This window comes from Anas acuta, chromosome 2 (assembly GCF_963932015.1).
Source record: "Anas acuta chromosome 2, bAnaAcu1.1, whole genome shotgun sequence".
Classification (NCBI taxonomy): Eukaryota; Metazoa; Chordata; class Aves; order Anseriformes; family Anatidae; genus Anas; species Anas acuta.
In genome coordinates this window covers 112,204,574-112,448,366 of record NC_088980.1, presented here as the reverse complement: position 1 = coordinate 112,448,366, position 243,793 = coordinate 112,204,574, and the positions used below count along the sequence as shown (strand labels likewise).

The window sequence follows — 243,793 nt, the reverse complement described above, 5'->3', positions numbered from 1 at the left end:
CAATCGTTAGTCATAATGCCACCTGCTTTATTGGTGCCAGAGATGAAAAGAACTAAATGCACCGAGACGCAGGACGCATGCACATGTATATAAAAATAACTATATTGCACACCTATGGAAAAAAAACCCGTCTGCTCATCATCACCTGCATAAATGGGTAAATTTTGGTGTTTTCGGTGACTAAAGTGCCCTAAATCAACTTTAAGAGCAAGCAGTAAATCTCAAGGTTTATTTTTATTTTTACATAAACGTTCTTATCTGTAATGTTTATTCTACAAAAATACGAGTGAACAGTATTTTTAATAAATAAATCCGATATAAAGATTTCGAATTTTTGATTCATAATGTTAATTATTGACAAACAATTGATCATATTTAATAAGAAGAAGTAAGGTAAAAAACAGTAGTTGCTGGAAAATGTTTAGAACAAAAAAAAAAAAAAAAGCACTACTGAACAGCTTCTGCCCTATTCATTAGTTTTCTGCCAGCAGACTTCCCAGTCTTGAGACTTCCACAGCCTTTACCAAGGACAGATTCCTCTGCTCTCCAGCTGCAAGGTTCACTTGAAATCGGTGCCAGAGGCAGCCACAGCCTCAACAGGACTGAGACTACCCCCTTGCCACAGAGGCAGGAAGGAGAGCTTGTAGGTGGTGAAAGGGCAAAGACTCATTTTTATTATACCTTTTATGATAATTATTAAAAACATAAATGGAAGATATCTTCGACAGTGAATTACGGGTAATAAACAACTGCGATATTTTAGAAAAAAAATCTTGCCACCTTGCTGTCTGTGCTGCACTGCATTCGCCACCAAGGTTACCTGACAACCGGCTGCCAGAGAGTAAGAGCCAAATCTTGCATGACTTCTCAACTTTGTCATGAGTAAATACCAAAGTGCAGCAGACATTATTCTGCTGTGCTGCAGTTACGGCAAGAAGCTTACAGTACTCTGCTGTGCTGCCAGCGCCAATGTCTGGCTTTGGCCAAACAACTGATTTGGAATCAATAAAACACGAGGAGCATAGACCTCTGAAGTACAGAGGCACAGACTAAAATCCCTGATTGTTAAAAACCAACCTGCTGTAACAAACTGGCACAATCTCATCATTAGTTTCTCATTATCCAGTAATGAAATAACCATCCAGACACCTTAGGTATCTAGAACTGAACACCATTTTCTGATCATTTTTAGCATGTGCTTTACTGTTTCTGTTGATATTATTTCTTAATTAAAACTAGAAGGTTCTCATGTGTGTGCAGAATGGTTTCAGTTGACTGCCAGTAAGGCCTCTAAACAAACAAAAAAAACAAACACAAAGCACACACTTTTACTACAAGGATGCCTACAAGTCCAGAGGGTACGGATTCGTGGCTCTCCTCTGAATGATCAGAGTGCCTTTCAAATCACTCTTAAAGCTCTGCAAGCCCTGCCAGTTCTTTCCACATTGACTTTAACACAAAAACAATAAAGCTGCTTGGGTGCAGAACCACGTAAACAAATCACTATTTAAACACAGCTTTCATACAAAAATATTTTCTCTATTAGTCAAGTTAACCAATGATGATAAAAGTGGTTAAGCGTTTTTTCCCATTTTGGCCTTAAAATTCTGACTGGCTGCAGCAGTGTATTGGGGTCCATCCCCCTTGGCTTTAGAAAGTCACCCCTCACATCCAGGGCTCCCATCCTTCCCAGACTCTGCCAAGAATGTTGGGGTCTGTCGCTTGATCTATCAGGCATCTCACTTGGGTTTCTTCTGACAGTCCGTCCTCGGGCTCCTTGGCTCTGATATTGTGATCAGTGTTACCACGAGCCACAGCTGCATAATCGTTGTAAAAGGGTGACTTCTCATAGCCCAGGCGGAGCTCATCACTAAATAGGGAACACAAAAGTAAGTTCTTATTAAGAGGAACAAGCCAAGGAAGTCATAGGTAGGGGGGGGTTAAATTATGAAATGCTACTTGGACACCATTCATGCAGCTTTACTTTTCAAGAAATGTGGAGTTCAATAGTTGTGGAAGTCTTGGCCAATCAAAGCTGGGTGATTTCAGGTGTCCTTTGCTTGTGAATATTTACCACTAATATTTCAATCTGGTCAAAAACCTCTTAACTGGAAGAAGGATACGGTGGTTCACATCCAAGCTGATTTATCTCCTTACCTGCCCTGCTGATTTGTGTCTGCAATAAATATTTTGCTGCTTTTTCCAGTTCAGCCTTGACAGCAAAAGAGACTCCTCCCGAGTCTTAAACTTTTCACTGTTTGTATGGTTTTAAAACAGGCTCACTTTCTCCTTGTTTTCATTACTCTCCTCCCCCCCTCCTCATTTTTTTTTTTATTAATCCAGAATGCCTTTTTAAAAGAGGATGGAAGGGATTAATTGTACTTTAACTGAATTCTGAAGACGTTCTGATTTGAGCCAGACTTGACTAGACTGACAGAAATAACCTGAGAATGCCACCAGGTTTGAATTTGATGTTTTTGGAAAGCAGCTTACCTTCATTCCTCCTCTACACCTGTTTCAGGTTCTCCTCCAAACAAGTGTCCAGCAGAAGCACATCAGATTCTTAAATACTAGCCCTAGCCTAAAAGCTGTGTAGATGGAACATAATTTCTCACTCTTCAGACTGCTGTTCTTTAAGCCAGCTTACAGGGTGGGAACGAACTTGTTGCCAGGAACAGTAAAACTGCTCAAGAGGCCTGAGCTGGAGCAAGAACAGTTGGGGAGATATCTGGTGTTTTGGCTGGCAGGATGATTCAGAGAGCTTGTATGTGGACCAAAATGATTCCTAAAAATATTTTGCCCCGTCTGCCTCTTCTTTTCCTAGCTGCCATTCTATCTGAAGGGAGCAAAACTGCCGACAAGTTTTGGAGCTTGCCAAAGTTCTTAGTGGAACAGTTTAAAACAAAAGGGGAGCATCTTACCAAGTGATTCTTGCTGGATTGCAGCCTGTAAGCTTTCTTTTGACGTAGCTGACTTTTTGCAAAGGGTACCAGTTTACTTGAGATGTGTTTATTTCCTTAATCCACGTGCCTCCTTTTTTCAGCTGCCTTTGTTCAAAGTTCTAAAGAGGAAATAATTTTGCTCTATTTATTATATTCATCATACTTAAACAGACCTTTATGCTGCCACATCATACCAAGTCAAGCCAGTAACTCGTAATAGGAGATGCAGTGGAAGGCGAAGTGGTGAGATAGTATCTAGGCTGCCTGTGACTTTAAATTTAATTTACAATTGGACTTCCTTAAGTAAGCACAGTTTGTTTCAGATGCTTTGTTTCTCTGTAATTGTTAGATAAATACAGTGCTGTTATAAAAATTTAAGGGGCTCAATGAAAAAAGTTGAAAATACTTATGCTGCTGCCATAAGTGACATAATGTGTTCAAGAGATAACTGCATTTTTAGGATTATCACACAAAGAATGGTACATTATCAGCACAGCCATGTGCAACTCTTCCTTGTCCATCATCATCCCTACAAAATTCTGTCATTTTAAATGTTTTATGTCCAGTTTCTTTATGAACTCAATAGAAGAAGCACTGAGACCAAGCATCATGAAATACCTCCTTTTTGATCACTTTTGTTCTTAGAGTTTAAAGAATTTTTACATAAGGAAAAAGGAAACAAAAAACCCCCTCACCTTCCAGTCCAGAGAAGGCTCCTTTACAAATACATCCATCGTGTTGATGAGGGGCTCTGGATCTGCACGATAAGCTCTGAGGGCATGTACCATCACACTGTAAATGAGACCCCACTCCTTCACTGGCATCATCAGATTAACAAACTGGCGAGTCAGACGAAAAGGCATCAGCTCTGGCACTGGCAAAATCTAACCAAGGGCAAGGATAGTCAAAAGAAAACAAGAATTAAATAACCTTGAGAACAAAGGATTAGAAAAACCTTCTTTGTAACTTAACTGAACACATGCAGGTCGGTGGAACAGCACCACACTGTGCCATCAGAGCTCTGGTCGCGAGTATTTAGTGACAGTGGTTGAAAGCATGGTTACACTGTACAAAACACCATCACACAGGCTGAACATGTATTTTTTCATTCCCTTTCCCCTTTATACGAAACTCCTTAATTTCATTTCTCAGACAAGCAGTTTATATGTCTGAAAACACAGATTTTGTTCTATTAACCAGAAATAACTTTTAAATATTATTTTACAATCAGAACAACAATGGCAAATGAAAATGAAATACCTGAAATTTAGTATTGAGAATTGACTCATAATTGCATAAAGCAAATTAAAAAAAAAAAGTAACAATTTTTTTTTTTTTAAAAGAAAACATACCTGTGTGGCTGATCCAAATGCATGTCCAAAATCTATTCCCACCATGCCGCCTGTCTCCTTGTTAATCATGAAGTTGGACAGATGTCTGTCTCCAATACCAAGTATCCAGTGACTGATGCACATCAGGGCATGAGAGCTGGCAAAATGTGACCGAAGAGACAGGAAGGCTTCTGGAGATGTACTCATTTTCACAAAGGCTCTCCTTAATGAAACAGAATAAATTTGTTGAATACAGAAAAAAAAAAAAAAAAGTAAGCTTCTGTTTCACAGTGAGCAGTCATTAGCAGTGCACTTACCGCAGCAGGTCTTCTGGAACACTGCTTTCCCTGCTTTTGAAGGAAATAACTGTTTCTGTACGGCTTGCGTTTCTGCAAATTAATGAAAGAGTATTGTCAGCTACTGAGGCAACAGCACATGGGACGTTAGAAGTTAAGGTATGTACATGACTGCATCTGCACGTTTGTTTACATCAGGAAACAACAGAGCAAGCCACACACAGAGTTTGCCCTAAATGCTTTATCTGGTATTAAAAGTGAATCCCCTTTTCTTTTTCCAGGCAGTTATTTTCAAGACTGAAATTTCTTACTACGAAATAGCATGTAGCTTCGTCTATTCTCCCCCAAATTAAGTAGATGGGCTAAGCTTTTTAAAGCAATACAATTGTGCTCTTTCTGGCTGGATAGTCTCTTCCATGCAGAGAAACTAAGTCAAATCTCCCAGCAACACGCAGCAGCACACCAGAAAATAGTGCTGCAGAAGGGGAGGCAACAGCGCTACATGGTTGGTGCTGAGGACATCTATGCCATACACATCTGGGGGGGGGAGGGTGATTGTGCTGGGCTAGCCCACATCTGGTCCTGTGAAACAAATGCTTGTGAGCAGCTGGAATGCACTGGGTGCCCTGCTTCCAGTTAAGCTCTGTTTGAGAGGAGCCAAGCTGTGCACTCAGGGACAGCTCTGCGATGCAAGCCAACATGAGAGAGATTGGGAATTCACTTCAAAAGCGCATTCCTGATATGAATAAAAATGTTAACATAGATGCACTCAGATAAATGAGTCAAAGTTTTCCCTGAAGAAACAAGAAACTTGTTTAAGCAGGTTATGAGCTCATCAGAAATGCTCCACTGGAAACTTCTCTTCCTCCACCATAGCATCAGAACAAGGCAGGCATAGAAATTTCTGAGGATACGCAAGTGTGGACCCAAACCATCATGTATTCTTAAACCATCAGTGAATCACAACGACACTCCTTGTCCAACTTTAGCAGCTGCTCTGGCTCCAAGGCAGCCTACCTAATTGCATACTCAGGAATAAGAGCTACAAAATACAGTTGAAGATGAGCACCTGCTTCTAGACACCTTCTTAAGGAAAATAAGCAAGCTTCTGAAAGCACTCCTGTACTCTGCTAGAATTTTAGCAGTACTAAGCTCCTTCTGCAGAGCATCTCACGTTAGACAAAGTTGTAAAATGTGTAAAAATCAGGTCTAGACAGCGTACTATAATGCAGATTATTTTTTCGTGTAACGTCTACAACCGTGTGTTTGTGCATTCTTTAGTTTCTATACAATGCTTGCAATTCTCTTAAAACTTACTTGTACATAGCATGGTATCGAGAGATGCCTTGTGCTTTCCCACTCATCTTGGCCAGCCACTCTGTATAGGTAGCACGAGGTCCTTTTTGGCTACAGACAAAAAAACAAAAGGTCTCAGTTTCTCCACGTTATCTTACCACTGAGTACTTGAATATCTGCAGACTGAGCATGTGCTGCTATGACCCTTGAGATTTTTAGGCACAGAAGGCATAAGGAAGCTACAGCCTACATTACTTTTAGCCTTGCTAAGGAAATGAAGTTTACACAGTCAGTGCGTGCATTGATCCATCCATCTCCTCATCCCCAGGCCCTGAATGTACTTCAGTCATATTTAAGGAAAGATTAGGCATTAATATCTCAATGAGATTATTTTCCAACAGATACTGTAAAAATCAGAAGCTGCCTTGGAAAAAAAAAAGACCCAAAATAACTGCTCCAAACAGTGAAAGATATTTTTAATGCTATTTCTTCTCCACCTGAGGCACTACGTAGCTTGCCACATTACACACTGCTATTTGTCCATCCAGACAGGTAAGGAATGCAGGAAGGCAGTCCATTATCTCTTCCGCACGTACTGGATACAGAAAAGAACTTTTAAACTTGAGGAGGTTATTTCCCCTCACCCCAGCTGAAATATTGCCGATAAGAGTTTTGTTGGAATTCTCCTTTGGGAGTGGTGCTATTCAACCATAGCTCAGTATAAATTGTCTTAATTGACTCATTTGAAGAGCGTATGGGAAAATATTTCAAATCTGTAAACAACAATCAAATCAAGCTATTTTTAGGATAAATCATTCATTGATTTTAAAAAGACACTGATCACCTCCTGACTCCCTTCATGAGATGTTTCCATGCAAGTCCTCCACTCTTCTAGTAACTGAAGTCGGATCAACAGTGGTGCTGCTGATCACAGAAATCAACTTGATAGCAGTAATGCAGGAACTGAAGCAGTTCCTAAAAGCTCAGTAAAAATCAAGTAGCTCTAGAAACCAAGGCTCTTTGGAGTCCAGCCTCCACACTGGAATTTCATCCAACCTGCCCTACAAGCAAGAGAACTACTAAAACCATGATGACAGCACTTAAGACAAGCCCAAGCAGAGATTATGTACTAAGGGACAAAGTCAGTAAATCAAATCACGTTTCTAAATTCCAGAATAGAAATGGGATCATGTGCTAGAATTCATCAATTTTACAAATATTCATCCCTTAATCACAAGCAATCCAGAGACAGAAAGCTAATTTATTCAAATCCAGCATTTACATGCAGTCAGTGTTCTTTTACAGTTGTTGTTTTGTACATCTGCCAATTTCCTCTATCCCTGACTTACTTCTGAACAGTTTCTAGAGTAGCTCTCCTTCTGCTCCCCCTCCACCCTCACTCCCCCCTTTCTGACCTCCGTCCATTTCCTGCCTGATCAAATCAAGAGATCAAAATCCTTTGCTTGTAAAAATCAATCTGCCGATAAGGAAATGGTGATGATAATGACATCACACACGATTATAAGCCTCTTGTTTAAACAAGCTGGGTGGAGGATATTCCAGGTACAATGGTACTCATTAAACAAACAGTTGCTAATTACTAATTTGGGTCAGGAAGTACAAAGTGCCTCCTTGCTTATAGGTACTTCTCTTCCTTTTAAATAAAGAAAATGCTGCCACAAGATTGTCACTACCATGACCGACCCATTAGCAGTGGTCTCTATTAGAGGACACAGTTAACCCAAGAACTACCTGCTATAGTTGAATTGTTCCTCTTCAGACATGCTGTTCTTCAGGAATTCTTTCAAAGTACAAGTATTTTCCAGCCACTTGATGAGCCCCAGTCTGGAACAAAGAAACCAGAGATGTGAACAAAAAGCTTAGGGGCTGGAACAACACAAAATAGGGAGCAACACATGCTAGAGCCTGCTAAAAGACCATTGGAAGCTACCAATTTAAATACACCCTGAAAAAAGAGATTCCAGATAAAGCAGTTTCACTGCTTCAAAAAAAAAAAAAAAAAAAAAAAAAGCAATCCAAGACCCAAAACACTCTGAACCAGAATCTGTTAGCATAAGAATTTTTGTCCCTTCAAGATGAAGTCCTACCTTGTTGTCATGGGGATGACCTGGTAAGTTTTCAGCTGCATATTCCTTTGGCTACAGGCAGCATCTTGGGAAAGGATAATGTTCATTACATCAAACAGCTGCTCAATGCGCTGGTCCTGTCGCAGATCTTCGCCACCTTTGACAAGAAAAGGGTACTCCTGCTCATCACTGCCTCGGATTATTATACGCTTCGGTTTCCTCAAGGATTCCATTACACTTATCTTGGGAAAGAGGAAAAAGCAAAATATTTGTGTCAGAAGGCCTGGTCTTGCAGATTGATCACTGAAATTAAGCGTATCTGGCATCCCCAAATGGCAAAATCAGGTTGCTGAATTACTACTCAAAACCAAAATGCTGAACTTTATATAGGTGCTGCAAGATGTGTAAACAGCAACCACCTTTTATTGTCGACTTCTTCAGATTGAATATGGACTCAAATATATACCAGCAGGATTCTGACTCAAACTTAGGAACATACCCGCTCATCAAATCCAGATATTTTCACATGGTACTCCGGCAGTGGTTTCCCCTTCCCATCGTACTGACCTGTAGGGAGCACGGGATAGAGGTAGGGAAATGAAAAATTATCACAGTCTGATTCAAAGTATTATTACTATTATTTAAAAATGTATTTAAGAACAGAAACTCTTGCAGATATTTTGTAAAATTGGCAGAATGTTGCAGAGTGGTATATTTGAAGAAAATATATCAAAAATCACAAAAATCAATTTCCATTACATGTTTTTATCTTTGAATTACTAATATTCTATCTTAAGCCATTATGATTTTCAGATATTAATAGGTTTAGAAGACATCCTCGCTGAATTGAAATTAAATCTATAGTAGATTTAAGTATAAGATTTCCTGGAATCAGGCCTTGGAAAGAAAGGTTTTAGGTTAGAGATGCAATTTTAGATGCAACTTTGAAAATCAGGCATACAGCTTGAGAACAGATATAAAAGATGAAAAACCAGAGCTATTCCAGATGAAGTCTACCGCTGTGTAAGGTGAGGATGAAGGGCCATGTAGATAACAGAAGAAAGAGAGCTCAGAAGTAGCAATTTTCTTTTAAGGGACAGTTCACCATTGACACCGAAGGGGAACTTACCAGGAACCTCTAGCTCATTCCTCAAGAACTCAGCTTTGAAATCACTCATCCACGGGGAACATTCTTTCAGATTTCCAGGATCTCTATGTTTTTCGTTCATTTTTGCGAGGAGAGAAGTTACTATCCCATTAAAATCTTTAGCCTTCATATCCAGCAGTTTTGAACCACCTTTTCCAAAATGACTGTTGAAATCCCTCCCAAAAGCCTGTGGTTCATTACAGAAATGAATCCTGTTAAACACAGTGCTAGAAACCCCCTAAGAGCACCCACACAGCACCCATTCCTATCCAGACACAGTTTCTCATCTGGCCTCCTAAAACAACTCCATCTTTCTTCCACTGCTGTTCTTTTTTTTTTTTTTTTTTCCCTCCATTGCTTCTAGTCTATCAGCACCTTTTCATTGCCTGTTTGACAGACCCCACCAGCTAGGATCAACATTTTACTACCCCAGTGGTACTGAAGACCTGTAGAATCAGACCACAAACCTTGCTGTGTCAAAACCAGAAGCTTATCCCTTACCTCCTCCAACTGTAGTTGGATTCTGGGTCAGTGTATCAATAATGCTGCTTGTTAAAACTTAAAATGTACCCTGTCTGTTTGTAAGCATCTAAGAACAGCTAGTGAAATGTTAAATACAAATATGTGAATTCCCTTAAAATTTGAAAACTCTTGTGCTTTATGGATTTATGTATTATTTTTTAATACTAGCAGCAAGCGTACTACATAGTAAAGTAAATACAGCATAGCTAATTTTGTACATAACTTTTTTGCTAACCAAAAGGTATATTACACATATACATAATGCATGTTAGATAGCATTGAGCATTAAAATTCATTTGTGTATCAAAGAGTGTCAATTTAAATATTTTACTTACTAACACATTATTTATTCAATTTGCATTGAAAAAATCTTGGATATAAAAATGTACAAAAATGTATTTTAGAAGAATTTAAAATACCCCGATAAAGGAAAAACTGCAAAGACATTTCATACCAATCTATTTAATAAACAAACCAAGTATTATCTGTAAGTAGTTAACTGAGCTGACTTTTTCTGTTCATGTTCAAGGTTCTAGAAAAAAAGCAGATGTCCCCTCTTGGACCTCACTGGTATTAACAGCTTGGAAGAGACATGTAAGCTCACTTGTTTTTAAAATGCCTGACAGTTTTTCTCCAAAGCTATGAAGGACAAAGCTATTTCACTGAAGTTAGTGAAAATACAGAAAACATTATCCTTCTCAAAAAGGGACTGCTATAGTCAATGCTTTTATCACTTCAAATCTGATTTCAGATGATTATCTGATATCTTCCTCTGTTCAGTTGATTACCTTAAAATTAAGGGTAGCAAATGTTTAAACAGCCTTAATACTGTCTTTTACTTAGTATAACTCATCAATAGCATTCAATTTACTTGTTACAGAATTTCATGTTAAAAATAAATGCAAATGTTTATTGCTTAAATTACAACTGTAGTTGTACATAGATAATAGGGATGAAGATAAGCTTGAATTACTCCACATATTAGAGCAATTTTGCACGTCAGTCAGGAGACAGCTTTTTCAGCAAGGACACCAGAAGTCATGCTGTCATCCCTGCAGCACACTTCGTTTCTCCATTAATCCAGCATCACAAAGAATTCAGCATCTGTGCACCATCACCCTGCCCCTCTTCTGCTGCAGCCATTAGTATGTAAAACGAACGCAGCCCTCCCTCTGCCCTTCAGCAGCGGGGAAGGGTCCTGCACCCCCTCTTCCAGTATCTCCCTTGCTCTTTTCTCCCTGCTATTAATTCAATCATGATCAAAAGAGACTTTTTTCCCCTCCTTTTTTCTTCAGTGGGACAGAATTGACATAAACCATCCCAGTACCCAAAGGCAGGCTGCCTTTGGCCTCGTGCCTGCTAGGCCCCTGGCTGCATTTGCCCCTGCGTGGCTGAACAGACAGCTGCTCCCCTCCCGCTACCCCCATCCTGACAGCAGCACATCCTGCAAATTCTCATCCCCTTACTCTAAGGTTTAAAGTTGTTATCATCAGAGACCCAGCTTATCTCGTGGCAGCCTACTGAAATGGCTCGAGAGCCCCAAAACTCCTAACTGCCCTTTATGCTGCTGTATCGCCTCCCTGCTGCCCTGCCTGACTTTCACCCTCCACCTCTTCTCTCTGCCCCACCTGAAGGGATGGGGCAGGAATCCCAGAGAGACTACGATAAGTTTATCTCATGTGATTGTGACTAAGAACAGCAGCCATACAGGAGAGACCTGAATCTGCCCAGCCCAAGCCACAGGCCTGTGAACACACAGGGCGAGCATACAGCCCTGCTTCTACAGGAGCATTGCTCTCCTGGCCTCCAGCAGCTTGCAGTTCAAGGCTTTCTGGTCCCAGAAAGGCGCATTTGCATTTACATCTCTCAAAGCATCTTCCCCCTCCCCATGCTGTATTATCTAGCCACTATTCAAACCCATGAAAGCGCCCACAATATCCTGCAGCAGGAGTTTAGCACTTAACTGTGCACTGAATGAGGAAACACTTCACCCTGGTTGTTTTGAACCTATCATTTCCACAGCATATTTTCTCCATGCTTGGCACTTTTGATGTTAAGAGCTTTGGCTGTATCTGCTCTCCTTTTTTTTTTTTTTGTATGTTTGTTTTTTGTTTTGTTCTCCCCTAACTAGAGGAATCTTAAAGTCATTCTTTGTACAAAGGTACTCTGTACCTCTGATTATTCTTGCCACCTAAATCTCCTCCAGCTCCATTATGTCCATGTTGAGATGTGTGGACTACGACTACTCAGTGTTCAATGAGTAGATCTGAGAAGGCTGCTATGTCAGTGTGTAAAAACATGTTTTGTTCTCAATGACTAACAGTCATTTTGCTTTCTTGACAGCTCTTGAGTATTCACAGCTGATGTTTCCACAGAACTATCAACAAATCAAAATCTTGCTCTCAAATTGCAATGGTGAGCTTGGACACGAACAATTCACTTGTGAAATTTGTGAGTAAATTAGGTGTGCTCCTTCACTTAATTTTTCTAGGCCAACTCTCACTATGCTAAGTCCTCATTTAGTTTCATAGAATCATTTCTGTAAGTCCTCATAGTTGTAACACTGATTAACTTATCCTAAAAACTTAGTATCAATAGCAACTTTGAGTATCATAATGTAGCACAGCACCTTAAATTGCTCATATGTCCTTGGCAGCAGGGAAAAAACAAGGCCAGATTTCTGCTCAGGTTCACTAATGGGCAGAGAGGCCCAGGCACAGAGGACCTGGGGGTGGGCAGGGCAGGGAGCACCCAGAGGGCAGTCAGAAGCAGAAGCGACTAGTCCCATAGCTTCTAGCAACAAAATACCAGTCACAAACTCGTGAATTTGAACTCTTGCTTAACCATGTGCTGCAGTACCTGTGAAAGCTGTGATCTGGTGGCTCTCTTTTGACTTTTTAGTGCCTTCTACAGAAGCTCACAACGCCAACACTATGTAGTGACCACACGTACCTGAATAAACCGTTTTCTCATCAGTCCAAGGCCAGGAGCCTCCAAATCTCCCAAATTCTTGTACATTTCTTCATACATTTCCTTAAGTTTATTCTTATTCCTCTCAGTTTTTAACAGTTCATTTCTGACATCCTCAACCCAGTCCTGCAAGCAGAAGGAAACAGATGAATGCTGACAAAAATAGTTTGCTGACCCCAAGTCTGGTAATTTGCTGAGATTGCATTTAGTTTTCTGCATTTACTAATAGCTAATTAACACGTCTTTTGAAAGCCAAGAGTGATCAAAAGGCTGTGGAAACACTCTGACTCCATGTTACAATAAAACATTTCTACTTTACCAACGTAATTATGTTTACTACCATAGTGTTGAGTGTGAACTAAGAAAGCCCCTATGGGGCCAGGAGTGGTATCAAACAAAACAAGAGAATCCTTTCAGCAGTGGGTTTACAATCCAGGCAGAGAAATCCAGCAGAGAGCTGGGAAAAGGCACAAGAACACCAGAAGACAGAATTTTTGTGAAGTCTCTAGATGGTCACAAATGCTAATTCAGTAATGACTTTGGAACAACTCAGGCTGGCTGACCACGAGGCAGTGCAGAGGCCTTGAAAGGAGAAAGCTGAGAAGGGCAAGTGCAAAGCAGTCAGCTGGCACGAGGGATGGAGACCAAGGTAAATGAAAGCTGCAGAGAGGACCCTGAACACCATCACCAGCCAGTGCTGGGTTGAACCACTTCCTGAGCCTGTGGTATCAGCTGAACTGTGGCTGGCTCCGCCCAGCACCTTCTTTCCTAAAAAGCATGGGGAAGAACGGGAAAGGAGGGAAAAATAAATGCTTTACCTTGAAAAGCATTACGGGATTGGAGAGCTGTTCCAGGGAGCAAACAAAATCTTGAACTACTCCTCCCCTGTCCAGCTTACTCTTGATCCTTTAAAAGGAAAAAAAGGCATCACAATTCAACAGGAACTAGCATCACCACCTAGCCTGCAGATAAGCAATGATACAGATCATCTGCTATATCCAAGAAACTGGTGAAACTGTTGTGGGGTGGGGGAGGCACAAACGGGTAGGAGGACACAAAATTCTCTTTGGCTGCATAGGTGTTAATAAATTGGCCATCCTCACTGCACAGCTCCTGATTTTTTGGTGATTAACTGTTAACACTATAAAAATAGCAGTTTGGTGGGTAGTGGAAGGCATACTTAGAACAGAAAGTGGCATTAACAAGACTACACATCCTGTCATGACAGTTATTCAAGGGTGATAAAAGTTTGTGAAGTACAAGTCTTTACCTTCTTGTTTGAAGATAAACTTTTCAGCAAACATATCAGAAGTTTGACACCTAAAATTATTTTAGTGGTTCTACAGCACTGTGTGATAAAAGTTGACTTTTTTTTCTGAAGATTAACTCAGGTTTTACTGCATGGCAAAATAGGCAAGGTAGGGCTTACAGAAGGCTCATGCTACATAAGCAGAGAAGAATACAATAAAGAGCTGCTGTCCCCTCCTCCCCCCAAAAAAAAGTGTTCATGCATTTCACTGACTATCTCTGAAATCTGATAGGACCATTTATTCTAACATCCCCGCCGCTCTCGCATGGTATTACAAAGAGTAAATATCCAAACAAGCTTTATCTCTCATGGGTACTGACTGTCACTACTGTGAAGTCTCCTACAGCAAGAGTCTAATCATGCACCCCATTTTCCTTCAGCCTCAGAGGAGGAAGATGAAACTTTTGACTAGAAAAGTTACCTGTAGGAAGGGGTTGGCTCTTTTTGTTTTTCTTGGGGAAAAAAAAAGACACCTAACCCCCCACACCTGGGAACTCATAGAGGGAATGGCCTCAAGTTGTGCCAGGGGAGGTTCAGCTTGGAAATGAGGAGACATTTCTTCTCAGAAAGAGCAGTCAGGCATTGGGACAGGCTGCCCAAGGAGGTGGTGAAGCCACCCTAGAGGGTGTTTAAGGAAAGGTTGGACATGGTGCTTCGGGACATGGTTTAGTGGGTGATGTTGGTGGTAGGGGGATGGTTGGGCCAGATGACCTTGGCAGTCTTTTCCAACTTAATGATTCTGTGATTCTATGATTCTGAATCTGTTGAAAGCATTCAGACTGTTACCTGGGTACATCTAAGACTGAGAAAGCTTACATACTGTTTTTCCCCCCAAGCCTTTAAATCAAAGCTCAGTGTGCATAGGAGTACCCATAACACTTCTCATGCCCCTCAAAGAAAACAGTTTCTTATATATAAATAAAAAAATGCACCCCCTCCAGAATAAAAAAAAAAAAAACAAAAAAAACACACAAAAGAACTATTCCAATTGCAAATTCACCTTTCTACAAACTCCTTGTTCTTGCAACCGTTTGCAGTATCTTTGAAACAGAAACTTTCACTGCTGATCATGAAAGGGTAGATGATTGCCTGGGGATAGGTATTTGCAATCTCTTCAACAGTATGTTGCACGGCTATTGCTTCATCCTTGTCAAGTAGTGCCATCATCTGGCTAATCCAACCAATGAACTGCCAACAGGGAACGGAAGAAAGCTGCAAAACAGACAGTGCTTTGGATTTTAGTCTTCCTTAAAAATACCAAACATAGCAAACACAAACAAAGCCGCTCTGTGTCCCAGTTTGACAGACTGGGACACATTAGAACAGAGAATGACAACCACCTTACACAAATCATCCCCCACTGAAGCAGAGATTTATTACTACTACTACTACCACTAAACAGTTTTTCTGTTGCAAAGATTTGCAGTTTGTTGATCAAGATAAAGCCTTATACTCAAGCCTGTGGTTTTTCTATCTGGATGCAATGTAATAAATTTTGATAAAATTTAGATAAAAACAACTCAAAAATTTGATGGGGCAATTCAAACATTATAGAGTTCAAGTCTTGATTTGAATAAAAGAACCCAGAAAGGGGAACACTGGAACTCCAGCCAAAGTTTTGTTCTTCCTTTAAACAGATATGGGCTTACTGACAATATTTCAATACAGCTCCCCATTCTCCACCCCAATACAATTCATGCTCACCTCCCTCCAAAAACTGCATCACTTTTTAAAGGAATGCTACAATATATTTATTTGTGATAGCAAGAGGCTGACTGACTCATTTTCCCCTGCCTCATCGCTTCCTACCTTTCTAATGGAGTCTAAGTTTGGTGGACTATCAGTTTTAGCCTCACTGGAATAAAGAGGCAAGGACAAAAACTCCTGGTGAACTTCCCTTTTGGGTGAGGTTTGTTAGCTGGACCAGCCGTCAGCTTCTGTTTCAGCCATCAGAGTTTCACTGTGGCCACACCTTGTCCACCTCAGCCATTTTGCTATGTTTTCAGTTTCTTAAGATAACTAAGCCATATTTCTGTTTCTCTCATGCCTTTGAGTTCTTCCTCTGACAGGGCTTGGCACTCTCTGAGCACCAGCACAATGAAAAGAGCTTGAAAATATGGGCAGGCCAAGACAAGAATGGACATGAGTCAAAGAGGAGCACTCAGTGTATCTGTGCCGTGACAGAAGGGAAGGCAGTGTGGCACACGGCATCCTGACAGCAATACAGAAACAGGCAATGGAAGGAAGGAAGTGGGACATGTGAAGGAGGTGAAGCTGCAGTGAATTTCTGAAATGAAGCAGGACGGAGAGAGGTGGGAAAAACAGAAAATGAATGTGAAAAGGCTGCTGGTTTCCTGCATGCAGGAGATTCTGCCTACAGAAACAACTCTCTTAATCCTATCCACCTTTATCAACCCACTTAGATGGTTCAGAAGGGGAAAAGAAAATGTTATTTTTCCCCAGCAGTTCTCAAACTAGTATTTGGAATCATAATACAAAAGCTTAATTTTAAAAAGTTTCTGTGCATACTAATTAGACTCAACAAGACAGAGAAAAACAAGAACAACGATGGGATAAAATTTATCTGATTCACTTGAAGCAAAACTCACCAGCCGAACCTCTCTATCAATCTAGCCTCCACCTTCCACCTTTTAAATTCAATTTATAACAACATTGGCTGCTAGCAAAATGGAAGCAACTAACCTCTCGTGTCACTAGACCCAGTGTCTCTGCTGGATATCTTTCAACTAATTGCAGCAGTCTAGGGAATCTCAGCCTGGCTTCTCTGGAGTTCAGTTTTAAAGCTTTTATCATTTTCTCTACCACAATAGCTGGGAATAGCTGCAGATCTGAAGTGTTAATTTCTGCCAAGAGACATTAAAACAAAAGTTATCACAAACACCATCACTTGTTTCATTTCTTTGATCATCTGGAACATTCATCTCCACTATACTGTAATTTTTTTTCCAGTGTATTTTGTATTTTTACTTTGTTCTCCTTCCCATCTGTTTGAACTGCACACATCAGCAACACATGTACTTGGAGACTATAAGGATTAGCTTTATCAGGAAGCTGCATCACCACTGGTAACTTGCCTGTTTCAAATACAACACTGTTGAGGTCTGCGAAGGAAAAAGGGAAGCATCTGCTGGATATGATACATATCTCACAATTGAGAGGGAGACTACAAGTGATTCACTAGTACTAGAGCTAGCAGTAATAGTGGGGAGAAAATAAAAGATTATAAATACTGTTGAATTGCAGGAAAAAAACGTTCCATTTAAATCCAAGCTGCGTTGCTCTAGGAGATCTCTTGGGTATCACAAAAGCTCATACACATCACAGATAAATCCATCTCACATGCTTAAGAGAAATACTGACTAACCAAGCAAGCCTTCCTCTTCCTTACGCAGATGATGGTCACAGAAACCAACCAAAGTCATGTAGGCATCGATAACTCCCATCACATCTACATGTTCCATGGAGTGGGACTGCACTTCCTCTTCAGACTTCCTCGCAGCACTGCTGAAATACTGAAAAGCTCTCTTGTTCAGACCTGCCAATACCTGAAATTTAACCATAAAACGGAGAAAGACATCAGCAAGAAGCATTCAACAAGTCTTTTTGAAACTGAAGCTTGGTATAAAGAAAAAAATTGCATGATATTTCTAGCAATTATTCCAGAATTTTCAATGGAAAAATATTAAACACTTTCAAATTAAACTAATCTCTGCTATTTTTTTCTTTAACTACAAAATTTCATGTTACTAGAATTTACCAGAAAACAACAAAAATGCTATTTTTTCATAAGGAGACATATCTGTAACATCTGCATAACAGCTATATTTAGAATTTTCGCTAAAAAGAGCACGTAAACTACTTAAATCTGATGTCTTTTCCCCTCCACAGCTGGTGTTCCTGCAGACATCAGTGCTAATAACAGGGTTTCATATTCTCTTTATCCATCCATATCCTTCACTATCTAATAAAGTAGCGCATAGAATACTGAAATACCCAAAAGTGTCCCCCTATTTTACCTTTTCAGGACTGTCCAGACTTTCTCCCAACAGTACTGATATTTTTACAGCTTTCTCCTCCTCTATTTGCTCAAGGCATCCTGGATCCTGACTAAGAGCATTGGCCATGATATGGTAAGTAGTACCCAGAAGAAGATTCTGGTTTCGGAAGGCCATCACATTCTTGCTGAGGTAGTCAGAGTTGGTATCTTCTGTTGGAATTCAAAAAGAAAGCTGGTAATTTGAAAAAAAAGAAGCTTTGTATTAATATACGAAGTGAAGCAAGGAGAAGGCTGTTACCAAGCAGGGAGGTGGTTTTTAGCACGGAGAGCACTCGTTCAGGACAACTCTGGTTCCGGCTGAAGCTATGTGTGAAGCGGCAATACGAGCAGTTCCACCTCACCAGCCAGTCCTCCCTCGTTTTGGCCTCTCTGCGCAGATCTTTCAGAAGCTTCCTGGCAACCGAGAAGCTGTTCTGTATTCAGATTAAGACAGGGTTTTCAGATAATGTGTCTGAAGAGGAAATAAAATCTTTTTGTGACCAGATTAAGGGGTGGGAGGATTTAGGTAGCATAAAGCTATCATAAAACGAAGAGGGGCCCACTGCTTCTCTGGTCTCATATTCAAAAACAGATTAGTGCTTCGAAACTTGAAAAATTTGAGAAGGAACAAAGAACAGAGGTTTGACAAACCGAGGAAATTAAAATAATTTTATCTGCATGATTAAATAGATATTAACTGTCCTGCAGTGTAAATGCATATGGACAACATAACTTGGTTTGTAATACCATTAAGCAAATCACTTACACATTATGACCAAAAATGTGACCAAAGGCCACATTTCAGTAATTGTAACAGTCACATCCAAAGCAAAACTTCTAAGTCACTTAGCTTTAACTTTTTATAAAAACGTTAACTTTAATATATGATCATAGCATTAATGAAAACAGTGATGAAAAACTCCCAAAACATTTCATCATTGCTGATTGAAGCAAATGATATTGATTCAATCTGAATTTGGTTTGCATTCTTGTCTAGAATAGACTGGAAATGAGAGAGCATATCATTTGGCTATGAGCATCTCATCCATTAATGACTGAAGCATTTCAAATACTTTATTTATCCACCCTTAAGAGTGTCAGAAACCATCTGTTGATCAAAGGGGCCTTTAGGCACATCTCCAATAATGACAAATTATCACCAAGTTTTTAAATCATTCTTTCTCTGTAGAGCTGAATTTCTTGAGCATTCATAATGTCCAGGATAGCAGGATGAAGAGGAGACAAGTTCTGCCTTTGGAAAAAGGCACCCAGCTAGACCTATAAGGCTTTTCCAGCTGTAGTTTCTGTACATTTTCTCACAAAAATCAGAAGCTATCAGACAGTACGGTCACCTGTTTCCTGGCACTTTCTATCATCTTCATTTTCATGTTAAATTTGCAGCTTCGAATCATTGAAGGAACGTCTTCACTCTGTTGATCTACTTCCATTGGTTCACCAATACCACATTCCTCGTCCACCTCCATACTATCATTTGCCTGATCACTGAGAAGTTTCTCTTGCAGTTTGTCAAGAAAGAAACACCTGCACAATGGCAACAGGAGTACAAATCACTCTGGCATGCAGGCAAGGGAACATATATTCAGAAGCGTTGAACTTTCTGACAGTAAACATAGCTATGAAAAAATGGCCAGTTATAGCAATCATCCTCAGCAAGGGCTAAACATATTCCCCAAAGAGTCTAAAAGTGACAACCAGGGATAGGTTGACCCCGAGAACATTCCAGAATCTTGAAACAATACCGGTAAGTATTAGAAAATGTCCATAATAGAGTGGGATTTTTTGTTGGTTTGTTCTTTTAAGCATGAACAACAGCCTCCAGGTTCACTAAGCAGTAACTTCACAGGTTACTAGTGATAGGAGTAGAGGGAATGGCCTCAAGTTGTGCCAGGGGAGGTTTAGGTTGGAAATGAGGAGCCATTTCTTCTCAGGAAGAGCAGTCAGGCATTGGGACGGGTTGCCCAGGGAGGTGGTGGAGTCACCATAGAGGGTGTTCAAAGAAAGGTTGGACGTAGTGCTTAGGGACATGGTTTAGCGTGTGACATTGGTAGTAGTGTGATGGTTGGACCAGATAATCTTTGAGGTCTTTTCCAACCTTAATGATTCTATTCTATGATTCACTTTCAATGTGACAGAAACATGCCAGGCTGTATTTTATGCAAACCTGCAATTCAGTACATATGACACAGACATGTAAAAATCTGCATTGAAGGAAAGACCAGTGGCCATGCTCAACTTCTGAGAAGGAAATTACCATGAAACAATGCTAAATCCTTTTTATTCTACAATTAATCCTATCTAATTTAATAGTATCTCTCAGTATGTAGACTGAGACTCAATGCAGGGGAAAACACTGGAGTCTGGAGCGGGGTTTGGCATTGAATAAAGGCATATTTTATAACTAAATTAAGATGAGAAGCAGTTCAATCTGATTTCAGAAAACCCTTGTAAGACACTGACAAATAAACATTTTGAAACTTTGCAAAGGAGTATACCACACCATGTATTTATTCTGCCGAGTGTCTAACTGCAATGAGCTCTGTGTGTATCCATGCTTTCCTGACACCCAGAGATCGTAAAATAAATTACAGTGCACAGCGGTTATCAGTAAAGCTGCTAAAGAAATTGTCCCTTCAAAAGGAGAAAAAAAAATTAGATTTGCACTGGAAGACTGTATTGGGATGAAGATAAATAGCACTGGGAGGACAGAAAACTTCCCAATTTGAAAAAGCATTCCAGCTTCTTCGGAGCTAATCCAAAACAGTCTCCAGAGAACCTTTGTTCTTTCTAGCATCGGCTGCGGAGCAGAAGCCTTTGATTACAGCAGTGGTCATTAACTTTTCTATAAACATCGGAAGTACAGAGAGTGACAGGGCTGGGATTTTGTACACTCCCTAATTTTGATAGTGACCACAAAGTAGGTAAGCGTTTTTATTAATAACGGACAGGACTTTAGGGTGGTGTTTTACTGAAAAAAATACAGCTGATCTACTCAACTACCCGTGGGTGTGTTTGAGGGCTGCTGAAGGGGGCCAGCTTGACTTCTCACCAGCATTTTTGCGCAGTATGTGTAGTTACTGACGCAAAAAAAATGCCTAAAGTAATAATTATGTTTCTCTATCAAAACATGAAAGTTAGTCCCACAAAAAGCAAACTGTGATAATTGATAAAGTTATTAGAATAGTTCAAAAGAAGTCATACACTGGATCAGAGACACTCCCCCACTCCCCTCCTCCCATGTAAACAAGCAGTATTAGATAAAACATCTCCCAGAACTCAACAGGCACACACAATTAAAGCTAACTAAAGAATCTCACTTTACCGATTTGTAATGATATCATCCCAGATGTTCATGGGATCCATTTTAGCATCTGGATATCTGCTTGTCCAAGTTCTGAGAAGTCTCTTAAGGGAAGCTTGTGAAGCTAAGTTACCTAGAAATCAATTTAAGAATACTTTAAAATCATCTAGAACCAAACAGCATGAAAAAGGCCTAAAACCAAACAAAATCTAACGTTCAAACCTCAAAACTGCAATAAAACAACCCAGTTGCATTTCTGTATTTACATTAAATACGTTATTTTGTGATCATACTTTTGGTTATTGCTAAAGCACAACAGATTCAATGCGAACACCAGTGCCAACTGTCACTGGAAATCACCAGTGGTAGGTACCTTACCATACAGGAGTATGCTGGAATACAGTAGAACTGTTAACTAAATTTAATATATAAATAATTTACATGCACAAATTTGCAAAAGAATGGAGAATTATGTTCAAATCTACCTTAAATAACCACAACAGTTCTTACTGTCAAGAATACAGTAAGTAATTCCAGACCCATGCCCATTCAAACAGGAGTTTAGTCCTCTAGGTATGGAAACAGAAATTAAAAGTTCAGACAACCAGGACTATTTAATATAATGAAAACAAAATAAACTTAAGATTTTCGTTTACTTCTTTTGGTCATAAAATTGATGAAATCCTGTATTTCCGTCAAAGCTTGTACAGACTGCAGTTTGGTCATTCGACTTTGATATAGCAAAGAATCAATATTGGAATAGCTCTGAAAGGAAAGGGAGAGGATGAAAGATACAACATAGTCTACTTAGTGCTAAACAAAAACATTCACCTAGCGCTGACAGATTACGCTCTACAACCAAGCCTTTTATGAGTTACTTAACAGACGTGTAATCTGACATCAACTCTGCCTTGAACAAGTATAGAGACACATTCTAGCTATAGTCCCTAAAACAGATGGAAGTTATAACCTCTCAATTTAATACTTCACTTTGCAATTTGTCCTGGGAGCAGCAGGCTTCTGAAAGGCTGAATGACGCAAAATTGCCATTTCTCTGCACAATTACTCTGAAAAATTTCTAATGGATGAAACTGAGCAGAATAAAACAAATTACAACAGAGGATGATGAACTCCACTGGCTGGCTCAATTCTCATCATTGCAAGCTCAATGGAAGCTTTGTCATATGACTGGAAAGCACCTACATTTCATTGCATTTGGGCAAGTGTTTATCCCAAGAGCATAATCTAGCAGCAGTAACAACAGCTTTATTATTCCACGAGTTTATACAGAAAAATCACATTAGATATAGCAGTGACCATTACCTGCATGAAGATCTGCATGCCATTGCTAATGTAATATTTGGCTCTGTCAAAATCATCTTGCAGGATGTAAAGGAGACTAAGCTCTTGGCTATAATACATTTCTATAACTGCTTTCTTCTGTTCTGTCTTCATTGCCTCATCAATGAAAGTCAGCAAAGTCTGGTCGTTTTCCCCATTAAGCAGCAACTTCAACTTACTGCGTATTATATAGGGCAGGTATGTCTCCTACAAAATGAAAACATAATCTTTTTTTCTAGGAATCGAATATTAGATGATCTTTTTATTATCTGTGGCAGATATATATAATATATATATAATAATATTTTGAACCATTTTCTTAAGTGAATTCCCTGTAGACAAATTACAATTTGTGAACATATCACAGGCAGCCTTGTCTGCTCAAGAAGTTGTTAGCAAATTCTACCAGTTTCAACAACAGTGGTTTGGTAACTCTTAAAACATGCAACAAATAAAAGAGATAAAAGTAACACAAATACTGCAAGAAGTAGTAGTTAGATCTGGTGCTGTTTGATCCGCTACATACTCCAGGTCAAAACAAAACAGCCTAAAAATGGCAGAAGTAACTACTTTAGTTACTAATATATGAGATTGTCTGCTAATTTCCATAATAAAAGTATCCCAGATTATGCAGTTGAATGCTAACCATAATCACGTTCAGGTGCAGGACACCCCTGCAGACATAAAAACAACACAGTATCAAGTTGATTTGTAAAAACCTGATAAAATGGATCGCTCCATGTTTTGCTTAGGTCTGGGGGTTTACTGCTGTCAATATTAACAGTAGCACAATACTCCAATGATTTCCATTCTGTGAGGTGGTCATAGCATTCCAGAGATGCAAGTTCCCAGAAATCCTTCTCTGCTTCTGTTGGCTCTCCATCTTCCCAGACTTCTTGAGAGAGTGCCTAGGGAATGAATTTAAAGGAGAGGAATGTTCTCAGAATTTAAACCAATGTCAGATTCTGACCCAGTCACCGGTGACTTAAGAACAATAATTGTCTCATGAAAATATCTATTTACCAGAATGTGACAGAACCATTAAAAGCAGAAAAATCAAGGTAGTCAGTATTTCAGATAGCTGTTTTCAGTAAACTTGCATTTTTAAAGAGCCAAGTCTTTAATAGAAGGCTAAAAAGATTCTTCTTTGTTTGTACCTACTGTAACTGGAATTTGCCACGAATACATGCAGTTTGCTCTCTTGGGGGTAGCGTGGCCATTGTGTGCTACTTGTCTGCTTAGGTAATGGTGCATGTGAAGCTTTCTAACTAACTGTTAAAAGTAGCATGCATACTGCTCTGTTTTGACTGCTCATGGCATCTGTTCACATGTCTTTATAGACTGAACTATCAATCAAACAAAAGCCATCCTAAAGAACATGCTTCTTTTCAAAACGTTTCATTTTGGCTTATTAGTTTTAAGCTACAAGAAAGATTTATGAGACAAAATTATTGTTTTCATTTTACCTCATCATAATATTTAGCTGCTTCAGCATAATCACTCCTTGCTTCTGCCAGTAATGCCTTCTGTGTAATTTCCTTAGTCCCAATCTTACCACTGAAAATACCACGAAGAACATCATAATCTCCAAGGGACCGGTAAAGCCTAGCAATAAGAAGAAGGCAAATATTTTAATTAGTTGAACGAAAGTATATTAAGGGAAGTGTAAGCTATTAAAAATGAAATAAATTAAAAAAAATAAATCTGCAATAATATTATAGGCTTGTAATATTAAAAATACATATTTCTTGTATCAAATTATAAATACATATTTAACTACATAAACTTCATCTTGTCTTTAGGGGAACACCTGAACACTGGAAGCTCCAGCAGCTGAGAAGCTGTAAGACCTGTGGTAGACCTGCGTGGTGCCAGGAGTTGGACTCAATGATCCTTATGGGTCCCTTCCAACTCGGGATATTCTATAATTCTAAGACATTTTTCAGTAGTGAGACAGCATCATCAGGGTGCACATCTCCCAAGTCTAAGTGCTCTAATGACACTAACTGACTGACAAGACCTCAAAAGCACACTGAATTTTAACAAAGGGAAGGACTAAACACCCAAATACCATAAGCCATAAAGGCGGAGTTCTTCGCAAGGCAAACCTGACTAGGAGTAACTTGTCTCAACCCAGAATTTACTTAGCGAGTTCAATCCATCTGATCACGTCTGGGGGAAGCTCTGTCCTCCCACGCATCCGCTTAGATGGGGGCTCCTCCGCCGGGCAGAGAGCCATCAGAGCGTGCTCCAGAAGCAGGATGCCCACTGGCTGCTGTAAGCTGGCAAGGCAGCTCGTGCTCACGTTAGCTGAGTCCAGTTCCAGTAGCTCTCTGTGCTCGTAGCTCATTTCCTGTGAGATGGAACGAAACAACAGGTGTCAACCTGGTATAAAACTACACTGTCAGTTGCCTTCCCTAGTCCACCTATTTGGTATCCCTTTCTCACAGTGCAAGCTTTGGAAATAAGCAGTTAAATCTCCAGAAGATCCCAACTATGGAAAAAAAAAAAAAGAAAAAAAAAAAACACAACAAAAAATCCAGAATGCTCTTCTTTTGTGCTCTTCAAACAGAGAACAATAGAGAATAACCCCTCTACTTCTTCTGTCTCCAGGGACACCGAAGACTGAAGCTACCTCAAAACAAAGTTGTAAGTAACAAGAAATCGTGACCCTGTGCATATTGTTCAACCTGCTACACCTGAGCGACTTTCTGGACGCTCTCTAAACATAAACTGATTGGAAGTGGGAGAGAGGTAAATGAACACACTCACAGTCTGAAGCTTCCCTTCTTTTTTTTTTTGTTGGTGATGTGCTGCCTGCTACACAACAGCTGCATTTTCCTTAACCTACTGTGTAGCGTGTTCTTGCTGTGAGCCAACGACATGATTAACTATGAACTAAAGGCTTTCTATCCACATACTTAGTTCTAGTAGACCAAAAATATTCATTAGGCTCATTTGTGTACATCTAGTCCTGCCTGTTTAGAGACAAAATTTAGAAGATCTTTATCCTATTTAACATCAGTTCAAATACAGAATAACCTTTTTTTTCAAGAATAAATACTCTTGCTTACCTGAAATTTCTTTTTAATACTTAAATCATCCTAAGTATGATAAATATTTCTGAAAAGTAGCAGACTAGTTTATTAAAGCCTTTTTTTTTCGTCCACTTAAGAACCCGAAGGAGAGATTACATACCTTTAACGAAAGGGGAAGAAAAAATTGCTCCTTGAAGGAGTAGACAATAGAACTTTCATTACAAGAAACAGCAATGTATTTTCGGACAAAAATTAATGCTTGATTCTTGCAATACAGTATACGCATTTTTAGTATAAGAATACTAAGTGAAAAAATCACTGTGTGGAAATTGTAGTATGAGACTGTGAGAACAACTAAGCTACATTTCCTAGGCTACATTTCCTTACCAATGGCAAGCACTACAAAAATGGTGGCATATGAATCTGGCTTACAAAATTCATTACACGTTTTGTAGAGTTGAGACATGCCAATTATATTCATATTCAATAGAAGAGAGAAAGAGAACAGCTTCTTGTAGCCTTCTGAGCTACAGAACAGGTGGATCCCAACGAGGGGTCTGCATACGTTTTATCTACCATTCTGCCAGTATCAATTACATGTGCCCCAGACACTAATACCTTCCCCTGCTACCAACTTCTATGGATTACTTCAGGGATGCTCAAATACACAAGCTGAGGCTTGCCTTTGTGTTGCTGTGCTTTCAACAGGGATGGCAATGAGATGCCCTTACCAGTTGTATAAAGTCTGCCTTTTTGATTGATTTTAAATAATCTGTTTTTTGAATCTCTCTGTTATGTCTCTTCAGAAAAAAAAATGTAGCCTAACACAACAGTGTTTTTAAAGAGGGTCTAATAGCATAGTTTAACACAAATAAGAATAATATCAAGACAGAGAACCAACAAATGAAATGTCAAGAGGGAATATTAACAGATAGCTATTGTGAGATGCTGGCTCCAAAAATACCAAGGCAGCCCAAAAAAAAATCCCCATAGCATTTGACCTTTTATGCAGCTGCACAGAAGAAAGTAAACAAGAAATTACATTTTTTCAGATGTGTAAATACAAGTACTAAGAAGCAAAGTTTGTCACTGGTTGAAAAGCTAGTCCAAACTAGATATTCCTCCCGTATTACAAATGACACCTACTGTCACAGGGTATTTAAACTTCCACAACAGGAGGAGGAAACTACTATCTGCCACTCAAAAAAGTGTTTTGAAAGCTGCAAATCAAACATAACATTAAAATCAACACAGATGAGAAGAATCATTAAATATAGCAATGATGAGCATAGTGATGAGGTTTTTTAATCTCTGAAAATTCAGATAAAAGACTAAATTCACAGACTATTCTAGGTCAGCATATTCTCATAGCATTAGAAGCACACAGAAGCAAAGCAGAAAGGCTTGTGCTTCCTTTTCAGTGGTAGAGCTGTGGCACACGCACTCAGACTTTGGTAGAAACAAATCTTTCTATCATTACTGAAAATTACCAGACAACTACTTCAGTGGAATAATTTGAAAATGTTGCTGAAAAAATAAATAAGAGATGTTAACAACAAACAATCTGACAGCTACTGATATGCTCAAGACATTGAAGTATTCCTCAATAAGCATTCCCAGAAACAGGAAATATGAGCACCACAACACCCACGTAACCTTTTCAATTGTTCACATGGCTTTCATTTAAAATCAAGTCTCCTCTTGTTTCTGCTGCAATTAAAAACATTAGAAGGTGACTCAAACCCTACAGATTAGAAATCATAGAAACCTTGAACAAATCAGTTCACAGGCCTGAAGTTACTGTGTTCAACTTAACAAGAGCTGCTTGAAATAATCATTTTGTTAACAATTCTATTTTCACCTGTTAAAACTTCAGTAACTGTATTTAACCTTCCCTACCACTGGTTTTACCACACGTTGAAACAAACATGTTATGCTCTGCTACTTTCATGACATAAGGTAAGCTTTACCTGGATGCATGCAATGAATGGTGGGAAGTAAGAGAGGCTCATACTCAGGAAGTGATTGAAGTCCTTCAGCAGCTTCTGGATGATAACTTTTTTCTCAGAAGGGGTTTTAGACTTTTCTACCTCACGGAAAATTCCACCAAACAAACTGCTGAAAAGCTGCTTGGCAAATGTTGGATCTTTCTGTGAATTACAAGAAACGCAGTTATGGTCACTGAATTTTGCTGTGACCCAATAAACTAACAATAAAATTAAGAGCTATGAACCATCCTGTACCTAGTCCTTATGTGGACACAGTTAGGGAGTGGAATAATTGCATGCCCCACACCTATGCTGGGAATCATTTCAGAGTTACTGTACCATACATTCAAGCCCTACCTTAATTTTTCTACATAATGAAACTCCAAGACATTGTAGGCAATGTAAGTTTCAGGTCAGAGTGCTAGTGGAGAGGATAGAATTTACCATTTTCACATATTCACAATTCCTGCTATGGGAGCCAGACACCCAATATTATCTTATGGACACCATTGCCAGTGAAGAGGGTTTCAGGAAAACAAACAAACAAACCAACCAGCAAACAAAACCAAAAGACATCAATGTGTGAAGAAAACCAGACCCAAACATTCAGAGAGCTAACACAGAGACATGTACGGACAGATGGTGCCATATGAGATATAAAGGCATCTTTTCAACCCAGAAACACACTAGCAAATGTAACATAATCCTATGCATCCTAGTCTATAATGGGACCAGAGTTTGGTTTAACTCTTGATTTAATGCTGTTTAGATAATTCATGATTGTACAGCTTCCTCCTTTTACATTGAGATAAGGGACCATCAAAAAAAATAAATACATAGATAGTCAGGAACACTTTGACTTCCCAAACACTGCAGAATTGGATAGGTTCAACCTATGGTTTCTAACATATAAAAAGGAATACTGGATTAGTTTTACTGACTAGTCCAAGTTCAGCCCACTCACAGAGACTTTGCCTGTACTTTTACAACTCTGCTATAGCCATGTGAAAGAAAAAAATGGCCATTTTGTTACTATACAAGATGAGATGTCCTTTGCAACGTTGTCTGTTAAAATCACCACCATTTGTTTCTCAAGCAAATTACCCAGAGGCAATGGACAACAGCTGCTGACTGAGGTCCTCAGTGTTCTGAGGTGCTCAACTTCTTGAGGCAAGCTACAAGACATCTTCTCTCATTACTGGATGAGGCATAGGAGAAACATTATACCTCAAAACGCAGTCTTTGAAAGCATATCATGGCGGTTGATTACAAAACAACAAATCAATTTTGAAAGCAGTTGCCTGACTGCATGTCATTTTCCCTACAAAAACAGAAAACTTCACAAATGCCATTTGAAAAGAAGACACACCTGAGCAAGGCCCTGTAGAGGAGCAATGAGGCTGCAGTATTCAATCTGGATATCAGGAAGGTCTCCCACACGGTAACTTCTGTACAACGTAACCTGGGCGTCATACTTCATCTTCAGCTCAGATTTAATCTCCTGAAATGTTAAAAAAGAGTCATGTTAAACAGAAAGATGTATCTAGATAAGACGTAATCACAGCAAATACATTCTCTCTAAAGCTGTAATATGGTTAAACCCCAAATGATCTTAACAGACAGTTACATAAAGGAGAGAATGTATACTTTAGCATAGTGGAAGAGGGAAACAGAAGAAAGCTTGAAGATTTTTTTCTCGACTTTAAATACTTCTCATCTTGTCATTTAAGCCCATTTTTCTTCTACACAACTTCAAAGGAATTATTTTCAAAAAACATCCAAGAGAAATATCCTGGGAGAAGTTAGACCTTGGCTAAAGGTATTTCCAAATACTTTCTTGCTCAGGATCTACTTTTTCCTGTTGCCACATCACGTATGGCATCAACATAAGGCACCAAGTTCCATGTGTGTTTACATGCAACAAATCTCTTCAAAAGTTTAAGGAGTCCTGGCAGGATTTATGGTCTCCTCTGGTCTTTTGTTGTGGAACTCCAGTTTTTTGTTTGTTCTTGAACAGAACATTTGTTACAGCTTCTTTCTCTTGCAGGGTGGGAAGAAAGGGGAGCTTTGGTCTAACAGCAAACAAGGTGGCAGAAATAGGTGTTTGTGGGGCTCTTCCAGATATAAGTCCAACTTATATGGATGTCTGCAGCAGCACAGAATTACAAGTGTGTCATAAACTTAACTCTCAGTCCCATGTTACTTTGTTCTTGTTTAACTGCTATCATCTTTGGATGACAATATATTATTTTAGTCACACGAACTTTTGAAAAACTTCTACAGAGCTTCAAGTGTCTTTAAATTAATCATGAGTATGAAGCACAGCCATATACTACTAAGTAACGTGTATAGTATCAAGTTTGTGGCTCTGATAAACACTCACTCACTACTGACTTTCCTTCAGGTCAAAAGTCCTCAGCAGTTCAGGTTAGCCTAGCAGCTGTAACACATTTTTGAGTTCACTTTCAGAAAATGGATAATGTTTTCTAACTATTTACGCAGAGTATTCTCACTTCAAGCTTTCTAGTTTCCAGGATGACAACTGTGAAGAGCTTCTGGTGTGAACATTTCTCTTTGCTGCTGGTGATTCTATCATATAAGATCACTTTGTACACAAAGCCGAAGAATGGGAACGTTACCCAGCACTTCTCTCACTCACACCAAGTAACATCATTTAACTTGAAGCACAAAAATAGCATATTTCCAACTAAAACCTTTTAAAGCAGCAACTGGCATCTTACACCTACTCCTTCTTCACACACCTGCTTCTGGAGATGAAGTACAAGATTGCAGATGAGATTGGGACTTAAGGTTTTAAACTTATCTGGATTGACAAACCTGTTCTCTTTTCTGCTCAGCCACACCTTTTCTAGCATAAATCAGACTGACTTTCTCTCGGTCCTTCAAGAAACGTCTCCGCAGTCTTAGAATTTCTGCTCGTTCTTCTATACCTGGGTATAAAGTAGAACATCATCTTACAGTTTTAGTTCTGGAGAACATACATTCATGCCCACAGCTTTTCTTTTCTCAAACTTCAGATTTAATGCAACAGTATCGTATAATAACAGCAGGTGATAACAGCGTATTTCTCTGTTCTTTAAATTTCTGTTACAGAACTGACACTGGAGCAACTCCTGCTCAGGTTGGTCATGGAGAAAATCAATTTTATACTGTTCTCTTCAGTCCATTTCCTTAGAAAAAAAAGGAAGGAGCAAACAAAAGCATACCACTATAACTTGTGTTTGGCTGGTAGAAGACCAGGGGCTGATTGGGAGGTAGACTGACTTCTCTTTCAGTTGTTCACTATGATCCATTCAAAACTGTCCTGAGACGCTTCTCATATTGAAAAGGCCAATTTCAGTAGTTCTCTGCCTAAGCTTCTACACTTACCCTTTCAGTCAAAATTTTAATAACAAGGATGGTAAAGACAAAATGAGCAGAAAATGGGGAGAAGGAGCCTAAGCTATTAATAGAGCAGCGCTAACTTTTTTTTTGGTTGTAAACTGGGTGGATAAAGGAACATTTTCAGAAAAAGCAACAGTATACAATCCACTGCTGGATTGTATACTGTTGCAGAACACATCTACACACCTGAAATGGGGAGGAAAAAATATTTACAAATTGTTCAGTTTCTTTAAAGAGCTGTGCAGTTAAATTTAAAACACAAGGGACAGAACTGACATTCATATTACATCATCTGAGATGGCAGACAGATAGACCACGCCAGCTGGCTTCTTACCCAGTTAATTCTTTTGTCTGGCAATGTACAGTTTTTGCAATTCTTAGAACAATCTTTTTTTTTTTCTGGCAATATACACAAATACGTTGATACTTATGCAAGTATCAACACACATTCCTGGAAACAAGATCTCACAAACTGAACCTCAATAAGAATGCCACAAAGATAACAGACCTTTAGTTTTGCTGTCCACCTCATCTTCAGGTAAAGCCAACCTTTTTTTTCCAAAATCTGGCCCCACTGGTTTAAAGGCTGCTTGTTTAAATTTTTCACTCCGTTTGCTAACTAACAGCATGGATGAAGACAAAGATTCCGAGGATGAAGGAACCGTATACTCTGCCAATGTGTCAATGCTGTTTCCAGTTAGCCAATTAAAAGAACTTCTACCACCTGTAAAAAAAAATAAAATAATTGTAGAACAGTAATAATGCAGATTAAAAATCTGTGAGGCATAATTTTCCTTCCCCAAAAATGTAATGCCCAGTTTATAATCAGGACAGATTTCAAGCTGTTATGTAAGAAACGCTTAAATTAAGCAGAATATAAAAAGTGTATCAGACCAATAAAAGTGTGCTATGTTTTCTCTCATAACAACAACAACAAAAAAATCTCTTGAAAATAGAGTATTAAGTGCATTTACTTTTACATCAAAAATTCACATGCAGCAGGAATGAGGAGAATGGAATCGTTCTTATAGCAAGCAACATGATTTCAGAAGATACCAGTCTGGACTTACTGACATTCTGTGTAGGAGTAAATTCGTACTGTCTTTGGGTAGCCCTCACTTGACCACCTACTGAACCAGAAAAGGACGGGGATCTTTCTTGTGACAAATTCTTGTTAGTACTCTGTGAAACTTGAGTCTCTACAAACATAGGTGTGAGCATAGTACTTCTGTAACGCCAACTGGAATCAATTACAAAGTCCTGCAAACACAAAAACATTTTAATAGGAATAATGAGAGTGAAGGCTTTTTTCTTTCCTTCCTTGAAACAGGATAACAAAAATGAAAGCATAGCATTTAAAACATCGTCCTACATACAGAGGCAGGACATTAAAAACAAACAACACAAAAAACAAACAAGTAAAGCCAAGTAAAACCTTCCCAGAGCTCAGCAAAAAACCTCACTAATTTAGACTGGTCAGCTGAGGACTGATTTATAGCTCTTGTACTAGTATTCTTGTTTCTTCACAATTTTTCTCCAGCTTAATTTGCTTTTCTCTACTATCCTCCCCACGACTTCCACCCCAACTATTCTCTTTAAAAGTATTTCAGCACTCTACACATTAGCTATACCTGTATATATACTTAAATCTTTCTTTTTTTGAGAAGAAAGCAAAATTATTCCCCCCACAAAATTACACTGATACCATGCATAACCCAGCTCTGTTGAATATGTTAGTTATGGATCTCGAAACACGTTTTCAATCAACTCCCTCGCTACACCTTTCTTGTCAAAGTGGTAACCACCATCAGGATTGGAATTTGTCACATGGTTATGCTGAGGATAACACAATACTATTCACCTGAAATTTGCATTCAGACAGTGGATGCTCAAACATTTTTCTGGAATAATCTGGGCTCTTGCTGGTCATTTCAAGCAGAAAATTTGTGATTAGACTCAAGTACTGAGTTTCAATCTTGGTAGAATACAAAGAGCTTAACAGTGCCAGCATGCGATCAAGAATATTTGCAGGTAGCCTCGTCTCATCACTCCAAAAATTCCTAACAATTAATCTGTAATGATAAGGAATGAAGTTATTCTTTGCTATCAGCAAACAAAATGCAACACTATCAAAAAAAGATCAATTTAAAATAAATAACAATGTCTTCAGTTAAATCTTTAGCGTAGATGTGCCTTTTACATAGATTTCCACATTCATCTACCATGCTCTACAGCATTTAACTGGTGTTATAAAGGTTTACACTGAGAAAGATGTTCATGTTAAGTTATTTTTTGTGTCTGTGTATAGCGAGCACCTTATTCAAAAACTTCAGAATGTCAACACAGAATTAGGTCTAACATACTGAAAAAACTTCTCCGTGGCTTAAATCTCTCAGTTACACTTAGATTTGGTGTGACAGTATGGGATGAAATTTTGTAAGTTAACTTACTGAAAGAAAAGGAAATGTTATCTGTTACTCTTTCATATTTCAAATACTTTAAAAACTGCTGTGGATCAAAGCTTATATTACAAACAAAGAAACAGCAATTCAAGGATTTGTTACTTCAGACTGCAATCACAGCACTGTTTACTCACTGCAGTTCGGCATTCTCATCAATCAGTCCTTGAAGCAGGATTTCTTTTGCCAGTTTGAGTACTTCCTGAGAATCACCATCTGCTTGGCTTTCTGGATCACTGAGGATAGGAGAAAAACATTTCTTAATGAATTCTCTTATTAAAAAAATAGGAGGATAAGGATGGTTGGAGAGAAGAAAGAACCCATCCTTCTCAAAAGAAAATATCAACTTGGCATGACAACAAACATTTTTCATAATATGAGGTCTTTATTCTCCGAAATGGCTCACCTCCTCACTACTTAAAATAAAAATCAAAAATAAAAATCAGAAGGCTAAATGAGTTGCTAGGTTTTTACTATAAAGGCCTGGCAGAAATAATGCTGAATTTGCAAGGTTAAAACTGACAAAAAAACACTGACACCTTTTCCCAAGTGACACTGAAGTAAAAATAAGCTGTACTTTTTCTTCACCATAATTATCCATTTAAATAGTAAACAGTTACATTACACAAAAACATACAACAGGACCCCACTACGTTAGATAATATAACAGCAACCTACTTGCAAAAAGCATATGACTGTTCCTTAAGTCAAACAAAAATAAAGGCACTTTGGCATTATCCGGATCTGTTCAATCTTATAAAGATGTTCATTCTAAGGTGTAGAACTCTTACTACAGTTATAAACTCTGGCAACAGGAAAAAAAAAAAGCAGAAGCATCAGAGCTAAGACCTCTTATGGCATCATGCTATGGTGATGCAGTATCCTAGTTTTGGGCTAAAGTTAGCTCCACGTCCTTGTCCCTTAGTTTAAATAATAAAATGCCACCAAAGGTCTGAGGCTACCAGGGCAAACCAGAGGACCTATTTGTTCAAGAATGGGAAAATCCCATACCAAGGCACATAAGTTAGAAAATAATGTTAGAACTTTCACTCTGCTTGTGACAAACCACTGAAAGACAGCATCTGTAGTGAATACGCACCTGTAATTATCATAAATCCACATCAGAATATCATACATGGACCGTCGACATAGTACAGAAGGGTGAGAAATAAACCCTGTTACTCCAGGAAGAAATTCTTTAAGTTCTGGTGGTTTTAGCTTTGACAGCATCTTGTATACTATATCCAAACAAACCCTTTGCCTCTCATCATCCCTAAAGATGAAGAAGAAAAAAAAGAAGAAAAAAAAATAGTTGCATTGTTTTCACTCTTCATTGTTACACATAGAACCAGAATATCAGCTTACTTTTTAACAATAGTATTTGCTTTCACATAAAGGGCTTTAAGCAAATACTTTTCAGTACAACCTAGAAGCAAGAATACAACTAAATCAATACATATTGAAGATGAAATTCACATCCTAGTGAGTAGGAGCTGGTATTTCATCTTAACACTTTGCAGGGGTTTTTATTTGTTTTTCACAGTGAGCTAACATCCAGATGCTGTTTGCTCAAATTAGGAGAGCAATGGCCAACAAAGGAACATACAGCTGGAGCATAAAATTTTTGTGGCCAATGCAGAACATATCATCAAACCTTAGACTATGTCTCCACATTTGTAACCATGTGGCTACTCACCTGTGATTCATGATCTGCATGAAGTCTTTACTCTTCAATTCCAAGTAGAGATCAGGTATTTCCTCCGCCCGGCACATTATTACTTCCAGGCAGTAGGTTTTCATCACACCATGGAGTTTCGGTATCAGAAAGAACACTGCATTCATAAACCTTAATGTGACCAGAAGCCCGTGAAGAAAAGCATGTTATTCTCTATTATTGCTCTAGATCTACAATGCACGTACCATGTATGTCATGACATACCTGTCAGCAAGAGGAGGAAAATTCTTGACTACTTTATTCAAGCATATTATAAACTTGTCCTGTTGGGTGTTCTGATGATGTTTTAATTGTTTTACGACACACTCATAAACTTGATCTTCAAGTATCTGAGAATTAGAAAGACAGTATGTCAAGCATAGCCATGAAACTCAATCGCCTTAATGACACAGACTATTGCTACTGTACTGTTTGTTTGTAATGCATTTTGATAGGTAAAATTTGCCTGCCTCATCTTGACATTTATGGTGCTTCATGGCTGCTGAACACGATTGCCTAGTTTAACAATGTTTCTGAGCTTCCGTTGATTGGTTTGGAACCAACGCCTTAATTTTGAAATACAAGTTGCTTAGTATGCTTACATAAATAGTAACTATTCTGTATGGCAGATTTCCAGCTACTGTATGTAAAAAAGACATTTTTTGTGAAGACATTTAGTGAATGTATCAGCAACCTTCACTAAACATCAAAGAATAAGCTTTGTGTAGTATAAAATATTTATTTACTAATTTATTCAAAGTACTGCTTTTAATGGAAATTGGAAAACTAAGGAAGAAAAGGCTGCAGGAATTCCTTATACAAAGGATGTTATAAAAACTGTATAACATAAAAATAAAAGCAATTAAATGGGGCGAGATGTAAGAATGTCCCACAACATCAGACTAATAGTAGACCTAGTCAATATCTTGGTATTTTTGTAGCAGCAGATGCAGAATGATACTTAGGGGTAGCACAGAAGCTGGGCTGCATTGTCCTTCTTTTTATCTCATAGACCAAAACATGCATCCATCATTAGTTTAGACAACAATGTTCAGTCTAAGTTCCCTACTGTTTTCAGAACCTGTTCATGGAATTTTTTTTGTGCACAAATTTGCCCTCAAACCTATTGATGCTACTTACCTCCAGAACCTGCTGGGGTAACTAATTGTAAAGAGATACTTCTACTCTCTGCCTTAAACTGATTTCTATGAACAAGAACTATCCCCTGGTTCTAGCACTGCAAGATTTGGTGAATAACAGTTTTGAATTCATTTCATCCACTGCTTAGAAAATAAATAGCTTCATTATCCATATCTACCACAACAAGTGCTAAAAAAATGAAGACAATAGCTTTGAATTTTACATCAGTACTAGCAAGTTATTAAACATCCTCAGATACAGATACTCAAAAGGTAGCCCCAAGTCGCCCAACTTTGAATTTCCCCCTCTTTTTGTTTTTATAAAAACAAACAACAACAACAAAAAAAACAACCACCACAGAATCCCACAAAACTTTATACCATGCCAGCGTTGCTGGTTGGCAGAAGCTGAACAAAGCCCATTTACTGCTAGCTTCAAAAGAGTGGGGCAGAAACTGCACTTAAGTCTGTTCTAAACCTTTCTTCTTTTTAATAGTTTAAACCCTTAACTTAATCTGTTGGACAAAGACTGTTGAGTTTTAAAAACATTTATTTCTTGAGCTGAATTGAGTAGTCATATAAAAGATATGCACAGAATTAAGACAGGAATGGTCACACATCTAAAACAGTTACTTACATTTTCTCTCTCAGCAATGTATTGAAGAGCAAGTCCCAACACTTCTGCTGCAGCTGCATAAACTTCTTTATACCTTAATAAGCCCATGTTACTGGTCAAAGCCTGGAAATACCTAACACAAAAGGTAGATCTGCTGTAAGCCACCACTCCAGCATTCATTTTTACACTGAAACAAGAACTCACCTGAGCTGCCTAGGGGCACAGTGATTGCTTTTAGAAGAGCTCAGTACAGCAAAATACAGATTCCCACCTACACTGTTTCAAATCCCTGCTTTGGGAGTTTCTGACTCTGTTAACTCCCATGAAACTGCAATCCAGGGGCCCACTGTAAGAAAGCCTACATCCTCCACAATATTTTCCAAAATAAATTAGCTCTGCAGTTTGCAAAAGGCATTACATTGTGACAGACTGTAGCTGAGGGACAATAAGACAAAACTTTCCAATGAATGAACAATACAACTTCAGTACTTTATGCTGACGAGACAGAGCTACTCTCTTTGTCTTTATGTTTTATTAATTTAATTTCTCCAGAAAGTTGATTTTTCTCACCTGCCACGATCTATTTCGCACTTCGGGTCAAAGGGAGCTAAATTGTTGGCAAGAACAATTCCCAGCAACTGAATTCCCACTGAGTTGTCCTTTGTATCAGGATCTCCAGTAGAAAACTTTTCAAATATTAAACTGTGGGATAAAAACATATAAGTAGTGACATACATGATAAACCCAAAATATACACACCACAAATCATTCACTTTGTGCATGTGTATGTAGACACATACAACCCCACCAAAACAAGCATGTGTACACATATAGAAAACATGTGTACATATATGTATACACATTCCACCAAAAGTAGAAAACATTAAGAAAAAAATAATTCACTTCAATGAATTAGACTTTACAAATTAAAATTCCAAACAAGAGTTTGTTCAGAAGCACAGCAGATCACAAAACTCTTCCTAAGAATGCACTGGTATTCAATGACAATACATAATATTTCAAACAAAAAAAAAAAACAACTCTTTGCAAAGATTACTCTTGCTTCTGTTGTTGCTGTTGTAATTCTCTACATGTTCTCTCTGTCTTTCTCTGTCTCTTCTCTGTTTAACAAATTAAGTTTCAACCTTTGGAGAGTTCAGTTCTGAAGTTTTACTGTCAATTCCAGGGACGAAAAGTTTACTATAGCAGCTGCATTTACCTTGTCATCCCCTTTGATAATATTCATTTATAGTCTTGAAATATTGGCAAAAGGAAGTTCTGAATTACTTACTTGTAAGGTACAGAGAGACAGTTTTTCCAACACTCTATAACTGTCTTTATGATTTCCAGATTGTGTCTGAACACAGCTCTTTTTGGGTGAAAAGCATTCTTCATCAAGAATTCAAGCAATCTGTTAGCTAAAATCTCATCCTTAACATTTCCCTATAGGGAACAAAAATAAACATAGCAACTCCATCATTAAGATAAACATTTTGCTTTTTGAGAGTAAGTAAATAAGCTATTTTTGAAGTTAATATCCAAAAGAAACAGTGGACTGATGTAGAAAATGATTACAAGTACATAAAAAGTACATAAAAACTAGTCTCAATCGTTCCTTACTAAATAGTTATTGAAATAATAAAAATTAATTTCACATTTTCTTACTTTGGGAGTGGTAACACTTGTCCAGGAAAGCACAGTAACTGTTATTTCCACTACCATATAATGAATCCCTTCACCTCCATTATTCCCAGAAACAACAAGCTGCAGCAATGGACCAAGCCACTGCTTTGCATAAGGTCGGAAAACCTATGGAAAATGGAAGAATCAGGCATCAAATACAGATTATCCAACTATTCAAAATCCTGAATTCAATAAATTATTAAATACTGTTCAACAACTCAATAATTATTTAATAATTAATTATTAGTGAGACTAATGTGATCTTTTTAGCTCTTTGTTTAGCCTTGTCTGAAGCACTAACCACAAAAAATTTAAAATAACTTTCAAATTTAAGGTATCCATAACCATATTCTTCACTTCTGCTTAGAATCCTTCATATATATCTTTACATCAACTTATAAGTATTTCCACAGGGCCCCCATAATACATCTCTGTAAGAGCTTTTAATGCAAAAATCTGCCCCTATAGAATTTGAAAGAATATGTCATTCATCTAACCTTCCAAATCTCCAATTCAGACAGCTTTACTAAGAAAGCAGCATTAAGTGGGTGTTAAAGCTTCCCGAACTAATTACGAAACTTAGCCTTTTTGTATTTTGGACTTGGATTTTTTCAAACAAAAATTATACTTTAAACTCAATGTCTGAAAAAGGAGAGAAGTTAGAAAATAGTTCTTCACAAAGACACATTATGTTATCTCACATCTGTCTGCAACCAGATCGTCATTTAGATCTAAGGGCTTCCAGAAGACTCATCTTGGCCATTAAAAAACATCTTTTGTTGTTCCTGCGAAGATGCCAAACAATCAGCCATACCTCTTGCCCAGCATCAATGAATCAATTACTTATATTTACAGAAGACACATATTGTGGACACACTCTACTGCTAGAAATAGATTTTGGAAGTAATTCTATTACACTCAAAATACTGGCACTAACTGGAATTAACTCAATGAATGTGTTCCCTTTTATCATGACTAGTAATAGTTCAAATTACTAAATTTGAATCTCCCAAAAGTCTCAGTTGATGAAATATTTTGCCACACAAGAGCTACATGGTTGATGTTCTAATAAAAACTATAATATTAAAAGAAAAAAAAAAAGACAAAAATAATTACTCACATCCTCAGTATTAACAATAAGTTTTGCTATGAAGAGGCGAATATTTAGTGGTACTGATGGGTTTCCTAATTTACCATGCAGAAATTTCATCCAAAGAGGAAGGTCTACTGGAACTGTCCCCTGAAATTTAAAGGGGATGAGCAAAAATCAATACAATTCTGGAATTAAACAGATTTACCAAGCCAACAACAAAAAACAGCCCAAGCCACACAGGTCTCATTATAATGTAGCCATGAAAAATAAAAAATGAACTAATTAAATCATGACTCCCCCTTGTGTGTGTGTGTTACAATTAGTGAAGCAATATCATCTTTTTGGCTAATACTGGCCTCCTCCACTTTAGGCGTGATCTGGTTTCTCTGCATATGTTTAATCAGAGTTGTCATAGATGCCATACATTCATGTTGGTTGAGTTCATCCATTTCCAGTTCCATCTCATCCTTTAAAACCATATATTCCGAGGTCTCCTGAAATAAAAAAAAAAAAAAGGAGTTACTACTAAGACCATTATTGTTACTACAAAACCATATTTTTTTCAAAAATTATGATAAAGCCATGAGTCATTCTGATTTTATCTGTTTTTATAGATTTGCCTATACATTCAGAATCTGTAGCAGGGAATAAATTGGACATGTTGTTCAAACAACCACCTCACCAGGTGTGCATAGCACTCACTTTCTGTGCCAACAGAATGCAACTCTGACTTTACTACCTGCTAGTATAGGTGTAGCGACTGCTGGAAGGAGACAGCTAGTTGAAGCTCATGGAAATGATTTTGTTTCATAGCTGAATGTGTTAATGCCTTCCGCAAGTGGAAAGTCTTATCTTTATGGATGTGTTGTTTCACACTGACTAGAAATCACAGCAGCTCTTTTAATGCACAGAAAGAATCTCAAAAGAAAACCTTGCAGTTAGAAATAACGTTATTACACAAAGCAGACACAAAGTGCATTTCTGGTTCATGTCACTGCAGCTAAAACACCTCCTTGCTCCAAAACATGGAAACAGTTTATCTTTTCCAATGTTAACTGTTATTTTAACAGATTTCATCTACAGTATCTATCATACTGTTACAAGCTTCCTTTCTGTTTTATTACAAGTTTTAGCTTATCTGTATTACTTTTGATGAGACACTTTTTGACTGCAGAAGGAACACAGCTTCAAGACTTGGAAGAGCAGCAATTATTATCTTCCAAGAGCGGTTAGAGACAAGGTACCCCAACACAGACATAAAAATAATACTGTGTTTGATCATTTATAGTATGCATTTGAATCGGCCAGCGTGGTTAAAGATCAGTCAGCTTCGTTAAGTATCTTTGAAGACCAAAAGAAGGAAGTGAGGAAACCAGGTGCCCAACAGGAGAACACAACCATTGTGGGACTGAGTGAGTGCACATGAAGAAGTCAAAAGTCACCTTTTTACAACTCAGGTTGCTTGCATCACTTAGCTTTAGGAAACCGTGAAACCATGGTAGGGCATTGCTTTTCTCCAGCTTACAGTGCAGAGAGAAAGAGAGAGAGTGAAGTGGAAAAGCAACCAATGCAATATAGCTTGAGTCCTCTCATTTTCTGGAGGAACCCATCCTCAAAGTGGAAGAGGAGACTAGCCCTTTAACTTCAGCACTTTTAAAGTTTGTCACAGTGAACATTTTTCTAAGTGACTTTGTCATCTGACTTCTTTGTCATTTGATATATCTACTAGTAACAGCTGAAGAATAAATTCAGCAAGACAAACAACAAATAAGCCTTACTTTTTTTTTTTTTTAAATTTCTAAGCCTGTTAAAATATTTGAGCATCACTACTGACAGGCAAAGCAAACTTTTTTTTTTTTTAATTTTAGATTTACAGCTATTATACAGATTGCTTTAGAGAGCAATTGTACTCCGCTTTAACACCAGTGAACCCTTTTGTATTTCTCATCATGATACATCAAAAAAATATATATATTTTCCGACCCCAGTAAGTACATGCAGTTGCTAAAAAGCATATAAACTTCTTTCATAGCACATAAGCCACTAAATTACCTTTCTCCTGAAACGAGCACTGCTAGCTGCTACATCTTGGGAACTGTAGGAAAAACCTTGGACTCCAGTAGAAAAATCAAACTGACTCATTTCCTCACTCAAACTGCTATCCATCATGTATGATGCAGAAGCTAAATACTTGGGTTCATCTAAATAGAAAAAAGATGAGACCATTAGTCAAAGTAATTACAAACAAACAAGCCTTTATTGACCACTGGAACTTGAGAGTGGATGGAAATTGGTTGTATGACAAAGTAAAGTGAATGCTTTTATATGCTCTTGATACTGTAAAGCCAATTAACAATGTGTCAATAAACAGTGTATGAAAGGTAAGATGGCAATTTTTTCCATAGTCATAAATGAACTTCATACCCGGATCCCCATTTCCAGCCTCCCTGGCTTCCTTCCTAATAGCAATGTATCGCTTCTTCCTTTCCAGAGGCACCTGAAAAACAGCAAGAAATAGTTTCAAAATTATTACTATTTTAAATTTTTTTACTGAATGACTTCTCAAAACTGGCAAAAATCATCAAAACCATATAAAAAGAAATGGAAGTTTCATGTTAAAAGTACTGATTATTAATGCTACAGAGTAACAGCTAGCTCACTCATCCCTACTGCTATTCAATACCATAGTAGGTGTGCTAAAACATGTATTAAAACTCAGATGTACCACAAGCATGTTCCAAATGTGAAGTCTCTATTTCCTTCAGAAAAATGTACTTTAAAATATCGGAGGAGTACTCCATTTTTTGTTAACTACAGAATTCTCTTTCTTTGGATGTGACAAGTAACCATTTCTACAGTAACTATGCTATTAAAGACATAACTCATGTTTTACTTGGAGACATTAGAACCTAGAACTTCCACTCACCTCAATTTCTACAGGAAACGTATACTGACGCTTCAAGTCTATCAAGTTCTCAAAAATCAGCAAGTTCTGCAAACCAAAGAACATTTGGAAATATCAAAATTATAATGCTGCACTCAATAATAATTACTCTGAGAAGAATTTCCTTTCCTATAATACAACAGTTCAAAGTACAGTATAGAAAATGTGTCAAGTTTTCTCTTGGATCAACATTTAAATAGTTGAACAGCAACATTTTCTTAAGAAATTCAAAGCACAGACATTGCACTCTGCAAAAAGGGTCTCTATTATTCAAGTATATTCCATGCATTGAAGAACTTAAATAACAGGTGTTTTTCTGTATATTAAAAAGTCCACTGAGAGTGGAGAGAAAACATGGTAAATGTATTATTGATCACCCACTCCCAAGCAGACGTTAAAGCCTCCATTAGCAATTCAATTGACACAAAAGGTGCAAGAAAGTCAGCTACCACTCCTTCTACTGCCTCACAGGGTAGTTCATTATTCAACTGCATGTCATTCAGGTTTGGTTCTTTGATTTATTGCCATTAAGTAAAATCATTTGGAAAGCGTCCAGAGCCATGAAACACTAACAGCAACAATAGCTTCTCACCTTTTCTGCTTTTTCTGTAAAAAGAAAGCCTTGATAGAATTTAGTCTCAGTGAAGACACAACTAATGACAGCAATAGCACAGTTATACGCTGCACAATGATACTGCCTCCTCTTCTCCAGCAACTGACTCTCCCCTGCCATATTTTCTGTAAATGCATCATAGCAGGACCTGAAAATAAAAACACACACAAAAAACAAACAAACAAACAAAAAAAAAACAGGCAAGTAAAGATCATAGGTCTTTTTGGTTTTCCCCTTCTCTTTAAGCACGACAAGAAAGGCCCCCCCAGCCAGAGACAGACTGAACAGTACTTCAGAAGATCTTTATTATTATAGCAGTATCAGCAGTAAATCACCTCAGGCTTTTATTCAAGCTCTCAGTGGGTATACTGCTCTGAAATGGAACCACTCAGCAATGACTAAGCCAACTTTTGTTGGTATTTACACAGCCATCCTTACTGTCAGGGATACAAGAGGATGTTTTCATAGAAGATGGAGATATATTTTCAAGATATGACTTGTGGTCCTTTCCCAGCAACACATCAATAGACAGGCATGCTAAGCTATACTGCAGATTACCCAGAAAAAAACAGTTTAAATGCAACTTTTATAGGTCTTTTGCTCATAGCCTGTTATAGATCTTATACAAATCACAGTCAAGAAATTATATGCAGTCCCCATAGGACATAATATTGTAAAACTAGAGAAAAAAAAAAAAGAACAATTCAGGTGTATTATATGTTTTTCAGAATACTAAACAAACTAAATAGTATTTATTAGCATATATATATATATATATATATATATATATATATATATATATTCAGTATTAATCTTCTGTTCCCCTCTGCAGAGCAATTAAAACAAACTACACCTGCTGGATGTGCTGCTGTATTGTGAAGTGTAAATGAAAATCCATCCCATCTTCTCACTGATCATATGAATACCTATCTTGTGACACATTTGTGTACACTGTGGTTTGAAGAATAATGAAACTGAAATTATGAAGACAAATTAAAGGCAAATAACCATACCGAAAAGCAAAAATAAAAGCACAAGCTTAACAAATAGAAAACACCTGGCAAGAAGAGGAGACAGGAGTCATCCTGACATGACCTCGAACATAAACTACAATCCTTTTATCAATGCAAATTCAATACTGTCTATTCCATTGAAAACCAAAAGCTACATCATAGATTATGTTTACCCTTGAGCAAATCAAATCTTCTGCTTTGTAAGGCATACTTAAGAAGAGTATCTACCAAAACCTAATTAGAAATTAAAAGGAAATAGAAATGATTATCTTACTTTATCAGTGCCTTGGTAAGTTCATTTCCTTCTACACTTATAGAGCCACGGTAAGCTTGGTTAATTTTAGAATCCTTGGAGTGAACATCCTCTTTTGAAAGACGTACATACATCACTTCTAGCAGCTTGTAGTACCCCATTTTCTTGGTGACTTGTGTATCAAAAATACATTCATTGGACTGAAAACAAATAAGTAAAGCCTTAGAAACAGATTTTCTAGATTCTGCCCTTGCTAAGTAGCTCTCTGGCTATTCTAGCTTCTTCTAGTTAGCCTTCATCTTACTTCTACCTTCTACAACAGAGAAGAGAACAGAGATTCTAATTTCCTGTTTAATACAGTTACTAAAACCATATGATTATTTTCTTATCAGGTAAGCTGTTGACTACAATTGGCTAAATCATTAGAGTGGTGTTTGAATAACTTGTACAGAATACCGAATAACTTCTTGGACTCAGACACCTTAAGCAAAACACACAGCTGTTAAGAGCAACACAAGGAGACAAATATGCTTGGTGATAAAAGCAATCTGTCAGTTTGAATTGCCTGCTGAGAGAGAACAGCAACTTGTCCAACCTGAAGATAAATAAAGCTCCTTAGCCCAACGTGAGCTGAAAACACATAACATCCTTCCCCATGAAAACCAGGATGGATTATTTCTTAAAGTAACAAAGATAAACATTAATAGTCAAAGACAAAAACAAATGTAACTGACAAAAATAAAAAAGCCAAAATAAGACATTGTGCCTCTACTACCAGCACCACCATTTCATAAAATACAATGGTCACCATACTGGGTATTATCCATGAGTTTCTTTATGCATCTCACTTTTTTTGCTAACATTTACAGCAAAAGAAATTGTGTGTGTGACCCCACGTAAGTCTTTAATAGTAATCATTAGAAATAAAACGCTAAATTTGGATAATTTTAGCATCTTGTTTGTGCTGCTGCCCTGAAACAAATGCATTAGCAAAAGGGAAGGGAGAACTACAGCAACAGTAGACGCTTCCACTAACAAAATTATTGCATGTAACCAATTTGGAGGACAGGCTGTATATGGAGAGAGGAAGGTCTGTGCTGACCTCACTGAAGGATCTTCGCAATGATCAAAAGACAGATGTGTACCTTCCTCTAGAAGTACGGCATCTAATTTAAGAGCTTTCACTACACAGCTCTTCTACAATGTAGTAATAGGCTACAGTTTTGTATGTCTTTTATAATTCAAAGTTAGAATGCGTTTTGACAGGATACCAGACCCCCCCCCTTTTTTTTTGTTGTTTTTTTTTAATATATATGTCATGTCATCTTTGATTTTTATATACAGTAGATACATGAACATACATGAAATTCAAAGCAACAGTGTGTAGGGGAATGAAGAAAAGCTTCCAAACAATAATCAGTGTAACCAGCAAAAACTTCTGCTTCAAGATACAGACAACTGGAAAAACGGGAAGCGAGTGGTTTCAATTAGTGTTTCATTCAAAGTTAAGCAAAATACATGCAGTGACACCAACCTCTTATTAGACGGTCCCCAAACTTGTATTTATTAACTTATTAAAAGTCCATACCTTTGTAAACCTAGAATTAAGTGCATCCATAGCCTGCACTATAACGTTGCTACAGAATTCTCTCAGTGCATCCAAGCTGCAGTGCGACAAGAGAGTGAGGAGAGAGCGATCCACAAAAGCTTGACGGGTAGTATTTGAAAGATGGTCTTCACGCTGGAACATTTTGTGAACAGTGTCCAGCAGTATCACTTGTTTGTCAGTGCTGCTCCTAAACAAGATAGAAATCTCAAGATGAAAACTCTTTTACCAGACTCCATTTACATTTTAAAACTCCCTATTGATTTTTAATTTTTTTAATCACCTGCGTGCATACCCACTTGGGTACGATCCTACAAGATGGTGGTGTATTTTCAAAGGGGTTGTTGAAAGTAATACACCATCAATTTAAGCGCTATTTATTCAGCTGACCACCATGGTTATACAGTGATAGCAAACATAGGTATCACACACAACTACTACCTTCAATTGGATCCTGCCAGAACAAGCCAATTTACAGAATGCTTTACAGAATTTGCCCTGGTACTGCAAGTGCCACCTGGAAATTGATGCCACTTATTAACACTTCAGAAATATTTCAAAATAAAGACAAAAGTAAAATTTGAATGAAAATAAAATGTTATGTTAACTTTTAGAAGGACAACATAATACAAGAAGCACATTTGCTTCAGTAGAAATTCCATGTGAACAAGGGCAAAATGCAATGGACCAAACTCACCTTCTGGAAATTCTTTTGAAACTGGCTTGAAATAGGTCCTCCATGAAATGCCTTTGGTCCCTACAGAGAATTTCTGTCATCAGCTGCAACAACATTGGACTCTGAGACAACTCTAAGGCATCTAAAAACTGAAAAGAAAGCAATGTATAAAATAAGGAGCCAAACTAGATCAAATTAAGTCCACCTCCTTGTGTAATTTTTCAGTGCCAATAAGAATAAAATGCTGAAGATATACATGTATGCTTGTAATCTGTATCTATAAATTAAAACTTCTGGATGAAAACAAAACCCAGAAATCAAAAAGTTGATTTCCTTTCCATAGTTTCTAGACACAGTTCAATCAGACTTCTAATTACGTGTTCTTTTGTTGAAATTACTAACCTTCTTTGTGCAGTCTACATAGTTATTGTGCTTCAAGGTTCCTTTGGGAAACTCATCTGAACTCATGGGAAAATTGAAAGCTACAAGTTGATCAAGAGCATCCTTAAGGTCATTGAGTTTTTCTCCAGTTAAATTAGTGAAGAATGGAAGAATTATCACTGCTTGGCCCTAAAGGAAAGAAAGTCAGTTTTAAACTAAAAGAAAATTATTCTCTAATTATGAAAGAAGCTGAGGACCACAAAATAATCAGCAGGGGCTATGCTTACTGATTCAAAAGCTCAGTGTACTGATAAAGACATACCATGTAGCTGCTCTTCTGTAAGGTGCTGATTCAGAAAACAATGGTTACTAATGAGAGGGAGTTAAAAGCTAATTAATAGCTCTTGGCTGACATGGGTATGGTAAGACTTCATTATTCTTTTAAACAAGCATCCACTACCGCAGAAGTCACTGCTTTTAACGCACAACCTGGCAGCTAGAGCAAAATCCCAAGCTTTATTTCTTTTGAATGCACAGTGAAGTACACAACTGCCTAGTTGAAGGTAGACTGACAGCAGCAATCATGCAGAACTATTTTCTAAGTACAAAATTTTTAGTCTTCAAGACCAAAGCTTATGCTCCAGCATCTTTCATAACTTGCACTTTCAGTATGCAGTACTTTATCTCCCTCTCCTGACCAAGTCATATATAGCAGTTAATCCATTAGTACTGATTGCATGCTTGCAGACATGTATCCTACAGTCATTGCAGACATCTGGAATTTGACATGTAGGAAGAGCCAGTCCTTGCTAAAAGCCTGATGAACTGTCATTTCTACAACTTTAAAGTGTTTATTTGAAACTATTTGCAGCTGATGGTAGATTTTTCCTAAAAATTACATGCCTCTCAGCAGGACAAGGGAAAAAAAAAAAAGAACACCTAAGACGAAAACACATCATCTGTGATGTTGCCTTCAGTCTCTGAAGATCAAACATAATGACTTACATTTTATTGTTTAGGAACTTGAAAGGAAGAATAAAAAACCCACGGAAGTGATGCCCATGTTACTGTGCAAACTAAGGTAAAATTTAATTCCAGTAACAGGGGATTTCACCAACCACTAACATTCTGATCTGTAGAGAGCAGGAAAGGTGTTAAGTGAGCAATTTACCTTAAGATTTAAGCTTAAATTCTGATCAGTAAGTAGACTGGTATAGGTATCAAAAACAGCTGTAAATGCTTCATGATTGGTATTGAAAGAAACTGAAGAGTCTATCTGGAATGACAGAAGTTTAAAATTAAGATTTATTTTTAAACTAGTTAAAGAAATCCTTACATTAACAAACAATAAAAACAACAACACAACCCACCCCACATGCTGCAGATTTATGTTTCTAAAAGTATGCTGAATCAACAGAAAATACACACACAGCAATTTGGCTTCAGAAGACCTATCAATAAGAATTCCAGAAGTACAAACAAGATCATGTTGCATACTTTCCAGTTCAAAAGATACTAAGCTGTCTCTCAAAACCAAATTTCCTATTTGTCACTTTACTGTCTAATACAGAAATATGACTCTGATGTTGACTAAAACACACCTTTGAAAGAAATCAAGTTGCAAATAATTACATGTATTAAGAAATTATTAATAACATATCCTCAATAAGTGATCTGTGTGTGTATTTGTTTGTGGCTACTTCTATAAGTTCCTATAAAGTCTGGGATAAATAGATAAATTCTGTCTGAAAAATAAAGAGCAAACCCCCCAATGTAACTGAATTTACAGGTCTTGGAAATAAAGATCTTTCTGTAGTCTTGTGATTTGGGTAGAACTCCTCTACTACGACTTTGCAGATCCCAACATGAAAGAAGGAATGTTATCAGAGGCTGCTCACTTTCAAAGTTTACTGCCTGTACTTGTACCAATTCTTTATTAGGAATAAAAGGCATCAAGAACATGAATCAAGTTTTTTTTTTAATCTGACAGGGAACAGAAGGAGTAAAGTCCAGTAATTTCTGCCTATCCAAATATGTTTTGTACTTTGATATTATCCAGCTTTTTCTCTTCCAAACATAAAATGTCTGTATTAAAAAACAAAAACAAAAAACAACCCAAACCCCATTCCCTTAAAGTAAGATACCTTCCTACAGAATAAGGAAAGGTGTGTTATAAAATAATGCATACCTGCAGAACTTTTGCCAGCAGGGTCAAGACTGCCATTTTGCTTTCAGGAGTAGAGCCTTTGGCCCACCAGCTGTCAAGTCTCTTCCAGTTTCTTAGTACAGCTGTGACCAGTTTCACTCCTTGCTGCTTGCGTATGGTACGCTCCCTGAAACTCTGATCTAACATGCCATTCAAAATGCTACCAACCTGAAAGGAGAAACAACAGATTTAAAAAATAATAATAATTAAAAAAACAAACAAACAAACTACTTTTTGAAAAGACTTCTACCCAATTTACTTCTGTTTCACTCTTAGTAGAAGGCAGCAATTTCTTCCCATACCTTTTGAGTGAATATGGAGAAATAAATAACCAAGAGTAACAATGAATACCGGTATTTGAAAATATTGATATGGAATTCAGAAATAGTAGAGTACAGAACTTATTTGAATAAATTTTGAAGAGAGAAATAAAATATGTCAATCAAGATATGAACTATATTTCAATCTCTTTTCACAGTTTAAGAAAGATGTGACTAACACTAGTAATCACAGACTTTTAAGACTAAATTCTGAGTTCTCTCTGATAGTTAGCAATCATCTAATAAACTGGATTTTTTTTTTTTTTTTTTTAACAGCCTTGTGATTTCACAGGACTTGGATGTGTAGGGTAAAAAGAAAAACACCTTATTTTTTTCTTCCCATACTTTAAAACAACCATGTAAAACTAAAGAAGAAATGTCTTAACAAATCACCATAGTAAGTTTTTATCTTACCATAATACATCTCCCTACATCAAACCAAATGATTCTGGTATCATAAAATATGCCCCTCATGTTCTAAAACATTGCTTGGAAGAAACACTTTTAAGCATAACATCTTGAATTAAAAAAAAAAAAAAAAAAGTAAATATGTAAGGGATGACCTGCCTTTCTGAGCATCTTTTTAAACAAAAGGGAAAGAAGACTTTTCATCTTTCTTTTTGACCCTTCTGCTTTTCAGCAGCACTGAAAGAAGGCTTCCCAATTATAACATGCCTCCTACATGGACTTGAAGGAGAGCTCTATATTAAGTAGTGTGGACCCTCAGGAGAAAATCTGTTGAGCAAAACAAACAGTACTGAGACTGAGTACTTGACACCTATGTTGTATTCATCTCGGGTCATGGGTGTTTGTCTGTATGCTTGTTTCTTTTTAATACTTTCATCTAGCTCTACTCTAGCCCTGTGGACTGAATGCCCACTACCACTTCAAGTTAATTTTCCAGTTTATAATTTTATCTAAAATGAATCCAGTCCTCATCTTCTAGAACCACTACACAATGAAAAAAAAAATAATATCAAAGCATGGTTAAATGAGTAATTGTTCCCATGAGTAAATGGGAACAATTAGACTTGCTTTAAAGGGATGTTATTCATCCAGAGGACTATACAAAAAAATCCTGAAATTCATAGATTTCAAGGTAGGAAGTGTTTACCCACTTCCTACCTTTCCACTCAGTTTGAAATGAGATGATGCACAGCCTGTCTATCAATGCCACATTTTCCAACTGCAACCAAACACACTTTTGTTCCACTGCACACAGTTACATCCATCTGTAACAAGAGTGTTACTTCTACTGTTTCCGTTTGATTTTGTCCTTTTGAAGACATTAATACCATTTTGGGATTGCTGGCAGATGATTCCATAAGCTGGAGTATGATCACATCCAGATGTTTTAGCAGCTGTTGATTGATAGTATCCGAGAATAGGCTGTAGAAATACTGTCCATGAGAGAAATTGATCAGGTTGCTCTGCGATGCTCCTGATAATGGCACAGATAACACCACCGTGTTCAGCAGTAGACTTAGTAGCTCCTCACACTGTTAAAATTAAGGTATAGAGACAGAGTTATCTCAAGCACATTAAATTACACCAATTTCCTGGGAAGACTTTTTTTTTGAAGCTTCAATCCCAAACTGATTTATGTTATCAGAAAGCACAAGAATGAAACAAACTGAATACTGAAATGCTTGTTACCTAAAATTTCCCTTTGTCCCCCAATTAAGCCAGAGAATGCTTACAGTTTCTCTGCAAGGGTATGAATAAAACATCATCCTCTTTCACTCAAAATAAAGGTTCTGTTTGTCCTACAGAATAGCTCCTGATAATAGAAAGCCAAGGATTAAGTAGTCAAACTGGAGAACGACATCCTACCTGGTCATCAATAGCAAAGGACAGCTGCAGAAGTCTGTCAGCTAGTCGCTTACTGCTGATGTCTAATGATGGAAGAGATATCCTTTGACCCCCAGGTGCAATGCCTTTATAAACAACTGAAAGAAGCTTGGAGCCAACGGAGGAATGAGGTCTTTCATCCTACAGAAACAAAGAAGTGACAATGAAGTGACACCTTCATAATTGAATAGCAAGATTTTTAATCAGACTAACCCTGTTGTGCACAAGGTTCAGAACAAACTATTTTCGAAGTGTTTTATGATCCTCTCCTGTATTTCTTTTTAAGATAAAAGAACTACTACAGGAATAAAATGAATGGCTGAATGGCTCAATGAGAATGGGTGGGCTGTAAAAGGTAAACCATGCAGTTCCTTGAATATCACTGCCCTATAATCTCAGCTCTAGCTTTTGTTTAGACAGAGGATGGATGGTGAGTACCCCACAGAAATGAAATATTTTGCTACTTGCTAAATGTAGCCTTGCTCACCAGTTGACATATTCCTTCAATCCTTGTGGCTGTTCCATGACCTATTTTCCTTTAATCACCCAAAATAACACAGAGATTGCCTGTAATCAGAAATTTAGTAGAAAGAACGTACCCCTACACATGTGTATATGTATTTATTTTTAAAATGTATTCCTTTTTAAGTTTTCCCTCATCACTTTGAATGTCCTTTGTTTAAAAAATGGTTTAAAAATGCCTTCTTTAAGTGATTAATTATTTCTGATTTTCTGAGCTTTCTGTCTTGTGAAGCTCAATAGAGGGGAAAATTTGGGGTAGATTCTTGTCACCTGTGGGCCCTAGAAATTGAAGAAAGACAGGCGTAACTATTAAGATTGTTTAAACCTCAATATTATGCTACCCAGATTTGTAGAACAAGCATGAAACATTTATTGCTGGTCCCATTCAACAACAGCTTTTTAATTTCTGGAAATGCAATTACCTGATCGTAAAGAACAGAATGAAGCAGGCCAGATTTCTGGAGTTGCTTGCAGGCAGAAAGGAGAGCACTAAACCTAACTTGATCAAAACGTGCATCTGAATTAAACAGATCAACAGAACAGAGGTCCTCAAAACTAACGAGAAAAGAGAAGCAAAAACGTTACATTGGTGGGGAGCTCCATTTGTAACCATACACATTATTTTCCATTTCTCATTTTGTTTGTTCAGCATAACGTACTTATTAGAAAGTCCCTACTTACCTCTGTGGTGTGATTCTTTTTTTTAAGCACACTTTCAAAGATTCCTTATAGGGAGATTTCATCAAAGCTTTCAAGAGTCTTACTGAGATATCTGGGAGATTTTTCATGACTTGTACATCAGCTGTATTAAAGCCTATATGCGATGGATCACACACTGTCATCACCAGAAGCTCTACAAAGCTTTCATTAAGCAATTCCTTCTCAAGTAGCTAGAAAAAAAAGTCATTCGAAGAAATCTTTATTTCAAAATCCTTTTAGATTTCCATATTTTATTAATTATTTACCATTACTGCTTATGTTTAAAGGAAACAAAAGATGGAACAGTAACTGTTCTTATGAAATTGTATTATCTTTCAATGGATTTCAATGGATACACAAAAATTTCGTACATATAAATATATATATATAGGATGTATGCTATCAAACTGCACTTCAGATCTTTTATGTCCACATAGGCTTGTTTTAGTCTTTAGTTTTAATTATACATTGATACTTGAACTGTACAGCCCTGTGCACACTACTAAACATCTGCTTAAAACAAGAGACAATCTCAGAACTAAACCTGCAGGATGTATTTCATAAAAGATTCACATGTATTGCAATTGTACATCTTTAATTATTGTTTGCATTACATCAAGGCTAGGTAAAGATTTGAGAAACCTGAACATTTTTTCTGAATTCAAGAAACTGCCACAATCTGAGTTTTTGCTTTTTAAGCAACTATCCTCTTCTCACATTTAAGGCAATCAGGCATCCTGCAAGAAATACTCAGTGCAAGTACTCCATGCAGAATGACAAATCTCACAGTCAATATCCTTCCTAGAAAAGATTAATTCCTCTGTTTAAAACTGTATTAACCTATAAAATTCAACTGCACAATTCTTTTTTTTTCTTACGTGCAAAGATTGTAACAGTTGATGATGCTTAGCTATCAATTCGAATTAAAGCATCACTAATAATGATGTTCTCCAACAAAACAACCTCACAATAAAACAAACAAACAAACAACAACAAAAAAAACACACACCACGAAACAAACAACCCACAACAGAATCTTTAACTACATCTAAAATTCGCATTTTTACTCACTATGTATTTCAGTGCCTACCTCCCAGAAATCCTGCTGGCATGTTTCCAGGATCAGGGTTACAAACTTCATGATTCGGACTATAATTGTACACTTGCTGTAATTATACATTTCTCTCTCCTGTGGACTGAACACGTTGCCTTTTGATCTGCTATCAAAGCACTGCTCTGTTGCATGGATATCATACAAAGCAATAGTTTCAAGGAAGAATTGCACGGCTTTCAAGAATGAGGATCTTACACTTTTCGTCTTTATACCTAAGAAGAATTATAATAAGTTGAAACTAGACAGCAGCTCACAACTTTCAAATTCGTTGTTTTGTGTTTGGAAGAAAACAGCTGTGTTGAGGTGACAAACAGAAAACTACCACATCTCACAACAGCATTTTCTGATAGTCCTATGTCAGTTCCAAATGTTAAAAATATGGGCAGTGAAGGATAGCTTTCTAATTGCTGATCATTATAAGCATGTAATTACCAACGATGATTTTAAGCACATTTATTAATGAGGATTAAAACATTAAATCCATAGTTATGAATAATATGTCTCTACGCTACCTGCATCCAATAAAAATCTTACAACATTGCTTCAAATGAAGACAGAGATGACACTGGCAGGCAGACTACCTACTACATGCACAAAACTTCATACATGAAGTAACAGTGCAACTGTACTGTTAGCGATAAAATGCATTTTGTTTAGTCCTGCATGAATAAAAGAAAGCTAAGACCCCATGTTTACACATGATCAAGACTCAAATGCAAGGCTGTTAAAATTGAAACATCAGAGATTGAAGACAGCACATAGAGGGCCTTAAAGTGAAAAGAAGAATTCTATTACTGTCTCATAGCTCCCTCCAGACATCAATAAAGAGCAAGTAAACAGCCCTGGAAGGACTTTTTTTTTTTTTTTTTTTAAAAAATCTATAGCACTCCTCAGCAGAGGGAAGTTAGCTGTACACCATAATTATTTAAGATGAGACTGAGTAAAACAAATTACTGGTGCATGGTTTAATGGTATATTTCTAGGACCAAAAGGAAACATTTTAAGATACAGTATTGACAACGTACTTCTCATCAAAAAACATCCGTCACTAAATAATGTCACTGAAATCTTTGGGAGAGCTTTTAAGACTCATTAACTCTACATTAAGGAGAAAAGCTTCAAGTCCAAGGTAGAAACCACCTCCAAAAGGAGTTCCTGTAACACTCACCCAGAATCTCATGAGGTTTTATCATCTGCAGCTCAAAGAATGTATTGTAGCAGTCCAGTGCTGCTAAGAACATATCCATCCACCGCATGACAGTCTGTAAACTAAAGGGCTCCTGCATACAATGGAGAGTTGGCTGAGACAGAATCCCAGATGGACTTTTGGCATCACTGCCACCTCCTTCGAATTTGTTAATAAGGAAAGACACATCTTGGTTTTTTAAAACATCAGCTAGCCAAGAAGAAGGAGAATTGTTCCCTGATAGGAATAAAAATACAGATTTAACTTATATAGGAGAAACACATTTCAAGCTGGCAAGAAGTTAGAGGCAAATGGGCCATCATGCCCAAATTTTGTGTTTTAAGCCAGATCTTCTAGTAGAGAAGGTATTGATCATACTGCTTAAGTTACCCACAAAGAGGCCAATTTGTGAGCCACTCCCACTTTTTCCCAGTCAGCAAATAATTGCTTTCATAGTTGGATGCAACTGCAGTTCTGGGCCTAGAAGTTCTCCTTCCTGACCAGAAGGATGTCTGCAGTAAAAACTTCTTCCATATCCACAATCCCATCCCAAGCCCTGAAGTTCTCACAGTATTTGATTTCCAACATTAGCAACTACTCAGTTCCTATTTAATAGCAGTGACTGAAGAGGCACTTACGTCAAAACTATTTTTTCTAATAATTAACACATCATACATAAAAGGTATAGGGAAGGAATTTAGAACGCAAGGAATAATATATTGTAACTTACTGTACCTGGTAACAAAGGAACAAATTCATAGAACAGCTCCATGGCTTTATGTCTGCACTCTGTCTGAGGTCGCCCACACTGCACCAAGAGCCACATGACAATGTCCTGAAGGCACACGGACTTAGAGGCTGGAAATCCTCTGCACAAAAACATTAGGGATTAACAAACCTCGTCGCATCTAGCAAGAAGTCAAAGTCTTCCGGTTGAAAAAACATCATTTCATGAAAATCATGAACATTGTTTTATCTATCTAACCCAAATCCATTTGCACTACAAGTAAGAGGTCTTCCACAAGCATGGCTTGTACTGCTTTCCCTTTTCCTCACTCTGCTTTGGAAACCCAGAGCATAGCCTTTGTGGCAACAGTTTAGAAAGCTGTTTAGATCTTTTAGTTCAGTTTAGGTCTTTTTTCTTCTCTTTGTAACACTCAGAGACAGATCAAGCCTTAAATAAGCCTGCACAGTATTTCCTCTCCCTAATTATCTGGTCTCCTAGCTTACTACATGCCAAGCAGTGAGCTAACTCTCAGACTCCACTTGCCAGTTTCTTTAACACACAGAATAGTCTGGGTCAAGAGGAACCTAAGGATGTTTCTAGTCCAGCATCCTGCTCAAAGGAGGGTGAGCTCTGTGATCAGAACAGGTGGCTCGAAGCATCCAGCCTGATACTGAATCTATTCTTGCTTTTACCATTATGCCTCTTTATTTGCTGATCATCCTATTGCAGCTGGTCCTACTTCTGCTAATATTTACAGCAATAATAAAAGACTTGAGAGAAGTTTCTTCCAAGTGCTTTCTAACACCAGCACTAACATTATTATGAGCACAGCTGTGAGGGAAACATACTTTTCTTTTCCTCACAACCCCACACAATTAAAGCAAGTGCTCTGTTCTGACCTCACCACACAGGAATAAAGAATGACCATTATGAACCTCTACTACCACATCCAGCATTTCCCACCTGTGGTTCAACAGGTGTTATCAGGGAAACAAAGAACGGTTCAACAGACATTATTAGGGAAAGAAAGAACTTTTCCTGATGCTTTGGGAACACGCATCCACTAGCAACAGTCACAGGAGGAATTTCCTTTTCAGAATCTAAAGTGTTTAATGGAACTGCATACATTGTTAAATATAACATAATATTTAAAAAACAAAAGAATGGCAAGTTGCTGACCGTGGTACTCGCCGCTTTCCTTCCTTGTTCAGAGAAGGTGCTTTATGCATAATGATGCGCTTCAGGTGATGAATAGTATCACAACATTGTTGAGCAGTACCTGTTAGAAAGAGAGAACAGGCATCTATAAATAAATACCAGTTACTTGGTTAAGGTGAGGTATTGTTGCTACAGAAATGGTGCAAAAGACTGACACACAGGATGATGGCCATCACCTCCACCATTCTGTGCTTCTATGGTATGTTTTTCAAGGTTGCAGAACAAGACCATCAAACAGCAGAGAAGTCAACAAGGCCTGACCCAATAGCAAGGCCTCTGCTACAAAAATGTATATGCTTTTTTTGTGCTCATGCTTAGAGAAACAGTAAACTTTTCCCATACAAGTATCTCTTTTGAAGCTACCTCTATGACATACCAAATTGCCTCTCTGAAAGAAATAAAGCCTCAGAACGTCAGATTTTGGCTTTCTGTTCTGATTATTAATTGATGAAAATCAGAGTGTATGAGGAATAAAAAAACAAGACAACAAAAAACAAACAACCTAAAACCAACAAAAACAAAAAATAATACTCCCATTGTTGCAAAATTATGCCCATTTACTTTTCCTAAAGTTACAGACTAATGGTTTGGTTTGTTTATCTATTAATTCAATTGGATGGCTTTCATTTTCATCCTGCGGTTAGTTATAGCTCACCTAATGATTTCTCATCTGTATGAGATAAGGCCAGACTTTCCAGAAATACAACCAATGCTTCAAATACAAACTGCTCCACCAGAGAGTTTTCTTCCCTTTAAAATCAGAAATAAATGAGATGAGAAACATGAGTAGAAGAAGCACAAAGTGTGAAATTCTAATTAAAAAACAAATTAAAATACTGCAGAAATGAACTTTTGTACAAAAGAAATACACCTAAATGACTCCAAAAAGAATAGCAATGAAAGTTTGTTGAGTACTTTTAAAAAACATAACTCCCCATAAAGTTGTGATAGCAATTTAAACTTCCATGCTGCTCCCTTGTAGAAAGCCCAACCACACAATTATAATTAAATTACATCAATGAATGATCCGAATAACACAATTTTACAGCTACTACATATAACAGAACGAGTGCCAATGGGTGACTGTTCAAGTCCTACACTCAATTCTTTTTATCTCCTTGAACTTTTTAGTCTGAGTTGGTTACTGTTCCAAGCTCTGTTTGCTCACCTAAATTCTCTGTAAATGCTGTTAAAAGCAAGTGCTGCACCTAGCCTCTTGAAAGCACTGGGATGAAGAGCAAGACTATATAATCGTTTAAAAAGAGACTTGGTGTTTGCTGGGCTTCTCTCCTGCTGTCTCGGTGTTGTCTGCTTAATAGACCATTTCAAAAACTCTCGTACACACTGACCACAGAAATCTCTCAAAGTGCTGTCAACTGGATCCACTATGCCACCCTGAAATAATGCAAGATAATTTTATTACAAGAATGAAAAACAAAACAAAACAAAACATTGTCTCAGTGCAGTGTTATAAACAATACTGGTAGCAACTCTAAATTAAAAAATATATTCAGTTTCCCCAGCTTCCCAGAAATATTAAAGCTTCAGAACTAATACTCTCCAGGGGAAGGACAGTATTTCCAGCCTTCACAGCACTAGATTAAGCCTCAAAGTCCTGGGTTTCTATTTCCATCTGAGCTGGTAACCAGTTTAGAAGCCTTGACTAAGTCATTTCATTTTCTGATAAACCAGTTTCTTCTGCTTTACAAGTGGTGTGACAACACTGACTTTTCTTTACAAGAAGTACTGTGAAATCTCCTGACGTGACTTCAGCTTTTAAGACAGTGTTAAGTTGAAAGCTTTTGTATCTCATGAAAACAAGGAAACTTAAAAGAAAATTAAACATGCATCAAAAGTGACTTTCATTCAGAGTTGGGGGAAAAAGGTCTTTTAGTAGTTACTTGTACGCACTGATGATAAAAGAGTGTTTCATTATTCTTACAAAGACTATGAAGACACGAACTGCATATCAGGGATGTCAAAGAAACAGGAACACTAACTGGTCATAAAATTGATAAACTGGTGTCCTTTATTCAGAGAAATAAGGAGCTATTCTATCCTTTTATGTGCTTCTGCTTCTTTCAGTAGTAGAATGATGCTAGTTAAAACCAAAGTCAGATGGCACAGAAAACTGAAAAAGACGACTTAGGACCTACCAGGATAGCTTCCAGGAATGCCACCGTATCTTGACTCTCAAATTTTTTGTTGTTGGTGAACCAGTGAATAAGTTGCATGACTAAAGGCTCATACAACTGTCTTGTTACCTGAAAAAAGTAATCCTGGAAATGTAGTTGGCTTTAAACATATTTCTATGCTATTTAAAACATGCGAGAATAAGAGACAATACTTCTTTGAAAAAGGGTCTGTAAAATTAACAACTGCTTTCATATTACATTCTCACATAAGGATTTATATATATATATACATGGACAATTTGTCTTCAACTAGTCTCAAAAGATCTACAAGCTTACTTTCAGTAAGATATTCTAAGTATTCTGAGGCTGACAAAAAACACTGCATGCCACTGACTGACATGCTAATATATAGCCAGGAAAACAGGGAAGTTTGAGCAATTTTTCAATCAAAATACAGATTAAAAATGATCTTTACCCTATGCATTATTCTAATTTGATCAATTTCAACATTTTTACTTCTAAGTTAACCTGATCAAATCCTGTTATTCTACAACATAAAGGAAAGAATCATTAAATATATATGCATACATGCATGTTTGTAATACACTATTGCATGTCTGTGTGCATTGGTTTGGACCAATCCAGCCATTATTCAGGGTTATTATTTATGCTTTATGTTCAGCCATATGCCAGCAAAAAGGGTTTCACTTAAATTGATTACCGTTTCCTGTGTATTTTAACAGGAACACTTTTTTCTAAAAATCAAATCTAGTTGCCAGGGTCCCAAACAGCAATATGAAAAGGCACGATATCCGTAATTTCAGGGGAGCTGAACCTATGTGCCATTGAGATTTCTATCCTGTTTTGTGTAAAGGAGGAGAAATAAGTTCATATGTTTGAATTAAATATATTCTCCTCAACTATCAATGAGGAAGCTACAATCTCTCTCCCAAATGCTCTTCTTATCGATTGAAGCTTTGCACTCATTCCATACTGAATGAATCAATTTCTGCTCAAATTAACTTATCAGAAAAAAAAAGAAAAATACAAAAAATAAAATACAGAACTAAAGAACAATTATTACTACTAACTCTTTAAATGAATATTGAAACTTTAAACACTCCTATATTTCCATATTTGTACACTCCTGTGAGTTACTTTTGTTACTCTGGACTGCACTCCATTACTGATGTCTTTGTAAAGGCTTCTACTCCCCTATCCCCCCCCACCCCCCAAGCCTGAAAAACTATCCCTGAAACAGAATTTCAGCTTCCAAAATGTATTACAATTGAAATAAAGGCAACATATCAAGATAACTGCTGGCAGAATAACTTCAAAATAAAATTGTAAGTTTATTTCAATGCGTAGAGGTATTCTAAACAAGCCAAAATACTTATAAGCGATTCTGTTTACCTGGTCTACATCACAAGCAAGACGAAGCAGTACCGGAAATAATCGTTTATATAACAGATACATGGGTGGGGGACCCTCACGTCTTTCTGGCATCTGAGATGATTTTCCCAGCATATATGCAACTATGCTATGTAGCAGTTCACATGCTGCAACCTGAAATTCAAAAACCCCGTTAGTTATGCATTCATTACTACCATGGTGAAGACAAAGTTGTGGGCAAGAGAGAACAAAAAAGGGTGTATTTGAGAAATCAATTCAATCTATGCAAAATCACCATTTCAGGAAGAGATTGTATCCAAGTAAATAATCTACATACTTTCTACCTGGCCTTTCTCCTTATGTTTTAGTGTCTATCAAATGCAGTCACTTTTCAACAGAAGAAAACGCATTGCTGGATAAATCACCATCACTGTGTGTTCATGGATACCTCCATCCCAGAATGTTTGGATATCAATAGCCCAACTGAGCAAAGCAAACATTTGCTGGAATATACATTACAGAGAATCAAAATATTTGCTTAAGTGCTCTGCTGGACTGAGCCCGCAAGCTCACAGGCTAGGCATGAGGAGGACATCAAACAACACTGAAGATCAACTAGCTTAAAATTTAAATTTTTATCATAAGTCTAACTCAAAAAGGCACATTGCTGTCTGACAGAGCTAATAGCAACATTTGCTCTTTAGTTTTTAAACTCTCAGTAACACCACAATGAAATAACATGGAAGAAGTACGCTTATACCTCTGAATTAATTAAAACAGGCCTTTTTGAATAAAGACGACATTATTATACACAGTATCTATTAGCTAGCATAAACAAAAATGCAAAAAACTCATCAATACTTTTGTTTGTCTGTCACTTGCAGAAAGAGCCAGGTCAGTCACACGAGGCAGGAATAAATCCAAGTAGATGACAGGCTTCATATCTGCAAACGGTACAGCAAAGCTCAGGTGTCTCTCGGTGTCCCAGGATACACATTTCTTCATCATCTCTTCTGCTGAAGTAGCTAATGCATTTGAAAAAATAAATTAAAACAACAACAAAAAAGCTTTTTGTAATATACACAGAACAAGTACTTCTGTAGCTCAGTCAAAAAAAATCCATAGCCTTCCACTGAACATTAAGGCTTTATAAAGTACTGGATGCTGCAACTACCAGAAGTATGTTAGAAGGCCAGTTTTACTTGCACATCCAAACAGATTTTAGCCACCATATGAAAAAAATAATTGCAACCAACATTTCAGCAGATAGCTGCAGCAGCCTTCAGTTTCAATACAGTTAAGTTTGGAGACAATTATAAACTTGTAAGACACGGAACCACACTTGATTAAACTTCTTTAAAATATCCAATACATTACTTGTCTACTGTAACTAACAATTCTTGAAAATCAGATCCAAGATATAGATTCCTACAGTTGCACAAGGAATGACTACATGTATGGCTACATTCTCCAAAGTCTATACCTTTAGAGAAAACTGCTATACCTCCTTCTCTCCCTCTATTTCCACACTTGTTAATTTGGTCAAAGTCTGATTATATTTTGTTTTTAACTCCAGGTAATAATGTTACTCTCTCACCATATTTCCAAATTAGCAAAAGAAAGACTTGGCAAAAAGAAAATTGTTTATAAAAGCAGAAAAAGCCACAAACATAAGCATTAAAAAAAAAAGGAGAAAAACTTTAATACAACTAGATTAACACTGTTCTCCTGAACTCTGAATAAAAGCAGCTCTGTTTAAAAAGAGTAAAAACTAGCTTTCCTTGAAAGGCTTGAGCATTCTCATGAAGCGGTGTTGAGATAGCAGAGACACATACATATTTTTAGGTCACACACCTGTAATTAAATTGTGGTTGATCTGTCCTCCCAAAGATCCAAGAAGGCGTACCACTCTAGTCCTTACTGCTTCCAAGGAAGGACTGTCATCCTGAAAAATTCCGCAGATTAATATTAGTGAAGGAAGAGTTACTTCTAAATATAGGTAACATGGTTGATATAATGAATGGAGGATTTATGGAATTTATTAGCATACTGATGAAGAAGGAACAGTGAAGAACCCATGACACCGTTTCCCCAGAGAGGGGAACAGCATCAAACAATAAAACAATTTTGCTTCAGTAAGCAGAATGAACACTGGAAAGCACTTTCATCACATTCTGTGGTCTTTCAGTTACCACTTCTCAAGTAAAGGCTAAATTTTTATCAGCACAGATAACACACACCTACAGAATGAAGTAATAATCTAAAAAGTGGAAAGAAATCTGAAGTAAAAGTTTTTCTTTCATTTACTTTAAACCAAGAACATATAATTTAGGTTCTAGCAGCCTGTGTGGGATGTAAAATTCACTCAGTTTGTTTAAAGACCGCTAGGTTGGAAGGAGCTATATAATCCATATAGGAGTAATCATTAGTTAGATGCCTACATTTATTCCAAATCAGTTTGAACACTGAAATATACAAACAAAACTACACTTATCTGAAACTATTTGAGAAACAACTGGTCAAAATGATCAGTATGTTTGACTTTTAAGACTGAACCTAACATAGTAAGAAAGAAAGTTACACATCCAACACTGTGCAAATACCATCTTGCACACTTACACAATGCTATCTGATTTTAGGTATAGGGAGTTAAATTATCCATTCCACTATACATCAGTCTGGCAATGATTCTGACTTAATATTTCTTCAGTTCCCTTTCCTGCTTCACTGTCATTCCCACCCTAGAATGACGTCTTTCCAATTGTGCTGATGTACTGGCTTTCTGAGCCACACTGTAGAGTGAGTCTCACTGAACTGATCTAAGTTAAAAACAATCTTAAGAAAAAAATAAGTATGCATGATAGGAAGAGAAGCAGTGGGAGGTGATTAATTCATGTTTAACTCTAAAAAGCATCAGTGTTCTTACCAATGAAGAAGTTTTTGCTTTTCTTAAACGCTGTATCACAACTTTGTTAAGTCCTTTCTGGGCTGCTCGAGAAAGCTTCTTTACTTCCCAGTTATCCTGGGGTTCAGCTGATGAACGAAAACCAGCATATAAATATTAGCTTAGTATACCTGTACCATGTGTACTTGGTTATGGTTTCTTTAAAAACCAACCAACAGAACAACATCACCTATTCTACTTCAAGAATAAAAAATAAACATTTGGGTTTAAGAGAAATAATACTGTTACAGCTACCAGGAACACAAAGTAGACAAAAAGTATATAACTTCCATGTCTCTAGGCATAATTATGATTTTTTTTTTTTCCTCCCTCAAGACTAAAAATTCATTGTGCTTATGTACCTGTAGGAGTAGAGTTTTTCAAATAGCCGTCAAGAAGAGGTAAAACATCCTTGTAGTAAGGTTGCATTATGTGTTTGGGGATGTGAGTGGACCAGTCTTCCAAAGCATCCAGTCCCAGGTCAGCCAGTGGTATGCAGCTAAGGCCCAGTTTGAATGCATTCTGTGTGTCAAATGTAAAACTATCAGTTTTTCATTTCTAATAACTACTAAGGTTTAAAGGGAGATATCATATTTGTGAGCATTCAGCATGCAATGTATCTTCCTTCTTAGTAACTTTCATGCTTAACATCTCTTTCAGCATCAGCAGAGGAAACATCTATTTTATTGCAACATAAGCACTAATTGAGACAGTTAGGTAAATACTGACAATTTACTTGTTTATTCAAAAAAGCAACTCATTGGTACTTTTTCTTACTGGAGACAATGCAAAGCTTGAGGGATGTTATCTTACTTGCTTAACAGGATACTAAATTTGCTCCAATACTTTGGAGCATGTTTTTTTTGTAGTATGTTTTAGGGAAAAAAAACAAACAACTATACATCATTTTGACTCACCTGCAGTGCAGGAATATATGCTTTGATATCAAGCATGATGATGTCATGTGGTAAACAAAGTAAAAAATTCAGACAGGATGCCAACAACTCATCTTTATACTGTTTCATTTTTGCTGTAACCTAAAATTCAGATAAATACGTTAAGAACAAACACAAACCTTGTAAGATCTTAATATTACCTATATAATTATCTACGTAAAACATACAACTCAAAAACAATACCAGAATCCAATTCACCTGCAAACGGTTATCATGTAGCACTTAATGAACAATTATACTGACATTCAAATGAGAAATAACTGTAAAATGGTCGATACAATGCTACTGACATTAAATAAAAACACAGAGAAGCCTACTATAAAACCCTATTATACTGTGTAATTCAAACAGCCGGAATACTGCTGTCATGTACACAAGATTTCAGAGAGGATGCAATTTTGATTGAGACATTTATGCTTAAATTCAGACTAAAAAAGCTAGTCAGCAAAATGACATACCTCTTTTCCGAACTTCACAAACAGTGCAAAGCAAGAACTCTTTTCTGGGTCTTCAGTAGATTTTCTGAGACTCTTTGGACTAACACCCTACCAAACAGAAAATGTACATCAACAGTATTAAAAAGCATAGCACACAGTACAAATATGTAACAAGCTTAACTCAGAACAAACGTTACTGAAGAAATCTGCATCACTGAAAACTTACAAAGGCTGTTTAAGCTTTGAGAGAATAAACATAACACCGTTACCATGCACACTTAATTTTGTCCTTGCCTTCCCATTCAGTAAATCATAAAAGAAAATAAAACCCCTAATAGTGGATGCACAGGTGGCAAGAAAGCAGGTGGACTAAGAAAACAGTAGTCCACAGCAGCACCTACAGTATAAGAATATAGACTGGGAAACAGTTTTGCTTTACTTGGTGCCATCACCAGCAGCAGCAACTGGGCTGTGTGATGGTCTGCACACTTAATGGGATGAAACACCATCACTTTGCAATAGCTTTCATACCAGAAACAGTGCATCATATTTCTTGTGGAAATCAATAAAAAGGATATACAAGTACACCCCAGAAGTTGAATAATTAACCCAGGCATGTTTCTTCTGTTCTGGCTAGACTGTTTCTGATAATCAAACTACTTTGTCTGCACTGCAAGCATGCTTCCCATCACTCTGTTTGCTCCACTCAGGATTCTGAAACGAGCACTACCCATGGATGGAGTTTCTTCAGAAACTGAGCTTCTAGTCTACACGTTGACTTTCTACATGCTTTTAAATACAGGTCATATTTAAATGCTTTTAAATATGACATAGGATGCCATAAACATTACAAACAAACAGTTAACAGTTACAATGAATTTTCAGTATTGCACATAGATGTATAAAAGGCTTATATAAAAGAACTACACCATCATTAATGAAATATCTTACCCCTCCAACGGGAAAAGATCTCACCTCAAAGTATTTTATCCTCTTGGCAATTTTCATTGTAACAGAAAGCAGCTTGTAGAATCCACTAATAAGAGGTAGTCTTGTTGAATGTATAATAAGCTCATAACCAAAGGAATATACCCAAGGGCTAAAGTATTCAACATGCTTATCTGGAAGTATCTCTCTAAAACAGATGCACGGAAATTATACAGAAGAAAAACAAACATCTGGATAAAAACATTAGTTTCCTGCCCCCTCCCGGCCTCAAACTTTCATGTCAGTAAAGACTAGCACTTCTGCAAAAGGGCATCTCCAAAGGCACCAAGGCACCAATTATGTGCCACCTTTTGAGGTAAGCATAGAAAGATTTTTATTTTGCTTCTTGCATTGCTTTTTAAGTGCTAATACACTTTTTTTTCCTCATTACAGCTCATTAGTAGATTTATCTAAATATAAAAACATATCATATTCCGCTAAGACATATTACAGTATGGCTATAGGAAATCAGCTGGACCTCCACAGGCAAGCAACGCTATACCTCTCACTTAATGTCCAATACAATTTCAGAAAGACTACTTCTGATCTCTGAAGTATTTAGTGTATATAGAGCCAGTATAATAGAAAGTTACGACATGCACTAGAAGACAATTGCAGCCAAATAACAAAAACAATGTCTCCTCTACTCTTAAGAAAAAAAGAAAAAAAGCTGATGAGCTAGCATGTTTTCACCCATGACCCAGATGACTAAAACACAGTTCCCCCTCTAATCACGTGCATTCTGAAATATCAATAGTGGTCATAGGTCAGAAACATGCATCTTAAATAAAGCTCTCTCCAAATTTCTTCCAACCATTTGTAACTTTTAAGCTATATAAAAATGCATTAGTACCTGCAGAATTCCACTAGATTTATAAAGGCAATAAAGTCTGTAGGCTTTGTTGGTTGAAGATTTGAAACTGGGTCAGAAGTAGGCCCAATCAAAGCACTGTTAATTTCATTTTCATCCTGAAAATAAATTTTGAAAAACAAAACAAAACAAAAAAAAACCAACCACTGAATCTCTAGCAACACAGAAATCATTTACAACTTTTTTTTTCCCAGATAAATAGTCTGTCTCTTCCTCTTTTTCTACTTGCTAGAAACAGTCTGAAACAGACAAATGACTCATGATTGACACATCAATACAAAAAGAAAAAATAAACAATGCTTGCTCATAAGGAAGAAGTGAACACAAAACAAAACCCACTAGATGCCAGAGTATGGAGCCTATAACAACAGATTCTGTGAACTACTTCTGAATCTGGCATTTTCATCTCTTAATGCTACAGTGCAATATCAAAAAATATGAAGAAACTGTTTTGACTACTATGAATATTACTTCAAGGACTCTATAAGAAGCTTATATAATTGCGAAGAAGACAAAATGAGGAATGGGATTTTGGTTTCCCAATAATAGCAACAATTAATGGACAAGTCATCAGATCTCACCTGTTCATGAACATTCAATTTCTGAACAGTCAGGTCCAATTTCTCGATAATCTTCAAAATAGATTTTATAAATTCATCATATAGCAAACGACTCAGGGATTGCAGTGGTGAATTTCCAGTAAGAAAGTTTTCATCTTCAAAAACAGATTCCTTCGTGGAAGGAAGAAGGTTCACGTTTTAAAATACCGATGAGAATTAGTTCCTGAATTTACAAACCAAGGTTTGAAAGACTTGGAGAATCATGCTTTAGAGGTTTCTCAGCTATGGAAGCTGGAATTCCTCCCTGTTCAATTAATTTACCAGCCACAAAATCCAACCAAATCCTTTAAATAGTTCTCCTACAGCAGTGTAGGAAAAAAAAGCCACGATAAGACTCAGCGTTAACTATGCTTTTACCTTAATTGTGTCACAGTTCAGTAAACTTCTGAAAAGATACAGATAGTCCTTATATGTTGGTACTTTCCATTTCCCTGTCCCAGTCTCTCCGGGTTCAGGGGAATCTTCTGATTCGAAAGCTTCTTTTCCAAAAAATTCCTGAAAGGACACAGTATTTTTTTCACAAACACTACACATGTAACTATCTGACTCAAACCAATGCACAATATAAAATTACTTCTGGAGGTAGAAACCCAAAACATTTGGCTTTCTTATTTAACCAATCTGAAAAGGGCAAAAAGAACACCATATCCTTTCAAAAAATCTCTAAATCTCTTCCTCAGTTATATGAAACAATCCTTCTGCACAGGATTCTCTCTTAACACATACATTGAGTAAAATTTTTTAAAAATTCCAAAATTTGTTAACCTGGAAGAAAGATGAATGATCTTAACTACAACCCCATTAGATGACCTAGGCAAAGAAGAACTGCAGAAAACAAGTGTATGCTTCCTTCTATTTCATTCAGTACAAGAGGGACATCCTTACTATTCTGAGCAAACGTAGGGACGAGAGACTGGTAACAACAGGGCCACAATTCAAAACAGACAGTGTTATTGTTTTTATCTTTAGGCTTTTACCTGTTTATTGGGCTAGATTTTCAAGAACTGGATTGTATACTTTAAATATATTTTTCATCTAGATTTTTAAACAATTATTTTACCTTTGAAAACGTCATCGGCTTGGAGAAGACTCTGATTAATCCTTGATGCACTGAAACAAAATAAAATTGCCTCAGACTTCAAAAGGCATAGCATTCATATAACTCCTCATGTCAGCCATGAATTAAATCAGTTCCCTTTTTTCTATATTTTGTCAGGATAAGGCAGAAGCAAAAAAAGATTGTTTCCCTGGCAAATACTCTAGATTTATTGGTCTGGTTTTGGTTGTACTTGTCATTTAAGAACAATCTTGAACATGCATCTTATTATTTTTTCTCAAAACCACTTTGGCTCTTTTTTTTTTTTTTTGGCATTCTGAATGCAGTGATGACTACTAAGGCATTCTCCATAATGCCCATATGATAAAAGACAATAACTCCCAACGATTCTCACAGACATGCATTTGGGATATCCATTCTGGCACAGTGCTTTGAAGAACAAGGGAACAATAAAGAACAGGGAAACAATGAAGATACCACCATAGAGAAAAGCCACTGTAAATAACTGAAAAATCAAAAATCATTTTTAAAAATCCTTGTAATGAAACTTCAGCATGCTGGGAACTACTAGAATTGTCAGCTACCAATACTACCACGTTTATTATGTTTGCAAGACTGTATCTTACTAACTGCATATTTGGAACCTTTTTTTTTTTTTTTTTTTTTTTTTTTTTTACTATGTACAAGTTCAAGAGCACAGAAAAGACTGTTTCTAATAGATGACACTAACTCTACTCCCTGTGATACTTCACAAGGGTAACTGAAAGAATATTGAACAGATTTTTGCACGTTTTTTGTAAAAGCTCTTTCTTACCACAGTCCTCCAGAGCAGGAATCTAAGTGTTACATTTAAACAGATTATCACAAAAATACATTCTCCTGCCCTTGATCATAACACATGCTGTCATCCAAAGCAACTGTTAAATACAATTCCTAAGTGATTTAGCAATGGATTTTGGAAAAAGAATAACACAATGAGAACCCTGACTCTTCACTATTAAAAAGTGGAAAAAGCTTCCTTTCTGACACCAAATGTCTATTCCATTAACCTTTCTTAGAACTAGTTAATCAATTTAGGGAAAAACAAACAAACAGAGTTAATATCACAGACTCACCCACGGTGCCAATGAAACTCCAGAGAACAGGACCTTTTCCTGAGAGGGCTAGAAATACCTTTATTATAGATCTGCAACAGATTAACTGCATTTTTTCACTGTATTGTGGAAAGTTATTAATTTGTAGCACAACTAGATGCTCAAGAACTGGAGTATATACTTCTGGAATCTAGAAAAAAAATGAAAAAAACATGTGGATACAATTATTCTAGTTCAATATTAGTATGCAGAATTATGTTAAAGTATTTCAGGAAGAAACTTCATTAGGAGAATTTACATGACTACCTACTCTAAGAAATAGCAGAAGACTTAGCAAGCAAATTCATCTTAGACATCAAGAAAAACAGAGTAAGAAAGTTTACTGGAATACACGATGAAAAGTGGTTCCTGAACAGATAAGAGCTCTGCTGGAATCAGTCCTAAACTTATCAGAAAAGCGCCAATTTAATTCAATAAGAAAAACACAGCAGTATAATCTGTTCATCTGTAATCTGAAAACAGAATTAAGAAAAGTCTCTTCTCTACCTTAGCCTTACTTCACAGCTTCAGCTAGGATACAGGAAACCCTCATTACAATACAGACAACACAGCATCAATGGAAAAATTATCAAATTATCAGCCTCATGGAACATGCTAAGTATCAGTATCAACATTTTAGTATTTTCTAAAAACTTTTTTTGGTATATTCCACACATTTTCTTCATTCAAATAAAATCTAGTAGAGTATTCTTGTGACATTGTCTAATGAGCTAAAAGAAGTCATCACATTCAGTTTAAAAAATGCCTTTTATCACAGGTATCAAGTTCACAGCTACCACCTTCTTACACATCACAAGCTGCATAAAAAAAATTGACTGGTACTTTAAAATACTCCACTTACTGTATCTAAATGGAATATCACACTTGCAATAGACTGGAGGAAACTTGGTAGCTGATACAGATTGTCATCTATTGTCTCTGCCTCCGTGAGGTACATTTGTTTACAGCGCTGAAGGAGCTCAACATACATCTCATCAACGTCCTTAGAATGTATAGCTTTGCAGGGCTAAGAGACAGAAAATAAAAAACTGATTTAGCAGCTTCGTACACAAATAGGAAACAGGTTACAGGCAAAAACCATGGTAGGACTGTGGAAAAAGAATGGACCAATTTAGGCAGCGACAGAAAAGAGAAGTTAGGCTAAAGGTTGAATCTAATCCGCCTAAGAACAGGGTAACAAGATAAAGAGTATCCATTTATCACTTGTAAAACTGCAATTGTTACATCAGAATTATTTTAGCAATTAGACTCTAAAAGAGTTTGCCTTGAACCTGAATCAATCCCTGAACATTTGTTCTGGCTAAGGTTACCAAGTGCAGTGGCAGCAAGACATGCTTCCTCACAACCTATCATCTGAGGCTAGGCCAAGATTTACTCTAAAAGGGCTAACAACTATTAGCACTTCTTAACACATTAAAGATTTACAGGTATTTCATCATTAAGATCATTTTTTTCCTGTTAAAGTTAGCAGGATTATATTATACATAAAAAGTAATATTTCATAGTATATAAAAACACCATAGTAATATATACTGATATCAACAATATATATATAATATATATTGCTATATCAGTATTTACATGATGTGATTTTAATATAATTTAAATCAATTTCTTGTATTGCGTAACATTTATTTTTAACTTTGTTCTGTCAGTTCAGTAATTTGATGTACTTCATTTTTTGGGGGAATTAACTGAATAGCTCATATATTGAGAGAAGACTAGATTTCAGCAACGAATGCTGAAAATTCTACAAAACAAATGCACAAAAACATCTGCTCAAATGGCAGCAAAATGTAAAGGATTCAGCTAAGAACCAGATACTGTCAGACATCGTAGCCTTCTCTAAATAAATAACAACCTAATCTTGGGGGTGGCGGGGGGAGAGGATCAAATTTTGTGGTATAAAATTTGGGATAGCACCATCAAGCACATACGCTGCTGATACATACTGTTTTTTATTGAACCTTTACTGTGATATTCCCATTTCAATCAACCACTGACAAAAGTTGGAAAAACTGATTCTTAACAGTGCTTCCTGACAGACTGACCTGACTCTCTGCTCAAGCATATAAGCATCGTTTTGGTTTTTAATTTACGGATGTTTCACAGGTTACCTCCTAGTCTCCTACAGTTAGCAGCACACTTTGGGTGTTCAGGTTGAGATTCCTGCTCCGTAGGAAACTATCTGAACTTCCAGAGTAGAGCTGGCCTGGACTCTGCTATCTAAAATGCAAACAGCGCTAAGGAGGTAGGTATTGTCTGTACCTAATTGATTAAGCACTTCCTTAAGTTTTGTGACATCTGTACCTGAAGTCCACCTTAGCACAGAAGCAGAAGTAACTACAACCTAGTGGTCTCACTAAATTCAGTATGCATTTCAGTAACTTTCAACCATTCAACCGTAACATGTTTACAGTGTAGCAAATCAAATTCAATACTTAATCCAGAAACAGGAACACTTTCTATAAAACAAGATGTTCACTATTGTAAAATGAGTGATGTATAAATCTTAGCTTTAAACCAATTCAAGTAAACTGCTTTATCAAAACAAAATTCATGTACATACAGCTGCAAAAAGCCCATATCCTCGAATAGCGATGGACAACTCTTTGTTGCTCGAATCCATTCTTCTGATGATTCCATAGAACTGCTCCATGAAGAACTTCAATTTGCTTTTGTGTAGCTCAGCATCCTTAGCTACCATTATAGACATCTGTAAAAGAGATACTAAAACGTCAGGATTTCCACATGTGAAACTACAAAACAAACAAACAAAAAACACCAAACATAGTAAGTCCTAAAAGATACACAGCTTGTAATATGAAGCATTTCAATCAAACTAACTATTAAAAAAAGATAAAAATCACTGAACTTCCAAGCAGCAAATATCCCAAATATCCCCACTAGTTCAGGAAATTTGACTTAAATTTAGTCTTAGAGATTCGAGTGAAGTTGCAATACCTGCTTGAGGAATGAATCCAGTGCAGAATTAGCAGCTTTCTTCATCTCTTGATTTGGGTGGCCACACCATTTACACATTGTTTCAAAGAGTATGACATAGTTGTCCAATAGTAGGGTACCAAACTGAGCAGCATGAAAGCTGAACAACTGTAAACCAGCTACAATTTAAAAACAATTCTCATTAAAACCCAGATTTATATTCCGCTTTTTAAAAATAGAATGATAGAAGTTCATATTATGGCTTTAGGTAGGTATATATATCATGATAAGGATAAAAATGTATTTTTGTAACCTTTATAGTATCAATATCCAAACACTAAGAATTTAAGCATAAAAACAGCCCTCGAACATCCTCTTCTTTTAATGCACACCACTATGGAAAGCACAGCATTGTTCTGAAATTATTTACATTAGCAGCAAAAAAGAAAGGGATTCTAGTGGTTACAACTAATTATACTCGATCACAAATTCACGAGGATTTGGTTTTGCGGTCAGGCCCAAGTCCCCTCCTCCACCAAACTGCAATGCAGTTTGCTGAATTTGCTGCATTACTGCCTAATTTGCTTCATTCCTCTTATTTCTACTCTTACTATGATCCTCTTCTTATACCAGGGTTTCAATTAAACTTTAAGAGTTAAATGAATATTTGGTTAAACTAGGTAAAGTACACCAGTTTTGTTCCCTGATCAGCTTAGAAGTCTAGAGTGATCTGAAGAGAACCAGTAGAGAATAAACATCTCCAGAAGGAAAAATTCTTTGCATGAATGGTATCGCCTCCCCCCCCCCCCCCCCCCCCAAGGATGACCTGAAATAATTTAGTCTTACCTAGATGGACTGCATATCGCTTCTGATCAACCTGTAATACGAAAAAACATTTGTCATATGCAATTAATTCTTCCTCTTACTGGGACTAAATAATTTATGTGGATGAATTAAAATGTGGCAGACCTACCTGAGGCCTGATTGCCTTTACTGCATAGTCAAAAATCTCCTTTGACGTTTCAGGATCTGTGAAACAATCCAATTAGTATTTCTTTACTGATATGCAAGAGATAGAGTGAAAACAAAAGATATTTTTATCCAAAGCTTTCCACGAAGAAATAAATTGGAAATCCTTAAATATTCAATTTTAAGAAGCAGAGATGCTTTTTCCCAAAACACTCTTAAATCTAAAATAAATAAATAAATAATAATAATAAAATAATTGTACATTTTATTCATTGATTATTCTGAATATCCACATTTTAACTGATATCTTTTCTAAAGGAAACATATCTCTGTATAAACTGCACTCTAGCTTTAATACTGCTCTCACAGCTGTCCAATCCCTGGTTAGAAAACAGCACTTCAAACCTTTACATACAGAAGCATGGTGATCAAGCTACCCCACACAGACTACAAGGACCACATGGCTGGATAGGCCTTGCTTTCGTGTAAACCATCTAACAGCAGGGAAAAATTTGTTCTGAGTACACAACTAGAAACCCTGATGCTTGCTGGCTGTATAACAGTTAAAATATATCAAAAAGTTTTCAACTGTCTTTCATGTACAAAGCTACATACCTTCATCCACAGATTTGGTAAAGTTGTACATGAGTGCAGTCAGTCCCCTCAGGCATCCTGCTACAACGGTTAGCTTGGGTACCCTTGTAGCTGATGTCATCTAACAAAAATGGGAATTGAAAAAAAATATTACCCTCAAGATAAAATAAATTTACCTCCAAGGTTTCCCAGTTCACAGCAGTGCAGATAAAATAACATAATCCAACTCCGTACAGCTATGTCAGCACTCACCTCTATGAACATAAGTTTACAGAAATATCTACTACTCAGAAACCTCCTACAATTTGAAGATGTTTAATTACAGAAGTGTAAGAAATCCTTTGACAACCATGAAATATGTTCCACCAAGACTAACAACAGCTAAACGTAGACAGCTCACACTAACCTCTTAAAAGCATGGAACATAGGAAAGCAAAGTTGGCAGAAGCATGCTATTTACCTGAAGTGCAAGGATTCCGCAGCTAGTAGAGCCAAAGTCAGAAATTGTCAGTGAGTGGCAATATAACTTTGCTCAGGCACAAAGTGCAATGATCACTTTTTTTCACGGTAAATTTGTTCCTTTATGGTCATTTGAGGCCTTAAATATTTACTTGAAAAACTTCTCAGAACTGGAGAACTATAACCTTAACAGTACTCAAGGAAGCCTTTATGATTGTCCAGTTAGATCTCTACACATTGTACTAAGTAAGAATAGTACTAAAACATACAGAACCAAAAATACCAAAGGAAAAACAAACAAAAACAAGCAATGCAAGAATCTGAAAAGTACATACCTGTGTTTTAAGCTCTCCCAAATAAGCTCTGAATAGTTTTTCAGAGTTGTTAATCATGTCAGTGGGCTGGACCTCTCCCAAAACTCCCAAAAGCTCATAGATCTTCTCCAGTACTAGAAAGCAATTTATTATTATTAATTACTGAAACAATTTCTTCTGCAATTCCTATGTAACTTGCAACCATGACTGAGGATTTTACTTTGTGATTAACATGTGGGAAAAACATATACATGTCTGCAAACTATGATGTGAGATGCACACATCTCATATTAATAAATGTATTCTTTTTTTTAAAACATGGTTTAGAAAAACAAAGGCCATATCCACTGAAGAAGCATTTACCAATAATTCAAGTTTGCTGCTGGCCTTGAGGTTATGCCAAGTCTTTTGAGTACCACCAGGGTGACAGTCAACACCTAGCAGAAGCTACTATGCTTGAGTTCAGCCTAATTGGGTTCCATGCAGACACAGCAACTTTTCTAAGGGCTGAATCTGTCAAGCCAAAATGTTAGCTGGAACTAGCCAAGAACATCAGACTATAGTTCATATTAGTAATCTTAATATTCTAAAACAATATAATTAGGCAAGGCAGGAACTGATGAACTCAGGAATTAAGCTACAGCTACAGCTTTGTGGAAAATGAAAGTTACTAGGGCTGGAATAAGGTTATGACAAGCTTTAGCAACCAAGCTGGGGCTTACACAAACTTTGACAGGGATTTGACAGCCTGGAATTTACTCTGCTGTGGATAAGAGCACCCACTGTAGGGACCAGGACTCCTCTTAAAGCTAACATTATACACACAAATAACCTGTTATAAAGCAGGTATAGGAGTAACTTTTAAGCCTTAGATACATCAAGTTAACATTGAATCCAGACAAAAAAATCTAACAGACTAGCCAAGCTAAGTCGGTTTATACCAAGAAAGCTGGAATTACTGTCAGGATTTAGGCATTCCGAGACTAGTAACAACAGATTAGACATGCAAATATTCTTTTACATCAACTATGCTAAAATGCTGTACAGATTGCCACCACTAAATTCAAATATATAATTGTTCCCACGTATTAGCTTATACACATACATAGATCTGCTAAGAAACACTTAACTGGAGGACTTGTTAGTGTTAGATCAGAGGTTGGACTCGATGATCTTGAGGTCTCTTCCAACCTAGACAATTTTGTGATTCTGTGATCATGATCAGAAAACCTGAACAAATTTTACTAGCTTTAAAGCTTGACAGCTATCATTCCTGAACACACTTGCCATGGTAATACCAATTATACATTTCTGTGGGCGATAATTAAACAAAACTGGAGTAAATAAAACGAAGGACACCGACAGAAAAACTAAAACCTACCTGTATCAGAGACTCTACTTCTAACTGCAAGCTCCCCATAAAATTTGTTAAAGATCTCCCCAACTTTCATTTCTTCCATTAGATGGGAATTTCGTAAATTCTGGAGCAACTAGAATAAACAAAAACAACATTGCTGCTGCACACAGTAACAAGCCTTCTGAAAGAGGCCCTCCTTTGCACTTTTCACACACTGCGTCTAATCTATTTTAACAGGTTACATAGGATATACTTTACTTGTATATTAAAAAAATAGAAGTGGAAAAATTCTCCTTAAAGAAGCATGATAAACTGGGTAAGAAAATCTGCAGCTGCCTCCAACGCAACTGTGCCTTGCAGTATCAGGTGAAGGAATGACACTTTGGCACCTGAACGACTTACTGTGGGAATGCCAACGACAATCTGTCATTAAGAGCTATCTTTTGTTAAGACCTAATATTACAGTATTAATGACGTCTTGTTATTGTGGACTACAGATTTCCTACTTGATAAAGCTGGTGCTTATACGCAGATAAAGCTTGTGCTTTTATGTAGAGCTTAGGGATATGGTTTAGTGGGGACTGTTAGTGTTAGGTCAGAGGTTGGACTCGATGATCTTGAGGTCTCTTCCAACCTAGAAATTCTGTGATATATATATGTGTGTGTGTGTGTGTGTATATATATATATGTATAGCAACACAACAGATTTTTCTAGGGGAAAGAAAAGAGATTATAACACGCACTTTACCTTGATCAGCAGCTCCAGAGCCGGGATCTTGCACTTGGCTGCCCTATCCTTCGTATAGACGCTAAGACAAGCTTGCTAGGTAGGGAAGGAAAAAGAAGTTATGACACTTGTAAACACAGAAAAACCAAGAGATAACGACGCATTCACATACACCCCAAAGCTTCCGCTGCTAACACACGGAGGCCTTTTTAGTTAAAGGCTGTCCCGTTGGGGAGCAGCCCGTGTGGCAGCGCCCTGATACCTTGATGCCGCGGGCGTAGCGCTGCGCCCCGCCGCCCAGCTTCTCCATGAAGACGCGCAGGAAGCGCAGCGCCTCCTCACGGCACTCCCGGAACTGCAACGAGACCGGCATTAGGGGCAGGACCCCCACATTTAGGGCAGGATCCCCACAACCCCCCTATCCCCCCCCCACCCCCCCGCCTACCTCCTCGGCGCCCAGCGAGCGGCAGACGAAGGCGGGCAGCCCCTGCTCGGCCGACAGCACCAGCGACGCGTGCAGCGCTGCGGGGGGACGGCACAGAGGGGCGGGGGGTCAGGGATGGGGGCTGAGGGCCGGGCACAGCCCCCCCCTCCCCGTATCCCCCCCCCGTACCCTGCGCGTTGCCGGGCGGGCAGGCGAGGCAGGCCTCGGCCACGGCGCGGAGCAGGCCGCAGGCGCGCAGCGCGGCGCCGGGGGGGTCGGGGTGGCGCAGGCAGGCCTGCAGCTGCTGCAGGGCGCCCGGCACCGGGCCCGCCATGCCGCCCGGCGCGCACCAACGCGGAATGAGTGTGTGGGGGGGGGGTGTTGGGGATGCACGCCCCGCCCGCACTGTGGGGTGCCCCGCCCCCCCCCCTTGCTGGAGGTGGGATGGGCGGGCCCGGCCGCGTTTTGCCGCGAAATTTGGCGGACAGGGGGTGGGTCCATTGCAGGCTGAAGGGGGAGGCGGGTGGTGTGTGAGGCGTGTGCGGCGTTTCCTACGGCTCGCCAGGATGATACGCGGCCTGCAACGCAACACTATCGCTACGCGCACCCCACCAAACCCACCGCTGTGATCTATCGGGCTGCGTTCCCCCCACACACCCTTCCTTCCCTTCTCGCTCCCCCCCCGCCCTGCCGCCGATGGCACATCCCGCCGCGCCGCGCGCGCCCATTGGGCAGAAAGCGCGCGAGACGGGCAGCACGTGACTCGGCCGGCGCGGGACCCCGGCGGGCTCGCGGGGGGGAAGCGGCGCTGAGGGGTTGGGGGGCGGCCGCCGCCATTTTGAGCCGGGGACCCCGCGGCGGGCCGCGCTGCCGCCACAGCCATGTCGTCGCCCGCCTCCACGCCCAGCCGCCGCCGCGGCGGCAAGCGCGGCCGGAGCAGCAACCCCGCCACCCGTGAGTGCGCTGCGGAGGGAAGGGGAGCGGGGAGGATGAAGAGGAGGCGGGGGGGGGGGGAGTGCTGTCGGTTTAACGGTGCTTAACGGTTTTAACGGCCGCTCTGTCGCAGCGCAATCCGCCCGCTCGCCGCCGTCGCAGAGGCGCCGCCCGGATGACTCGGCCTCCCCCGGGGACCTGCAGCCGCTGCCCACCTCGCCGCCCGCCGACGCCCGCAGCCCCGGCGCCGCCGACGCGCTCTTCTCCAGCCCGCCGCAGTTCCGGCACTCGGGTACCCGCAGCGCTTTCGGCGCGGCTCTGTCGCGACATGGCTCCGCGACGGGGCTGACCGAGCCCTTTTCTCTCCGCAGCCATCCCTCTCGACTTCGACATCAGCTCCCCGCTGACGTACGGCACCCCCAGCTCGCGGGTGGAGGGCACCCCGCGCAGCGGCGCCCGCGGCACCCCGCTGAGGCAGCGGCCGGACCTGGGCTCGGCCCGCAAAGCCAGACAAGTCGACCTGCACTCGGATGGGGTAAGCCATCACCTCACGCTTTCTATCCAAACTGCTTCTTTTTAGCCCAGCTGCCCGTATTTCCATTTGCTTCCTTTGTTTCCCTGCAGCCGGCTGAGGATTTGGTAGCCAGTGAGCAATCCCTGGGGCAGAAGCTGGTTATCTGGGGGACCGATGTGAATGTAACCGCCTGCAAGGAAAAATTCCAGGTAGGCCAACAGCTCCTCCTCCTCCTTTTCCAACTGAAAAGCTAATTTATTTCACACACGTTAAATTTCATACAAAATAGAGGCATGTACTACTCAATTTCACACATCTTTCCCTGCCACCTTGGGTATCCAGAGGTTTCTTCAGCGTTTCATTGATCCGCTGGCTAAAGAGGATGAAGACATCGGCTTGGATCTTAATGAGCCGCGCTACATGCAGCGCCTTGAAGAGGTACTGGTAACATAGCAAAATGTAGCTTTCTTCTTTTTTTTCTTTTGGCATTACCTGCTATTGAGCTAAGTTTTCTCTTCAAATATTTTTTAGATTAATATGGTCGGGGAACCATTTCTGAATGTAAATTGTGACCATCTAAGAGCATTTGATGAAAACCTTTACAGACAACTGATCTGCTATCCTCAGGTGAAGTAATATGCTTGATTTCTGGCTGTTAAGCCTTTTTGTATTTTCAGCTTTCAATATTTTTGTTTAAATGCAATGTGTGTTTTCTATGTTCAGTGTAAGGTCTGTATTCCATTTCTTCATTTTAATGCTTTATTTCCTAGTGGTTAAAACTTACAGTTTGAATCTTACAGTGAGTCTATCATAAATATAAAATGAGCTGGTAAACTGCAGAGTCCTAAGTATTGTACTTCTTGCTTCTGCAATGCTCAAATAACTAAACCTGATTTAAACAGTGAGTTGCCTGTTACGTAGGAAATGCTTAGCTGGCATTACCTTTTTCTTGTTGTTCCTGGCTGATCAGCAACACTTAAAATGCTTTATGCAAAAATATTTCATTCTGTGAGGTTTGTGTTTTGTTTGTGTGTGATGTGGGGTGTTGTTTTATTTTTGTTTTAAACTTCTAAGCTTAAATGTTTCTATAATTTTATACAGGAAGTCATCCCAACGTTTGACATGGCTGCAAATGAGATCTTTTTTGATCGTTACCCTGATTCCATATTAGAACATCAAATTCAAGTACGGCCATATAATGCACTAAAGACTAGGAATATGAGAAGTCTGAATCCTGAAGGTAAACTTTTGATTGTCATGTTAAAAAACAATCCTAAGGATTTATATAAACCTATTTAATGTTAACACAGAACTTACATGATGACTGTGTAGAACTGGACTTGTAGTACATTCAGACTCATATCCTTCAGTTTATATACGTCTCTTTTGGAAGTTAGTGCTCTAGATCCCAAATGCTGAATAACATATCCGTAAAGGAAATGTTTCTGACATAGCTACCTACATTCTTAGTTCTTCAGGTGCAGAACACTATTTTGTATGAATGCTGATGTGAATTAGTATACTTGTACTGCACAAACTATTTCTGTTTTGTTCTGGACATAATACTGGTAGCTAACTGAATGCCTAATTCCCACCTAAAAACTAACATAATGTGGAATTTGAAAGGCTGTTTTGAAGAGTGTGACACGATGACATAAGTATCTATATTTTGTAGATATCGATCAGCTTATCACCATCAGTGGCATGGTCATCAGAAGTTCCCAGTTAATTCCCGAGATGCAAGAAGCATTCTTTAAGTGCCAGGTTTGCGCTTTCACCACAAGAGTAGAAATTGATCGTGGCAGGATTGCTGAACCATCAGTATGCAAGCACTGTAACACAACGCACAGCATGGCCCTGATTCACAACAGATCCATGTTCTCTGACAAACAGATGGTATGTTGCGCTTTGATAGTGGCTAAAATGAAAGTTTTCAGGTTTTGCTCCTTAACCCCTAATACCACCAATAGCATTAGTGTCTTACTTCGGACTGAAAGTTTGAAAAAGAGCAAAATGTTTTTCTCCCTTTTCACATGTGGAATGAATTAGTGAAAGTGTAGCCCATATTTTGGAGAAGTGCAGTGAAAAGATGAAATGAAGTATGTATGAATATCTAAACGTTGTCCAAATGGAAGCCCCTTTTCATATAGTATACCCATTTCTATCTGAGCTGGATGGGCCATATCGTTTTTATTACTGATCAGTTTTGCTGTTTGGAGATGTTTTGCTCGTGAGCAACGTTCCTGATTCCAAATGATGCAGAAGAATCTAATGCAAGATCCTGTTGTAACACCTTGTGGACAGTTTTTTCCTTTTCTGAAACTAAACTTCAGTGTGTTTTATTTGTGCTAGATCAAACTGCAGGAGTCTCCTGAAGATATGCCAGCTGGGCAGACACCTCATACAGTTGCGCTGTTCGCTCACAATGACCTCGTTGATAAAGTTCAACCAGGCGACAGAGTTAACGTCACAGGTAAAGTCTGGCTTGAGTATTTGCATCCACCTTCACTGAATCTTAGCAGTTTAATCTGAGTACGCCCGAGAGTTGAGTGCTTCATAGGATGAGTAATGTGCATCCAACAAATTCGGTGAAATGGAAATCTAGCGTAACGTGTATAGTGTTACCTACATCTGCTTGTTTGTAGCTTAAAAAACGGCTATGCAGCATGCTTCTTTCTTTCCAGATGTTTGTGTGTGTCCCCTGCAGCCATAATCTGCCACCTTCAGTTGTTTGTTTCAAGTATTTGCTTCACTCAAAATCAAATCAGCTAAGGGAACCATGAGTGGGATGCAGTTCCAAATGCTTTGGATGAGCCATTTTATGGATCCAGATAACTCAAGTCTGCAGGGAGATAGACCTGCAGGAGTGATCTGTGGTGAATGCGACCCAATGGGATGCACCCGCAAGTGCTGAGGGAGCTGGCCAGTGTCTTTGTCAGACTGTTCAATTATATTTGAAAGATCACGGTGACTGGGGAAGATTCCTTAGGACTGAAGAAGGCTAGCGTCACTGCTGTGGCAAGGGGGAGGACCTGGGGAACTACAGGCCAGTCAACCTCATTTTGACCCCTAGGAAGGAAGGTGATACAAGAAGTAGTCTAGAAAGTAGTCTATGTTTCTAAACATACAAAGGACAAGGAGGTGATTGGAAGTAGCATGAATTTACAGTGGATACCAGCCTTCTGCAATGAGGTGGCTGGAGCAGTGGATGTTGTTTGTGCTTGACTTTAGCAAGGCTTTCATCATTACCTCCCATAACAGCCTCAGAGGCAAACTGATGAAGTATGGGTTAGGTCAGTGGGCAGTGAGATGGATTAAAATCTGGCAGTTCAGCCAGCCTCATAGGGTCGTGATGGGTTTCACAAGTCCAGCTGGATGCCTGTCACCACACCACAAGTGTACCCTGGGATCAAAATCAGGGCCGAGTACTGTTAGAAAACTTAGCTAACAACCTGGATGGTGTGATGGAGCACAGCCTCAGTAAACCTGCAAAAAAATGGTCGGAAGCAGTGTTTGATAGATCAGGTGATTAATTTGCCGTTCAGCTTCCTGGGATGCATTTAGGAGTATTTTGAGCAGGTCGATGGAAGTGATCCTTCCCTTCTGCTCAGCACTGGGTGAGGCTGCATCTGGAGCACCATCTCTCTGATACACGGGAGAAATAGACGTACTGGTGTGAATCCAGTGAAGGGCCATGATTTTGAGAAGTGGAGCCTCTGTCAAATGAGGAAAGGCTGAGTGAGATAGCTGGGGCTGTTCAGCCTGGAGAAGGCTCAATGTGCTTATGGTTACCTGGTGGGAGAGAGTCATAGAGCTAGAGTCAGGCTCTTCTCAGTGGTGCCCGGTGACAATGCATAAGGAAACAAGCACTCAATATTCTTTTTTTTTTCTTCCAGGAAATGTTAACAAAACATAAGGAGAAAGGTGTTTGTTTTTTAAATGTGTGTGTCTTCAAGCAATTGTCAGAGAGGTCCCTTTTTGCCTCAACAATTCTGTGCTTCTGAGCATGTTGGTGAGGAGGCAGCATCTTAAATAGTGTAGTCAGGAGAGTAATAACATAGAATAAATCTTGTGATATTTCAACTATCTTAAAAAAAAAAAAAAAGAAACACTTTTTTAAGACAACTGCCATAGTACCAGCAGTTACAGATGCATTATAAACCTATTATTAAATTTGGTGCTTAACAAAAAGGAGAAATCACTGACTTCAGATTTCAAGCAGCAGGCCTTGCAAAAGTATCAAGCCTTAAATTTTCTTTTTTAAGAAATGCTTAAGCATTTTTCTTGCTGAGAAGGCTGTTTTGACAGGAATGCTGAAACACGTACCTGCAAAAACAGGGTATAGATGACTGAAGTATCTTCTGTCAGCTTCCAAGTGACTTAGTGGTACTGGGAAATAAACTGATTCAAGTATTTAGTCTGTTTTGAAGAGCTTTATTTTGCTTAATTTTACTTAATTTTCAGTTTGGCAGTTTTTATGTTTCTTTGGATCTTGTATCTGTATCTACAGTACCTTTTTATCTAATGCTGTCACTAATTGTATTTAGGTATCTACAGGGCAGTCCCGATTCGAGTTAATCCGAGGGTGAGTGTTGTAAAATCTGTCTACAAAACCCACATTGATGTCATACATTATCGCAAGACTGATTCAAAACGCCTGCATGGTGTTGATGAGGAAACAGAGCAAAAAATGTTTACAGAGGAACGTGTGGAAATTCTGAAAGAGCTTTCTAAAAAAGCAGACATATATGAAAGACTTTCTTCAGCATTGGCCCCAAGTATCTACGAGCATGAAGATATCAAAAAGGTAAACTAAATTCTGTATTTGTCTTGTAATTTGTTACTTATTTGCAAGTGCACTTGTAATTATTATTTGCTATAGAAATGAGGCTTCAGAAGTTTAAAAACAAATGAACAAAACCCCTGGGTCTCGAGCAGTCCCAAACACCTCTGGTCTTGTCAGGAGTTGGTTTATAAGGGTATCACTGTTTTCATTGTGTTCAGGACTTAATTTGAGGGAAGATGTTGAAAAGGTAGAAGGGTGTCAGAACTGGGAAAATAAACTACAGTCAGTAGTGGATCTCAAAGCAACATTACATACTGGAACAATCCTCTTTAAAAAAAATTGTTTATTTTTCTTCACAGACTTGTGTATTATCATAATTCACAGGTTGCTGAAATGGCTTGAAGTTGATTTCAAAGCCATGCAATGATGAAATTGAAAAGGGAATGGAAACACTTTCTGTTTGTTATTTCCTCACCAAACTAATATGGCACATCGGGTGTAAGCAGGTGAAGTTGAGGAAAGGTAGGGACTCTTTAACAAGGGCTGTTCTTCAGGTTTAGACCAAAACATGTTCACAACATCATCCCAAACTTCTGTCACTAATACTTGAAAGTGCCTGAAATCCACATGCTTTGGAGCCCCCATATTCTATATTGGGAACCTTGAGGAAAATATAATGGATCAGATCACGCTGCTTTTAGCTACTGAATAGGTTTTACTAACCTGTGGAAGTTGTTCTAAGGAAGAACAGAACTAATATGAATAGCTCAATCCATGCTTGTGCTGCAAGGTTTCTTCTGTGCTGTAAGAAGTTGTGTAGAAACCTTCCATGAAGTAGTGTACAGTTTTCCTCCTTTTCCTTCCTATTCCCAGCTGCCACATACTAGTCAATGAAAAGAAGTGATAGTCAATGACTTTTTAGTGTGTATATATATGCTGCTCAAGAAAATATTTTAAAAACAAAAACCAAAACAAACAAAAAAAAAACCCACACCTAGGAAATACCAGAGTTTCAAGCTGATAAATCTGCGGGGAGGGAACACTCCTCTCTGGTAATTCTAGCTAACTCATAAAACTAAAAGTATATGTTTATACTAGTAATTTCAATATTTTCAAAATACCGGAATTAAGTTGCTTTTATTTTTTTACTAAAACTTCCATCGCTGACTTTCTTCAGGAAGTATACAGGAGGAATTATTGGTACGTTCCAAAGAAATAAAAACCTTAAACACCTTGTTATGAGCATGTAAAGAACTTTTATGTTGGTCCTTTCATGAACACAGTAGTTTTTCTTAAAAGAAAATAATACTTGGTTTGTCTCGAACAAAAAGCTGGTACAAAGTTTTTTGTTTTTTTTTTTAATGCTAAGAAAGAGGTAATAATACTGTGGTTCTAGATAAAACACAGTCTCATGGTAAACAGTAGTCTCTTCTGGCTTTTCTGTTGTCATCTGAACTAGTTACCAAATTTTTGATGACATAAGTTTTGGACTAGATATGGAAAAAATATAACTTGAAACTTAAGTTAGAAGCTGTGATATATTTCTAATTAATTGGAATTGAGGCTGTCTGTAAAGAACAAACCCCTTTTAGACTTGTAAAAAAAATTTCCAGTGTCATTTTTCATGTCCAATTTAATTTTAACACTGTTTCAGTTTATTAGTTTATTATGGTTCAGTTCAACAGTTAGATTGGCTCTGTTAACTATATGTGAGTTGATGTTTTGACTGAAGAGTTCTTTCTTGTTTTTTATTAGGGCATTCTGCTTCAGCTTTTTGGTGGGTCAAGAAAGGATTTCACTAACACAGGAAGAGGCAATTTCCGTGCCGAGATCAACATTCTTCTCTGTGGTGATCCTGGTACTAGTAAATCACAGCTGCTCCAGTACGTGTATAACCTGGTTCCTCGAGGCCAGTATACATCCGGGAAAGGCTCAAGTGCAGTTGGTCTTACTGCATATGTGATGAAGGATCCAGAAACTCGACAACTGGTTCTTCAGACAGGTGCTCTAGTACTTAGTGACAATGGCATCTGCTGCATTGATGAGTTTGATAAAATGAATGAAAGCACAAGATCAGTTCTGCATGAAGTAATGGAACAACAGACTCTGTCCATTGCAAAGGTAAGTGTCTGTTCAATTCCAAGTTCTTTTCTCTAAGCATGGTGTCTGCTAAGCAGCTAAAACCCTAATGTTACCAGAAGAACAAGGGTTGGTTCATAGGATTGATCCACTGACACCAGAAGTCTAAATTATGTAACATATCTCATTTACATAAGAGCATTGCTTTCATAGCATAAACTGTATTATTAATGCTTTTATTAATTATTAATAATTATTAATTATTAATATTATTGACACTTTTCTTCTTGATTTACTTACTTTTACAATAGAATTTTTGATTACAGAACCTGTTCAGTAACACTGGTGATCTCTTGAAGTTTCTGGTTTCACAACTGCTTTTCATTTTGACAGGCTGGAATTATTTGTCAATTGAATGCTCGTACATCTATCCTAGCAGCAGCTAACCCTATAGAATCACAATGGAATCCAAAAAAGACTACTATTGAAAACATCCAGCTTCCTCATACACTGTTATCGAGGTACTGAACTCCTCCTTGCATGTCTCATTTTTGAGATGTTACACTTCCTCTTGTGAAACTGATTCAGTATGGTAAAACCAGAATTATAGCTCCTGCATGAGTGGAACGCTGCCTTCTAGTATATACATCTTGATCAGATCACCTGGTGAGATCTGCAGGGATCTCTTCATTTACTTCTGTTAGTTGTTGTTGTTTTTTCCTTTGTCTCATGATCACCTCCTAGAAGAGCTATCCCGAAACTTACACTGGGTGATGGCTTGAACAAAAATCCAGGATGTTTTTTCTTAGACCTACAGAAGTTTGAAGTGAAACACTGACATTTAGGGAACTTGCACTGGATGTGGAAGACTCTAAAGCTCTGTGTCTGCTTATTTTTATTCTGTGAAATTCAGTCAGGAGCAAGCAGTGGTAGCCTTTTTGGATGATAGCTGTTAACATTCACTATCTGCTGATACAAAATTAAACTTTGTGCTGCAATTGCATCTTTGAGGAGTTCCTATAAGTGGAAATCTGAAGTACATGGATGGTATGCTGGATATTCTGAGAACACCTACTGCTTACAATTCAATTAAGGGCTGTTTAATTTAGCCACTGACAGTGGCAAACAGTACCTCAGTAGAGGTGTACTGAAGGAAGCCAGGTTTGAGCAGTGTCTCACTTTCACCATTTATTGGATTTAAGTTTATGTATGGATTTAAGTACACGATTGGCTAGCTAAAACTCTCTTATTCACATCAACCTATAGTTGATAATCTACAGTGTACCTACTGTTTGCAAAGTATTTTTCTTCTTTCAGGTTTGAACTGAAAAAAAGTGTTTTTGTTTATTTTATCTGCATACTCTATGCATAAAATAATTAGATAGCTATGCGCCCTGTTTGCTGTTGCATTTCAATGCAGCACCTTTAGCAGTAATTTTGTTCTTTGTTTGGTTAAAACAAGCAAACAAAAAGAAACAAGCCATCAGCACTGAACAAGGGAACTGAATTTCACAGAGCATCTTGTCTTCAAACGTTCAGGCACATATGTTGAAAGCAAATCCAAACCCTGATATTCTGAATTTCAGAGTTGTAGAAGTATCTTTCAGTCTAACAGAACATGGAGTAACTCCTGACTCTACTTGTGAAGTGAAAAATCATAAAACAGACTACTTTAAATTAAAAGGCAGTATATATGTTAAGGATTGGATTCTTCTCTCTTCCAGATTTGACTTGATTTTTCTAATGTTGGATCCACGTGACGAAGCCTACGACAGGCGTCTTGCTCGCCATTTGGTTTCGCTGTACTATCAAAGTGAAGAAAGGATGGAGGAGGAATACATGGACATGGCAGTACTGAGGGATTACATTGCCTATGCTCGTTGTTATGTAAATCCCAGGTTAAGCGAAGAAGCAAGCCAGGCCCTTATTGAGGTAAAGTAACTGCTCTTAACATTCCAAGACTTCGCTGACTTCTCAAAAATGGCAAAATCCCCTACTATGGGTGCTTCCTGTTTATATACAACTTCTCTGTAAAACATATCAAAAAATTACCAAGAATTTAAAAGGAAGGAGGGATTAGTATAGATGGCATTCTGTGCTTACTTTCAGATGTGTTGGCTTGATTCTATGTCATAAAAGCATAAAATTCTACTGAAATTAAGTATCTTGTGAGCATAAACACATACACATTCAAAACTGTTAGTTATGGCTCAGTTGCTTTATCAGGAAAGGATGTATCTATGCAGTTATTCTTCATTGCGCAGGAACTGTGAAGGTACACAAGCAAAAATAGTTTTGAATGGCTTTCCATGGTTGCTGATAGTCTGAGATAACAGGTGAGGGGTGAAAGAGACTCTGAAAGTAACAGCAGTAGCAGGATTTACTGGAGTAGTTAATGCCTGTCTCCTTTTCAGGCATACGTGGACATGAGGAAGATTGGTAGTGGCAGGGGAATGGTTTCTGCATATCCTCGACAACTTGAGTCTCTGATCCGACTGGCGGAAGCACATGCTAAAGTACGCTTTTCTGAGAAAGTCGAAACAATTGACGTAGAAGAAGCGAAACGCCTCCATCGGGAAGCTCTGAAGCAGTCTGCTACTGATCCAAGGACTGGCATTGTGGACATATCCATTCTCACTACTGGTTTGTGGTTTTGTAGTGATAAAGCTGGGATGTTACTGGGTTTTTGTCATTTGAAAATGCAACTTAACCTGTCCTCCTTAGTTTATTTCTAAAGGCTGTTTACTTTCTTGTTTTAAGGAATGAGTGCAACAGCTCGTAAGCGAAAAGAGGAGTTGGCTCAAGCCTTGAGGAAGCTTATCCAGTCAAAGGGAAAAACACCGGCTTTGAAATACCAACAGCTTTTTGAGGATCTCCGAGCACAGTCTGACATGGTAAGTTCCCTGGTTTGTTTTTACATTTTCATTAATTTCAAAGCATGGTGTTTTTGCCAATCAACTTGTCCTCAAATCACATTATGGAGGAGAAGTGAGACCTGAACTTCTTAATAAAACTGGAAAACCAGTTCCACTGCATGAGGTCCAATTTCTGAATCTGTCAGTGTTCCACAACAGACAGACAGATCTCAAATTAAAAAAATAAGTTTGCAGGTGTGAGGTGGGAAAACCTAATAAGGAAAGTGGCAGGAAGTAAGCTGTTTTTGTTGTCCTTTTTCCTCTCCATCTTTACTTGATTTATCCCTTCTCTTTAAGGCTGTCACTAAGGAAATGTTTGAGGAAGCACTTCGTGCCTTGGCTGATGATGACTTCCTGACTGTGACTGGAAAAACTGTTAGATTGCTGTAAGTTAGTCTTTCCTTGCAAGCCACTTGTAAGGGCTTTTACTTCACCTTATTTACTATATTGCTAGCCTGCAAGATCTTCAAGATTTGGGACTATCACTTGCTATAAGAAGTGCCACTCAATCTCTTGCGCCGATAGTAATAACCATTACGAAGGTCTTAAACTGCCTAGCTGAATGATGCTATTTACATTTGAGCAAATGTAACTGCCATGTTTTTTTTTAGACCATGCTAACAATACGATTTGTATTTCAGAATGAACTGTAAAAATTCAACTTAAATGACTTTGATAAATGAAACTTGACTTTGCTGTAATCTGAAATAAAGTTATTTGACACTTTTAAAAGTGTTTTTAGTATTAATTTCAAATGAAAATAAATATACACTGTGTTGAACATGATTTTGTAATTTCTCAGAAGATATCTGAGAGCATAAAAGAAGGTGTTAGTATGCTTTGTTACCCTCAAGGTAAAAAAGGCAGGTCTCTCTTACTTGAAGCTAAGTGTTCTTACATGCAATTTTGAATATGACTGGATAAATAAAGATAACCCCTATTTATTGCAATACCATGCAATAAGTCTTAAAAGAGATGAGCTCCCAGTGATGCATGACTGGAGAATCTTCCCCAATTCTACCCAGCTTGAGTAATAAATGCCCTTAGCCATTGGTCAGCACTAACTGCTACAATTTAAACAGTTAAGCTAGCAGAAGTGTCCCTTAATTCATTTCAGTGCAGTCATCACTGGGCTTAACTCAGCTGGTCACTAAGCTATTTCAGGCTAAAAGGATTGAAATAAAGGAACGCACAGTGCAGGAGTGCAAGGGAGGAGCTGTACTTCTGTCCAACAGTTTAAAAATATGTTAGAAACATGAGTCTAATAAAATTCCAACCTACTTTAAAGGCTGGAATCAGATTCTCTAATGGCACTTGTTTTATGGGATCTTCTCTGCCATTGTATTAGCTATGTATTTTGTTTAAAAAGTAACCATTTTGTGACCCCTTCTTTCCCTGCTGTAATAAACCTTTATTTCAATTACCTTTTATGTGAGACTGGTACAAGTGTAAGCAATTATCTTTCACTTAACTTTTGAAAGCTATCACTTACATACTTTTTCCATGGACATTACCTGGCCTGTGAAATACCACCTCAGTTCACAAGACTTTCTCCTCTGCTATTCCACTCCCATAGTTTTACTAAGGCTACCTTTTCTATTGGGTACCTCCATTTATCAGATGAAAACAGCACTATGAATTTTTCTTATGCTTCTTAATTTTTAAAAGATGACTTTGTCCTTAAAAAAAAAAAAAGCACAAACGAAGCCCAAGGATGCAAACGTAGTGATACGTGTAGTTACAGCACCCAAATTCCTGAAGTTAAAATTGTTTGTCAGCATGGAGACTCCTACTGTTGAATATAGATTGCTCTGTTTACCCAGTGCTTTTAAATGTAAACTAGATTGTATATCTGTAAAATCAAGGGTTCTAGGAAATTGAAGGAAGTTTTGTTTGTAAGTTAGATTTCAACTCCTTTCCAATTTAAAATGACTATTTACATTTCTATTAAAGTAAAAAACACCAAAAACATTATTCAGTTTAGTGTTCACAGTGTCACTTACAGAATAACCCCAGTAGGTGGCTCTTGCATCTTTTACATAGTAATTGTTGACTTGTTTTCCAACTGTGTTTTTATTTTTTGATTATCAAGGAGTACAAGTGCCACTTTGGGGTTAGGCGGATATAGAATGGTAATGATTGTAAGCAGTCTTGCTTAGTGAAAAATAGATTAGATCTTAATCCATAAAAGATCTTAAACACCCATACACTAATGAAACGTACAGAGAGCAAAAGGAAGATCTAAGTGAGTTACTTAGCAGATTTGAGAATATTTTCCTTACTCTGTGTGACAGTTTCAAACTCCATGTATGGCCTAATTTGCTGCTTTATTTACCCTGTGCTGTTAACTATATCTAAATTCATTTAAACCCAAGTCATTCAAAGTTTCAGTGAAGTATGATCAGGGAGAAGAGTTCCAGCCAGAAACTTGACATTCATAACATCAGCAACAACAGAGAAGAATGGCATTTTAAGTTTTTTGTATGTTCTGTTCTACAGAAGACATAATAAAAAGTTACAAACCTATGGGCAGAAATTATTTGTAATAAATAAGGACCTCTAAAAGTGACTTAAGTGATCTGCCCCCTTTCTAACATAATAAAGAAAAGCTGCTGGCTAAGTGAAATGCAATGGTAAAGTTCTATTTTTCTAGCGCACGATGCCATCACCAGGTACTCTAGGGGGGTGAAAACTAAGACAAGCTGATACACTCAAAAATGTCACCTGCTACCACTGTTACTGGTTTCAAAGGTATGCTTCATTTCCCTGGAATAATACTTGATTTGAAAGTGACTTGAATCCTAATCATGACTGTTTTTTTTAAGTTCTTCACTAAGAGCAGATGGTGTGAAGTCCTAGGTGAGGGTGATCTGTCAGGGTTATCCTCTGGCCATCACACCTCAAATAATATACCCCTTAAGACCATGTTCTAAGTCAGCCTCATCAAGCTTCATTTTTAATTTTGGCAGTCGCTGTGGAATTCCAGTTTTATCTCCCTAGAAGGAACTACAGCTTCCAGGATTATTTCTGGAAAAGAAGAAATCGTACTGGAGGTTGCATGTCAAATAGCTGGTCATGGAACCAATTCTATCCCGCTTGTGGAGTGTGTTACTGTAAAGTCGTTATGTTAGAGCTGCTGTGTAACTTACCATCTGGATACAGCACTACGGACTGAAGAAAGTAAGCAATTTGCAGTTGTTTGTTACTGGCACTGCAAGACCACACATAGTCTTGAAAAAATGCATGCGTAGTTCACTCAAAAAGCATGATATTCATCATCCATTAGGTAAACTAACAGTCAATGTGGAAGCTGTCATCCAAGCCTCAGTTTTTACGGCTGCTTTATAACAACATTTACATTTAGCCTAGCACCAGCTTGAATTATTTAATGCTCAAAACCAAAAAGCTATTTAATTTAAGTTGTAAGGTTTCAGGAGTACAGCTTGTTTATAGACTAACTACAGCCAGGCTCCCAGTGTGACTGGCATCTGTGGACTACAAATTGAGAAGGAAAATAGTGTATTTGCTAGTGCAAAACATATTTTCAAAATAGTCATAAAATCTGAACAGGGGACCTATTTAAATAATTATTTAATGTTCTGTTGAACCCTAAAACACTCCCTCAGTGTCCTGTATTTTGATAACAGAGAAAACATCCACTTGGTTTGATCCATGACTCTTGTTTACGTCCCACCTCTCAACCAGATGGGGTAAAGAGTGGGTTTGGGTAGCTTTTCCCTAAATTTGAGCACCTTTTCTATTGAAGAGCTGAATTTCCAAATAGCATATTGAGAGGAAGTCTTAGGAGGGAACCACTGCAATATATCCACCACTTGTTCTGGGAGCTCTGCTGCATCTTCAGATTAAATTATTTCCTTTATAAACCTGATAATAAAACCCACAGGTTTTTGATGTGGTTCTGTGTTCCAACTTTCTTGTAACTGTTACCATACGTATCTTTTTCCTTGTATAAAACCGGCTTTTACCAGCACAATTTCTTGTTAAGGGATCAGAGTTGCAACACGTTTAATTAACACTCCTTTGTTAGTCCTTGCTAGGGTGCAACAGCCAGCGTTTGAGCAAAGCAAAAGGCCAGACCAAAGGCAAGACGTGTCTGAGAACACACCATCGTAAGTATGTAGTAGTTAAAGTCACATCTGCTGTCAGAATAATGATATTCAGGAGGACAATTCTGGGGATCCTGTCTACTAAGATTTGTACATGCTATTTTAGGAAGACCCAGGAGTTCAAGGAGAAGGGTAAGTTTTCAGCCTAAGGAGACCTGCCAAGAAATGGAGTAACAACAGTGTTTTGCTAGTTGCATGCATTATTTCCTTCCTCAGCCATAAACTGACAGAAGATGTGAAGAAATTAGTAGGACTTTCCGCACACCTTAAGGTGCTTACTTCTGACACAGCAGATTTAGCTCACTAATATCTAAAAAGCCATGCAGGTGCTTCTGGAAGGCTCAGGGCCAAGTGCAGCACGAAGAAACCACCTCTGGAGAAGGATCAGAAGGAACTAATAAGGTGTTCGAAGTCAGTTAATCAAATAGTTTGGTCAAGGTTATCACCAAAGCTCTAATACAAGTGTGGCAGGCACTAGCTTCTTCTAAAAGCAACTCTGACAAAAAAAAATAGGAGAGAAGGCTAAGAAGCCTTTGATTTTAGGTTTACTGTAACCTGCACATAGCTAAAAGACAGCAGCTGCAGCATGTTTTTGTAGGACACAGGCCTACAAGATCTTACCTAGAAGAAGTGGTAAGACTGGTAACAACTTTTAGGCTTAAACTTGAATTGGCTCCCTGACCCAGCTCACACTACAGCTTCACAAAAGCCTTAAAGGAAAAGAAGATGCTGTGTTTCTGGGTTGGGACCAGAACGGACAGCTGGGGAAGAACAAAAATTCTTAAATGTCCTTGTTGGACAGCTGGAGAAGAGACACTGATTCAGGTCTCTAACCTTCTAACATTCACCCAGTGTTTTTCATCAAGCCTGTAAGAACTTCGTATCGCAGAATTCTGTCTTTCTGCCAAATTTGACTTAAATTGACCAGGTACAGCTCAGTTAGGATAGAGAACTAACATAGACAGTTACATAAGCTTGATTTTGTTAGCAGCACACACCAAAGAAGGAAAGAAGGAATTCAGTTTTGCTCTGATTAAAAGAAAATTAGCATTTAACTGAAATAGTTACATATTTTGTTTTACTAGTTTCTAATTATTCGACAAAACACTGGAGAATGCGGGCATCGATCCCGCTACCTCTCGCATGCTAAGCGAGCGCTCTACCATTTGAGCTAATTCCCCCACTTTTTATCATTATTAGGGAACATAAAACCTCGAGCATCAAGAGTATATGGAACTGCAGATTTTAAATACATTTATTTATTTTATTTCTCCTCTGTTGCACTGGTCTCTCCGTAAGTGAAAACACCATCAACTGCAATTTCACAACAAGTTTATAAAATCAAATCTTTAATACTTCATTTAAGTATTTCCAAACAAAGTGGTAAAGAAAACAAGGCAACACAGAAAAAAACATGCTTTCCAGGTGTATAAAATTAAAAACAAAAACAACAAAAAAATTGCTTGCAATTCTTGGGATGAATTACTTTTGGGCATTTTAAACCCCTACCCCAAACTGGTAAGTCAATTTCTATTTATATATTTTTAAAACATGTCACTATTTAAATTTACTTGGTGAGTTACTTACTTGGCATCTGAGAAGCAAGCATGAACATCTATACACATAATGGTTTATCTCACTTCAAAACTCCCGTTCAATACACGAAAACACCTGTAGTGAACTGGTTTCTCCCACCACAACCAAAACATGACAGTGGAGAATGCGGGCATCGATCCCGCTACCTCTCGCATGCTAAGCGAGCGCTCTACCATTTGAGCTAATTCCCCCCCCACAGTGCTATTTTACCCTGCAACCACAGATTTTAGTAGTCGCAAATACAAACAGCCTTCAGTGACTGCTCCTTTATCGTGGGTAGTAACCCCAAGGCTGTTGTTCAGAGCTCATACTACTACTTGACCTTGCGCTTGTCTATATTTTCCCCCGCTCTGAGATGCCAGGGATAATTAAGAAAGCACAATACAAAAGAAATACGAAATCTTAGGGCAAGTGAGGTGGCTTCTGCTTCTGTGATGGGCAGAGGGGGAAGCAAAGTAAAGGAGATCATATTCCTTGGAATAATTGGTATCTTGCAAGACCATAATTAAAAAAAATGCACTCCATGTCACTGGCTCAAACACAAAGTTTAAGTTGGTAACATTTAGGAGTGTATTTATGGAGTAAAACAGGATGAGTAAAACAGTTATTATGATGGGAAACTGCAGAAAGCATTACTGCACCTTGCAGGACACATTTACACGTTCATACTTCTGGGTATAGAAGCACACTGCATGCTCATGTCATATTCATGACAGATCTACCATCATGATAACAGTTTTATCCCCAGTAACTGTAAAACATACATACCACTTTTTGCTTCACTCAACCGTAGATGCATGCTCCTTCTCCCTGTAATGTTCGCTGTATAAGGCATCTATATAAGGGGTGAAATAGTGCTATTTACTTGTTATTGTTTGAGGAGGTTTTCTACTATGCTTGTCACTGCATCAATCCTTCTCTAAGATTCAAGTTTTCCTCAAGTTTTTCCTAAGTTTCGATGTTTCCTTGAGAGAAAGGCAAGAGAAGGAATGAGGGAGAAGTTCCAAAAGACAGGCTGCTTCTGGGTTAAAAGTCAAACACGATCTCCCTATGAACTCTCAGTCACATGCTAAGGCACTTCATGCTCCTTTACATGACAAACTCAGGGCCTGCAGCCCTTCAGTGCCACCCACTCACACTAGATTTACCCTGTTTTGATGAGGCCACTAGTTCTGTGACTAACGTCACGGTGCACTGGAGCAGCTTAAAGATAATGCAAAACTTGCATTTACCCAGGGGTCCCCTACAACAACTGCCTAGAAAGCAGAAGTCCAAGCAGGTAATACGAGCTTGTATGAGTTTGTTTTAGCATTGCCAAGCAGACGCACTGAAGTTATCCACACTGAACGCAAGTATGCATACGTGAGGCCTTCTCAGCTGAAACATAGGACAGAGAAGAAAAAAGAAATAAAAAGGTCGGCTTATTTGCAGCAATGTGGGTAAGGAAATTCTCCCAACCTAAAGGAGAAGTTACAAAGTGTTACTCATCTTCTTACATGAAAACTTGGCAATCATAACAAATCAAGATCACAAAACAATGGACTGTCAAAATGAAATAGACATTTTTAATGAACGGAAATAGCACTATTGCAGAGGTCTTCCCTCACCCTTATCTGACTTAGGCATCAAATAAACTATGAGCTGGCTTTTCCAAGCCTTAGCCATGTCAGTGGCAGCAGAGAGATTTGCTGATGAGAAGTACAGAGAGGTCATCTGCCATTTTCAAACTGATTCAGGTTGCACAGGGTAGATAAAGGAAACTGTAAATGGAGGCAAACCTTGTGAGATTCCACATGGGAAAGATCCAAGCTGCAGATCTGCCGTGGGCCATCACCTGGCCTGAGATGTGGGAAGGACTCAAAACACTTCTGCACATTTGTTTTCCAGTTTACTCCAACGAGGCCGATACAGTCAGTTACAAGGTACTGCAAGGAGCTGTAAGAACAAATCTTTATCTATTATTGCATGGAGATTGAGGAAATGTAGAAGAATGTAAGTTATAGGAGAGTATTTGCAGTGATACTAAAGCAGTTTCAGTTCCACATCCCATCCTGAATCTGTATTGTGCTAGTTTTTAAACACAATCTTACTCTATACAAGTTCTAACTAGCTGATATTTAATTTCAAAATTTATTTTCTTCTGAGAGGATGCTGTCATTCGCATTGTATTTTACCCCCACAGCCTCTCACAAATCCACAGCAGCCTTTTTCCTAAATAACTTCCCAAGGAATTTGTTGGTTGGCCACACCTGACTTCTTCTATTTCTGAAGTGTTTTTAGTGACCCCATATATTTAAGGTGCCATACTATTGTATCTGAATCATCAAAGTCAATACAGAAAGGTAGACATACCTAGAATATAATTTAGCAGGTTGAGATAAACGAGTACTTTATTTCCACAACCTATGAAAAGAATGAGTGTTTGAACTGTGATATTTATCATTTACATACAGCTAAGTAGAATGTTAACAGAAAATAAAGGAAGACCTGAAAAACAAAATTGCCATTCAGTGACTACTATCAGTGTACTTTCTACATTTACAAGCCTTTCGGTATCTGCATTGTAAGAATTAAAAAACAAAACAGTTCTCTTGTCTTCCTACAAAAACACTAGTGGAGGTGTTGCCCAAGTATTACTTTATCAAAGTAACACAGCAGAAAGTGCATCAGCAGCACGGCTTCTTCTGTGTTGGGTGAACACTCTGACTTATAAGCTACCAGACCTTGCACATAAGCACACCAACGATTCAGCGCTCCAGGATAAGCCAACCAGCCCAGTAAAGGGGAGCAACGAGAGCAGCTGGGAGCGATTTTGCAGAAGTGCGGCCACTCTCGGTAGTGTTCACCAAGGGGAATTAGCTCAAATGGTAGAGCGCTCGCTTAGCATGCGAGAGGTAGCGGGATCGATGCCCGCATTCTCCAGTGTTTTGACCAACCCCAGTGTTTCACGAAGATAAAGCTTTTCTTCCATAAATTCCTCAAGTTTGTGAAAGAAAATACGTATCTGGTGACAGACACCATTTCATGAGACAAACTGAACGTGAAGAAATTTCAATAAGCGGGCCACACTTGTGAAATCTAAAAAAAAAAAAGCAATGTTATTCTGTAACAGCAACTAAAATTAACTTCTGATCATTTCATTGGCTTTTAGTGTGTGATTTTTTTTTCTTGGTTATATGTAAAGTTACCAAAATTGTCTGTAAGGAAGCACAGCAGTAGGTAATAATAATTCATTCAATTTCTTGCTCAACCCTTTATAAGAAAACGATTTGCACTCTAAAAGGCACTCTGATCAACGTTAACAGCTTAAGCCATTAACACTCTGCACACGCTTACTAAAACTGGTTTATTTTAATCCTTACAAAACTGCTTTGGGAAAATGTGTCTGTATTTTAAAAAGCCCTACAGCATAATAGGGTACAAAAGTTGTATCGTGGCCAAAAAGCAGAAGAGGCAGTGCTACCTGTCAGGGTGCTTTTGTTTCACTCCTTAAAACCTGTCAATAGGAATGTATTTTTTATGTGCATTTTTTGTCTGTGTGCGCAGGCATCTCCTACAATGTTAGAGAAAACAGAAGTTTACAAATGTCTCTCCCAAAGCAGAAAAGAAAAACATTATGACTGGTAATGGAAAAAAAAAAAACAGGAAACATTCCCTCGTGGCTATAGAGGGAACTGCTGGAGGCGGCAAACGAAGCGACTACTCGTACACCATTTCCTGCAGACTTACTGTCACCTGTTTTTTTTTTGGGGGGGGTATAACGGTACGAATAGGAAATATTTTTAAGTTCTGCACGAAGATTAAATACCAAAAACATTCCCTGGAGAATGCGGGCATCGATCCCGCTACCTCTCGCATGCTAAGCGAGCGCTCTACCATTTGAGCTAATTCCCCTTGGCCGCCAGGGGCCGCCCGGGCTCGCTATGTACCAGCCACAGCGACCTGCTGCCCTCAGGGACAAGCTGTGCTGTCAGACCAAACTCACCTGGAATTTGCACCCTAACAGCACTCCAGACCGATTTCTTACCCTCAGCACTTTCGGTGGGGGATAGCAGGCCACCCCTTTCCAGTGCGATGCCAAAACAATTAGGTCTTCGCTTTAACAAACTGGTCTTGACAGCCTTGGGGGGGGAAATTTGGCCTAGCCAGAAAGCCGGACTCCTTGGCTGAACTCAGCGGAGCTGCATCTGGGTAACAGCAGGGCTGTGCTTCTAAGCAATCACAGCTTTATGTTCACACCAAGCAATTCTGCCTGCTTCCAGGAAACTCCACTTCCGAAGTGGAAGATCGTGAGCCAAGTGCCTTTAGCCACTTCCACATTTCACAACCTAGCAGACGTGACTGCAGAACACAGCGGCAGGTTTTCCAGTTGTTCTTGTGGCAATAGAGCTCAGGGCCCAAGTTACACAAGGGACAAAACCAAAAAGCTCTGATGCAAAAGGAGCATTCGAGAAACAAAATAATAGTTGCTGTTACCTGCCTCTCTTGGGAGCTCTTAAGGGGTGACTGTACTACCAGATACACAAGCGCACTCACATATACATATACAAATCAGACACATGTAATTAAAAAGTAAAAAATGATAATAATTATAAAATCATGGCTGCAGTGAAACAGCATGGAAAGTTCTGTCCAGTGCTTTGGTTTCAGCTCTGCAGGATCAGAGTCTGAAAACACGGAGAAAACAGAACATTTGCTGTTATTTGAAGTCAATTACCAGAGTCTTCTCTCCTAAAGTGATCATAAAAAATCATTTATGATTATGCTATAAGTGAATTATGATATAAATTAGAAATAAAGCAAGCAAAAGAGCTCTACTTTGCTAGAACTGGAACACGCAGGTTTGTTAACCTGTTGTGACTGACAATCTCATCGCCACAACACTCAAATACCAACACGGGTTTTAGCCTCTCACATCCACAATCTCTATATCCTGTCACTCAGCTTGGAGGGTCGAAGCCACAAGGAACAGCTTTGCCCAAATAGCTGCTGCTTCAGAGTGCTGACAACTGCCATAATTTGTGTGTGTCACATTAATCACTGACCAACTGCTTGCTTATTAGGCAGTCGGAAAGTGACAATGAAATGGATACAAAGAAAAAGCAGGCAGTAATGGAAAGGCAAGCAATTAACTTGGTTAAAACCCTTTAAAAATATTCAGTGTTTAAAGTATTTGGTACTCTGATCATACTAACTTAACATAGAAGCAACTACTCGTACGCCATTTCCTGCAGACTTACTGTCACCTGTTCAACCTTGAGAATTAAGTTCAGAAGTAGTTCACAGAAAAATATTTAAAGCAAAGCATCCCGTGTTTACATTTGTATTTACAGATCTATGAAATGGTTTTAAGTACTAACTCTAGAAAGGATGAGGATGTTCTGTGGAGATACTTTAATGCAAAACACAATCTCCTTACTTTTCTTGAAAGTTCCACTGGCAGTGTTAAAAATTTTTTATGAATGACAATGTTTTAATTCCTGAACATTCAGCTGTTTTGGACAAGTCACATAGACCATCCTTTAGCAATAGAAGTCCCTTCCTTCTTCTTTTCCTTTGCCCAATAACCATAATGATATCTGTAGTTTCTGGATACCAGAACTCAAATGTTGTTAGGATTTTAGAAATGTCACAGCACGACATGTTTCAGGATGCATACTGCTTCCAAAAACAGCACAGAAAACCTCTGAACACCTTAACCAAGAGAAGCCCAAGTAGACCTGCAGTTGCAAGATAAAACAACACTTCTAAGATAAAACAACAGTGGACAAATCCAGCTTTTTTTTTTTTTTTAAACCCAAAGGTATTCTGGAAATATTACTATTTTAGGAACAGTACATCTAATAACAAAAAGAAGAGCAAACAGAATCCTCTAGAGGAGGCAGGAGAACCAAAGAGGTGAAGCAGCAAGATGCTAATTATCACTGACCAGAGAGAGAAGAGCTGCAATTCACCAGCCAGCACTCCCCTTAGTTATATATCACCAGCACTAACCTCACTTTCTGAAATTGTTAAATGCTTTTGCAGCATCCATGATCCCAATTCTCTCCCTGCCTGATGAGGACCAGCAGTTTAACCACAAACCCCTGTGCCAAATGTCTAACACTCGCTCATCTCTCCCATTAACAAACTTGTTACTTGCTCCCTCCCTCAGTCTGATTGACACAGCTGCTTTGGGGAAAAAAATATTTTTCTCTCTGAGATTAAAACTCAATCAGCTTAGATAGAAGCACCTGAAGTTCATTTGTAGAAAATAATTATGTTCTTACAGCTGCAATTATTTTGCAGCTACCATAGACATTCCTGCAGCTGTCTCACAGACAGTGGTCAATAGGTCTGGAGAAGTAAGAAAGCTTGCTGGGACTTCTACCCTATGACGTTTTTGCATGACCAGTTGTATTTTTGTGGAAAAAAAGCTCTGAAAGACTCAGAAGTTGCTTTATTTAGTCACGCAGTACCTAGAAACACAGCATTTTGTTATGATGAGAACATTCCAGAGCAGCAGGGTGACATAAATCCCACTTTCAGAAGTGACTTGGATTTATGCCAGTCATGGCACTGTACATTTCAAAACACTAAAGAAATGAAGAAATGAAATAGCTCTACATTAGCTGGCTTGATTACTAGAAATTCCACTCAATATTTTTTTCCTTCTTTTAGCCCAAATGCCTTCTGCTCGCCATATGATTGACAAAAATAGATGATCTAAAATCTCTCACAAAATAACACGATTCTCCAACAGACAGGAATATGTAGCTCTCAGCATTTTATTAACTATTTCAAAGGGATTAAAGAAAAAAAAAAAAAAAAGCTCAGTAAACCTTACAGATTTACCCCCCCCCTTTTTTTTTTGTTAGTATTCTTTCTGAGTAAAAGTCAACTAAGACTTAAAAATACCTATATTGTAAGCAAACAAACAGTACCTTTCTACTTGTCTTACTATTATCCCTGTGTCCATGCAGCCCAGGCAGGAACTTGGTTACATTATGCCTGCTTCTGAATGGTAAAGCACAGCTACACAGCTTAGTTAAGGGAAGCCCACACAGGCTCAGGCTTACAACTCAACTGCACACACCGGTTCTGGCAATTTTCTTTACTATATATATTTTAAAGAAAATAATATATTCTTTAACCTCTTCTACTACTTGAACCTGAGACACTCCCTCCACCACATTCCCTGCACCAATAGGCCCTAGGCTTTATAATGAACAAGAATACAGGAATGTAATCTATTTCCTTCTACCTTGCCCCTTTCTTCCTCTCCCAGAATGCTGCTTTTACACCTTGTCTATTTATTTGACAGACTTTCTATATTTCTGCCTGACAACCTTAAGAAAAAAAAAATCAATTTTTTTTTTTAAACTATTTTTCCACTGACATTTTTACATTGGATGAGAATTTATGATCTCATTTTCCTTGTTTATATACAGTCTTCAACATTTTGAAGAATGAGGTTTTACCTTTCAAAGCACACCCTTGCCCTGCTCATCAATCACGTCATTTCTTTTCCTGTTCTTCCCTCTATTTTCTCTTGACTAGAAATTTATTCTGAAATTTAGGTAAATGTTTTTTGAAATAGCGTCCATCCAATGTGTATTTTAACACTTCTGGTTTCTGCTTTAAATTTGGAAAGATCAACTGAGCACCACAAAGAGCCCAGTTTACTACTTCTATCTAATATAGACAAATATCAGATGTATTTCTGATTAAATAGAAAAAAAACGGCTTTTGTAATTAAAATAAAAAAAAAATTACTCTGCTTTATAAAACCTGTTTAGTATCAGTTGGACTTTGCTGTCTTTACTGGTACTACTGCAGACAGAGGACTAGTCTGTGCTGGAACAGGGGCATTGGTGCTCAGCCTCCAGTAAGATTTTCAAGCAGCAGCAACATCCCTGAGCTTGTTTCCATCTTTCACACACAGACAGTGACCTACAGCAGCTCCTCTTTGTGTTCAGTTTAAACAGAAACACAGCAGAAAATACATCTTCAGGTAGTATTTCCCCACCTACAAAGCTGGTTTACGTCTTCTCCACAGAAAAAAATGAGGGGCTAGACTTTAATTATATGATTTTAACACATCTCACATACTGCACTTCCGTAACATCATAAAATCACATCTCTCAAATTCCAGTTAAAAAGTCACCATTATTCGCAGCTTACTTCTCTTTTTGCCACATTCTCGCATGAAATAAACATCCTGCATGTGCCTCACCACACAAACACACAGCAGAATTTAGTGAAAGGATACAATACACACCAACTTTTATGATTTCTGCTCAGGAAATCATAATAACAATACACTGAGCAAACTTCAGCTGAGCAGCATCAGAAGAGAAAGGAAACAACAGCTATTAAACTAACACGATACAAAATGGGTGCAAGGTGTTGGAAGCCGGAGCCTGAGCCATGGCAGCACCACAGAAGAACCCCCAGGGCCACCCCACTAACACTGCCAGCTGAGGGCACCTACCTGCACCCCCTCCTCAGAGCCAGCATGCCCTAACCCCAGAAACACTACACTATGAAACCCACAGTTTTCTACGAGGAAAAGACTACAGAAAAGACTGCACACAAACCTCCTCTCCTTCGAGGGCTGCTCAGGCAGACACCAAACCCACACCCGGGGGCTCTCCTCCTCCCGCCCTCAGAAGCTGACAGAGCTCCACCCGGTGCTGGAACCTTCTGTTGCAGCACCTCACCAGCATAACTCTTCCCTCCAACACCCCAATTCCTTTTTTTTTTTTTTTTTCTTCTTCATGTGAGGTGATGAAACAGCTGGGAGGAGAGGTTCACCATCACACGCACAGAGAGACACCATACCTCAGGCACATCCTAGCTCCTGATGTTATCGCTGGGCCAGTCGGTAAGTCTCCGAAAGTACAGCCTCGCCTGTACGGTGAGGGCATTTCATGGCATCCAGCCCTTATCTTCCCTCCCAACCAACCCAATGTTACAGCTGCCTACTGGACTTTTCAGGGATAGGGAAGGCAGTGTTGGCAAGACCAGGTTTTGCCCTAGGTTTCTCACATGTGATGGCCAAAGTAGCAAAAATTGCAGCCAAGTGTATAGACCTTTAAATAAGCAAAAATACCTTTTTGTAAATTTTTAAACATGTAAATTCATAATTAGATTTACGTCCATGCATTTTTAAGGCATTGCAGTGAAGGTGAAGGTTAGAAAAAGTAATTTAAAAATATGTATATCAATCCATGTTTACGGAGGATGGAATTGTTATGTCATAAACACATTCCTGGTAGTTGATGGCACTTGGGAGCGTGACTCTTTAAATTACTTGGATATACAATATATCTTTCCCTGTTATTTTCATATTTTTTTTCCTTCTTAAAGAGACTATAAAACATAGGGCTGGTTTGTAAACTGTAAAAACTTGCCCTGTTCTACAGAAGAAAAATGTTGATCTCTCAAGTGTCAACACCAGACATCAGGTTAACTGCTAGCAAGCAAAGGCCATTTTTCACGAGGATGGGAAAACCCACCGTTGATCTCTCCTTCCAGCACAGCTGCTCAAATTATGTAGGTTTTGCTGCTCCAGCTTGCTCCCATCTGTCTCAGTTCCTTGGAGTCTCTGAAAATTTTGGCAGTAGCCCATCTGTTGTGCATTTGTAACTTTACTGTCTTTGCATATTGCTAAATATTTTTTTTTTCTAAAAAAAAATGAGGGAGAAACAAGAAACTCAAAATTTTCTTCAGGCAAAAGCCAAGATAGTTTTCTGATGACAAAAGCTCACGCCTTTCTGTTGCTCAGGAGTCCTCCTTTGGCTAAATATTGTTAGTAAAATTTCAGCTACTTCAATACTTCTCAAATAAAAGGTTCTGAAATAATGGTATATAGTACCACTTATACAGGATCAATGCAGGCTTTGAATTGTTAACCAGTCAATTAAGACTATAGCAGCATTTGAATTGATTGTACCTAAAGAATCTCTAATCTTCATCTCTAAAGAACTTTATGTCATGAAAGGTTCATCTTTTCAAAAGATAAAGATAAATACAAGTTATGTTGTTGTTCTAAGGTAATGGAGAAAAACATAAAACCAGTCTTCTGGTTACTCAGGAATGTCTGGTCGAACTATGATCTTTGTCATCACTACTAAAGGTGATTGACCTTTACCTTGGAATAATTAACATTGGTTAGCTACCTTACTCTAAATTCCTACAGATGATTAAGGTACTCCTAGGCCCAGATGAGAGTCCTAAAGGTGACTGAATTTGCATAAATAAGGTCACATGAAAAACATATGCCTTACTTCTGCGGGATTTTATATCACAGTTGCTACTACCAGTGAAGTGCTTTCTGTAAGAAAGCTTCTGCAGGTGAGAAATACAGATGCAGCTTTTCTAGTTTTTCTTGTAACTATCCAGACTTCACTTTTTTCACAGATGTCTGATTTGGTGCCTTCCAATGGCCTACTCAAGTTTTGTGTTCACAGTAGTTGATTAATTAGTTTAATTAACGTTCATAAGAAAGAGGAGTTGTTGAGATAGCAAAAGCTATTCTGTTTTCCCTCTAGTGTTTTGAGTGCAGAAAATGTGCTGAATCTTCTTTGTATGTTATAGCAGCTGGCATAGGAAAATGAATTATTTATATTGAAAAGATATCTCTTTACTTCACAAGAGCTACAGATACATCAATTTAACACGATTGTTAATCTTAAAACATCCAAAAAACATTCAGAAATGACGCACAAACATTCATAACCCCTGCCCCCCCGTCCATCCGTCCCCCCCAACAAACAAATGAAAACAAAAACAAAAAATAAGAATGGTATTTAACTCTGTCAGAACTAGTTTTAGTATTTTTTAAAAATGCATGTAACACAGCTTAAATTTAAAAACAGTTAATTTCACAACAGCTTTATTTCTAATTCCTATTCTCACTAGAACTGTTCATAGTATTAGAGAGCTGACAGCTAACTACATCCTTTCCAAATACCATTATTCTTTGTTCCACATGCCGTTTTCTTGTGGCTGGCACAATCATGAAATCTGTAGCAGATCAACACTAAAGCCTTTCAAGCACCATGCAAATAACTGCTGTACAGAATAAAGAGAGCGAGTTGCTTTCAATTATTCCAGCTTTGTGTTGCCACTTGTCTGAGAATCCCGCTCCAGAAACAACTGAATTGCAATCCAAGCAATCCGTCATGTTAGTGCTAATGTACATAAGCCAGCCCATTTGTTGTCATCAAAAGCCAGTAAGGCAACATGAAAACCAGGCAGGCCAGCTAGAAACCAGTCAGGTAGCAATCTTACATCCATTCACCATCTGATTTGTTTTTCCCTTAGCTAGACTTCGGCTTGATGGGTGAGTAATGCCTTCTGCTCTGTTGTCATATTCTGTGGAGTGAGAAACACGGCTTAACTTAGCTAAAATTAATTGTCTGGTGTAGCACTAATGCAGCGCAAGAATGATCTCCTTGCCTCTGTAAGTGGAAAAATGGAAGTTGTTAGTAACAGGGTGTCACCTTATGGTGGCTAATGTGCTGTATAATTTAGGTGTACATGCAGGAATACCTATTACCTACAGAGAAGAGCTCAAAAGTACAGTAACTACCATGTAAAACTAGGGAAAAATTGTGAATTCTTCTCGCCCTGCAGAGAACCAGAGTGTCAATTCTTGTTGAGTGCATCGTTTTAGGTACAGTAGCAAGCTTATATTTCAGAGATACTTGGAGGACTTCTGTTGTTAAAACAACAGGGAAGTGTAAAGTGGAAGGCAGCCTGGGTTTGGTTAAACTCTAAAACCCGTGTCGATGAATAATATTCACGTGGAATTTGTTACAGAACAGCAACACGTCACGGTTGAGCTCAAGCTCAAGGCGCCTCTTGCTTTGGTCTCCTGCCTGACTCCCTCATCCCAGCTTTAGGCTTCGTGTCACCTGCTGGCCTCGGGGGAGGGAGTGGAAAAGGAGAAAGCCCAGGAGAAAAGGAGAAAGGCAGGGAGGCTGGGGGGCACCGAGGACGGTGTGTGTAGAAGGGGAACAAGCTGCTGAGGAAGTGGGGCCAGGCCCTGAGGGAGGCTGCCTCGCCCCTGCTGCCGCCTCGCGGCCCAAGTCTGAATTTCTCAGCTTCCTGACCACCGGAGTGGAGATGGTCTTATATTTATATATATGTATTTTTTCCTTTTTCCCATTTAAATCGTTACGTTCCGTGTCTTTTCCTTACAGAGAACGCCAGAGGAGGGGAAAGGAAGGTGGCAGGAGCAGGGCAACCCCGCCTGGCTTGTAAGCTGTACAGCCTGTCAGAAAAGGGACGGCTTGGGGAGCTACCAAAATACCACCATCCAGCCTGCTCCCTTATTTATTCGTGCTTCCTTAGATAAATATATGTGTATACATTTAGATTATAAAACCATTTCAGTCAGCTATGTAATATTTTTCACTTATTAAACGTTTCCTGGACCATTTTTTTCATGTGTACACCTTCAAAATTGGAAAGAACTTGGGTTTTCGTGTTGAATTTGGAACAGTTATTCAATACAAGTTTTTTATAATAACACCTTTTTTTATTTTTTCCTTATATAGGTCAATATTTTGGAGACCATCATATATGAAACCAGCTGAATAACAAAGACTTGTGTTATAACAGAAATGAATTAAGATTATTCTGGTAGCATACATGCTGGAATATACACTGCATGATTCCAGCTGTGAGTTGCTGTCAGCTGCTGGTGAGTAGAAAGAATGACTCAGCAAGACACAGTGAATTTGTAATCAGGAATGGTTGTGTTGTTATCAGCAAGTCTGGAGTGCACAAGTCTATGTTTCAAAGTTTTTTTTTCAGATGGGGAATTAGCTCAAATGGTAGAGCGCTCGCTTAGCATGCGAGAGGTAGCGGGATCGATGCCCGCATTCTCCAGGGAATGTTTTTGGTATTTATTCTTTGTGCAGTACTTAAAAATATGTCCTATTCATACCATTATACAAGAAAAACTAAGTGTAGAAAAAAAAAAGACTGAATTATAATCTAAAAAGATTCACATATTTTCAGTATTTTATTTTTGCTTTTCCAAATGATAAGTTTTTTCTTTTATGTACAGGAGGAAAAATATTCCTTACATAAAATAACAAAGCTTATTGACATTTCAATACAGTAATGAACAACACGAATAAATTACAGAGAAAAATAAATTAAAACTTTGGTTTATGATTGCATTATGTAGTTTATAATTTTATTATTATTATTATTATTATTATTTTTCGTAATGCAGTTTAGTGTATGATGTACATATTGTATTTGCCCTGTGAGGATTACTAATTTTTGTTGTTGTTGTGTAAGCTATTTATTAGAAGAAATGGGCTAGAATATTCTATATATTATTTCTCATAACAAGATTGTAGCTTGTGAAGCTTCACATCTGTGAAATACCATGGAAATTTTCTTTGTACAACTATGCTTACACATTTTAAGTTGTTGTGAGATAATTTTTTATTCTGATTTGATTTTCTTACTAGCTCATTCAGGTATTTAACTGCTTGCAATTCCAGCTTGAGGCAGCATGAAGAAACAGTGAAACTTTCCTATAAATACAGAGAATTTGTACAATCGGGATCTTGGAAGTATGCATCCTAAAATGAATGGAAATCAGGAAACAAAAATTATGAATTGGGTTTCAAGTTAATGAAGGGGGAAGTAGTGTGCTGCATGGATGTGCAAGAGATCCTCCTATGACATGATATGAAAGTTAACCTCTGGATGGATGAGATAGAAAGTGAATTTGCATATTTTTGTGATACTTGCCACATACAGGGGAGAAAAGATGCAACTGTAAGACTGCCAGGTAATTGCAGTTAAAATGAAGTCCACTTTTGAGAAGAGCATTGTAGCCTTCAGGAGCCCTCTCTATGGTCAGGTAATGATTTAAATGTCTGTTTGCTTAGAATAAGATTCTGTACTGGTTATCTATGTATTTTTTAAATTATTTCTTCTATGTTTTCTGTGTTCCTATTACTGCATAATACTTGATGCTTCCTCTGCTTTTAAAGAGGATGAGTAATGTTGCTCTTCTCAGCTAATCAGATGCAAGTTTGTGCAGATGAAATGAGAGAATTCAGTGGGGCAGGTGCAGTCTGCAGTCACTTGCAGAGCTACGGCTTCTGACTGTAAACTCTGGACTAATGAGTGCTCATTATATTTATGTGCAGCTCCCTATAGAGGAGCGCTGGTATCTGTTATGGCTTGTGAATGTACTGCGATATGAATAAAAGAGCTTTTTCTTATCCCATGTAGCATTGAATGTCTTCTTTTTAGATACACTGTCTTGTGAAGAATTTACTGGGCTGACAACAATAAGGGTCCAAGCTCCCAAAAGCAGTACCTGTGGGAGGAAATTACCAGATGATGGTGCAAGTAGTTTCCAGAGCCCGGTGTCCATTCCAGAGCAATGACTCCTCTGGCTCTATCTGGACTTTTTGAGTCAGTAGTTTCATAGATATATTATGTGCAAAGAAAAACAAGGTAATTCGGTGTGTTTTATTAGTATTATTATTGCCACTCTCAGAGGTCAAAAGCCTGTATCATATTTTGCTTAACCAGGTTACACAAGTTAATTATTCATTCTGTGAAAAACAGTGTTTGCACTAGAGGTGTATGATACAGTTATCGAATGCCTGGGTGTAGTGTAATCTGAGAAAGGGAGAAGAATTATTCCTCATTTATCTTCTCTCAAGACTTTATTCCAAATATCACCTGAAAAGGCCTTCCCCCAGCGACGGGCTGGAGCTTGGGGACCATTATGGAGGTTTGGGGACCAACTCTGGAGGCTGCGCTTTGCAGCAAGGGGGCTGGCTGGCTGTGCTTTAAAAACCTAAACTGTGTAGAAAACAATTTATTTAATAATTCACGTCACACACTTGTCAGTCACGCTGTGCCCTCCACCTGCTGCAGGACACTCCCCCCCCCCCCCCCCCCCCCCCACATATCCCCCCTCAGCCCGCGTGGCCCCGCCCCTCCCCCGTGGCCCCGCCCCCCTCCGGGCCGCGCGGGAAGTGACAGGAGGGGAGGGAGGGGTGGGGGGTGCGCGAGGCGGAAGTGACGCGCGCGCGGCGTGCAGGCCCGGCCGGGTGCTGGGGGGGGGCTCGGACAAGATGGCTGGCTCCACAGGTCGGTGAGGGGGGCGAGGCGAGGCGAGGCGCGGCCCGGGAGGCCTCACAGGCACCGGGGGGGCTCCTCTGCCGGGCGGGGAGGCAGGGAGGGAGGAGGGGCGAGATGGCGGCCGCGGGTTTGCTGACGGGGGAAAGGGGAAGCTGTGGGAGCGCCCGGCCTGGCTGCGCCTCTCCCCTCACACGCTGCAGGCGGGAGAGGCCGACCTGGCGCCGGGGGGCTGCCCGGGGTGGCAGTGGGGTGTGTAGGGGAGGAGGGGTGGCGGCAGGTTGCTAAAAACACCGGAGGAGAAAGGTTTGTGGCAGGGGTTTGGTGCTGGGTCTTGTGGTGTGGTCGTGTCCTGGGGGAAAGGCAGCTGGGTTGAGTGGTGGCTGCGGCGTGGTGGGGGTGAGGAGTGAGGGGAGCAGCGTGTTGTCTTTAGCTGGGTCTGCCGTGTGGGCAAACGGAAGGGCAAAGAGCTGTAGGTCATAAGCTGGCAGCAGGAGAGAGTGAATCCCATGCAGGTAGCTGGCGTGGCATCTGTTCAGCAAAGGAAAAGGCAACGAGCACTGCTTCAGGTCCTGAATCTCCACTCAGGTTTAAGAAGCACAGATGTACTGTCTTAGTTTTGTACCATGAGAGACTTAAAATAATAAGGCCTTTCCCCAATACAAAATCATGAAGGCTTCAGGGCCTTGTCCACTGTTTTTGTGTTTCTGAGGTTTTATAAGATGTAAACGGGACTGACAGAACTCAGCACATTGGAATGAATGTCTCAGTGCTTAGTCTGAGATGAACACTGGCCACATCCACTTATTTCTGTTCCCAGTCCTCTGGGTCATCAAGTGACTGAGACTATAGCAAAACAAAAAATATTTGTGAATGGAATTTGTCTTGGTACATTACTGCTGATGCTGTGAGGAGAGCCTTCTCCCCTTGGTAATGTGACTTTGGAGGTGTGGGATTTACAGAGTGGAGTTTGGGAAGATAACAGTAAATTGGGCACAACTCTTGCTCACAACTGCGCAGTGAAAGAGCAGTCCAGAAAGGTCTGTTATTGCCTATGATCAGCTGAGTTAGCATGGATAATATATTAGGGAAAGGTTAGTATTTACTTGGCTATGGGTAACGGCATTTTATTTTGTTAAAATACACTGGCATACTTCCTGGTGTCTGAGCGTAAAAAAAAAAATTAATAAATTGTACTGTACAGTAACTTCTAATGACTTTCGCTTGTGTCAGGTGTCAGACTTCCTGTACTGCACGGGAAGTCAAGCCTTAAAAAAGGCCATGTGTTTTGAGCGTTGCCATTTCCCATCTCAATTCATTGAGTCTGGCTCTTGTAGAAAATCAATTACTAAGAATTTGTCTATCAGAAAAGCTATTTTTTTTTCCTGCAGAGAATTTGACTACATAACAAACAATTTTTTAACAAAACTCTCATAGTTTTACTGCTATAGAAGTTAATCAGTCTTTCAAAGTAGTGGTATTTGAAAAGCTTCTATGCACACTTATTCAGTGCAGTTGTTTTCATCTTAGAAATATAGCCACACATAAAAAAAAGTGTACAAAATTATACATGTATCTGCCCCAAAGAAACTGAAATGTTAGTGGTACGTGCAAGCACTGTTAAAGAAATTAAGTCATTTTATTAAATGAAGGAAGCAGACAATCATTAACAACTGCTGGGAAAACTTAGTCAGGGCTTCTAAAGCAAAATGCTTATTCCTGTGGGGAAAATGCTGTTGGCTCTTTATAGGTATATGCATAGATTGGGGGTGGGGTGGTTTTGTTCTTTCCACATAGTGGGCAGAAATTCTTTGAGATTTCAGCCAGAAGAGCTCCTCTTACCTGGAAACTGCATTAAACTCATTTTTGGAGGAGAGAAGGGAATGATTTCTTATAAAGATAAGAATTAACTCTACCTATGTGAGTTCCTGCTCTTGTTATGAAGTTCAACTTAATCCTTATTTATTTCAGAAAAATGAAAATTTTGGTTGCATGAAGTCCAGGAATGAAAGTCTAGCTTCAAGGATCTCAACAACAAAACTCTTTCCAAGGTCAACTGTCTCAGTTCTATTGCAGATATTCCTTTAATGAGATCACTAGTTCTTTGAACAATCATATTAAAAAAAAAAAAAAGCCTTTAAAAGCAAATAATTTAGTTTGAAAATAGCTGTTCTTCAGTGTGTGCTACAGGAACTGACAGCATTCTATAGCTAGGGAATAAGTCTCATGTCTCACCTGCTTTTTAAAATGACCTATATTGACTAATTTTACATGCAGATATATCACTTCTTGGAAACACATTTGTAAGATGCATTTTGGTTATTCTTCCAATATTCCAACTCCTCCTGCTTGCAGCTGAATGTAGGCTGTATGGGTACTGATGGAGATCTGGGGAAAAACAAATCATATTTTTAAAGAAGTGAACAGCTATTGTTGATACAGTTTGCCAGTTTCACATGTGTTAGCTGGAGACTCATTTTACGATGTTTCTGAAAATGTAGAGCACAAGATGTGATTAAACATAGTTCCAGATTAAAAGACATAATTTATCAAAGCATTTAAAACCTCCTATGTAACTTGAGAAAAAGCAACTGAAAAAGAACATCATTTAAAGGAATTAATTCAGGAATTAATTACATTTCTGCATTTCAAGATGAAATCAACACTGCAGTGTCTAATACCATTCTCTGTCTTTTGGTTGCTAAAGGCTTTCATCTCCTGCCTCTTCAACTGAGAACTTCAATAGCTCGGGTTAGAAAAGGGCTAAGTTAGTTAAAATTCACTTTGGTTTGCTGGAATTGCACTCAGGTTTAAAAAAAAAAATAAACACACACAAAAAAACAACACAGATGATCTATAGTCAGAAATTGTAAATAAGATTCCCAGTTTACTTCTAATATGTAGTCACAAGCAACCTCTTTTGAAAGTGTGTTTAATGGCTTTCAAAGGAGTACAGCTACATCCCAAATAAATACTAATAGAACTATTAAGGTTGGAAAAAGCCTTCCAAGATCATCTGGCCCAACCATGCCCCTACCACCAATGTCACCCAGTAAACCATGTCCCTAAGCACCACATCCAACCATTCCTTGAACACCCCCAGGGACGGTGACTCCACCACCTCCCTGGGCAACCCGTCCCAATGCCTGACTGCTCTTCCTGAGAAGAAATGTCTCCTCATTTCCGACCTGAACCTCCACTGGCGAGGGGGGTTTTGTTTCTGCAAAATCCACGCTTCTCCAAATACTCCAGATGAGTCGGCTACTTTGTGTGACTTCTGTTGCCCACCTGAAGATAGCTTTCTCTTTAAACTTACATATGATTGATTCTTTGAATATGAGTGGCACAGTGCTCAATGTCAGTGCCTTGTTTTCTTAGGTTTGGTGTTTACCTCTCTTTGTAAACATCTAGAGGTGGTGAAAGCAGTTCTAAGTGTGTATGGCTGCAGCTGTTACGAAGCTGATATTAAAAATGACAGCCTGGGAAGGTCTTCAGGGCCATTTGGTCTGATTACCTGAGCTGTAGAGCGAGAACTGACAGCATCTTTTCTGGTGATTTGATAGTGTTTTTTTATTAATATCATTTTTTGTTTGTAAAGCTTTTTTTTTTTCCCTTAAAAACCTCCACTGAAGAAGATTTTGTAGTGTGAGACAAGATCTCATACTACTTTCCCTTCGATGTCTTACATCGCTTCTCCATTAAAGATCAGCCTGATGTCTGTCTGTTCTGTGCTTAGCGGGATAGAGATTGGTGGATTATCATACCTCGTTTGGAGACTCCTAGGTATTAAGAGCCCTTCAAAGGAATAATGAAGGAGTTTATTCATAAGTAAGATGGAGAAGTAATATTTTCAAGGCTAGTTTTGCATGTAAGGAATGGTCTTCCTTCTATGTTTTTCCTTTGAGGGTATCTTGCTCCCTCTCCCATTCTCTGTTATGCCCAGTGACATTGTTAATCACTTACCTAGAATCCATTCAAGAAGTGAATGGAAAAGCTGTTTAGAATTTTACAGTCCTGTAAGTTGCTTTTTTCTCTGCGTTTATAATTTTAGCTCTAAGCACAGGCTTCTTGAAGCTGTAAGTAATCAGGGAAAACAAAAGAAGTAGAATACTGTACGCTGTGAGGCAGCCCTCTGTGGGGGGTATTTTTCCATCCTGTCCTATGCACGAGGAATTGTAACTGGGATTGTTCTGCCTACTTAAAACATCATGGCAAGCCACAAATAATTTAGATGTGCTTCAGCTGGGTTGAAAACAATCTTGCTTATAAATTACTTTTAAACTATATATAGACTGTTCATTCTTTCTGACTGTGTGGCATATATAGGCAAGATACTCTTTCTTCTCAGCTTGGCCTGTAACATTTTCCTGTCTTTGTTGCTGGTATTTTACAGCTCTGTCTTACAGAGCTTCAACTTACATCTTTGTGCCACAATATGTAAGGGTAGGCTCCCAGGCTAAATGCCTTATTTAGAGGTTTACAAAGCAGGCCATTTACAGAACAATTTGTTTGAAATTCAGGGATGATATCAGGTACAGTATGGAAGCTCATTACCTAAACTATTCTATACAGTCCTGGAAAATACTAGCCTGCCTGAAGATGCAGCACACACAATTTCAGGAAGATCTGCCTTTCAGTATTTGGAGGCAGGTTGTCCATGTTATAAATCCCAGCACAAATGAGAAGGCTTCTCCTGTGTGAGATTTAGATTGCCAAATCTTATGAGTAGTTAGTGGAGCTGAGTTCCAAATACACATTCATTACTTTGCACATCTTGCCTTACAGAAGATTTTGTCCAAAAGCAGTGTAAGTACACACTGTGAAACTTCAGTCTCATTTTGTTGACAGTCTTCCTCCTCTCTCTCCAACTACTCTTGAATGCTTTTTTCTAGACAACAGCTTGCACTTCATCCTGACCAAAACTTTATCTCAGGCCCCAGATCAGCTTCAGCTGCTCATGTCACTCAGGTTTTGTTGCCTTGCTGTCTCAAGTAGCTTGTGGGAGCCTCAGCACGGGATGTGTAAAGACCAGAAGATGCTGTTGAGAAAGCATTCAAAATAGTCTGGATTTAAGCTGCACTCAGAAGGGTTTTGCTGTATGCTGCTATGTTTGGCATTTGGAATGCACTAATGAGATGTAATGCAAGCAATATTTTTGAATAAAATCAGTACGAAAAACTAAGAATGTGAAGCTGTCAGGCTGGTTTTGAATAAGATGAGCTGCTGCTTTACAGCCTTTGCAAATATATATGGTGCCTCAAGTACGTGGTTGTTAATCAGTTGTAGTTAACATTTGGAAACAAACGGAACCTGCAGTAGAAACTTAAAACTTTGGAGCTTTGCATTAATCCTTTATTTCATCAGGATCAGTAGCTTCAACTAGACTGAAAAAAAGTCAGAAAAATAGCTTCTAACATACAGACAGACTCAGGATACCCTTCTTAGAAGATATGTTGCATTACACATATAAACTACATGAAGGAAAAAAAAAATCACCTCCTTTCATTGCATTTGTGGCTGTTCATAACCGATGAGTCAGGTAAATTTGAAATTCACTTGAGTAAATTAAAAACATTTTTCACAGTTCATGGCAAAACAGCGTGCTTTATTCAGGATGCCAGCATAGCCTTAGTGAAGTGTCCGGTTTTATTCGTATCACTTCGAACTTTTTGAAGGAAAAAAGTGTATGCTTTTTTCCTGCTCATGCAAGTGGAGTATGTGGTCATGTAAAGATCAAATGATTTTAACCTTTGAAACGTGGTTTATGGGAAATGGCAGACTGAAACGTGACTATCACAAAAATAACACAGGGAAATAATTTGACAGTTCTTGCTACTAAATACGTGGTGAGTGGTTCTTGCTGATTGTGTCCTGAAGTGTTTGCTTAGGTGAACAACTGAAAAAATAACCCTGGCTCAGACTGTCATACAGATAAAAGATCTTTGTTTTGGGCTGTGGGTGGGTGCTGAGTCATGTCGTGAGGACCTTAGAAAAAGTGTTTGCTAATCAATGACTTGTAACCCGTTTTAGACAGCTTTACAGCTTTGCTAAACTAAATCCTTGATGCCACTCTTGTTATCTGGGTCACACATTGTGTTCTTGCTATTAAAGCAGACCCTGTGAAAGTCATTTCATGGGAAGAGGTTTTGGCCTCTGCTGGGTTCCTCTACTCTCCCGCTTCTGACCCTTTATCTGTAACTTTTTAAATGTCATGTTACCCTTAAAAGATAGCTTTAGAAGTATGTGTTTGAAATCCTTTTTCCTCTCTGCCAACATAATATTGGTTTTAAAATGAAAGCTTCAAAAATTGAGCCTATTTGCCATTATACCTTTCTTTTAGCCTTTCGTGCCTTTATATAGCTTTGGTTTTAAGAGTGGGCTTACTTTGTACTAAACATTTCGTGTTTGTGTGTTTCCGAGGAGATAAATTGGAAAGATTTCTTTGATAAAATAGTCATCCCTTAGGCTAATTAAATAAGAATTAATATTGCTGGTGTATTTTGAAGTGACAGGTGTAGTTCCTAAACCCTCTTTCCTGGCTTCCTGCCTTGCATTGTTTTTTACAAAATGGCAATAGCAGTAAGAATCTCAATTTGATAAGCATCACGATGTCTCATTTTTCATAATCTTCCATATCATACCCTGAAACACATGGGAGGCTCATTGAATAATTTAGTATCTCTTCTGTGTTTCCTTCAGTAGTTGCCTACAAAGCGTTAAATTTTAAATCATAACCAGCCTCTGCATTTCCACCTTTCACCAAAACAAGCCTGGATTGTAGCCACGGATGAGCTCCTTCTGTGAGTTAATTGTTGCATTCCTGTGTGTTTTTCCTTATGGCTAGGCACAAGCAGACGTGTGGTGTCTGATGGAACGAAGCTCTCAGTTAGCAGTGGTCTTGCTGTTAAAGCTTGCATTTAGATTCTAAACTGATCATTTATACTACTATTATCAATGCACGTTTGTAAAATTAATGAGTTTTAAGCAACTTACGCTAGTTTCCATTTAGAACTTCAATGTAGTTTAGCATCCTATTGTTGTGATAACTTTTTTTTGGATGAGGTATTTTAATTACTTAAAATCTGTTGTGAGAGCTACTCAAGGTTGTGTTTTATTATTAGTTTTACACCAAGAGCATGTTTGTGCCCTGTTTTATAGTCTAATAAGATACGTATCTGTGGTGGAGTAAGCCTCTCATTACAGTATATATGTGAGCACCATTAGTAATTCCATTCCAGCAACCGTATCTTTGCATTTTCATACTAATGTGATCACCTTAAATAGACTGAAACAAACTCTTCCATCTTTGCTAACAAATTTGAGTCTCCTTGGAGTTTCTCTTGGATCCAGATGACATTCAGCTTTAGGACACATTTGTTGCCGCATAAAAAATCAGGAGATTGAAGAGCACATTTTGAGGTTGGACTGCAGGAGATGGGGAACAGAGGTTTTCAGTGGGGAGTGAACCTTATTAAGGAGAAATGGTGCAAAATGGAAAAAATTACTGGGATTTGTAAGAAATGGCTTCTCCCCAGATACTGGTCAGAGGGTGAAGTTGCTCCAACAAATCAGGTGGTTAATGGCAGCCTTGTCTCCCTCTGTCTGCTGCCCTTCTGAGAAAGGTGAGTAAGGGCAGAGGGGTGGCTGTGGGGAGCAGAAGAGGAGAGAGGAACAGACATCATAGTATATTTTCCTGGAGGACACTGACCATCACAAGCCTTCAGTAAATAACCTGATGAATTATTGAACGGAATAGGCAGAACTCAAAATTTAGGAGCAGTTAGTTTGCTTCCTTCTGGTTACCTAAGAGGTAGGAGGAGAGGAAAGTAGGGAGGGTTTCTGAGGTGAAGATGCTTTGATAATGGAGCTATTTGTTCTGCTAGTGATTTCTCATACTTAAAGCCATAAATATTAAACCTAAAGTTGCACTGGATTTTGTTGTTTATTTATGCATTTATAACATTTACTGTGCTGGAGAAGTCAAGTTCAAGGTCTCATCATTCTTATTGTGAAACCAGCAGCAACTGAAACGCGTTGAATAAACTGATGCTGCTTTTGCAGCTCTGATCTACTAAGATCTCTTACTCCAGCATAAAAATTTGTGGTTTAAACTGTTATAATGTGTATTTGTTAATCAAATATGTTTATGACGTCCCAAGTACTAGTGCCCATAGAAGTAAGACTTAATTTCTTCCCTTCTGTTCCCCAGCACTAAATAAACTTTAATATTGTTCATAGTTTAAAAGCTTTTTTTTTTTTTTTTAATGATTTTCATGTCTAAAACCAACTTCTTTTGCAATGAAATTAAGTTTGGGCCCAGTAAGGCAAACTGGTATTACCACCTCTCCTTTCTTGTGAGGCTGTCCATCACTGTTCTTGGTGTACAGTGTGTTCTGGATTTTGTGAGTGTAGCTGAGAAAATGTGTATGAAAGTAAATAATATGAATAAATGAATGTAAATAATATAAAAAGTAAAATAGAGAATTGGATACCACCAAATGTGAGGTGGGCTCAGCCTTGAAAGTGTGAGCTGATACCCAGAAGCCCATACTTCTGTTTGCAGCCTTTCCTCCCTTAGCAGTCTGCCTGCCCCTAAACGTGCAAGTATGAAGTAAGTTCTGTTTTCTTTGAAGACCTGTTTTACTTTATTTTGCAGCTGAAAAGTTTTGCTAAATGTAAATTTTAACACAGCTCAGCTGGAATTACCGCTAGATAACCAACCAACCAAAAAAGGCCAACGTGCATATACCATTTAGAAATTACCGCTTTCAGTGTTTATTATTAGCAGATAACTAACAGTGTCTTAATGTTATGAGTATGCATAATGAAACTGGAAGTGAAAAAATCTGCTTCTGTGCATCTATGTTTTTTCTTTAGTGGTTACTGTTTTTTCTAAACACTAGTGTTTGTGCCCTGCCCTCAAGATAAAAATACCTCCACACCTCTCCAGACCTTTTCCTCTCACCCAAGATATACATGCTTTGTTATATCGAATGAGGCTTCTGCCGTATGAACATGGTTTCTCATTAACTGCCTTTTTAATATAAACTGTATATAGAATATTTGTGGCTGTAACTAGATTCATATATAAAGGAAATTCTGTGCAGCTGAGCTTTAGTTCTGAACTATCAACATCTAAGGCATCAACATTGTAAAATTTTGCATAAGTAAATACATAAATAGTGTAGCTAATGTAATTCGGGAAATAAATAGATAGCTTTGACCAAAAGATTTTGAGGTGAAGGCTTATAGCTTTCACACTTCTGTGACCATTTATTGGCTCCTGCTGTGAAGTTTTGTATGGCAAATGAAGCCTCTACATTAGGAGGAAAACCAAAGCAACTGATGATATGCACGCTTTAATCTCTTTAAAAAAAACCACACACACACAAAAAAAAAACAAAAAAAAAAACAAGCAACTTCAGTGTAGTTCCTAGAATTGTATCTTCTCCTTGAAGTCTTCTATGTTTTTTCAAATTTTCAATTTTCTTCAGATTTTAGTTACAGTAAAATGCCAAAAAAAAAAAAAAAAGTTAACTGGTCACAAAGTTCCTATCTAGTCATAGTCAAATGTATCATGATATTTTTCTCCATCTAATTTGTCCTGTAAAGAAACTGAATAGTCCATTCAGTACACGTCAGCTATGCTGGGTACAGACAATTTCTGTAAATAATGCTTGTGAGACAGCAGTTTTCTCATCTTTAGGATTATAGCAAAAGTGGCTCTGAATTATGAAAAGCATTGAACACACAAAATAAATGCTCATTTATGCTGCACGTCAGCTAGTGTACATCTGCTTACTTGAGCTGTGCAAACTTACCTGCTACACGTCTCTTTTCGTATTAATTCCTAAAGTTAGTAGTCTTTTTTTTTTGTTTTATCTGGGATGAAGAGTTACAATTTATACGGAAGTGGATTTTTATCTGATTACATCAGACTTGTTTTTCTTAGTCTGCATGTTTCTAGAAGTTTTCCACAGGTAAGCTCAAATGGGTTAGTCTTCATGCGTCTGCAGATCTAAATGGCCATTTACAGCCTTTCTAATAGCAGATAGTAATGGCTAGTCACTGATAAAGTTACCTATTAAAGTGCATTTTTAGATGCTAGCACAGTGGAGAAGCAGCAGTCAGGATCCCTGTTGTTTTTTAGGGGTTGTCCGTGATGAATTTTGGATGCACAAGGTACTTGGTGTGTTATCTGTTGTGTTTTTGTCATCTACATTGTGTGACTTTTAATAAGTCCTTTTGTTATTCCATCACTATTGATAGGAAGGCATCTATTTGCCTGCAGACAAATGACAAAATCAGTGATGACTGGAATCTTCTGGTGGAATGCATTGTACTGGTACTATATGGATGTTTCATCCATACGTGCTGGAATCACTCAGTACCTTATTCACTACCCTCATCAGTACGTATCATCCATGTGTTGTTACTGAATTTAAGATAATGTAGTACTTCTGATAAAAGTCAAATTGTTAGTGCAGAATATTCTGTTGTTTGAATTCCATTGCTTTGGGACATACTAGCTAAAGGGAAATAGAGAAAAATAAAATATGGTAAGTGTAGCTTTATGAACAGTACAGACATACAGGATTTTGAATTTGAAGTGTTTCAAAACTTGGTTGGAAGGCAGTTCAAAGAAATGGGGTGTACCCATAATTCTAAGAAAGCAGACATTTAATTGAACAAAAATAAAAAGATATATCAAACTCATTTATTGAAATTATTTTTCTCATTTCATTTCGTTGTATTATTGTGTTGGTTCATAGACTGAGTTCTACAGCAGCCGCTGGGGGCTTTCTTAGGCCCTGGAGAAAATGTGTTGCTTTTCACTGAGAAAGATGATTTTCATTGTAGTAACTGGTGCATTCCTCCGCTAGTGGTAGTGATGGAGATCTTCTGTCCACAGAACTCCCATGTCCAACTCCATTCATGTGCATGTTATTAGAAATACTTCTGTTTTTTTGGAGCCAGGTTACTGTGATCAACTTGAGGTAATAATTACAAAGTAATTACAGTAAGCCTGGTAATACTTTTTGATACTGGGTTCTTAATAGCAAGTCAGCCACTGTTGCTCTGTGCATACACAGAATATTTTACTGGGCAAAAGTGCGTGATGTGAGTGGGATAACTGGCAAACAAAATCCTAGATGGTGTTTTTTAAAAAGAGCTTTTTCAGAGAAGAGTACATCTTACAGAAATGCATTTGCACAAGACTGTCTTTTGTAGCCCAAATAGGATGTTAGTATTTGACATACACACAGCCCTCTTTCCCTCTTTTTTTTGTTTTTACATCATCCATTGCAGGACCTACGTAAGGCTATGGTTGTTGTATATTCTGTTTATATATATTTTTTTTATTTTGTTGGTAGAGTGTATTTCAGCTTCTATCTTTATTTTCTCCAGAGCAAGACTCCTTATGAATTGCTCAGGCTAAAAGGCACCTGTAATTTTCTGTGTGTTTCTCTTTTGAATTTATTTCTTCTCCATACACCAGGATAAATTGCATTATCACTCAGAATTTGCAAAGCTGACATCTTTCCCCTCTTTCTTGTCATCAAAAAATACTTACTTTTCTGCCAGCCTGAATCTGTTTAATGGTATTTGAGAGTTTTTCTTCTTTTTTTTTTTTTTTGTTACCAAGCTGTATGTATTTTGCAGTTTTTGTTAGCTGGAAGTCATCGTGCATAAGCTAATCCATACATTCAAAATGGTTAATGCTGCAGGATTTTCCTGACAGAGCTATCTCAGAAAGAATAACACCGCTGACAGTATCCTGGCTGTGTTAATGTGTAATGCCCTGATACAGCTTGTTCCTGGGTCAGCATAAAGGTTTGTTTGTGTAGCTGCTCGGTGCATGTGCTGTCGGTGTGGGGTGTGCTGCAATGGCTGTGGTAAGAGGCTCCTAGGATGGATCTGGCTGCAAGGTGTGATTGAAGCCAAGAGCTGAGGAGGGTTGTAAGGAAAACTGCTGATACAGATATCGTAATACACACTTGTAAAAATAGTTTTGGGTACAACATAAACCCTCACGCTTAAGGCTTTGAGTCAATCTGTGAAAAATTAGGATTATGCCCTTTTTTAAGCTTCAGGGAGAAGAGATGTAGATCATTGCACTCCTGCCTGGTACGTGGCTGTTCTTAGGAATCGATTCATGTGCAAGGAGTTGAGACTACTGAGTGTTATGGAATATTCTAGGTTTAATTTTTCAGTTTTGTGTTTGCCACTTCATTAAGTCCTGCTAGTTCCATAATCTAGAGTATTTTGTATTCAATTTTTTGTATCACTTTTGTTGCTTTAGTCTGGGCTCTCCAAATTACTTCTGTTTGGCCTGGAATAGCACCAATGCATAATTTACCTCCAGCTGCAGACGGGTACAGGTAATAGCTGCACAGTGAGATCAAGAAAATACTTGTTCTTGCATTGCTTAATTTCATGAATATTAAAATTGAAATTACACAAAAATGTAAACACCTGTTGTCGTATTCCATATTTTACGATGTTAAACCAAGCTGTTGAAGTAAACCAGCTTTAATTCATTTTAAAGCAATGGATGCACATACCTGTATTGGCAGTTAAATCAGCGTAGGTCACTTAAGTTTAATCAGATTTATATGACCAGAGAAGGAGTCTGTCAGTGTGAGTTCTTCAGAAATGTGGCTTAGCGTCGCCAGTCTGCTCTGTCAAATTTGATATAAGTGCAGCTGTGTGTCTTCTTGGTGCTGATTAAATCTGTACCAGCAGGTGATCCGGTGCTACGAGCTGTGGACCTGTGTCTTGGCACACTAACCAAGAACAGGTCGCTCCAGAAAATGTCTCAGCCACTTCTCCTGTATTGTTGCAGAAAAAGTTACCGGTCCTGTTAAAGAATACTGATGAATCCTTTCTTATTTTCCTGATTTTTTCATGATTAAGCTTCTGTTAAATTGAAAATGATTGGTATATATGAGCATGATGAGTGCAGCGTTTACTTCAGCTGTGTGGAAAACTTGGTAAATGCTGTTTGACAGTAGTGATCCCATCAGCAGGAGGAACTGGGAACAGCAATTCCTGGCTGTCCCATGCTGGTGGAAATCTAGCGGCATCTCTCTCTCTCCAGTTGCTGCTCCTTATTCCAGGAGAGGCACTGGGGAGCTACTAGCTGAAGAACAAGGGCAGCTGCTGTTGCTGAGGAGCTGCACAGTTGGCAGACTTGAGCAGAGGATGTTTTGTTGCCCAGATTCTGGAAATGAAATATTGATCCTTACTCTGTTTCCTTCAAGGAGTACTTCAAAGTCCTTAACAAATATTTGATGATCTGTTTTGTCTGGATTAGAGACAAAACTGTATGTTGCATATGCCTTATTAATATATAATGCAGATTGTGCCCTATGTGAAATAGTGAGACAAGAATTCTTTTCCTATATGCAAGCTTAATAGCAGAAAGATCCAGGCCATCATTACCTAATTTTCTAAATAGAAGTTCTTGCTGTTGTTTTACTGGAAAGAGGGTTCAATGTCACATGTATATCCTGTTCTTCCAGCTACCTAGATTTATTTTAAGGAGTATAGCCTGTGTGGGTGCATGAGTGGACTTCGAATGGAAGTAGCATTTAATTCCAGTTCAGTTTGCTGGTAGTTCTTAAGACTGTCATTATAAAGGTAAGGTGGTTGGTGGTGGCTTTTTTTTAATCCATTGTGTTCATTTTTAGAGTATTCTGGGTCGCTTTTAAGAAATCTATCAACAGTGGTTTTCTAATAAAATACTGAGTAGTGATGTCAGTAGAAATTTGCACCACAGGGGGACAAACCACTAATCATATATGAAAGGAAGAAAAAAAAAGCAGTTTAGTGGCTTTTTTTTTTTTTTGCAAGCCAGGAATAGTGACCTGTTAATCTGTTGTTGTAAAAATCTCTGGTAGATGTCCATAATGAAGCTGTGCACAGGGTGGAAATATGGGGAAGGGGTTGATTTTTGAATCTTAAATATAAGATTGCATGAGGTGAAATATTTTGTGCGTATATGATGAATGTGTAAATAAAGGACTAAAATAAGTCTGCAAAATTGAATGAAGTGGCTTAAATATGGGAATGTTCTTAGGAAATAGCGGCTTCATTTTACACAATTTTTTATACAGTCCTTTCTGGCATCTCCAACCCAAATGTTGTAGGACTGCATAACTTTCTGAAAGGGAATGTGTTTGAGTGACTCCTTGGTCCAGTTTTAGTTAAGAATTTGTAATGTGTTTTTTTGGGAGGGGCATTAATGGTTTTGAATCTCAATAGGTGTGTAGTTGCATAAAAGTAGGTATTTTGACTTATTTTTAATCCAGAGCGATGTTTTGCTCCCTAGCCCTAGCACCGAGAGGAACGTTAGTGTGGGGAGCCTGGTACTTGCTGTTTAGATCCTTTCATCTTTTTTTCAGAGCGGATCTGAATTATTTACTGGAAGTAAAAAAAATTCTGGGAGTTTTCCCAAGTCCTTCACTGCTCCCTGTGGGCAGTTAGGGGAACTGGTGAGCACAGACAACGTAGTGGAAAAAATCGTGATGGCCATGGGACAGTTAGTCATAGCGGGTTTTTATTTTCTAGTAACTGTCATCTCCCACAGATACTGGTCTGTTGAGTGCAATTTTATGCTACAATTGAGCCAGTCCAGTGGCTTTTTGCACCAAAAGTTCCCTCATTTCCACAGTCAGGGTTTTGCAGAGGCAGGCACTGGAAGACGCAGCAGTCAGCGTTGGCCTCTGTTGATCCTGCTTCTGGAGTCAATTCAGTTGAGTACCTGGGTGGATGTGATTTTACTTCAAGGAGGAAGAGCTTTTTGCTAAATGAGGCTGCCGGTTGGGCTGATTGAGGAGCCCAGATAGCTCAGGAGCACCTGAGGTTGGGGTGAGCGCTGATAGCAAGTGCTTGGAAATAAACCCAGGGCCTGTCTGCCACTTTCTGCTACGTGCTGCTGCAGGAGGCGAGCCATAAAGCACGTGTTTGGCAGTCAGAGCAAGGCTTCTGAGGAGAACTGGAAAAGTGTGGGATGATGATCAGATGCTGAAGTATGTGGTTGTGTCTGGGGGAAGGAGGAGTGGGGCACAGGGCTTGGGTTTGGGAGGCTCTGTGTGTCCATCAAAAACTCTTTAGCTGTGTGCTGCAAAGCATAAGTCTAGTATAAGTTTACCCTGCTGTCTGTTTTTATTGTATTTTTTTAAAAGGTTAGCATAAACCTTTTACTGGCAGACTGCAGTCCAGAGCATATAGGAATCAGCAGCAAAAATAAAACCTTTGTATCCTTTTTAACGTAACAGAAGTGTGATTGTCTGTGCTCATACCTAGTCTGAATTAGACAGGTAGATGCACAGATCTAATGTTAGTAAGTCAGGATGGGCCAGAGGAATGAACAGATGCATTTCAATGAAGCTTGTCTAAAAGGATCTATGCTGAAGTATAAATGATCTGCTCCTTGATCCCTGTTGTGTTAGTACTTTCAGGTAATTGTATGTGAACTCTGTGAAAATAAGTTTCCAGAGTAGTTGAACTTGCTTAAAATGTTGTTTTACGTCTTGAGTTTTTGCTGCCGTGGCCTCACACATGCTGGTACTTGTCTGAGCTCTCTGTGAGCTGGGTCATTTTGTCAAGCTGTCAGGAGCTGAACCGAAATGTGGAATTTTCTGCTCGGTTAGCAAGCTGACGTAGCTCCTAATGGGTTTAGGTGAGTGGTACTAGCAAAGACAGAAGGGAGGTGAGGCCATACATGAGTGACTTAAATTCCTTACACTGTTCTGATGCTGTACTCGTAATGACTTCTCCTGGGCATTTGGAGAACTTGGATATTTGTTGCTGTCATTTTTAGGAGACTCTCCCTGGTCTGTGCGTAGAAAAAAGTTATGCAAAATAAGCTATTTGGGTAGTTGCTGAAGGATATGTTTGTCTATGCTGGTCCCTATGTGTACATATTGACTAAATGAACATATTGTATACTTTTGGTCTTAATTTTTTGGATAGGCCACTTGGAATACGGACTAAGATTAGTGTCAAACCTGAAATCCCAGCAACTAAATAACTGATGTGCAGAAGAATTGCCTTTGCTCCCCCCGTCTTTTTCAGACTAATGTAGAATGTATTCCTTACTAAGAACTTTGTCTGTACCTAGTCTCAAAAGTTTTATTTCTATGAAGGACCTGGTTTCTTCCAGTACAAAACAAGCTCTCTATTAAAAAAACAAAACAACAACAGAAAAAACACAATAGCATTGGAAGCACTATAGCTATAAGTAGTTATTAGAAGATCAATAATAATTCATAACTTTTTTTCGTATAGAAAGAAGGTTGAAGATTTATTGTACTATTGCTACTACATTCTGTGTGTTTGAAAATAAAAGCATGCCATGACTGCAAGCACTAGTGTTAATTAGCTTCGTTCAGTACATGAGTGCTGAAATATCATTTTAGCTTCAGTGATGTAAAGCAATTAAACTTCTACTTGTTTAATATCTAGCAATATCTGTCAGTCCTCAAGTATAATCATCAAAATCCAGTAATTATAGTTCCATAAGTGAATATTACTTGGCTGTCTTTAGAGGCAGTACATCTTCATATTCTGTTGTGAATATGTCATTATCTCTCTCTCTAACAACTTAATCAGTGTTTCTGTGCTTCTTATCTTTTTTTTATCTGTTAAGTTGGAATAATAATCACCAGATTAAATGAGACTCGATTTCTAGTTTGTTTTCAGATATTGAAGTCTGCTTCATTGATTTTTTAATCAGAAAAGGACTGAAAAAAGTCACCTGATTTTACAGTTTACATTTCTTAATATAATTTGTGTTAAATATTGCATTCTTTAATTATTTTTATAGGGAATTTGCAGTATTGATTTAATTTGTATTCTACTTGAGTAGAACATGACAATGAATTGATTTTGAAATGTTTTGACTCTAAATAGTACCGTACTTGGGGAAGAGGAGTATCTGAATTGAGAGACCTCTGTTTAGTTTGATGGCTTATTTTCTCTTTGATAATTTGTATTTATATCAATTGGGTAGGAACGAGCTTTCAAGAGAAGTGGCTAGTTGCTTCAAAACAATTTGCTAAATAAATTTAGACAGGGAGTGTTTTGTTAAACTTTGAAAATGCATTCAACAATTGCTAATGCATACTATATAAAAGCAGTGAAATTGTTTGGCTTCTTCTAAAGTATTAATTTCATTCTTTCATTTTTTCTCCAGTTAAAGTACCTCGTAATTTTCGCTTGTTGGAAGAACTTGAAGAAGGGCAGAAAGGAGTAGGTGATGGTACAGTAAGCTGGGGCCTTGAAGATGATGAAGATATGACACTCACCAGATGGACAGGCATGATTATTGGGCCACCAAGGGTAAGTGTACCAAAGTAAAACATTGTAGGCAATACAAAATGAGGAGAAAAAAAGTTACTTTGCTACAATGTAAAGAAATTAGTTAAAATTTACTGTAGTATGTGTAAAATTCACTCTAGTATGTGTTTCTGCAACTCTCTAAGCCAGTTCTGATGTGAAATTTACAGATGACTGAATATATTCCTCACTAATATTTCCATCATTACTGCACATCAGTGTATAGTAATAGTCCAGTAAACAGGAGAGCTGTCTTTCCCCAGTTTATCATATGTGCCTGGTAATTTAAATTCTGTGGCAAAGTGGCTATATTTTTAACTTTCACAAGTTTTCACAGATAATTTATAAGTATAGCAATTTATGTAATCTGATTGAATCAGTCCTAAAGACCAAGCAGTTACTAGTTACCTGTAAAATATATAAATAATTAATAAAAAAGGGTAAAATATATAAATAATAATAAAAAGGTCAAATCCTTCTGACCTTTTAAGTTCTATAGAATGTCATCTACACTGAAATCCTTTAAGAGAAGTGATAATCCCTGTTCTGAGTATCAGCCTAGCCAGATCTGAATGGGCACGTATTAACTTCATGTGCAATTTTTGTGAAAGCTTTTTAATGAGTTAATATGATACAAAAGATCACTGTGTAAACAAAGACTTCAAATGAGTATACTTCAAGTAGCTCTAAGTTAGCACACGTCTTTCACTGCTAACATGAGGTTACTGTTTTATGTGTCCTTTGGTGCCAGAAGGCTTACTGGGTTTATCCAAAACAAGAACTGAGATCAGAAATTGGCCTCTGAGGATGGTCTTCCAGAGAAACAGAGTTCTAGTTAAATTCAGTGTAATTTAAGCTGCTTCTGGAAGTCAGTTGTAACATGCAGCAGACTGTTCTGACTATCTGCATAATTGTGCTGGGCTTCTGAGATTTGAATGCATTTGAGAGAGAGCCAATTTAACATACAAATATAATGACAGGATGCCTTGGATACTTCCGTGTAGTCACAGTGTTCAAATACATTTTGAAGAAAGTTTGTATTCTTAGGGATTTTTTGAGAAGATCTTACAAATGTGGGTTAACAAAAGTAATGTCATCCTGACTCTCTAAACATCCTCCAGAACTGCCAGTTACTGATTTTTGGTCCACCTAAAGCAGATGCATAACACATTTCTGAAGAGAGTGATTGCTGTGTAGGAGTCCAAATGTTTTTGTTTTAAATAAAAATTAAAAAATGCTGTCATGCAGTTTTAATTCTAGTCAATTTATATATATATAATTTATTTTTCTGAAAGAGTGCAAGCAAATAAGTGTAATTCTGGGTCATTTTGGGGACATGCAGTCTTGTGTACAGCAGAATGACTTGCATCATGTAGTAACTGCAGAAAGTGAAAGCCACTAGTTCTCAAGCCAGTGGGTAATACCTCGATGAGATTTTCATGTCCAGTTTCAGGGTTTGTAGAAAATGAATGCTTTTGGAATTGGTTATGTAGACAGCGTGCAGCTTGGCAGAACGCACAGAAAATTGCTAATGCTCTCCATAGCATGAAGTTCTTCACATTTGTGGCTTCTCTAGAGCAGTGCAAACAATTGCTTATCGTTTTTTCTTACTTGATTTGCAGGGTGAACCAACATGGAGGGGGAAGGAGAGGTTTGTTTTGGATTAAAGGAAGCCTTTTTCTCACCCTGAAAAATGCTTTTTAGGGCTTTTTGGGGAGCTGGTCAGGGATACTTGACTTACAGTAAAATGGTGATTGGAGGAACTCAGCAAAATTGAGAAGCCACCTGGATAGGAATAAGAGAATGTGAGTGCCATTCTCAGGATTTTTCAGAGTTGTGAGCAGTGTATATACATTTTGGCCTATTTCCACTCTAAATGACAGCATCCCTCTCTGGGAAATAAATTGCTTTGTCTGAGTGAATAATGAGATTTTTTTTGTTACTGTATTTTTTTGCTGTAGTAGCAGCTATATTATCTAGGGAAGGACGAGATTACCTTTCCTGGCCCTTCAGCTTTTAGAGGTTAATAATAGTAGAAAACCTTTTTGCTTAAAAAAGGGTATCTTGCTTACCTTTGTTTCTTTCTGACCCAGTTGCTGCACAGTCTTTGTGGCTTCTTGAAATTATAGGTCATAGCTAGGATGCTTCAGTAGCCTGGTTTCCACACTGCCATTTGATTGACTGCAGAGTGGAGAGCCATTTGATAATTTGACTGTGTGGTTGATTCGTCTACTTGGAAAGAGTGACAGCTGGCTGATGAACAGCTTAGAATAGACATTTGGAAGCCTTGAGGCATCTGTCTGCTCTGGGTTCATGTTAGCTGTATGTGCTCTGCCAATGGAAAGGCAGGTGTAGAAGCTGGGTTTATATTCCTTTTGGAGCACAGAGGCATCAGTGAGTAGCAGTCACTGATACTTTCAATCATTCACGTCCTACTTGACAAGATTTTAAAAAACAAAGAAACACGCCTGTATTCATTTCTAATTGGACTTTCTCAAGATATATTTGCACTTAGAAACAGGTAAAAATAATCTACTAACTAGCTGTCACTTAACTGTACTGTCCAAATTCATAAAGGCTTTGGATAACTGTTAAATGATTGCTCTCTTTACTACCTCCTTGCTTAATAATCCTCAGCAATGGAAGTCTTGCATGTCTTCTGAAGTGGATTGTTAAATTACTCCTTTAATATGTTTTTACAGAACTGTTTTAATTTTGTTCTTGTTTGGTTTACTTGCTTCTTTGTCTTTCTGTTTCCTTTTTTTTTGGGTGTATGTTAGATATTTTTTTGTGGGCAGTGAGGTAATTTTCCTGAAGATTATTGTCAGCCCCCTACTGTGCCAAAAGTGACTTGTGAATGCGGATGGCTAGGAGGATAAGAGAAAATGTGAATTTTTAAAAAATGTATTCTGTTAAGAACATTTGTATGGACTGTCAATTAGTAGTGTAATTTATACATATTCCTCAGGTAATGAGTATAACCAAAACAGTCTGTCAGAAATCCAAGACCATCAACTGGTACATAATATTAACAGACTTATCATTTCATATTTTTTCATCTTTAATCCTCTTGCGTTTGCTTTGTGTTAATTTTTAATACTCAGTTTTCAGAGAGATGCATTAGTCTGTCTTTTTGCTTTCTAGACAAACTATGAAAACAGAATATACAGTCTGAAAGTAGAGTGTGGACCTAAATATCCAGAAGCACCTCCTACAGTTAGATTTGTAACTAAAATTAATATGAATGGAATAAATAATTCCAATGGAATGGTAAGTTGAAATGGTAAGACCAACCATATTGTTAATCTGTAATATAAACTATTTCAATGAAAAACAAAGGTGAGGAATATACAGTGTTGAACAGAGATCTCATATTTAAATTTTACAACGTAAAGTTCTTGGTTTACATCAAAATTGTTTGCCTACTTCACACATTCAAATCTTTTGGTATTTACAATATGTTAGTGGCTCTCAGTGGCTTAGCAATGAGACAACCATTATTTATAGTATTGAAACAGCCATGTCTTTTAAATAAAATTAAAGATTTAAGTTTTGCACAGGAAAAAAATAAATGTTTAAGCCATGTGTAGATATTTTCCATGTATTACTCTTACAAAACAAGGGCATTAGATTCATATCCTAACCAGAGTACTATTTTGCTTAAGACCATTATTTATTTAGTCGTTAAAGTTTGTTTCATTATTCCAACTTTATCTGGTGTTTCCATTAATTAAAATGGAAATTATTCTGCCTGAGACTCAGTCTGGATGTAGGAATTCCCTTGTAATGAACGGATGTATTTATACTCCTGTTTTGTTTGTACTGGATTTATTCAAATCTGAGATGATTTTAAGCTTCAGTTTTAAGGTCTTTTAATGTAGATGGTAATCACTTTCATAGTAAAGATCCATTTGCAATGAATTACATTCTTTGGGATGTGTTTGAGCTGTTGTAAGTGTTAAGATGGTATACTGATAGGTTATCTAAAGCCACTAGACCAACAACTCAGAAATAGTTTAAAATTGATTTGAAAGTATTTCTTGCATAGCCAACAAATTCTCTCTACCTGGAGATCTTATTAAACTTGCTATCTACAAACCAGCTGATGCTGTTTATTCCAGCTGTAGTTTGTAGTCTGAGTATCTTTGTTTATTAAGAGATTGTGATCAGTCAATGCTGCTAATCTGGAATGCAGTAGAGTTTTTGGTATATTTATAATATTATTTTTGTATGTTCCTCTAGTAACATGTATTACTCTGTATCAGTGAAGAAGTGTGCTGTCATTAATTCATCTGTGCATGCTTGAGAATATACATGTAGATGCTGCTTTCCAGAAGCAAAAATCTCAGACATTACAAAGGCTGAAAGCTTATGCTTACTGAGTCAGTCTGCTTGGAGCTTGTGTTTGGAGAAGTCTTGACTCCCTCAGCCTGCTGGGGAATGGGCTGAACACTGTGACTGGAAATTCAGCTGGTGGTTATAAAAGCGCTGTTAGAATTCAGCCATTGGTACAGAAAAATTTGATTCTAATATATTTTTAAGCTTACACCAAAACTTCATTCAAATTTACCCCAATAGTTTTATAAACTACTGTAACTTAGGAAGGATTTGCTATGCAAATGCATAACTCTACCTATTTTAGCATTTCAGTTAGAACTAAGTTGCAATGTTTAATGAAAATATTTTTCAGCATTAATGAACTTAAAACTCATTCATTATGTAATTTTTAATGTACCACTTATCCTGGTTTCTTGCGTTTTAGTGTATTTTGCTGTTGTGCTCACTCGAGTTATGCCAAACCTGTTTGTCGGATAAATTGGGGATACATTTTACAGATGAGAGTTTTTGTCTTCGCTCAGTGCACTTTTTTTATTTTTGGATGAGTGACTTATCTGTGGCTTCTGTGTGGATAGAAAAGAGAAGTCTGATTTCCAGATACGTTATACATAATACATATATGAGAGATAGTCACCTTGTGCAGAACATATTAAGAGTAAGAATAAAAAGTTCTGTCTAAACATCAGGAAGCGTTTCACTGTGTGAGTGATGGAGCAGTGGCACCAGAGAGGTTGTAAAGACTCCCTCCTTGTGGAGATCTTCAAAAGCTGCCTGGGCAGCCTGCTCTGGGTGGCCTTGCTGGAGTAGGGAGCTTGGACCACATGGCCTTCAGGGGTCCCTTCCAGCCTTAACCATTTTGTGATTCTGTGTAAACTAGGGGCAGAAATGTGCACTCTTAGAATTACCTGTATACAGATGCAGTATGCAGTCCTCCACACGAGGTGTTTCGTAAACATGACTGTATTTTACTTTAACTGAAACTAAAGGCACTAATAGAAGTGTGCAACCTGCTTTAGAGTCACCAGTTTAATAAACACTATCTAATGATTAAATTCACATGCAGAATTAGTGCAATAAAATATGAATGTATTTTACGTAGCAAGAGAATTAGTCTTTGTTTTTAGAGGTCGTAAGAATGACCAGCACTCAGTTTTAAAGAGAAAACCCTAGTGTTTTTTTTTCTGTTTTGTTTGTTTATTTGAACACTGTTTGTGAATGACTGCTTTGAGTCAGATACTTTATTTTCTTCATCTACTTTCTTGAATTTGAAACTAAATACAGTTTTCATTTTCAATCGTCTATTTAAAACTAGGGATTTAGGTAAAAACTTTTATTTATAGTGCAAGTATTGATGATAGTGCATGCCTGCTATTTGAACAGTTTTTCTTAAAAGCTTCTTTTTAAACATAACTTTAGGGAAAGATTTCTTCAAAACTAGATGTAATTTACAAACCCTAAAGCAATTCTGATCAAAACTGAGGCCTATTTGCAGTAGGTTTTTGCACGTGTGATGTCTAGATGTGCTGCAAGGTGCTGGAAAGCAGAACAGATACTTAATGGGTGAAAACACTGGAAGACAAAATAACTTGACCCATACCTCTGAAGAAGTCTGTTAAAATCAGAACTTGAACTCATCTCTTGTGAGACTTACTCTGTTGTCTGAGCCATAAGCTAAGATTCTTTTTTTTTTTTTTTTTTTTTTTTTTCTCCTAAAACATTCCTCAGCTTCTCTGGAACAGTTCATGTTTCTGCTCCCTGTTTTATTTCCTTGTTTCTTTGAAGCTGCACCCTCAGTCATTCTTCCATATAATAGATCATAAGCGGTTTGCTGCATTCTGTGAATGATTGGAAATGGCAGTGTTTATCTTCAGACAAGCTCTGCTGTCCGTGCTTCTGCAGCCTGTTTTTTTCACACATGGCCAGCTTTTGATCATGTTGCTTATAGATATCATGAAAAATATTGGCAACATGCTGAAAAGAAACATGAGATAAACAGCAACAGAAATTCTGCTGGAGCGGTATTATAGTGCTACTCAAAATATTTGTAACGTTGTGAGGGAGTACTTTACAAAAGATGCGTGCCAGTTAATGCCTGAGGGAGAGTAAAGCCCCCAGCATGAGCTTAGAGGGTAATGATTTGTTTTGAGTTGGGGTGTGAACAGTGGAGGGGAGAGATGGATATGTGCTGGAGTTAACTTCAGCCTTAAACTGTTTTTACATATTGCATGAAAAGTGCAGGTATCTGTAATGAGTTTATTCTTACAGACAATTACAAGTTTATTGACTTCTTTTTGATTATTTTGAGAGGGGAGTTTTGCTTGCAAGTAAATTTTCCATCAGCAGCATGGATCCTGGGGACTGCTGTCTGATACATTTAGAGCAGAAGAGGAGAGGGGTAGTTTACAAGTATTTTGTATCAAAAGACTAAACCTAGGTTCTTTGAATCACCCTGGTAAATTTCATTTCTTATCTGCAAGTTAGTCTTTGTGATTTTCTTCTTTTCAATTTGTGTATGGGAGCTACTGTGTTTGTATACAGAATTGAGTTACCAAGTTCAGAAAAGCTAGCCCCGTGTACTGGTGTAGGGCTGGACAAAACGCTTTTCTGTGTTAATGGTATCACTGTTGTAAAATTGTATTTAAATTACTATTCATAATGCTGTGGGGTCTTTTCTCTTGGAAACTTCCATATTCTGTACTAACGAAACACAGGTTGCGTTCTGGCATGATACTTATTTTCCCATAGTCTTTTGAGGATATCTAATTTTTGAATCTGTGAGAGTGTTCTGTAACAGTCTGTCCTCCAGTATTTGCAGTCACCTCTGTTCATTTAAGTGCCATTCACAGCTGGAAATACTTGTTTCTTTTAAATTCACTTAGTCCTATGTCAACTATAATTCTGTAAACTGTTGTCCAGTTACTGCTTTGAGTGTGTTTATTGTAAATAAAGCAGTTTGTTACCTCTTAAAGTTATCTTAGATGCTGGGAACATTGTGAACACCCAGTATTGTGCAACATTTTGCAGAATTACTTGGCTTGATTTCAAAAGTTTAGAAAAAAATAATATATGTAGTTACTCTTGCTTTTGTTTAAGGATGTGTATATAATTGTGTATTCCCAGAATAAGACAGTCCTCAGGTTGCAGTTTTCAGCTTTATTAGCTTTTATGTGATCTTGAATTTTCTTCCTCAACGTATCAGGAGGCACACTTGAATATTACCTAGGTGCTTTTGTGTGATTTGAACGTTAACATAGTTTGTGTCATCCTTCCAAATACCTTAGTGTTGTTCTTCATAAAGTGAATTTATTGTGCACTGCCTAAATTGGAAATAAATTCTGCAATGCAGAAAAGAGAACCTGAGCCAAAATCTTCGCTGCTGCAAGATGTTGTCAAAAAAGTTGGTGACTTGCGAGAAGAGACTTGAGATAAACAGCAACAAAATGCTATGGTGTGGCAGTCTTTGCTCAGAAAACACTCATAACTTTGTTAAAATAGAATTTACGGTCCGTGAGTTTGACATTACAAATTCCTAGCCAAAAAAAAAGAGAAAAGTTGGTAGAGCTTACTTCAAAGTGATCAGCTCTCATATTCCAACACAGCCAGCTTATGTAGAATTGTATTGTTCAAACATTGCTGGTGACTGACCACCACGTGCTGTAACTGAGGCTGATCTCCAAACCTGAGAGAGGCTACAAAAGCAAAGTTGAGGAGAAGCAAGGAAAAGGAAGGTGGTATGGAAGCAGAATTGCAAGACTGAAGAAAGACATTCACTGGAGGATGCAACTGCCTTTCCAGCTATTTTTTGCTAACCCAGTCTATCTGAACAGATAATTAGATTAGTTTTCTTTCTCAAACCTACTGAAGTCTTAAACCTATCTTTTTCTTCTTACTCATGACTGTTTACTGATTGTCTTCAGTTTGGGGTGTGCATCCCCAAAGGGCACCTTTCTCCTGGCTCTGAACCTTCTGTTGTTGCTGTAGCCTGGTCCTTGGCCTCCTGTACTGTAGCTTCTTTTCCCCTTACTTTCTTTGGGGAGACTACTGCTGTTCTGGTGGGTCAGTGGCATGATCTCTCCTCAGCTACTTCGGTAGAAGGTGCTGTGCTTCAGACCAACATGGAAGGTGTTTAAATTACCAGTCTGCCAAATTGCTGGCTTACAGCAAAGTAGTTGGGGAGTACTCATGCTTTGTTCCGTTTTGCTAAGTAGAAGAAGATGGTAGGTTAGCTGCAGAGAAGCATTAGCAAGCGTTAGTGGGGAATAACTTCTTAAACATCTGCAACTATATGCAAAGTGAACATATGATCTAAGCACTTGATTCCTCTAATAACAGGTTACTTCACCACCATGGTGCTGTTTTCGTTCTGGAGAACCTCTATTTTTATTCAAAAATGGTGGTCTGGTGCTTTTCTCACTGCATTCTCTGTGTGGAGAATTGTTTTGAATAGTGTGAGATCTACCATTCTAACTTTTCAAATGAATTAATGTTGTTCCTTGTTCACCGGGTCCAGCTGTTTGGACAGAAACTCTGGTGAGTTCTGCTTTAATCTTATCTAGAAGGATTGCAGAGGAGATCTGTAGGATCTTGGTACTTCACAACAGTGATTCAGGCTACACGAGGCCTTACTTGAGCTGCTGCTTGGTAACACAGGTGACCTGTTATCAGAGTTTCCCTTTGCGTTTTTTTACCTATTGTGTTTTTATCTATTACCCTGCCTTTGAAGAAAATAGAAACTGTTTTCCAGTTAAAGTTTTTTTGTTTTTTTTTCCTCTGATCTTTTATCTACCACATTAAACCAAATACCCGCGTTGAAAAAGAGGAGGAAGTAGTCCAGGAATAACAGTGGCAGTCTGACTAGTGTTACTTTTAGAACCTTTCTGTGCAAGCTCATACACTCATTGCTTATTTTAAACTGGTGTGATCTTGATGAATAAGATAATTTCCTTTTGATGCTCTTTCTTTCCTAGCTTATTAATGTTTGCAATAATTATTAAGTGCCTTACTGCCTTTATGCTGTGGTTTGATGCTACGCAGTTGTTGGCAGCTTAAAGGAGTTCTGACTCTAGGCAGAACATTATTTGTGTGAAGAGAAGAGCTGAGCTGTTTGTCTAAATTGTCCCACAGGTTTTATAAATGAAATGTCCCTTCCTTTCAGTTCAAATTGGTGAGTACAGTGGTCTTGACAGCTCCATGAGACGATGCTCTATAATAAGAAGGCAAAGAACTAAGAGATGTGTAAATGTTATATATAAAATATTTCAGTTTTTCGAACTATTTCTTAGCATATGTAGTGACTCTTGGTATATCAGAAGCACCACATAATACTGATGGGGAATAAATCACAAACTGAAACTTGCAGCAAGGGAAATTTTCCTTTAGAGAGGTATTCTACAAATTCCTGTGTCTTTTTTAAGAGCTGAGAAGAATCCGACTGTATATAATAGCTTAATGAAGGTGATTTTTTTTTTTGAGTAACTTGAAACAAATTGATGAAACTGAATTTTATAAGATATGGCTCCAGTTCAGCAGTGAACTGTTTACTGTTTTCCTCTCCCCTCTCAACCTATCCCTTTCCTTCTCGCTAACGTTCATATTAGCACAGGTGGGGGGGGGGGTCCACCTGCATGTATGTCATTGTAGAATGTGTATCCGTGTGCAAATGTTTTCCTAAAAACGTTTTATGAACATAAGGACACATGGCATGAATGTCATAGAGAAAGTGTCAGGGAATGTTTCGACTCTTTTTTTTAGCATGGTTGGTTCATTAGCAGTTAGTTACATAGAAATCTTTTAATTTCATTGTAACTTACAACTCCCTCTTCTTTTTCCAGGTGGATGCACGGAGCATACCAGTGTTAGCAAAATGGCAAAATTCTTATAGCATTAAAGTTGTACTTCAAGAGCTAAGACGTCTAATGATGTCCAAAGAAAATATGAAGCTTCCACAACCTCCAGAAGGACAAACTTACAACAATTAATTTTAGCTGATTCTCAAACTTCTGTCTTAAAACAACAACCTTCTACTCATGTTAATGTCTTGATTAAATCTCACAATGCAAACACCCACACATTAAAAGAATTTCAGCTGGTATACATGACCTGGACATTTGTAAGAATATATATAATATATGTATGCCCAATATGTTTTCAGGCACTATGGGAGAAAAAGGCAGCACAATTATTTTTTTCTCTTATCAAGGCACTGTCATTTAAGCATAAGCCTGAAATAGCCTAAAATTGGAATTCAGGTTTTACAAGATGAAAGCATGACAGAAAGTGTCAGATTGCTGTGGAATAATATATGTTTCTGAAAATAATCTCTTGAGAAGGCAAAATATAAATGGCATGCTTTATCCATCTTGCTTAGTAAAAGAGCTGCAGTTAAAATTTGTTTTAAAGTAGCAGGTACAGTGAATACCGTTGCTCATCTTGTTTAATTTTGCAAGGGTGTGGGTGCCGACTACTAGTAGTGTCACAAAGTATGTTCAGGATTGTTTTGATACCTGTATTTATAAAAAGGGGGGATTAATTTCTGTTAAGCAGCTCCTGTGTGTTACATGTATCGGACATGGCAAATATTTGTTTACAGTCTTTGTTCTAATAAACCATGCATTTAAGTTTTAGTGAAACAAAGGAAATGTATGGATATGTGATTGAGATTAAAGTTAGTCTTAAAATGTAAATAAAATGTGGAAAGTGTCTGAGGCTGTGCCATTTCTATAATAGTGATGTAATATATGTACAGTAACTTGCAGAAGTAGTGGAAAGACAAACATAATATTGCTGCTGGTTTTACGTGCACCTTTTATTCTTACCACTTTTGTATGCTTAGTTTACTTTAGAGGTCAAAGTATTTCTTTTGCTGCAGAGGACTAAGTTCTGTCATCTGTAGTACCACTTCTTTAGACAAACTTGCACTGTGTCTTTAAAAACAAACAACCCCCGACCCCAAAACAAAACCAAAAAACTCATCTAACCTTTCCTTCTTTGCCTCCCCTCCAGATTCTTTGGAGAAATGAGCACAACTTTCACTTGGCTTATTTGACCTCTGGGTGGTTTTCAGACCACATTGCTGAAATCTTACTTAGTTCTCTGTCTTGCTTTGGTGGTTGCTGCGTTGTGTCATGCGTTCTTGCATCTTTTTCTCCTTTACGTTTCTTTATTTTTTTCTTGTCTGTTCTACATTTGCCTCTTCTTTGGGGGAAAAAAATAAATCAATCTTCTGGAAGCTTTAATAAAAATTACATGTGTAGTACAGATCATGGTATTTCCATCTGCATTTCATCTGTCACCTGCCATTACCCCGCTGTCCCCTTAGCTTGTTGCCTCTCTTGCAACTCCTGGTCTGTTTTTTCAATGTACTCTGTCTGGCGGGAACTTGGGTTTTAGTTCTCATGGTTGCTCATAAGAAAGTAAGCTAATGCTATTCTTTTGGAAATAAGACCTCTCTTTTTCTCCTCTTGGAAAATGCAAGCGTTTGTTCATTGCAGTGAGAACATGTAACATTGGGAGCAAGTCGACTATTTGCATTCAAGATTTTATTAGTAGTTCTTTTGAAAAATGAATTTAATCAAAAACCATCAAGTCAGGTAATTTTGTTTGACATGCCTTTGCTTATTTCTCATGTAAAGAACCTCTAAAAGCAATAAACTAGGTGTTTTTGTTTTTTTTTTTCCAGTTGAGAGATTTAATTAATATTTGTCAGTTTATGCCTCTTTTTGACAAATTTGGCACTTCTAGAACTGGTGGAACTGTAGCTGCCAGCTACCTCTTGTCTGTATTTATATGACATATCATTTGTGACGGTATGGCTGAAGTGCATTGCAACATTTTCGTGATTTTTTCATTTGAAATATCTTGATGCCATTAAGTCTTTCTTACATTACCATTGCTAATCTATATTTAATTAAAATAATGGAACCACGCAGTTCTGAGATGTGAATTTTTTGGAAAATAACATAAACGTGAGGGAACGAGAAGCACTTGTGGACTATTACATGCCTGGTAACGTAATTCACAGAGTGTGAAAAGGGGCTGGTTGTTTGCTCGGTCATGTGTGGTACGAGATGATCCCACAACAGTTGTCCACCTTTGTCTGTACTCTGCCTGTTTGTTCACATCTGCATATCCAAGTGTAAACAGGTGCATTTCGCATACATAAGTCAAAGTAATGGTGGTGAGAGTTAACCTGTCAGCTGAGCTGACACCAGGGTGTGTAATACAAAGGTTGACTGTAAAAAAATATTTCTGCAGCCATTTTAAGTCTTTCTTTTTTTTTCCATTTTGCTCACACTGGTAAAAGACTATATGTATGATTGTGGACTTTCAAAATGTCTTTGGCTACTGCATAAAACTGAGAGCCTCCCCCAAACTGTTTCATTACTTGTATTTTAAAGCAGAACTGCTTCCTCTCCTCCGGAAAGGTTGAATCGTTTTACAAGTATCCATGTCTGATCGGCATCTGCGCAGCAATTGTTTTATCATGTTATATTTCTTCTTGGTAATTTGATTTACATACCAGAATTATAAATTTCCTCTCCTTAATTTGTGTTCTTTGGTCAGGGTTTATATTTGCTGTTGTTAGGAAATGCCTGTGGGATTTTTTATTTGTTTAATCAAAATTGTATTTGTATGTCTTACAAAGTAGAGCACTGTATTAAGCCAGTTTTCTGAGGAACAAAGCTCAAAAGTTTCAAATACAGGGTATGTTCTTCAAAATGAATTTGAAGATTCATATCGTGCCAGTAGTCATGAACTAACTGGGATTTCAACTAGCTTTGTGCTTTGAAGCATTGCTGAAGTTCTTGTGTTTTAGTTGTTCAAGGGGGGAATAAAGTTCACTGTGAAACAGAGGGGAAAAGTAAATCCAAAAGATGGATTCATGCTTTGTAAACCTTAAGGTATAATGAGCAATCCAATGGAAATATCCACATTAGCAGTAATGTGCCTTACCTTGTTCTTATGAAGTGCATAAAATGTTTTAAGGTGTACACCTACCAGATGCCTTGATTGCACTGATCTTCCTGACAGCAAGATGAGAATACCGGACACCCAGCAGGACCAAGTCAGGAATTCATCTCCTCAGCTATTCTGGAATAAGTGCATAATTCGTGCTGCTCCTAAATGTTTGGAACTGTGTAGTGGATACCTAAAGGAAAATGTTGGTGTGTCCTATCAGAGTTGATCAACCGTAACGGCAAACTGTGTAATTTTAAAACTCACTTTTTTTTTTTTTTTTTTTTTTCCTAAGTAACATATTCAAAATTTGTGTTTGGTAAAATTTACAAAGATTTTCGAGGTGGGGGTGTTATTTCACACTTGGTGGAACAGGAAGAGTGCCTGTGGTCTTTCATTAATTAAAAAATAAATAAATAAAAAAAGGGAAAAGCTTTAAAACTGTTGTTAATGCATCTGTGGTAACCACATAATGAAAGACTCATGGGAGAAGGATTTTTTTTTTTTTTTTAACCTGTTCTGGTGTTTGTATTATTCCCTGAAACAGTGTGTTATCCTTTTCAGTTGCCTTAAAAATACCTTTAAAAAGTACAAAAGAACAGGTTTCAATAGCTGATCTTAGCTTCCACGGCACTTGAGTGCTCCATTGAATGGTTAAAACAGCAACTTTCTCCATGGCCTTAGTGTCAGTGCTGTTTACAACAATTTTTACTAAAAGGATCTGTACCTCTGCTCAACTGATAAATGGTTGTAAATAAATGTACAGTAAATTTCATTCCATGAAATGCGTAGTGTATGCCAACTCTCAAGTCGCAGTCTCATACCTCAAATAGGTTGATGAATTTTTTCAGTCTTTACCATTTTAAAATAGTGATAAATGTAAAAAGTCTTTTATTATTTATGTGCTTTGGCATTAATGTAAATGGGTAACTTAATGGATGGTATTAAGGTAATGCATAAATAACCAGTGCTTGGGATAGCTTGTTATAATGCATGTTTTTGATACTAAATTTATGACTTTTCACTATTTCTTATGGAAATCAACCCAACCTGCTTTTATTATATACAGTAAGGACAACATGTAAACATGGTGTTAAAATGTATAAACTTTGCAGTTCAGGGTTAAAATAAAGTTTTCATCAGCTCCTTTGTGCTTGTTCCCACTCTGCTCCCAGTGGTTATTGCAGATGTACAGATACGCTGATTTTCCTTATGCAGTATTATTGCTGTTAACTTTATTAAACATGCAAGAGTGTTAAAAAGGCGCGGAAAAAAATCTGTTTTTCTTCTGTAATTTCAACTAAAAATTGTCAAGAAAACAGAAACTTGTCAGAAATAAACGTGGACTGTGTGTAGTTTTTTTATTATTATTTATTTTTAATGGACTGTGGAAAAAAATACCTAGTTTTATTTTGTTTTAGTTGTTACAGGCATAAAAGCTGTTACAGTTAGGATACGAATAGCTCAAACAGTAGAAATGTGAAATTATTATGGAGGTGTGAAGGAGTTTTTTTCTAGCCAATCTTTCCAGTGTCATGAAAATTGTTGTGTTAATAGGGGAGAGAGAGTTCAGACCTGCAGAATCACTTTGGGATATGAGCTATTACTTCTTAACTCCTTAAATTCAGCCTGGGGCAACTGAACCCTGTTCTGTTCCTCTCCTTTGCTCTTATGAGATAATAGTCTTGCACTTGAAACTGCTAAATGCTGTGCTGAAGTCCAACAGGTTGAGATGACTGTTTCTTTTAGGTTTTGATCTGTAAAACTTGCCACCAGGAGGAACTGTGTAAACTAAGACCTTGAAATTATGTGATGCTGGTGGCTGTGTGCTTAGTTTTTAGGTTACTCTAAGTGGCTGGTGATCAGTGGTACGAAGTTTATATGTGTAATTAATAAAGTCAATACTATTAATGAGAAAAATTGGTCTTAAAGCCTCCCTGTGTTTGTCACAATATCAGGTGAATTGTTGTAGCCCAGACCCCTGCCCTTTCTGGCCTACGTTTTTTTCAGCTTTTTATTATTTGCTGGACTGAAGCTCCAGGAGAGCACATGATTTGAGATGTGGGTGGTGTGTTGTACAACTATGGGACCTTGTACTTTTGAGAAATCTCCAAAATAACTCCTTGCCACAACATCACAGTTTCAGGATTCACAGAGGCAGGCACAGTCATCTTGGTTTGTGTTTTCTTAAACTGTTTCCTGGCTTGTGTATTTTTTTTTCCTGTGTAAAGGTCCACAGTTTAAATTTATGATCGTACATAGTATTATTAATCTGTAATGATATATTAGATTTGTTACAGCCATTTCTGAAAGTGTTTCAAACTTTTGAAACCTTGCAGTCCACGTCAAATGTATGAGTTGTATTTACAGCAAACTTCTCATGCTAAGTTAGCACTATATTATCAGTTCTTAAGTGCTGTAACTTGCAGTATTGAAACAATGTGAAATGAAAATTACCTGTCATGTTTCTGGTTAGCAATATTTTTATTACTGCTACTCAGTCACTGTGATTGCTGTTTGCTTCCTTGCGCTGTCATTCAAATTGTCTATTAAACACGTATTATTTAAAGCCTTTGACTGTCACTTCAATTAGTAGTGTTATAGTTCTGATTTTTACAGTGGGATGCTTTGAATGGAGTATGGCTTCTGAAGCTCCTCATTCCACTGTCCTGCTTTCAAGCTGATAAAATAATAAAATCTGAACTGTTTTCCTTCAAGTAGTAACTATTCCTGGCGTTTAAAATTCACATTTACCTTCACATGGAATTTTTGTGCTATTCAGTGTAACAATGTCAGTGATCAATCTGTAGTGCTTTACGGTATTTTTGTGACTTTATGATTTTTCTAATATCTGTATAATAATTAGTATTGAAACAGAAGCCAACAACTATCTGCTGCTTTACTTGACAGCTGCACGACTTGCATACCCTGCGCTAACAAGCCTGCAGCTGAAGAAAAGGGAGTAGTGGAGAGTGAAGGAATTCATTTAATTTAAATGCACACAATTCCGTCTGCTGTTCAAAAATACATTGTTCTCTGTCACAGAAAATGGAGGTGCCAGATAAGTATTTGCTTGGTTTTCATATGCCTGCTTCTATGCAGCGAAAATTGCATTGTGCAGTCATTTAGATGCAGGGGTGATGGGTCATTTCTTCTTAGGCAGGAGTGTTTCGGTGTAATCAATCGTATCATGAGTTGTTGTAGCTGCTTTCATGTGTAATAGTTGGAATCTGCTTGATGTCTGTGCTATTTAAAGACAAGTGGCAAAATGTTTTGGGTATTAAATTCATGCTGTATTGCTAATGCTGTTTGGAGGGTAGTTCTTATTTGCTGTGGCTTGTGTATGTAGCGATAGGTATTTTGTATTCCACCGTGCACTCCTAAAAGATAAAGGATGCGTGCCTGTGCATACACATACTCTCACACTTCAAGACCTGCGACAGCATTTAGGTAAATAAAATTATGTTGCCCTATTTCCCCAGTTATTTGGGAGAGAAATTAGCTGGGCAGTGGCCAGCTAGTGGCAATCATAGCCATATCTCTTCTGTTCACCACCACTTACTTGCGATTCAGGTATCAAGCAGCAGTAGGCCAGTCACTCACTGGTCTAATTGCCAGGGAGCTATTTTCCTGGTCCTGGCTAGAGGTAGCCTAGTTCAGTCTACCTCTGCTTACTGAAGACATCTACCCACCCTTGCTCCTGGTCCTGTGGTCATTGTGGAAGCTGCCTGGGCATGGAACTAGGAGCTCTGGGGCTCTCAAACAGTGTTTTAGCAGCTCGAAGCTGGCTCTTTCCCCACTGTGGTATTTCAGAGCTGTCTCCCAGTTGAGTCAAATTCAATATAGAATTTGAGTCCTCTGAGCATTTTATAAAAGAAGCATGTAGCTGCTAGTGTTCTGCAGTGGTAAATAAAGCATACAGACTCCTTTCCTTCCTGCTCTCCAGAGTAGCGGTTTCTAAGTAGATTATGGCCCCTCTGAGGTAAAATCACAAGGCTGAAGCCTTGCAGAAGCAGGAACCAATATTGGAAATGAGTAGAAAACCTGGGAAGTGGCCACAGCCTGAATTCTCAGTTCTTGTGTTGGGGCATTTATCTTCCAGCACTGAAAAGTATACCATCCTCAGGGCCTGTAGCCAAGGTAAAATCTGAGCTATTGCATCTTGTAGTTAAGCAGGAAGATCCCTGTGTGGTGTTTGGAGATGAAAATTTATTGTAGAAAGCATTATGATCCTTGTGCAGACTTGACGGGCCAGCTAATACACCTTCCAAGATGCTTTGCAGGAGAAAGATGAAAGCTTGTGTTCAGCAGCAATGTGTTAACCGTGCTCCCCCATGCACACAAGGACAGCCAAAATGCATAGTTTCAGGCTCCAATTGGGATGGGGGCAATTAAGCAATATGTATTAACAGCACAGGAATTTCTGGTATAGGATGCATTTACGGCCCTAGTAACAATCTGGATTGGCTGCCTTTAAGTATTCTGAAAATAGCTATTTTCGGTTTCAAGGTAGAATAGATCTTCGAGTTTCTTTGTAAAACAGTAAATTAATGTCCTGTGAATACATGTGCTTGTATTTTACAAGGCCTTGTCTTCCTCTAGAAGTGTGTCCACTCCTTCACTCAGGGATGCAGATGTGCCCTCCTGCAGCCTCAAATCTCTGCTTTCTGGCTGTTTGTTTTTGGACCCTGGCCATTTGTGCGCTGCTTCACAGAGCATCATGAAATGTATTTCAAATAAGCAAGCGTACTGGTGGATTTAAGCTAACTAGAGAGGAAAACACGGGGGAAAGAAATTAGGGGTTGGCATTTGAAAAGCCATTCTCAGTCTGTTTTGTTTTTTAAAGTTTGAAAGCACAAGCGGGTGCCTGTGAAAATTGGCAGTACAGCTGAGTAGCTGCTGTAGAGATCAGGATGGATTAACGTCTGATGGAAATGCAGTCGTCAGCTTCCATCTTCTGGCAGCTAAGGACAGCAAAGGCAAAAGCCCAGGTATGCTCTTAGGGATGTCGATGGTATTCCTGTTTGAGGAACAACAGCTGTCCTGTTTGCATAACAAATCATGACGTGGAACAAAGTATAGCTGTGTTTTCTGAGGGCAGTCTGTTTTAGCCTAATCCCCTTCCCCTAGAAACGTAGCTTTAGTTTTATTTTACTTGTTTTTTTTTTTTTTTTTTTCCTCCTTTTTGCATTTTTCGTGGATTTAGTGTTTCTGTTTATGCTGTGATTTCTGTAATGCACAGGTCTACTCATATATACCAGCTTGATCCAACGCAACTGGAAAATTACATCATATGAGTCTTTGTGTCCCAGAAATAAAGAAAAGCACTAAATTGAGATCTCTTGCCATTTAGCACTCATTAATTGACAACTGGGAATGATGTATGTTTCTTTCTTGTTTCAGATGAGGCGTTTCCAAATTGATCCACATGTCAGTAGCTGTAGAGCAGCAGCAATCTTTTACTATCCTGCCTTTGTAACCAAAAACATGCCCTGGAGGTGGCAAACTCAGCATGTTACAGGCTTTTCTTTACAGTAAATATTTAACCTGCAACAAGTTGTCTGCTTTGACTGAGCTGCCAATTTGTAAACTGCATAGTATATAATATCCAAAAGTAGTGAGTTAGGGAATCTTTATTTGCCGTTTATTCTTAATTTCTTCAATGAGATTTATCTGTACAGAAAAAAAATAGTTAAACTGCAACTTGAAAACTAGATTTTATCTAAAAAGAACTTTGTTATATTTGTAAATTCAAAGAAAATTGTGTTAGAAATGAGCTTTAATAGGATGACTGTGTAATACTGAGAATGTAGGGTTTAACTCTGAATGATGCAGTACACTAAATTTTTATTTTTAAATTGTGTGATTATGTTGGATCAAGATCTACGGACAGCCCAAAACACACTTCTTTAGTACAGACAAAGGCCTTGTTGCTTAAACATCACTGTCATCTGAAGATTCAGTTAGGAACAGGTACAATAATCACGTTACAATGAACTACCTTAAGGTCTCTCTGCTTTGACTTCACCAGAGAGCTCCAGCTCAGACGAGTTTTCATTGCTTCAAAGGTGCTGGATCTGTGCATAGCCACAGCAAACCAACCCCAAACACAAAACATCTGATCTCTGCGTCACAGCCACTCCATCCTCATGGGCTTTTTCCATTTCTCTCTCAGTCTCAGGGAGCCTGATCTTCTTGGGCTCATGTAGTTCTTGTTGGCATCCCAAAGATTCTTGGAGCCACTGTCATGTCACTTTTTTCCTGTACGCAACATGTGGATGATGGTGAAGAGGAGATGTTAATGGCAGAAGATCATGGGCCTGACTTGATTCATCCTCACGATTTTAGGAGGCCACGTAGCATCAGCAGAAGTGATTTAGCATACAGTCACTGCAAGGAGGATGAGAGAGAGCAGCCGGTAGCCCATGAGAGTTTGGATTATTTGCCTTCACACAGTGGAGTTTATAAGAAGTGGCTACAAGAGAAAGCATACAGGTAAATTTGCTTTAAATACTGTTATGCTGCCTCTAAGCTATGGATAATTGGGGCAATCCAGGGAGATGCCTGCTAGCAGAAGGAATGATGAGAGCATTATTTGTTGTTTTTATACATAGGAAAATATTTCCATGGAATAAAGAAGGGGGCCAAGCAGCAAACAACCTCTGTTTGAAAGCATTTTTTTTTTTTTCAAAGTGCTTATTCCTTTTCTCTTAACAAATTACTGAATGTTAAAAAAAAAAAAAAAAGGAAAAAGAAAAAAGAAAAAAAAAGTTACTACCTGATGTATACAATTTAAAAGAAGGAGATTTTGCAGAAATTTAGAGGAATGTTTTCTTACTGAGACTTTTCTTGAAATCCAGTGCCCCAGTGTAATTTGCAGGAAACATGGCATTTGAATCTCAGTTGGGCTGCTTTAGTTCTAGATGATACCAGGTACAAATCAGAAGTTAATATCAGTGCACAATTATTATTAGAGGCATATGTTTAGAAAAAGTACAAACTAGAAGTAAGGATTTGCACATTTGAATGATAGGTGCTGTGTCAGTGAATTAGTTCTGGTAGAAGACAACAGGAATGTATTTGAAACCAGTTCTAAGTGATCTACTGAGTGTTTAATTATTGATTCACATAAATGAGCTTTGAGAGGGCATCAGAAAATCAACATCCAAAAGCAGGTTGCACTGCAACTTTATATATAAAAATGAACAAACACACATGAATCAATGATGCTCATTACCCAAATGGAAATGGTTTTCACCTGAAGGTAGAATTTTGGGAGTGTACACTTCTGTAAGAGATATTGGTAGAAATAACCTTTTGCTTGTGCAGTCATGGTTAGTAATCAAATGATCCTAAAAATTGAAGTTGTGTATTTTATGAGAGGAAACACACCAAACAGTCCTTTGCTGGAGGCTGAGAGGTAACCGTATTTTCCTATTTCTAGAAAAGAGTGGGATCGATGGCTGCTGATGGGGCTAATCGGAACAGCAGTTGGGATGCTGGGGTTTTTGACTCATCAGATAATTGACTCTCTCATCACATTGAAATGGGACCTGGTGGAAAATTACTTGAAGGTGAGCAAAAGAAAGTTAGATTGACCTTGTTCTGTGTGTGTATTGGAAAATCCACATCATGAAGTCTTAACTGACTAGAAGTGCTGCCTGTCTAGGTGAGTATGGACATGATAGATCCTGTAGGTCTTCATCCAGGCATGCATTGGTGTCCTTTGCTCCAATTTACCCTATAGTACAGTATATTATCTGATGGAGTTCTTGTCATGAGATTGGTGAAGGCCTTCCTCCTCCCCTTGCGCATGCACATGATGAAAGGTGCAGGTACTGCATTGTGTATTGTTGATGCCCAAGGGGAGGGATTAGGTTTCCCTTAATGCGACCTAAGCAAGTCCAAGTAAATGTGGACTTGGTATCAGGGATGTTACTTGTTTCCATTTCTAGGGTTGCTATCTGTTGCAGATGCTGTACACAGATTATTGTGGAATGCTTAATTTTGTTCCTGATGGGTATCATGGCATTGTCATCTCTGTCATGATCAGGATGATGGGGGCAAAAATCACTGAATAGCTAAAACCAATGCCAGTGTTAAAGCACCTCTGACCCAACTGCTCAGTCAAATTTTAGCCTGTTTTGTGGTATCTATGGTAGACAGTAAGAATATTGAAGAGTTTACTGTGAGAAAGATGCTGTCCAGATGAATCCTGCCCAGGGAGTGACAAGCATCCTTACAGATGGATGCATCCTTAGATCCTTACAAAACTGGAAGAAAACAGTGGTTGATAGGCCGTATGACTGTGTTGGCATTCAGCCATCAGCTTCCTCAGATGCACTGGGAGGAGTGTTACTAGCAGGCTGAGGGAGGCAATCCTTCTCCTTTATTCAGTGCTGGTCAGGCCAGTCCTGGTGTATTCTGTTCAGTTCTGGGCTCTCCAGTACAAGGGAGACATGGACATACTGGAGTGAACCTGGTTAAGATCCACAAAGATGATAACTGGAGCCTCCGTCATACAAGAAGCTGAAAGAGCTGACATTGTTCAGCCTGAAGAACAGAAAGCTCAGGGGGATTTCACTGTGTGTTTGCAAGTACCTGCAGTGTGTGAGTCATTATTACTGAGGAACAGAGATAGCATCCTCTCAGTGGTGCTCAGCAAGGAGAATCAATGACTGTAAAGCGAAATACAGGAAATTCCACTTAAACATAAGAAAAAGATATTGAATCTTTTGAGGTCAAGTGCTGGGACATGTTGCCCAGAGAGCCTGTGGATTCTTCATCCTTGGAGACTGTCAACAGAAGCATGCTGCCAATTGCTGAAGGGCAGATCTCAACCACTTTGCAGAAATGCAGGTGAAGACTTACTCCATTGAAAATATGGAATGTATGAGAGATAAATGTATCAGAAGGAATATCCAAGAAATAGGTGCAGGTTTTCCATTTGGAAAGTGTATTATAAGGCTCTTAAAATCTTATTTCCTTGCGGTTTCTCTTATACATACTAAGCATATGTTTATGAAATATATGAACATTGGATGACTACACATACATACCTGCATCTATGTATGTGTATGGATGTATATGCATATATATGTGTGTATATATAAGCACTGAAGTATAGCTAAATAATATATAGAAACAACAGTTTATCTTCAGGGCACCACAACAACTGCTGTGCACACAGAATGTCCTGTTGTGTTACAAAGTTTGTCCTATTGTATTAAATTAATGAAGAGGGACAGCAGGTGAGCTCTCATAGGCTCTTACAACAATATAAACATTTAGCTCCCGCCCTGGAAAATCATCTCATCTATACAACTCCTTCAGCTACAAATAAGCAAAACTAATTTTTGTGCAGTTTGCTTTTTTGTTTGTCTGTGCCGCATGTTATGCTTTGAAAAGGCTTGGTGCGAGATGCTGACGGGAAGGCTGCGGTGACCGGCTGTAACACCATGACCTCCGAAATGCAAGGGGTGTGTTTGACCTGCACACACACAATGAATCACAGCTGAGTACTGTGCAAGGAGGCAAAACATGTGGGAGCTGAGGAGTTCTGGAGACAGCGTGGCTGCGGTCAGCCCAAGGACAAACAAACAAACCCAAAATCCAGGGAGACTGAAACGGGCTTTTAAAAGTGAGAAGGAGCAGTATGGGAGATGTGCTTTTGGTTAAAATAGAGCATGAAAATGCTTGCTTACATGTATTCTGTCTATTTGTAACAGCTGCAAATTCATGAAGATATTTGCCAATGTAAGACCTTGAAGCCTCTGTTTGAGAAAACATCTGCTGGAGGCTCCATTTAGTGATTTCTAGTGCGTGTTCTTAAGGTCCCTTCACTCCACCTCTGTCCCACAATGGGCCTGGATAAGTAACAACATATCCCTTGCAGTGTTGGTAGACATGGGGAAAACATCCTGGAAAAAAAATAGGAATTGACTCTGAAGGTCAGCCTTTACCTTGCTGCCACTCCAGTCCTTTTAAAGAAGCTGCACTGCTCATTTCATTTATTTATTTATTTTGGTTGGTTGGTTTTTAACTGTGGTACACATTCTATCCACAGAAGTCTGTGGGACAAAAGATGATTAAAAAACAGGCCGTATAGCTGGTATATGGGTGCCAAAGTAACGATCTGTTTGTAAACTGGGCAGGATGGCAACTTCCACCTGACGTGGGTGTGCGTGCTCGGCACCGGGCTGGCCATGATCCTCGTGTCCTCGAGCTCAGTGCTGGTGAGTGTCGTCTCTTATGCAGCAGGCCCACAATGCAGCAATAACCCACAGCTCATGCTCTTCCAAATGCTGTTTAATTCAGCATTTAAATAAAAAAAGATTAAAAAAAAAAAACTCTTTTACAACCCAACTGGAGAGGCCTTTTTTGGCCCTTAGCCTCACACTGAATTCCCCAGCACGTAACTTGTATAAAAGTGTCTGGGGTGAAATCCGTGGTGGCGGCCATGCAATTTACGCTTGGCGTGTGGTGTTTGTAAAATAAATACGAGTGGCAACTCATGTAACTTGTGAGAACTCAGTGTTTGGAAGGGGCTTGAGCCAAAGACCGTCAGGCCATATAAAAATTACTGTTGGTTTTAGACTGATCTTTTAGCTGCGCTGTGTGGGTATCACTCGCAGCCCAGATCGGTACTTTTACGAGGCTGCAACGCCTCGAGCATTGAGCCTTGCTGCCATTTACTGTCCTGCTGTGCTCAATTTAATCATAGAAAGGCAATTAACAGCGTAGGTGAAAGAAAAAGTGAAGTTTTACTGAGATTCCCCCAAAGTCCAGCAGCAGTAGTAGGAAAAGGCAGTTTGCTGTGATACAGGTGATAACCGACCAGGTTGGAGCTAACCAAAGCCTGAGCTGACCCAAGGGCTGCTGCGGGCTCATGTACACCCCTGCCCCTCAGGTAACCTGCACGCAGGCTCCAGCCATGGGAGGCAGGGCCTGGAGCAGAGGTGGGCCCTGCTCCATGGGTGTCTTCTCTCCCTTCTCCAAGTACGTGCATAGCAGCACTGTTGGGAACACAAGTTTTGAAACATCTGTAGCCAGAGGTTTATGTATGTATGCATTATTAATTCTGGGAAAATTTGTTCGTGATCAGAGCAAGGTGAGAGCTGGACTTAACAGCTGTGTCCATAGATGTGTCTGGCAGGATATGATCATTGACTCTGCTTATTATTTTTTCCCTTTGCAGTTCTTTTGTCCAGCAGGTTCACCATCTGGCTTGCCAGAAATCATTGGGTATTTGAACGGCACTTCTATTCAGCATCTTTTTAATATCAAGACCTTCCTAGGGACGTTTGTGTCATGCGTGCTGGCTGTAGCAGCTGGGCTCTTCTGCGGGCCAGAAGGTCCCATGGTCCATTTGGGGTAAGAAATACCAGACCAGAGTTAAAGCTATCCGTCAACGGGGATGGCTTTGCAATGTCTTTCTTGGTGGCAGCATTGGCTTAAAAAACATCCTGTACTGCATTAGCACAACTGATGTTGTGCTGTCCCCTCTATTCAAGCCACACAGCGAAGAAAAACATTTTTTCACTGCGTGTTTTAAATATTGGCTGGGTTCCTCAATGCAACTCCCAGGAGGGTTCAGCAAGCAGTTATCTGGACACCTGCTTCCAATGCGCTGGGCAAGAGGGGGAGACTGGGTGGACAAAACTGCCGTCGGTTTTCTTCCTGGAAGCAACCTGTCCTGGAGCGAGGCCGGCTGCCTTGCACCTTGTGTAATGGCTTTTACCTATGCAAAGCCAGTGTAAAAATAAAGTCAGCCTCAAGAGGTTGCACACAAATGAGATGGTAATATTGATCTCTGATAACATGGTGCAGATCAGCTGTTGGTTAATTTGCTCTTTTATTTCTGATTCTTTTTGGTTTTGGAACTCACTCATAGTTGAGGTTTGTTCTTGTTGCTGACCCGACCAAACCTCTCCCCTCCAGCACGCTTGCACATTTGCTGTTATTCTGTGGGGTTTTATTTATTTATTATCTATCTGTATGGAGGTGCAGCACCCTTGGGGATGACTCAGATTTTCAAAAAGAGGAGAGCATGGTTAGTCAGAGGGAGCCACAAACCTTTCAGTCAATAAGTACCAAGGGTTAGCTCTCTCTTTAGGTTTCTTTTGTTTTCTTTGCTGTCAGACATTTGTCTCCAGGAGCTTGGAGACTGCAGCTGTGATGTTTTTCCTTTGTGCTAGGTTGGTAACAGTGATGCATGAGCCAAAGAACTGAATCATATTTCCATGAAGAAAGTCAGCACGGTATTAACGTGATGCCTTTTCAAAACACAGGACTTAAGAGCTAGTTTAATTTAATTTAGTTGGAACCTTCTACCATTTTTATTAAACATAAACACACGTAAGTTGCTAAAAGCCTCTGAGAGATTCGTTAAGACCCCTAATTTAAGTCTTGTAGAAAAGTCTTCCAAGATTATACAATGAATAGATTTTTCATTTCACTAAGGATTTGGTTTTCTCTTTTTTCCATTTAATTGTAGTTTGAAGTGCTGCCTGGGAACACGCTGTAATAATTTAAATCCTTACATATCTTCTGTCAGAAGCAGAGCTGTTCTGCTTGCCATGGTCATTAACCTGGGGGCAGATGATTGAAATGATGGGCTACAGTCTGACATGTCACCACACTTGGGCAGACATTAACAGGCAGTTCTTCAAAAGGCATTTCGTGGTCAATCATCGCAACACTCCTTGCAAAAGAGCCATTTAAGTCTCTAGTTAAGTATCTGAAAGTCTTCAATAGCCTCCTGCTTTATGTCAACGGGACTTTGCATATTTAAAAGATACGTTCAATGTTTTCCTTGTTTAAATCTGTTGAAGCCAGTCTACCTTTGCTGCTGCATGCCAGCTAAGGCTCTGTCCTCCCCTGCCTTGAACCATGGCTGATTTATGAATAATTTACTGAGGAGCGCTCTCAATTATACAACATCACTTTTAGTGCTATCCTGGGTTGTGGCCTGAGCCAGCTGCAGTCGGACACCCTTGGCATCCACCTCCCGTTCTTCACCAGGTTCCAGAATTCAGCTGACAAGTAAGTGATGGGCAGGGTGCAAGCTGGGGGGGTCTCTGTGGCTCCCCCTCTGCCCTCCGTGCTCCAGGGGTATCTGGCATGCCACCAGCAGGCTCCTTGTGTCTCAAAGAGTAATCCCGTATTTTGGTCTTCCTGCTGTTTGTCACTTTGGGGTGGCAAAAAAACCCACACCTCACTTTGTTTAATAAAAACAACCCTTCACGAGTGGTTTTATTGAACGCTTGTGGAAAAAGTGTGCTAACACTGAAGAACTTTTTCCATTGTCTTCTCAGCTGTAAAACAAGGGAGATAAACACAATAATTTTAGCCATGGGGTTTATCCTCAACTAACGGTGTCAGCTCAGGAAATGGAAGATGATGGGGATTCCACAGTGTGCACTACGGGAGCCTTGGTTTGTTTTTCCAGTTTAAAAAAGTTTTTTTTTTTTTTTTTTTTTTTTGTCACTTTTAAAATCTGTCTCTTCTCTAGTTGCGTATGTCTGCAAGGTAGCCATGGTAAGCCCTCTCTCATGAACAGCTCTACTGAAATTAATGAGATTAATTCCCTGAAAAAGAAATTACAAACCAATTTATGTCTTTTGAATGGTATTTATTATCATGTTGTCATATAAAGCATACACACAAAAGTTCATGCATTACTGATTTTTCTAGAGTGAGAAAAAGAGAAAGACTCGCATGTTCATTTCCTAAGAAAAGCAAAGTGAAAGAATTCGTATGAATGGCCACTGAACTATCTGTAGCTTGAAAGTAAATCAAAAAATACCAGAGGGAAGATACGGAATCCCCTTTGCTTTTAATGCTTTTAAGGTCAGTCATTTAAATAAATCTGAGACGTGCTGGTCTCAGCAAAATGTTACTCATGAAAGGAGTCAGCACTTGCGGTAAGAGAAGCACTGAGAACTTTTGTTTGTCTCTGCAGGGTACAGTTACAGAGTAATTAGAAAGATGTGGTAACTTGCAGGCAGGAACTGTCCTGGGAGAGACAGGTTGTGTGGAAGTCCCCTTTACAAAAAGGTTTATTTCTGAGCAGCAGAGGAAAATTCCAGTCTAAGAAAGACCTCCCTTCCTTTGCAAAGATCAGGATGAAAGAATCCCACTCCCCCGGTATATTTTGCAGTTATTAAGTAGGCTCAGTACTCTCTCCCAGTACTGCCACTGGCCCAGCAGTAACTCAACCAGCATGAGGATGTTGAAGGATCCTAAGACCTCTGTCCATCAGCTGTAAAGGATCTGCAGGGTTGGAGGGGTCTCCAATGGCTTTACTGATACTACTGATGTGGCACAAAGCATGTACAACTGGCTGGAGCATGGAGATGTCCAAGCAAAATTCCCCTAGTTTTTACTGTGGCATGCAGTATCTGTGGAGTTCCCTACTGCTGAAAGTAATGTTACTTTGCAGATACAACATATAAGTAAAAACCCATGCAATCCGTGCGGTGTCTAACTCCACATTTGTAAACAGGGAAATACCAGATGTGAAGTTGTAGCTTTATGGTGGGCTCCTCCAGAGTCCTTAGGGGAGAGGGAACTTGTAAAGGCTTTGACACATGCACTTTCTAATATCTCCCATTTTTTTGTCTATTGTCTTTATTGCTACCCATCTTTGCTACCCATCTTTGTACTGATAAAATTTTTGGATACCACAGAAAAGTCAGAAGGGACACTAATAAAGAGTGCATGTTTTCAGATGACTGGTCATATATATATATATATATATATATATAAAAATATATATATATATGTATATATATATATATATATACACACACACATTATTTACTGAGAACTTGACATTTGTAATACTTCAAATACTCAAGTATTTTCTATACTCATTGACCTTGGTTAGTAATTAACACCCAGCATTTGTACAAATCATCCCTGAGGGTCTCAGTTAGCATATCCAGAGAATGCAAATTTTATGAGCTGGTGAGCACTAGTGATTTGTGCAATATATGTGTCAGCATCAGCCCAGTTTCTATTGCAAGTGCTAAATTGAATGCAATTTTCCAAGGCAGAATTTTTCCATATTATTTACTCTTTCTATATCCTTCCCACTGTTCCGCACACTACAGCCTTTCTTAAAAATGTATGATGCAGGATGTTGTTTTCATATAATGAAATAGGCCCTGGAAACAAAATGATGATGTGTGTGAGGAAATGAATAGTAATATGTGTATAAGAGAAGACTGTCCCTTAATGCCTTTCTTTACAACACTGTAATTCTTTTTTGTTACCTATATATTTTTTTAAACGTTGGACGTGGTGCTTAGGGACATGGTTTACTGGGTGACATTGGTGGTAGGGGGATGGTTGGACCAGATGATCTTGGAGGTCTTTTCCAACCTTAATGATTATATGACTTTTATTTATTAATTTATTTTTCTTTACTGCGACTGTCTGACAGTGCAGATCTTTGCTATTTGAGCTTATGGTGCTGTTTACAGCAACACAAATTTACAAATGTTTTGCTCCTCGGGGTGTATGTGAGCTCCACACCTTTATGGGAGGAAGACAGAGCATATAGGTTCCCTGTGGATTTCTCAGATATATACAGACTGAGGAACTGCTTGAGACCAGAGGTTCTAGGCTGTACTTTTGTTCTCTGGTGAATTCCAGACTTTCTTACCTTTTTTCCTACAATATTTCACCTCTGTGCCTGTACTGATTCTAGTATATGAAATGATACCTCTACTTGGCATTACACGGCTAGGTGCCAGTTCAGCATCTTGCAGGCAAGACACTGCATTCCTCATGCAATGTTCTAGAATTGAGGAGTTTTGTCAAGGCTGAAGGTCAAGAAAGGGGACAACAGTTACAATATAAAGGAGATCTGTGAATGAAACGTCATTTCCCCATTCTTGCTGACAAAATCCCATAAAAACTCAGAGGACTATTTAATGGTTTTACCGCTCTATGGGTGCTTCAGTCACTGTTATGATTGGGTTCATTTTTTCTTCACAAGCCCTTGTGAACTTGGCAGTATATCAAAATCACTGTAGTTCTAAGCTGCCAAGTAGCCCCAATAACTTGAGCCATAAGAATCAAATCTGAGACTAAGTCTGTATTCAGATCTTGGAGATGAAAGATGCCATAATAACCCCCAAATGAACCATCAGTTCTTCAAATTCAGCTCCTTAAACACAACTTTGACATGAAGAAACGTTTTTGAAGACCTTCTGTTTCTTTTCTGTATTTTTTTTTCTACTATTATCAAATTTTGACTCTTCTACCTGTTTCAGGCGCAGTTTCATTACGGCTGGTGCAGGAGCAGGGATAGCTTCAGTATTTCGTGCCCCCATTGGTGGGCTGTTGTTCACCCTAGAGGAAGTGTCTTCCTTCTGGAACATCAGGCTGGCCTGGCAAACCTTCTTTTGCTGCCTGATGGCTACCTTCACCACGGATTTGCTGTCCTCTTCTCTTTATGGGTTTGTTTACAGAGGTCATTTTGGATTTTTTGAAGCGGAGAAAAGAATTCTGTTTTGGGTAAGTACTGCGTGGATGTGGGAGGAAATAGATGCAGAGTTTTAGGCTTGTTTCTCTCAATATTATTTTTGGGGGAGTAGCAGGGAAGTGGGACTGAGAAGGGAGAAGGATGGTGTATGTGCAGTTACCAGATCAGTGGATATGGGACCCCTCATGCTTTAAGTCTGGTAATCACTTAGCTACAAGACAGATGTTTTGTGTTACCTACTTAATCAGAGAATTACGTTTTACATTGTAGTACAAGATGTTCAATGTCTTCTCTTGTGACTGGCTTGAGCTCTCCTTTGTTGCTGCAGTCATTGCTGTACCATGGCCCTGTTTGTGCTTACAGATTAAACATTTAAAAGCATATAATCGCTGTTTGTTCCTAGTTGCACAACAGAGGTCACCTTCAGCCTTTGTTCCTTGCAGAACGATACAACATTGTTCTTTGAATTTTACTTCCTGTCCACCTAAAAACAGTTGCTTTTATTATAGTTCTCACTCATCTTTGTTGTAAGGTGATTCAGTAGTGATGTATGAGAATCACGATCTTCACTTCTTTGTGCCTGAATATCTTTCTCTGTATTATGATGTGACTTGAAGGTCAATTAGAAAAGTAAAAATAAACCTCTGGTCTTATGAATCCCAGTCCACTTTCTGCTACTAAGTAATTTTTCCTAAGCTTATTCCCCGACCACTTTAATTGGTCTCTTAATTTCTTCTGTTTTATATCTCTCTAACAATACAAAGAAATAGAAATAATGTAGGCATATTGTAATTTGAAAAACAAGAAACTTTTTTTGTGTGTGTGTGTGTGTGCATGTTGCCTGCTACAAATACCATGATTTTGCATATGTCATGCAAAAGAATTTGTGGTGTATTTTCTTTAACATAAATTCAGCTGTGGCAATGGGAGAAGATACTGGTTTTTAACCCAAATCCTTTTTTGTGGACCGACTCTTCATGCAGGCTCCCAACAACTGTAGTGACACAACCAAGAAGACATAGGTTTGTGGTAGAAAGGTGAGATTAAATGGACAACGAAGAGGTCAGGCCTGCTGAAGACAGCTTTATTGCTGAAGCCAAAGTATTGTGTAATGGACAGCTGCATGCACAGAGGAGAGTGGAATTACTTTGGTTGCTATTTTACAATAAACATCGCTCTTTCAACACTCCTTTCAGGTTGTTTTCAGAAAAGAGCAGTGGATTCTGTCTCCTGTCTTCTTTTAGTGTCATTAGCAGGAAAAGCTAGCTAAAATTATTATCTAGATGGCTTCTGTCAGGGTTCAATAGTTTTTGGCTCACAAGTTGGTACAGATAACCAGAAATATTTTCATTTCACTGAACACTGGGCTCAGGGGAAATTTTGCTTCTTTCATGTTTTGTGGCATTAACCAACACAGTTTACAGTGGATAAACTCTGAGTTGAAAGCTTGTGGGTTTTGTTTCTCAAGAAAACTATTTGTTTTCTTTAGCTTCTTTCTACTCAGGAGAAGGTTACAGGAGGAATTTATTGTACCCCAGAGCTTGAGATTTTCAGGAAGCTTCACTTTACTTTTATGTAGAACATTGGATTATTTATAAAGGTGAAGCTTGTTCTGTAGGTAACAGATTTTTCTTGATGACTGGCCAAAGCATGTCGCTAGCACTTTGACAAAAGCAATACACTCTGTTGCTATTCACTCCCACAATGCAGAACACTGGCTTGACTTTACCTTTATTGCCACACATGTGCAGTGTAACGTGTGTGTGTTGCTTTAAAACAATCATCTCAGTATATCTTTCTCTTAGGAAAAATAAAGGCAGGGAGAAAAAACAGTAAAAACCCGCATGTCCATTTTTAGCTTTCATGCAGGTTTGGAATTAAGTAGAATATGCTGGAAGATATTTGGATCCTGCAGTAAATAAAACAAATTTCCTACTTCCAAATGAGCTATTTCTTCTAAATTTCAACACCTTAAACATTAGATCTATTTAAATCCTTTGGAAAAAGATGGATTTTGATGCAGCTATTGGTAAAAAATAGTGTTGCTGAAGTTATGGTTAGTATGTACAACAGACATATATGATTGTTGTAGTCCTGATTATAGGGCAAGTCACTCCTGGCTTCCTCTGAGTGTGTCTCCAGGTGTTGAGTTTCTTGTGTCTGCCTTGTCTATATCAGTTTTCTCAGTCTGCAGCACCCAATGGACCAACTCTTCAGGCCTGACTGGATTTTGACCCTGGCCTTCTTCCTCTCAGGAGATACCATCAGCGCTTAGAACAGCTTCCTGGTGTATTTCTTAAAGTCTAGGGTATTTCTAGCAGGAGGAACAAGAATAAGATTAAGGAAAGAGAATAAGAAGAGGAATAAAAAAATAACTTGAGAAGGGATTGTGTCCTTGCTCAAGCAATTTAAGGAAGGCTACCAGTTTCTCCTATGTACTACCCCAAATATTATCCCAGTGTAGTTTTTATTTATTTATTTATTTTTCTGGCCCTTAACATGTGCCACTACTGCTCTTTGCCAGTTAGCTTTTTAAATGTTTCATGATCTCTTACTCTGTCCAGATCATAATCTTGACAAAAAGCTGTGTATCTCTAAGCCTGGGCTAAGGAAATAATATTCTCACAGCATTTAATAGATTTCTACCAATCTATTGACTTATTGACCCCTTTTTGTTTGCTGGAAGATTATATTAAAGCATGGTATTGCTGTCAACCTTTCTGCCTATTGAGGAATCAAGCAGAAAATTCAGTTACTATTCCAGCTGTCAGATTATGTTCTACATTTGTAATTTGGTATTCCATGAGTCGTTCCAGATCAGCATCAAATTACAGTTTTACTTAGAGCTTATCAGTAATGCATGTGGAAGTAGCTTGACACTTAATAAATGAACTTTCCCAAATTATGAGGTAGATAGAGATACTGTGAGCAAAGCTCTGGTCCAGCAGAGTGTCTCAAAGTGTTCACTAAAACCAATGTGTTATGTTGTTTGCATGTAACCTGAAGTGCTGCGTGTTTGAGCTAACAGCTATGCATCATTGAAGGTTCTGTTAGATTCATTACTTTCCCTAGGGAAAAGAGGGGCCCAAGAGGATACTGCTGACCTTAATTTGCCACATTACTTGTTCAAGTCCTTTATAGTTATTCAGGAATGAAAATAACTGGCCAATGGAGCTATATGTGACAATGAGAGTATCTACCTACTAGCTCTACTCCTGTGATGTTTGCAAGAGCACTACACTGTCTTGTGTGAGATCAGCTTTAAATTAATTAGCTGAGTCCTTAAACCAGGAGGAAAGATTTATTTCTTCTGTGGAAATTACTTTGTGGTATCAGGTTTTGTAGGAGAGGGTGCAATATGTCATGTCATTGGCAGGATGCTCAGAACATATTTTGCTTTTCAATGCAGGTTAAAAACTTGCTGGACATGCACATCTTTGCCTTCATTCCAACCATCCTACTTGGAATGCTTGGAGGTCTTTTGGGAGCTCTCTTTGTTTCCCTAAATATAAAAATTAATAAATTGCGTATGCGGTTCTTTAATTCAATTCCAAAATCATCAGTTAGAAAAACAAGCAAGCTGTTGGAAACCATGCTCATCCTTGTAAGTAAATAATCCTTTTCTCTTGATTATATAATGTTTACAGTGGTTAATGAGGGCAGATCATAAGTTGGTTGGATGCGAAAGTGAATTTGGCCCTCTGGTTCTTGACCTAATGTACAATGGAGTAGAATAAACATACAGATTTCCAGAGGATGTTTAGGTATCTAATGTTGGCAGGTATAAAAGAAAGTTGGTTGTTTTTGGTATCTTTTCTTTCTTTCTTTTTTTCTTTTCTTTTTTTCTTTTTTTTTTTTTCTTTAAATACTTGAAGTATTTTACTGTCCTGGTCTCCTGCTGCTGCTCTACTCTGATGGTACTAGCTCAGCTAAGTGACATCTGCCAGTCACGCTAGGGTGTTTTTGCACTTATTATATATAGAGAGCTGAAACAGTAGGTTTCATCCATTTTTCCCCACTTTCCCTTGCTCATGGCTGGCTTTCTCATTACCCCACAGATTTAGCTTGCTCCTATGCCCTGCAGCATAACCAGGTGGACATCTTTCTCCACCCCTCTGCACCTGGAAAACTTTTCAGCTGCCAGCATTGGAAAGAACAATCTGAGACCTCAGTCATATGTGTTCTTGCCTTAAGGCAGCAACGGAGATCTCTGTCTGTTGTAAGAACAGATGCATGAATAATAAAGGCTATAGTGACTTTGAAAGATGTGGCTAGGTATAGCAAACTTTCTGGACCCAGTTGTGTATCTGGGGTGAGTTAGCCCTATTCGTCACTGATGGAGGCTGGCCTGGAGTCTCAGGTATTGTGATATAAGGCATGATGGTGTTACTTCACCTCTAGGCTTTGCAGTTTCCATTTGGCATTGTATGACTTTTATACATACTATTGTACTTCCTTCCCTTCTGGGGAAAAGGTTGTTGAATTGTTTATCAATGAGGTGACCATATAGATACTCTTCTCCCATCAGCCCAGACACAGGCTTCAGCAGCATCTACTCTGAGGTGACAGAACACAAGCTTTGGGGAAAAGCAGTAGCTTGGCTTGCATTAGCTACCTGGATAATACTAATATAAAACGTTTAGTATTTTAAATACTAGAAGGGAAAATTTATAGCTAAAAGTGTCAATAACCATAAGCCGAGGTCAAGTTTCTGCAATCTGTAGCGATTCATTTTCTCCGCAGATTGGTACAGAGATGTGTATGTTTCCCCTAGGCTGCACTGTTTTTTCCCCTCTGTAAGGTCTGAAAGAGTAAATGTCATTTAGTCCTTGAATACTGTGCATGCTATGGAAGTCCAGTTCCTCCTCCTTGGCCAAGTCCTGCTCGTTGCTCAGAGCAGCCTCCTGCTTGCTTGGTTCTCTGTTAGCACCACAGAGATGCAATCTGAGCTTCTTTAGGCAGATCAGGAGAGAAGGAGGGATCTGCCGTGAGCACTCTGTGCAGGAGCACGTCCACACCATCGATGACAACTGGATTTTAGCTCCTCTTAGTGGCAGGATGTCGGCTTTTCAGCTTGGAGCCGTGTTCAGCATCTCGCAGACATGAGATACCCTGAGGAAGCTCATGTGAAGCTTTTTGCTTCTTTGTTTGAAAGAGTGGATGAAGTAGGTAGGAAAAACGGCATTTCTTTGCTCCAGAGAGCACCTTTTGCCTGCCCAGCCTTCTTCTGTTGTGCTATGAATTTGCTCCCAGGTCTTGAGGAGGAGTTGGGACTTTGTGCTGTTGGGTGCTGCAGTGATACACCATGAGAAAAATCCCTGAGCAGTGAGTTTTCAGTCCATCAGAATGAGGAGTAAAGTTCCTTTTGTGACTCCCATTAGTCCTGTGTAAACTAAATGGTTTCCAAAGGATCTCAGTTTGTGAAAGGTCAGGTTTGTAACAATCATTGTTTTAATGATTTGGAGCCAGAGCTCTGCTTTTGACAGCACTTCCCCTACCACTGGGAAAGGTTTGGCTTTCTCATAATACACTAGAAAAGCTTTACATAAGCTACTTAGAAAAACACACAGTTCCTTATTACTTTTTGGAACAACAACAAAAATCAGAAGAAAAAAACACAACACAACAGACAAACAAAAAAAAACAACATGCCACAACAGAAGCCAGCATGACCCAGCTTGTTAGAAGATACTGTAGGATTAAACTTGAGATTAGTTAGCAGAGAGTCAAAGATTCAGTATCAGACATAGAGAAATTGCCCAGTAGAAGCTATTTTATCCTGCTTAGGAGTGTCACCTTACTGACTCCAAAAGTTCATGGAGTGGTGAGCACCTTGCCAGATCACACCTGAAACTGCAAGAATAGCACGTGTTTTGTGGGCTGCAATTATTACAAAAGCTTTGCAACTTATATATTTTGCCTTCGTCATTTTAAATAAATAAATAAACAAACAACATACAAACACACATTTTTCCACATTACTTTTGTAGCATGAATTCTTGTTCAGACTGTTTTTCCTTTTTATTAGCTCTAGGGGATCCTGCTCAGGTCACAGTCCTTATTTTATTAAAAATTGGAAAAAAAAATTAAAAAAAGGCAGGAAAGAAACTGTTTGATCTAAGAAAGAACCATACAATTCTTTTTTTTTTTTTTTTTTTTTTTTTTTTTTTTTTTTGTCATAAACTCACATAATCAAGCAACTGAAAGAAACTATGTCACAGCGACTTTAACCCAAAATAATCTTGTATAAACCAGTCTGCATTTAAACTTGGAAAGAACCCATCATGGTATCTTCCACACCCACAACATAACCCGGAGTACCATTCCTTTGACTGGAATTGAATATCTAATCTTCAGCCCATAGATTAAGCAAAGCCGTCTTCCTAAGTGCCCTTCTGCCCCTTGGCCTGCATTTGCTTCTCTTCAATTCATCACCTTGCTCTCTGTGAGGAAATCACAGTGTAGATAAAGTTTTGCCAAGAATCTGGCAGCTATCTTTTTTTTTTTTTTTTTTTTTTTTTAATCTTGTTGACTAATGCTTCTGTTCCAAAAGCTTAGTGTTTCCATGGGCAGGGTGAACAATTTAAGGATATATGCATATATACACATATATTAAGCTGTCAAAACTTTAAAAGGTTAAGTGAAAAGATATATATTTTTTCTGTTTAGCTGTGAAGATAGGCTACTGCTTTAAATCTTTAGCCACTGGCTCTTTTCTAGCTGTCCTAGCTGCTGTTGGACTTTGTGGCTTTGGCAAAAACTTGACCTGGGTTTGAACTGTCCCAGAGTTAAGTTTTCAGAAACAAAACTTGACCTAAGCTTTGTGAAGACCAAACCTCTCCCAGTTTTACCTATCTCTTTTAGAAGTGCTCTGCCTGTAAGTTTATAATCTCAGAGATACAGAGAAACAAATGCTTGAGATACAATTGTCAGACAAATTAGTCACAATTGCAGGCAGCTGAATCTCAGCTTGAGGGCTTCTACCTGAGCTGTTTTATAACAATAGTATAATTGTGTGTTCCGATAATCTTTCTCTAGATGTCTATTGATTTTATTTTTTTTCCAAATCCTTTTTTTGGGAGATAACGGGGTGGTGGGGAGGCTGGATTCACAGTGAGCATCCAGCGTGCTCCAGATCTCTTGCTCAGGAGGTAGCCGTGGCCTTCTGATGGCTACAGAGAGAGAGACTGCAACTAGAGACCCAAGTTGCGATGGGTCAGTGCATTAAGTTAGATTAATCCGGGCCCTTTTTTTTTTTTTTTTTTTTTCCCCACAGGCAACAGCTGATATGGGATATGTGGGCAAGTCCCCAAGGACAATTGCTTTTTGGTAACTGCTGGCACTAGTGATTTTAGACACTTTTCTTTTTGTTTTTCTCTGTTTCTATGTCTCATGATAGTTTATTTGATTATTTGAATGCCTGCAGGTATGTACGACAACTGTTACTGTATATTTACCGTATTTCTTCTCCTGCACTCCAGTCATGAATGTGAGAGACGGCCAGCTGAGAAACAACTCAGAAATGTAAGTGGGGGGAAGTCATCAGGAGCACTTTCAATTAATTAAAATTAATATGTAAACTATCATACAATTAAAATTACAATTAATGTGTAAATACAATCATTCACATTTTTTCTCAGTTGTTACAATTTATATGTTAAATGTTACAGATTTGGGATAAAAAAAAATCAAAAGCCTGTCAGAACTGAATATTTAAAATGGAATAACCTAGAGACAAGAATCACACAATCTAGTAATCAATGGTGTTTAATCACACAAACTTTTCTAGTCAGAAACATTTGCCACCATGCCAAATTAAAGAAAAATAAAGAAATGAAGAAACAAAGGAGAGTTCAAAAATGGAAAGAGCCTGAAATGTGACTGTATGCATCATCCAAGTACATTTTCAATTTAGAATACTAATTTTGCATTAAAACATATATAGTCCATTTATATAGGTTCATAAGCCTATAGGTATCAGTTTGTGCTTTGACTGGAAAGCTGTAATGAGGAAAAACATTGTTTATTCTCAGCTTCTGTCAGCTACTGCTGGCTGAGGGACATGATCAGTCATCTATATAAAAACACCAACCGGTAATGAACACATCAGAGGTGCGTGCCAGTACAGCACAAACTGTAATAAGGGACCTTAGAATTACAAACATTGTCTTAATAAACAGACAGAGAATATGGAGCTGAATTGTTAGGGATTTTATTGGTGACACAGCTGAAAAGGTCCTTGAATTTGTTACAAGTTTTGCAGTCCAAGTATCCTTTTTGAGAAATACTTATGAGGAATCCAGAGGAAACAGAAAAGGAATAGCTTGGATTTTAGGTGAAACAATAGTTTGGTTTCACAGTCACTGCAAATGGTCACTACCAGCTTGTAGTCTTACATATCCTCCTTCCAAGTGGGCAGCATCCTATCGTGCATGATATGGATAGTAAATGCTGAATAACTTGCCATTGGTGACTGGACTCCAAACAGCTTATTTAAGTACATGGAAAGCAGACATAATTCCCTATTCTTGCCATCAATTCTAGACTAGCATTTGACTTGCAATACTTTTTTTTAGTATTGTCTGCTATACTACATATTTACATATTTTTTATAAAAACAAATTTTGTCATCTACTTAGTACCTTGACTTAGTGACTATGGCTTTTTGGTTTGCTACAGGAAAAGCTCTCTTCCTCACCACAACATTCTTTTTATTTCAAGAACAGAATGCTTCCAAAATGTTATTTTTCAAAGCAAAACTATTTTTACTCTAAAGAAAAACATCTGAAACCATGATAATTTTATTCTTTTTTGGTTTGTCAGTCTCTGAATGAAAAATAGTCAGGCTGATCCAACCTAGAGGCTAAACTGTCTTAATGCCAATTTTTCATTTGCTGTGGCTGCAAGTTTTAGAGTACATCCTGTTGAAAATGGATAGATCTGAAGGGAATTAAGCACCAAATTATCATGGACTTTGCAAGGCCATGCATCTGCTGAAGGTAGTGATAATGTCTCCAGTGAACCTGTAATAAGGTACAAAAGTGAACATGGATAAGAAGCTTGTTAGTTTTTCTCCTGTTCTTAGAAATTTAGAGAGAGAATTATGATTGCGATCATGAGATTTTAGTTGGGATCATTTAAATTTGGCTCATCACAGCTTAACGTGAAATTTAAAATCAGTGATCCAGGGACAAGTAAATATCATTAACCATTAAGTATCCAACAGGTGGGTAATAGACACCCTTGCTGCTTTAAAATGTCCAATAAGAACCATGTAACAAAAAGATTCTGAGATGCTTGTTTTTGTCTTTTGTACTGATCCAACTTTTTCAGTGAAGTGTGTATATATGTATATATATATATATATATTTTTTTTTTTTTCTTCTTTTAAACCACAACATTACAACAGCTGCAGCTCCAGATGGTGCTGGATGTGGCTGTGCCAGTATGACAGTACTTCCTTCTAGCATAGCTTATCTTCATTAATTTATGTTGGACCCGTGTTTGCAATAAGGTTTTGTAATACTTCCAGAAGCCCCAGATATTCCTAGGAGAATGTGGAATAGGAGGACATGGGGAGACAAGAGGTAGTAAAGGAGCAATGGGCTCCTTCCCATTCTTCTTAGCAGGTCCTGGTGAAGCACATGCAGTGTAGCATTGCAGTACTCCCATCCATGCCAGAGACAAATCTGTCTTTAGGAGCAAAAATTAAATGTACAGGAAGTGGAAGCGGGGACACATGGCCTGGGAAAAGTACAGAGATGCTGTGTGGATGTGCAGGGATGGGATCAGGAAAGTCAAGGCACAGATGGAACTGAGCTTGGCAAGGGATGCCAATAACTGGAAAGGATTCTATAGGAACATTGCTCAGAAAAGAAAAGCCAAGGAGAGTGTGCCCCCTCTGATGAATGAGAAGGGTGAACTTGTAACCACAGACATGGAGAAGGCTGAGGTACTCAACAACTTCATTGCCTCAGTGTTCACTGACCGTCAGGCTTCCCAAGTCTTTTGTTTCCCTGAACCTGTAGACGGAGGCTGGGGGAGCAAAGTCCCACCCACTGTAAGTGAAGAGCAAGTTCAAGGCCACCTGATGAAGCTGAACAGGTAAAAGTCTATGGGGCCTGATGACATGCATCCGAGGGTCCTGAAGGAGAAGCTAGTTGCCAAGCCCCTCTCCATCATATTTGAAAAGTCCTAGCAGTCAGGCAGGGTCCCTGGTGACTAGAAAAAGAGAAACATGACTCCCATTTTCAAAAATGATAGAAAAGAGGACCCAGGGAACTACAGACCAGTGAGCCTCACCTCTGTGCCTGGGAAGATGATGGGAAAGATCCTCCTGGAAGCAATGTTAAGGCACATGCAAAACAAAGAGGTGGTCTGAGACAGCCAGCATGGCTTCACCAAGGGTAGATCAAGCCTGACCAATTTGATGGCTTTCTATGATGGAGTTGCTTCATCAGTTGACAAGGGAAGACTGACCGATGTCATCTACCTGGACTTGTGAAAGGCCTTTGACAGGGTTCCATATAACGTCCTGGTCTCCAAATTGGAGAGATATGGATAAGATAAGTGGACCATTCAGTGGATAAGGTATTAGCTTGAATGTCACACCCAGAGAGTGGTGACTGATGGGTTTATGTCCAAGTGGAGGCTGGTGACGAGTGGTGTACCTCAGGGTTCTGTCCTGGGACTGGTACAATTTAATATATTTATCAATGACATAGACAGTAGGATCAAGTGCATCCTCAGCAAACTTGCAGATGACACCAAGCTGAGCGGTGCAATTGATTCAGCAGAAGGAAGGGATACCATCCTAAGGGATCTGGAAAAGTTTGATAAATGGGCCCATGTGAACCTAATGAGGTTCAGCAAGTCCAAGTGCAGGGTGCTACACTTGGGCTGGGGCATTCCCAGATATGAGCACAGTCTGGGAGACAAACTCACTGAGAGCAGCCCTGTGGAGAGGGACTTGGGGGTTGTGGTGGATGAAAAGCTCGACATGACCCAGCAATATGTGCCTGCAGCCCAGAAGGTCAACTGCATTCTGGGCTGCACCAACAGAGGAGAGGCCAGCAGGGTAGGAAGGTGATTGTGTCCCTTTGTTCCGATCTGGTGAGTCCCCTCTTGGAGTGCTGTGTCCAGGTCTAGGGCCCCCAACACAGGAAGGAGGTGGATCTGTTAGAGTGGGTCCATAGGAGGGCCACAAAGGTGATCAAGGGGCTGGAGCACCTCTCCTACGAAGAAAAGCTGAGAGAACTGGCGCTGTTCAGCCTGGAGTAGAGAAGGCTCCGGGGTGACCTCATTGCAGCCTTTCAGTACTTGAAGGGGACTTATAAAATGACAGAGAGCAATCCTTTGCTCAATCAGATAATGACAAGACAAGGGGGAATGGTTTTAAACTGAAATAGGGAGATTCATATTATAGATTAGAAGGAAATTCTTCACTCAGAGGGTGGCAGAGTCACTGGAACAGGTTGCCCGGAGAAGCTGTGGATGCCACATCCCTGGAGGTGTTCAAGGTCAGGTTGGATGGGGCTTCGAGCAATCTGATCTAGTGGGAGGTGTCTCTGGCTATGGCAGTGGGTTGGAACTAGGTGATCTTTGAGGTCCTTTCCAACCCAAGCCATCCTATGAATCTATGATTTACTGATTTCAAACTGAAAGAGTCAGTGGTACGAAAGCCTGTGCATAAAGAAATCCTGCATCTCTGTTCTTTGTTCTTCCCGCTCAACCATGTGTTTTAATTGTAAAAACTTTCTCCTGTTGTTTCTCTCTCTGCTATTTTGACATCACTGCAAGTTTCAAATTACCTCTGAGATGTGCTGGCTTTTGTGTATACTCCTTTACTGGTAGTAAAGACATTGTTTGTATGGAACTTGAGGTTTTGCTAGAAGTGGGTTACACAATCATTTGATTTCTCAAGCAGGATGGAGTAAATAAGTTTTTAAAATTTATTTATTTATTTATTTATTTATTTTAATTGACCATTATGAATTTGGAATATGTTCTCTGAGTGATTGGATTAATGTAAAAGGCAAATACAAGATTGGGGAAGTATCTTGTGTTCCTCTGGTTGCCAATCTGGGGTCTGGAAGAAATTTTCTTGTACTAGATATTGGCTGCATTTTAAGTTTCCCTTGTAGTTCTGAGCAGGGATCAGGTGGGTCAAATACCACAGATCTCTGGCTCCTTGTTCCAGGAACAGAGTTCATATTGTTACTGTTTGGGTTGTGGTGCTGTCCAAAACATGCTGGATACCTCCCAGACTCACAGAAGAAAGTCATACCTGCTTGGAGGACACAATTGCTCAAGATGACCAAGACTGAGAAAGTGTCCAGGAATAGATGTGCTGTACCAAAAGTCTGGTTATAGTCAGCATGATAACTGGCAGTCCTAGTTGCAAGTTTTCTGATGTTGAAATAACTGGTGCCAGTATTTACCAAGGGAGAGTTTTGAGAATGCACTGGACAAACATCTTTTAGGTGTGGTTTGGGTACAGTCTGCAGTGCGGTGGAAGACAGGAACCTCTGAGTCCTTCCTGATCTTTGTGGTACTCTCCTGTACTAACCTGTCCATCTGCAGATGCATTTGTGAGTTTGGGATGCTGTGCTTACCCACAGAAATGTTCATCAGGAGTGACAAAATTCTGGTTTGTTGATCCTGTTTTACAGTTACAATGGTACAAGGAGATCAAGGCCAGGCTGCACATTTTAAACCATTTTTCCCCCCATTTTCCCAGTTTTAGGTAGTGCAATGTGATTCCTGGTTTTGGAAATTTTGGTTTTCAGCAGCTTTATGCAGAGGAACAAGAGCATTAATAAACCAGGTTTATTAATTTAATGGAATAATTAATAAATTGTTCTAGTAAACTAGATTTATTAGTGAATAAAACAACTTAATTGGGAGATGAAAGGGAAAGTAGGCTTTCTGTGTAAAATGTATCCCTAACAGACACATGCTGTATGGTCAGTAAGGTAAGTTAGATTTTTTGTTTGTTTTTAATGTTTAAGCAGAAATCTGTTCAAAAGGGAAATTTCAGAATATGGTTGTTCACCAAGCACATCATGGATTGGTCCAGATGGAGTCAGATATTCTAATCGAACCTTCAATCAAGGTAAGGAAAGCTAAGTGATTGATACCAGAGAACCAACAATGTATGTAACCAGACGTGATATCCAAGTATATTTACTCGTAACATAGGTTTTCTTCAAAATAATGTAGTGCTCCCTTTGGAGGGCTGTGTCAGAACTAAATCCCATATTTGAGCTCAGGACACTTGGAAGTTTCTGAATTACCTCTGAAAAGGATGGGGAAAGAGCCTTGCTAAAGTAGTATGGTTGCCATTCATTGGCTTAACTGATTGCTGTTTCTCCTTGTTTAGTTCAAGATTAATACCACAAAGCAGACTGAAAAGAACAAATAATGTTCCTTGTTTTCCTGAAAATGCCTCAGATAACTTGTCATGTCAACTCAAACTTATTTTTGATTTCTATACTTTTCTGACTTTTATCATGCTTAGGCAAATGAGGACTAATTCAGCATGGATTTTTGTAAAGGATCCTTTTGTTGTTTTATATCTCTCCATATCTCTTCCTCTGTGTTGCAGCTGCTGCGCTTCTAGTTGAAAATGGGAAGCAAGGGATCACATATCTTTTTAAACGTGGGACTCATGAGGAATTTGGATACACATCCCTCTGCACTGCTTTGGCATTTTATTTCATCCTCAGCTGCTGGACTGCAGGTTCTGCTGTTGCCAGTGGCCTGGTTATTCCTATGCTGTAAGCTTTGCCCATTTTGGTTTGAGCTGTCTATACAAAAGGCCTGTGTTGAGTAGAAACAACCTGAGTGGTAAGATGAAAGGTTGGCAATAGCAAAGCTATAATTGCTCGGAGGAGGTTGTATAGGTAGAACAGGATGGTTTGCTTGGAAAGAGAGGCTAAAATTGAGGAAACAAATGAAGAAAAATCATCTGAGAATAGCAGTAGAAGAATGATAGCCAAAACTGTGTACTTTCCAGCATAGATCATTTGAATCCTTTGGGGACCCAGCCTCGACTGCTGGCTCCATCTCTGTAACTGTAGAAATACCGGTTCAGATCCAGACTTTTCATCTGTTTCTTATGCACATAATAGCCTGAATCTTAATCTTGGACATCAACACCCTAGACTTTGGAGAAAACTGCTGTTAGGTCTTTTGTTGTAAGTTTTTAGAAAGCTGTTGTAGACTAGAGCAGAGTTCTTACTGTAATGTTAAGAGATTCGATGTGCATACTGAAGTGTTCAGTGAGCAAGGAGTCATGGCTGGAGGTTGGATATCAAGGCGGGTGGGTATCTGGCATGGTGCAATTCAAATGCCGAAAAAAACTCTGAAAAGAAACTCATGTTTCTTTGCCCTACCCCTGAGTAGCCCCTCTCTTTCACCTCTTTTCCTCTCCAAGCTGATGTCTAAACCACTTTTTGATATGTAGTGATTGCTGAAGCATGGCATAGTTGGCTGTGTAGATACTGATAGTCAAGTCTTTCAGCCAGCTCCTGATAAGCTAGTTTTTGTAACCATTTTAGAACTGCATCTAACAATAGAATGAATCAACTGTATGAATAAATGGGAGAGAAAAAAAAAAAAAGAGGGAGAGTAAAAGTGCGAGATGAAGCTCCCCAAGTCAGCTAATATATATCACATATGTGCCTATATTATATATAATAATAATTCACCATTCCTGGAAGGTGAATGCCTGTGCAAATGCAATTAATGGGCTGACACTTGGAAATGTATATTTAATTGCATGTGGAATTAAATGCTGTATCTCACCCCAGAAATTACATGTTCAGCTGTGCTAAATTTTGGTTTTGTTCTTCAGTGTAGCACATGGTTAGTATGACGACTCCTGGGTTCTCTTCACAGTTTCATTCCTGCTTAGCTTTAGGCAGGTCATTAATACCTATTACTCCATTTCCCCATTTGTTATCTGGTTGTAATATTTTAATTGCCAGGTTTATGGGATGCACATAGACTTAGTTTTAAGAAATTATATAAAGCTGGAGCTCCAAAAGTGTTTCTTCTGTTTGTTTGTTTGTTTTGTGCGTACATCTGTAATCTGTATTTTTGACTGTATTCCTGTAAGATTTATTCTCATTTGGCTTTGAACAACATTAAGCAACACACGCACATAGTTCTTTTTCTTCAAATTATAGCAAATTTGGCAGTTTCCTGCTAGTGATTGGAACTAAATAATCATTCATAATAAGGAAGGAAGCTAGAGCTTTTTTTGGGAAAGGAGTTGTTACAGAAGTTCGTGATTAAATCTGGGACTAGCAAGTTACTAGAAGCACCTCTAGAAAACAGGATCACTGGCAAAAAGACTGCTCTTTTTTCTTCTCACATACAGGTACACAGGAGCTTTGTATGGCAGAATAATTGGTTTGATTCTTGTTTCCATTTTTGGTGTTCAAACTAATGAATATGGAGCATGGATTGATCCAGGTCTGTTTGCTGCCATTGGGGCTGCCTCCTTTTTCAGTGGAGTGTCAAGACTCACCATCTCCCTCACTGTTATAATGGTAAGTATGTTTTCAGGTGTTTGTGTGGCTGAGGTTGTGCTGAGCTTTTGCTGCTGCAGCTAAATGAACCACAGATGGTGTCCCACACACATTGGACCACAGAGAAATAAATGTTTGGCCTAGTTATTTCTAGTTCACCTGGAGAGGTTTTCCTTTCCTTTCCATTCCATTCCATTCCATTCCATTTTCAAACATCTTTTGGTTACAGAAACAGTAATGGCTCCAGCAGTTTACAAACAAGGAAGCAGAATATACCATCTCTTCTTCTTCCAGATTACAAAAAATAGTAGACCACACTGCCTGGCTTGTGAATTGACTTCTGTGAGGGACCGAGGGCCTTGTGAAGTGCATCTTTTTATTTTGGGGATGAATATAGCCTTCTGGACAGTGAGAGAAGGACTTGCAGTAGTATAGGCAAGCGATGCAAAGGGAGGCTTCTCAGGCCTCTCTGGTAAATTTATGCCTTATAGATTTCAAATTTTTGAGGTTCCCTTGTGACATGCTTCACATTCACATTTCCTTCCCTCCTCCTTTTGTAGCAGACCACTTTGAGTCTACACTGCAATACTTTCAAAGCAAACCTCTGAAAGTTGAAAGCTAAAGGAGGTGCAAAGGACAGCCTTATAATTAGAGAGGAGGTTCTTTGCACCTCCCTGATTGCAACACCTGGGGATGGTGAGTTGTAAGGTGCAGCTGAAATTCAGCTCAATCAACACAGAAGTGATTTTGAGGTCACAAGGGCAAGCTTTCACAATGTGGAAATTTCACCTCTGACTAAACCAAGTCTTGGCTGCCTCTGCCCAAACAGATCTCATTAAAATCTTTGCAGATGTCGGAATTCACCCAGAGTGACCAAGTGGGGATTTTCTCTCCTAGTACACTGTTGCGCAGCATCTGATAAAGCGTCTGCTTATCGGCACTCACTCGGAGCTGGGGTCATTTTAGTGATAGGCTGTGTAAATTGTGTAGGAAGCATTTCCGTGAAGTTTTAACTTGAAAGGTGGTGTAAGTGCATAAAAACTTGTCTGTTGTGAAAGAATAATTAGAATGATTACGGAAACACTCCTCCTTCAGTGTCCTTGTGATATTTTAGCACTTGCTTAGCCTTTAAGAACAAATGTACTCTGTTATTTTTGCTTATGCTATTGCTATTAGGCATCTTTTTTTAAGATCTGAATGATTTGTTGGCCAGCTACAATGTCTGTAAGACTTGAAGTGTGGAAAGCTGATGCCTGAACAATAGGTGTAAGTTTCTGAGAGCTCCAATTGCCACTAACTGTAATGTGTCTTCCAAAGTAGAAGAAATTTTACCCTGAATTTTCTTGCAGTGACTCAATAAATCTTAATTGAAGCATTGTTTATAAAACATTAAGTTAGGGTCTTGCTGCAGATATAGGTCCTCAGGGGCAAAAGCAGCTGACTGACATCTTCCTTAGCTTTGTGCCCATGAGGCTGTGCTTCATTGCAGGGAATTGAGGAGTGAATGTGTGCCAGAACACTTGCTGGTCTTGGATGACAGAACCACATTTAATTCAGCTCTAGTAGAGAGGAAAAAACCTATGTTTTATTTGCTTCAATTTCTCCCTGCCTTCCCAATTACCTGCACTTTTTTTTTTTTTTTTTTTTTTTTTGTCTAAGTTCCCTGAGCATGCATGTACAGCACGTGCAAAACAATAGCTGGAAACCGTTAAGAGAGCTGTACAAAAATCGGTTGAAAAGGCACTAGAAAAATGATTAGGATTGCATTGCAATGTGTTCTGAATTCCCCTAGGTGTCATGTTATAACTCTTCTGTGCCTCTTTCTGCACAGGGAGATTGTGTTTCAATTCATGTTCATCCAAGATAAATAGCTGCATTGCTTGAGGAAATATTAATTTTTGAGGAGAAAAAAGGTCTTGGACATGACAATGCAAAAACATAATTAAAAGGTTGTGCCCTCAAACCATAAAATGCACATATTTTTCCTATATTGTCTGATGGGTTCAAAAAGAATTGAGAATGTTTGCTTTGGCTTTTCACGCGGCCTTCCATTTGGAAACAGTTATGAGTGTGGGACTTGCAGTGAACAGGTTTGTAAAATACTTTCTTTTTTTCTCATGGCAGACCCCACAGGCATCTGCCCACCTCTTCTTTCTTGGCTGCCTTTTTCTACCCCCCATGCTGACACTCGACTCTCATCCTCCTCAGCTCTTTGTGGCAAACAGGAGATGTGGTGACATTTTCTTTGGCGAGCACACGGACCAGCCTTATGATGTGCCTTCCCGCAGCCTTCTGTCTCTTGTGTCTGTGTTTTGTGTCCTGAGCTTGGTGGCTTTAGATATAGGAAGAGAAATAGCATCTTCCTACAAGGTGTGGTTTGTGTCCAGGACATTGTATTTTTACCTCTAAATCATGCTGCCTTGAAAAGACATTACACTGGCTTGAAGAGAAAGGACAGTACTGGGCCAGCCTAGAATTAGTGTTCTTATCCAGTAATGGTGATGCTCCTATGGACAAGTTGTTCAGCAGCCAGCCTCAGAAAGAGGCTTGATTTATACTGATTTGGGTCCTTTGACCTATGAGTTGTCTTCCTTTTTGTTCACACATGAAGGAAAGTAGCCTTGATTCTCTCAGTTTTCCTGCCAGTTCTGTTCAAACAGAATTAAAGCAATATATCAGTTTATTGGTCTGATTTATTTCTCAAGATCTCTACTGATGGATATGGGGAATGTGATAAATTGTGAAAAGGTTAAGACTCAAAAACCTCCTCTGAGTGTGAAACACTGAAATATCAGTCTTTCAACAGATGTAGAATAAAAGAGAAAACAGCATGTTCCTTAGGATTTGGACGGGGAAATGCCATGTCATTGTATAAGCCAGAGGAAAATGTACATAGGGGATTAAATTGCCTAAGGTCCTTCCTTCTCTAGCTAACGGCAGGTGTGGCTGCTGTGAACGAGTGGCTGGTGCTAACGAGCAGTATCTTGCTACTGAAATAAAATGACCATCTGATGGTGGGTCTGAGAATTATGAAAGGTTAATGGCAGAACTAACAAGCTGTATGCAAAGTCAGCTGATTCATAAGGCAGTATGGAAGGATCAGGGACGAAGGTTGTTTGTGCTCTCTGATACTTACCTCAGGACAGGCACGGTGGTGGAGCATGGTACATATTAATCTACGTTACTGTATGTCCTATAGCTTGGAATTTTCATATTTTTTATAGGTTTTTCATCAAGAAACTAAAATTAACTGTTTTTTTTTTCTTTTTTTTTTTTCATAATTTGGATGCATCAGTTGTAACATATACTTCTGACGTGCTTCACAGCAGGGATACAGGTCATCTTGGATAAGTGCAATGTAATAGCTGTATCAGCAGGTAGAAGCAATTAAACCCTAACCTCTTTGCTCTCTCTGAATTTCTTTAGTACTTCTAATTCAGACAAAATGTGCTTACCTCAAATTATAGGCAGGATATATTACTGCAAATTCTGTGGCTAGGCTTCTCACTTCCCCTGAGAGAGCGACTCTTAAGTCCTCTCAAGAGAAATTTAAGTAGAGCGTCAGCCATGGGCACTTACTGTAGGTATGAGAGGCACACCTTTTTTTGCAGGTATTATGTAACCTATAGCTCAATGTTATCCAACTAATTAGAGAAAAGTTATAGGATGAGCAGAATGGTGATATAAGATGTTAGAAAAGTAAGCATAGGACTTTTAAAACATATGTAAAATCTGCCTGGTGTCCAGGTTTTCACAAGACAGCTGTGTTGCCCAGTGGCTAAAGGATAAAATCTTGGCTTGTCTATGTTGTTGCTAAAGAGAGATCATCAGGGGCCAAAAATTGTCATCAGTTTAATTTTTTTTTTCTCCTATGTGAGGCCTGAGCTAATGGGTGAGAGCTCTATTTTACAGGTGAAGGTGGGTAACTTCTACATTAGCTGGGCAAGAAAATTGTGGTATATATTACACTTGGATTAAATGTAAATGCTACTATATGTACATTCTAGGATTTCTTCTTACCTAATGGGAAGCAAGAAAAAGTCAGTATAGCCGTGCCTTTTGACATGCTGTCAGCAGTTGGACTGTGCTATTTTCCACCTCAGCTTCCCCTTTCTAAGTGCAGGAGAACCATGGATTGGATTGCTAGTGGCTCAGTTGCTCTGCTCAGTTGCCCTGCCCATGGCAGGGGGTTTGGAACTAGGGGATCTTTAAGTCCCTTCCAAACCAAACCATTCTGTGATCCTACAGATCCAGCTGCTCTGCTGGTATTATTACTCCTTGCTCCTCCTCATGCAAAATACTAGTGCTTTTTTGCCTTCTGCAGCCTCCACCTCTATTTAGATGGGGGCCATTCCCACCACCTGGACCTCCTGCATTCCCCTTGTCCCTTCTGATCCTTGAGCTGGGAGCAGATATCAGAGTGAGCTCACAGGACGTGCAGCAGCAAAACAGTGCTCTCATCTGGGTGCTCTTTGTCGTCTGTTTTGTGAGTGCCCTGGGACTGTTGTGCTGGCAACAAGGAGAGCCTGCAAAAGGAGTTGGCTGTTACTCAAGGAGGTGTTCCTGCAGAAGTGCAAAGTGTCTTAAGTGCAAACTGTGCCTTATGTGAGACCTGTTCACTTGCTTGTAGGTTTCTTAGCATCTTGCTCTAGTAAGAAAAGGGGACAGTAGGAATACAATTTGAACAAGCTGACTTCAAGTCACCCTTAATTCCCAACTACAGAGCATGTGCTTTTCTGTAATGAACTTCTCATTACTGTAATGTAATGTGTTTCCCCTAGTTTGTATTAGTGTTTTTGTTTGTTTGTTTGTTTGTTTTTTAATTACTAAATGCACAAATGAGTGCTGTTTCAAAGCTGGGCTTAATTACAGGAGCCCTGCGTTCTTCCTGAGTGGAGGAGCAGCTAACCCCCAAACAAGGGGCTCAGGAGCTGTGGCACTGTCATGCTGTGGAGTGGACTTCAGGAAATGGAGGGTTTTAAATTTCAGTCTGTGACAGCTCTTCAGGGCAGGTCCTGAACAGCAGGACAAATAGAACACAAATAACTACAGGAAATGCATGATATTTTGCAAGATGACAGATTAAGGATTTAATAAACCTTCTGGTCTTAAAACAAACCATTCTTGATTTCATCACATACAATGTGGTGTAGCATCTAGTTGAAGAAAAGGGGGCTCACTTCCACACTCATAGTGCCATCCGAAGTGCCATCTTTTTGTTGATAAAGATAGTCATTCACTAAGGTGTGAGGAGAAAACTTTTCTGAACACCGAGGGTGCTTTTGGTCTACCAGAAAGCAGGAGAACAGACTGATTTGAAATACATGAATTTCTTGTTCAAGTGAAAAATCTTATGGTAAAACACAGAAAAAGTTTCTTCAATACTTAGCTTTGTGGTGGGAGTGACTATAAACATTGAAGTCTGCAGTAGGTTGCTTTTTCAGCATCACTCTCTTTAGAATGATCACACACAAAAAAAATCCCTTCTACTCTATTTTTGACTGAAAATTAGGATTTCAGATTCATTACATGAAAACCTTGAATTTTTCATCAAAAAGCTGGACACCTGAGAAACAAAGATAAAGCAAAAGCTATTTGAAATATCTTGCCATGAGCTTTGTTGTTTCATGTTATCATTTCTCTGTAAGAGATGAAATATTTCCCATGAAACACCAAAGAGACTTCCTTAGCATGTTCTCAGAAGGAGGGGGCAATGCACGGTGCATCATGAAAGATGTAGTTGAATCTGAGAGGCCAGCCTATATCCAATTTTAAAATTCTCATGAGACACCACAATAGCATTCCAAACCAAAGCTTTTTGGATTTTAACCTAAGAAATACTGCTCTATAGGGATGATAAACAATTTGTCAAGTCACAGGAACATTCCATAAAAATGTGTGCTGGTAGGGAAAAACAGAACAACCCCCTTTTTTCTGGATGATAGCCTTGTGAACTCAGCCCAAGAAAGTCAGAACAAGTCCCCTCTGATTCATTCATTCATCATCCGTAAAGAAGAACTTCAACCATAGGACAGTGGTTAGTCTGTAGGTAATTCACAAATTAGAAGAGAATCCAGCTTCATCTCTCATATAGCTGCTTCAGCTTTGGCACCAGGTTCTTATCAGTAAAATAAATAGATATGCCTGAATTATACATGGATTCAATTGGCATTGAACTTTTAGAAAGTTCAGTTGTGCATCTGAAATATTGAAATGGAGACTGCATTTCTGCTTTAAATACACACATTGGAAACGAGGTTGTAATGTGAGAAGATAACATTTTTATATAGTCATTTTTCTGGCTCTAACTTACAGTAGCTTTAAAGGTATTTTATAAATAAAGCGATCTAGTGTATTACAACATAGAATTGTACATATGGGACGTGTAATACAAACCTTAATGAAAGTTCATGAGAATTTAATGTGCAGAAGTTATTTTTAATTCACAGTATCTTATCTGTTTTCAATTTTTTTCAAATTACAGAATGCAATTGGGCTGTCTTATGTGTTATTTCTTTGCCAAATTTAATTTGTTTCCAAATTTCCAAATTAAAGGCATTTTTTCTGTTACACTGTCAAGAAAAGCATCTGAAACCATTAAGTTCTGTTATATTTTTAACTTAAAAACCTTCAGAATATTGCCAATAGTATTTTTTCCAAACTTTGTGAAAATGATTTATCTCTGGGACAAAAGCTACCTCTTTTTTTTTTTTTTCTTTTTCTTTCTCTAGCCTGAGGGGTTTATTATCATCTTAAATTAAAAACCCCATGTAACCGGCTGCTCTAATGAATAGGGGCTCGGGGCCAGAAATCCCTGTTTGATTCTTGGACCCAGTTGAAACAGGAGCAAGTGATTATACAGCCCAGCAGCTGCTCTGCTGAGCAAGGTCTGTCGGTGGGAAGGAGACGCCTACTGTTGGTCTTCAGAGAGGCAGATCCCCAAGGAGAACTGTGTCCTCCTCCCCTCTGCCCAGATGGGCAGGATGTGTTTTGTTCTTGCAGTTTCAACATTTTGCCTGTTTTCTTGTTTGTTTGTTTTTCAAGAAGAATAAGACTGGGTGTGGGACACAAATGATGGTGGCAGTGAGTAAAGGTGTGTGGCTGTTGTAAGCAATACTGAGTGGAGGCAGGCACAGAGGGGAAGCTGTGAAAGCGTGTGGAAAAGGAGAAGCACAAAACAGAAGCAGAAATAGTAGCCACTGGGACATGTCCTAAAGGTAGCTATTCTCTCATTTTGAAGTATGAAAGAGTGGTAATGAAAGAACTCTTGAGTGCTTGAGGATGTGTCTGAAGACAGCCTGTAGAGCCAGACCTGAGCTGCTTTCTGGCATCTCTAAAAGAAACGGAAAATCACCCAAACTGTCAGGTTGTTGTCCGCTGGTGACTTCTGTAGCCTCTGGTGCAACTTCCAAAATGGTTTTAGAGAGGAAGAAGTTGCATGGTGGTAGAAAGAGTGGATGGTGGAGTTGTCTGTTGCTTCAGGTCATATATCATGAAGAGCGACCTCAGGCTACTCTGGTTATACCACTCCCACCTTATGTTCTTCCTTACCCTGACCCTTGTTCAAAGAAAAGAGAATTTATTTGAAAGTACAAAGTTGTATTTTTCCCTTTCTCCTCTTTGTCTAGCAGGGTGTATGCAGTACTGGAGAGGGAACAGACAAAGAGACAGGAAAGAACTGACTGTAAGAAATGAATACCTCCTTTGGCAGCACAGACGCTGGGAGACCTCTGGTCGTGCCTCCCTCTGACTTGCTCAAGACAGAAGGGCATGAAAGGGACATCGGACTCCTGGGGCAACCACAGCCTGGTGCTCTGGAGAGAAAATGATATGGAACATGTGGCTGTCTATGAGGAGAGCCATTTCTGTGAGGGAGTAATGACGGCTCCAGGAAACAAGTCACGTTGGCATTTGTCCTGTGACATTGGTGCAGATGAGACAAGATTGTCATGCTTACTTTAGAATGGGTACATACTTACGTGCTTTCCTTACCAGGAAGCTTTTTTTTTTTTTTTTTTCCCCTGCTGGTCAATATGATGTGCTCCCTCTACAGTGAGGTTCAAATTCTTCTCTCCTCTACACCAACACAGCATTATAAATGCTTAAAAACAGTTCAGTACAATCACTCCAGCAAGGTTACTTAACATCAAACTTAGTTTTGGTCAGGACCATCCACATAGCTAGATTCTTCATTTTAATTCCCTACAAGAGTGCCACATGGTTGATTTTTCCACCTTGTTTTCCTGGGAAAAGAAAAATCTTTTGGAAAAGTGGAGACAAATGTAGTTTTTCAGATTGTTCATATAATGTTTCCTTCGAAGCAGGCAAAGGAAATGCCTAATTATCTGGAAACTCAGTTGGCAGGTTCTTCCCAGAGCTAGACTGTTCAATGCATCAGCCCGTCACAGTTAAATACTTTAGGGCTCACTTAACGTTTTTGATTACACCTGAGATGGTTCACAGAAGCTGTTTTGACAAGGCCTAATTTTCTGTTACTAAGCTGTCTGATTTTTTTTTTTTTTAATGAAGAGTTTAAATCCTAGTCAAAACAATTTCTCAGAATCTCCAAGCCTATAGTTATTCTTAACAGGGTAAGCATTGGCTATGCTTATTCTACCTGTCAGAAGGAGCCCAGTGAGTCTGAATGGTGAGTTTAAAGGTGTTTCCTAATCTGACAGTAAGTGGTCACCTCTTAACAAAGAAGGGGAGATGTACAGTAGTATCGTACTGATCCTAGTTCTGTTCATTTTAAACACAAAAAGTTAAACCCAACTGTTTATATATTTGAGTAACAATACATAACCAACAAGCTATTGCATACATTAAGTCCTATTATTTTCTGTTGAACATATTCCAAGCACTGTGTATTTTTCAGCAGTAGCCTGTCTGGAAAATAAGTGAAACTACTCTCACAGAGAAGGGGATGGAAAACCACTTCAGGACTTCAGATTTTGTAATGTACTTCTTTAAGAAACTAGAGGCTCAGTGAATGATCACCTATGGTAGATTTGGAAACAGCAAGCTTTTGTAAATTTTCTGCTGTTATTTAAGGTCTAATCTCCTTCTGCTGTTAAAGCTGAAATGAAGTTCACAGCCTGTGGCATACAGCGTTTATCAAACAGTGAGGAAGATCCACAGAGACCTCGTAAATCCTTTGTCCAGTCTTCATTTGACCATAGTCACGGGGCTCCTTCTTCAGCCTTTTCTAGACCTTGGGAGCTGGGGCCACGAGAGTTATAGCACTCAGGAGTTGTTGGTTTTAGCACTACTTGAACATAACAGAGATTCACTGCAGTTCTCTTTATTATTTCACAAAAATGCTCATGAATAATAATTCAAGGAATTCTGCTATATGGTGGGTTAAAAAAGTACAAGGTTGTTTAAATAGGTTATTATACAGTACAGTGCTTGTTTTGATTAGATTTAATATGTGAGCTTGCTGTATGCTAAGGCATATTCAGCAGGACACATACAAAACAATGCTGTACTTGTTAATGAAAAGTTCACTTGACACAACATGCACCAGTGCTGTCTTCCTGGGACATGGATTTAGAGCTTTGAAAGATCCTTTCAGGGTTTGGTGTCTACTATACACTCAAGATAAAGAGACAGATTAAAAAAAAACAAAAAAAACACAGGTAGATATCTTTCCAGGGGATCTTGGCAAGAGTTGCTGGTATCACCTATAGTATTTCCTATATCACTGCATCCCTTGCTGCAGCCTGTCAAAACAGGTGTATTTATAGGCCTTGAGGGACTGAAACAAGAAATCAAACATTTCCACTTTGCATAGCATCTTCTGTCCAAATTCCCAAGGACTGAGACTCAAAGGATTTTGATATCTTTCCAGTGATTACTTAGCTTTTCTGGGTATTTCTAAGTTTTCTTTAGTAATCTTCTACTGCTGTGCTTGGTCTTGGAATTAGGAAAAGTTGTTCTCTCCATAAACAAGGAAGTAATCAACAAAATACTAGTTGGCTTCAGAAAAAATCATGCAAGTATTAAAATACACATCAGAGAAAAATGAGGCTTGATCTCACTGAACATTATGAATTAAAGTGAATTAAAAAGCAGCGAATGAGTGTGATTAATTAGGACTATTTTGCTTAAAGAGAAAAAAATATGCACCCCGTGCTAAGACATTTTTTTGTGCTCTGCCTTGGCAGTAATTAAGCTCTAGGGTGCTAGAAGCTGCCTACTTGTTGTAATGGCCTGGAATAGTTAACAGAGTTACGAATACAAGCAAGAATCCTGCTAATTGTGCAATTCTACTGGCACTGGGGATTTGGCAGGAAGTCCTTACAGTGAACCTACCCTGGGTGTGTCATCCTTTGTAGAGCATGATGCACAGCTTCGTGTGCCTGAGGCTGCAAGAAATAATCATTTTCAGCAGCAAGGAACTTGAATGCATAATTTCTCAGGGCTAACAGGACTTTTAAAGAGATTTATGTTTACTGTATTGCAGCATCCCACTTCTCCAAAAATTTCCAGCGGTGATGGTGCTGAGTGATAAGGTGATACAGTAAAGTGAATTGAGTTAATGGATGTAGTCCTAGAACTATAAAGGATTTCTTTAAAGATGAAGTGCACGGGAAAGGAAGATTTTACACTTAGTTTCAAAAGGAGAGATTAATGGAAATTCAGGGAGGGAGTATTCAGCTGGATCAATACTGAGGAAGGTGCCTCTTTTGGCATAATCCCAGATGGAAATAGTGGACAATGATAACAACATTGCAATTCATAACATTTTTATGACATTATTAAGTGGGAATTAAAGTGACTCAAGTGTTCAACACACAGGTTACTAAGGGCCAGCAGTTCATAATCCAGAAACTAAAGAAATTGAAATGCAGAGCTGCATTGTTTATCAAATGGCTGTCATAATACAAATAACTTAATCCTGGGAGACGTTATTTCCATAAACTCCTATTCTCAAGAAAGCTGCTCGAACAACTCCTCTACTGCTGTGAACAGGGAATTGTTAACTCCTCCCCTTCTTCATGTCAAGCCATCAGTTTACAACCTTGTTGGCATTTGCTCCTGAGCAAGAAAAAAACGATGAAAAGTTTTCTGCTGGCTACAAATGCTCTACTCTTTGGAAACGTTCTGTTGACTGTAAATGATGTTTTTCTTGGTGTGTTGAATCAATAGTAGCAAAAAATTAAAATGGGAGTAGTTCTGATTGCATCTGGTTGCATCCTGGGGAAATGTCTACTCTTCCACAAAATCTGGTCACATGGAGACCAGGAAATCATGCCCAGGAATGGTGTTTTGTGCTAGCTACAGCCTTAACTTCAAAACCATTGGATTTGGTTTATAGGACCAGGGTTTCATGTCCCTTCCCACGCCTTCTCTTTTTTTTACTCACTCTCAGACATGTTGTCTTCTCCAGCAGCTGCTTGTTTTTTTCCCAAATATTTTCCAAATTCAAGGGCTTTCAGCTAGGTGTGTATAAGTTTGTGAAGAATGACAAAATATTTCTTTTGGAGAGTTTGCTTCTACCTGTGCTGATTGTCATTATATCATGGGAAGGAAGTAGATTTTTTTCTTTCATTTATTCAGTTTGTCAGGTAGCTTTTCTGTTTGAACACATTATAATTCATTTTGCAGTCATGCTATTTTTTTTCTTCTTTTTGTCATTGTAGACTGCAAATAGCAAGACAGATCTCTTGCTAATTTTTTATTTTTTTTTGGTAGAAGAAAGAAAATTGGGTTGCACTGTGTAGCTGGCTAGTGATATTTCTTTTACATTATTGGAAATACCAAGGGTTCATGGAATATTTACTGTATCAGCAGCCTTGCTTCTAATGAGGTTCTTTGGCCTCTGTTCTCTGAGCTGGAGTAAAATGTTTGAAACACATTAACTACCATTTGATTGAAAAGTGTGTGTGTGGGGGGAGGGTTTTTAACAGTGAGCTTTAAGTAAACTGCATCTTTTTGAATTTCCTGGGCAGCTGCCTTTCTCTCTTTGATGTACTGTGCCTGGTGATGCTGTTAATGAAATGCATAATTATGTGTTATATAATAAAACAGAGCTAACATGAAGGTGGCTAACAGACTATAATGATGTGGAGGCCTGAGAAACTCAGGACCGTGGGGGTTGTTGAAAAGTGCCTCCGGTGACAAAGAAGATATTTAAAGAGCTTTGAATAACAGTGCTAATAAATTAATTGTGGTCTGTGTGCATGTGTGTGCAAATGATATATTTCAATATTTTGTATATAGAGAGAATATTGAAAAAAATAGGTGCAATTTACTAGGCTGCTGATGTATGAAGTGTCAGCGCCGACTGCTTCCAGCGTCTATTAGCGCTGCTGGCTTTGCATAGATGGGTGCCCTAGGCAAAGAAATTTTTGGCACAGCCTGCTATACCCGGAAGATCAAAAGGAAAAAAAAAAATCTGGCAATATACACAGAGAGTAAATTGCATCCTAAAAAGCAGCCCCTAAAATGCAGTCTTGGAATGAATGTCAATAAATGAAACATCACTTTTAATTGCTGAAGAGTTATTGGTGTTTGGTGGCTGCCCCAACTTTCCCCCTTCCTTTCTCTATTTTTGTCACCTTTATTTTCTCTTTCCCTCTAATACTCTGTATAACTTGTTCCCTTCTTAGATTTTTTAGGAACTGGTTTGAACAGATAACTATTTTTAGCGGAGAGGCTGCATCATCTTCCAGCCCTGGACCACATGGGTTCCTAATTTTGCTGGGCCATGGCTGGGCTTGCTTGGCGGCAGCGCTGTGCTTACTGGGGCCTGTCTGCAGGCAGAATTAGCTTGCAGGGAGCTCCAGTGTGAATTTACAATGTGCTGGTTACTTGGCACTAATTCCCTGGGTGGGTGCTTCTAGTACCTACTGAGAGTGCTTTTGTGCGAGTTAGCTCTCAGAGTGCTTTTGTGTGAGTTAGGCTTGCTCCTTTTTGAAGGTGAAGTATGTTGTTTTTCACTTAAGGTGTGCCAAGAGTACCCGAATGGGCAGTTAGTGCAGAGTAGCTAATATGCAGTAAATTCACACCCAGGCTCTCTGCGTGCTGACTTCCTCGTACAGACGAGTCCCGAGGCTCTGCACTTTGTCTCTCTCAGCAGGGAGCAGATGGCCCTTCTCTAAACAGGGAGACTACTAATAAAGCCTTATGAAGTGCACATATATGCGTGTGTGGGTTTGTGTGCGTCCTTATGTTTGTATAAGATAACTTGAATCTATCGTGTTTCTTGGATTAATTTGTGCTTCCTTGATTTTCATCAAGATACCCTAAGGAGAACTTTGCTGCTGCATTACCAGCATCCTTGGCATTAATGGCTTTAGCTTCTAGCTACAAGGTTTTGACAGATTTTGTTGAATTCTTCATTTTCCTTCACTGCTGAGTGGCATACTTCTACTGTGTGAGTGACTGCGCTTTTGTGAGCAAATCTTTATTTGTTGCAATTCCCTTCCCCAGCATTTCTAATTTGATCTCTGGAGTATATTCTTGTATTTTGTATGCTTTTATTGTTAATAAATGCTATTCTACAAGTTGAAAACTCCCAGTAAGAAGGAAATAAGGTTTTCTCTAGGTCTCTAAATACTTGGATGTGGAATCAAATCCATCTTTTATAAAAACTTTGCTTTAGACTAGCATCACAATTAACTTAATCTATAATTAGTGTATACAGCTTCATCTTAGCTTAAGCTCATGTGATGGGTTACACTTTCATGCAAAGTTTTCTTGACATTTTAGAAATGATTTTATCTGTTCTTTGTGCTCATGCTTCAAATGTATAGTTGATCTCTAAGTCATCTGCAGACTTGCTTTAAAGTGTTGCTTTAGTATTACCTATGTCCAAGAAAATTTCATATCACAAAAATTGACTCTCCTGTTCCCATCTGTAGTGAGAGTTCAGGACAACTGTAGCTGCTCTGTTTTGGCCAAAGTTTCAATTTACTTACATATAGAAGATATTGCTCAAAATGCTTTTAACATGTCTTTCTTTAATGACCTCAGCCATGATAGCCTGCCAAAGATAAACAGCATTTCTGCTTGGCAGGCATTAACTCTTGGAGGAAGTTTTGTCTGACACTGAACCCAGAGGCACTTGCTCTGAGTGTTTGCTTTGCTGTGTTCTAGAGAAGAGCCATCCCCACAGATCCCAGCACTCAGGAGGGCTGCAGTGCTGAGGAAAATCAGCACCAGCCACAGAATTTCTCAATAGCAGATGTAAAATGTTGCTGAATATTTGAGAGAATAAAAGAAGAGGGTGCGGGCCAGGCCAGCTTGACTGTTCCCACTAGAGGATGGGAGGGTAGAAAGAAAGGATAAAATGGGATAAAGAGCAAGGAGGGGAGCCTGGAAAGCCAGCTTTCTGGTTCTTGCTGTTCTGGAGGTGGTCAGGTTTGCTGCTTCTGGGATGAGCAAGCAATGATAAGGCTCTCATGGAACCAGCCACACTCTTGTGCTCTCTACAAAGTTGGCAATAATGTCCACTTGTTCCTTCCCATAGTCTGCCTGCATTTGCCTTTTCCTTGGGCTGGCCTTCCTGGTAACCTCTTCTTTTGTCCTTTCTGGAAGATGTCTCATTTGCTGGATGCTTAGCTTCCTGTGGCTAGAAGAAAGGAGGAGCACATGGCTTGAGTTCTCAAGTCTGTAGTCAGTTCTTGTCCATGCCCAGGGGGTTTCCACCGATTTTTGGAACAGTAGTAATGATATCCACACAACTTAATGAATGCTTTCTCCCTGTAGTCTGGGGGAGATTACTTCTTTGCAGGTTAAAGCAATCACTTGAGAATGTTTTCAGAGCACAAAGAGTTTTTAAAGTTAGAGTTTTAGAGTGCTTTTATAGCTTTTTAGAGTGCTTTTATATTAATTTTTAATGCTTGTATTATTCCAGAAGAGTTCCCCATAGCAAGATACTTTAAAAATAACCTTAAAAGGAATCCACAATAAAGGAGTCTCCATCTGTGTGAATGAGTTGTGGCAGATACGCTGAAGCAATTCTTAAAATCCCACAGTTGCTGTTTTCCTTTCAACTGACATGTTCCTGGTGTTTTTAAATAAAACAGTTGAACACTAGGTTTAAAAAGACATTCAAAGAATGCTGTGCTGTTATTAGAAATCCTTAGCTATGTCCAAGCAGAAAGGACAGTTGCATGACCCCTGTCGTGCATGGCTGAACATGCCACGAGTCCCTTGTTGGCATATACCCTAAATCATCCCCGATGTTATCATTCTGAACCCAGAACTGAGACGGCGCAAGGGAGAAAGTATAAAGCCTGGATAGAAGTGCTACAGCTTATCAGGCAGAGATGTGTTTATTGGCATTCGCTGAATGTGGATGCTTGGAGTACTTAACAATCTCTAGCTAATGAGGTCTATTAAATGGCAATGTGCTGCAATTCACTTTGTCTGAATTGGAGAGAAATTTCTGGGCAAAAGGCTCTTAGTGTTAGGAGGGAAGTTTGTGTATTTTATTCCAGGATAATTGTATAATTGTTAATGAATAATCTTTTTTTTTTTTTTTTTTTTTTTTTTAAGGTGCAATAATAGGGGAAATAATGGGAAGGAGATAGCAGTTTTAATAATAATAAAACAGTATTAAAGGACCATAAAGGGAATATTTCTGTGCAGTCATTTTCACCAAGAAAAATATTTGACCTAGTTGTGAGTTGGGCTTAGACAGATTAAGTGCATTCACATTACTCTTTATTTCATGCACAGTAATTCACTCTGCATCCTTTGTTCAATGGTGGTTGTATTGGTGTGCTTCATGAAGTCACTGCCACCATAGCTGTTAAATATCTGCAGGATATGTGAACTCAGTCTACCTTTGCACTGCAGTGTGCTAACTGTATTGTGGCTGTGTCCATCTGTGGAGGCAAAACTAAATAATCAAAGGGGGATATAGTATTAAAACATGCTAAATACTTTGCCACTCTCCTGAACATACCCTCAATATGTAGAGAGAAAATGCAAGTGTACTCAGGTAAGATATTTTAGGTACCATAACCTGTGTGTGCACTCTGTTTCCCTACAATAGGTGTTGTTGTAGAAAGATTGATAGATTTGTGATCGCAGGGAAAGGGATGCCTGCACCATACCTCGTACTGCTGAATGCTGTTCAACATGGTAACTGTGTGATGTTCCTGCTGCTTGATCTCCTGGGCTTGACTTCTGCTGAAAGCTTCCTGTTCCCTTTTCTGGCATCTTTCAAGATGATGTTTGTACAAGGAGCTTGTTCTGTCTCGAAGCAGCAGAATGGGAAAACAATTTTATATCTCCTGAGCTCAGCAAGAAAGAAAAATATTTGGATTTGTTTGCATTTTTTAATATTTGTCACAATGCCAAGCTATTTAAAACAATCTGGCCACTCTATCTCTACTTACCCTGCTTTGATTCTGCAAAATTATCACAAGCCACCTGAAATATGGGAATCAGATGTGAGTTTTAATGCCAGTGCAGTGCTTCAAGATGATAGGAACGGGAGGGGGAGCTGTCACTGCATCAGCCAAGGCTTTTTGGTGGAAGTGTTGATTGATTACCTATCTCTGGGAAGGAGAGGGAGTACTCTTTACTTTTAACTGAGGCAAGGTGACTGAATTGCTTCCTGCTCCCCTGTGAAAGAAGTAGGTAGTCCTTTGCAACCCATGCTATTGTCTCTAGCTGTAAGAAAGAAAGAAAAGAAAAGAAAGTCCTTTGTTCTCTCTTCTCCTTAGGTAGAGATCACGAATGATGTCCAGTCCTTGCTGCTGATAATGCTGGCTGTCATGGTGGCCAAGATGGTTGGTGACTTTTTTAACGCGTCCCTGTACAGTTCCCTCCTGAGGCTGAAATGCATTCCCTACTTGGATGTGGAACCTTTTGTTCATCACGGGAAAAAATGGTGAGGTGTCTTTTGTTGCTGATCTGTAAGTTTTCTGTGTTGTGTTCTGCACTGATAATGTGTGGGTCCTCCGTGCTGTGGAGCTCGGAAGGACAAAGGAGTAAAAGGTGACCCTGATCCTGATTGTGGACCTCATAGGGCAATACATGTATTCTATATGAACGGAATAATGGATATTCCCTTTCTCTTATTTTATGGTAGGATCTGAATTACCACTTTCACCAGAGCCCCGAGAGCACTAAGTGCTCTATAATGCCTAAACTGTCTAGTTAGATGCTGTTTATTAGAGCAAGTGGTCCAATAGAGAATCTAGTAGAGGTTTTCAGAGAGTTGCAACTGTTTCTTGTGAACAGATGCCACAGAGCAGAGGAACAGCAACAGTTTGTAGAATCCCTTATGGTGAAGTTTGCCTTACCTAATTTATGGGTGACTGGACTAGGATTCCTGCGCATTCAGTACATTTTCAGGCAGAGAGTCCTGCCATCCAAGGATAGCAATTTGAGGCAGGTTGGATGAATGGTCTTCTGGAAGTGCCTCCACTGACTTAGACTGAATGAATAGCCTGGAAAAAAATACATTTTATTAGGTCAAATGAGATTAACCCTATTTGTCCTGTATATGAGCCAGTATCTGAAATTTCAGTCTGCTGATGAACAGTTATAATCAGTAATTGAACCATTTATAATCAGTAATAAGAACCATTTTCTCTTCTAAATGTAGGTTCTGGGTCTACAGTTACTTGTAGGTAGTGAGAACTGTACTGTTGTCTTTTACAGAATAATGCAGAAATGCTTTTTCTTTAAGGTATTCTGTAGGAATGAAATAGGTAACGTGGTGAAAAAATAGAAGGAAAAATGAATTTATTTACTTACCACAGGAAGACTTTTTATTTTCCTTAAAGGATATTTGGGTAGTATATGTCCATGACCAAAGCTAACTGTAGGACATTTTTGCTGTCATTTCTCACGGTACTGGGGTTTACTAGAAAATATCATATTTTCAAACAACCCTTCAGAAGAATAAAAACTTGTTCTATCCACACTTTATAACTTTCTTCTAAATATAGCTATATCTGAAAGTTTTTAGCAGGCACATTGAATATTGGTTGTACTCTAACTGTATTTGACATGAGGGAGAAAAAGCCAGCAATGTAGTAGGAGGAAATGAAAACAATCTGTGATATTAGGGATGACTTCTATATGTAACATGGCAGATAAAACAGAGGGGAAGAAGTCATAAAGTTCCCTTTGGTGTTCCAGTTATATGACAAGTCCATGAAAAGAATTCTAGCTATTTTCCTGGTTCAGAGTGAGGTCCCATTCCCTTGAAGGACAAATCTATCTATCAATCTATACATATATCTATATAAGAATAATCTAATTTCCCTCCCACTCCTTTCCCTTTACTCTCTAGGAACATTGAAGGAAGTTCCTGGCTAATGTGGTCACAGAATATACTGATACTCTAAAACAACAACAAAAAAGTAGTATCGCGACTTGGTAAAGCTTCATAGATGGTCACCTTCCAGACTGCTATTTTTAATCTAAATCTTCTTAAACTGTCTGGATAGGCTATGGCATCGACCCATTGCTTGGTCTCTCTGGCACACTTCTTGGATGCTCTGTTACCTTATTATCTCCTCAAAGAAATGGAGTTTTACCATTCAGTCACTTCAGACCTCCAGAATTTGGACCAATCCTTTGATCTGTTTTATAGTTGAGGCATCCCCAAATCCTAAATACTGACTCAAGGCAATTCTGAATTAATAATGTATCTCTTGAAGTCATGTCATAATTTAAACAAATTATGATATTTTGCACACAGTCTTTGTAAGCATTCTAAAAGCAAGCTCCTGTTATAACCTAGCTATAAAAATGCTCAGATTAAGATGACTGTCAAAAAAAAAAAAAAAAAAGCTGGTTTACATGTTTGCATGCCTCTGTTTCCACATTACTTCTGAGCATCCCTGAAACTTGACTCAAAATTCTACGGAAAGGTGGCAGGTCATGCATTTTCTTTTCATGATTTTTCCATGCTGATCAAATTTTCTCATTTGTTTTCTCATTTATTTTTTTTTTTATCTGACTGGTCCTGCAGCTAACCAGATGTTGTGGAAGCTTGCCTATCTTATTCCCTAGACTTTTATTGCAGGGTGACTACCCTGACTATCTGAGGCTCTGCTGTTTTCAAGTTCCACGTATTTGCTGCACTTTGAAGGTATTTTTATTCTTCACATATCATTCAGATATCATTTTGCACAGATTGCCTTCTTTCTCTGGCAGTAACAACTTGGCAGAGAGTTTGCAATCACAGTATTCCTGCTCTGGCAAAGCAGAGGTGACACAGTTACACATGGGACAGGTTCTGCATCACCATTCCTCGATTAACTATTCTGTGAGATCACAAAATGTATAAATTGTGCACTTCTGGATTCCCCAAATCATAACAGGGAATGAGATCAGCTGTGTTGGATCTGGTAGCTAACATGTATTTATAAACAGGTGATAAATTGTATTTGTGTATGCAGAATGAAAGGCTTGGATAACTAACAGCTTGCTTAAGAGACATAGAAATGCCACATAAATTGGGATGCTTCTTCAACTGAAAGTGAAAAGCCTTTGGAAACAATGTCTAGTTGGTAGCAGGGAGAAAAAATGTGAAATTCAAGAGAACATATATTTTTAGGCACCCTGCACTCTTACTGTATGAGAGAAAGTACGGATCTTCTCTTTTCTATTTCTTGATAGGTGTTAAGGATGAAAAGATCTGTATTAGATCATTAGTTCATTCCTCTTCCTGGGCTGGATAACATCTCCAGGCACACGATTTCTTGGGCACTTAAATGAGAAGGGAAAAATAGCTTTTAATTGATCAAGGGACGTCAAGGCCCAGATCCACAAAATAATTTAACTCCTAACTCCTGTGGAAATAAGTGGGTATATTAAGAAGCTAAATTATGTACTTGCTTACTTTGAAGACAACTCTGTAAACAGTGTTATAAGTGAGACTAGTGGAAGCAAGAGCTTGATCTTCCGTGGTTTTCCACTACCTAACTCCTCCTTAGGCACTGGCATCTCTGGATGCCTTTCTTCCTACACAGCAGACAGGCTGGAGGTTTGTTTTCTTAATACTTCATTGATCTGTTATATTCCGTGCCCTGGCTGATAAGGCTCCAACCACAGCTGTGTCTAGTACATGGCTGCTACAGTGCACCATGATTTCTAGCTATGTCTCACACCACCGTAAACACCCCTCTTATAAAATCTGGTTCACTGGAACACTCGGAGCTGCTGGCTGCCAGGGAATGTTCTTTAATGAGGGTAAGGAGTACTTGAACACATCTACGTCTTGCCAACTCTTCCTGCTTTTTATAAGCTACTATACACTTCAGAGAGAAAATATCTTAGAGGCTACTTTTTAATGGGACAAGTTTACTTAAGAGCTGAGTGGAGCTGGTGCCAGTAGTTCTGTTTTGTTCTAGCTTAATATTAGCCTTGTCAAAGTTCTTATAGCGTCTCCTGGGTGTTTCTGTATTGCATACCATATAAAGCTGTTTTTAGGAGCCAAGAATTTTAGCTGGAATATATATTATAGTGGTCTCATTATATATTTTTTTAAAGTGTATCAGAGGTGGCCCTATGTTAAAGATCCACGGGAACAAGGGTGATTTTTTTTTCCTTTCTCCTTGCTGATTTTCCCTTAGCCCACACTGCAGACGTTGGATCCAGAATTTGAGCCAACCCAAGTTGGAGGGTTATTTGGGATCCAAGGTCCTGGTTTGGCCTGTTATAAAAATTGGGGTAATTAGTGAACTTTTTAGATGAGGCTTTGGATTTTGAAAATCACCAGAATCAGGGGGTATGTTTTTGGTTTGGGCCTAGGCTAGCAATTACTTCACTAAGAGTTTCCTTGCTCATCTTGCTGACAAAAGTGTTCATTCAGGGCTAATTTACCAGGATGCACGTGGCGCATCCCATCTCGCCTCTTTGAAAAGTCAGCGTGTCTCATGGCTGCTTAGCACTTTCATCCTGAGAGGCATCATTAGGGGGTGGACTTGGCAATGTCTTCGCATCAGAGGGCACCCAGCCCATCTTTTGTAGAGTGCTTGTGGTGGAAGCTGGATCCCGTTCTGGCTGCACAAAGGAAAAGGGAGCTGCTGTAACAAGGCCACACTTTGTCTGGGGAGAACCCTGGCTGCTGCAGAAATGATGGAGGGAAGGTGGTGAAATGTGGGTGAGATTTTTTAAAATTATATGTGGGCTTTAAGTTGCCTCTGTGTTAGGCTTAAGCAAACATGGCAAGGAACCATTTTTTTCATCCCTTTTTTGTCTATTCTCCCATGCTGGGCTTTGAGTTTAGTATGATTCCATTACTTGGGAAGCAACTGTGCAAAGCCATGACAAGGCAGTACTGGCCTCCTGACAGAAATCCTATGGCAGGGCCAGATGTAACTTCATGTGCTTTATGAAGAAGAGCAGCATGGTCTCACCTTTTCAACAAGGGTTTGGTGTTCTCATGTGGGATGGTGAAAGGACTTATTGTGCCTTTTTGCCCTGCACCAGATCCCACAGATCTCCATGCAAAAGTTCAGCCTGTCTGCCTTCACAGTCCTGTTAATCTGCAAAGAAGTTAATATTAGCTTGTTTCACTGGGCTCTGGCCATCAGACTGTGATGGGCTCCAAATTATCCCAAGCTATTCCTAAAAAAACGGTGCACATGAATCTGGTGCACATGAATTTATGTGAAGAACAATGTCTTAATGTGAACATGAATAAGAGGTAAACTTAGAGCTGGGCAGAGTTGCAGCTATGTATTAACCTGGATACTTTCCTTATTGATGTACTTTTTGCTCTCTGACAGGTGGTGATGGAAAATGCCCTTTATCCTGTAGTTTTCTGGAGATCTGATTGTCTTCCTTTACAGGATTTAGGGGAAAACCAGCTCTTAGTGGCAGTGAGTGATCTACAAAAATGACCTAATGGGTCATTTCAGTCCATTAGGGCAGTGTCTTCAGAGACCAGAGACACTGTTTTCTCAGAATTTTTTAATCTTAAATTTCACCCCGCATATCACACTTAATATCAAGTGAGTTCAGTGTCCAAACATGAATAATGTCTCTTAGGAAAAAGCCATATCTAAATAGAGTACTAATATTGATATAGATTCAGATGAGTCAGAAAAGAAGGCTATACGGACAAAAGCGGGAGACCAAAGGGAACTTGCAGTTCTGTTGTTGAGTCTGCCTCATTTCCTCATATTGCTTTGGTCAAAACAATTTATTTCTCAGTTTTCTCAGTTAAAAAAGAGATGGTGCCTAGATACCTCATGTAGCTTTCAGCATTGCTGTGTTAGTAAAGTATTGTCAGTTCTTAAATGAAAGGCATTGTGAACCCTAAAAGATGATTTTCAACCTGCTCTAATTTTGACTATTTAATGAAACTACTATCTAAAGGCATGGTGTGAATCAAAATGACTTTATTTATTTATATTGTTAAAACCATATAAAGATGCCCAATATTCCGTTTGCCTTACTGTTTATTTTTAGAATGGAGTCTGAAAAAAAAACAAAAAACAAACAAAAAAAAAACCACCACAAAACTCTTCCCATGCAACAGTAAATACCAGCAGATACAACCCTTCCTCCAACCTAAAATAAACCTTTCCCACCCTTAGCCATTCCCTTTCCTAAAATGTCCAGGATGAGAGCTGTAGCTGGTGCTGTACTCTCAAGGTTAGGAGTTGCAGGCTTCCATGGGGCAGCGATGTGGAGTAAGTGTGAAGCTGGCTGAGAGGAGAGCTTGTGGAGACATGGCCAGCAGCACTCTCCTTTGGCAGGAAGGGCTGGGGGCTGACTAATAGCTTGCTGATGACCTCCTGCAATTTACAAGGGTGTTGGTAGGCACTGCAGTCCTCTGAACGGACTATATACAATGGAAGCATGAATACAGGAAAATAATGACAAGAATAGTTAAGACAAGCCAACAAGCTGTCTGACTGAAATCCTTGGAGAAGCTTGTAAATACTTTAATGTTTATACATGGCCTGTATATTTGCACAATTACCTTTCCGTGAGCCTAAAATGTTTTACACTGGAATATTTTCAGGCTCTGGGAAATGGTGTTTTCTGATATGTCTGAAAACTGAAGGGTCAGCTTCTCCATCCCTTCATTTTCTTTCATTTTTGTCAGGAGAAATTTAAGCTGGTTTTCCTCCCCTTCCAGAATATGCAAAAGGTAGGTGTTCTACCAAGGTTGTATACTGATCACAATCACTGTGCTCCTAGTGGAAGAAAAAATTTTGTATTTACTAGTGAATGTTGTACTCCACAGTGAGATTTTTAAGGGAAACAAACTTATAAGAAGTTTGAAAGACTGGTTTGGTGAAGTTGTGCAGAATCCTGGGGACAAAGTTTGGATGCACATAGAGACAGATCACATATGGTGAATTTCGAAGCAGTTGTCCCATTCCTCTGGTTTTTGTCACAAGGCACTTCTCTCACCTATCTAAAGGAAGGTCCTCATTAGGGAGTGAACGGAACCACCAAGGGGTTGGTAATCCTGCTGCAAGTATTGGGCATGCTATGCCAATGGACAGGACCTTAACATGAGGCTGTGGTTCTTGCTGTAAGGTCCATCAGGAGACAGCCCTTGTATGTCAAGGTGCCATTAGTGACAGGTCCCTTTGGATCATGGAGAAATCTTTCCACAGATGTCTTAGCTGACACTGCAGCCTGCTCGATGCTGAGGGCGGGATGACAAATCCACACTGACTCTTGATGCATTTTCCATTGCTGGGGAGTCCTGTGAAACTGAAAGAAGTGACTTCTGCACACTTTCCACAGGAGGAAACACACTCGAGCAGCATCTGGAACTAATAACCTGTGTTTCAGAGCTAGCTGGCTGGCAGCGAACAAGCTGCTCCAACTCCTACAGGTCTGTATGTAAAATATGCATGCAGGGACTTTCAGCTGTGGGAAACTGAACATGGCTTCTGCTGGCCCAGCTCAAAGGAGACTCCCTTCTAACTCATCTGGGAGGACAGGCTGCCTGTATGGGTACCACAGCAGCCTTCAGATGTGGCTGCACACAGGTGGAGCATGCACACAGGCACAGGCACAAACCATCTCCAGCCACTGGATGGGGTATTCCACTAATTGGCTGAGTCTCCTCTGGTGTCTGGCCACCATTTGGCAGATACTGACAGTTTCCACTTAAAACCAGCCAACCTTGCCGGAAATCCAGCTGTGCCGGCAGAGCAGCCGATCTCATGAAGATGTCATTGAACAACTCTTTGAATTCATTCAAGAAATGGTGGGGCTGACTCAAAGCTCACTGAAGTCCCTGGGGAGCCTTTGCTGGATATGGGAACACTGACATCCATTTATGTAAGAACTGTATTTTGATATTCTTGAGTTACGTGTAAGGATATCATCTTTATTATTGCTCTGGCGACTGCTTCCGAGTTCACCTTAAGCTGAAATTAATTCTCTTTGCTGTTCATGCATATGTCACTTTTTCTGTTCCTGTGAGTGTTGCTATATCCTCATAAATATTAGGAGCTTGTCATAGCGGTTGTCATGATGGAAAGAATTATTTATTTGCAATGAGGAAACAGATGGCACAAAATACTTTAATGAATTTCAGCATGTTTGAGAAATGAAATACCCTTTTTAGAAATAATATCAGTTTTGCGAAGCTGCTAAATGCCATTTCACACGATCACAAGGGAGGCTTGTTTTTCAATACATTGACTGTACACAGAGACACAGCAAAAGTAAGGCAAAAGAGGGCACAAAATGGAGTAGTTTTATGAAAAGTCATAAAGCCATGAACACAGTTTTATTAGCTGCTGCCATTCAGTAAGTGGGTTTGTGACAGTAGGTGAATGGGAGATGAAAGTGACAGCACATGGAAAGAGCCCAAAGAAGCTGAGTCCTGCCTAGTGCTTGGAATAAGGAAGGAGAGAAGGAAAGCAAGTCAGACACACTAAATCCTTTCCCAGAACTTTTGCTATATATGTTGACCATGTTGTGTTGTAGGTACAGTGCCAGGTGCAGAGAGATCACCACTCATTTTCTGGAAGAGCGCATAAGTAATACCAACTTTGGTAATTTTATTTTTAACTGGGATGTAAGTACAAGCATATTCTCCATTTGTAGAAGTGGGTCCTTGCCATAAAGTCACAATATAGGAAAAAAAAAAAACACACCACAGATACTGCATGTGAATGGTACTTGGAAAGCAAGGGGGTTATTTAAAGAAATATTTACAAAATAATGTATATGTAGTGTATGTGGAAAGTTGTAGCTTACAGTATTTTTAAGAAAAAAAAAAAGGAATGGAATAGTTCAGCTGAAAGAGACCTCAAAGGGTCATCTAGGCCAACTGCTTGACCACTTCAGGGCTAAACAAAACATGGTTTAGTGGTGGACCTATAGGTGGATGGTTTGACTTGGCGGTCTTAAAAGTCTTTTCCAACATAAAAGATCCTATGATTCTAAGCTATTGAGGGCATTGACCAAATGCCCCCTGAACACTGACAGGCATGTGGCACCAACTACCTCTCTAGGAAGCCTGTTCCAGCGTTTGACCACCCTCACAATAAGGACATTTTTCCTAATGTCCAGCCTGAACCCCTCTGGCACAGCTCTGTGCCATTCCCACACATACTGACACCAGTTACCACGGAGCAGAGGCCAGCATATCCCTCTGCCTCGCCTCCTCAGGAAACTTCAGGGAGCATTGGGGTCACCTCTCAGCCTTCTTACCTCCAGACTACACATCCCAGGTATCCTCAGCCTCTCCTCACAGGACAGGTCTTCCAGTTCCTTTACCACCTTTGTTGCCCTCCTCTGGACACTTTCAAGGACCTTATCAACCTTTTTATATTGTGGAGCCCAGAGCTGCACAAAATATTCAAGGCGAAGCCAAACCAGTACTGAATACCATGGGAGAAATTCCTCTTTTGACCATCTGGCCATGCTGTCTTTAATGCACCCCAAAACGCAGTTTGCCCTCTTATCTGCCAGGGCACACTGCTGGTTCATGCTGAGCCTGCAGCCACCAGCTCCCCCAGGATCCTTTCTACTGAGCTGCTCCCCAGCTACTTGGCTCCCAGCCTGTACCTGTGTCTGGCATTGCTCTGTCCCAGGTGCAGAACCCGGCATTTTCCCTTGTGGAAATTCATACGTCGATGATTGTCCAATGCTCCAAGGTATCTAGATCACTCTGCAAGGCCTCTCATCCATGTAGAGAGAGTCAACAGCACCTCCCAGTTTAGTATCATCAGCAAGCTTGCTAAGGATGCATTCAACTCCTGCATTCAGATCATCGATAAAAATAATACACAGAACTGGCCCTAAATTCAACTCTGGGGAATGCTGCTAGTGACTGGCCACAGTTTACTATGGTTCCCAATATGCTTATGGCATAAGAAATGGGCTAGTATTTTTGGAAATTGGAATGTTGAAATTTGAGTGGTTAAAAGCCTTACTTTCCCAAAGCATGAGCAAATGGAAGAAGTGCCTTTGCTCAAAACCCTGGTTGTAAGCGTCAAAACCTTCTATTTTCGGAACTGGGATTAGGGTAAAGTCTGTATCTCCAGATACCACTGGTATGTTTTAATAACCTGACCACCCTTACTCATTACAAAGTGTCTGATTCTTGGAGGTACTGAGCAATCAGAGATATATCTTCTCATGTATTTTTCCATCCGTATTGCTTTAGTTCACTTATTCTGTAGTCTGTTAGACCTAAATCTCTATACATTATTTTGACTAAAAGGTCATCTGATAATCTGTGTCTGATTATTAAAACATTTATTGTTTTCACTGTCCATTCCCAAGCATTTTTAAGCCAGCATTTCTAATATACCAGTCAGTGCTTTCTTGGACCAGGCAGAGTGGAAAAGCTAAGGTGGCTGGTACAGTACATGAGGGTGGAGGCCCTGAATGAAGCTTTTATAAAAATGGTCTCATAGGAGCTTTCCTCTCTTCTTTCCAGTTTGTATTAGTTTTTTTGGCATACGTTTGCAAGAAACTCATCATGTCATTGCATTTGAAGTGCAAGAGCCAGCTTAGTATTTTGTGAATTTTCCTTGGAAATTGCTCTGCAGTGATCTATGCAGAGAACATGCAATTCCCTGTTTTTTCAGTTATAAGCAAGATCACGAGGTATTTATTTTAGCACACAATTTACTTGTTTCTCCCGGCTTATTCCTATGGAAGCTTGTTTGAAATGTTTATTTGGATTTAAATTGCTTGTACTGGTGTAGTTTTGAGAAATGACTTTCTTTGCTTCTGGTTGGATATAATGCCAGGGAAGATGGATTCTACAAAAGCCTAACATTTTATTTTTATTTATTTATTTATTTTTTTTAATGGCAGAGATTCCTAGTGGCTCAGATAATAATTTGGAAAATGCAAGAATATCTGAATCATTCCCTTTCTGAATATACTAGTAAGCAGTGTAATTAGACATCAAGATAGCAAATCCATCTTTGGTCCTTCTCTCTGTGTACATCTACACACATTTGCATGTGTATGAGTACTACAGATACAAGGGATATCATGCAAATATGGATGCCTGTGGTGACATAGACCTTATATACAGGGATTGAATGTTATCAGTTGTTCAGTTATTAGGTAAAATTTGGCCTTTTTCTCTATTAGATGTCTCCCTGTGAAAGAGAAAATACTGCATGACTAGATATAGGGGCATCTTACAGGTCTCTCTGGAGAGGGGGATCTTGCAGATATATTCCTGTGCCTGGCACTTTCTGCTGATGAAGTTTATGCAGCCCCCAGATCAGCATGCACTGTTGCAGAGCTGCTTGGATTGCATAGCCATTACCCTGAGGACGATTTTGAGGAGAATTTCAAGGGCATAGGCAAAATGAATCCTCAAAGAATTTTGTGCTTGTCAGTGAACATAGGTTGTTTGCTTCTCCTAGTTAGTGAAAAACCTGCCTCAGGGATCAGGATGGAGACACACAAGAGAAGTGGGGGAGCGCTAATAGAAGTTTTGAGAAATTTATATAAAATTGAGAAATTTGTATAAAATGACCAGTAGTATATAATGCAACAGTTCACAGATGTGTAGTATCTTTACAGCCAGCTATGTGTTGCTTGTGTGAGTCCTGCTTTGCTCAGTATCCTCAGTGTGAGGGTGTTCGCTCCCAGTTCCCTGAGCATCTTCAAGAGTTCAGATTCCCCATATCGAGAACTGATTTAGTATCTCCCATACTTTTGCCAAAGGCAGTCTTCTATATGAAGAAGAATACCAGATCATGTCTGTGGCATGTCACTCTTCAATGGCCATGGTGCAATGCCCTCTGTTTGCCTCGCAGTGTTGTTGATATATGTGTAAGAGCAGGTGCTTTCAGGCAGCTGCTTGTTTGGACCGAGTCATTTCCACACTTACTACTAATCATGTGGGGAAATGCACAGTTCTGAATACAAATACCAAGTGAGTTTATTTTCCTTCAGGTTTGGGTGGTAGTAGTGAGCGGGAACTGTCTGTAGCTATGAATCTCTAAATGCCCGTACTCCCCCTAATACTGTCTGACATGACTCTTTACTAAATTAGGTGGCTAGTTACAATCTCTAAATTTGTTTTTGGACTTGCACTATGGAAGCTAAATCAAGAACTATGTCCTTTGTGTTTTTACCTACAGCTCAGCTTGTTGTGTGCTGAGGCTGCTGTTTGAGTAGTTCCAGCATGAGGATCCCCTTATACAGTCTTTTACCTGCTTGTCCCAAGGTTCCATGCACAACCAATTTATTTATTTATTTATTTTATTTTATTTTTATTTTTTAAAGCTAAATGGCCTTGTATAAACACCTATGTCTATGCAAAGTGAGTAGGAGCTGCTATTTTTCTAACTTGGTAGTATTTTATACTGATGGTGGTAGTGGGAAAACTTTCATAAGGGAAGAACAGAGAAAAAAGATTTTGGCAGAAAAAAAAATAAATAATAATAAAAAAAAAAATATATATATCCCCCTCTTTCTTCTCCTGCACATTTATTTTCCAAAACACAAAAGCTTTCTTATCTTTCTTTCTTTCTTTTTTTTTTTTTTTTTTCTGCATTTTTTCAAGTATTAGAGAGAGACAGTTTCCCAGCAGATTATGAGACCATGTGGAAATCCATTAGTCTTTAGCATACAGTAGTTGCTAAACATATATAACTTTCAAATCCTCTCTGGGAAGTAAGTGACAGAGACATTCAGCTAACCCAAACAACACATTTCACAATAAGCACTGTGCTATCAAAAGGCCTCTGCACTGAAGAGCTAAATGTCTCCTCATTTAAGGATATTGAGTGAGCCAGGACCAGGAGATGCTGGGAAGCTTGTCATCTTACAGTCAATATAAATATTTGTAGATATGCTGAACAGAGACTGAAAACTCTGCCAAACTTTTGGCTCCTGGTTTAACTAGAAGAATTTCTCTCTCAGTTGTGTTCAACTAAAAAAAAAAGACAGCAAGGAGTCACAGGCCTTTTCTGCTGCACAAAGTTCCACTGAAAACTGGTTTTAAATAAATCTAATTAAATTAAAATGCATCGCTAGCACGAACACACTTACTTCAATTTACACTGTGCTTTTATTCATTTAACTTGAAAACAATTTAAATGTGTCTATTTCAGGGTTTAGTACTGAGTAGAGTGAGTATATTTTAAAATTAATATAAGTGGTGTCCTTTTCCAGTGTAACTAGATTTTACAGAGCTTTTTGTTTCCATCTATTGATGTCAGTGAGTATTCTGTGAACATACTGAAAGAATAATGTTTTTTCAAAGAATTCACTTGCAAATCTACTGAATTCATCATCTGCACACAATCAGCTTTTCTGCAGTACTTATATACTCTTCTATTATATAATGAGATCAATATTGGCATGTAAACTTTGAATTGAATTTTTGGTATTTGGCTTTTACCAAGTGACTTGTTGAAAAGAAAATTGGTGGGACTGGGGCTTCTATGTAGAAATATTTTTATTATTAAAAAAAAGAATTTGTATTTAAACATAAGCAACTTTCTGCAATGTTGTGAGTTTATTCACAACAGGATTTCTTTAAAGATGGTAGAGAAAAAGAAAGATAACATTAATAAACCCTTTTTATAATGCAGTAGCAGATTTTCATAAACACGCAGTTGCTTTTGTACTAGTGTGAAAATCATGAAATAAATCTGTTCAGTTTTTCTGGCCAAATGAAGCGAATGAAACTAGAACAGAATTTTTCTAATATTTGGCAATGTATTTACAATACAGGCAAGTAATTGTAATGACCTCCAACCTGATAATGTTCCCTTATGCTAACCACCCCACCTTCTCAATTGTTTGAAATTCTGACTATGCTGTTTAAATGGTCTGAAAAATCACCACAAATGTTAAGCAAACCCCAAAAGAAGCTCCCAAGAAGAATTTACTCAAGATGCTGTAGCCATTCAGGGCAATAAAAAAGTGGTTTACAAGAAGCCCAAGTAATATCTAGGGCTGTTCTGAGCAGAATGGCCTGTAACGAGTCAATGGGTAATCCTTCTCAATGCAGATAGAGGAGGACTGGAGAGACAACTAAAAAAGATGAGGCAAGTATGTGAATAAATCCAAGCAAGCAGTGCTGCCAGTTTTCTCATGTACCTTGGTTCTTGAAGTGTGTTTGAGTTAAGATTATTTTTCAATCCTTTTAATCCTTTTAATCATTTGAAGCTTGTATAAAATATAGAGTAAACGCTCTTTGAGCAACAGAAAAGTTCTCTTGTATTGTATGTTGTCCAAGGTAGCCTCCACGTTGTGATTAGATCTGTTATGGTTAGATCCTTAAAAATTTATTTCAGTGGGAAAGCTTCCATTGGATTTAAGAGCAACGGAGTCCAATCTACATTTCCATGAATCATTTCAAGACAGTTTACAGGGACAGGGATATTGGCTTCTTACCAAATGACTGTCCTATTTCTGTCGTAAAGCAGAGTGGCTTTGTTCCATGTTGTATCCAGAGTCATGAATGTACTCTTGAAAGGAACCTGAAACTTGGATATCATAACCTCAGTGAAACAACCTTAATGCTCTAACATGTTACACTGTTGTAGTGAATTTGGGAGAAAATGTTCTCACATATCCTATAAAAGAAAAATTGATGGTATATCTATTTCAGTGGTGTGGCTATAGCTCTGTCTCCTTGAGGAAAATCTAAACATGCGAGAAAGATCTACATAATAAAATCCAAATGTAAGTTCCTATTATTATTACACATATAAAGGCATTTTCAAAATGGTGAATGAGATGTCTTTGCTTGAAATTTCATTGTGAAACTGAGGGCTTCGTTGCAACAACACAAGTTTGCAACACCAATGGCACTCACCCGCTAAGCAGTGTCCTTGGGAGATATTTGGGCAGGCTTGCAGTTGCACAAGAAGGAACACATCAGTAGCAGGAACCTTGCCCATAGGACTGATGCCTGCATTGTGTACATTTGATATATAAGCAATCTATCTATGGGGAGCACTACTATCTGTGGGTCTGTGAGCATGGCCTGGGCAGTTAGTGTGGCTGCAGGGGATGTGAACCTGCAGGTGCCTGAGATGGTTTTTGTGCTTCCCTGTACTAGCAGTACTCTCTTTCTGGCTCTTCTGCCAGCTTCCTCTGCCATCTCTGTATCCTGGCTGCTGTTTGGAAGGGTTATTCTGGTAAGAGTGTGTTGAGCACCCATTTAAGAATGGCTTGAACCCCCAGCTGCACAAAAGGAGGGACCTAGAGCCCATAGCAGGTTGTGAGTGTCAAATGGAGCCTTCCACAATGTGAAAGACTGGAGACCTGTAGCTCTTGGCATGAGGAGAATGGCGACTTCTCCACTTTCAGGTCTGCCAATGCAGAATAGGTTCAGTGCTCTGATAGCAGACGAGTAGGGACACATGAGTAAAGCAGTTAATGCTTTCTTTGCTACAAAGATGCCTTGGCTTTATAACAATCCTCTATAAAAGGAGGAAAGGCTATTTTTCTTGCCTTTCCCTTTCCCTCAAATCAAGCTTACTCTTTACAGTAATAGAGGGAAGAATAATTGAAAGAAATGCCATCGACAACAGGCAGTGAATCAGCTCTAATACCTAGTATGTTGTTCTTACATCTGAAAAAGCTGGCCCATGATAATGCAAGGTCTATAGTTCCTGTAGGCAATATGGACACTTTATAATACCAGACAAGGCCAAGATCACAGAACCGTGTAACAAGCTATGCCTTGCTTTTATACAAATGACTGATTTGAGAAAACCTAAGGATGTTTCATGGACTTCTGCTGTAATTTGGAACATTTGTTTTCCATGCAATAGCGGAAAACCATGAAGTTGTGAAGATGGAAAACTTGCGTGCTGCTAGTAAATATGCTGTAGAATCTGTTGTAATGTAGCATTATTCACATTGCTCTTATTTAGAAATCATTCAGGGGTTGCGCATACTTCATGTAATTCAGGAAGCAGTTATAATTCATCATGTTTTTACATTATATCTACTATGCTAGGAATAGTATTTTTAGTAGCAATGCAGTGCATGTTGAATATAGAAAAAGTTTAAGACAGCAAAATATAGACCTATAGAGATGGAAGAGAAGAGGAGGACAAAAAGTAGTGTACTCTTTTAGGAAAAATAAAAATTCCCTGGTAGTGTTCTAAAAAAAAAAAACAAAACACCACCACCACCACCACCAACCAACCAACCAACAAACCAAAAACAAACAAACAAACAAAAAAAAACACATCATTTTGGGACTTTTTGGTATTATTTTAACTGTTTGGTGCTAAATTCTACACTCAGACATCATGATTTGCAAGGTAAACTACTATTCATTTTAATTCAGAAACAAAATGTTTTTCAGAGAGGTTCATTTTTCTATAAGATGATGTTCTGGTCTCTTGAAATGTGGATCTGCAATAAGATGGTGTTCCAAATTTTCCTTGCCTGCAGTCTGTTTCACATAACTGGGGATGGGCATGACGTGATTTGATGCACATAAGACTGTTCTTTTTCAGGATTCATTTAAATCCATCTCAGTTTAGGAGAAGAAGAAACTTCTTTAACAGCTGTGTGTGTGCCATGTATGAAGTGCATTGTCTTCTCAGTTCAGTTATTCTTAGACAGGTGGTCACATCACAAAACATCAGAGTAACTGCCTTGAAAAAATAACCTTGTGTCTCTCAGGAGGGAGGACAATAATTAACAGCATATGGAAATAGTTGCTTTTACCACAGGGATGAAAGGTAACATTGGTAAAACAGGATGTGGGCAAATTTATGCTCCAGTTGTCTCTGACTGTGGTTTGTGTCAGCCTGTGTCTGAACAGGAGATTCTGGCTTATGATGTGTCTAGATGATAATCAGAATAATTAATGTATTTTTTGAAAATAGAAAATGTGAAACAAGATTAAAACAAGAGAAGTTCACTGACTTCTGTTGTCAGAATCTATAGGCCTATGGTTATTCTGTAGAAATCACTGCTGAATCTTGCAGAAAGTATATTTATTTTCCATTTCACTCTACTGTCAGCAGTAGCAGGTATGCATGTCTTTCTATTAATGTATGTTCATGTTTCCTGAAACTTCACCTAGAATCTAAAAAGTGTTAGAAAATACTGGAAAAAAAAGTATACAACTTGTAAGAAACCCTTAAGGGGCTATCTTCCTAGATGTTACTGATGAAAGAAAAAATTGCAATAATGATCGTGGGCCTGAATTTCTCTAAAGTGTTTAACTTTAAACTATTTGATATCAGTCAGAATTCCAGAGGATTTCAGTTCAGATTAAAAATCTTTTTTTTTTTTTTTTCTTTTTTTTTTCTTTTTAATTAGAAAAGTCGTGCAAATTGACGAATGGCTCTTGTGATACCTTGACTGGGATGACCATGTCATACATATGGTAGAATTTATCATCTCTCACACAAAGAAAGGCTATGCTTGATAAGCAGTTTTACTGGATAATTACTTTTTTTTTTTTCTTTTTTTTTACATTTACAAATAAAGCAGATTGATTTCCATCTTGAAGTAATTTACTGAAGTATTATAAACTCGTCAAATGCTAACGTGGCACAGTATGCCTTATTTCCTGTTTACTAAATAATACTTTGTCTGTCTGTTTTATGTCTTTCAGGTTGAACCTGGAATTGTTCTCTGCCAGGGATGTCATGGAGCCTCACGTCAGAGTCCTTCACCTAAAGGAAAACATTGCTTCCTTGGCCCAGCTTCTTGCAAGTACAAGCCACGGTGGATTCCCAGTGGTTTGCAGGCCCAAGCCAGACCACGCAGAGGTGTTTCAGGGAACCATTAAAAGGTAAAAACACTATCAAATTATGTGATATTTATGGCCATTTTTCAGATATTTTTTTTCTTAAAGCATCTGTGAAGACCATATGGGATGGTTATGAAGCTTCTTCCTACTTTAGCATGAACAGCAGGTGTTCTTTTAAGAAAGGACCTTGGGAGGTTGAGGAACATGCCAGTCTTCATTATCAAAGGTTTATTGAAGACTGTCAATGAAATGATCTTGTGTGAATTGTAGAAAAAGGTTAAATTTCCATTTATAACCTTAAAGGTTCAGAGAGACAGTAAAGGGATTTGAATCTAGTTACTCATGAAATGATCCCACACCAGTTCAGAATTGGCCTGTTCCCCCATCACATTTTTTCATTTTATTAGTGTATGCTTTTAAAGGAAATGCATTAATGTAAATCATATCACAGATGAGATAAGCAACAAAGTCACTGGAAGAAACATGCAGTGCAAACAAGAATTAGGCTAAAGGAATCCTTGCATACTAGGGGCTCTCAAAAGGCATATAAAACATCCTGATAAATGAAATATTTCTGGTACTGTATTTCATGTGAGAGCAAGAGTGACTCCATCCTTTCAGGAAAGTACCTTAAGACTGTTCTTTGAGTGGTGGTGGGTCATGAGTGGGAGAAGCAGTGACTTAATTCCCACCTTGAGTATCCTTTAGGAAAGGAAAAGGTGCATATGCAACTGCTATTGCACAGGATTTCACAAAGCAAAGCTCTATGAATGTAGCTTCCAATAACCTTAATACAGACACATGTTGTCCTTTGTCCTGAATGACCATAGTACTCTTGTATGTTTCCTTGTAGATTTTTTTTTTATCCGCTTCTAGTTTAACCTCTTAACTGGTGTGATCAGTCCAGGATAAATGTATTTTCTTCTATTGATCTGGATGGGGAAAAATGTTATCCGTGTATCATCATTGGAAATTTAGTTAGGGCTTGTCTCCTTGCCTGCTTTGTAACAGCTTTTCAAGGATGAAATACTGGCAGCTGGATCACACTACCTCATCTATTGCTCTATGGTCAGCTGCAGTTTTGGACATGAAGATGGAAGGGGAATGAGTATTTTTTAAAAAAATTGTTTACTCGCTTCACTGTCAAATAAAACACTTTGTATGAACCTTTTAGAGAATTATCTGCTTGTAATGAGAGAATTTTACAGTGGAGATTGGTTTGCAGTGGCCTGAAGGAGTAATGACATCAGTAAGTGTGAGATCATATACTTGTATGTGGTATATATATTTGCTCCCTTGTCATAAATGTCGCTAATAAGAAATGTGCTAAGGCACTAAAACCTAAATTTCTGAGTGATAGTCCACAGCGTGCACCAGTGTGGAAGATATACCATATACTAGTGTACTTGTTTAGTTCTCATCTGTCCTCAAAAATAAAAATAGAAAACATGCTAACAACTGACCCAGCCAAAGCTCCTTTTAAATTAAATTTATAGTCTCATCATTTCCTCATTAATTCATCAAATTACCTGGCAGGGAGAGTCCCAGGCTGCTGAGAAGTATGCTAAGTTTACACAAATACAGTTGTGCTTTGCAGCACAGAGCGATGTTGTGTGGAACCAAGCAGAAAGGGAGGTCAGAGGGATGATCATGAGGACATCCCAAAGAGAGGCACCTTTAGAGGCAACCTGATGCTACTTGACAATTCTGGTAGGCTTGTGGCTTGCTTAATTGCTAGAACTCTTTTATGAATACGTTCTGCTAGAGCCTTAAAAAGGATGAATGAAAAAGCTTTTCTCCTGCCATTCTCAGCATAAATGAGCTGTTGTTAGACTGTTTTGAGTAAAATCAAGATATTGCTTTAAATGGTTGGCAAAGCAGAAGCATTTATTTATTTTTTTTTGATCCAGTCCAATATTTGCTGCCCTCTGCAGTGAAACCCATACAGAGAGGTTGTCTGGGAGCAAGTATTGCGTTCTGGCATGCTCTGTCAACACCCTTCCTCACCCCACCGCATGCCCAGCTGCCTGAGAATTTCTGAGATGATCTCTGGATACCTTGTTCCCAGCAGTGACCGCACGCGGCTTTGCTCTTCTGCTATGGGTCCTCACCAACACTAGGAAAGGAATGCTCTGCAGCCACCCTCCGAAACAAGCCTCCAAAAATGTGATGCGTCATGGAATTAGCGTATTCATAACCATAAGTAGTTAGGCTCTGGTTTTCCATCTTACTCATAAAATTACAGCTCTTGTGGCATGTAACTGTTAAGATGAAGATGAGAAATGCTGTGAACCCCACAAAGGAAAAAGGTGCTCTTCAGCCTCTTACTGTGGAGGATCTAATGCAATTCCATGTGGAGGTGACATAGCCATAGGCAGAAAAAGGATCATTTGTTTTTCCATCTTGTACATCAACAGCGTTTAAGTGGAGAAAATGTAGCTTGCCTGTCATGTTTTGAAAAGGCGGATGAGGGAAGATGCAATAGTAATTGCCATGATGTTTTTCTTGAGAATTGCCTTAGGCATTATTATTGATTCTTAATTTCTTTATTTTTTATTTTTTTAAACATGGCACAAAAATGTTGGTATTACATTGCAAAAATGGGGGCAAAGAGCTAAAGAAAGAAAAGAAGCATCTTATCTGCTAAGCTTGCATGAAGGCAGCAGCAACTCTTATTTTTTTCTTACTGTTTCCCATTTATGTGTGTTTCTGTACTTCTTCTTGTGAAATGTGCATGGAAATAACACTGAAAATTTGACTGAATGCAAAAATTTTTCAGTATTTGCCTACACTTGGAAACTGCAGTGGTGAGAATTTCTGTACAAGGACAGAGTGTTGTTATTTTTGTAATACATATGAACGATTTTCACCCTTTGAAAAGAAAAGGTCAATGTCAGTTCTTAACAAATGCAAGGACTGTGGCCAAGAAGTGTTGGCTGGGACTTGCATGGACCTACAAATGCACCTCAGTGCTGGCCTGAGCAAACACACAGATACTCCAATTTTATTAAAAAACAAACAAACAGACAAAAAAAAATCTTCAAGTCCTGCTTAGTGGGGCCAGATTTTTCACCTAATCTTTGTGATCTGGATAGTTACCTACTGGGTATCAAGATGAGATCACCAAACACATTTTTACTTGGGTGACCTAAATCTGAAGCTGTTATCTTCCCCAGTCGAGTAAGCAGTAGAGACTAAAAACGAAAACAACTACTAAAGAAAACTCCTTGGCTTTAAAATTGCTAAAGAGGAAGCAAGCTGTAGCTGAGAAGCCAGTTTCCAAAACAAAGATCTCCTCAGAGTAACACTCTTGACACTTTGCCATAGGCAGTGCTGTATGCATGCCTGGGAAACCCTTGCAGAATTGTGTTTGATGAACATGTGGCTGGTGAGCTAGATGCACGGCACTGATAGGGATGCTCGACCTGTTGTGTGCAATGCAGAGTGCTTAGGGACTGCCTCCCTGCCTTCATTTCTCCCGAACAATGAAGATTCTTGAACATGAGAATACAACAGGCTATTTTGCACTGCAGCTGAAATGCCTGCCCCATCTACCCCCCAGCATCTGCAGAAAGGGAGCTGGGCTGTTATGAATGTGCTTGCCCAGAGTCTGCTGAGAGCTGTGAATGTCGTGGCCTACGTTGCAGGCCCTTCTGGCTAGGAAGACAACTGTGCCCCAGGTGGAAGACATTCTTCAGAGAGGCCTTAGGACAGGACCACTGCCTGCCTTCCCTGGAGTCTTCGGCCAGAGACACTGAGTGAGGCTGTAAATACATACCAAGGAGTTGCTTGAGGGGTCCCCTGTCTCTTGTCTTGGCTGCTGTAGTCTGTGGCTGCAGATCCTGCTCCAGAAGGAAAAGATAGAGTTGTGTTTCTGCCTAATTTCTGTGAGACCAGAACTGAAAAAAGAACATTTTTTTTTTTTTTTTTTTTGCTTCCACACGTGTTACAATGTACTAGCGTAGGGCTGCTGTAGGGCAATGAAGTGGTTCTGTGACATGATGAAGAGATTAGACACATCACCACTTATGTTTTGTTGATCCATCTTCCTTTGCCAGAGATTACTTTAAAATGTAAACTGTAGTAAAAACAGAAGACATGGAGGGTTTGTGGAGGAAAGCTGTAGGTAACTCATTTCTTTTCCTTGCCCGTGGACATGGGTGGGATATAACATGGAGGGTGATGATACTTCATGGTCATCAGGAACATCTTTGCTGCCAATCTGTGCAATCTCCCATGCACGATCACTTCCCTCTACATGCCTGTGTGACACTCACAACCCTTCTGGTTTCTTCCACCAAAATGGACAATAACATGCTCTCTACCTAGATGTTGTTTTTCTGAGATTCTGTTTATCCCTTAATGCACTTAGGTTCCCTGTATGTCTGTGACTGACAAATGCCACGTTGCTCCCAAAGGCGGTTCTGGTGTCAGTGGATGTCCTTGCCTTTAATTCACTTTTTCCAAGGAAATGGGAGGTTTGGGGTTTCCGTACTGCAGTTAAACACTCCCGGCATTCACTGAAGAAAAGCAGGTGGATGCCGGTTGCTTGTTAGGCTAGGCTCGGTCCACTCCATTTCCTTTAAGGAGCAGCGGTGCAGAGGCAGAAGCTGGAGTGCTGCCTGGCTATCTTAATTTCTGCCTTGCACACCACTTTGATACAGTTTTCCTGGAGAGACTACTGGGCTGATGAATACCACTGAGTAGCCCATTAGGGAATTTTACTATAACAAATAAGCCATTTTGTTCATGCCTTGACTCTCTCAGATCTGTACCATGCACGGCTCTCCTATTGTGAGGCTCAAGGATTCCTCGTTTTTGCCTTTGCACTCTTACCTACACAGCTGTTAGCTATTACTCTGCATTTTGTTTGTCTATCTTTTAGCTGAAGGAAATTTTTTTTGCTCAATTTAGTTTGATTGGGAGAAAGTAATTATGCAGAAACCACAATATCTTTGACCATAAGCAGACTGTACAGAAAAAATATATGTAAGCAGAAACGAGTAAAACTTGGTTTTCTGCTACTTCTGTACAGGATGTGACATTTCTGGCATCATGCCTGCATTTTTGTGTGTTTTTTTCACCTAGGAAACCCCGTCTCTTCCCACCCATCAAGTTTGCTGAAACTTCAGCATTTGTGGTTGGTGGAAATTATTATTTTGGGTCCCAAAAGAAATTTCAATAAAAATATTGTTGGTAAAGATGTCAAAAGTCCTTGTAGTTTACATGGTCATTATATTTGTACTACTTTATTGCAAATTTTGTATGCTTTATGGGAGTGTACAAGTGAGATGTTCAAAGTGCCCAATTCCCATTTTCAGAACATAGTTGGAAACCTAAAAAAAAAAGCAGAACTTAGTGCTCTAAATAAGAGGAGAAATATTCAAAAGCCATGGTGTAGTTGAAAAATCAAAAAATAGTGGATGTTCAGTAATGCCTAGTTATTACTAGTTCCTTAAAACATTGTTTTCCATTTGCGGACATTTTAAAAAGGTCTAATATGCTGCCAAAGAGATTTTACTTGAAAATCCATCTTATTGTAGAAGCATAGAGTGGCTTGGGTTGGAAGGGACCTTAAAGATCATCACTTCCAACCCTCCTGGCATCTGAAGCGACAGCCTAATGACCTTGTTCAGGAAGGCCTTGCTCAGGAAGGTGAGCTAGAGCCTGAGCCTCTGTGTGATGAAGTGGGAAGCTGTGGCTGCCGTGAGATTTTCTGGGAGATGTGAAGCTGGCAGGAGCTGAGCGGCTTGAAGCCCTTGGAGCATGGTGAGTCCAGTGGGATGGCATCGCTGCCACAGAGCTGGGTACAGAAACTTGCTTCAGCGAAGCTGGGAGTGTGGGCAAGAGTTTGTAGAATTACAGCTTCCCGCTTCCGAAACTCGGGGGAGATATTAAACAACTCGATGAACAGCAAACTCCCTGCTCTAATTGTTTCTTGCTTGAAGGATGCCACCGCTAATGGAACTTAGCTGCCTGAGAGCTGCACCTGAGGGCTCATGCTAGTCCCCAGGCCAGAGGCAGAAGAGCTACCAGAGGAGGGAGCCAAACTACATTTCTGTGTACATCATTTATTTTGTTGCTGTTCTTGCAGCACTGTGCTTTCTGCTTCCTTTGTGGTAGGATGAAGGCAGGTAGAGAACGCTGTGTCCTTGTAACCCTCCTGCTTGCTAGCCTTGCTTTAATTTCCCAGCTTGTAAACTGGTCTGAGAAGGGAGACGCGCTGTTTTCCACGATCGAAAGACATGGTAGAGCAGCTGTTCCCAGTAACAATAATGACACTATTGCTGAGACAAACATTTTCATGATGATGCATGGGAACACTAAATCCAAACCACATTGTTTAGCTAATGCATGCTTTCACTCCACTAAAGGGGAATGTCACATAACTGAAAGTAAATTGAAGAGATCAGAGTTTAGAAAATATGACAAAGTTGAAAACTTAAAGCTGTATTACACAGTAACATCCTTTAACAGAGAAATCATTGATCCAAAGTGGTGTGTGGATGTGTATTTTATGGCAGTTTATTAGGTATGAGTTGCCTCTGGTCAGTGCAGTGAACAGAAACCATTGTGAGTCAGGAATGTGTTCTGCCAAGCACTTCAGAAAAACCTAGTATAGCGTATTGATACGTGCTGTGGGAAAGGAGATAAAACACTGCAAACTGTTATAGATAAGTCAGGTGGTAGGTACTGTTGCTGTTACTTTTCTTTAATCTGCCCTCCCAGCTGGGACTAATGAAACACTGTTCTCAAGGTATGTGCACGCACACGTGTGCAGAGGCTATGCACACTTGTTTAATGAGGATATACCTTTATTTTTCTTAGCAGGAGGAGAAGCACTTGCTTTCAGTAAGCAATGCAATACAGCAGCTTAGGGGCAAATGGAACATTAAAGACGAATCGAGACCCGAAAGTTTAATGCAAAAATTAATTACTGAGCTTAGCGATATCGACTGTAATATTATGACAGCCTTGTTGCTGGCATTCATGAAATAACTGATACAGATTTGAAAGCTTCTTGGAGAGCCTCTTCCTTCTGGCTCTGTTATGGAGAGGTTGCTAAGTTTAGATCACAGGAATTTACTCAAGTTAAGTTACTCAATCAAACACAGAAGTCCGCAAAGTTCATGCAATATATGGAGATAAAAACAAGGTTCTATTTTGTACTAGGAGATCACGGACAGCTTTCTGCCTGCCTCCTCCCCGTCCCTTTGCTCTAAGCCCTGTGCAATGGTGGTTCTACTCTGATCAAAGCTAGAAACACCATCAGCAGTGGTTTGAAGGCTGCATCTAAACTGAGCCAGCAAAGAAGAAAAAAGGGGAGGGGGAACACGTTAGGGACTTGGACACTATTTTTAGGTGTGCAGGCTAGGGAACAGACTGCAATATCAAAGTGGTGGTGTGATTACTTGATTTCCATGGGAGAGGGTAGAATCTGTCAGCACATTGTTTGTTTTTACTGTCTGGACTCCTGCTTTTGAAAAGCTGATCCAGTTAATTTCAATGATACACTATACAGTGATCTTGCCTATTAAAATAAATGGAATCCAGCACTTTCAACAAAAGCTCTTGACATTACGATCCTCCCATGTATTGTCAGGGTCCTGGGGCACTGCAGCTCATGAGTAACACAGATGGAGGAAGGTTTATAGAGTCTGTGGCAGTGGTTTTATTCTGCATCCTAAGTGAGAAACTTTTCTTCCAAAGAGCAACATTATATGATACTTTTAAAATTAGTAGGCCTGTTTGGCCATAGGAATAATTGTGCAGGTGCTGCAGGGCTTTGTGACGGCACCTTTTGGAGGGAAAGCTGGAGTGCTGCAGAGGCTGTGTGCTCACTCAGAAGGCCAAATTAAAAACGTATGCAGCCTTGCTGCAGCATGTGGGTGGCTTTTAGGCAAGTGCAGAGTCTTGTTAAATGTCGAAATCAAATATAGGCATGGGGAAAACTGGTGTGTGAATGGAAAGACTGATCACATACTTGTCCTGTCATTTCAGCGTGTGGTAGGTTCCGCTGAAACTGAAAATCTGCCTGGTAACAAGCCGTCCTGTAGGGAAATGTAAATCCGATCCTAAGTTTTCATAATTTTCTAAGATCTAGTCTTTCTGTAGGTTTGAAATACTGTTTGTGTTTGCAGTTTATTTACAGCAGCCTTTGCATTTTCATGTTAAGACCACAGACTAACTGTTTGCTCATTCACCCTGATTATGGCATCCATAAAACAGAAGGCAATGTAAGTAATGAGTATTAACCTCAAAACACAGCTCTGAGGTAGAAGACATGCCTGTTAAGTAGATCTGAAGACTGAGGCACAGAGATTAAATATTTATTCAGCATCCTTTGAAAGGCTGTGGGGCATAGACAGGACTTGACCTTAACTCTGGAAAACCTCAGTCCGGTGCTTGATAATGACCTTTTTATCATCGTATAGGTCAAATGCCAAAAACTTTCGCAAAGCTCCTTCTTGGTTTGAAGAACCAAACACATAAGTAAACACTAATGATTTAGGCTGTGTAACCTGAAACAACCCTGTAACCTGAGGGTTTATTTTGTGAAAGGTGAAGGTTTGGTGGATTTTAAATCAGTTTCGGTGACCTAGTTCTTATCTACTGTCATTTGCTATATGCAGAATAGTTTTTTTGTTTGTTTGTTTGTTTTTACCATTTAATGAAGGTACAATGCTATTTGAAGCCAGGAAAAATGTATTTAGTATACTAGCAGCTTATTAGAATGTAAAAATAACTGTTCTTAAACAGCATGTATTTTGCAGTTCATGTAAGAATTTTCTCTCATTGTGTCCTTTTGCAAGCATTGCATGTTTATGCAAGAACTTCTGCTGAGAGCAAAGCAGTGATCAAATCCTGCAAGATATTCTGAGCACTCAGTTCATTTTAACTGCTATGAAAGTTGAAGGTGTAAAACAATAAATCTAATCCCAATCAGGGTTTAGGATGAGGAAAGATCATGAAGGATTTTGGAGTGCCATGCTCTGCCTTTGCAGTGTGCAATTTATTGCCACTTGTTATTGTTCTATTGTCATCATTATTTCAAGTGACTGGCATCAATCAAAATTTCACAGTCAGTATCACTGAGCTTTTAAATATGTCTGAGAGAAGCTCTGAGAGAGAATTAGATTTTTAATACATGGAAGGGACATTTGTGTTATTCTGGTCAGAGTATATTACTTGTTGGTCCCCACTGAGCTGGGTATTGGCCAAAGAATAAAAGCTCAAGAATCAATGCAAAGAAAGCAATGTAGTTAGTTACTTTCAGTGGATTAATGCAGCAGAAATAAGCCTGAAGCTTTATGAAGCAAGCTAAAAACGATGCTTCAGGTTCTCTACCCTCCCTTCTCCCTCTGCCCCAACTCTATAGCTGTTTTATCCATTCAGTCTGGGAGAGTCCTGCCCTGAATGCTTTTGCCAGTGACATCACCATTTAATCTTCCTTCTGTTCATTTGCAGCTACTTTGGAGCTGTAGTTCCTTTTTATGTCACTCCCCCAATATTTAGAATTTGTAGTTTCCTCAGATAATTGGCCAACTTGACAAGAAAAGAGTGACACAATCAGCTGTCAGATACTTTTCATTCCTGACTTCCATGCCAAATCTGACATGTGGATATTGGGATAATAATGTGTTATCTTAATTAGGTGTATCTTCATAATGCATGTTTTATAACAGATAGAACATATGAAACTACTACAGTGCCTTGCCAGGGTATCTTTGAAATGAGATTCCCTACTTAAGGGTTTTCTTCCTTCTTAAATAAATAACGAGTAAACGAACAATTGCAGAGTCCAAGTCTGAATCCTAGCACTTCCTGTTAAACCTCACAAAATAGTGCAAGAAACATGTTTGGTCTGCTTTCTAAGGCTTGATGATGTGATAGGAAGGATGTTGTATGTAACATCAAAGAGTGGTGTTGTTATACCTCTGAAGCATGACTTCTGGAAGTCCAAGTGAAATAATGTATGCTCATTTTTCTCTTGAATATGGCAGTTTTTAATAGGCTTGGATGCTTATCAGAAATGATCCAACGATTTCCTTCACCGTGTTTGCATGTGCTTTTTTTTTGACTAGCCAAATTTCTCTCACACTTCCCAAAGCCTTGTTAAGTGACGCCCTGCTGGGATTAGTTAAGAGCAGTGCTGAGCAAATTGCAAGCTGCCAAAACCAGCCAACAAACCACTGGTGATGAGCAAACGTTTCTGCTCTTTAAGCTTGTGGTGAATGTTGCTGTTTTTTTAATTCCAGCCCATGATGTTCAAGTGGAAAATGGTGAAGTCTGGACTATGGGCAGGCCTGAATAGTTTGATTAGGGTGGATCATAGCTTTTGCACTTAAAGTCTATGTATTCATGTTAGGATTAAAGTCTTGAAAGTATTCCTTTCAAGACACCCAGAGATCATCCTAGAAATTTACTTCTTGGAGCTGTACAGGATGATCTAGGACCAGAATATAGATCTGTGTATTTATATCTTACTTACAACAATCAGAAACCTGTTTATGAAAGAGCATAAACTGTAAAGCTGTAGAGGGCTCTGGAGAATAAAGTGTGTAAAGCACCAAAGGGCATGACTGGGTTAATTTTTTCTCCATGTCCTCTGCTGTAGTGAATATATTCTGAGTACACTGTATTTTTCTCCCTTTCCTTCTCCAAAAGGAGTCTGAGGGGAATGGATCTCATCTGTTGTAGCATGCCTGTACCATTCTTTATAGGGTTTTCTCATGATTACCCTCAAACCCAAGTCCATTAATTGTCTACATGACATGTCCACACACTGGCATGCAGATGGTGAGGAGCATAGGGCAGCTCCGTGCTTTTCCCAGGAGGGGAGATGTGAGCCCAGGGCACAGTATTTCCCAAGCAGAGTTTTCTCAGCAGTTAGCTTGGAGGTCTGCTGCTGCGCTGTGCCGTCCTTAGCAGTGTGAACGAGATTTTATGAAAAGCCAAGCCAGTCAGATATAGAATGGAGATGAAAAATACTTGTCTGAATTCCTTGTTTGTCCTGCAGATGGGATGTGCTCTAAAGGGGACTGAGACACTGATTTTCTGCACATCTGATTTTCTTCCACAAGTTACTTTCACACTCATGTTTTTTCCTGTAAAGGAATGATACCTATATCCTAGGCACAGTCATACTCATTCATAAAACCCCATTGAGATCCTTAGATGAGAGACCAAGGGCATGTCTGATTTAAGGAAATACAGATCGCAAGAGTGGATGTGCAGAGTGGAACAGGCAACTGTTTTAGGAGAAGGGAGACTGCTCTGCAATACTTACCAAACCATGACAGATAGGGTTGACAGGGTAGGTTGCTTCAAAAGCATCTTTCAGATCTGAACAAAAATGCACAGGTAGGTGCACCCAAAGTATCTTGGGTATAATCTGGAGAAAAGGTGGACTATATGAAACACCAGAAACATCTGACACTGCAGTCGGTTTGTGTAATATGCTGGAAATTAGATAAATGTTGCATCTTTGTGTGCGAGAGCTCAATGGGATTTCACAGTAAGTTTACTATCTTTTTTTGCAATCTTTGCATTTTTGATTCGGCTTCATCAGACACGGGACAAAGAAGTACAGAAGAGTGAAGGGAAGACTGTTTGGAATAAAAATAATTGAACAGCAAAGAGTCTGCTGGTCAGGGCAGCCAGCAGGAATGTGGGGGACCCGCTTCTACAGATTCCTGTTTATTCTGTGTGGAACCCCTCCAGCTGGAGAAGTGAAGACATGCCAAACACCGCCACTAATGTGCTTGTTATGAAGGGAAGTGTGGAGAAAGGGCTTGAACCTAGTTCTTCCATATCCTGTCCCTAGGGAGGGCACTAACCGCCAGCTTTTGGAACTGACAGGCAGGTCTTCTTAGTGTAAGTCCTCTGCTGTTGAGTGCTAATCCCACCTTGAAGCAGACTTAATCTTTCCCAGGAGACATTATGTTAAAAATGGTAAATTCCTATGACAAGTTTGAGTTTGAGAAAATCAATATTTTCTAATACGGAAATATTTATTTGAAAACTTCCCACCTTATTTTTGGTGTTCCATTCACAAGAGCCACTTTGTACCTCCCTTGTATTTCTCTTGACATGCTAACAAGAGTTGTGCCTCTGGTCTTCTCTGGGTCCCTCAAGCACATCATTTAACAGTGTGTCGCATGTCTTTGTACTGCTATAGTAGCTGCTATCTGTAACCATGGACCAAGGCTAACATCATGATAAGAATGTTGCAAAACAAAAAGCTTTGTGGTGGTCCCCAAGGTGTTTGTTATCTAAATATACTTAAAAGGCTGGAAGTGGATAGTGTGGATGGAGTGAGTGTATGTGTGTGTGGGGAAATCAAGGAAACACTGAGGAATGTTATAATTTCAATATACTGCTTGTCAAGGCTTTTTTTTTTAATTAAAAAAAAAAAAAGGCTTGAAATGATGTAATAATTGATGAAGATATGCAAACCCAAATGATTAAGTCAGCAAGAATATTCAACGCCTTGATGAACTCTTGAGTGCAGTCCTGTGAGAGAAGGTTTCACCGATGATTTAAAATGTGCCATGAATTTTCTGCAGGTCTTATTTTAATGTAGATGTTACATCTACATGTAACAGATGTGGGAAGGATGTGGGCAGGAACAACAGTCTATCTACTTAAATGCAGATTGTTGTTTCTTATTATTGGCATTGTCTTGTTGGGTGTAAACTAGTACATGAGCTGTTCCTGCCAAGCAGGTTGTTCCAGGTCAAGAACACGTAGGGTAGGTGATGTCCAATTAGGCAAAACTAAACCATAAAGCACCTGTGTGATGCTGCTCTTGGTGATGGAAACTTAGGAAGGTGAAATATGTGGTCAGCCTGCTAATACTCTATCTACCATACAACTGACAGTAAAGCAGTGTGTGCTTGTTTTTTAAAATTTGCTCATTATAATGAATTAAGTCCTCTTCTCTCTTACTTTTATTTTATTCATTTATTTATTTATTTTTAAACCTTAGGCTAGAGCTGTGCATGCTGCTGGAAAACGAGCACATCTTCGAACCAGAGACAAACCATGAGTCTTTTTCCTCCTCTCATCCTCTGTCCTATGAGAAGGTAACCTCTTTTCTTTCAGATTGTTCCCTGTTTAATCAGTGTGCATATTGGGTAATTGAGAATGAGCTCTACATGAATGAAGAAATGATGTAATTAATGTGGCTGAGAAGAAAGAAAGAAGTGGTAAGGTACAATTTAAATTAAAGGATGACTAGAAACCTTTCAGGGACAGCTGTCATAAACTATAATGTCACTCAGAGTCTAAGAGTTGCACAAGAGTGCCTGCAAAGTATGTTCTTTCTCAAATAGGCTGTTCCAATTCTCTTTCTCAACTCCTGTATGGACAGCAGAATTATTATAATATTTAATTTGGTATGGGATAGCACCTCTGCAAATGATTAGTATTTGTAAAAGCTTTCAAACTTGAAAAGCATGTAGAATTCTTCCCCTTGATAAATGACGAAAGGATTTTTAGGAGTAGTAAACATTAAGTGTGGTAAAAGAAAGTCATGTGTTACCAAAGCAATACTGGTAATGGAGCTTGAGCAGTTTATACAGGAACAACTGGAAAGTCATCATATATTACTGAAGCTTGGTCTGCACATGGAGATTTTGTTGGCAAAACAATACTGAGAAGGAGCAGGGCAATTATGCATGGAATGAGGTGCCAGAGTACAAATAGGTATGCCTGTGGAAGGCTGAAGCTCAGCTGATGGCTGATGCTGGTTTTGTTGCATTTTTCTGCACTATTTCATCATGCAATTACCACTTCGTAATAATGTGAAAAATCTCACCCCTAAGCCAGCATAAATTGCATTGTTTTAATAGAGACACAGCTACACTAAGGAAAAAAAAATCCTTTTGTAAGTAAAGAGTGCTTTATTTTAAAGTGTTAGTTTAAACCTAATTGGCAAAAGAATTTATAAAGTTTGGACAAGCTCTGCCAGCAGAGCTCTGCTAGAAAACTTTTTCTTAGAGACAAACTGGAAAGCTTTTGAACCTTTGGTTCTAATGTGGAGTGCAGAAAGAAAGAGAAATGGATTCTTGCCTATTGCAGATAACAGTGGAGAAGCTGCCCAATCTGTCGCGTCTAACCATGCTGCTGAATCGCTACACTACAGATCCCCGGTATCAGCAACTCTTCATCAATCTGGTAAGACTGAAGCCAACTCTAAAAACAAACATTTCCTCCATGAACAATGTGTTTGTTATATTTTCTCATTTGTTTATGATGGCTGTGTCAGCCGCACTGATTTACATAAACACTGCCAATCCTGGGACGTTACATTCTCAACAAAAGTAGCTGAGTACAAACAGCATTCCGAAGTTTTAATTCATATTGTATAAACATAACAGATGTTGATAAAATGAGCCAAAAAGAAAATACAACAAAGGAGACCATTTCAAGGGGGCTTTTGATTAAAATACATTCCAGATTGACAAAATGATACAATGTTAATGGAATAGATCATTTAAATGTCATTATTTGGCTCTTATAGTCCTATAAAGCAAATATAAAGCAATGCTTTTGAGTTTTTAGTCTCCATTATGCTACAGTGCCTATACATCAACTTATAAATAAAGCTATATTTCTTCCCCCTTTCCTTTCCTTTTTTTTTTTTTTTTTAATCCCTGCTATGACATTGCCACATGTATTTCCTAAATACTGTACTGAAATACTGGGTCCAAAAGCAATAATGTGTTTGGTATACTGAACAAGGCTTAAAATAAATATGTTATAAACAAAATAAATGTAGTTTCTGCCCCAGTGAATTTCAGTCTACAGCACTGAAACTGAAGTAGGGTGCACACTGGGAAATCTAGATGAGAGAGACTAATTCAGATGGGTTTTATTTAAAAAGATAAAATCAGCTCCTGTTTACTCATATGCAATGAAGTTTGAGATCCATCTAGTCTGGATTCCTCATTCTGAGAATAGCTAGAAGGAAAGGAAGGTTACTAAGCCCGCAATACCCTTAATACCCATATTTTAGTTTGATTTAATAGCTTCTTTTTAATAGGTTGGGAAACTGAGGTGGAGGGAGGACCCATGGCTTTCCAAAGTTCAAAAGAATGTCATATATGGGAGTAGAAGCCAGCTTTGTTGAGACCCAATCCAGTGGGCCACACAACTTTTTTTTTTTTTGTTATGGGAAACCTATTCCTCTCAATTAGGTTTCTCATTGGTACCTAACTTTTTTGTACCTGGTATGATCCCTGAAGCACAAAGGTTAATATCCCATCTAACAGCTTGTTGCTATTGCTCATGAAAGCTGTTTCTGATATCCACAGAAATATTCACTGTGAAGTTTAGGGGTTTAATGATTTCCTGTGGCAGTGAGTTCCACAGCAAAATTATATGGGATATAGAGAAAAGGAAACCTTTTTACCTTTAATTTCTTTTTCCTCCTTATGTCTTTGACTGCTTCCTCAGTTGTGTAAATGACAGGGGGAGAACAGATGTGTCACTCTCTCCTGTGCATTTCCTTATATTATTTTAAGATGTCTTTGCTTCATTTTTCCTTGGTCTGGCAAAGAATCCACTTGGGAAGCATAATACACCTTCCCTGACAGAAACTGGCCAAGTCGTAAGTAGGATACTGTATAATTATGTGAAAAGTAAAAACTTAGTGAACACCTATATAGGCTATAAAGAGCAGATTGGTTAACAATGAAATGGCTTTAGCTGTGTTCCTATCAAGTTATAACCCTCATAGTTTTCAGTGACCAGACTTTAGTACTTGCAGCCCCCTTCTTGAGAAGAGCTATATGATTGTTTTCTTTGTCCTCTTCCTCACAGTCTATGTTTCTATGTGAACTGACTTTTATAAGCATTTACTGCAAAATATTACAGGATGTCATAAATGGTTGTGTAATGAGATAGCAGCTATAAAACATCTAAAACTTAATAAATATTGGGGTCATTGGCTATTTCCAAGTAAGAACTTAGGCCATATCAACGGAGCTCAACTTTGCTTTTCCAGCCTGTGAGATTTGGGTACATTCCAGTCATAATAGTTTATTTAGAATGAACCTGATGGTTTAACAAAAAAGAAAGTGTTGTTTTTTTTTTTTTTTTTTTTTTTTTTACTATGGTATTTCCTGATGTTTTAGGTATAATTGGGGATGGGAAACAGGAGAAGAACTAATATTCTTATTGAATCCTGTCCCTCAAGTCTGGGACCTCTCCTCTGCCCAGCCTCCTTCCCCTGCCTCTCCTTCCCAACTGTGTAGCAGGGGTGCACTCATGGTTTTCTGTTATCCCTGTCTCCTCTCTTTGTTTTACAGGAGCCATACATAAACAAATCGGCAATGTCAGTCCAAGCTCATTTCTCCCTGCAACGCACCTATATCATCTTTCGCACCCTGGGGCTACGCCACCTCACTGTTGTTGACCCACAGAACCGAGTGGTTGGGGTGATCACCAGGAAGGACCTGATGCCTTTCCCCTTGGAGAAGAGGCTCAGGCTCCAGCTGGCATCACAGAGCCCTGACACGGGGGAGTAACCCCTGAATTTAAGGCCGTGGATGCGTTCTCAGGCTTTGTCCCTTCTTTTTAAGCCCATCTTCTTCATAATAAAATAATCCAATCTTTTTCACTTGATCCCTTCTGGAGAAGAGACACTTAAAAGCTGTTGTTTCTAGTCATGTGGGATTGTAGCCCAGAGCTATGTCTCTTCAGCTGTTTGGTGATTGCAAAATTCATTGATTTAAATGCTTGTGAAGCAAAATAGGAATTCATGTGTTTATGGAAGATGCACATAAAATCAGATGTGAAGGATGGAGATCAAGAACTATTTTGTCACACTGTGTCTGTGCCTCCCCCCCAGAAAATGTCATGACCTCCAGCAGCAAAGTTATGTTGGCAAAACCTTTGAGCAAGGACTAAATTTTCAACCTTGGAATATCTGCCTGTTAAAAAAGAGAATGTTTCCATATCAGCATTTTTATGTTGAAACATGTAAGTTTAACTGAAAGGAAATACTGCCTTGGAAGAGGCAGGCCACTGAAAGTAACAGGGGATTGGACTTTCTTATTGGCCTACCTGTGCTAGCTATTGAAAGGGAGAATTGAGTGTAAGAGAAAGATATTGGCTGTGAGGCTCCTGCCAAATTTCGATGACACTTCTCAGTATGAAAAACCTGACATGCTTTTCTGTTGCTTACATTTCTCTAATTTCTGTGACTGCTCAAACAGGCTCTCTCCTTCCACTTGATATGATAACATTTTTAGCTAAGATCATGTGCAATGAGGTATGGGATAAATTCTAATAATAGGAAGGCAACATGATAAATTGTTGGAGTAGTTTTTGATAGCAGCATATTTAGAAACTGGACAAAAAGTAAATTATTCTTCATGATTTTGTGGTGATACAATGTTTGAAAACTTGGAAAGTACTGGTTGTTAATAAATTAACGTGAACAATTTTTTGGACAAAGACACTATTAGATTTCCTTCTATGACTTTGTAATTGATATTTAATTTTATTCTGTTAAATACCAGCAGGATTCCCACAGATTTGGAAATTAAAACCTAGTACGTACAAAGGAATTCACCAGTATTAATGTTGTTATAATGAATACCAAGAAAAGCTAGCAATAATTTACTGGTTATAAAAACTTGCCAAATTCCTGACAATGAATTTCTGGTATTTGAATCATGCAGCCTTGAGTCTCCTATGAATCAAAGATTTGTTGGATTTTCTCCTATTTTCTCTGCTGGATCTTGTCTTTATTAACAATAATGTTGCTTTTGTAGCACCATAGAGAATGCACAACACTTTAAAACTCAAGTGTCCCAGTCGATGTAAATAGGTGGCAGACCAGAAACATATGTAGATACATGAGAGAGGCTCTTTAAACACCCAGTTAAAATATGTCATATGCGGGATGAGAAATGCCTTGCCAATCATCCAGCCAAGAGACATAGAGGTGGGTGGGTGTTTATTTATATTCTGTTACAGTTAGTAATAGTTTGCTCATTAGTACATTAGTAAGGTACTGTCACTGTCAATCTATGCCTCACCTACCTGAAGAATGCAAAGCTTTTCTTGAAGGAATTAGGGCTAGATCAGTCCAGAGTTTTACTGGCTGTTTTTGTGCTAGCAGAACAGGACATCTAATCTAGAGACACCTAGTGATTTCCCCTGAAGGCAGTGAGAATCTCTTTTTCTCGTGATAACCAAATCTCAATAACCTTGCTGTGAATTTGTGGTTTTGGTTCAAAGGCCACTGGTGATTTCCTTTTTCTTGATCTCTTGTGTACACAAAGCATCACACTCATAAGACCTGGGAAATGAAATTGCTTTTTGCTGACAGCATCTGTGGCTAAATGTCTCAGTACAAACTGTTGCCAGAGTGTACTTTGCAGAGTATGAGGGCTGGAGACAGCCAGGATATCAGTAACCCGTTACCTGACTGTGAACAGATCACTTAAATGTTTGGCATATCATTTACTCTGCCTTTAAATTTGGAACGATATGGATCCATGATAGCTCCCGTGCAAAGTATACATGTGAAAAATATTATGGGAATATAAACTTTTCATAGTAATATTTTGTGCAAGCCAATTGTAAAAGGCAGCGTGAGACTCTCCCCGCTCTGTGTCAGTAATAAGTGCAGTTTCAAAGGAAAAGTTCACACAATGTACGTGGAATATCTCGTACCTGTGTTGTGAGCTGGGTGGGAGAATGCATACTGCATTTTTCCATGCAGCATTATCTACCTCAATAGCCAGATGATTTTTATTCATTCATCAACTTATTTTTATTTAATATACGTGTATTCAGAAAAACAGATGAAACAGAATTCCTCTGAGGACTTCCTGAAACAAGTGGATTCCTCATATTCTGGACTCCAGTGAAAAATGTCTCACCACAAGCCATAATAGCATAACAAATATAGGAAGATGAGAACAGACACAATTTGTAGGAAACTTTTAATCAACATAAGTTTCTCATGATGTTTATCAGAAACAAGTCTCTAAGGAATGGCAGCAACAAGCAGACACATCATTTGACTCTTTGGCACAAGATACTTCTGTTTTCCTTCTTGTCTGCTTAAAGTGAGTGGTAAAATTTCTGCTATTTCCTAGTTTGATCTGAACTAAAGAATAGATATTTAGAGCAAAGATACTGTTTTTATGGGAGATATAAACTGTTCATAAATCCTCACAATTTCTGAGCACAAACCTCTGTGGAAGAGAGAAAGAGTTTTAAATGAAATTCAAATCATTGGCATTATTTTTGGCTTGTCCTATGCATATATATTTCTTTCATCTCACCCTCTGTGATGGTGTTTTTCCTAATACTTCTTTCTCTTTTTAAGCCAAACTGAAATTTGGCTTAAAAAACAGGCAGACTGAAATTTAGATACGGGTTCGAAGTACAGTGATGCAAATTTCCCCCTATCCAATTAAAAAAAATGCTTTTGTATTAGAAACATTAAAACATCTGTCCATTACATATCTGCATGAATGTGCCTAAACTATTGTGAGAAGATTTTTTTGTTGCATGCGTATTTTAACCTGTTGTTCTTCAGGTATCCTTTAATGTGCATGTTCTTATCTAATGTACATGTATGTAATATTGGTGGTATATTTCCTGTCATCTGATACTTATACATGTTAGAATTGACTGCCATGTGTTTTTAAATTGCCCAGTTTATCATGCTGTAGAACCCTTTAAAATTTTGTTGTTTTCCCATTTATTCTTGATTACATTTTTAAACTTGATGTTGTCCTGCTTCAATTGCATTTATTTGCTGACCATGAAGGAAGGAAGGAGGTCTGAAGGAGGGAAAAACAATGAAGAAATTCTTAATGTACTCTTTATATGAAAATGATGACTTCAAGGACTCAGGAACCAGCATTGCTAAAGGTATTAGTAATAGTGTATGGTCTATGTAACCTCAAAGCTGAGATAGCCTTGAGTCAAAAAAGCTAAACAGGAATGGGAATGGAACTTGCTGTACTCTGAGCGGTGCCTGGAAAATCACTGATGAGGAAGTGCTGTAAAATGTTCCTGTTGTCTCCACTGCCCCTTTTCACACAGCTTCAGCTAACAGAGCTGTCAGTGTACCTCTGGTGATCATGAAATCACTTAATGAAATGAAGTGTAACCAGCTCTCTACTAAACTAGTGGTTAATTAAGTGTGACCATCAAGCGATGGGAACCATAGTAGTATACAAGGGAATGCTTGTTCATTTCTGAAAGGCCTATTAAAGTAAGAGGAAATATATGATCAGCACAGTTGTCTGGATGTCTAACACTGTGTGACGTGGGAATGCCAGCATCAGGGTTCAAACACGAGGAGTTACTGCTGCTTACTTGAGGTACTGAAAGAACCAGAATAACAGACACTGTGTGATTGTAATCAATAGCTAGTATTGATCTACTGAAATGCTTGACTGACTTGCAGTAACTCATGAAAACTGGCCAGTCCTGCTTATCTGAGATCATAGATTCTGTGCAAAGACTCCATGTTCTGTCACTGAGGCCTTTCTTTATACCTTGCCAACATAGAACTGTGGGGAATTACCAGTTTCTGTGTATTTTATTTTGAAGGGGATACAGAAAAAGAAAAATATATTTCTGTGCAGTTTATGTTTGCAAAGAGCTCTGCTGTGATGGTGCACCTCTTGGTTATGGTGGGGCTGATATAAGGATATGAAGCAGCCTACTGAGCACTGGAAAGTGAATCTGCAGCAAATCGAAAAGGAGAACTGTGGACTCCTGATGTCTTTTATTCTCAATGTTGATGTCTTACTTGTGAAGTAGAACAAGGGAAGGCATGACAGGTCAGCACAGCAAAGGATTGGACCAGTGCTGAGTCACTGCACTGCAAATGCATGAGGTATGGGTTTTCTGTGGAAACATGAGATGGAAAACATTAAATGCACAAGACTTTATAGGGCTGGTATGTGCATATAGGTATATATGTAAGCATGTGTACGTGCATATGCAGTTATCTAATCTGTGACTATCATTTGTAATTTACAATGTAGGGAGATAGGATAAGTACTAGATGAGGATATACATTTCCATTAAGGAAAAAAAAAACAACTGTTTTTATTTTGAGCTTTATTACTTTATAATAGTATGACTACCGTCTGCGGACACCATTTTAATCCTCTTGTGGTAAGCAATGGGACAGGGACTTTTGATGAAAGAATCATAGAATCATAGAATATCCTGAGTTGGAAGGGACCCTTAAGGATCATCAAGTCCAACTCTTGACACCGCACAGGTCTACCCAAAAGTTCAGACCAAAAGCTATGTATTGAGAACAGGGCACAGAGGTAAAACAGAAAGAAGAGATGTAAAATGGCTTGGTGAATCAAGCACCTGAGACAGCTGTGTCTTACAGGACATACAAATAGGAAGGAGTAACATTTATCTGAAATGCCATTAACAGTAGTAACAAATACGTCATGACATTAAGCAGTTTGGATCTCTGTCAAAGGTCTTTCTTGCACCTTGTCTTTAAAGTGAAGAACATCTGAAAACATCAGATTTTTCAGTCTGGAAAGCTGAGTTTCATAGTATCACAGAACAATTGATGTTGAAAGGGACCCTCTAGAGGTTGTCTGGTCCAATACCTCCTCACTCAAAGAGCTCTGATTGGATCAGGTTGCTCGGGACCATGCCTAGTCAAGCCTTGGGTACTTCCCAATATGGAGATCTCACAACTTCCATCCCAGTACTTGACTGCCTTCATGGCGATTTTTTTCTTCTTATGTATTATTGGAATTTCCCAAGCTCCAGCATGTGTCTGTTGCCTGTCACAGTGCATCTACAAGAAAGGTCAGGTTCTGTCTTCTCTGTACCCTGAGGTTAGGTAGTTGCAGCTGTCAGGTGTCCCCTGGGCCTCCTGTTCTCCAAGCTGAATGGACTCATCTCTCTCAGCTTCATTTCAATTTTAGTATATATGATGCCAAAGAGTGCAAGAATTTCATTAAGAGATAAGCTAAAACAACAAATTTCTAAAGAAACTTGGAGACAATGGAAACTAAGGGTTTTTAACCCTTTTCTGACTTTTCTCCTATTACCCACTGTTTCCCTATGTTCTGGTCTTTCAGCCCACCATTTTCAGTGACTTCCAGCTTTGTAACAGTCTTCACAATACACCTAACATCCTGGGAGAAATGCTTACATCCATCACCTTGGAGACTTGGTTCTGAATGTCTTTCCTGCCTCTCTCAGAGCTCTCCTATCTCTGCTTGTGCTGCCTGCTCCTCCCTGTGCAATTCTCCACTCTCTGTCTGACTTGCTTTGTACTCCATTTTTTCCGCCCCTGAAAAGTTGCTCAACTGCTCTTGGAAAAGCACAATTCCTTTCTCCTTCCAGAAGATGTCCCTGACTGAGTGCAGCAGCATTGTTCTCTGCTGTTCCTTGAAAGGACCATAACGTCTATTAGCACAGAGTAACTAGAAATGAAGAAATTAAAATTATACACTGAACGTGGTAACAGACACATCCATAATATTGTTTTCAAAACTTGTTCATTAGGGCCTGGCTGTGATTTTGGAAATCACTCAGGGTGGTTTTGTAACAGTCAAAAGACGTAAGGTGCTGTGTGTGAGGCTTTTGGGGTTGGACGTCTTTTTCCACAGCTCTTTACATTTGTCAGTGAGAGCATCCAGCTCTTTTGACAGTAGGACTTGGGTGGCCTAATGGTTGCTGGATACTGTAATAGGAGGTTGGCAGGACACAGAATGATAAACTCACTTGTCAACAGCCTCTCTGGCTTTCTCAGGAGGACAGGCTATTTTTTTTTTTTTTTTTTTTTACCTCTGTATCTTGTTTCTCATGTAGTCTTCAGTAAGTTCTCCAGTTAATTAATTTTGTATTTGTTTGCTGTTGTTTTTAATGTCTGCCCAACATGGAACCCTTCTCAGCCACAGATGCTCATTTTGTATCTATTATCCTCTGCTTCATTCTTTTGCTTCCCTCAGCCAAAAAGAATTCTCCTTAAATTGTTTGCATGTTGGTGGCAACAGAGATGGAAGACCAAAGAAAATAAAGAAGAGATCCACAGTAAACGTTGAAGATGGGGTTCTTCCAGTGTGTGGGATGAAAAATAAAGCTGCAAGCACCATTAGAGAGATCTCCAGGGAAGGCCTCAGCAATAAGAGCTGGAAGAAGAGCTTAGGGAACACCTCAAGAGAAAGCAGACTTATAACTGCATCTACATACAGAAGGGCACTTTCCATGAGAAACAAATTACTGGCATAAATGGCATAAAAATGTCTGTGATGTAGGCTTTTATTTGTGGCCTTGAGGATGAAGACAAAATAACTAGTGTTGTCTTTAATGTTGTGGCAGTGTCCTAAAGCACTGCTGGTTACTTGGACTGACTTGGGCTGTATGAATACTGCTGTGTGTCTGCCTTCGAGTAGTTTTGTGGTGTGCTCTGTGGTCTTGGGTCTCTGAGTGTCCATACCAGGGCTTGGTCAAAGGGCTCTGTAGGGCCTTTTTGGCTTCTGCACCTGCATTTCCTTGCTGTGAGATCAAATTATTTTGTAGGGTTGGTGCTCACTAAGGTTTCCCATGGCATGGAATTGGGAAATTAATAGCATATGTACATGAACCAGGAAGCTAGAACTGCTCTTGGATACTGAAGGCTAGATGCCTTAATGCCCCATCAGTTCATAGTTAATTTGTGGCCACTTTCTCTGTGACATTGTCAGCATTTGCTGTTTCTCTCATGAAACATCTTTAGATTTTCTTACAGTTATATATTAGTTATAATACAGTTGTTTAAACAGCATTTTCCCACAATGCATTTGACTGATAGTTTCTCTCCATTTTTTTCTTTTTTTTTTTTTAGCTTCTTTGGCATATTTCTTCATCCTTGCCATTGATTGCATCTTCCTCATTGCTTTGTATGGGAATTCTTTTGTCTGCAGAAATTCAGGAAATTTTGCTCACTTTGTTTCCAAGTCTGAATGTTGGCATAGAAAGCAACTCACTCTTATTCTCTCTCCGCTTACCCTGTTACAAAGTCATTTTCCATAGTTGTGCCATGCTTTGAGTGCTCTTGTTTTTACTTTGAAGGCAGGGGGCTCAATTTCTATTGCTTCACACCGCAGGTGTGTTCAGAATGGCTGCTTTCTATGCACATTTGCTTGCTAATTACTGCTCTAGTGCAAATCTACAGAGGTCCAGCTCAAGTAGGCTCAGTATACACTTCCTTAAGGCTACCCTTAACACCACAGCTTCAGTTTGGCAAAATTTCACCTAAGAGAATTAAAACAATTTCATTAATATTTTGTACATTTAGTGATCTTGATTAGAGCAGTGTGAAAGGTCTCTGCAGAAATAAACATAGCAGATCAGGGGCCACGTGCACTTTTCTCTTGTGATTTATATATTTCAAGATTAGATCTAGCATTTTGAGAAATGGTGTTAGAAGTTGTTAATTAGCTTTGCCTCAACAAACTAAAACAGACAGAGCTAATTGCTTAAGATTACAGCCAAAAGATTTTGACCTCTCCCTGTGAAATGTCCTGGTACACGTTCTTGCTTAGGTCTGTTCTTCTGGTTTTGGTGTGCTTGTTTTTTTGGAGGAGGTGGATAAAGCATGCATGGTATCACTGAGATAGTGAGGAATATTTTTTTTATCATTTGGGAGTAACATCCCTACCTCAATCCACTTTTGTTAATGGGAGTTTTTTATTTAATATCTATTCACTCATTCTACTTGCATTTTTGACAGGAAGAGCACTGACAGGTAAGTTTTCAATTTTAAGAATAAAACCTAACAGGAAGCCTTTTCATAGCATCACAGCACCTATAAGTACAAAGAAACATAAAGTCTCACAATACATGTAGTTCCTGGTGAACCTGATTCATTTTATGAATAATTTTGCTTGGATCTTAGTGAGAAAAATGTTCATGTGAAGAGCATGAGCAACAAATTTCCAGACAAAAGCATGGAGGAGGGAGAGTATGTATAGACAGAGTCTGTGGGGGCCTGTGACTTCATCGCATTTCACACGATAAGAAGGTTCACTTCAGGAGCTGGTAACTGGACGAAGACTTGAAAGACCAGGCTACAGGAAGTGGGGATGGTGAGTCAAGAAATGGCAGCCTTCCCTCCTAGTCATCCTTGAACCACTGCCCTGATGTACTCATAGTGGGAATTGGATTAGTAGAGATGCTCTTCCTTCAGATGAGATTTCAAACTTGGGTCGTGACCATTTGATGTCATTAAGAGTTACGTGCCATTTCTTCTCGAGAACATGGATTTCAAGTTCTGCATCTGGTCTGATTTCCAGTTCGGTTGCCTGTGTTTTGCAATCGCACCTCTCTGCAGCGTTGACTGGATGTGCAGTTTCTGCTCTGCGTCCTGTCCCAGAGCTGCAGGCCCTGTTACACGTCCACCCTGCTTTTACGTGGAAGCCACTGCGTGGCAGTCGGTCCAGAAGCTTCTTCCACGGTTGCTAGATAACTGTAATTTCCTGTGAGAAGCATTGCCACGCTCACATTAGTTTTTATAACATTTGATCAGTTTACCAGGGGGAAAAGAAACCTCGGTTAGGGGGGTGAACAGCATTATTTCCTGCTTGTAGGGGCACTTATGGAGACTGTGGAGTGGCTGAACAAGCGTTTGTTTGCCAGCGTTTCAGGCTGAAGTTCAGCTGCAGCTGGCAGAAGGCACACGGGACACCACGACCGTCTCCGCGTCGCTTTCAATTAGCAGGACGAGGCGATCCTCCGTGGTGAATCGCAGCCCCGCAGGAGGCAGACGGCGACAGAGCACAACACCGAGCCACACCGCTGCTGCGGGCTGCCTCGGGCCGGTTCCCCCCGCTCCCCCCCGGCCTCTCCCCGTCTCTCCGGCCGCCTCCCGGCGCCTCTGCCCCGGCCCCGGCCGCGGCGCCAGGCGGGCCCCCGGCGGCGGCTGGAGGCGCCCTGAGCGGCCGCTAGATGCCGCCATGCCCAACGCCTTGGGTCGCCTCGTCAGCCCCGGAGCTCGCTTCCCTCCTCAGTGTGCTCTGGAAGGGGAGACCTAAATCTTCCTCCGGCCCGGTGGCAGGGCACGGGCTGGCGGCTAGGGACAGTGCCAAGGCTCCGGGTGGTGGCTGTGGAGGCCGTGGGGTTGTGTCTGTCGTGGTGATGGGGCAGGTCATGGCGATGAGATGGAGCATGGTCGGGGTTGGGACCATGGGCTGCAACCAGGCTGGACCACCAGCCCTGGGGGACAGCCGGACCCCTGGCCGGGCAGGGCTGTGACTAAAACTTAGAGTTTTGCTCATTAGAGCATTAGTTCTTAAATGATTGTTCTTTAAGACAAATAGCAAACAGCCCTCGAATGGATTACAACACATAGTTGGGATGATGCATTTCAGTAGCAATTGACTGTGCGTTGCCCTTTTGAACCTTGCGTGTTTCCTTTTCCCCTCATAGAGTATTCTTCTAAGAAGAACACACGCATGACTCCATGCATGGTTTTGGGGAGCAAAATCATCTGAAGAACATATCTCCGTGCTGCAGCTGGCTGGCTGTGTACGTTCATCGGGGGAAAAGTCAAGAGCAGTTAGTCCATGGTTCAGGACTGGCTCTCAAGGAGGCCAAGGTCACTGAGATTTGGAATTATTCATATTTGAAAGCCACTTTGCAAGATAAAATTTAGTGGCTAAAGGAATATAAGCAAATGTCATGTGTATTTTATTTTTTATTTTTTTTTTTTTAATTTAGGAGAGGTTATTACTTAAAAATTGCCTGCAATTGCTGATTTAGTGTCTGTGTGAAATGCTGTATTGTCTGGACTCCTGTATTTGCAAACAGAGCAGATAGCAGAAGTGGAAGCACTTCCCGCACAGCTTCTTGGCTGCGACCTGGACTGACCCTATGAATGGCAAGTGGGGGTGAGCAGTATCGAACTTGGAAGCTTTCTCCTGTTATCGCTGGTGTATTAACCCAGCAAAACTGCTTAGCTTTGCTAACATTGCCATGTAGTTCCATTGGTAATGTAAACATCTGTCTACTGACTAACTGCACTAGTGGAAGCACTGTTTCATTTTGTGTAGGCTACCGAACAGCTGTCAGATGGGAATAACTTAGGTTATCACAGGTCTTAGCCAATGTCCTAGATGCAAGAGGTTCTGAATGCATTTATCCTTGTTTGACTTTCTTGCTTTTGGACTTGATCCTTCTCTGCTGTATGTTTTCACTCTCTTACTAGGCTTTTAAATAACCCCCAAGAGTGTGCTGGACGTTATCCTCCTTCAGAGCTCAAGTAGATTAGACAGGAGCATTGAATTCAATGGATCGCTATGGATCCGTTTCATTCTTCTTTGCATCTCCTATCCATTAATGTCTCATCTCTAAGAGACCTCCTTATATTAGTTTTGACAGGCTGCATTATGCTGTACAGGGTTGTGTCTTAAAATCATACAGCTATAAAAAGAAGATTCCCATGACAGCATTTCAAACAACTGTGATGTCAACTGAGCTGAGATCTGAGAAATTTTTTTCTGTCAGCATGGGTGTGTATGTAGCTTTCCAAGTGACAGTACACTATGAATGAGCATACCTGAGCAACTAAATATACCATGAGCTTGGAAACATTTGGTTTGGAAAGCAAAAAAAAAGCTCTTCATATATGTTAGTATGTAGTTAGCAGGCAAAAACTGTGTTGACCACTCACCAGACTTCTTGAAGTCAAATGGGAATTTCAAAAGTTTGAAACCTGCAAAAGCAGGCTGTGGAATATATACAGAGGAGCCCTGTAGCATTCATTCTTGTTAAAGACACAGCCTCACGGAAGAGATGCTCATACAGATAGACGGTCAAGCTTTGAGACTTTTAAAATTTGGGGTTTATTTGGCTAGGTACTGCAGAAGTCATCTTTAAGTTCCCTGTGACTCATCCAGCCTGTCTGAACTTCTTAGACAGAAGAGAGGAAGTGATGAACAGGTTCACTTATGACAGAGCTTCCTGTTTTGCCTTGAACAGAAGATGTTTAGAAAGACCTTTTTCATGATGTTCTGCTGATCCTAGCTGAGTTCGGTGACTCGGCTAAAACAGGAGATGAAGTGCTGGTTGTGGTGAGGTGGTCTTGCCAAACCTTTTCATCCTCCAAGTAAGGTTTATTTTGGCAGAGTGTTAAGCTTTTTCGGTTGCTTTTTATTTGGGGAGGGTGATGGGAAAGATGCTCCTCCCCAGACACCGAAATATAAATATTTGACTAACACAACTGAAATGCCTCTGGGTAGACATGGAATAAGTGACAAAAAATGAGCTTTTACCAAACCTTTGGAATTCATTTGAACTTTGCCAGGTGTTTGGCTGTAAGACTGTGAGGTCCCATATTTAACAGCTCATATACTTTGCCAGTAATATGTGAAGTGTTTCATTATCTTCTACGCTGTAGTTGGCACACATCACTTTGCAAAGAGCAATGGCTTACGATATTTGTGGATTCCATGTGCTGTTGTAGCCATGAAATGGTGTGTATGATAAGACAAATACATAAGAATGAAAGAGCTCATATAGCATATATTGGATACTTTCAAGTCTATGATAAGGAAACCACAAATTGTTAACTAACATCAGTATTTTGATTTTTGTCTCCTCTTATAAATGCCAGGAGTCAAAAACAAATAAGAAGCCAGCCTTCAGTTCATCCAAGATGTACCCGTAGTACCTGGGACAGATGAAAAGCTAATTTGTTTTGAAGCTTCAAAATAACCAGGTTTCCTTAAAGTATTCATCCTAAAGGCCAAATTTTTCACAAATTACAGTTTAGGCGGGCAAGCTTACAGAACCAGCTTGTGTACTCACACCATCTAGTGAAGGCAAGCTGCAAATCAGTATTGAAACGATTAGTGCAACATTCTGGTTGGACGAAAAGGTCTTTGTGTCTATATTTATGGACTTTTTTCCCTGGGGTGTTTTTTTTTGTGTTTTCTGAGTTTTAATCTTTCCAGAAAATATTAAAATGCCTGCAACTTTCCCTTGCTTTTCTTTTAAGTAAATGTCTGATTGGACAAATCTCCAATGTGTTGCTTTGCAGGCCAGCAGTGTGCGTAAGCACACACTTCTTTATGTGTAAATGTTTTGTTGAGGTAGGGTCTAAGGATGAAGTGACTATTTATACCAGCAACTCCCCAGGCTTGGGAATCCAGTGTGTTGCAAGAGTGGCGACGTCTGCTGTGGCAGTGCTTGCAGCAGCCTGTGTGGTCTGCCCTCGTGGCCCGAGCAGCCTGTCTGGAGAACTGGAGAACTGGCAGGAGCAAGGAGACCTTGGGTCCTGGGTGAGCTTGAGCTCTCTTCAGCCCACCAAGGAGTCACGGGGCTGCTACCCAGCTGCAGTGAGCAGGGCAGCTCAGGGAGATCTGCTGTGCATCACCCGTTTCAATCCAGAAAAACGAACAAACAAACAAGCAAACAACAACAACAAACAGCCCCAGGTATCAAGAAGAGTGAGAAGGAAGAAGTTAGATGATGGAAATTAGGGCTGGGAGCTTTTCTTTTTTTCTGCAAGGACTTTGCAGACTCTGGTGTGCTCGTGGTGGTTCTGCTGGTCCTTGGAACCTCTTTCAGGTGCCTTTTCTTTGGAGAGCTAGTGAACCTTTGCATGAAAGAAATAAGAAAGCATGTCATTTGGTGCTGAGTTTCAGTATTTGTTGTAGTTTTCCATTTGAGATAGATGGTTTAGGGGTACAGAAGATTATTTTAATGACATTTCAATGGTTATTTCTACTGCATTTTGTATGTTGTGTGCACTGACTGAATGAAAAGCTCAAAGGCAGCCCCTTCCCCCATGGGACCAAGGTCTAACGTTAGCAATCTGAGCAAGAAATTATTAGACTAGTCAATGGGAAAGACAAGGTGGTGGGAGGACATGGTAAGAGTAACGTCATGTATGTTTGTCCAAATCAGTAGACTGTAGTGCAGGTGGCCCTTCATTCCAAATAACTGCAGCCTTTTCAAGGTGCTCTTATTTCTGTGAGGGGTGGAGGTTGCAAATAACATATACACAGTTGTCTGAATTCACTGGTTTCTTATCGTCAAAGTAACTGGTGCTTCTAAGAGATGCATGATTTTCTTTGTATTAATAAATAAATAAATCTCCAAAGAGCCCAAATCCTCTGAGAAAAGTGGTGAAAATAAAGCTTTTCACTGAATTTGTCGTATGCTGACACTTCTGTGTTCTCACTTTTAGCAGCTGCATTGAGATCATTCATTCGTATTCCTAACGTGACGGCTGTAAAGGCATTTCTGCGCCACTGCTGGTGTAGCAGTAAGACCAGAGGATTCCTGTATCAACTGGCTTTCTGTGTTTTCTGCTTAACCTCTCTTTGGAAGAAACAACTTTATTTGTACCAAGTAACAACACACATCCAGATCCAGCCATGTGTTTCGGCCACTAGCAGTTTGATGTGGTGTTGTGTAACTTTTGTTCTCCCAGCTTCCACAGTGGAGTCCACTCTTTTATGTTGGTTGCCTGGACTCTCCATGCACTGGATGCAGAGAATTTTTTTTTTTTTACAGAGATCAAAAATGATCAGCAGTTTGGCTATAGAAATCTTTATTTTAAATAGGTATAGGTTTAAAGAGGACTTAAGAGTGTCCTAACTATTCATCTGCCATCTACTTTTGCATGTCGGGCAGAAATAATTCAATATTGTTGGGCTTTTAGTTATAATATATATTGATTAGGATGTTTATGTAGGATAAGGATAGCAGAAAAATTCTCAGAAAACTTGCTGGTACTTTTCTGAGCAGTCTAATCCCAAATGCATCTGGATCAATTACTAGTGCCCTCTGAACAAAGTGGTAAAACAAACATATCTGTTTGAGACGTATGAAGTGTCCTCTAAATAGCTTCTGAAAAAATGAGAATAAGGTAAATTTTGGCTGTTAATGAGCTGCTATATGATTTTGAACTACTGATTAAATGAGAGAAATGGCAGATTATTAGTTTCTGTCAGTAATCACCTAAATGAAATTTCATTAAAATACTTGGGAAGATACAATAATTAAAATCAAGTCATTGACATGTTATGAATTATTTTTTTTCTCTTCTGTTTTAAGAGACAAACAGGAAAAGCCTTTAATGTAAATCTTGTGAAAATGTGCAATTTGCATGAATTGAAATAGGAAACACCGAATCCAAGCTGCCTAAAACAATGCAGAGAAAGAAGTTAAAGATCAGCATATCAGAAGTTTGAGATATAACAGTTTTCATCTTCTAAAAGATCAGTGCATGTATTAGAAGTAATAGGACACATCTGTATTTCAGTGCATATCCAGGAGTGCAGAATGTGAAACAAATTTTTCTCATGTTGCATTTTAATCAGAATAAAATGACAATTTTAGAGTCACACGGTATACATAACCAGATAAGCAGTGCTGCTTTGGCAGAACTTGCAGGTACTGTTAGAAAGAAGGAAACACTGACATCCCCAAAGTTATATGGTGACACTGTAAGGCACTGGAATATGTGGTTATCTTTTATATCATTCTTACAACCTTGGCACACATTGTTTATGCTCAAGAATATAATCTCATTGGTTTTGTATTTTTACAGTACTTAAAATCTGCCATATATCCAAAAATGAATCCAGGCAATTAAAGAATGGCATAAAACTTATTATTAGGGAGGGAAAAATATTGGAAAGCAGAATATTTGTATCAACAACATATTTACAACACTGACTTTTCTCAATATATGCTCACAGCTCTCCACTGCTGTTGGAGGGAATTGCATATATGAAGCAGAATGAGTTTTTTATGAGCAGATAATTAACAGAGAAATGTAGTATCTCTGAGATCTGTAAATTAGGTATTTGTCTTAAAGAGAGTTTTCTGAAGCCCTGGTTATGATTTTTTGCTTGGCTGAATTTCATGTTCTTACCTTGCTCTTTTTTTTTTTTTTTTTTTTTTTTTTTTAACCCACTTTATAGCTTTTGAAAACAACAGTATGCTTTATGGTGGCTGATGATTTTTGTTAAACTGACTCTACACGTTGCCATGAAATATTCTTGTATTTTAATGTAACTTGGAAATATGATCCATTTCTTTAGGTGTAGCTAACAATGCTCTGGACCATTGTAGTAGTGTTAATTCTTCCCAGTCTCAAATATGCTGGTCTGGCTTGCACAAAAGGCCAGAAACCCAAGACCACCTGCACTGCAGGGAAATAACATATGATAAGCTCCCAGCCTTATAGTTTGCCCTCCTGCTGATGAAGAGCAATAGAAAACTTGATTTCGATTTATTTTTGGATGGCTATTTTTAAAGAGATAATAAATAAAACCGCACAGATCTTATATGACATTTTACCCATTCTGATTTGTTGGTTGCTGTAGTGACTGATAGAAAAGGAAGTACACTTCATATTTTCCTACTGAGAAATTAAACTTTACTTAAGCTCATTTCTTTGGTTGTGGTACATTTCTGCAATTTCTCTGCCTTTCGTTTATAAATCCAAATACATGGATTCTACCATGTTTTTTCTTCCAAAATCCATGGATTTTGTAGTTATCAGTTCATAATTAGTGTAAGTCCAACTTCCTTTTTTGCACCTTAGAGCCATCTTGCAGTTCCTGTTTAGTCCTTACTTTGGAGAAAAGCCTTAGTGACTTCAACAGGTGGTCTCCTGGAATCAGCTCTTGTTTATGGCATACTGAGCACATGATGTCTGCTAGAGAAATGCAGCTGAAACCACTGTGCTTGTTTGTCCGGTCGCAACCTGAAATGGTAAGCCAAAATCTTTATCACCAGTCAGGCCCTCCAGAACTGCTCTTTCAGTTTGCTTTATTCCTGAAATCTCTTCCTTCTCACCCAGCTATTTGCATGATGGTCAGTACTCTCCTTTCAGAGCCTAGAGAAGGAGGCATAAGAGTACATTTGAGAGTCTCTTAACAGACAGCATCAAAAAAATCTTGCTGTTAATTGGCTTGTGTGCTGTCTCAGCAGTTGAAAGGTGTCCTTTTTATTTAAATGATGGACCATGGAGTGGAGATGCCCTGTTCACATGTACACATAATACATGTGCTGTAAGACTGGGGGGAAATGAGATCTCGTGTTTGTTTTTATATCCAGAATCTGCTCTGTTAAGTTGCCAGGTTCATTACTAGTTTCCTTGAATGCAGGAGCATGTCTGTTTTGCAGGTGTTTTGCTAAAATTGCTTCATTGTAAAGAACAGATCTTATCCTTTCCTTTCCTTTTTTTTTTTTTTTAAATTATTTTTATGCAACCTTCATTTGTGGAATCATATAAGCAATTATTAATAGCCAACAGTTCATAGTAAAACAAAGATGTCCATGCCTTTGATTTCGATTTAAGTCTTCGAACAATCTTTTGCTGAGCCAGGCAAAAAGTTTCTTTTGCGTGATCATTTGAATCATCATTAACAAAGTCGACACACCCATGATGTTGTTTTTGGCTTTGATACCTTGAGGACTTACTGAAGCTGCTGGAAGATTTGGGTGCGATCCACATCTCACTGCATCATGGGACACTGGGACAGTAGTTGCCTCAGGGAAACAAGAGAAATTCAACACTGGCATCACCACTGTTCATGTTCACTCTCACCGATTCTGCACTGCTTCCTTTTAGCTTCTCACTTCTTTTCTTCAGTGCAACAGCAGGAGAGCATCACAACTTGCTCTGTGCAGAAAAAAAGAGGCTAAAGAGGGCCTTATCTCTATTTTTTAAAAATTGTACCTGAGCAAAAGTAGGTGATACTTTGGGTACTTTGTTTTGGCAGAGATAGTTTACAAAATCTAAAGATGGGCCATTTAAAGGTACTCAGATTTAAACTGGGAATAAATTGAAAAATAAGTTAAGCAAGGGTAAGTAATTATTAGAAGATTGCTAAGGTATGTTATAGTGGACTATCTATCCAGGAAGTCTTTAAAACAAGATTTGGTATCTTTCTAAAAGATAGGTGCAGTAAATCAACCAGAAGTTACAATTTGTGTAATCAGGAGGCCAGTCCAAATGGAGATAGTGGATTCTGATACATTTCTAAATTGTACCACAAAAAAGCAGTACCACGGAAGGAACTTGTTACTCCTTTTTAAATTACCACTACCTATTGGCTTTTCTGTCAGATAGGCCTTGTTAAAAATGCTTTGTAATTTGACAGGAATGAGAGATATTTAAAGTCAATAGTTCTTTCCTGTATTTAATTTCTAAATGAAAAGGTAGGCTCTCTTCAGGAAAAGCAGCCGTGTTAATAACTTTTCAATGTTAAAAAATGCTAAAAGGTGATGGTTTGCAGCATTGAGAGACTTGTCTTGGGTTGTAGAGTAGAAGAGGAAAACTGTCTCCCTCCACTTTCTTTAAACTGTCCAGGTTCTGACTTCAAATTGTGGGGCATGCCTTTCTACGAAGAAAACAGCACCTGGAGTTCCAACCTCTGGAAGCATCCCATTTGTGTTGGGCTTACTTTGAAGTTCAGAATTATATTAGTGTATAATGCCAGTAGGTAGAATGAAGGAAGCCACCATAATATTAGGATAGAAATCACACAGGAATAACAGTGCTGGTGGAGAAGTAGCATGATCCATTATAAATCAGGGTCAATGAAGCTAAATAAATTAATTGTATCACAGTATGCTGATGGATTCCAATTAACATGAATATTAATAATGTTGTGTTTACAATGTTGATCACGTGGTTGGGCAACTAACAATGAACACATAATGCAATGAAAGAGTAAAATATCACAATAACAATGAAAAATTTCAATTATTCTGGTATGGGTAGCATAAATGTCATATGGGGCTGAGATATGGGGCCTTTTTTGTTTCTTTCTTTTTTTTATTATTTTTATTTTTTTGTTGTTGTTGTTCTGACACAGTTGTGACTTCATTTTAGATGAAATAGTCAAAGAACACAAGAGAGTAGAAACAGCATTTGATTTGATTTAGTCCTGAGTTACTGTGCAGGACATGGCCCAAAAGGTAACTGCCAAAGAGTCAATGCAATAGTGATCGTCATGTACTGAAGCCCAACATTCTTGTGGGAATGAGAAAACCACAGAGATATTAGATAAAACAGAGGAAACCTCTCTGAAAGGAAATTTAAACATCCCAAATGGTATATTTCTTGAAACGCCATGATGTATAAGTATAAAGGGTTGCTTTAGGGACAGTTTGCTAAATAGTGTTCATTCACTGCCTGTAAATTTGCTTCCAAACAGACTAAAAAAGAGTAAAAGCAATAAAGAGACATAATTCAACAAGTGGAAGTCATTCCAAATAATGGGTATGCAAAAGAAAATAAACTTTCACAACTTGTCTGTCAAATCATAGGAAAGTATGCCAAGAAGATTTTGAAGAAAAATTTGTCAAAAGCATAAACATAAATAAGTTAACTATTTTATTTCTAATCCAGTAGAAGTTGAAACTCTACTGGAATATCTCTAGATTCAGTATATGAAAAAAATGTAATATCATTAAAATATCAAAACTTTTTTTTTGTACTGATATTCAGTGTAGTAGCTTATAGCTACTACAACATTTATTTATTTAGTTATTTATTTACTTCAGGAGGTGAAACAAGGAAATGTGTTCAAATCGAGACAGAATAGTATTAACATGAGTATAGCACCATTTTTACCAAATTCTGCAGACAGACAAGTGCTGCTTACCCAGGAGTTTAAATGATACAAATATGAAATTGCCAAATTATTAAGTGTATTGTACACCGCAACTGGTGGTAGTAGTGGGATGGAAAGTGGTTGTTTGTGCTGATCTAGAGTAACTGGCTTTGTGGCAGGCAGACTGATAGAAGTTATGTAATGCAGATAGGTGAGTTGGCACAGAGGTACGTATGATGAAAGATTACTGGTATGGTTTTGTAAGTCTGCTTCACAATTTTATTTTTTCCAAAGAAGTCAACGTAGGGAAGTTGGATGCTGTGTTCTGTTTCTCCAAAAACTATGATCTGCCATCATCACATTCACTCATAAAAATATGGTGATGTGCAGTAAGTGGGAAATGAAAATATGAATTTGCAGAATAAAGGGAGTTTTCCCCTAGCATCTTATTAGGTTAGTCTGGGTATGTAAGAGTGTTTATGAAAAGAAGATGAAGGACAAGGCTAGGTTATTCAGGCAGGAAGGTCCTTTGTAGAGCAGCAGAAAAAGATCACAACACTTAATGACTGAAAGACAAAATGGCAGATGAAATTCTGTGTTAATGAATGTGAAATAATTTGCTTAGGGAGGAAAACCAGCTGCAACTGCATGTTATTTGATGCTAGACTCTAAATTAGCTGTTTACTGCTTGGGGAAGGAATCTTGGAAATAGTTGCAGGCAGGTCTATGTAAACTTTAGCTCACAGATAGTCAAAATGACAGATAAATTTTAGGAATGAATAGGAAGAGGACAGAGAACTAAACAGAAACCATCACTGACTTCCTTAGGTATATGATAGATTTCTTATTCATACTGAGCCAAGTGAGTAACTATTCATTTACTTAAGTACTGACTGGTTTCGTAGGAAGCCAATCCAATTAAAAAAATCAGACTGAAAGGGTGATAAAAGCATCAGAATGTTTAAATGAAACTTTACCCCTCAAAAATCAAGTTGGAAGATTTATAAATTGCTTCTCCAATCCCCTACAGCTGTAGGATTCACAGACTCCTTAAGCTGGCTATACATTAAAAAGTTCTGTGATTGATGTGTCATACCATAACTACCAAGAAACTTCAGGCTTGTAGGAAAACTGCCCAGTGAGCAGCCCACAATGCATACAGAGCCATTTCACTATCTTTTAGCATGTAAAGTTATCCTAGTTCATTGAATGGGGAATAATCCTTACGGGTTTCCTTGACATGCAACGGTATGGGATGGTGTCTAATAATGTTTGATTTTCAGTGTGACAAACTAACTGTCAAAATCAATTTGCTACTGACACTTCTCATGCAAATCAGTAGCTTGAAGACAATATTTCAATGTTAACTTTCATTAGGGATCAAAGAGTGAGGATGTAGGATGAAAAGCGGACACAATATTCTGTTGGGAGGGGAACAGAGGTATATTCTTATGCGAATGTCATGCACATTAGCCAGCATTTTATTAACAGTTACCTTAGCTTTCTTTTCTCATTCCCATGCTTTCTGGGATTTGAGGAGGGAGGCTGATGTCTCTCTCTCTTTCCTGTGCAATAAATAGTTAACAACATGGGCATTTTCCATGTCCCGAGGCAGTGCTCTGAGTTAACAATTAACATAGGAGAGACACCCTGTCAGTTATTGTTTCAGACTCTCTTTCTGCAGGCTCACAAAAGCATTCTGGTTCATGTTTGGCAATTTCACACTCAGAAGGATTTCTGTTAGCCAGAAAGACCAGATTATTAATATTATTTTCTTAACGTCAAGGTTATTATTATTATTTCCTTAATATCAGCATAGTTTCTATAGGTTCTGGCAGAATTGATGAGGAAAAGGACAATCGACTTTCCCCGAGCTTGAGATATCACTGTTGTACATACATGCCTATATAGGCAGTGA

The 243,793-nt window shown here is 38.9% G+C and overlaps 4 protein-coding genes, 1 long non-coding RNA gene and 5 other non-coding genes across 11 annotated transcripts; 6 read left to right on the top strand and 4 right to left on the bottom strand.

The window, feature by feature from the left end:
• Window positions 1–215: 215 nt before the first annotated feature.
• PRKDC (protein kinase, DNA-activated, catalytic subunit) lies at window positions 216–77,787 on the bottom strand. Its single transcript, XM_068671716.1, has 86 exons — window positions 77,611–77,787; window positions 77,443–77,519; window positions 77,260–77,352; window positions 77,019–77,093; window positions 76,295–76,403; window positions 74,935–75,047; window positions 74,162–74,261; window positions 73,551–73,606; window positions 73,424–73,454; window positions 72,599–72,756; window positions 72,204–72,350; window positions 70,476–70,640; window positions 69,596–69,764; window positions 68,484–68,533; window positions 67,781–67,918; window positions 67,385–67,534; window positions 66,786–66,901; window positions 65,921–66,080; window positions 64,967–65,053; window positions 64,470–64,589; window positions 63,915–64,074; window positions 63,535–63,641; window positions 62,463–62,553; window positions 61,470–61,633; window positions 60,630–60,782; window positions 59,238–59,345; window positions 58,250–58,476; window positions 57,737–57,831; window positions 57,043–57,142; window positions 55,872–56,005; window positions 55,119–55,373; window positions 53,927–54,162; window positions 52,819–53,027; window positions 52,560–52,692; window positions 51,598–51,756; window positions 51,060–51,263; window positions 49,427–49,612; window positions 48,410–48,514; window positions 47,260–47,427; window positions 46,879–47,006; window positions 46,164–46,371; window positions 44,597–44,775; window positions 43,289–43,457; window positions 42,679–42,744; window positions 42,177–42,249; window positions 41,805–41,953; window positions 40,109–40,246; window positions 39,780–39,899; window positions 38,642–38,785; window positions 38,268–38,419; window positions 37,547–37,678; window positions 36,998–37,109; window positions 35,447–35,571; window positions 35,204–35,353; window positions 34,607–34,780; window positions 33,645–33,743; window positions 32,910–33,120; window positions 32,119–32,308; window positions 31,557–31,772; window positions 30,482–30,594; window positions 29,013–29,144; window positions 27,626–27,805; window positions 24,762–24,970; window positions 24,084–24,222; window positions 23,337–23,525; window positions 22,600–22,824; window positions 21,933–22,041; window positions 21,298–21,409; window positions 19,310–19,499; window positions 18,217–18,391; window positions 17,938–18,128; window positions 17,286–17,466; window positions 16,604–16,764; window positions 14,901–15,112; window positions 13,410–13,497; window positions 12,574–12,717; window positions 9,082–9,286; window positions 8,452–8,519; window positions 7,974–8,194; window positions 7,618–7,710; window positions 5,887–5,976; window positions 4,591–4,662; window positions 4,295–4,496; window positions 3,638–3,826; window positions 2,922–3,061; window positions 216–1,870 (listed from the first exon to the last, which is right to left on the bottom strand). The coding sequence occupies exons 1-86, from the start codon at window positions 77,753–77,755 to the stop codon at window positions 1,666–1,668; spliced, it is 12,423 nt and encodes a 4,140-aa protein (XP_068527817.1). The 5' UTR covers window positions 77,756–77,787; the 3' UTR covers window positions 216–1,665.
• Window positions 77,788–77,947: 160 nt separating this feature from the next.
• Window positions 77,948–89,380, top strand: MCM4 (minichromosome maintenance complex component 4). The gene is made up of 16 exons (XM_068671722.1): window positions 77,948–78,375; window positions 78,488–78,646; window positions 78,726–78,889; window positions 78,979–79,077; window positions 79,211–79,306; window positions 79,400–79,495; window positions 79,970–80,108; window positions 80,544–80,764; window positions 81,221–81,341; window positions 83,416–83,675; window positions 85,410–85,775; window positions 86,127–86,254; window positions 87,458–87,665; window positions 88,148–88,376; window positions 88,494–88,627; window positions 88,946–89,380. Exons 1-16 carry the CDS (start codon window positions 78,303–78,305, stop codon window positions 89,036–89,038), a joined length of 2,586 nt encoding a protein of 861 aa, XP_068527823.1. The 5' UTR covers window positions 77,948–78,302; the 3' UTR covers window positions 89,039–89,380.
• Window positions 89,381–93,883: 4,503 nt separating this feature from the next.
• Window positions 93,884–93,956, bottom strand: TRNAA-AGC (transfer RNA alanine (anticodon AGC)). The gene has a single exon. It is a non-coding gene; the product is annotated as a tRNA-Ala (tRNA).
• A 533-nt stretch (window positions 93,957–94,489) lies between these two features.
• TRNAA-AGC (transfer RNA alanine (anticodon AGC)) lies at window positions 94,490–94,562 on the bottom strand. Its single transcript has one exon. It is a non-coding gene; the product is annotated as a tRNA-Ala (tRNA).
• A 2,658-nt stretch (window positions 94,563–97,220) lies between these two features.
• TRNAA-AGC (transfer RNA alanine (anticodon AGC)) lies at window positions 97,221–97,293 on the top strand. Its single transcript has one exon. It is a non-coding gene; the product is annotated as a tRNA-Ala (tRNA).
• An 899-nt stretch (window positions 97,294–98,192) lies between these two features.
• On the bottom strand, window positions 98,193–98,265 carry TRNAA-AGC (transfer RNA alanine (anticodon AGC)). The gene has a single exon. It is a non-coding gene; the product is annotated as a tRNA-Ala (tRNA).
• A 6,384-nt stretch (window positions 98,266–104,649) lies between these two features.
• On the top strand, window positions 104,650–108,596 carry LOC137851802 (uncharacterized). The gene is made up of 3 exons (XR_011093485.1): window positions 104,650–104,709; window positions 106,920–107,065; window positions 107,883–108,596. It is a non-coding gene; the product is annotated as an uncharacterized lncRNA (long non-coding RNA).
• On the top strand, window positions 107,181–107,253 carry TRNAA-AGC (transfer RNA alanine (anticodon AGC)). Its single transcript has one exon. It is a non-coding gene; the product is annotated as a tRNA-Ala (tRNA).
• Window positions 108,597–109,366: 770 nt separating the features above from the next.
• On the top strand, window positions 109,367–137,868 carry UBE2V2 (ubiquitin conjugating enzyme E2 V2). 2 transcript variants are annotated; one of them, XM_068671714.1, is made up of 4 exons: window positions 109,367–109,497; window positions 126,689–126,834; window positions 129,976–130,101; window positions 137,001–137,868. In XM_068671714.1, exons 1-4 carry the CDS (start codon window positions 109,482–109,484, stop codon window positions 137,145–137,147), a joined length of 435 nt encoding a protein of 144 aa, XP_068527815.1. In that variant the 5' UTR covers window positions 109,367–109,481; the 3' UTR covers window positions 137,148–137,868. The 2 variants fall into 2 exon arrangements, with proteins under 2 accessions (XP_068527815.1, XP_068527816.1); XM_068671715.1 differs by lacking the exon at window positions 109,367–109,497 and adding an exon at window positions 116,258–116,285.
• A 143-nt stretch (window positions 137,869–138,011) lies between these two features.
• Window positions 138,012–223,747, top strand: LOC137851019 (chloride channel protein C-like). The gene is made up of 16 exons (XM_068671713.1): window positions 138,012–146,619; window positions 147,569–147,698; window positions 150,279–150,359; window positions 151,322–151,497; window positions 153,076–153,168; window positions 156,408–156,651; window positions 160,029–160,223; window positions 164,046–164,143; window positions 169,633–169,733; window positions 170,226–170,397; window positions 172,005–172,176; window positions 188,841–189,007; window positions 206,144–206,323; window positions 219,273–219,369; window positions 220,367–220,462; window positions 222,598–223,747. Exons 1-16 carry the CDS (start codon window positions 146,372–146,374, stop codon window positions 222,814–222,816), a joined length of 2,469 nt encoding a protein of 822 aa, XP_068527814.1. The 5' UTR covers window positions 138,012–146,371; the 3' UTR covers window positions 222,817–223,747.
• The last annotated feature ends 20,046 nt before the right edge of the window (window positions 223,748–243,793 follow it).

What these genes read in the sequence shown, in the direction of transcription:
- PRKDC (XM_068671716.1), bottom strand. Translation starts at nt 77,755, where the DNA reads ATGGCGGGCCCGGTGCCGGGCGCCCTGCAGCAGCTGCAGGCCTGCCTG. An exon ending in GAGTTTCATTGGCACCGTGG is followed by an intron (nt 68,534 to 69,595) that starts GTGAGTCTGTGA and finishes ATTTTGTTTCAG; the next exon opens with TGCATCAAGGATTAATCAGA. An exon ending in AAAAACCACCTCCCTGCTTG is followed by an intron (nt 18,129 to 18,216) that starts GTAACAGCCTTC and finishes GAATTCCAACAG; the next exon opens with AAGATACCAACTCTGACTAC.
- MCM4 (XM_068671722.1), top strand. Translation starts at nt 78,303, where the DNA reads ATGTCGTCGCCCGCCTCCACGCCCAGCCGCCGCCGCGGCGGCAAGCGC. An exon ending in CCTGCAAGGAAAAATTCCAG is followed by an intron (nt 79,078 to 79,210) that starts GTAGGCCAACAG and finishes TTGGGTATCCAG; the next exon opens with AGGTTTCTTCAGCGTTTCAT. An exon ending in AGACTCTGTCCATTGCAAAG is followed by an intron (nt 85,776 to 86,126) that starts GTAAGTGTCTGT and finishes TCATTTTGACAG; the next exon opens with GCTGGAATTATTTGTCAATT.
- UBE2V2 (XM_068671714.1), top strand. An exon ending in TGATTATTGGGCCACCAAGG is followed by an intron (nt 126,835 to 129,975) that starts GTAAGTGTACCA and finishes TTTGCTTTCTAG; the next exon opens with ACAAACTATGAAAACAGAAT. An exon ending in TAAATAATTCCAATGGAATG is followed by an intron (nt 130,102 to 137,000) that starts GTAAGTTGAAAT and finishes TTCTTTTTCCAG; the next exon opens with GTGGATGCACGGAGCATACC.
- LOC137851019 (XM_068671713.1), top strand. Translation starts at nt 146,372, where the DNA reads ATGTCACTTTTTTCCTGTACGCAACATGTGGATGATGGTGAAGAGGAG. An exon ending in GGTCCCATGGTCCATTTGGG is followed by an intron (nt 151,498 to 153,075) that starts GTAAGAAATACC and finishes CATCACTTTTAG; the next exon opens with TGCTATCCTGGGTTGTGGCC. An exon ending in AGAAAAGAATTCTGTTTTGG is followed by an intron (nt 156,652 to 160,028) that starts GTAAGTACTGCG and finishes TTTTCAATGCAG; the next exon opens with GTTAAAAACTTGCTGGACAT.